Source organism: Dipodomys merriami, unplaced genomic scaffold, assembly GCF_024711535.1.
Source record: "Dipodomys merriami isolate MVZ:Mamm:240054 unplaced genomic scaffold, mDipMer1.0.p SCAF_3, whole genome shotgun sequence".
Classification (NCBI taxonomy): domain Eukaryota; kingdom Metazoa; phylum Chordata; class Mammalia; order Rodentia; family Heteromyidae; genus Dipodomys; species Dipodomys merriami.
Window position 1 is genome coordinate 42,347,037 of NW_027204492.1, and position 288,358 is coordinate 42,635,394.

The following is a 288,358-nucleotide window of genomic DNA, read 5'->3' on the forward strand; positions in this document are numbered from 1 at the left end:
CCATAGCCTCTCCACTGGTCAATACTGATTCTGAGTTAATTGGTAACACTCGGTGTCTGCCTATAGATGGAGAAGTGGTTAATGTGAACACGGAGAGATTTTCTAGAAAGAAAGTTCATCCCCAAATGGGATTCCAGCCTTCATTTGGGTCTGAAGAGATCACTAATATTGGGTCCTGGTGTTGCCCCAGGTCTACATCCAAAGAAGAGGCCTTTCAGAATCCTGATTTCAAATGGGTAGATAAATCCTCTGTGAATTCCTGGTTCTGTAGTGAAGATGAAGTCAGTCCAACATTTCGTCCCAGGAACAGGATAAAGGCCAGTACCAGGTCCAGGTACATGGCCAAACAAGAGGCAAATACCATGCATAGGCACAAATGCAAACAAGAGCTCTATTTCATGTCTAGCTCTGGTTCTGAGGATGAGTCTGTTAAGACATCCTGGTTCTGGGCCAAGGATAAGACCAATACTTGGTCCATGTCTATGGAAGAATCCAATAGCATGTCCCGCTTTAGTTCTAAGAAAGAAGTGCCTGTTGATTCTAGTTCTGGTTCTGAATATGAAAATAATATGAAGTCCAGGTTCAGAGCTGGAGAAGAGGGGAAATCTAGTTCTAAACCCAGAACCAGAAAAGAGGCAAATACCAGGACCCAGCACAGGGCCAGGCGGGAAACCTGCATTGATATAATGCCTGGGTCTATAGATGTAATCAAAGAAGAGTCTTGGTTATGGCCAGGAGAAAAGGCTAATATATATTTAAAGCCCAAGACCAATAAAGAAACCAGGGCCAGAACAGTGGCAAAGGAAGAAGCCAGAGCCAGAGCCAGAGTCAGGCAAGAAGCCATGTCAGAAGAGGAGGTCCTTATTGGGACCTGGTTCTGGGCTACAGAGGAGGCCAGCATGGAGGATGTGGCCATAATCAAATCCAGTCCACATCTAGAAGATGAGCCTATTGTTGGGAATTGGTTCTGGACTGAAGAGGCTAATATGGGGACTGGGCCCAGCAGTAAACTCAGACCAAGGGCTGAGGAAAAGCCTGTTGTTGATTCCTGTTTAGAGACTGAGGAGAATGTCAGTATGGAAATTGGAACTGAGACTGCCTCTGACTCAATGCTAGCAGCTAATGATGAAGAAGTCTTTGTTGGTTCTTGGTTCTGGGCTGGTGAAGAAGTCAACCAAGAGGCTGACGAAGAGTCCATTTTTGGGTCTTGGTTCTGGGGCATTGATGAGGCCAGTGGGGAATCTTCTGTTGGAGTCAGCTATGAGTCCATTCTGAGGTCTGAAGAACAAGATATTATTGACCCCTGGTTCTGGGATACAAAAGTCAGTATAGACACTGGGGTTGAAGAAATGTCTAAGCCAGAACCTGAAGAAAAAGTATTTGTGTCTTGGCTTTGGTCTGAAAACCAAAACCATATTGATTCAGGGGCTGAAGCTAATTGTGACATTATAACAAGGGATAATGATGAGGAGCCCACAATTGGGCCCTGGTTCTGGGCCAAAATAGATGCTTGTGCAGAAGCTGAAGTTAATAGTAAGTCTATGTTGGAGAATGAAAAGGAGGACATTGTATCATCCTGGCTTGAGGCTGGAGAACAGGCCAGGATGAAATATGGCCCTGGTCCCAGATTCAAACGCATGACAGAGGCTGAGGATACTGATAACAGTTCTTGTTTCTGGGCAGAAGAAGGGTCCTATATGTATCCTACTGATAGAGAAAACTGGGAGTCTAGACCAGAGGAGGAAGAGAACAACAGGCTGTGGTCAAAAAAGTATGCAGGGCCAGAGGCTGATGTAGGGTCCTTTTTATGGGCTTCACAAGAGGGCAGTATAGATAATGAAACTGGAGAAGTCAAGCTACAAACTGAAGAGGAAAACACAATTACCCCCTGGATCTGGAAAGAAGAGGAAGCCATGATAGAGACAACTGACAGAGAGTCAAGGCCTGAAGCTGAGGAAGACTTAATTGGTTCTTGGTTCTGGGCTGGGGAAGAGGACAGGCTTGAGGTGCCAACTGATGTTAGAGAAGAGAACAGGCTGTCAGGTGAGGAAGAAGTTACTGTTGGGTCCTGGTTCTGGGCCAATGAAGAGTCCATTAGAGATTCTGAATCCTGCAGCAAAAACAGTTCTAAAGCTGATGAGGAGGAAGTCTTTATTGGGTCCTGGTTCTGGGAAGAAGAGTCCAGTCTGGAGGCAGTGACAGGGGACAGCTTTCAGTCCAAGCCTGACCCTGAGGAGGAGGAAGTCATTGTTGGGTCCTGGTTCTGGTCTAAAGAGGACAGTGTAGACACTGGTTCTCTAGCAGTAGAAGAAACCATGCCAAAGACTGAAGAGGAGGCTATTTTTGGATCCTGGTTCTGGGCTGAAAAAGAAGACAGTATAGAAGCAGGGATATGTTGTGAATTCAAGCCAGAGGACAACAGAGAGATGATTATTGAGTCCTGGTTCTGGTCTGGAGACAAGGCTATTGAAGAAACTGGAACTGTGCCCACCTGTGAATACAGGCCAGAAAATGAGGAGATAGCAGTTGTTGAGTTTGGGTCTGGCTCTCAAGATGAGGTGAATATCAACACTGGTGATGGAGCCAATTGTGAATCCACAACAGTACCTGATGTAGATGAGGCCATATTTGGGTCCTGGTTCTGGGCAGGAGATGAGGCTCATTTTGAAACAAATCCTAGCTCAGTGTTCAAGGCCATCGGCAAGTCTAACTGTTCGTTTAATCAGGAGCCTGATCCTTCACACAGACCCCAGACCTGGGATGAGGTTACTGTTCAATTCAAGTCTGGTCCATGGGGTTGGGTTGGCTTCCCATCAATAAGCCCTCTTAAATTTCCAAAAGAAGCAGCATTTTTGTTCTGTGAAATGTTTGGGGGGAAGTCCAAGTATGTAGAACTTAGCCCAGAAGGGCAAGAGGAGGAATCTTTGCAGCAGTCTGAACAGGAGTTCCCATTTCAGTACGATCCCTCCTACCGGTCAGTCCAGGGAATTCGAGAACATCTTAAAGCCAGAGAGAGTACAGAGCCTGAAAAGTGGTCCTGTAGCTGCATACAGTGCCATCTTAGAATTGACTCTGAAGAGTTTGAAGAACTCCTCTTACTAATGGACAGAGTTCGAGATCCTTTTATTCATGAAATATGTAAAATTGCAATGGGTATGAGAAGTGCTTCTCCATTTACCCGAGATTTCCTTCGGGATTCTGGTGTTGTCTCACTTATTGAAACCTTGCTGAATTATCCATCCTCTCGAGTTAGGACAGCGTTTTTGGAAAACATGATTCACATGGCACCAACTTACCCAAATCTAAATATTATTCAGACATATGTGTGTCAGGTTTGTGAAGAAACCCTTGCTTATAGTTTGGATTCTACTGAGCAGTTGTCTGGATTAATGATGATTAGACATCTCACCACTACAACTGATTACCATACACTTGTTGTCAATTATATGTCTGGATTTCTGTTTTTGCTAACTGTAGGAAACACCAAAACAAGGTTTCATATTCTTAAAATGCTACTGAATTTGTCCAAAAATCTTACCATGACAAAAGAATTACTCAGTACTGAATCAGTATCAGGATTTATAGACCTCTTTAACAGGGAAGAAACAAATGAAAATATTCAAATTGTTCTTGCTATATTTGAGAATATTGGTAACAATATAAAAAAAGAAACAGAGTTCACTGATGATGATGATGATGATGATTTCTGTCTGGAGACACTTACTTCTACATTCCATGAAGTTGAGACATTTGCTAAGAAACTGCAAAGCAAAATTAACAGTCAAAATCACCCTGTAGCAGACCAAGAGAATTAATACGATTAACTCTTGATTGTCCTTATAAAGTTCCTGTGTTAAGATCCTGAGTAATGCTTTGTGTTTTTTCACACTTGATGGTGTTGCAACGTACATTTTTGATGCTGATACTATCTTTACTCAATTCTGTGTGTAAGCTGGAACATGTTTTTGATGCCTAATGAACATTACAAATGAAATCACATTTTTGGTACTCGTTCAGATTATGAAATTTAGTATTTGAGGTCATTGTGAACTGAACCATCATAAATAAGCTGCCTTTTTCATTGTTGTTCTGATGTGAGCTTACCTATTTGAGTCTTGTTTGTGTTTCAATAAAGTTCTATACTAAAGTTAACAGAAATTACCCTTTTCCTTGAACTTTAAAATACAGATACAAAGATGACACACATATATGCAATATTAATGTATGATTAATAAGCTCAATACAAAAGTATTTTTCTCAGTTTTAATCTTTTTTTTTGTCGGTCGTGGGGCCTTAACTCTGGACCTTGGAACTGTCCCTCAGCTCTTCAGCTCAAGGCTAGTGCTCTGCCACTGGAGCCACAGTGCCACTTTCAGCTTTTTCTGATTATGTGGTACTGAAGAATCGAACCCAGGGCCTAATGCATGCAAGAGAAGCACACTACCACTGAGCCACCTTCCCAGCCCCGCAGTTTTAATCTTAAAAATTACAATGCCTGCATCTCAGGGTATATTTCACAGATAAAGAAATAATTTAAGTTGCACCCTGAGTGTAGAAAAACATGGAGTTAGGAAAACTCCAATAGATGTGATGTGTCTGCCTAGATAGGAGAGGGCAACATACACTGAGGGATAAAGGGTGAGGTAAGGTTTGTAATGCTGAGAAGCTGAATCCGGATGCTCAGAGTAGTTGTTTCTTCAGTACGACCAAAAGCATAAAAGAATAAGCTAAGAAAGCACAAAAAATTAATTCAGTCAATAAGATGATACAGTCATTATTATTAAAAGTGATGACTCAAGTTTTTAAATGAACTAAGATGAGCCCTGATGCTTAGCATCATTTGTTAAATAAAAAGGTTACTATCATGCATGGAAAAATTATTCCATTTAAAAACAAATGTAAGGGGCTGGGAAGGTGGCTCAGTGGTAGAGCACTTGCCTTGCATGCATGAGGCCCTGGGTTCGATTCCTCAGCACCACATAAGCAAAAAAGAAAAAAGCCAGAAGTGGTGCTGTGGCTCAAGTGGTAGAGTGCTAGCCTTGAGCTGAAGAGCTGAGGGACAGCGCCCAGGCCCAGAGTTCAGGCCCCACGACCGGACCCCCCCCCCAAAAAAAACAAATGTAAGTAGGATGCAGTAAGGCAAATGTATATTATTTGATCGTGGAAAATTCTATAATGATACAAAATATGTAAAAAGAAGAAAGAGATATAAGATACTGCAACTATAGAACTTGTTTGCCAAAAATATTGCAAAATTATCTAGAGAAGTAATATAATGTCAAATTTGTCAAACATACGGAGTTGATTCCATGCTATTTCTTTAAACATTTTTGAAGTGTGTAATATGTTCAGACAGGAGCAAAAGAGAAGGATAAGGTTGGTTTTGAAAGTGGGTCCAAAAATTAGGAAATATTTGAACCACAATCTGTTTGTTCTGAACCTGTGTAAGAATGCCTTTTTCACCTGATTGGAATATATGAAAGTAATACAGAGTGGCAATTTAGCTTCCTTTTACAAAATACAAATGTTAAAAGGGATATTCTTCCTGGTAGAAACATACAAATATTTGTCAAGTTAGATTTTGTGTGTGTGTGTGTGTGTGTGTGTGTGTGTATTTTCACATATATCCCCCCAAACTATCCAAAATACTAAAAATCAATTCATGTCCAAATTCCTCAGGACCTGTTCTGCACTGACCAGATACTCCAGGAAGGAAGGGCCAGGCATAGGGCTAGAGGCTTTGGCTCCTAAGCCAGCCTTAATTTCAGCACTCTGTCTTCACCAGGCTCAGAAATGTCAGGTTCTCCATCTTCACCAGAGTCAGAACGTGAAGCAACTCAAACCCAGTGGCAGAAGATTCTGTCATTCAAGCTGCAGAGCTGTAGCAGACAAGCTGACTGCAGGGTCATGTGGGCCAATGGTGGGTCATGTGACCAGACTCTGACTTGGACAGGCAGAAAGGTACACATGGGAAAGGGTCAAGAAAGACATATACTTCAAGAATGAGACTGAGGTGGCATAAAGTGGCTAGATGTTAAGGTGAGAGAGTGAGTGTTTCTGCATACTGCATTTGCTTGAGGACCAATTTTCCAGGTGATTAGTATCACCACGTTGATTTGTAGAGGAAACAATCCCTCAGCCAAACATGAGGATGTTAGGCAGGTCTGTCTTTTGTCCAGGGGTTCACCAAGCTGAGAATCATCCTGTGGGCAGCATTCATGCAGAGAAGTAGCCGTTGCTGTTGGAGGAGGTGGGTTCCAGGAAAGGGTGTCCATGGGAGATGGTGGCTGAGACTGGATGCCAGGGCTTGAAATGTCTTGGGCCCTCATGTTTCCTCCTGCCTTGTGATAAGCCTCCCCTGGTCTCTAGGCTTCCACCTAGTGCTGTGAGACTATTTCTCTGTATGTGTGTGTGTGTTGGGGGTGGGGGGCGAGTAAGCATATGGAATGAATTGACTTCAAGGAGGAAAACAGTAAAAATGAGTTCTTTTGGTTTCTTTGTTTCTAGGAAGTTCTTTGTTTCATCTAGGTTATTTCATTTGTGTTGTAATACTTGTCCATAATATTTCTTTACACAGCTTTGTATCTCTATAAAGTCACTGCTAATGCTGTCAAATTTTATTTAAATTTTAAAACTACCTTCACATTACATAGATTTCTCCTGAATATGTATTTTAGGGAACATTATATTGGTTTTGGTTCTAGTTTGGTGCTGTAGCTATAGTTTGTAGATTTTTCAGCTTTAAGTGATAGCTTTGGGTATGGTGTATGTGAATGCAGAGTTGGAATGTCTTTTTTTCCTGGACACCATGTGTAAAAAAGGATATTTTAGTGGCCCAGGTGAGTGTCATATTCATAGCATGGCTGTGGTGTGCCCATTCTGTGGTCACTCCAGCAATGAGAGTTGTGGAACTGGAAATTCAGAGTAAAATCCTTTTCCTTAGCAGCAGTTGCAGCATGAGGCATGATGTATGCATGTTTAGGTAGATTGGAGACATGAGCTGTAAGAAGAACAGGAATGATGACACAAAATTGGGTCTAGTTGTAGCTCAAGCCACCTGCTGGTAGAGTGAGTTTAGCATGGAATATATGTCCTCTATTTCATTGGCAGCACAAAGGTGAATAGATAGCACACCGGCCAAATGGCCAGCCCCCAATATTATTATCCTGAAGCAACTGTGGGCTCTTGAGATCGGAAATAAGCCAATGCAAATCCTTCACCTGAAGCAAAGCTCTGGGGGGCAAACTTTAGCAGTCTCTCTTAACTCAGCTACATGCCTGTGATAGCTGTGTGTTTCTCCTGTAGCTAGAGTTGCCAGGCCTCCATGGTGATAAGCACCAGCCTGTGATCCCTTTCTCTGTGATAGCATGTCTCTGGCTGGGGTACTCCTGTCACAGTTGTCAGTCTGGCTTTACTTCACTCACTATGCTGCCATCCCAGGCTTCTAGGTCTTATAGGGTTCCCCTCTCTTCCTTGCTGGTTTCCCTTGCCACTCACCTTGAAATATAGGTAAATATTTTTGTTTGAGTTCTCTCTCTCTCTCTCTCTCTCTCTCTCTCTCTCTCTCTCTCTCTCTCTCTCTCTCTCTCTCTCTCTCTCTCTCTCTCTCTGTGCGTGTGTGAAGTGTAGAAGGTGCTGTAAGGCTTATCAATTTGTCCATCTTGGTAATTTGTATTTTTTGTTTTAAATATAGATAGTTATCTGCAGACATGAATGAACCTCTGAATTCTGATTTTGCAGCATCTCATAAATTTTGCTATGTTGTGTTTTCTTTTTCATTTGTCCCTATTTTTTCTCATTTCACTTGTGATACATTTTAAGCTATTAGCTCCATAGGAATATGTTTCTTAATTTCCATATTTTGTGTGCAATTTCTAGTTTTTCTTTAGTTCCTGGTTTCTAATTTTGTGCCATTATGGTTAGAAGAAATATACTATATGATATCTGTCTGTCAAATCTGTTTAATTTTTTTTAAGTGCTAGGCTACAAAAGTCTATCCTGGAGAAGGTTTAGGGAGGATTGAGGTTCAAGACCAGCCCAGGCAAAAACTTTGCCAGACTACATTTCAACTCATTAAAAAGCTGAGCCCAGTGATGTGTGCCTATCATCCTAGTCATATGAAAAATCAAGGTATTTGCCTGCTGAGTAAAAAGTGACAACTTGTTGGAAAAACAATCAAAGCTAAAAAGGCTGAGGATATGGCTCATGTGGATCACCTGCCTAGTTAATTGCATAGGCCCTAAATTCCAATATTAATATTTGCTCCCCCAAAGGGGAGGAATTAGTTTATTTCTCATTAAACAAAAATGAGTTTATTTCCACTATTTATGTCCTATAAGAAATGCTAAAGGAAGTCATCAGATTGAAATAAAAATGGAATTAGAGTGACTTAAAACTGAGTGGAAGGGGCTGGGAAGGTGGCTGAGTGGTAGAGTGCTTGCCTTGCATGTATGAGGCCTTTGGTTCGATTCCTCAGCACCACATAAGCAGAAAAAGCTGGAAGTGGCACTGTGGCTCAAGTGGTAGAGTGCTAGCCTTGAGCTGAAGAGCTAAGGGACAGCGTCCAGGCCCAGAGTTCAGGCCCCAAGACCAACACACACACACACACACACACACACACACAAAACAAAACAAAAAAACAACAACAAAACTATGGGAAAATTAGAGAAAATATTGGGTAATGACAAAACTTTTATTGTTATTTTATATTGTAACTACATTTTCTTTTTACATAGCTTAAAGCTAAAGCATATTAAAAAGCAATCATTAATCTGTGCATTGGATCATACAATATATTTAAAGGTATATCTATGGAAACAATAACAACAGAAATAGAGCTAACAAAGAAATTACATCTTAACAATGAAGGGATATCAGCAAGATAGCACACAAGAAATTTAAAGCCCTCCTTCTTTCACAAAGATTATGAGCTAACAACAATACTGCTGTTAAATCCTTGAGAAGGGTTGAAAAGAAAGAGTACCCAGGCTAATGTAAAACCAAGAAAGGACTACAGCAAAAGGAATGTGCAGATTCATGGGGTTTTTCGTGCTCATCTGTTGCCTTCTTCCTGTAGAACATACCATGGAGCAACTACAATAACAGGCTCTATTCAGGATGGAAAGAAAGTAGTGGACATGTATATGGACTGTATGGTCTGGGGGCTGCTAGAGGAACTAGCTTCTCTTTTACCTGACTTGAAGTACTAAATAGACAGGAAGCAAATTTTGGAAGCTTCAGAAAACAAAGGCAAGTACCACTGCACATACAAGCTGCAATTCTTTTTTTTCAAAATTTTTATTGTGATTAAGTAGTTACATAATTTCCCAAATTTCACAGTATTGTGGGATAATGATGCTCAGTTAAAGTCACAAACACATTCTAACTTTCCTGGAGCAAATTGTCTATCACAGTCTATAACATTTATGAGTTCTATGAACTTTGTGATACAGTTATTTCTTCCACATTGGGTGATATGTACATTTCTTTTTTTTTTTTTTTTTTTTGCATAGCATCAGCTGTTCCCTCTTTCCCACTTGTTCCCTCCCTCCCATCGCTGCCATTGAGTTGCTTAGTTCATTTTGGTCAATGACCCAGTGCAACAAGCTGCAATTCTAAGCAAAAGATCAATATGTGTTTGGGAGGCCCTAAGACTAATTGGTAAAGATCTTCACTTATATAAAGCAAAGACACAAAAACTGGGGATGGTGATTATTGTTGTTTTTGCAAACAAATGCCCCAAATTGTTTGGTCATGTACCAAAAGATTATAGGCATACAACGAAATGGAAATATAGGCCAATTAAAGGGTAAAACTTCAGAAACCAATGATAAATAAATGGATCTGTGGGCTGAGTGTGATTGTAATCTTAGCTATTGGGAGGTGAAATAGGATTATGGTTTGAGGCCAGCCTGGTAAAAATTTAGCAAGACCCCATCTCAACCAACAAGCAGGATATGGTGGCTCACAGTTACTATCTTATTTATACCAGAGGCTTACACATTAGAATCACAGACTAAAGTTGGCCCTGCATAAAATTTGAGACCCCCATATGAAAAATAGAGCAAAAAACATGGGCATGATCCAAGTGGTAGCAAGGTCAATGCCCTGAGTTCAGATTCCAGTAACACACACAAAAATTCTATGTGCTAGATAGCAAAAATTTTAAAGTAGTTGTTATAAAGATATTCAGTTGTTAAAGGAACACAGACAAATGAAATTAGGAAATAAGTCATGAACAAAATGATACTAGCAAAGAAATAGAAATGGTAGAAGAGACCTAAACATTGTGTAGTCAAATACTTGAATTGAAAAATTCACTGGAGGAATTCAATAGGAAGTTTCAACAGGCAGAAGCAAGAATCTGTGAACTTGAAGACAGGGTATTTAAAATCATGAAGTCAGGTAAAAAGGAAAGATGAAGAAAAGTGAAGGTCTCATGAGGTACTATCAAATAAATGAATATATGCATTATGAGAATGTTACAAAGAGAGGAGAAATGACAGCTTATTTATTTGGCAAATTAATGAGATATGCCCATGTAAAATCAACTTATCTTTGATAAGGAGCAAAGGCAAATAAAGGAAAGAAGGGTCTTTTTTTTCAACAGATAATGTTGTAACAACTGAACACATGCAAAGAATGAGTCTAGACAGATAATCATAACAAGAATAAACTGGATCCTAAACATAGATGTAAATGCAAAAATTATGAAACTCCTGAGAGATAATGAGGGAGAAAATCTAGGTGACCTTAGATATGGACATAAGTTATAGGTAGGTACATCACGAAGCACGCTATTCATGAAATAATTGAATTGCTAAGCAGAACTTCATTCACATTTCAGTAAAATTACAAAATGTACTATAAGAAGGTAAGCCAATTACTGGGAGAAAATATACTCAAATACCACATCCAATCAAAGACTATTATCTGAAATTTACAAGGACATATCAAAATTCAAAAGTAAGTGAACAACTCAATTGAAAATTGAGTAAAACATCCTGCAGCTGCCCAAGCCCAGTCACCTGAGATCCAAGGAGAGAAACTCAGACAAGATCACTCCCTATAGTGTGGAGAAAGAGCTGAATCTTGGACACACACACACACACACACACACACATATACGTATAAATATGTATATATCTGTATATATAAAATAATGCTTAACAATTTTCTAGTTATTGGTTATGCCTCACATAATGCAACTATCTTTCATACAACCCAAAATGCATCAATCTCTTCTTTAGAACTCAGTATGTCATGCTTATTTTTAGCTTCGCTTGACTAGGTCTTGCTCAGTAGCTTATGATGGCCTTCTGTCTCAACCTCCTAAGTGCTAGGGTTACAAGCATTACCATCATATCCAGCATACACCTCTCATGAGAATTTTGCTTTGGGGAATTTTGGCAGCCATGATTTCAACATTGAGGGTTTTAATCTTTCAGAATTATGATCTGGGAGATATCAGACTTTAGGGATTTTAATATTTTTGAAATTTAACATTCAGGATTCTAGCATTCAGGATTCTGTTCTTTAGAATTATGACCAGTGTCAAAGAATAAAATCCCTTAATATTAACAAAAATCATTAGCAAAATACCACTATTTTAATTACCATCATTAACAACATGAAAACTAACACAATCAGGTTGAAAAAAACTGTGTAGCGAAGTTATCTGAATTGATGTAGAAAAGGGCATTTTACAAGATCCACCACCTTTAGTAGCCTAAGGCTGACTCAACAAATTAGTAATAAAATCATTCATATAATAAGGGATGTATATGAAAAAATATATATGATTGTTTTCTAATAATTATAAATCCATGAGGAAGTCCGTAACGTTTCTCTCTGAGATCAACCATGTTCATTGCTCCACTATTTACCATAGGCCAGGTATGGAAATAGTCCAGATGCCCGGATGCCCTTCAGTGGACAAATGGATCAAGAAAATATTATATATATGATGAAATTTTATTCATCAGGAAGAATGATACACATAATTTTCCAAGAAATGGTTGGACATAGAAGAAATTTTCAGAGAGAATGCATGTTTCCTCTCATATGTGGAAGTTAGATGCAATTTATAAATACGTGTGTAAAAATATGCAGGGTCATATCCACATGTACACAAGTATATTAACTGAAGTATGGGATATGCAGGAGTGAATTCAAATGGTGTAACTCCTTAAAACCACTAACTTACAATCTAACAAAATGAATACCAAGAAACTGATACTTTAGGTGTATATAGGGTAGGTCAAGGAGATAGAAGTAGACTGTGTGTGTGTGTGTTGGTGCTGGAGCTTGAACTAATGGCCTAGGTTCTCTCCCTGAGGTATTTTGCACAAGGCTAGCACTGTACCAATTAAGCCACAGCTTCTTTTTAGATTTTTTTGTGATTAATTGCAATAATAATCTCATGGACTTTTCTGCCCAGACTGGCTTTGATTTGTGATCCTCAGATTGCAGGATCTGTTTAAATCTTCAGGAAAATAGACAAACTAGCTAACACTGAAATTGAATGTTTGTGTGCTTCAGTGGGCACAAGTAAGTAAAAGGCCGACTCAAACTGGAGAAACCTGTTGTAAACCATGTACTACATAAGGGGCTTACATCTAAAATATAACTTCATAATACAATGGCAACTCAGTAATATGAAGATTGCAAATATCTCAGTTGTAAAATGGCCCAAATCTGAATATATACTTCTTCAAAGAAAAATTTAAAATTGTGAATAAGCACAAAAATATGTTCAACATAGTTTGTTAGCAAGGAAATGCAGATCAGAGCCACAATTAGAACCTCTTCACATCCACTAGAATAACTAAAATAGAAAAGACAGATAATAATAAGTGTTGGCAAGGATTTGGAGATAATGTAATCCTTATACACTGCTGGTAGGAATGGAAAATGGTATCTTTTTTTGGAAAAAAGTCTGACAGTTCTTAAAAAAGGGGACCATATGTCTCAGAAATTGTACTCCTAGGCATATATCCAAACAAAATGAAATGTATGTCTGTACAAAATGTTGTGCACACATGTTCACAGCAGCATTATTCATAATAGACAATAGGTTAAAACAAACCCATTGTCCATAGACTGATAAGCAAATAAATAAAACACGACATTTATACCTTAGTATAATGTTCAACAATAAAAAGCAATAAAATACTGATAAATTCTGTAACAGAAAAACCTTGTACACATTGTGTTAAGGACAAGAAGAAAATTACATAGATCCTCTGAAATAAATCCCTATAATTTTATTTTGACCTGATATCCATTTTAGATACAAGTTTAACTTTATCATAACAGAAGTAGAGCCTTAGTCACTGGGTTCTCTGTTTTCTACAAGAAAAAAATCTGGTAGTCAAACCAATATCTGCCTTACACAACTACTTCCTGGTAACTACTACCTTCTAGGACAGATGATATAGCCTATTTGATTTGCCCCATTGACCCCCACACCCTATACAAACTTTCCAAATTTGCCATAGTTATCACTTCTAAACTCCTGAAACTCATGCTTGCTACTTCAAGCACATCAATTAGAACTCACAACACAGAAAAATCTATTTGGGTAATACCTTTCTAAGAAAGGCATTAGCCCACAAATCCACCATTCTCTCTGACTTCTGACCCTATCTTCTCTGGACTTCCTGTGTCCCCTCTCAGGCACCCTTCTTCTCTTCTGTATCTGAGTAATAAAATGTTTTTTTAAATTTTTTGCACTTTGTTGTATTCCTTCTCTATGTCTCACATGACCAACATACCCAAACATAACTTTTTTTCTGGTCAGGGCTGCTTTTGATGAGGATAAATTTATACCGGACAAGTGCCTGCCACAAGGCATCAGCCAGTAAAAACAAGTTTCTAGTGAGAGAAGCATCTACTCACAAGTCAGGCACATAGACATCAGGCTGCCCACCAGGATAAATAATTCCATAAACAATATACTGTAAACATCTACGACTACATCCCTCTGAGCCTTGTCAAAGTAGGGATAAAATTTATAGCTGTTCTCCCGAGAGAGAGAGCCTTCAAAAGTAAAGCAAAACAAAACAAAACAAAACAAAACCAAAGGTCATGACAGATACATATTATTGTATAATTCCTTTTATATGAAATATATAAATAAATCAGTTTATGAGGAAGGAAGTACATTAGCTGTTGATTCTGGTTTGGAATTGAGGACAATATAGTCTGATAGCCAAGGGATATAAAGTTAATAATAATATAAATTTAATTGGTGTATGCACAATTATGGGAATCTATCACAAGCCATTTAATTGTACATTTGTTTAAGTTACACATTAAATTGGTGAATTATATTGTAAAAAAAAGTTTAAAATATAATAAAGTAAAAACATTTACTGGAGAATACTATTATAACATAGCAATCTAAGGGCTAATTTTCTGAATTAACAAATGGTTTAAATTAATGGAATTAAAACTGTAGTGCCCAAGTTGCAGGACTCCCACCAAGAAGACCACCAAGAGTCAGACGTTCCGAAATGCAAAAGCAAGGTTTTATTTAGACAGGCTGCAGCTCGGGCCTCATCCTACACTCCGACACAACGGAGCCTAGGAGAAGAGCCCTGAGCTAAAGATTTACAGGGCTTATAAAGGCAAACAACCAGGTGTTTGGATTACCACCATGTGTTGCTCTGCTAGCTGAGATAAATGGTGGTCTAGGTTTGCTCACAGGATTTGCTTATCTTAGGTTAAACCTTTCAGTTTAACAAGCAACAAATGGTCATTGCCTCAAAAATGGAGTTAACCCTTCATTTCCCCCCTTGACTTATGGTCCTGAGACACAATCTTGTGGCTCTAGCCCAAAACTAAACTCCAACAGCCCTTGATCTTGAACAGGTATAGTACCTCTCTGACCTTAGCCATGTTGTCTTTTAATTGCAACAATACCAATAACAATCAGTCCATTTTTCTTTTCTTGAGGCGTACGTGGAGTGGTTGGGTAGGATGTTTCCCCACGGTCATCCAAGGCAAAGGGGTCAGCAGGTCTGGTGTGGGAGCAGTGGATCCAAGCAGCAATGTGTCCACCTTGAGGGCAGTGAGTGTAGTCAGTAGCACCATGTAGGGTCCCTTCCACCATAGTTCCAGAGATCTCAAGTTGTGCCTTCGAACAAGCACCCAGTCCCCTGGTTTAAACGAATGGGGGTGCTCTAAGCTGGGGCCACACACTTGTGGACAATCTGTAGTCAAATTTACATAGAAATTCAGTATCACTCAAATCAGCAAGCAATTCAGTCTGAAGGCTAGGAATAAAGCCAAGCTGATAAGGTGAATTTCTTACATTAAACAGGAGTAATACCCAGTCTGCGCCAGTCTCCAAAGCCAATTTAGTTAAGGTCTCTTTTAGAGTCCGATTCATTCTTTTTACCTGTCCTGAACTCTGGGGTCTATAAGCACAGTGCAATTTCCAATCTGTCCCCAGTGCTGCGGCTATTCCCTGACTTACTTTGAAGGCCGGTCCATTTTCCAACCCGATGGTGGATGGGAAGCCATACCTAGGTAGGATTTCTTCCAGGATCTTCTCAGCCACAACATTCGTGGTCTCATGCTTTGTTGGGTAGGCTTCAACCCATCCTGAAAAGGTGTCTACAAAAACTACCAAATATTTATATCCAAAATTTCCAGTTTTAATTTCTGTGAAGTCTACTTCCCAATACACACCTGGCCTACCTCCATGGAGGCGAGCTCCTTTTGTAACCAGTTGATTGGGGGCATTGGTGAGCTGACAGGCTTTACAATTTTTAACAATGTCCTCAGTGAGTTGATTTCCTTGCCTAATTTTTACTTCTGAGTGTCAGAGCAAGTTCTGCATTCTTTGGTTTCCCATGTGAGAGGCCCGATGGATTCTCTTAAAAATCCCCTTGCCCCATCTTTGTGGCAAGATAAGTTTCCCCTCACCAGTTTTCCATCAGTCTTTGTTTCCTTCTCTGTCCGGGGGTTTATAGGCCATGGGAATTTTCTAAATTTTTTTTTGGGGTCCAGTCGTGGGGCCTGAACTCTGGGCTTGGGCGCTGTCCCTCAGCTCTTCAGCTCAAGGCTAGTGCTCTACCACTTGAGCCACAGCACCACTTCCGGCTTTTTTCTTTTTGCTTATGTGGTGCTGAGGAATCGAACCCAGGGCCTCATGCATGCAAGGCAAGCGCTCTACCACTGAGCCACCTTCCCAGTCAGGCCATGGGAATTTTCTTTATCCACTCCAAGTCTTCTTGGGAGTACTGAGGCTCAGGAGGCAAAGCTCGTGGCCCTGGGTCTACTAGAGTCAGTACTTCCTCTCTGGGCTGGAGGGCCGCCTCCTTAGCTGCCTGATCAGCCAAGTTATTTCCTTTGGTTATTGAATCAGTTCCCTTTTGATGGCCAGGGCAGTGCATAATGGCAATATTTGCTGGTTCCCATAAGGCACGGATGAGGCTTAAAATTTCTTGTTTGTTTTTAATAGCCTTTCCCTCAGCTGTCAGCAGCCCTCTCTCTTGGTAAATGGCTCCATGGACATGCACGGTGGCAAAAGCATACCAAAAGCAAAAGCATAAAGTATGCTTTAGTCTCTTCCCTTTTCCCATCTGTAGGGCTTTCGTTAGTGCCACTAGTTTTGCTCTTTGTGCAGATGTTCCCTGGGGGGAGTGCTTCTGCCCACACTATCTCAGTGTCTGTGGTGACTGCTGCGCCCGCGTACCTTCTTCCATCTCAAATGAAACTGCTGCCATCTGTGAACCAGGTATGCTCGGCATGCGATAGTGGCGAGTCAAACAAGTCTGCCCTGAGACTATATACTTGGGCCAGGATCTGCTCACAGTCATGCAGGGGTGCTTCCAGATCTGGATCCGGCAGCAGAGTACCTGGGTTTAATGCTATAGGTATTCAAAAGCTGATGTGTGCGTGGTTAAGTAACAAAGTCTGGTAATGGACCATGCGGGCATTGCTCATCCACCGGTCAGGTGGTTGTTTTAAGCATCCCCTCTAGAGTGTGTGGAGCCTTGGCCCGGTCTCCCTTTTCATGCTCCATTTCATGTTCTCTGTCCGTCCTTTCCTGTCTTTGCTCCTCTGTCTCTCTCTTATTGTAAATCTTTTCCACCGCAGCTAATAGATCCCTAATAGACTTTTCACTAAGTCTGTCTAGAACCTGCAACTTTCGCTTTATGTCTGTTGCAGCTTGATTTATATAGGCAAACAATCATCTGAGCCGACTCCTGGGTCTCAAGATATTGATTAAAAGCTTCCATGAGCTGCTCAAGATATGCTGCCGGACTTTCACTTCCTCTCTGTCTAACATCATAAACTTTGGCCGTATTAGTAGGTCGGTGAGCCACCGCCTTGAGACCTGCCAGCAGAGCCTGGTGATAGACGAGGAGTCGCTCCCTACCTTCAGTGTTATTGTAGTCCCATGTTGATCGGGTCTTGGGGAAATAGGCAGTGATCTGGGCAGGATCCGTGATGGGTGCTCCTGTGGGGCCAGGGACATGATTCCGGGCCATCTCTCAGATACGGTCTCTCTCTTTGGTGGTAAAAAGGACCTGCAAAAGCTGACTACAATCAATCCAAGTGGGCTGGTGAGTAAAGAGAATAGTTTCAAGCAAACAAATTAAATCCTGGAGTTTCTCAGAAAAGGGAGCATTTTGGGTATGCCAATTGTATAGATCACTGGTAGAAAATGGCCAATATTGGAATTGCTGTCCACCATCCGCATCCACAGGACCTACGGCGCAAGGGAAAAACAGCTGCATTAGAAGGGGGTTGATCCCACAGCATCGTTGAGTCAGTTTGGCTGGCCCCCTCAGAAACTTTAGGGGCAGGTGCTGAGGGCTTGGCTGCTAATTCTGTAACTCCCTCCTCCTCTTGATCATTTTCAGGCTCTGCAAAAGGAACATGGGAAGGGGAGTATGGGGGAGGAAACATTTCTGCTTCCAAGTTATCTCCCTGAAAAAATCAGGGGGTACAATTTCCTTTCCTCTTTCTTAGTTTCTTTTTGTAAGTCTAGGGGGCTAGATGGAGTGTTGCCCATGGTTTCCAGTTCTGTCAGTCATACAGTACAAAAAACAAACAGTAGTAGACAAACAAAACACACGCAGGCCTGACAGTTAAAAAAACTTACTAAGTGGAGATCTCCTGAATTGGTCCACTGACTCCTGTAACAGGGAAGCAGAAGGAGTGGACCCATGGTGAGAGAGGCCCTAACCGAGGCCCTCTTAGTCAGTTCTGGCCCAATACCGAACTGACTTACGCTCCACAATTCTCATGGTGGGGTTCCAAGGACCCCCCCCCCCGCCACAGGAGTATCTGGGACGTCTCCCATTTCCTCCAGGGTTGTCGTGCACGCACGTCCGCTTTGACAACCGTTTACACAATATGAATCGGAGTGGCCATCCTCACAAAGGAAAACAGACAAATGACAGGACAAGACAAATTACAAGACAAATTAACAGATGAATTGACAGCACTGTTTTCTTACCTTCAGAGTCTGAGGTCTCGGGGGTCTCTTGGGGTATCCCGGGCGAGCCCCCACTAATATGTAGTGCTCAAGTCGCAGGACCCTACCAAGAAGACCACCAAGAGTCAGACGTTCCGAAATGCAAAAGCAAGGTTTTATTTAGACTGGCTGCAGCTCGGGCCTCATCCTACATTCTGACACAGTGGAGCCTAGGAGGAAAGCCCTGAGCTAAAGATTTACAGGGCTTATAAAGGCAAACAACCAGGTGTTTGGATTACCACCATGTGTTGCTCTGCTAGCTGAGATAAATGGTGGTCTAGGTTTGCTCACAGGATTTGTTTATCTTAGGTTTAACTTTTCAGTTTAAACAAGCAACAAATGGTCACTGCCTCAAAAATGGAGTTAACCCTTCAAAAACCTCAATGCAAATACGAGTGAGTAAATAGCTCATGATGAAAAGATCTGGCATCTTTGTTAGTTATTAAGGCTGTTCATCCATATTTCCAGTTATTCAGATTTCAGACACTTAGACTTTCACTTCTTCACACCAATTATTCATTCATCCATCCATTCATTTTATATTCTTAAGTCGTCATACAGAAGGGTTTCAATTCAGCATGCCAGTGTGTAAGCGTAATGTGTCTTCACCAATGTCATTTCTTTCATCATTCTCCCCCATATCTCCCAACTCCACTTATCCCTTCAACTTAGTTTCATTTTTCACATTATATTACGATTGCTTTTTCCCACCTGTCCTCTCTTCATTTTTCTTCCCCCTCCCCTTGACCTCACCCATACTGAAACTTCAAGTTCCAGCTTCCTGATATTCATTTTTTTTGTTAAACTATGTTGTTCAAAGGAATTATTCCTCACACCTTTTAAATAATCCATGTCCATGTAGCTTGCTTCAGTCAATGGAATGGAGTAGAGATATTTTTGCCAGTGCTGGGAGGGAAATTTTAAGTGTAACTATGAGTTTTGTCAGGATCTGTCACAAGCAATATTCTAGAAAGGGGCCTTCACCATTTTAATATTTTTGAACATAGATGCCAAAGGATTATGTGTTGGACATGAAGTATGGATAAAATATATTTTGTAATTTTAAGCTACGTAATTTTGGAATCATGACTGCAATGTAATGTATCATATCTTGACTGACAGTCTCACTCAAAGTTGTAAAAAAGATGATATTATTGTAATTTTATATGTCATACTGACAAATATCTAAGTTGGATGATTTCCAGTGTTGACAGATATTTCTGAAAGAGATACTTCTAGTTTTTGAGCTGTTGTATTCTTTTTTAATGGAAAAGAAATTGTTCATATTTATAGTGCACAACATGTTTATTATATATACACACATATATACATACTGTGGAATGTGTAAATACAGCCAATTAACATATTTTTCTATATCATTAGCAAATCCTCTGTACACATATTTAATTTATTTTTCCTATTATAAACGTTTCTGTGAACATTGCTGTAAGAAATTTCTGGAACTAAATACTTTTCACTTGTGTAATTTTGTGACAGACTGGAGTTTTTCTCCTCCTTCATTGAGGTGAATTCTAGAATAGTGAGAACAGATCTAGAAAATACATTGACTGTACAGATGTTGATTTTTGCTGCTACCTGGGTCGATTCTCTTGTTTCCATTTCCATTTATACCTCCCATGTATTCTTTCTGTGGTGTTTTCTTCCTTAAGCCAGGTCACAGATTGAATAATATCAGGATTAATATTCCTGTAGCTAAGTTAATTTTCACATCCTTAGCTATTTCTGCAGGGGAATCTTTTTTTTTTTTTTTTGTCGGTCGTGGGGCTTGAACTCTGGGCCTGGGTGCTGTCCCTCAGCTCTTCAGCTCAAGGCGAGTGCTCTACCACTTGAGCTACAGCGCCACTTCCGGTTTTCTGGTGGTTTATTGGAGATAGGAGTCTCACGGTCTCTCCTGCCCGGGCTGGCTTTGAACCGTGATCCTCAGATCTCAGCCTCCTGAGTAGCTAGGATTACAGGCGTGAGCCACCAGCGCCCGGCTCTGCAGGGGAATCTTTTAGGATTCCTGGTTCAAACAATTTCTCTTATACAACTCTTCATCATAAAAAAGTTACAACCACTGCTGATCCCTATATTTATGGAGGCACAGTAACACCTAGTGCTCAATTCCAGTACTTCAACATTGAAAAAAATTGTTAACGGAAACATGAGAATTGAGAAAATACCTGTCAAGGCATATTCAAACAACATTGATACAAATTTCAGGAATTTTAGTTGCATCTGCAATATATAAAGAACAAGGAAGTCACCACTGTCAAACCTACAATAAGAGCAACTGACAAATGAAAACAAATGACTTTTCTTGGATTCCTTAGGGAACAAATGTTATAGAGAATCTATAGAAATCTAGAGAAATAAATTCAGAGTTAAAAGTTGAGATCTGTTTACCTGGAACACAGTCCCTACAACCATAAACTGATAGGGACACCTAAATGATAATTTTGATGAATTGCTTGAATCTGACCAGCAGGATACTGAGAAATTCTGAGAACCAGACTTACAAGGGCTTTGGATCTATAGGAAACCCACTCTGGTCTCCTGATGAAGAGTTATAAAGTATCTGTGTCGATCTGGCAGAAAAAGAAGTATAACTGTTTTTCAATACATCTAGAATATCCTCCCTAACAACAGACTACTTTTACTGGATACAGACTACTAGCCCTCTCGTAATGGCATTTTTTCCCCTTCCAACCCCATCTAGCATTCAGACCAGAGGAAAATATTCAACTCTAGAAAATGCCAAAGTCTGGAGCTTACTATACTTTCTATTTCAGCTAAGAGGGTAAATAATAACAACTGATAAGTATTTGTAAGTGTAAGAAGCCAGGGGCAAAGAATCACTAAATCATTAATACCTAAAAATTGGACCATGGAATGCTTTTCCTTCATCCTATTATTTCTGCTATATCAATAACACTCTTGCATTTTATATCAGGACATTAAAACTGAAAGAACTGCAAATGTCAGATCTTAAGGTATCTCTAGGAAAACTCAATGGCAATAGGGGAGATATTTCTGAAAGAGATACTTCTAGTTTTTGAGCTGTTGTATTCTTTTTTAATGGAAAAGAAATTGTTCATATTTATAGTGCACAACATGTTTATTATATATACACACATATATACATACTGTGGAATGTGTAAATACAGCCAATTAACATATTTTTCTATAGCATTAGCAAATCCTCTGTACACATATTTAATTTATTTTTCCTATTATAAACAAAGATATCAGAAGAAAATTTAGCTACAGCAAACAGTAAATACAGCTCAGTTACTAGTCAGAATAAATTTTTTTTTTCAGAGCTGAGGACCAAACTCAGGGCCTTGCACTTGCCAGGCAAGCACTCTCCCGCTGAGCTAAATCCCCAGCCCCTAGAACAAATATTTTTAAACTCAGTTTCTTTCTTTTTTTTTTTTTGCCAGTCCTGGGCACTCAGGGTCTGGGAACTGTCACTGAGCTTCTTTTGCTTAAGGCTAGCACTCTACCTCTTGAGCCAAAGCACCATTTCTGGTCTTTTCTGTTTATGTGGTACGAGGATTCAAACCCAAGACCTCATGAATGCTAAGCAAGCACTCTACCACTAAGCCACATTTCCAGCCCAAAACTCAGTTTCTTTTTTATTTTTATTTTTGGTCAGTTATGGCGCTTGAACTCTGAGCCTGGGTGCTGTCCCTGAGCATTTCAGCTCAAAGCAAGTGCTCTACCACTTGAGTCATAGCGCCACTTCCGGTGTTCTGGTGGTTTATTGGAGATGAGTCTCATGAACTTACCTGCCCAGACTGACTTTGAACCGTGATCCTCAGATCTCAGCCTCCTTAGTAGCTAGGATTACAGGTGTGAGCCACTGGTACTCAGCCACTAAAACTCGATTTCTTTTACTGAGTACATCATGCTTATCTTTCAACTCAGTACTGCCCAGAAAAAGAGAAGGAATATTAATACAAATTTTGGCCTTCAAGTTTGATAGTTCCAGTGAAAAAGAATTGCTCCTTGAAAAGTAGTGGGTACCTCTGAACATTTTTGTTAATAATCCATAGTTTCTAGTGTGACTACAAACTATTACACAGAAAGAGCTTAGTATATGACTTTTCTCAGTTCAGATATTCTCAGTTCAGAGTTAATACACACTTCTTATAGGAACAACTGACAACAACTTGTCCAGCATATATTTCAGTCTATTAGGATAGACTATTGAACAATAAAAATGTGGATGTAAGTCTATGAGAATGAACATTTTGATCTGTATGATTTCTTCTGTATTCCATTGCCTAACCAAAGTAGATGCTCAATATGTGCACTTGTTGAATAAATTGAAAGAACCAACAGCATTAAGAAAAAGGAAGAACAAGCTGGGAGTGACGTCTAATGCCTGTAATTCTTGTTACTCAGGAGACAGAGACCAGTAGGATTGCAGATCTAAGCCAGGCCAGGCAGAGTTAACATAACCCTATCTCAACTAATAAAAGCAAGGAACAGTGATATGTGTCTATCGTCCCAACTATTAAGGACATATAAATAGTGGGATCTTGACCTAGGCTGCACCACACAAAAAGCTAGCCACTATGTGAAAAACAATGAAAGCTACAAAGGCTGGGGTGTGGCTCAAGTGGTAGAATGCTTGCACAGCAAGCTCAAGACCTGAGCTTAAGCCCCAGAACCAAAAGGCAGTGAAGGAGAAAAGAAAAGAAAGAAGATTCAAACACAGAGATTCCATAGAACTCAAACTCCTATCTCCCAAGTGTGATAGTCAACAAAGAGACTGTATTGTAGGAAAAAAGAAAGCATCATTCAGTTAATATCATTTAAATAGCAGAATTAAAATGCATGTGTCCTCAGACAGATGAGACCTACTCTCACATAGGTAGCATGCATTCTTCTTTCAATCTGGTATTAAACCAACCTTAGATGTTTAATTCCCATCTTCTAAAGATTATACAGATATAGTAAATATCTGATAATAAATAAAAGCTGATATAGAAATATACACAAAGCTATGGAGAAAACGGGTTTCCCTTTACATTCAGGGACATATAAGTGGTTTTAGGCAAAAGGGTTATTTTTCAAGATAAGCCTAAGGACATTCACAAAAAATAAATCTTTTTTAATTAAAAAAAGACAGAAGGAAACTGAAGGAATGGATGGTTGTAGTGGCAAGAAATGATTCCAAAACATAAACCTACAGACCAAGGCACAGGTAAAGGAAGTCGAGGGAATAAACAGCACTAGGATGATGAAAGTATTAGTTTCATACTATTACCAAAAAATTCTCCATCAATATCTATAGGAGAGTAGTTCCAGAGACTCCTTGGAACAAAACTAAAAATCATAACATCTTTACATAAAATACAAGTTCTACACAACATATGAATAAAACCAAAATATTGTCTAGATTAACTATAGTACTTAATACAATGTAAATGATATGCTATCATTACACTAAAATTTTCAGTGAATATTGGTAATTGAAATGTTTTCAAAGCAAAAGAGGATTTTTTTGGGGGGTCCGGTCGTGGGGCCTGAACTCTGGGCCTGGGTGCTGTCCCTCAGCTTTTCAGCTCAAGGCTAGTGCTCTACCACTTGAGCCACAGTGCCACTTTTTGCTTATGTGGTGCTGAGGAATCAAACCCAGGGCCTCATGCATGCAAGGCAAGCACTCTACCACTGAGCCACATTCCCAGCCCCAAAAGAGGATTTTTAAAAGATTTTTTCTATCCAAATGTGCTCAAATTCACGGAAATGGAACCTGTAATACAAAGGAATTTCAAACCTAGTAGCATAAAATACACAGAATTTATTATCTTTTTATCTGAAGACTGGAAACAATAAAAGTCTCATTGCACTAAAACCAAGCTTTTGTGAGAACAACTTTGCCCTAGGGCTTCTAGGGGGTAGAATATGTCATGTACACTTTGGAGAGACACACCATCCTTTTGTGGCTCCTGGGTTTTCACATTGTCAAAGCCAATGAGTGTGTATCTGGTCTTTCTCAGGGTACCTCCCTCTGCCATATCTAAATTACCCTTGCAAGTACACTGAGCAAGATAATCCAGAATAACTTTGAAGCAAACAGAGTAGCAAATGAATAGCAAACAGTTCCATTGGTACAACTTTGGGCAGATATAATGTATTCAGGTGTTGCAGAGAATTGAGTATGGACATGTTTGAGGAGGTCATTAATCTGCCAAATAAGAGAGAGGTGTTTACATGAGATTTAAAATGCACAGTACATCTGCATTGTAAAGGACATAGCTAGCAAGATAAAAAGAAAACGATTCCATCAGAAAGAATGGTATTGCCCCATTCATAAGGAAATGGAAAGACCTGAAAATAATTATATTAAGCAAAGCAAGCCAGGCTCAAAGAAATATAGGTTTCATAGTCTCCCTCATTTGTAATAACTAGAATATATGATATTCTTAGCAGGGGATCACAATAGCCCAATTGCTAAGTGCTTAGGACCATATAAAATGAAGCATATCAAAATGAACTCCAAGAATTGTAAACAAGAGGTTTTTATTATGTCCTGTATGCAGGACATATGTTTTAGTTGTGTATAACCTTTGTTTTGTACATAAGCTTATCTGATCTGTGGAAGGGAAAGGGAATCAATCACAGAAACAGGAGGACAAAGGATGAACTAATGCAACAAATATACTCACTAGATGCTATGTTGGAAATGAACTTTACAACTTGAGGAGGTAGGGAAGTAGAGAGGTAATAGTGAGAAAACGAGGGAGAGGGTAACTGTTTAAAAAGAAGTGTACTAGTTACCTTACATGTGTAACTGTAACCTCCCTGTTGATCACCTTTGCAATGAATTAAAAAATAAAAAATAACACTAGTAAACTATTCCAGTATCCTAAGAATAACCAGAATGGAGGTGGGTCCTGTGGTTGAGCTAGCATTTGTGAGGACCTGGGTTAGTTCCCCAACATGACAAATAAATAAACAAATATGAATAACTAAAAAGATAAATAGCAAGCCCCCAGAATGGGAGAAGATCTTCACTAGCTATACAACAAACAAGGGTCTCATATCTAAAATATACTTAGAACTCAAAAAAAATTAAGTCACCCAAAAACAAATTCTTAAAGGAACAATCGCCCCATTAATAAGTGACTTCTCTGAAGAGGAAACAAGAATAGCCAGTAGACACATGAAGAAATGCTCAACTTCTCTAGCCATAAAAGAAATGCAAATCAAAACAACATTGAGACACCACCTCACCCCAGATAGAATGGCTAAAATCAAGAACTCTAGTAACAACAGATGCTGGAGGGGATGTGGACAGAAGGGAACCCTACTGCATTGTTGGTGGGATTGTAAACTTGTTCAACCACTTTGGAAAGTAGTATGGAGGTTCCTCAAAAGACTCCACATAGAGCTCCCCTATGACCCAGCAATCCCACTTTTGGGCATTTACCCAAAGGATCACAAACAAAGCCATACTAAAGCTACTAGCACAACTATGTTCATTGCAGCATTATTTACCATAGCTAAGATACAGAACCAATCTAAATGCCCCTCAGTAGATGAATGGATCAAGAAAATGTGGTATATATACACAGTGGAATTCTATGCCTCCATCAGAAATAATGACATTGCCCCATTTGTAAGGAAATGGAAAGACATGGAAAAAATCATATTAACTGAAGTAAGACCCAAAGAAACATAGGCTCCATGGTTTCCTTTATTTGTAATAATTAGTATATGTATATGTAAAGAGGATCAAAATACTTCAATAGTTACCAAAAAATGATGCTAATTGAAATAAACTCCAAGATATGGAAATAGGGGTTTGTGGGCTTTTTTTTTAATTTTATTTTATTTTATTTGAGAACATACTGTACAGAGGGGCTACAATTACATGGGCAGGATAATGCATACATTTCTTACCAAGCATTGCAGCCTCCTCCTTTGTTTGTGGGCTTTTTAAATGTACACTGTAACATTATTTTTTTCCGGGTTTTTTTTTTTTTGGCTTTGGGTTATCCCCTGTTGCCACTGTTTTTTATTTTGGTACCCTGTGGCTTGTATATATGTTTATCTGATTGGGGAAGGAAAGGGGAATAACAAAATGTTGAGACAAAGGATGCAAGGGAACAGCGATACTCACAATACAGTATGTTGAAAATGAACATTACAGTTTGGTGGGGGGGGGGGAGTCAGGGAGAAGGGAAAAGGGAGAAAAATGAGGAAGGGGTAACAATGTTCGACAAGAAATGTACTCATTATCTTACTTATGTGACGTAGAAAGGGGTTTTTTACGTCACCTTTACAATAAAATCAAACTAAATAAAAAAAATTAAAATGCACAGTACAAACCATATCAAGTTTGAACTTAACCCCATTGCTCTATTGGTCCCCTATAACAAGTAGAGAAAGGGGAGGTTCAAGATTGGAGGGAGGATGTAGGAAAGAATAAGAGCAGAGGACTCAAAACTAGCCATACTACTGTGTTGAGGAAATGGATTCTTCCCCTAAAAAAGACAGGTGGTTACAATTGAGACACACACTGCTTAAATGCTTGCCACAGTTCCACACTGCCAAATATGATGAAGGGTTTGGACCCCACTGACAAGACAAGCTTTGACAGAAAACACTAGTCAGGAAGCCAGAACAGGCCTGAGACTTGACTGTGGGTGAAAAGATGCCAGGCTACAGGACCCCCTGTGCCTGGTGACAGAGAAAGGCCTTCTTTCTTGAGCAATTGTGGGGTCAGCTCAATGACCAATGGAGTTCTCTGGTGGAAAGGCGTAAACCAGCGGCTGTTTTCCTAGGACTAGAGGTGTAGTAGGCCAGCCTTCCTTTGGGAGAGGAGCAGTGATGAGGCCTGTGATGGGAGCCCTCACCTCTATTCCCTTAAAGGCAGAAATGCCTTGCTTTGCTTCATGGCTGTATGAAGCAAGCAAAGCAAAACATGGCAGAGCCTCCTAGAGGCCCCTTGTCCACACTGCTTGTTGCTATGTCTTGATGTCACATGTTTCCTCCCCATCCGTCTGCAGTCCAGACCCCCTTTCCTCCCTCCTACAGGAAGGAGGAGGGACACGGAGACTGGCGAGGGGAGGGGGGAGAAGGGGAGAGGCACTGCGCAGTCTGCGGTGCAAAGCACCAAGGGGCGGCTTTGGTATCCATCCGCTGCTCCCTCCAGCGCAGTGATTCCCGACCTCGGATATTGCTTCCCCAGCCGCCACAGCCCCTAGCCCTCAGCGAGCACAGCACCGGGAAGTCTAGCAGAGGCAGGGAAGTGGTGGAAGTCGCCACGTCAGGGTGTGCAGGGTGCAGGGAGGCAGGGCGAGTGGCGGGAGCCCGCCCCTGAGAGTGGGGCTGGTGCAGGCCCCGCCCACCCCGGGTCGGAACTATGGTGGGCCTGGGAGGGGGCGTCCAGCACTGACGCGGCCGTATCCCTCCGCCCCCCTTCCCGAAACCCTCGGAGCTAGCGGTTCTTGCCGCATCCTGCGCAGCCCCTGCCGGCCTTGCTGCAGAGGCTTGGGTACTGGCCGCCTCTTTGCGCTTGGGCTCCTCGGGAAAGCAGTGGGAGTCCCACAGAGCAGCTGCTGAGAGAAGAGAGGAAGGCGCCTGAGTGGAGGGGGAGCGCGGGAGTGGAGGGGGGCCTGACTCCCTGGGCCCTGAGCCCGCGAAGGCAAGTGAGGGTGTACGGAGGGAACGGGGTGGGTCTCCCCTTGTTGACAGGCTGACAGCTTCTTCCCCAGACCTTGACAGTTGGACGCTGAGGAGGCAAGCTGCCCAGAGGATCCTCCAGAGAGGTGTGCAGAGTCCGGAATCCCCGGGGATCAGAGGATGGTGACCCGCGGGGGTCTGGCGGGACTGAGTGGGAGGCCACAGCATTTCCAGGATGGTCTGAAGGCCAGTCAGCTGACCTCCTCCCAGCCAACTTCCAAAGCGCCCGTGTCTCACCCCTGGACGTTGGTTATGCCTTGGGAAGGCTGTGCTTTGGTGGGAGGGGGTGTGTGAGGGAGAAATGTCAGAGGGAGATGGGGTCTTGGGGTGTCCTGGGGGATCGCGGGGTGTGTGTGTGTGCAGGCTTCTGAGCTTGGGGCCAGCCCAACTGGTGGGAGGAGGATGCCCTTCCCCACTCTGGCCTTGGTTCAGAAAAGGAGCCTGTTGGGGTCTGGTTCCTTGGGTGCTGTCCATTCCTACAGGCTTAGTTTTGGTGTCAAAGTCTTCTGCGTTGTAGGTCTGACATATTCTGCGAGGGCATCTGTCAAGGAGAGGCTTAAGAAAAAGGAGGAGCAGAAAACAGTCTGGGATTCTGGAGGTGCGTGGGGATGGAGGGTGGGCATCGGGGCTAGCCTGAAACCTGCCAGGGATGGGTGACTCTAATCTGAGCAGGTGGGTATCCAGTAGTACCTCCTATCTAATCTTCCCCTTACCTCCTTCTACATACTTCCCTACCTTTATCCCCTACCATTCCAAGTTGGGGGTCTGGGAATATGGGATTTGGGAGGTGGTGATGGCAGTTGTCAATACCAGGATCACTTCAGAACCTCTTTTCTAGAATATGTGGTGCCCTTCCCCCATTTTCTGCTGCGCAGAGGAAGGGGATGTGGCGCACCTAGTGGTGAATCCTCAGAATTGGACAAGGCATTGATGGCAGGTACATGATGTCACGAGTCAAGAGGTTCTCTTACCTCTGCAGCCCTGCAGCAGGGGCCAAAGAAAAACAGGCTCATTCTACAAACAGAATCTGAAATGTTTAATGACAGATGAGATGGCAACTCCTATCCTTGGCCCGTGTTGCTCTGTCTACGGGGCTCAGCTGCTACTATCCTTTCCTCATTGCATCACCTTTTTAATCTGTTTGTCTATAGGCCTGCTTTAGGGGCTGGTCAGTTCTGCAAGAAAAGAACAGACCAGGAGACTGGCTCAAATATCTGGAGACTGGCGAGGAAGTGGACTGTGTAGGGCAAGCTACTGGAGATCAACAGGCAAGTGTCTCTGATCCTTGTGAGTACAAGATTACTTCTACCTGTACAGTCTGCTAAAATTGTTTGTTGCTGTAGCATTTCTTCTCTGTTTTCTGCCAGAGATTTTATGAATATTGAGGGAGTTTAGATTCAAGTGTGACCAGAAAAAGCTGACAATTGAAACCATGGTGTGGGAAACTATAGACAACTTGGATCCTTCATCCAGAAGAAAGATACTTGTCTTCATCATTTCGTGTGTGTACCTAGTTATGAAGCACTGAGACTTCCTTGTGTTCTATGTATTTGTTAACAGGGCTCTCTTCCCTCTAGTCAGTTGTGGGGCTTAGCATCACTTGAACTCAGAAGAGTGGAAGTTGTATCACGTCAGTGAAGGTTGGTATGGGAAGTGGATTCATTTTTTGGCGGGTATAATGGAGATCAGCCACTAGTCTAAAAGTCTGAGTGAACGTGGTTTGATTTGGTACTCCTTCCTGTGCCTCTCCATTGCCAACATTATAGTCTAGTAGGCAAACAGAGCAGAGTTGTGTTTTTTTTTCTGTAGCTCTGTTCCTCCACCTAGTGGTCATAACTAGTTTCTTTGTATAAACTTACATGAAGCCTCACAATTTTATGAACTTGCATTCCTGGTTTCATTCTTTCTTCCTAGATCCATCTGTAGTTGCAGCTCTGGTGGTGCTGGAGTTCCTTCTGATAACCATCCTCAACTTCTCTGTCCCTCTCCACCCAGGAACCATCCATCCTCTCCCAGCCTGGTTGTGCCTCTTCTGTATATTATTGATTCAGACTGTGCTTGGTAGGATCATCATTTATTGTTGGATTGATGATTTACTCTTAACTCCTACATCATCAACAGATCAGAGTGTGAAGAGATAAATCTGTGATAGATCTTTCGTGAAGACTGACTGTGGCACACATATTTAATTAAGAATCCCTTCAATTTGTACAATGACTGGGGCTGAGATTGACCCTGTTGTTCAGGCCAAGCCTGAAAAGAAGGGTGGGGAAGAGATTGTGGGTAGGGCTGATCGAGAGAATGAAGTCCCACTTGTGGTCAGACCCAAAGTTAGGACCCAGACCCGAGTAACATCCGGGGCAAGGCCCAAAACTGAAGTCATATCTGTGCCTGGGACAAGGCCCAAATCTGAGACCCAGGCAATGTCTGGAGCAAGACCCAAAACTGAAGCCCTGACAATGACTGGGGCAAGGCCCAAAGCAGATGCCAGGGCAATAGGTTGTGCACATCATAAGACTGAGGCTAAGCCAATCCCTGGGGCAAGGCCTAAGGATGATACCCAAGCATGGGCCCAGAGCGAGTTTGGGGCTGAGGCAATGTCACAGGCTGAAGGAACATCCCAAACTAATAGTGTTACTTGGCCACTGGTCAGTGGTGAGTCTGGGTCAGTTACTAAATGTAAGAGCTTCCCTATGAATAGAGAACTAGCCAATGTGGACACTGAAACCTTTCCTGGCACCCAGGGCCAGACTGTAATACAACCCTGGTTTGGACCAGGGGAGGAGACAAATATGGGGTCTTGGTGCTATCCCAGGCCCAGAGCCAGAGAAGAAGCCTCTAGCGAGTCTGGGTTTTGGTCAGCTGATGAGACCTCTACTGTTTCTTCTTTCTGGGCTGGAGAAGAGAACAATATCAGATCATGGCCCAGGGAAGAGGCCAATAGTAGGTCCAGGCACAGGGCTAAACATCAAACCAACACCAGAGCCAGGCCCAAATCAAAACAAGAGCCTTATGTTTATTCCTGGTCTGGATCTGAGGATGAGACTGGTAACCCTTTCTGCTTTTGGGCTGGAGAAACTACCAATAACTTGCTGAGGCCCAGAGTCAGGGAAGAGGCAAATACCAGGTCTAAGCTGAGAACAAAGAGAGATGACTGCTTTGAATCTGAGTCTGAAGATGAGTTCTATAAAGAATCATGGTTTTTGCCTGGAGAAGAGGCCAATAGATTGAGGCACAGGAGCACGGATGAGCCTAATGACATGTTGAAATCCAGGGCCCAGAAAGAGATTAAAAATGTTAACAGGGCTAAACAAGAGTCCAGGTTTGAAGAGGAAGTCATTATTGGGTCCTGGTTCTGGGCAGAAAAAGAGGGTGGTTTAGAGAATGGATCTTCAGCAATCTGTGACCCTGAACCAGAGGTGGAGGAAGGAGCTATTGGTGGATCTTTGTTCTGGGCTGAGGAAAAGTCTAGTTTGGGGGCAGTGGCTAGAGAAGAACCCAGGCCTGAGTCTGAAGAAGATGCCATATTTGGGTCCTGGTTCTGGGATAGAGATGAGGCCTGTTTTGACCTAAATCCAAGTCCTGTGTACAAAGCCCATTGCAGATTCATTCATTCATCTGAGGAGGAAGTTAATGTGTCATCTAGGCCCCAAACCTGGGAAGAAGTCACTGTTGAATTCAAACCTGGTCCTTGTCATGGGGTTGGTTTCCCATCCACAAATCCATTTACATTTCCAGAGTTGTCTGAAAATACTGAAGAAAAGCTCAATAATTTGGGACTTATTCCAGAAGGGGAAGAGCAGGAATCTTTGTTTCAACTTGATCAGTTTGAATCTGAGTTTCCATTTCAGTATGATCCTTCCTATCGGTCAGTCCGGGAAATACGAGAGCATCTTAAGGCCAGAGAGAGTGCAGAACTTGAAAATTGGTCCTGCAGCTGCATACAATGTGAGCTTAATATTGATTCTGGGGAGTTTGAAGAACTCCTCTTACTAATGGACAAAATAAGGGACCCATTTATTCATGAAATATCTAAAATTGCAATGGGTATGAGAAGTGCTTCTCAGTTTACCCGCGATTTCATTCGGGATTCTGGTGTAGTCTCACTTATTGAAACCTTGCTAAATTATCCATCTTCCCGAGCTAGGACAAGTTTTTTGGAAAACATGATTCACATGGCCCCACCTTATCCAAATCTGAACATGATTGAGACATTCATATGTCAAGTATGTGAGGAAACCCTTGCTCATGGCATAGATTCCCTTGAGCAGCTGACTGGAATAAGGATGCTTAGACACCTCACTGTGACTACTGACTATCACACACTGATTGGTAATTATATGTCTGGATTCCTCTCTTTGTTAACTATAGGCAATGCAAGAACCAAATTTCATATTCTAAAAATGCTACTGAATTTGTCTGAAAATCCTATGGTGGCACAAAAGCTATTCAGTGCCAAGGCTCTGTCAATATTTGTGGGTCTCTTTAACATAGAGGAGACAAATGATAACATTCAGATTGTTATTAAAATGTTTCAGAACATCAGTAATATTATAAAAAGTGGAGCAATGTCCTTAATTGATGATGATTTCAGTCTTGAACCACTTATTTCTGCATTCCATGAATTTGAGGAGTTAGCTAAGCAACTACAAATCCAAATAGACAATCAAAATGATCCAGAGGTGGGACAACAAAGTTAGTGTGCTTAACCACCTGCTGCTGATCAGCCTTACGTTTCCAAAGAGCCCTGAATTGTACTTTGGTGTTCACAGTCTTTTTATGTTGTAACTTATATTTTTAATGTTAATGTTATTAAGTTGTCAAACTTGTTTTGAGCTGGGTCATTTTGTGGATGCCAGATGAATATTAGAACTGAAAGCACATTGTTGGTATTTATCTTGCTGTCCAGATTGCGATACTTTCGTGTTGAGCTTTCAGTGAACTGAGTCATCTGAACAAGTTACTCTGCTATTCTTTCTTTAAATATGTGGTCCTCTGCTCAAATCTGTGTTTTCAATAAAGTCCAGTGCTAAAGTTACCATAAATGACCCTTCTTCACTTTAAAAATCATGTGCAGATACATTGTACAACCAAGCACAGGTAATTAGTAGTAGGACAAACATATGCTTATTATAAATCCCATTCTTGGATTTGAAGAAGGGAGACATAATTGTAGACTGTGATATTCAAGAAATGATTGAAGAAGGACCCACTTTAATTGGTCACTGAGAGATTAGAAACGAGCTATAGTTGTATGAAGGAAAAAATTGGCAAATATGTCTAGTAGTATGAATATACCAAGTATGCTTGAAATAAACAGGAGGAGTTTAGTGAGTGATTCAGTTGGATAATTGGGATGAGATCAATTTGGAGGAAGTAATAAGTAAGTCAAATCCATACATTTTACAGTTCAAAGTAGAGCTGTTTTTTAGTGTCATCTAAAAGGTGAAAAAAAGACTCCAAGCAAATGGACTCTGGGATAGTATTTCCTTATGATCCTAGTCTAAAGAAACTATTGCAAAAATACCACACAGCCTTTGAAATAATTATATGTAGATTGATTTATTGACATAAAATTGTGTTAGTGATTATATTTTATCTATTTTGGTGATACTGGGGTTTGAATTTAGGGCTTTGTGCTTGCTAGGCAGATATTCTACCTCTTGAGTCATACAACTACCTAACCTTTTTGCTCTTGTTATTTTTCCATTTGGGTCTTGTGCTTTTTTGTTCATGTTGTCCTGGACCGAAATTCTACTAATGCCTCTTAGATACCAAGGCTACCAAGGCCAGCTTTTTTGTTGAGGTGGGATCTCACTAACCTTTTGGTTAGGCTGGTCCCAAGCTAAGATTCTCCTAATCACTGCTACACAAATAGCTGAGATTATGGGCTGGAACAACAGGACCCAGTCTGTGTTAGTGATTGTGTATTCAGTGGGCTAGAGAAGAATGCCATCATATGTGAAAATTAAGTCTTATTTTTAAAACTTTGTATAAATAAAAATTTTATGCAACTTCAATATAACCCAAGTATTTTCATATTTCCACAGTCTGGAATAAAATATGCACATCAAATTCTTAGAAACAGCAATTCAGGAAATAGAAAAAGTTAATACACCTCGATTTATAGGTAGCCATGCTGAAAAGGACATAGTTATATAAATGAATAAACTAGCAGCATTAAAATAATTTTAAAAGGAAATGATTTAAAAACATTGTAAACAGATGAGATTTCAGAAAAACTAGTTTGGAAAATAATATGTTTTAAAGAAAGAGTTACCAATTTTTAGATGCTAATTTTATGTTAGTCTGTTGATCCAAAACTAACTTTTTCACGATTGTTGCATTAAAACCATCATACTGTTTCTTATTTAGGTGGCAACAAAATTCTTGAACTGGACAGTGATGACTTTTGCACAATATTGAAAATGTATTTGTTATTGAACTGTGCATTTAAAATGTTTAAAATAGTAATTTTTATGTTATGTATATTTGCTACAATAAAAAAGACTACACCTTACATTCAGATGGGAGAATTTTAAAAGTCAGGGATATAATTGGTTTGGAGAGGGAATCTAAATATATTACTATTTGTAAATATAGTAAAATATTTGTTGTCAGAATACTGTAAATTTTTAAAAAGATAATTATTTGTGTTAATTGAAAATTAATGTGAAGGATTTTTCTGAACACAACTACTGATGTGGAAAAAATAAAGGAGATAATTATGTATGGAATATGTAAAACAAAAATTTAAACTAAATATATATTCAATTTCATACATCAGAAATTAACTGGTAGAATAACTGGTGAGTCAAATAAAAGTGGTTAATAACTTACAGTACAATAATTTGTAATATCTGACATTATCTGTGCCAGTTGACAAATGTTTATATATTTAGTTAACAGAATACCTGCAAGTTATCATCAGTCTCTGCAAAATTGCAAAATGGCTCATTCAAGAGAAAGTAGTGTTGCAACAAAACAGCATCCAGTAATTTATGTAGACACTGCTCAAATATCGCAAAATTCATCTGACAGTGCAACAAAACTTTTCCCACTTGATTCTAGTATGTGAAAATTAATGGAAATAGGAGACAGCTAGCCTCCCTTTACAAATCACAAATGTTAATAGGGACCATCCTCCTGGCAGAAACTAGAGTTTAAATGTTGGTTTTGTTTATCAATATTTTTTCAAGATAGGTCCTGTGTTTGTTCACAGGTATCCCCCAAACTATCCAAAATACTAAAAATCAATTCATGTCCAAATTCCTCAGGACTTGTTATGCACTGGCCAGACACTCTCAGGAAGGAAGGGCCAGGCATAGGGCTAGAGGCTTTGGCTCCTAAGCCAGCCTTAATTTCAGCACTCTGTCTTCACCAGGCTCAGAAATGTCAGGTTCTCCATCTTCACCAGAGTCAGAACGTGAAGCAACTCAAACCCAGTGGCAGAAGATTCTGTCATTCAAGCTGCAGAGCTGTAGCAGACAAGCTGACTGCAGGGTCATGTGGGCCAATGGTGGGTCATGTGACCAGACTCTGACTTGGACAGGCAGAAAGGTACACATGGGAAAGGGTCAAGAAAGACATATACTTCAAGAATGAGACTGAGGTGGCATAAAGTGGCTAGATGTTAAGGTGAGAGAGTGAGTGTTTCTGCATACTGCATTTGCTTGAGGACCAATTTTCCAGGTGATTAGCATCACCACGTTGATTTGTAGAGGAAACAATCCCTCAGCCAAACATGAGGATGTTAGGCAGGTCTGTCTTTTGTCCAGGGGTTCACCAAGCTGAGAATCATCCTGTGGGCAGCATTCATGCAGAGAAGTAGCCGTTGCTGTTGGAGGAGGTGGGTTCCAGGAAAGGGTGTCCATGGGAGATGGTGGCTGAGACTGGATGCCAGGGCTTGAAATGTCTTGGGCCCTCATGTTTCCTCCTGCCTTGTGATAAGCCTCCCCTGGTCTCTAGGCTTCCACCTAGTGCTGTGAGACTATTTCTCTGTATGTGTGTGTGTGTTGGGGGTGGGGGGCGAGTAAGCATATGGAATGAATTGACTTCAAGGAGGAAAACAGTAAAAATGAGTTCTTTTGGTTTCTTTGTTTCTAGGAAGTTCTTTGTTTCATCTAGGTTATTTCATTTGTGTTGTAATACTTGTCCATAATATTTCTTTACACAGCTCTGTATTTCTATAAAGTTGCTGCTAATACTGTCAGATTTTATTTAATTTTAAAAATAACTCTCTCCTAGAAACTATTAGAATGAGTTTATTTTAAGATAAAGGAGTTGTTTCTAAAGAATAAGTGCCATCAAGTTAAATATATAGGAAGGAATGAGTTACAAGGCCAAAAACAATGACACAGAAATCTCTTATTTGTGGTGAAATACCAGAAAAAATACTTGGTGACTGACAGAAGAATCATTAATTAAAGATGAGCTGACCAATTTGACTACATTTTTCTGGGTCTGTGACTCTAGGCAGTGAATGAAAATTAGTTCTGTTATGCATTTTTAAAAACCTATGAAATCCCTTATTTAAAATCTCAGATCTCACTAGGAATAGAGTCCCAAGAGATGGTGTAGCTGTGCAATTGGCAGCCTGTAGGCTCTGAGGTGGTCCCAGTGAACCCCATGTCCTGACATCCAGCTTTGTGTAGGTTGAAACTAGACACTCTCTTCTAAAGAGTAGATTTTTCATAGAAGTAATAGGTATCCTGAGGTCCTGAGGTTAGTGTCTTTGAGTTGATTGCAGTTTCTTGTTCTCTTTTTTCTCTCTCACTCACTCTCTGTGTCTCTTTCCTCTCTCTCTCCCATTCTCACAGTGTCTCCTTCTGTTTCTTCTCCCTTGCTCCCTCTCTGTGTCTCTGTCTTCCTGTCTCTCTTTCCCGTTTTTATCTCTTTGTCTTTCCCTTTTACCCTCTATCTCCCCCTGTCTCTGTATCTCTGATTCTCCCCAGCTATCTCTCTTCTTCTTTCTGTCTCTTTGTGCCTCTCTCTCTTAATTCTCTCTGTTATTCTCTTTCTCCTTCTTGTTTCCCCTCACTTTGTGTGCCTGTCTCTCTTTCAGTGTTTCTTTTACTACATTTCTCTGTTGGGCTCTGTCTGCCTCTCTTTGTGTCTCTTCTTCCATCTCTGTCTCTCTCCTCCTTTCCCCTCTCTATCTTTGTATCTTTGTTTAAAAAATTTCAAAATGGTTTGTAATCGTGTAATATTTCATTATGCTGAGTTAGGTCACCTCCCTATGTTGAACCAAGGAGTACCAAGTGGATAGATTTCCCCCAGAACACCCCTGCAGCTGGGGTCAGACACGCTGTGGCACATGACTTCAAGGAGGAAGGAGACATATCTATGCAAAAAATATATTACTTTAGTAAGGGTTATGGTAGGTAACAGCATACAAATCACTGAGGTTATAGCAACATAGAAGACCACAATGACAGTCTCAGAAATTATGAGCTCTATAAACTACAATTGAAGTGCTTATTTATTTTTTTCCTGTTTCCAAGCACACCTCATAATAACAGACCTGAATTTTAAAACAAATGAGAAAGACTACATATATGTCAGTGGTGCAGAAGGTAAGGCAGGTTTTCCATATGTGTAATAATTTTGTGAAGTATTTATTACCTGTCTCCTCTTAAGGATGAACAAACTAGGTTATAGAACACTATTTACCAAATTTTCATAAATAATCACATTAAAAAGTCTGCACTTAAATTGTCAACTGCCTAGCTTAAATCCCTGCTGTACTATGCAACTTCCCTTTATGAAATACTTCAAGGGCTCAGATACTAGCATTTTAGTCTAAGAAAGCATTTAGCAATCATTAGGCAATGAATACAAAGTGTGAATTTTGTTTGTACCATGCACTCTTGATAGTAATGATAACAGAGGTAACTTTTTCTCCAAGGATAAGTCTCCACAAATAAGGTCTAGTTGCTCAGACTTTTAATTTTGCTCAGGAATTTTGATTTTAGAAGGTCTAAATTATAATTTGTCCTCCAGATTTAAGAAGTTGGGGCTAAGATTTCAGGTTCAGGAAGCTATATAAATTCCCCATGTTGAGATGGGAAAGGAAGAATAAAATTTATGAGAAGGTAGACTTTACTCCTAGGTGTGACATTCATCAGAAAATTAGAAGGTAAAAGCTATTTCCGCTGGTCTTTGGTGCCCTGTTAAGACCTATAGCCACATTTCTAATGTCAGCTGTTAGATGTAAAGATCTAGGAAGTCATTGCTTCTCTTCTTCATATCAGAAAAATATCAGAATGAACTGAGAACAGCTTTTAGAGACCCTTCAGAGAACTGAAGCCATGGTGCAAATGCTCATCTCAAATTCTAGGAAAGTGCGTGTCCACTCAGTCACAAACTGTCTTATTTTACCTAGGACAGTAACTGCTAGAGACTTCAATTTTCACTATTCTGGTAAAACATACTTGAATGGCACTTTTGACAATTTCCTGAAAATACAATCTCTAATAGTTTGATAATGAGAAACTATAGGAAATTTCAGAAATACCCCCCTCAGGGATGTGACAATGGGAAGGAAAGTGTACTTTTGAAAAATATACATAGAGCTTTCATCACAATAAAAGCCTACTCTGCAGTGAAAAATGCTACTATAGTGTAGTCATTCTCCCTACTGTAGCCCCTCAAGGTTTTCAGTCTTATGTAAGGGAGAGAATGAAAAATTAAAACTTGTAAACTTGTAAATGTCACACTCCTACTACACAGTCTCCACAAAATATATGGATTTGACCAGAAGATTATAGAAAACTCTCCGTTCTCCACACTTTACCATACGTCAACAGCTGTAATAGGTAAAATAGACAATGTGAAAGAACAGATTGGCAATATAAGCAGAAATTCAAAACACTAATACCCTGGACAAAGTGAGGAAAAAAATCAGTAAACTTGAGAGATTCAACAGAAACTCTCAAACTGAAATGCAAAAAAGAAAAAAAAGAATAAGAAAACAGAATAGAACACTGAAGAACTGTGAGACAATTTCAAAAAGTATAACATAGGAATAGTTTGAATACCAGAAAGAAAATAGTTTGGAACAAGAATTTTCCAAAATTAGTGACAGGTCTCAAATCAAATATCCAGGAATTTCAGAAAATAAACATTAGAGTAAATGTCAACAATACTATTTATAACATTAAAACTGTAGAAAGACAGTATTTTTACAAAGATCTACTTGTTGAGGAAAAAGAATTCAAAACTACAGTGGACTTATGAGAAACAACTGAAGCAGGAAGAGAATTGAGTGACATATTTTAAATATTGAAAGAAGAAAAAAATACTCAACTTGGATTTCTATGACCAGTGAAATTGTCCTTAAAACACGAGACATAATTTGTCATATATATATATATATATATATATATATATATATAGAGAGAGAGAGAGAGAGAGAGAGAGAGAGAGAGAGAGAGAGAGGAGGGAGGGAGGGAGGGAGGGAGGGAGGGAGAGAGGGGGAGAGAGAGTATTGAGTTATGAAGAGACTTGCTATAAAAGAAATGTTCTTCAGGGGTGTGTGTGTGTGTGTGTGTGTGTGTGTGTGTGTGTGTGTGTGTGTGTTTTGGTAATATATTCAAAGTAGATTATATGTGAAAATCTCAAAATGAAACTCATTGTTCTGTACACACTGTAAATACTAATTTAAAAAGAAAAGTGTTATTCAAGAAGAAAACTCAGTCAGAAACTTACATCTACATAAAGAAAAGGTGTCAGAGGAGAATTAAGACATGTTTGTTTGTTTTCTATCCTCAAAAAGTGATTTATATCTTGCAGCTTTATAGAATTTGAGTAATAGATAATTGGAATTGTCATTATAGTTCTTGTGTGTGCCTCTCTTGGGGTTTTAACTCTTCACTTGAGCATTTTTTGCTCAAGGGTAGTGCTGTACCACTTGCATAGTTCCACTTCCATTTTTTAATATTATTTGGAGATAAGAGTCCCAAAACCTTTCTCCTGCATTAACTGGCTTTGAATCACAATCCTCAGACATCAGCCTCCTGAATAGCTAGGATTACAAGCATGATCCACCAGCATCCGGCATTTTCATTATGGTTTTTTTTTTTTTTTTTTTTTTTAGCAAGAAAACAGCATTGTATAGGCCCATAACAAAACTAAGATATATGCCAAACATATGTCAATACATTTTCATTGTAAAACAGATAATATAGGATAGATATAGAAAAAAGAGTATGATTCTATAATTCATACACTCCATCCATTTTCTGGGAGCGAATCCCATAACAGTTTGGTGTGGTCATATATATTTTTTTCCACAGCATACTTTCCTCAATAGGAATCATATGTATTACATGAATAGCATTTTCGCTTTATTTTGTATCTATTTCCGTTTTCACTTTACTTTGTATTACATTACTCTTTTTGATACCAAAGTGGAATAGTAGTTTATAGAATAAATGCACCACAATTAGCTGAATGCTTTCTTTACTGATAGCCACTTAGATTATTTATAATTAATTGGTATTATGAGAGATATCGCATTTAGTGAGTTCCTTGAACACACAGATTGAGATTATCTTTTATCCAAAATGATGAAGAAGAATATAGTTTCCAATTTTTGGTCTTTTCAGATTTGTGGAATATTTACAGAGACTCACTGATTGAGCACTCATAATCAAAGTCCAAAACACTCTGAACTTTATGCTTGAATTTCTTGAAACTTTTAAGTTAGATTGGGAGCGTTTTGTATTTTCATATTAGAGGTGTTCAATATTTAAGCATTTCTGGTTCCAAGCATTTTAGGTAAGAAATGAATGAGTTATATGATTTCATGTCTTCAGAATCACATATATTGGTATAACAGATTGAGTGACTCTTGAAGGTAATGCAAATGACCAGGTAAAATGATAATTTATTTTTGTGTCATGTAATTTATAATGTCAGTAATATTATTAGTAGTATTTCTTATATGTGAGTTCATCAGGAATTGATTCACAATCTCTATTCATCTCTTGTTTCTTCAGTGAAAAGCCATATACATAGAAGACTCTGGTTTAAACCCTGGAGTTACAGGCAACCAAGAAATAGAGGCACCTAGAAATTAACATTGGGTTGCAAACTGCAATTTACTGGGTACAATGGAATTGGTATGCCTCAATGCTTTCTCACCTCTTTGACGGACTATTTTGTATACTATATGATGAAGACACACCGCTAGAAAGGACTAAGAAAAGGGCCCTTCTTTCAGTGAACTTACAGTATGACTCAAACTCCACATAGCTGAAGAGAGTAAAAATCTGTATATATTCTGGAGAAAAGAAGATAAATATAAGCATTGTTAGGCAGGATGCAAGGTTAAGAGAAAGGAGTTGAGGAATGGAGTGAGATCCACATTAAGGAAATGAACAGAAAGTGGTCCCCATTCGTGACAGAACAGTGATATATGAAATACAATTGGCCCTAACTGGCCCTGCACACTTGGTTGTGGGTCAGCAGAGATACAGGACAGCAGGGCCTCGTGCAGGTCCTGACAAAGGCCTTCTTTCTTGAGCAACTGTGGGGAGATAGAAATAAGGGCTGTTTGCAAAGACTGTGGCTATTTTCCTAGGGCGAGAGGTGTAGTAGGCCAGCCTTCCTTTGGGAGAGGAGCAGTGATGAGGCCTGTGATGGGAGCCCTCACCTCTATTCCCTTAAAGGCAGAAATGCCTTGCTTTGCTTCATGGCTGTATGAAGCAAGCAAGCAAAGCAAAACATGGCAGAGCCTCCTAGAGGCCCCTTGTCCACACTGCTTGTTGCTATGTCTTGATGTCACATGTTTCCTCCCCATCCGTCTGCAGTCCAGACCCCCTTTCCCCCCTCCTACAGGAAGGAGGAGGGACACGGAGACTGGCGAGGGGAGGGGGGAGAAGGGGAGAGGCACTGCGCAGTCTGCGGTGCAAAGCACCAAGGGGCGGCTTTGGTATCCATCCGCTGCTCCCTCCAGCGCAGTGATTCCCGACCTCGGATATTGCTTCCCCAGCCGCCACAGCCCCTAGCCCTCAGCGAGCACAGCACCGGGAAGTCTAGCAGAGGCAGGGAAGTGGTGGAAGTCGCCACGTCAGGGTGTGCAGGGTGCAGGGAGGCAGGGCGAGTGGCGGGAGCCCGCCCCTGAGAGTGGGGCTGGTGCAGGCCCCGCCCACCCCGGGTCGGAACTATGGTGGGCCTGGGAGGGGGCGTCCAGCACTGACGCGGCCGTATCCCTCCGCCCCCCTTCCCGACAAGCTTTCGGGACAAGCGTTCTTGCTGTGCCCCGCTGGGCCTCTGGAGGCCAGCCGTGGTGCTAGTGCGTGGGGCGGGTCTCTTTCCGATTTGGCTCGTCGAAAAAGCAGTGGGAGTCCCAGAGAGCAGCTGCCTGAGGAGAGCTCAGGGGGGAGGAGGATCCCGTTTTCCTAGGCCCTGAGCAGTCCACTCTGGGTGGATTCCCTCAGACATCTGGCAGCTCGACATCACCAAGGAGGCTAGCCATCCAAGCGGATCCTCCAGAGAGGTGCGCAGTGTTCGGGACCCCGGAAACCAGAAGACGGTTCCCCCCGGCGGTCTGGCCGGCCCAAGGTGGAGGGGGAGGCCAGAACGGCTCCAGGATCATCTGGAGCCAGTTGAGCTGACTACCTCCCAGCCAGCTTCCAGGGCGCCTGTGTGCCGCCCTGGAAGATTGTAGTGCCCAGAGAGGGCTGAAAGGGAAGAGGTTCACGGGAGAAATGGCGGCGAGGGGGCGGAGGCTTGAGAGGGGGCCAGGGTAGGCCTCTAAGCTTGTGTCCAGCCGAACTGGTGGGAGGAGACTCCTCTTCCCCACTTTGCTTCCAAACCGGAGTCGGTTGGACCCTGGTGTTCCGGAAGTAATATCCCTTCCACAGACTCCTGCTTAATTAACATCAAGAGTCAGTCTCATCTCCATAGCAAATCTGATGAATTTTGGGGAAGGGGACAAAATTAAATGTTCATCTACTTTTAGTACAGTGTTGTTTTATTGCCTTGTAGGTTTAGATTATCATGCCCAATTTAATGTAAGCTAATGCTTAGGATAAAGAGTTGGTCAAATTTCATAGCAACGGACCATTAAATTAATAGAATGATGGTAACTTATGTTTGGTAGTCAATCTGTTTTCTTACCACACCAATCAATTGTAAGTAATATTTTGATATGTAGGAGTGGGAGATAAGTGTAAAGGGAAGTCTTTCTGAAGATCAGTTTCGAACTGATTGCTTATTCTGTGTCTGTTTCTGGAACCTGAAACATCATCTCCAGCCATTTCTCATAGACTCTATCAGTTTTGTGCATAAGCAGTCCCACAGAAGATGGCATGACATTTATAAAAATGAACATCTGGAGAGCTATTAAAGATGCTAGACTTCATTTAGTTAGTCATGATGCTCAAAAAAGAGGCTATGAATTTAAATTCTAGAAATCTGTCCATTACCTGTATTTTTTATTTTGAACATATTTTCCTAATATTTTGATGAAGAACATCTTCCTTTTCTATAGGTTGTCACCTGCCCAACCAGAGGACTCTTCTTTGATGGGAAGGATAGCTTTTCCTGAGAACTCTTTGTTGGCAGATTGGCACAGGTGGTAAATTAAGGTAGGATCTAGGTATGCATTGGAAAGGGGGCTTGTGAAGATTATATTGATATAATAGTGGCAAATACAGTTACCTATTTCCAACTGCCTATTGTACCATCTTGTTAGGGAAAGAGAGATGTAGCTCTTGCTAGGAAGATGATTGACTTCTGAGTTGGGAAGAGGTATAACCAGATAAATTCAGGTCTTGAGAAAGAAGGCTAAGGAATCATTTGTGGCAAAAAGATGGAAGACATTGAACATTGCCTCGAATACATGAAGTTTCTGTTATAAACCTTGCCAATGGTACTGGGTCATCTCAATATTTCTTTATTTATTTAGTGTTGAATTATAGGGCCTGACCACTATCCTTGAGCTTTTGCTCAAGGCTAATGTTCTACCTCTTGAGCCAGAGCTCTACTTCCAGCTTTTCTGTAGTTAACTGGAGTCTCATGGACTTTCCTGTTGGGGCTGGCTTTGACCTGTAATCTTCAGATATCAGCCTCCTGAGAAATTATGATTACAGGTGTGAGCCATCAGTTTCTGACTATATCTTTATTTGCTTCTGCCTTTTTGCCCATCAGTAGGACTATTCCTTTCTAAATTTCTGTAGAGACCTGTAGGCAGCAGCTCACTTGGAGTTAAAGCATGAGAATCTAATTATTGTTTGGATCCAGTGTGGATATGAGTGAGCATGAGCATAAGTCCTCTGTTGATTAGAGGTGGAGGTAACTATTGGCTAGTTTGTGAAACCAAATATGTTGAAGCCATTAATTGTTTTCCAACATTCCGGATACCTTTGTTCTCATGTTTGCATACAGGTAATGTGGACAGGGCGAGGATTCTATCTATAGGTAATTGGTAGATACTGGAGCAAGAAATGGGATGTGAAGCCATAATGAAGAACATGGTGGGTCAGAAGTGACATGTAACTAAAATTGTAAATTTGGAAAGGCAGTTATTGGGAGACTAGATTGCAGGTCAGTCTACTAAATATGCAGAAGTTCTAATCTTAAATACATTTTTGTCCATAGATCTGCTTGGGTGTCAGCTATATTTCTTACCAACACTGGAACTGAAGAGGGAGAAGAAAATTTTATTGAATTTTGGTGCAGGTTGGTATGAAGCCTATCTGGATATACCTACTAGGGTCCAAATGGACGGGGAACTCCATACCCTCTTTTTTTGCTGGTTCTGGGGCTTGAACTCAGGGCCTGCCTGGACACTATCTCTGAGCCTCTTTGTGCTCAAGGCTACATGCTACCACTTGAGCCACAGTGCCACTTCTAGCTTTTTTTCTGAGTAGTTTATTGGAGATAAGACTCATGGAGTTTCCTTTCTGGGCTGGCTTTGAACTCCAATCCTCAGATCTCAGCTTCCTGAGTAGCTAGGATTACAGGTGTAACCCACCAATGCCCTCCTTGCTCCTGAGCCCGATGTGTTTGTGATGAGAAATGTACATTGATGGTATGTTGTTGAGCATTATTGGAAGTGTGAGAAACAAAATGAGGTAGCAGAGTTTTCTACTTATCCAGTTCTACCACACAATCCATCTGTTCTTATGACCTTTGTGGCTGACTGCATTAAGAAGCAAAGTTGGAAGATACTCAAAGGCCATTTCTATCTTTTACTTCAGGTCTGTCTCCAGTGGTGGCCTTGGATTGACAGAAGATCATCACTCTACAGGTCTGCTGTCAGATAACATCATCCTCCCTCAACCTGACTATGCCCTCTGATCTGTCCATAACATTGATAGAGTCAGTGTGTTTAGAAAAGGGACTGCGTAACTGCTAAACTGTCAACTGACACCTAATTCTTGCTAACAAATTCGTCTCTGATCCAGTAAAAGTATAAAGACACTGACCTAGGATACACTGAGAAGCTCAGCACTGAACAACTATATAGATCTGGGCTTCAACCATGACTGGGACAAAGAATAAGAGCAGAGTACATGCCAAAATTGTGAAAAGGGCAAGTGTACAAGGTAAAGCTGGAGAAGAGAAGGAAGCTACTGGTGTAGTCAAACCAGGAGCCAAGAATGGGGCCAAAGTCAAAGTCAAGGCAAAACCTAAAGCAGATGCAGTGAGAGAGATGAAAACAGTGTCTAAGAATAAAGTTGTTACTGATATGAAGGAAAGAGCCTGGTCAGAGCCTAAGGCTACAGTGAAAACCATAGCAGATTTCAGGTGCAAGAATGAGAGCGAGGCTACTAGTTCCATAAGTAAAGATAAGGCTAGTACTGATACATGGTTCTGGGCTGGGGAAGAGGCTAGTATCAATTCCTGGTTCTGGAAGGGAGAAGAGGCGGGGAATCGTTCCAGTGCAAAGGATGAAAATAAAGCTAATACTGGTATCCAGAGTCGTGTTGAGGAGTTGGAGCCTGTGGCCAGGCCCAGCTGCAGGTCTAGGTCAGGCGCTGAGGATGAAGAGGAAGAAGAGAATGTTATTGGGAATTGGTTTTGGGAAGGAGATGATTCCAGTTATGATCCTAATCCTCAACCTGTGTTCAGGATAGTAAAGCCTCAGCCAGTGGATGAAATTAATGAAAAAAATAGGCCCAAGGACTGGTCTGAGGTAACAATCTGGCCCAAAGCCCCTGCTGTAACTCCTGCAGTTTTAGGATTTAGATCCCAGGTGCCATCTGAGACAAGGCTCTCCTCATACATTGTTCTGTCCTCAGCTGAGGAAAATAATCGTTCTTTGCCTGGTACAGCAGCCTGTTCTAAGGGAACTCGTTCCACTTCACAGCCTATCCCTGAGTATCCATTTGGTTCTGACCCTTGCATCCAGACCTTAGATGAAATTAGACACCAAATTAAGACCAGGGAAGTGAATGAAACTAAGCCATTTGCTTGCCGTTGCAAAATGGAATGCTACCTGGGTTCTGGGGAATTTGAAAAACTTGTTTATATACTTAAGACAACTACTGATCCTCTCATTCATAAGATAGCACAGATTGCAATGGGTATCTATAAGGTTCATTCATTTGCCCAAGAATTCATCAATGAAGTGGGTGTAGTGACACTGATTGAAAGCTTGCTCAGTTTTCCATCCTCTGAGGTGAGAAAAAAGGCTGTAATTACTCGAAAGTTTCCTTTTGGAGATGAAAGACAACATAGGGTTGAATTACATGTTAAGCATGTGTGCCAGGAAACCATATCTTTCCCTTTGAACTCACCTGGACAGCAATCTGGATTAAAGATACTAGGACAACTGACTACTGATTATCTCCATCACTACATTGTTGTCAGTTACTATTCAGAACTTTTTCATTTGTTGTCTCAGGGAAATCATAAAACTAGAAATCTTGTTTTAAAAGTACTCTTGAATATGTCTGAAAATTCAGCTGCAGCCAGAGACATGATCAATATGAAGGCTTTGGCAGCATTCAAACTTATTTTTAACCCAGAAGAGGCAAAATCCAATCTTGTTAGTGCCGTGGCCATATTTATTAACATAAAGGAACATATTCGAAAGGGCTCAATTGTAGTTGTTGATCACTTGAGTTACAATATGCTTACAGCTATTTTCTGTGAAGTTAAAGGGATTATTGAAGCAATGTAAAATGAGCTAGAAATGAAAGAAAATTGGAGATGCCAAACATTAAACTTTACATCTTTTAACACAGTGTTATCTGTTACAGGATCTACCTTGAAGCTAGAAATGAATATTAAGTCTTGATATGAAAATGTTTGTAGATTTTTATCTTGTCTAGAGTAGCAGATTTTTGATATTGTACTTAAGAAATAGCAGACCAGTTCATTATAAGTAGGCTAGCTTGATCGTTAGTGTCTGCTTAGATCCATTTATAGCTTTAAATGGCAAAAAGAAGATACTGATTTGAATTCTAGTTATAGAAATAAGACATATACATAAAGATAACCAATAATACCTACAGTGTGTGTGCGTGTGTGTGTGCATGTGTGTACATATGTTTGTTGCCAGTGTGTCCTCACATTACATAAAGGAGACAGGGTTTATTATAAGCTGTTTGTTGTAAGAGAGATTTCTATTTTCCTCCTATCTGCAGCAGATAGTCATTCTCTAACATAGAATTATTATCCCTTAATCTCAGATAAAATACAGAGTTTACTTTTTATTCTGAAACTACATTTATAACTGTTAAATTTTAGGCATATTTCATTTATGTCAATCCTCTCCCAATCTGTCAGACTGCTGTCACCATATTTACAAATTTTTTCCTTTCACAGTTGCTTGTGTGTTGTATTTTTCAATTCTTATTAGCATACATTAGCTATACAAAGGATTATTGCACTCATATTTTAAATTGTTACATTTCCACAGGTACTTAGTTAAAAGGTATCTTTTAACAAGAATTAGAGGAATTGAATACTTTTTCCTAGATTTCCACAGCTGACAAGTGGCATAGCTGGTGTGTGTGTGTGCCTGTGAGTGTGTGTGAGTGAAAGAGAGAGAGAGAGGAGAGAGAGAAGAGAGAGAGAGTGTGTTATACAGAGGCTTGAACTCTGGGCCTGGGTGCTGTTACTAAACTTTTTAGCTTAAGACTAGTGCTCTACCACTTGAGCCACAGCTCCACTTACAGTTTTTTGCTGGTTATTTGGATAAAAGAGTCTCATGGACTCAAAGAAAGCCTGGTGGGCTGTTTTTGAACCAGGATTCTCATATTTCAGCCTCCTGAGTAGGAGTACAGATGTGAACCACTATTGCCCAGCTGGCATAGCTGTTTTACCTGACACCAGAACCACCCTGATGTCCGTCATATTTTTGGTTGATTGCATTCAAAGCTCAGAGACTGTTTGGTTATAATGGTTTAATTTTGCAATGGATAATGTCCTTGGCAGACATTATAGTTCTTACCATCTTTCCAATCCATTTGTCCATTACGCATTTACCTATATCTGTCTAGAGGTATGAGAAAAGTCAGAGATGAATGTGTATATTTTACCTGGCATCATCTGATAGATGGTGGGTATCCAAAATCAGAAAGTAAAACTTGATATGCAACCTTCCTATCTTCTTCTGTCCATATGGAATTTACCCTCAAAGAAATAGAATCCTGTACATTTTTTTCATGCTCTGTATTGAAAGAATAATAGTTGCTTTCTTTTTCCTTACAAAATCACACCTCAGTTTTTTAAACCATTGTCCTGTATGTTATCTGAAAGGCCAAAGGGCTCAGAAAAACCCAGTTTCTGCATTTCTACAAGCCAAAATTGAGATTAAACTGGAGAAATTGAGAATAAACTAAATACATTTTAAAAAACTGCAGCTTCAGCAAAGAACAAGAAAGCCAGGAGAAAGGCTATGATCTTAACCTATGTAAGGTAGTGATTCCTGGAAGTTATGGCTCAGAAAGCATCTCAGAACTTTTGGGCTGTTTGAGTTCTCTGAGACTCATAGTAGAAATTACAAACCTTGTGAGATAGGGAGAAAGTCTTTATATGTTGAGATGTTGCAGTTATGGAACTAAAATGAGATTATACTGTAAATACTCATAATTTTTCCTCCACTGACTATATTGCTTCTATAAAATATTTTAATTACTTCATGATTTTACTGTGTAAAATTTTACAGTTGGTGTAAGGTGTTAAAGTTTTTCATTGAATGCTCTTTTCATGTGATATATGTGCAAATTTATTTATTTGAAGAATTAAGGAGTGTAGAATTCACCATCTTACCTTTTCCCCTTAAAAGTTATCTTTACAATTTAGTGCTATACAGATCTACTACATGCTTTTTACTTAATAGCTTTATTGAGATTTTACTAACACATGAAATTGTATATTTTAAGCACACCAAGTTTTGACATAAATATATGAAACCATAACTACAAGCTATTGAACATAGCCATCACCCCCAAAGCTTCTACATGCCCCTGTAATTCTCCTTCCTACTTTTTTGTCCCCCTAACCCAAGGCAGCTGCTTATCTGTTTTTTTAACACAATCATTTTCCAGTTTCTGTAATTATATATATATATATATATATATATATATATATATATATATATATATATAAATGAAATCATACCTCATATGCTCTTGGAAGGGGAATCTGGCTTATTTCACTAAGCATAATTATTTGAGTTTCATTTATGTCATGTATGAGGAGTTCACTATATGGCTTTACCACAATTTGTTTATTTATTCAACTGTTAATGAGTATCAAGTTCAAAGTTTAGTTTTTACAAGTAAGGTTGCTGTGAGAATTCATGTACAAAGGTTTCAATGGGTGTATAGTTCTATTCCTTCTGGATAAATACTAATATATTAAATATTTTCCAAAGTAGTGGTACTGTTTTACATTCTAACAGAAGTATATAAGAGTAATGATTCCTCTACATCCTTGCTAGTATTTGGTGTGGCCAATCTTTAAAATTTTATCCATATTTCATAGTACTGGCTTGTGTATCTAGTAATGATATTGACTATTTTTTCATATGTATATCTGTCATCCATATATCTTTTGTGAATTATGTCTAAATCTTTGTCCATTTAAAAATTTTTAGACTTTGATTTTTGTAATTGCTTTTAAGAGATTTTGTATGTAATGTGATGCATATAAAATGATACAAATGTGTTGTCAAATATATATTTTGCAGATATTTTCTCACAGTCTGTGATGTATCTATTCTTTTAATAATGTCTTTTGAACAAAAGTTTTTGATTAGTAGCAATTATTTTACTAGTTGAATCTTGGTGTTATATATAAGAACATTATCTAATCAAGGACACAGAGATATTATCCTTATTTCCTTCTAAAAGTTTTATAGTTCTAGGGTTTGCAATTAGGACTGTCATCTGCTTTGAGTTCATCTTATACATGGTGCAAGTTATATATCAAAGTTTAGGTTTTGTCATAGCCATATCTAGTTGTTTAAGCACCATTTGCTAACAGGACTAGCCTTTGAGCTGCCTGTGCATTTTTGTCAAAAAATGAGTTGCTCCTATATATAAAGTTCTATTTCCTTGTTCTATACCGTTGCATTGATCTGTTTATGTATCTTGATCCCAATACCACTTTGTCTTGAAATTAGGCAGCATGATTCTTGGAACTTCATTGTTTTTGAGTTATTTTGGTGTTTTGTATTTCTATAGGAGCTCTAGAAATTTGTTAATTTCTATAAATCCTCCAGTTAATATTTTGATCAGTATAACTTTGAATCAATAGATAAATTTGGCAACAGCAGACATCTAACAGTATTGAATAAATAAAATATCTGACTTTCGTTAGGCATCTTTTATTTTCTCTCAGGAGCATTTTTTATTCATGCAATACTGGTTTACATCAGCTGCATATATTCTTTTTATGACCATATCACATATAATTCATTCCCTTGATGATGAACATTTACAAGATATTTTTCCTATGAGAATTGAGACCACAGAGAATATCTTTGTTCACGTCTTTACATCTCTTTGAAGATTTACTAAGATAAATTTTTTGAAATGGAACTGCTTTTTTAAAAGACCATGAATAGCAATTCTCTGTAGCTAAACTCTCCAGAAACATACCTGCATTTGAACATGTGTTGTTCATCACAGTGGGAAAGAAAACAGATCTTGAGAGTCTTCAGTAAGAAATGACATTGTAGGGTTGGGACACTTAGATGATTTGAGAAAGAATTTAAGGAAGTGAGGCTTTGCTATAGATTGAAACTGTCAGAATGATAACTGCTTTGATACCTTAAGTAAATCTTATTCTAAGGCGGGGGATACTTAACCAAGTCCAAATTTGTGATCGGTAAAAAAAGCAGAAGTCACTTCTTAAGCCAAAATGGGATATTTTCCATTTCTGTGACTGAGACAGTGTTTTACTGTGTGTATGTGATTACAGAGTCAACTTAGTTTTTATTTGATACATCACAGTCACAGGATGATCTTGGGTTAAGTTAATGTTCTATTAAATTGATAAGAACACAAAGGCCTACTTGTGAGTGCCAAGGCAGATCTTTGATGTCAGGGGCTGCATTTATTCTTCTCATGGATATTTATAAATTCCCATTCAACCCCCAGAAAACAAAATGAATATATATGTCTGTATAATCTTAACAAATATTTGTCATTGATATTTTGATCTTTCCTTTCATATGCATAAAACTATCTTCTTTACTTAAGAATTGAGGCTTTTAATAACATTTATGTTGCATCTCTAGATTGCAGTTTGGTATATTCCATCCTTTCTTACAAAATTCTTTTTCCATGCATGCCAGTACTTGGGCTTGAACTCACAATTTTTGCACTCAAAGCTTTATTTTTATTTTTTCAAAATAATTTTATCTTTTTGTAAAAAAAAAAAAAAGGCTATCTCTTACAACACATTGCAAAGGACCCATACCTTCCATACCTTTGCAAAGATTAAATCTCCTCTAACATTGGATTTACGTCTCTATGACAATTATCTGGCTGCTGGGGTGGGGGTGGGGGAGCGGCTAGAAGTGCTACATGTGTGTCTGTGTATATGTTTTATTTACATATTTTATTGATAATAGGTTTCATAGTGACACTTCCATACATGTTTATAATGTACTTTGATCATACTTACCCAGTGCATTATCCTTTCTTATCCTCTCTTTCCTCCTTTCCCTTTCTTTTTTCCTTAGTCATGCTTTTGCATCCATATCCATGTCCTTTTATCCCTATAGTCCACATATGAAAGAAGGCATGCAATACTTGTCTTTCTGCATCTGACTATTTAATTTAACATGTTCTCCAGTTCCATCAACTTGCTTGCAAATGATATAATTTGAGTATCTGAATAAAACCCCATTTTATATATGTACCACATTTTCTTCATTCATCCATTGATGGGCTCTTAGGGTAACTGTAAGACCCCACCACCACTGATTATTCTACAATATAGAAAGATGAGAACTTTACTACTAAGGGTTCATCTATTATATGAACAAAGCAATGAGGTATGAAGCAAGATATTCAAAAAGCAATTCCCTCGTTTTAAAGATTAAAGTTGAGAACTAAATGTTAGTTCCTTGAACAGCAGCTACCTTTGTCTCAAGTGATTGTATTCATGCAAAAGTATCTTCAATGGATCGCAGTTTGGCATATTTGAAACTATGATAGAAACAACAGGTTGAATTCAAGCAAGTCATTTCTTCAATTTTTATTCACTCCCACCACAAATCAGGCAAACTCCTAATTCAAATGAAGCAATTCAAACTGCACATGAGCTTTTCTCAAATGTTCTGTACATATAAGCATATTTTGCATTTACTATTTTATTAAATATTGAGATCTTAATAGATGAAAGAATGTAAATGATTTTTATCATTTCATATATCATACAATATTTTGTTCAATAAAAAATAATTCAAAATTCCTTTAATTACCTGGTGATTGAAAATGACAGTCATATAAGCATTTATAAATACTTATTTTTCTCTGAGTCTTATGTTGTATTTTACTGAAATGTATATTTTTGCATTGCTCTTTAATTATTCTCATAATTTAAGAACAAAAAAGAGCTAGACGACTCTATCATGCTTCTTCTGAATGTCCATTAGTACTAAATGGTATTATTCCTGTTTTTTTTTAATTTTGCTGCCATGAGGTTTGAACTCAAGATTTGTGCTTGCTTGGCAAGCACTCTACTTACTGCACAAGCCATGCTCCAGTCCTTTTAGTTTTTTTCAAAAAACTGTCTCATGTTTTTGCCTTAGCTAGACTCAGACAATAATCTTCCTATCTCTGCCTACCACATAGCTCAGATTACAGGCTTGCACTGTTTATGATGGAAGTAAGGAGAGATGGAATGACTACTTAATTGTCATAAAATGAAAGCATGGTAGCTATAATCCCAGAATTCAGATCACAAAAATCTCATTACATTATTCTCTTCAGCAGAATCATTATTTTGCTTTGTTCTTTAGAAGGATCTTTCTGTAATATGAAGAGCACAATACCATGTTCTCTTGCTTCTAGAAAAGATAAGAAAGTAGAAAAGATAAGAAAATCGAACTCAGAGATACATTTCAGTTACATAGAAATGCATGTTCTTAGTGCTGAACATGGTTGTGCATGACTGTTAATACTAGGACTTTGGAAGTACAGGAATGCTTATTAGAAGTTTAAGGCCAGCTTAGCAAGACCATGTCTTTTTTTTTCTGGTCCTGGGGCTGGGCCTGAATGTTGTCCTTGAGCTCGTTTTGCTGAAAGGCTAGTGCCCTACCACTTGAGCTACAGTATCACTTCTTGCTTTTTCTGTGATTAACTGAAGTAAGCCTGACCCAAAAAAAAAACATAGGCTCCATGGTTTCCCTCATTTGTAATAATTAGTATACACCGAGGATAGTCCTAGCAGAGGATCACAATAGATCAATAGCTGTGTACATATGACCATATAAAATGATGTTAACCAAAATGAACTCCAAGATATGGAAACAGAGGGTTTTTTTCAGCGTACTGTTTGCAGTTACTTCTTTTTTCTTTTCTTTTCTTTTTTTTTTTTGTTGTTCTTTGGTTTATCCCTGTGGTCACTGTTTTTTTTTTTTAAATTTCAGTAGCCTTTGTCTTGTATATAAGTTTATCTGATTTGGGGAAGGGAAGGGAAATCACAGAACCAGTGGGACAAAGGGTGAACTGATGCAACAGTGATACTCCCAGACACGATGTTGGAAATGAATTTTACAACTTGGGGGGAGGGGAGTTGGGGATGAGGGAAAGTGGGAAAAATGAGGGAGGGGATAACACTGTTAAAAAAAGAAATATACTCATTACCTTACTTGCATAATTCTAATCCCTCTGTACATCACCTTTACAATAAAAAGAGGTAAAGATAGAGTTTTCCAGATATTTTAAACCAGAGAGCCATGAAGTAAATGTAGAATTTTTACTTTCAAAATATAAAACAAGTCTGTATTATCAATTATACTATATATAGAATTCATCAAACATGCTATGTATGCATCTGATATGACTAGAAGATCATGAAGGTAGAAAATTTGTAAGTATAGCAAAGTAAAGTTTGAGAAATAATGAATACACTCAGAAGATTATTGTACAATGGTGAAATATTTGATGCATCCAGCCTGTCTATCCTGCAACAGATTTCTTTTTTTGGTCACAAAGAACAATTATCCAGGTGTTGGGGAACATTTGTTATACTGGAAACAATATCTTCCATGCCAAGCACAAAGTCAGAAGTGGAGGAAAGGAATATCCTGTCACTGTTGGATTTGACAGTACATTACTCTTTGATTAACAGATGGGCTTCAGGAGATTCAAATTCGTAATCAAATTGTGATCATGAGGAACCATGATTGAATCATCCAGTTAAGGATATATCTTGAGCACAAGTCATATAATTCATATCTGTTTTTTAACTAATAGCTTGTTCACCTAACAGTATATGAAGCAGGTCGACTTGATATCTGTATGATGTGGGTGGTTATGTCAGTGTGTGATTTATTTCTAATTTGTTTTCTAAATAAGTTGTAATATTTCCAATACAATGAAGCACCTATTAAAATCAAAAATAAAAAGGAGAAATTAATCTAATAAAACCAATGCTACTTATTTTTTTTAAAAAAGAGTCTCATGGACTTTTCTGCTCAGGCTGAACCACAGTCCTCAGATATCAACCTGAGTATCTAGGATTACAGGCATGAGCCGCTGGTTCTTTTATGAAAAAAGGAAATGATTGGTCTTTTCATCTCTGACCCCATTATACCACCCAAAACATTCACAAACACAACAATGATGCTGAAGACTGTATATAATACAAATATGTGGTTTGTCGCCCTTCTTTTTTTCCTTTTGTCATTCCTGGAGCCTGGGCACTGTCCTTGAGATTCTTTTGGTCAAGGCTAACACTCTACCACTTGAGCCACATCACTCAAAAACTGGAAGTGGCACTGAGGTTCAAGTGGTAGAGTCTAGCCTTGGGTACAAAGAGCACTCGGGCCCTGAGTTCAAACCCCACAACTGACAAAACAAATCAATCCACAAAAATCAATAGCTGTTCTATATGCCAACAAAGGGAAGAGAGAGACTGAAATCAGGAAAGAAACTCCATTTGTAATAGTTTCAAAAATTAAAATACCTAGGAATTAACCAAAAATGTGAAAGACCTCTATTGTGAAAAACAAATTCTTGAAAAATAATTGAAGCAGATTTAAGGAAATGGAAATTTTTTCCATGCTCTTGGATGGGAAGAATTCACATTGTAAAAATGGCAATTCTGCCCAGAGCAATTTACAAATTCAGTGTAACACAAAAATTCCAGCAACTTTCTTCAAAGAAACAGAGAAAACAATCCAAAACTTCATATGGAATAATAAAACTGTAAATTTTATAAATATATAAATATGTAAAATAAAATAATGTGTTTTTAACCAAAACATAGGGAGTGATGAGAAATGCAGCAGTAGGATTCATCAAAAGTGTTTAACTACTGCTTTGCTACATGTGGTTATCTCTTTCAGGATGTACTTCAAATGTGATTGTTGATTTTGGCAATTTATGGTGGAAAGAATTCCTCTTCCTACCAGGGGCTTGAAGAGAAACTTCATCCAATGGCTTTCCTTCCATTCTCCTCTCTCATTCAGTATTTCTTAAGATGGGGTGGTTTGTCAGAAGCCCTTTACCTGGTTGTCATCAATACAAATGGCTCTTCTCCCTTTGTTAGGACTACATTAATTTCTTTAACATGGTATAATCTATGAATATAGTCTTAATCTATAACAAAATATCTTCTCCCTGCCAGAAACTGTTGGACTTGATCAGAACCTGAGTTCTAGCTACTTTCCAGAAGCAGCCCTTTCCGAAAGCAGCATCTGCCACCGTGCTTCTCTGTACTAACCCATCAGCCTTAGAAAGAGGCTTATTTCAGTGTCCTGGGAATTTATGGACTATACATGTAGTATGTGGATTGCAGATTTGACTCCTTTCCCTTACAGTTACAATGTATCTGGGGAAACAGGCTGATCAGTACATTTGAAGAGGAAGAGAACTTTTTTTTTGTTGGTCGTGGGGCTTGAACTCTGGGCCTGGGCACTGAACCTCAGCTCTTCAGCTCAAGGCTAGCACTCTGCCACTTGAGCCACTGTGCCACTTCTGGCTTTTTCTGTTTATGTGGTGCTGAGGAATCGAAGCCAGGGCCTCATGCATGCAAGGCAAGCACTTTACCACTGAGCCACCTTCCCAGCCCAAGGAAGAGAACTTTTTGAAGACAAACCTTAGAGATAAAAATCTGTTAGAACCTTACCCTGCTAGTGGAGAGTGTGAGCTACCAATATTAATGCCATGAGGGTCAGCATCATCTAGAGCGCATGTGGAAAGAAAGAAAACACTGGCACATTTCTCTCTAGGTCCATGCCAGTTCTATAGCCTCTCATAAGGGTTAAGAGAAGAAAGAAAGTGATGACACTATTTCAAGGGAAGTCACCACACATTTTTTTCATTGGCTCTATGTTTCCTATTCCATTATTTTACATAAGAAAAGCATGCTTCCTTTGAGCCCCTGAAGGGTGAGAGCAACCTGGCATTCTCAAGATAATACAGTGATTGTTGGAATATCTTCCTGGACTGGTGTCAGACCCAGGGACTCCAAGATGCTCTCATCTCATGGTAAGTCCCTTCACTCTTAACTTCCCATGGAAAACATAAATCTGATGGGTGTGTCATTGCTTTTTGGCACAGTGGTACAAGCCTAACACAAGTTGGAAGCTGAGCACTTGGTGGATGAACCAGTGCCCAGTGCTTGGCCTCCCAGGCCTGAGTTTCCTCATTCTGTTCTCATGCCAGGCATGTGTCATCATTCTGTACCCACTCAGGGTCCCTGCTGTCACAAAGGGATGTGGAGGAGGAATGAAGAAGAGACAGGGCAGAGAGCGAGCCAAAGAGTTGCCCCTGGATGACCTGCTCTTCTCTGCCCTCATCCCCTGGAGGAGTTAGGAATAGGACAAAAATCATTACGCTGTTTCTTCTTGTTCTACACTCTGTCACCTTCCCAACTTCCCTCTACAGTAAAACTTGGGGGCCAACCAGTCCACATGACCACACTCTTGTGTTTCATGGCCCAAAGGATTTCCTCTCCACCACCATCTTACCCACCATGGGGGGGGCTGTTGAAAAGAGTACCCATGGGGTACAGTACTGGGGAAGCTGAACAGGCATCTTTCAGATGGGAAACTGCTGGTTATTCTTGGTGAGAGCAAGAGGTGGATGCTTGTACCCATGTGGGTGCTTTTGTGGAGAGGGTCTTAGTCTCTGTGAACTGAGCTTGGCTGTCTGTGAAATGGATCTCACTTTACATTTGTCACTGCCACCTGAGGGGAAATGAGGAAACATTTAAAGTGTACACGAGCTACATAGGGCTTTATCACATATCATCATGACCCATCCCCCAGGGGCAGACACCAATGAATATGAACCATCAGCACCAATGGAAAGAGATCAACAAGTGCTGAGATATATCCCAGAAGGTGTGAACTTTGGGCTGTTGCCAAGTAGTACAGTGGATTACCTGTGTGGATTGGGGAAGGGGAGAGTCGTGTTATTTCTTTACTGCTGTTCTTGTCCCCTTATTTTACCAACTAGTTTGATGCCAGAAGAGCTGTTTCTTGATGAAAGACTGGAATAAAGAAACCAAATATCCGGGCTGGGAAGGTGGCTCAGTGGTAGAGCGCTTGCCTTGCATGCATGAGGCCCTGGGTTTGATTCCTCAGCACCACATAAGCAGAAAAAGCCAGAAGTGGTGCTGTGGCTCAAGTGGTAGAGTGCTAGCCTTGAGCTGAAGAGCTGAGGGCCAGCGCCCAGGCCCAGAGTTCAGGCCCCACAACCGGACCCTTCCCCCCCAAAAGAAACCAAACATCCCTCACTACAGGACCAAGGCTGTTCTGGCCTCACCCTAGTACAATGATACCTGACAACAGCAGCCTGAACTTTGATTCAGAAAACACAGTTTAAATTTGGACAACACTGTTGCAGTTGAGTTGACTTAAAACCAGAATACTCATATGTTAGGCAAAGTCTCAGGTGACACTCAAGATGTTCAGTTTTGTGTAATCCCTTTCCCCATGAGTGTGGGTAGAACCTGGGAGATATCACTTCCATGATTAACTATGTTCTTTTGTGTAGGTGAGTCTTAGCTAAATAATTAAGCTCTTTGTAAGCATAGATTTTCCTCTAGTTTTCACAGGAGGAAAAGTCAGAGATTCAAATCACAGGAGACACTTAGTGCAGCATTGCTGAATAGGAGACAGGGGAGCACATGGCAGAGAATTGGATAATCCCTAGACGCTGAGGCCCTCCCAGGATGACAGTCATCAAGAGAATGGAGACTTCAGTCCAAGAGTCATCAGGGAATGATTTATATGGCAAAGAGAATGGTATTGGAACTAGATTTTTTTTTACCTATAGACACTTCACTGAGACTGTGCTGATGACTTAAACTTCAGCATTGTGAAACCGTGTGCAGAGAATGAGGTTATGTCATACCAGACTTCTGACCTACAGGCCTGTGAACTAAGAAGGGGTAGCCATCAGTCACTGCACTTATGATTAAACACCTAGAAAATCAATATGTCCCAGTAAAGTTAAATCCATATTGAATGTATGTATGTATATATATACATACATATATATATACATACATACATATATATACAGTGTGTGTGTGTGTGTGTGTGTGTGTGTGTGTGTGTGTGTGTGTGTGTGTAGGATAACTGGAGGGAATAAACCACATAAGAGCCTTTGCTACTGTTTGATGAGTTAAATGTTATGAATAGATCAGAGTTAGCATACCTTTCATTTTCTAAATGGGCAAAGGATTATTTGTCAACCAGAGTCTAAACACATTAGAAATTCAAGTAGAGTATGTTAAGTTTTATCAATCTACCTATTGATAAATCTTTGGGGTTGCTATCAATATGAGAATTTTCCAAATTGTCTTATCAATATTTGTTTGTGAGTCTTTTGATGGAAATGTACTTTTTTTTCTCTAGGGTAAATACTTAGATGTGCAATGGCTGGTATGATATCACTGATAGAAGTTTAACATTGTGGAACACTACCCAACTGTTCAGTCCGTTTAAATTTAGCCATTCTCATGAGACTGTAATAGTATCTTCTTGTTTTCATTTCCATTTCCAAAGTATTAATACTTACAGTATCTTTTCATATGTTTATTTGATAGTTGTGTATCTTCTGTAGTGGAGTAGTTATCCAAAAAGTTTGCCTTTATTTATTGGAGAGTTTTTCCTTGCTAAAGTTTTTTGTGTGTGTGTGTGTGTGCCATTCCTAGGGCTGGAACTCAGATCCTGGCACTCTCACTAAGCTTTTTTACTCAAGGCTAGTGTTCTACCACTTGAGCCACAGCTCCACTTCCAGATTTTTTGGTAGTTAATTGAAGATGAGTCTCAGGGACTCTCCTGCCCATGCTGGCTTTGAACTGTGATCCTCATATCTCAGCCTCCTGAGTAGCTGGGATTACAGGTGTGAGCCACCAGTACTCAGCTCTTACTGGGTTTTGTTAGATTTATTTTATATCTCAACTGTAAGCCTTTTATTAGATGAGTTTCAGATGTTTTCTTCAATTCACAGGCTCATCTTTTAATTTACTCAATAGTGTCTCTAGAAGTTCTTGAGATTTATGTTTTATATTTACATCTACCATCCGGTTTGATGACTTTTGCAATTTGTGTACTACATTTATATTTGTGCATATGGGTATTCAGTAGTTCTGACATAACGCATAGAAAAGGCAGTTTTCTTTATTATACTGGTTTTGCACCATTGTCAAAAATCAGTTTTGTTATATTTGTGAGTCAATTTCTGTATTGTTTTTCTACAATTTGATCTATTTTCTGCCTTCATACCAGTAGTGGACAGTCTTGATTGCTGTAAGTTCATAAGATTCTTGAGATCAAATAATATTTGTCCAATTTTGTTTATTTGCAAAGTTATTTTCATAGTCTAGGTCCCAGACTGTAGGCATTGCTCAAGTGGTTGAGCACCAGCCATGAACAAGAAAACTAATGAGAGCAAAAGGCCCTGAGTTCAATCCCCAATACAGGCACAGTCTAAGTCCTTTGTATCTCCACATATATTTTGGAATCTAATGCATCAATTCATTTTGTAAAAAATATGGTGATGATAATGATGATTGCACTGAATATACTGATCAATCTGGAGCGTACACATGACAGTGATACTTAGCCATCCAAACCATGAAGACAATATGCATCTTTATTTAGACCTTTATCCTAGCAATGTTTTGTGGTGTTTAATGTATAGATCTTGCACATGTGTGGTTAGATTATCCATAAGTATTTTGTACTTCCTGAGGGGTTATAAATGCCAGTAATGTAAATTAATATTTCTGTGTTTTCACAGGCTGTTACCAAACAAGTGTTAAACAGTGGTTGTTGGCTAATGTAGGTTCAGATTTTACTTGGGTTGCTTACTCTACAATGGAAAAGATACTTGATGATTAATACTAATTTTTCATTATTTCTATGTCAGCTTTTCAAAATGATGCACAATGTACAGAAATAGGAAGAAAAACTATTTAGAAATAAATCTGTGGACTCCAGAAGGTCTATTAGCTAAATAGGTTATTAGCTTCCAACTGTATATATGATCAAAATTGGCTCTGTTTTATTATAGGGTTTTTAAAATTAACATTCCTCCAGCAGTACATTGTAGTGAATTCTGGGGCTGCAGGTGGTGAGAAAAAGAGAAGAAACTACAATATACTACTACATCCTTACAAGAATGAATAAAGTCAAACTGGGCACTAGTGGCTCATGCCTGTAATCTTAGCTACTCAGAAGGCTGAGGTCTAAGGTTCACCATTCAAAGTCAGCTTGGGAAGAAAAGTACTCAAGACTCTTATTACCAGTCAACCAATCCACAAAAAAACAAGAAGTGGAATTGTGGCTCAAGTGATAGAGTGCCAGTCTTGAGTGTATAAACTATGGAACAAGGGCTAGGATGTAGTTCAGTGGCAAAGTGCTTGCCTAGCAAGTAACGTCCTGGGTTCGATCCCCAGTACCAAAAAAAAGGACAAAAAATACAGTTAAAATAACTAAGGGGAAGTACCCAATCTCTCCCTTCCCCCCAAAAAAACCCCAGATACAACCATTTCGAAACAGTTCATTTATGCATATGTATATATGTATGCATGTATCTGTCTATATTACTGAAACTGCCAAGGGTATATATTGTAAGGAACTCGAGATTTTTTTTTCAATTTAGTATTGTTCCTAGGTTGTATTATTATGAAAAAACCAGTTGTTTGTTTTTCCTAGCTTTCCTTGACTAGAGTGGTTACCATGGAAATTCTGACTGCTGTGAGATTTGGTACAGAATGAGCCTCCATTTTGTTCTTTTCTCAAATTGCTTATAATTATAATAGTTGTCCAGTGTCTCTTCTTAAGTTCTACTGGGTCTTCCAGAATTATTAGTCAGAACTTAATTATAGGATAAAACTTTCTTTCCTATGTTATTTATTTATATGTAAATGTGAGTATTCATGTGTTTGCTTCTATCAATATAACTCAGAGATAGACATATATAAGAAATGTATATTATCAAATCATCCCAGAACAGTGGAAGCCATTCATGTTTCCCTCTGTGTTCATTTGACCCCTCCCTAGAATTTTTTTGCCCTTTGGACCTGCCTAACCAGTTCTTAATTGTAAAAATGAGGTAATGATGCCAACTTCAGAGTGTCCTTTTAAGGACTTGAAGAAAAAAGTCCAAAAAAAACCTGTAGCAAGTATTATCTACCATCATCTCAACAAATGATGGTTCCTTATTCTCACAATGTCTCTTCTTCCTGTCTTTGGGATTCCTCTGGTATTAACTGATAAATGCCTGACTACAGAGATGCTACTTGGAAATGTAACAATGAGACCACATATCCATTATATGTAAGAATCAGTGTCACTACTATGTGAAAGAGTATTTGAGATGGAGTTGCATTATTTTGCTCATTGTGTAGCTCTATTGCATTACATTCTTCTGTTTCTCCTATTTTCTGTAAATTGGTCATTAGAATTAGAGGCCTTATGCAATTAAAAAAATAAACTACCCTAGGGCTGGGAAGTTGGCTCAGTGGTAGAGTGCTTGCCTTGCATGCCTGAGGCCCTGGGTTCAATTCCTCAGCACCACATAAGCAGAAAAAAAAGCTGAAAGTGATGCTGTGGCTCAAGTGGTAGAGCGCAAGCCTTGAGCTGAAGAGCTGAGGGACAGCGCCCAGGCATAGAGTTCAGGCCCCACGACCGGACCACCCCCCAAAAAAATAAATAAAAAATAAACTACCCCAGATGTGGTTTAGGATGTCAGCATGATTGGCTTTTTGGTGAGGGTTCTGTTCCAAGTATGTGCTTTCTTTGGTGTGCACATGCAATTTCCTATGTTTTCTAATCAATGGCATTGGAAAGTTTCTGCCTCTTGGTCTAATGACCATCAAGAAACACTACTTACACTCTCAATTCTATAGATTAGTGTTTCAGCATGTGCATTTTTGGAGAAAACAAGAATTGAGTCTGCAACATACCAGGAATCTTATTGTATCTGGCTATTATTATTACTGGAACATTATTAAGATTTATCACTGGGCTCAGGTATTAAACTGATTCATCCATCATAAGATTTCCTGCCTGCTTTTTAATCTCCTATTTTTAAGTCTCTGAAGATCTGTATTGCAGATATGAATTACATTAAATTGCAAAAGAGTCAATTTCTAATTCTGTAAATTTTCCTGCATTGATTTGCTGGATGTTTTCTATAACAGAAACCTCTGTCTTATCAAATGTTAAGTTTCAGACAGCTATGGTATATGCAGAAAAGGTAAGAGTAATATTTACTTTTTTTCAGAATCTCCCCTTTTCAAAGTAATTGAGTAGTAGTATGTTGGCTTAGCTCATTTTCTTTTTGTTTTAGTGTCACCAGGACTCCAAATGTCTTTCTATACTTGATGTGTTTTAATCCATTTCCATCACTAATGCTAGTGATGATTTAATTGGGCTGTGTGAACCCCATTAGTTTGACCTGTGAGTCTTTTCTGATGTACTTTCTTTTATGGTTTATCAGTTGAGTCTCAGACCTATCTGAGATCCAGACCTCAATGCAGTCATTTATCCTTGGTTCTTTTAGTAAGAAATACTTTTAGGGAGACACTATTTGGATACTCCAGCTACTCATTGCTTCTGAGTTGGCCACTGGGTTTTTTTTTTTTTTAACATTTTCAGTGCCAGGAACAAGTAGATATGTTATATATAGAGAGAGAGATTACATTTTATATATTCTATATTACTTACATGTATAATCTCTCTCTTTCTACGTATATACTAAGAAAGAGACACAGAGAGAGTACATCATCAGCTTTTATGTGGGATGCTTATTTTGTCCCCTTATAGTTAATTGTTTTATTAGCATTTTTAGCCAAAAAATTACAAAAAGAATTATCGCTTACAGTCAGACTTTTTGCCACTGTGACAAATAGCTGGGAGAAACAATTTATAGAAGCATTTGTTTTGGCTCACAGTTTCAGAGATTTTTGTCAGTAGTAATCTGGTCCATCATTGGGTTTGAGATTAGTCCAAAATGTCATGGCAGAGAGTGTGATGAGGTAGATATGCTAGCCTTGTGGAAGCCAAGAAGCAGATAGAAATCACAGAAAATGGATGGGGTTAAGATATACCTTTCTAATTCATACTTCCAGTGACCCATCTCTTCCTACTAGGCCTCAACTTCCATAGTTCTAACACCTCCCAATAGTTTTCAGATTCTGAATCCATCAGTATATTAAACTATTGATTATTCAGATTTGTGTTTTTGTTGTCTCTTCTAAGCATCTCTCCATTCAATCAAATTCACAATTAAGATAAACAACCAACACACACACACACACACACACACACACACACACACACACACACACACACATCTTTTTCTTTGTTTACAAAACATGCCATATTTTGCCTCAGTTAAATTTCTAGAGGCCTAGTGCTTTTCTAGACATGCTGAGATATTTCATTCAAGGTGAAGGATGTTTTCCTTTTTTTTTTTTTTTTTTTATAACAAATCATGTCAAGGCCCAATAAAATTTTCACTATGGACCATCCCTACAATCCTTGTGCACAAATAAAAGCCTTGACTTTTCCTTTGTTCACTAGTAACCTGGTCTCTCTTTAATCAATTTTGCACCACAGAACCTAGGCATTTGTTTGCTTTCTGTTCTTTTGCCATGACATTCATTCAACCATTCTCAATCCTCTCATCTAATTAATTAGTGGAGGTAGTATGGCAAGTACATCCTGGTTTAATGATGCACCTTTTTATGCTAATATGATTGTTTGGGAGAGTAAGGGAGGTAGGGAAGAACACATATCACACTTTTTAATGTGTAATAGGTTATTACTAAAGTGCTGGGCATTGTTTCAAAAAGTATTTTCTTTTTTTCAGTACTGGGTTTTGAACTCAGGCCATGAGGAAGTTAGAAAGTGGTTGGAATTTATGGCCCCACTGCTGTTCTTCTTCCTCCTCCTCCTCCGCCTCCTCCTCCTCCTCCTCTTCTTCCTCCTCCTCCTCCTCCACCTCCTTCTCCTTCCTCTTCTTCCTCTCTCTCTCTCTCTCTCTCTCTCTCTCTCTCTCTCTCTCTCTCTCTCTCTCTCTCTCTCACACACACACACACACACACACAGCTTGACCAATGGTCTCATTGAAGTTCCCTATGGCCAGTTGACAGAGGAAGAGAAGCCTTCACCGTGGGGGGGGGGCAAGGAAGGGGGGTAGTTGTGGAAGTGGGAAGGAAGGGATGGTAGGGGGAAAACAAAGGAGGAGAAAATAATGCTCAATAGGAAATGTACTCATTACCCTGCTCATGTAACTGTAACCCCTCTGTACAGCATTTTTACAATAAAAAATGTACAAAAAAAGAAACCGAAAAAAATATATGTTTCCTCCACCCAGAAGTGGATAGCTGTAGTACCATGGCCTCTTTCTGGAATTTTATGAATGACAAAAGAGAAGATAAACTCTCACAGTGTGCCGGACTTTGAGCAGTGTTCTTTGCTGATTACTTATAAAGAGAAATGGTCATACTTGTGACTATGGTGGTATACTCAATAGTTTGGCTAGATTATCTGATTAGGAACTTGGAAAGAACATTATTAGATCATTAGTGGCAAGGAAATTTTGGAAAGAAGTGTATATATATTGAATTGACAAAACCCACAAAAATATTTGTGCTCTATATGGATACTCACCAAAGGTTGATATCAGCAGAAGAAGATTTTAGTATCAAGTAGAAAAGAAGACAGACTCAATTTATACCAATCTCTATGTTTTAATGTACTTTATGCTGCTGGGATAGAATTACAAAGTGTAGAGTAAGCAGAGTTATCTTGCTGATGATTCTGGAGGCTGGGAAGTCCAAGACTGAGAGACCAAAATCTGGAAAGAGATTTCTTTGCTGTTTTATTCTATAATAAAAGGACAAAGAGGGAGAGAGAAAGAGGAAAGGAGGAGGAACAAACACACAATAAGTAACAATTCATCCTTTTATAAGGAAACCACTCCCAGTAAAATAGCTATAATAAATTCACAACTCTACAGTTTTAAAAAATCCCACTTCCCAATACCTCTGTATTGGGGGGGGGGGTCAAGGATCGATACATGAACTTTGAGGGACACATTAAGGTACACTATTATGCTTCTGCACCCTCTAAATCATGCCTTTCACATGAAAAATACATCCACTCCATCCTAACACCTTCATATTCTTAACTCCTTCCAGTACAAGTTCAAAAGCCCAAATTTCAAAGTCATCTCTAAATTATATAGGTATTAAACTCATAGTAGCAGTAATCCTGAGGCAAATTACCTGCTGACATAAGACAGTTATAACCAGGACCCAGTAGTTCATGCCTGCAATCCTAGGTACTCACAAGACTGAAATCTGAGAATCACAGTTCCAAGCTAGCCTGGGAAGCAAAGTGAATGAGACTTTTATCTCCAATTAATCAGCAAAATACCAAGTGGAGCTGTGGCTTAAATTGTAGAGCAAAATAGCTCAGGAACAGCATCCAGGCCCTGAGTTTAAGCCCCAAGATTAGCACACACCGCCCACATGTGCACATACAAACACAGACACAGACACACACACACACACACACACACACAGTATCTACACACACACACACACACACACACACACACACACACACACACACACACACACACACAGTATCTCATCCCAAAATGCAATATTTGGACTGGCATCAGATAGACACTTCCATTTCAAAATGGATATTTAATGAAGAATGGAGTGTAAATGGTCCCAACTAAATTCAATACACTACACATTACATTTTATAGCTAGAGAATAATCTTTCCTTACTCTATGTCTTACCTGTAAGTCAATGGTAGTTAGTGCCGGATGCCCATGGCCTCAGGCTGATGTTTCCTTAGGATTTTTCTGGGCTTAGGCCATGTAGCAGTTCTATGGGTTAGAATTTCCTGTGAAGTCTCTTAGGCTGCAGTTGCACATGGAGCAGGCTTACAGGTTAGAAGTATCTCTGTATTGGCTCAAATCTGTGTCTGTATTCATTATTCTAGTGGGAAATTGCTGTGAACCAACGTGGTGGTTCTGAATAAGACACATTTCTGATGTGACCCAAGCTGTCTATAAGTATTTTGCAATCTAAGAAGAAGTCACTTTTTGTATTCTGCATGCCTGTAGAAGTAGCAGCATATGAAAACCACTAAGGTTTGTGTAATGGTGTACTGGAAGTGTAACCTGATCTGTATTCAGGCCCACATGAGCCACGGTGAGAACTCCCAGCCCGAGAACACTGAACTGAAATGTGAGGAAAGCACAGTGAGGGCTCCCTGGGCCTATCATTACAAACCATTCTACCTACCTAGAGCTCTGAGCCTATGATGGGAGGGCAACTTTGAAAATTCCTAAATGCTTTTGGGTCTTTCTCTTATTATCTTAAAATTTTATTATCATTTTTTAATTTGGTACTGAGGAATCAAACCCAGGGCCTCATGCATGCTAGGCAAACAACTCTACCACTAAGCTACATTCCAAGCACTCTCTCTTATTATGCTAGTAAGTACAAAATGTTTTTCTTTTATCCATGCTTATCTTTTTAGCAAAGGTTTGCTTGGGCTGGGCACTGGTGGCTCCCATCTATATTCTTAGCTACTCAGGAAGCTGAGATCTGAGGATCAAGGTTCAAAGCCAGGCTGGGAAGGAAAGTTCATGATACTCTTATCTTCAATTAACCACTAGCCTTGAGCACAAAACCTCAGAGATAGTACCCAGGCCCCGAGTTCAAGGCCCAGGACTGGCACAAAAAAATAGTAAAAGTTGCTTGGACACATTCCATGCATACTTTTTCATTTTTGTCAAAACCAGTCTTCATGTGTTTTTTACATTTTTTCTTTTTAATTATATCTTTAAGTCACTTCTTTCAGGTATAACTGCATATAGTTTAAGTAAGCTCCTCCATTGTTTCCCTTAGAAATTTCTTCATTCAGACATCCTAGATTTTTGCTCTTAAATTCTGTCTTCTACTAGGACCTAGAGCATGGACACAATTTAGCCAGTTTGTTAGAAAATTGATAATAAGGATGGTTTCTATGCCAAGCTCCAAGAATGATCTCATTTCTATCTGGGACCTCATCAGAATAGCCTTTAATGTAAATTTTCTGCCAACATTCTGATCATAACCACTTAGGTAATCTCTAAAAACATTCAGAGTTTTTGTATAGAATTCTTTTTCTTTTGCACTCTTACCAGAAGCACTGTTAATACCCCATTCATAAAATAGAGATTTTGCCCCTACAGTGCTCCCCAACACTTTATACTTTTCAGACATAGAAAACACTTCACCTCCCCAATTTTCTGTCTTTGTTTTGCACTGCAATAATAGATTATTGTAAACCTGTCAATTCATACTAACCAGAAATTTATTTTGCATGTAATTCTGGAGGTTTGGAAGTCTAAGATCAAAGAGATAAAAGCTAATCAGGTCGTGTGTGTGTGTGTGTGTGTGTGTGTGTGTGTGTGTGTGTGTGTGTGTGTGTGTGTGTGTGTGTGTGTGATAGAGAGCACATATGCATGTGCAAATGCACATTCGTGTACACATACCTGCCCTGGTACTGGAGCTTGAAATCAGAGCTTGGGCACTGTCCCTTGGCTTTTTCAGTCAAGATTAGCATTCTACAACTTTCCCCATGTTTCTACTTTCAAGGTTTTGCTGATTAATTGAAGATAAGAGAGTCTCACACTTTTTTTTTCTGGCTTCAAACTGCATTCCTTAGATCTCAGGCTCCGTAGTAACTAGGGTTACACCTGTAAGCCATTGGTGCTTGAGTTGATTAGGTCTTTTTTTTTCTACTTCATCACCCCATTGTTAGGCAAATATAGGGTGAGAAAAAGGAAGGGGAAGTCAAACTCATTCTTTTCTTGCCTTATTGCTCTGACTAGGAATTTCAGTACTATGTTAAAAAGGAAAGGAGAATGGACATTCTTATCCTATTCTGATTTTAGAGAAAATGGTTTAGCTTTTCACCATTTGGCGTGACAATGGCTATAGATTTGTCGTATATAGCCTTTACTTATGTTGAAGTATATTCCTTCTATTCCTAGCTTCTGTACAGCATGATCCCCCAGCAACTGGCTGTTTTCTTTTAAAGACTGATAAATAACAAATTGAAAAGGAATATAAAGCTTGTTTATAATGTTTAGTCACAGGATGAATCTTGTGAGCTGAGGTACAACTCATTAAATAATCAGAATATGTGTGAGCTGAGATATAATTCATTAAACAATCAAAATATATGTGAGCTGAGATATAACTCTTTAAATAATCATAATATGGAACTTGGGCTAACAATTTCTTAGATCCAAATTCCACTCAATTAAAAGATGAAAATTACCATGCAATTTGAAAGTTTAGCCACCAATGATCAGACCTGTTTTTTTGTCATATTGTGAGCTGAATTACATGACAGAGCATCAACAATTCTTTCTTTATAGCTGATACTGGGGCTTGAACATAAGACCTCTCTCTATCACTTGATCATGACTGATGCTCTACTACCCCAGGCACACCTCCACTTCAAGCTTTTTCATAGTCAATTGGAGATAAGGGTTTCTTGAAATTGTCTATATAAGCTGGCTGTTAGCTGCAATTCTCAGATTTTGAGTAGCTATGATTTTAGGCTGTCATCAATTCTTAATGTATTAAACAACAAAAAACATACCTTCCAAAGCATGGCAATGGTTTTGCAGATAGCCACATCATGATAGTTGAAATAACAAAGCTCAGAAAGGTTAAAGATGAGAGTGCCCAAAAGCCTGTCTTTTGGCAACACATCCTGGGAACACAGTAGCAACTTGTCTAGATCCCAGTGATTGTGTGAGTGCTACAGTCAGGGAGCAGTTCATCATGGAGCAAGGCTTTCAAAAATGCAGCTGGAAGCATGCCCAAGACCAAAACACTAATGTAATTGGAGAGATAGTCTTAGAGCCAGCAAGATAAAACTTGGTGACAGGTGATGTGCTGTCTTCCACAGCATCTTGGAGTAGGTCAGTCCTGGCAAATTCTCAGACATATGCAGGTCCCACAACTGGAGTTCAGAGGAATAGATTAATACATATATTCCTTTCATTCTCTTTGTAGAGAAGTTTATTATAGAAGTATGTTAGTGCCATCTTGTGACAAAGTCTTGAATTGCAGCATAAACATGACTGCAGGAAGATCGTAAGGTGTGGCTGTGGCCCAGGTCTACTCTGTAGAACTTTCTGCAAATATTGATTGATATAAAGAGAGATAGATGTAGGCTATAAATGGTAGTAAAATCCTTTTAATAGGAAGAGAAGCTTCTTACTGTGTTAAAAGAATAAGCTATGAGGGAAACTAGAAGATCATTAAAATTTTTATGCTAGAGATGTATGCAGGCAAAAATAGCATCAGACTCTAGATTTGAAATACACTAGGACATGATGAATTATACAGGACTCTAGGAATCTACACATGATGAGACTAAAGGAGGATACTCTAAGGAGAGGAACCCAAGGGCATTATGCTTCTAAACATTTAAAATATTATTTATAGAAACAATCCCAGGAAATAGGAACATGGTTCTTTTTTGTTGGTGGTAGTGCTGGAGATGGTGTTTGTTTTTTCTTTTGTTTGTTTGTTTTTTGTTTGTTCTATTGTCTGTCTTTTGAAGGGGAAAATGGGGTGCATACATGGAAGAAGGGTGAAAATGCAGTAGTGATACTCAGTACACTATGTGGAAAATGAGCTATGCAACTTTTGAGCAAGGACAGGAGGGGGAAAGTGGTGACATTATCCAAAAGGATAATGGAATGGTATCTCCTCTGTGCAATACCTTAACATTAACATGAACATTAAATTAAAAATACTAAAAAATAACTTCAGAATATTTATGATGTTTATAACCATGTGCAAATACTTTTATAAACATTCTTTTATCATACATTCAAAAATATATTCTCAAAACATTTTTTGTCAATCAGTCACAGGGCTTGAACTCAGGGCCTGGACACTGGCCTTGAGCTTTTCTGCTCAAGGCTAGTGCATTACCACTTTGAGACACAGCACTACTTCCAGTTTTCTGGTGGTTAATTGGAGATAAGAGTCTCACAGTTTCCTGCCTGGCAGGCTTTGAACCACTATCCTCATATTTCAGCCTTGTGAGTAGCTAGGATTACAGGTGTGAGCCAGCAACAGCTGGTTCAAAACTCCTTGAGATAAAAATTTGCATGAACATAATTCAATGATATTCATATTCATAATATCATTGTAATCAACTATACACGTATTAGCAATATTGTAATACTGTGAATAATTGGGACTTGTGAAAAATGATTATATCACATCTGGCAGATGGTATTCTAGAGACAGAGAAATGAGTTATAGAAAGCACAGTGATAAATATTTCCTACAGCATCATTAATGTACTGATGAACAGTCTCTTAATTTCCTAAGTTGTAGAGTTGGACATTTTAGACTCATTTCTGTAGGAAAGAGCAGTATAAATACCACTGCAGATGACTATCAAGACTCAGACATCTCTCAGTCTGTCTCTATCTATCTATCTATCTATCTATCTATCTATCTATCTATCTATCTATCTATCTATCTATCATCTATGTATCTTTTTATTTAGTAATTGAATCCAGATCCTCCAATGTGTTATACACACAATCACACTGTATTTTGAGCTCCTAAACATCTTAATTTAATAGATATACAAGTAAACATGCAGTTACTAATATGATATAGGAACGAAATTTTCTTTCTTCACTGGTCAGTGATGGCTTTTCAAAGCCTTAATTGAATAGACTTTATTCACTTTAATTTCCTTTCCTTTCCTTTTGAAAATGATGCTAGAGAAAAAACCCAGGGTTTTTGAATTTGCTCCACACCATACCCTTGAGTTATATGATAGCCTCAGCTACTTTTAGCTAATTTTATCTTTAAAACTTTTGCGAGTAGAAGCTAATTGTGTAAGAGGAGATTGTGACACGTAGACTTTTGAAGGAAGAGTGGTGAATCCCGTGCCTCTCCTTCTAGATGGATTGTGTCATTTCTGAAGAGAGCACCTGTGGATGTGGGGAGAGGGAGATGTGTTTTTGTCATGATATACCTCCATGTGGGAAAAATATCTGGAGGAAGGACAAGAATTCCTCATGATGAAACAGTAAATTAATTGAGTACATTTATGCCCACTATATGACTGACTGCATTGTTCTATGCTATCCTCCCTAAAATAACTGAGCTTTCTCAATGATATTTTTAATTTTCCTAGTTTAATCAGTTGGTTTTGAACAGTTTCTTACTTTCTGTCACAGTTGGCTGACTGCATAGAGTGATGTGCCCCACATGTTTCTCCTCAGATGACTAAGACATCACAAAGAATATTGGTGATATCTCTGAGTTTCAGTGTGCTAATACTGATCATCAAAGGACATTTGTATAAGCAACAGAATTCATGACAACAGAGACGTATTTTGTGTTCAAAACCTGGTCAGATTTCTGCCAATTGCTGGCTTTCTTGCCAAGTTTCTCTCATGCTTCTGTTTTCTCAGGTTATCTGAAGGACCAAGGCATTTTGTATCAGTACAGGGTAGGACACAGAAGACAAAATAATGCAGAGAGTATAGCCAGTCTGTTAAACAATATGCTCTTCTCAGTTGCCATAGAAACCTGACATGACAGCAATCACAACAGTTTAGCTATGATCAAACTGATCAGGTACAAAAGCAAGATATTTGTACTCTGCTGAATTTGCTGATACCCACAGAGGCACGAAAGGTCAACCTCCCTGGGAGTAGGAGATGCAGAGATTCAGCCTAAGTGGGATTGTTTCCATTCTGGAAATCAGTGCAGCAATGTCTCATGAAAATAAGAGATGTGTGACCCTCCCATCAGCGTGACAAGTTCTGGGATATAGTGGAGCCACTTACTGTGCAAAGTCATGCGTGCAGCATAAGACAGGGAAGAAATCATGGAAGAGAGCCTTCCCTAATATTAGGTCAGATGGAGAATGCTCTCCACAGAAGGTGTGGGAATTTCTGAAATGATGCACACAAGGGAAGGCATCTCCTTTGGTTACTGTGCAATTCGCAGTACAGCCATATGCTCATGGACATTCTATGTTTAGAACTGGAAATTGTATGCTGAAACTCATTAAAAATAGAAGGACTGTGGATGCTGTTGAAATGGGGCATAAGAAAGTAAGATAGTTGAGGTGAAGGACTTACTGTAGATTGGGTTGATTGGGTGATTGGGAAACATGAAGCTATAGCCTGGGTACTAAGATGACTTTTAAGTGCAAATTGAAATTATTAAGTGAGAAAACTGTGGCTCCCTAGGACTGATGTTTGTGCCTCAACTAGAGCTTGGGACCTGGTCATGGCTAGCAAATCATCTCTGGGTTGTAAAGAGACAATGGACCAAGAATGAGAGTTTGGGTGCGTTCTGTAGCAAGATGTAACTGGCAGGATTGGGAGACTTGCAAGTGGGAGAAACATTTCTTATTCTACTCTAGGTCTTAATTAATGATGCAGAGGTATACAGGACCCTCCTGGAGCCTGTGAGTGTGATATTCGTCCTGGAGTATTCTGGACTCAACTTGTATAGAAAGACGACTGTGTGTAAGAAGCACAGGAAAGGCTTTTCAGAACTTAGATACACTTAGAGTATGGTCAACTGGAGCATCTTCTCCCACAGGAACAATAGGACCTTTGACAATGGCACAAACAAGAGGCAAGCATTATCTTTAGTTACTGGAAGATGAGCATTGCAGTTGTGTTCTCATGAACATTCCAAACATAGCTGAAAATGCATGATGAACCACAGATGAAATGGTGAGAATACTGGCAACAAGGAAGTGGGGATGAAGAGAGTAAAATAGGTGAGGAGAACCCCTGACTGGATTTAAGGTGGCCAGAAAAGCACGTTGTCAGCCGGTGGTGACCATGGTGACCATTAAATGGAGACAGAAATTGAGTGAGGAACTGAAAATCCTAGGATGGGTTTGGGGCCAAATTAGCAGTCCGGTGGTGGCCAGGGTGAGCAAATCTTTCTTGGGTGGAGAAGAGATGGTAAGGAAGCCAGAACAAGGGTTTATATACGTTGTGTGGCAATTGGGACTGATGGTGAACTGTGAGGCTTAGGCTTCTCAGAAGGTGGCCAGAGAGTGCCTGTTTGCTCTAGGTCCTGCCTTATATTAGAAATGGCCAGAGGTGACTACTGGCACTAATGACTGGGTTGGTTTTCCTGGTGAGCCCTTTAGGTATTTTGCATGCACATGTGGGTGAGCATGTAGATCAGCAGAATGAAGGCTTTTAAGAACATGGTTCCCTTAGTAAGTGATCAGGTAGGGAATGTGCTCCATAGGAATGACCAGACTTTTGGTAATGACACACATAGGAGGAAGGCACTTCTCCCCAATTTCCATTTCAATAACGATTATTTTATATGAATAGATGTACATGGGAATTGCACCTTTGTGTTCTTCTCCTGAGAATACCCTGCTTTGGTCTCACTGTGTGGGCATTCCCCTTCTTGACCAAAACAACAGGTGTGCTTATTAACATGTCATATATACCTAAAACTGTATTGTGGACCCTATGTAAAACAGAAGGGCTATAGGTGAAGGTGAAATAGAGAATAAGAGAGTAAGAGTTGGGGTGAAGGGATGAGTGTGGATGTCATTGCCATAGACACATGACATCATAACAAGGCAACAGTGACTACTTTTTGTATATATTTTTATTGTAAAGACACTGTAGAGAGGGGTTACAGTTATATGAGTAAGGTAATGAGTACATTTCCTATCGAGCATTGTTACTCCCTCCTTTGTTCTTCCCCTACCATCCCTTTCCTCCCCACTTCCCCAACTCCTCCCTCCCCCCCACCTGAAGGTGGAAAGTTCGTTTTCAGCATAGTGTCTTACACATCTTATTGCTACAATGGGTCATCCTGTATCCTTATTTCAGCATTTTGTTATTTCCCCTCCCCTCCCCAAATGAGAAAAATGTACATACAAGATGCAGGACACCGGAATCAGATACAGTGTAAACAGGGGTTATACCATGGGGGAAGCACATACAAAAGTAACAAAAAAAATCATATGGCACATTATAAATATATTAAAAACAACAGCAAGAAAGATAAAACTACTTGTGTCCCTATCTTGGGGTTCATTTTGCTTAGCATCATTTTATATGGTCATATGTACATAGCTTTTGACTTTTTCTGCTTTTCCTAGACATATACTAGGTATTGCAAATAAGGGAAACCATGGGACCTATGTTTCTTTGGGCCTGGCTTACTTCACTTAATTTTTTCCAAGTCTTTCCATTTCCTGACATTTTTAAATGGAGAAGAAAATTATTCAGTGATAAACCAAAGGTCCCTACGGCTGGCAATTGTGGGCTCCAGTTAATAGTCAAGGCATGGCTATGGCAAGTAAATAATCCCTGTGTTCAGAACAGACCTGGGTTATACTGTGGGGGAGGGACATACAAAGCAACAAAGAAATAATCTTATAATTGCGTTAGAAACAAATGCATGAAAGAATAAAAAACATTTAAAATACATACCTTAGGGTTCATTTTCCTAACATGACCTTATCTAACCTTTTCTGCTTGACTCATATATGTACTAGATATTGCAAATAAGGGAAATCATAGGACCTATGTTTCTTTGGGCTTGGCTTACTTCACTTAATATAATTTTTTCCAAGTCTTTCCATTTCCTAACAAATGGGGCAATGTCATTCTTTCTGATGGATGATAACCCATGTTTTCATTATATTTGATGTCGGTATAATTTATGGAGGGGAAGGGGAAAAACAAGTCGTTTAAATAAGGATACAGGTGGACCTGTTGCAACGATGAGAAGTACAAGTTGTCATGTCGAAAATAAACTTTACAACTTGGGGAGGGGAGGATCGGGTGTGGGGGGGAGGATGGGAAAGGATGGGAAGGGGAAACAAAGGAGGAGGCTACAATGCTTGATAAGAAATGTACTCATTATCTTGCCCATGTAATTGTAACCCCTCTGTACAGTATTTTCACAATAAAAAAATTATCACTTGAAAAAAGAACAGACCTGGGGAACCCAGAACAAGGTTCTGGGTACATTCTGTGTCAAGTGCAACCTGGCTAAGGCTGAAAGGCTCTCAGATCATTCATTTCCCTGCTCAAGGTCCTGTCTGGTGCTGGAGACAGTCTTGGGAACCATTTAGGCCCAGTGAGTGTAATGCTCTTCCCTGTTTATCCTGGAGCCCTTTGCATGAACATGTAGGCATGGGGGCAGCAGAGAGAAAACCTGTCTGAACACAGCCACCCCTCGCATTGCTCAGGTGAGACTGTTCTCTCACAAGAACAGTGAGAATGTCGGTAGTGAGGTACACAGGTTGAAGGTATTCCCATTTGTTTACTGAGTGTTCAGCAGTGCAGTTGTGAGCTCATGAGGATTTCATGTACATCTGAGGACTAAATGATAGAGTCCTTTTAAAAATAGGCAGATTGACCCTTGTGAAGCAGATACAAAGAGGATAAGATAGTCTATGGGGAAGGGCATGACTGCAGGTCTTGGGGCCCTGAAGCAGAAGTTCAAACAGAAGAGTACATTCCAGGAGCAGTTAAAGATAACCAGAGTTGAAATAGATTCCTTTCCTAGCTTAACTAGTAAAGTGCAGTGCCCTCTTTCTGTATACTCCATTTCTGAGCCTTGGCTTTTTTCCCCACTTGTGCAACACAAAATTTTTTTGTTGTCTTTCAAGCAAAGACCATTAGTCCTAGTTTCCTTTCTCTTACGATATTTTAAAGATCCTGGGCTGGGAATATGGCTTAGTGGTAGAGTGCTTGCCTAGAATGCCTGATTTGATTCCCCAGTACAACATAAATAGAAAAGCCAGAAGTGGCACTGTGGCTCAAGTGGTAGAGTGCTAGCCTTGAGCAAAAGAAAGCTCAAGGACAGCTTCCAAACCCTGAATTCAAGCCCTGGGACTGGCACAAAAATAGATATTTTAAATATCCTCCTTGTTCCTCTTAGATGCCCATGAAGAACTTGTTTCCTCAACTAGGATCAGCAGTTCAATCACTAAACCCAGTTGAAGAGCCCTTTTCTGCTTCATTTGTGTGTTAGAGCCAGATCTTACATACATGGTATCTTCTTTACTACTAATTTAAAGATAACACCCTGATGCCTTAGACAAACAGCAATAACAAAAACAAACCCAACATGATGCAGAATAATCCCCTCGAAATAGTGAGTGAAGCCAAGTGGTCCTATTCACCATGAGGAGACACAAAACTTTTTTAAACTGTCACCCTCCAGGTAGGTCTTGAATAACATTAAACTTCCTTAGTTATGCTTGAGAGCAGTTAGGTTAAATAAATAGCCTGTGGTTTATGTATCTATAAGGGATGCCCAAGAGATTTTTCAGCTTTGCAAATTTTCCTTCCTCTTCTTTCTAGTAGCCCTTTTGGGTATTATTCTTTATCTTGCCTTTACTCCTATTTTTTGGCACTTCTGAACATGAAGTGAGAGCCTGGGCATAGTCCCTGAGCTTTTTCAGCTTGAGGCTTGCACTCAGTAACATGAGCTAGAGCTCCTCTTCCAGCTTTTTGTGATTAATTGCAGATTAGAATTCATAGACTGTCTTGCCAAGGATGACTTTGAACTGTGATCCTCAGCCTCCTGGATAGGATTACGGGTGTGATACTCTGACAGTCAGCTTCCACTCTTAACTTTGTGTTGAAGATTTAAGTCCCTGATTGGCATGTAAAATTAACATATTTTGAATCCAGAGAAAGAGACCAAGAAAGCATTTTTTGCTTTTCACAAGATTTACATTACTACTAAGTCCATTATGAAAAATTGATAACATTTTAGTATTTTATTTCGAGTAGTGTAAATTGCAGATCTTCAACTGGTCAGAAATAATTCAAGTTTTTTGAACCTGAAATTATGTTCTGTGCTTTTCTAGGAGTTCTTGTTGTCATAAGAATGATCTCTGTCCTGGCTAAAATTTTTGGGTATGAAGCAGTGCTGGAGGTATCACAATTCCAGACCTCAAACTCTTCTGTAGAGCTATAGTAACAACAAAAAATCAGGAGGTATTAACACATATATATGTCTGAAGACCAATGGAACAGACTAGAAGACCCATAATTAAACTCATATTCTTACAGTCTTCAAATCTTGTGAAAAAGTGTTTCATCAACAAATATATATAAATACTGAACAGCCTGTAGCAATATCAGTTCTAAATGCACTTAGCTCTCAATGTGAGACCTGAAACTCTCAACTCACTTCTAAGGCTCACTTCTTAGATCATATTCCTCCTATAGGAAGGAGTAGGAGAAACATAACTTTTTAGGAAAGGCAGGAACTGTCTGAATAGAGTTCAAGGGATTCAGCAAATTGAAGAAGAAATTGACCAAAGGGATTACACCAAGCCAAATAATTTCTACACAGCCTTCAGAATGGGAGGAAATCTTTGACAGCTGTATGTCTGTCAAAGACTTTTGAGAGGAAATAAAAATGTCTAACAAATATATGAAGAAATGCTCAACATTTCTGTCCATAAAGAAATTTAAATCAAAATGACATTGAGATTCTCTCCCTGCAACAATAGTGGGAACTATCAAGAATACAAACAATAACAGATGTTAGCAGGAATGTGGTGCAAAAAGAATCCTATTATCTTGTTCGTGGGAATGTAAATTGGTACAACCACTGAGAAAGTCAGTTTGGAGACTCCTCAAAAAACTAAATATAGAATGATTTTATTAGTCCAGTGATACCATTCTTGTGCATTTATCCAAACAATGACAGTAAGAATATAGTAAAGGCATTTGTACATTCATTTACATTGCTCCACTATTCACCATATCTATGTCATAGAAATAGCTCAATTGCTGTTCAATGGAAAATAGATCAAGAAAATGTGAAATATACATATAATGGAATTTTATCCATAAAGAATAATAATATTATGTCATTGATAGGAAAATTTATACACCTTCAATAAAATCATGTTAAGTGAAGTCAGGCTCAGAGATACCAAAAATAAAATTTTTTCTCACATGTGAAAGTGAGATCTAAATTAAAAATATATGTGTGAACAGATACATAGTTATATGCTTATATACACAAACATGTTAACTGAAGTATGGTAGTATACAGGGGAGTTTTCCAATGTGTTAACTTCCTTCAGCAACTAACTTACAGTTTAACAACATAAATTCCAAGAAGATGGAACATGTGTTGTTGGCAGGGTGGGATCAAGAGGAGGAAGTAGATGAATGAAGTAAGAAAGGATGGACCAAAAGAGTCATAATATTCAAAATATATATGTGAAAATGGAACTAGGAAAATTGAGGGCATGAGTCAGATAAGGAGAGATGAAGACAATAATGAAAGAGGTGATATTGATCACGATGAATTTTACTCACAATCTGACAAATTGAAAGCCCTTTGTACAACTACATAAGGATAGCAATAAATAAAATAAGATGTGGAGTATCAATATTTTTACATAAATATGGGAACATTTGATTCCCCCCCCCGACATTACACATTTGAAATTTTGGTTGGACTATTCCAGTGCCTCAGAAATTCAAGCTATCAATTTCTTGATAACCTCAGCAAATATAATGAAGCATTACTTGGATACCTGTTGAAATTTAAAAATTTTAAACTCTTAGGGACTGAAATAAGAAAGAAATACTTGGAACCATGACTCTACAAAGTTTAATCATACACATTTTTCTGTTGCCACCCATGGTCCCTGATAGTAAAGAGAATGGCTCAATGTTTAGTCCATAATGCCTCTTAAATATTGTATAATATATTTTAACATATCAATCTTAAGGAATGACAAGAAGAGTATGACATGATGAGACTTTTGATGAAAAGTTATTTTTGTTTTTGTGCTGGGATTTAGGCTTGAATTTAGGGCTTGGGCGATGTCCCTGTCATGTTTTTGGTATTTTTTTTCCCTCAAGGTTAGTGCTCTAGGGAGCTGGGAAGATGGCTCTGTGGTAGAGCGCTTGCCTTGCATGCCTGAGGATCTGGGTTCGATTCCTCAGCACCACATAAAGCAAAAAGAAAAAAGCCGGAAGTGGCACTATGGCTCAAGTGGTAGAGCGCTAGCCTTGAGCTGAAGAGCTGAGGGACAGCGCCCAGGCCCAGAGTTCAGGCCCCATGACCAGACCCCCCCCCCCCAAAAAAAAGGTTAGTGCTCTACAAGGTGAGCCACAGTTCTACTTCTTGAGTGTTGGTGGTTAGTTGGAGATAAGTGCCTCAACAACTTTACTGACTTGGGTGGCTTCCTCAGATCTCAGCCTCCTGAGAAGCTAGGATCACAGGCATGAGTCAGAAATGCCTGTCATCTGCTGGCTTCTTTTTTTAGTGCTTATGCCTTTCTTACTTTGCTTATCTTATCATCTACTAAGATTTATTTTATCCCATGTCTTCATAGGTATAACTATCTTCTATCTCTTTATGTAGTATTTTTTTAGTATATTCTGCCGTGTCACATTTGTAGTCATAAATTGCTTTAGTGGTTATCATTAATTGTGTTATTTATCCATTAGGCATGAATGATAGCTTTGTTAGATAGAGTAATGTAGGCTGGCACTTAATGACTTTCATCACTTGATATGTCATTCTATACTATTCTTGCTGGTAAAGTTTGCATTGAGAATATGCTGTTATATATTTATATATATAACATGTGTGTATAAATCTGCTTACCAATATATGTGTCTTGGTACTTTTATACTTTTCAGTATTCTTTCCTTATTCTGCATTCTTAATGTTTAACTGTGATGGCAGTGATTCTTGTTTGTTGGATATTTTAAAAGCTTGTTTGTACCTAGATGAGTGTTTTCAAATATTTGGAATATTTTCTATTTTTATTGAAAATATTTTCTATCCCTTTAACTTAAATCTGTTTCCTTCTACTACCCATCATTTCTAGGTTTGGTCTCTTTGTATCCCTACTTGATGCAATCCCAATGGTCAATTCTTTCTCCAATTTGCTGAATTTCTGGAATTCTTCAAAGTGTCTTGGCTGTCTCAATAACTTCTACTGCTTCTTCTACTCCTTTTTGTACTAGTTTCAGTATTTCAAGTTTTAAATTGAGGGCTTTGATTCATTTAGAATTGATAATAGTACAAGTTGACAAACAGATCCAACTTCAGGTTTTTGCATGTGGATATCCAGTTTCCCCAAACCACTTACTGAAATTGTCCTTTTTCCAGTATGTAGTTTTAGATTCCTTGTGAAATATCAGATGGCTCTTTGTATGTGGGTTTATTTCTGGATATTCTAGTCTGTTTCAATGGTTTTTATTCCTATTTGTGCCAGTACCAAGTTATTTTTATTACAGGACCTCTATAGTAAAGTTTGAGTTTAAAATTGCTATACCTTCTTTTTTTTCCTTTTGTCCCAATTTCGTTATATCTTTAGGACCTTTTGTGGTTCTCTATGAATATTGGATTAGTTTATTGCAATGAAAAATGACATTGGGATTTTGATGGCTAGAAAGTCGCAACTGTCAGTAACATTGAGTTGGCAGAGTGTCTATTTGCTCGGGGAACACTAGAGAATTCCACCATCCAGGTCACTGAGAACCTGGTTTTCGACTGTCACTGGTATTTGAACAGACTTCAGCCACCTGGGTCCCCGGAATCCTAAACATTAAGAATCTAACTTGGGACACTGACGGTCCTCAGGGCTACTGGGTTACTCTGAACTACAGTTCTGGGTCGTCTGGGTCATTAGGAAATCTGAAGGAATTTCACGTTCCGGTATCCAGAAGCCTGAAGTATCCAGAAGCCTGAAGTAATTAAGCCATCTGGGTCACATGCAGCTCTAAGTACATAAACTATCCAGGTAACTGGATGGCCTTTCTACATGCGGGCCACTCAGAGTCAAAAGAGATCAGCCAATCTGGTTAACAGGACAACTTAGGGACTTCATACATCCGGGTGACTTGGAACCGGAAGAGATTAGGCCTTCTGAGCAATTGAACAGCGGAGGGACTTCTTACTTCCTGTTGTTTGCATCCAGATGAAAATAGAACTTCCGGGTGCTCTTGGGCGGAGGGATTTTGTAAAACCAAGTCACGTGGACCTGGACGAAGTTAGTCCGTACAGGTTGCCTGGAGCTCAAGCGGTTCGAACGTCGCGGTTACCGGAAACCTGAGGGAATTCAGCCTACAGTGTTGTCTGGAGCCAGAGAGACCTTAGCCATCCAGGTAACTAGGAACCGTGGCCATCGAGGTCACTGGAATTTGAGGGCATTTTGTCAGCTGGGTACCTGAGAATTCGGAAAATTTGTCCCTCTGGGAGGGTTAGCCGGTGGGAATTCGGCCATCTGAGGGACCTCGGCAGTCCGGGTCACCGGGAGCTCCAGGAAACTTTGCCAAACAGGTCACTGGGACCCCGAGGCAATTTACCCATTAGGGTCACTTAGGCCATGAGGTGTTTAGACTGTCCGGGTGGCTGAGAATCTGAGAGAAATTGGGTATCTGCATCACAGAGAACCCGTTGGGCCTCAGCCAACCAATGACTTCTGCCGCTTCAGTAACAAGGCCAGTCACCGCTGAGCCTGAGGGAATTCATCTCTTTGGCTAACTGGTATCCCAAGATATTTAAGCCCTCTTTGTCACTGACCAGCTTAAGAAACTCAGCCATTTAGGTCAGTGGGAAGCCGGAAATATTCAGACAACCCAGTCACTTAGAGCTGGAAGTAACTTAGATCTGAGTAATTGTGAGCAGGAGGGAACTCGGCAATCAGTTTAACTTGGAGCTCAAGTGAAGATGCAGATACAGGTGGAGCTTGGGGGAACTCAGAGATGAGGGTAGGAGATATGGATAGCTATGAGATCGAGATATCTTGGAGCTCTAGGGAACTCGAGGACTGGAGTAATGTAGAGATCAGGTAACTCAGAACTAAAGATATCTCAGGGATGGGATAACTAGAGCCCAAGGGAATTTGGGAATAAGGATAACTTGGAATCTGAGGTACTTCACAGGTTCAAGAACCTGGAACTGGATGGAGATCCAAGTATTATAGAGATTCAAGGAATTCAGAGATCAAGACAACTCAGAACTTGGAGACACTTGGAGATTGGATAGGAGATGTGGCTAAGATAGACATCCAGATATCTTAGAGCTGAGCAAAATTCATAGATCTGGGTAACCAGGAATGGGAATAACTTGAAACTCAAGAGAATTCAGAACTCAAAAGAATTCAGAAATTCAGGTAACTCAGATACTAGGGTAACATGGAGCCACGAGGGAACTACAAGAAAGCTTGTAGGCCTGGGAAACTTGGAGCTCAAGGAAAACCTCGGAGATCGGGGTAACTTATAGCTCCAAGAAATTCAGAGCTCTAGGGAATTTGGAGACACCAGAAACTCTGAGATCAGGGTAACTTGAAACTGGACAGAAGTAAGAGATATTTGTAATTAGAGCCTAGGGGAACTTAGGGGAACTTAGAGATCCAGGGAACTTGTAGCTTGAGGGAACAGAGAGATCAAGAGTAACAGAGAGATCAGGGTAACTGGAGATTGGAATAACTCATAGCTCAAGGAAACTCTAGACCTGGGTGACCTATAGCTCAGGGGAACTGGGAGCTTGAGAGAATTCAGATCTGGTAACCCAGAGATTCGGGTACTTGGAGATCCAGGTATCTCAGTAGACCTTGCCTCTTCAGGAAATTCAGCTCCATTTTGGGCTGGCCAGGAGTCTGAGGTCCACTTACTTGTACTTAGGAAGCTGACTGATCTAAGGGAGAGTGGTCTGACTCAAGCTGAACTCATTGAATACTCCTGTGGCTCATGGAACTTTGGGGCGGAAAGCTGAGGGAAACATAACTACTAAGCTGGTGGTGCCTTTGCTGCTCAAGCTTAACAGGAACTGAAGGGTTATGCCTGCCAAGAATTTTCTGACTCAGTTAGGCAAAGCATAGTCATATCATTTACATATGTACAAATTATAAGTGTTCTGGCCTAAATTACCCATGAGCAATGTGCAATAGGAAAGCAATCTACTGAAATTTCTCAACAGTGTACTTGGAGGGCATTCTGTACCTTGGTTTATGTGTGATTAGCTTCAGTTCTCTAATAATTCCAAACTCTCTTTTTAAAATTCCTCCAAATGACTGCCCAGGTGGTGATGGCTCATGCTGGTAATCCCATCTTCACAGGAAACTGCAATCTGAGGATCATGGTTCAAAGCCAACCTGTGCAGAAAAGTCCCTGAGACCCTTATCTCCAATTAACCACACCAAAAGCCAGAAGTGGAGCTGTGGCTCAGGCAATAGAGCACTAGCCTTGAGTAAATAAAGCTCAGGGACAACACCTAGCCCCCATGTTCAAGTCCCAGGACTGATAGCCCCCAAAAATCCCCCAAATGGTGATGGAGTTGTACGTTAGTGGTAATAGAGTGCCTGCCTAATAAGTGAAAAGCACTGAGTTCATATCTCTGTATCTCAAAAGGTTCCTAATCCTTCTCTCCTTCCCCAATAAGCTATATTCTTCCTAGCATCTTAGTTTGTTTATGGTTAATTTTTATGCCAGGCTTTTAAATTGTGTTTATGTTATAGATATCTTCCTATTTATTCTATTGCATTTATGTTATGTTTAAGAATGTTTCATATAAAGTGCAAATACATAATTACATGTTGCGGATGATTTTTTCATTTCTCATGGAGCATTTCCAAAAGAAAATTTTTTGTTGTGTTTTTGACATACGGTCTTCATATATAGTCTATACTGGCTATGTAATTTGTGATAGTCCTGTCTTAGCCTTTTGCCCAGTGTTCTGGGATTACCCTTGAATACCGGTATGCTGAGCTGATTTAACACTTTTTAATGTTCTTTTATAAAATAATTTGAAACTTTCAAAAATTGTACTGAAGGCTGGGAAGGTGACTCAGTAGTAGAATGCTTGCCTTGCATGTATGAGGCCCTGGGTTTGATTCCTCAGCACCACATAAGCAGAAAAAAGCAGAAGTGGCACTGTGGCTCAAGTGGTAGAGTGCTAGCCCTGAGCTGAAGAGCTGAGGGACTGTGCCCAGGCCCAGAGCTCAGGCCCCACGACCGACAAAAAAAATGTACTGAGGACCTTCATCCAGATCACCTTATTATTAACATTGTTCATAGCCATAGAAATCACCCTGAGAAATTAACAGTGATTCAGTATGAATAGCTACTCTATGCACTTTACTTGAATTTCATCACTTATTTCAATAATGCTTTTCCCCTGTCTTCCAGGATCCTTTCTGGAGTTTGTATTGTGTTTGATCTTTCACATCTGTGGCATTTTGGAAGAGTCCTGGTCAGGTACTTTTTAGAATGTATCTGAGTTTTGGTTTGTATGATGTTCACTTATTATTAGTTTTAGATTATGTGTAAGTGGCAAGAATATCCATTTTATTGTCTTTCCATTCATCTCATGGATGAGGGAGGTATTCACACCGCAGTGTTTTGCAGATGGCCAGATACATGGTATCTGAGACTACAGAGATCAAATACACAGTGACATTTACTTGGAGCCTAGGACAGAGGAAAGTACCACATAACAGGAAGAACCACACATATCACCTTCTGGAAGAAAGTGAGCAACAGAAGCTGTGTGGGCTTCTACAAGAGTGTGAGAATGAAAAGACCTTTGATTCATAGGGGTTGGTTGACTTGAATATGGACCTGTGGGAAACATGCTATAGTCAATGATAAGTAGGCACTATGCTGAAATCCACTTGATAAAACTCTGACTAGCAGGTCACTTTCATGGGTATGTGATAAACAGGAAAACTTTAGTTTGGCTAGTCAAGCCCCTCTTAATGTTCCACAGATGTCAAAGCATGTATATTATTGGACTTTACTTTTAGATCTCAAACCACTTTAATGCAGAAGTGATGTTGTTCCCTTCACTTTGCATGCTGTCAGGGATTAATGTGATGTTTGCTTTGAGAAAGAGTTCAGCACTGAAAATACTGTTTCACTGCAGAATTTGGTCCACTTGTTTTAGTATCCACCTAAGGGAGATCTTTCCTAAAACTCAGTGTAACCCAAGTGATTTTTTAGGGTCCTTGTTATTACTTTAATACGTGTATGTTTTATGGAAGAAGTACCATATTTTTTCCCTTTAATAAGGTTCTGTAGTATAATTAGGTATTGTAGTACCTATAAGATCGCTGATTTTGCTCAGGATTGCTACAGGTGTTTTGTGTTTCCATATATGTTTCTCATTTGTTTTTCTTAATGATATGCTGGGAAGATAGTCATTGGGCTTTTGCCCACAATTGCTTTGACTATGTAGATCTTTTATTTAGTATAGTTATTTTCACATTATTTCTTCTACTGATTTATGAATAAGAGAGGCCTTTCCATTTCTAGTGTCTTCTTTAATCACTTTATTTAGTGTTGTGTAGTTTTTATTGTAGAGAACTTCAACTCCTTGCTTAAGGTTATTTCTTAGCTGCATGAGACTATTGTTAATGGAACCGTTTTCCTAATTTCCTAATTTCTTTCTTACTATGTCAGTTATTGGTGTGTAAAAAAAAGTATTGAAAGCCTGGCACTGGTGGCTTACACCTGTAATCCTAGCTACGCAGGCGACGGAGATCTCAGGATCATGGTTTGCAGCCAGCCCCAGAAGGAAAACTCCATGAGACTCTTATCGCCAATTAATTTAAAAAAAATCCAGAAGTGGAGCTGTAGATCAAGTTGTAGAATGCTTATGCAAAAAACCTTAGGGACAGCAGCTAGGACTTGACTTCAAGCCCCAGGAATGGCATAAAAAAAACTCCTGAATTTTTGGTGTACCATAGTTACTCTGTACATTGCTGAAGGTGTTCATTTGATTTAAGCTTTTTTCTTCTGGAGACTTAAGAGTTGCTCAAGTATAAATTTGTATCACCTGCAAATGGGGTTTTTACTTCTTACTTTCATATTTGTATCTCCTTTCTTATATATCTCTTACTTGTCTTATGTATCTCTTACTTGATGAAGCCAGAATTTCAGAGTACTCTATTAGAGTGCTAAGAGTGAAACCTTTCAATTTTTGCTTATGTAAAATGTTATCTATAAATTTGTCATATGTTGAAATATGTCCATTTATTTGTTACTTCTTTGGGCTTTTTTTTTATCATGAATGATTGTTGGACTTTGTCAAAGGCTATTTCTGAATCAGTTTTTGAAATAATCATGTAATTTTTGTCTCTGATTCTATATGTTTACTCTATTAATTTCTTTGCATATATTGTATCATTCTTACATCCTTGGAATGAAACCAATTTGTTCCTGTGTATGATGTTCTTAATGTGTTAGTGAATTTGGTTTCCAACTGTGTTCATTACAAAATGTTGTCTATACATTTCCTTGGTCATATCCTTATTTAGTTTTGGCATCATATTAATAGAAGCTTCATATAATCAGTTTGGTAGCATTTCTTCATTTTCTATTCTATGAAATAGCTTGAGCATTGAAAGTTGTTCTTTTTTAAAATGTCTGTTGGAATTAATCAGTGAATCAGTCTGATTACATGATCTTGGTTGAGAGACACTTTTTTCAGGTAATTTTTTTCATTGAGTTTTAATTCTATAACTCAGGTCATGAGTACAATGCATCTTGAGCAATATCATCCCTCATGTTGTTCTCCTGAGAGACTATTTATTACTATTTTAATCTACTTGCTTTGCAATTAGCTTTTGCTTGCACACCTTAACTTGTTAAACTAGTGATTGACCACAGGAGCCCTAGTAGTTTTTGCTGTTTATTTTAGACAGGGAGTCTCATGGATTTTACTGCCTTGGATGAATTTGAACTACTATCCTCTAGATACCAAACTTCTGAGTAGCTTGGATTAAAGATATAAACTACCAGCACAAGGCTGGTCTTGTTTTATAATCCCATCATATGTATATATTTTAAATTCAAGAGATAAGACCATTTATATTTAGGGCTATTAAAGAGAAGTATTTATTGATCTGTTTCGTCTCTTTTTGCCTAAAATTAGAGTACTGTTTGTCCTTTCTCCCTTATTCCTCATACAGGTTTAATGGGTTACTGAATTTGTTATGCTTGATTTTCCCTCTTTTATCTATTATGTCTATTCCTCTCATAAAATTTATTGTTTTCTGACCTCATTTTTGTGACAAAAACTTATTGGTGTTTAGGATTTTTTGTCTTTCGCATTGCTGCTGTGTTGGTCATGGACTGTTTTAGTTTGTGTTTATCTTGAAAATAGTCCTGTATCAATTTAAATTGGTAACTTTGCTGATATAGTAACCTTGATTGGCATTTATTTATCTTTAGACTTTGAGATGTATCCTACTCTTTCCTGGCTTCTATTTCTGCTGAGGTCCCATGTAATATAGATTTACTTTTGTAAGTTAATCAGCACTTTTATTCTTTACAGCTTTCAGTAGAAAGATATTTATGCTGTAGACTTAATATTTTGATTATAATGTGATGGGGAGAGTTTCTCTCCTGGTTATCTTTTTGGATTTATATATACATCCTACATTTGGATTTTCATATCTTTACATTTTGGAACTTTTCTGTTATAATTTCCTTGAATGTATTTTCTATTCCTTTTGTTTGTGTATCAGATTCTTTCTCTACACCATGAGTTTTTATGCTTCATTTCTTGATCATATCCCAGAGATTTAAAATTTCTTGTTATACACATTCATTTTTTTCTTTTTGTTGTGAGCAAATATTTCCTTTTATGTTCTTCAATCCTTGGTGGTTTTTCTTTTGCTTATTCTGATCTATTGTTGATTGTTTCCACTATGCCTTTCATTTGATTTATTGAGTTTTTATTTCTAATAATTGTTCTTTTTTTTTCAAAGTCACAGAATCTTTGCTGAATTTCTCACCTATAACTTGCATGGACTTCTTGGTTCATCAGTTAACTTGAGTTGTCTTTTTGTCACTGATTGTTTTAATAAGTTGTTTTTTAATTCTTTGGCATTTTGACCCTTTCATTATTGAGGAGTTCGGAGCTTTGATCAAAATCCTATTATGTCTTTCTTTTTAGTATCTCTTGGGTCCCTGGGTTGTAATTGTCACTTCTATTTTCCAATATTGTTGAGCTGACTTCTTAGTAATCAGTTTTCCCTTGATGGGATAATCTGCATTATATCTCAAAGGAAAGACAATGAACTAGCACAATAGAAACAAATGTGGCAAGGTGGTAGTGTATGCAATCTGTGGACCCCACTAGTTGAAGGTCAGTTGTGAGTACTTTGGATGACTGTATTTTCTTTAGAAGCTTCCCATCTTTACACATCTGGAATTGCTGCTTGTTCCATTAAGCTTTGTTGTTTGTGAGGTAGTCATCTTGTCTACCAGAATATTGATTTGTCCAATCTGTTTATACAAAGTGAGATCATGAGTGATGTAAGGAATTCTTCTTCTTTCTTTTTTTCTTTCTTTCTTTCTTTCTTTCTTTCTTTCTTTCTTTCTTTTTATTGTGAAAATACTATACAGAAGGGTTACAATTACATGGGCAAGATAATGAGTACATTTCTTATCAAGCATTGTAAGAATTATTATTCTTTTATTCTTAGTTTTCTAGCTTTTTCCTCTGATTGTTATGTAAGTTTTGTCATATTTCAATACAACCTAATCTCTTTTTATGCACACTTAGTTTCTGTTCCAGTAAGATGTTCAAATTTATCATTTGCTGATTTTCTCCTACAGATTTTTTTTAACCTATAACTTTGTCAGTCAAGAAAGTTTTATTCTTTGTTTCCTTGGGCTCTGGGGATCAAATCCAGGGCCTTGTGCATGCTAGGAAAGCACTATACCTCTGGCCTTTATGCCCAGCTTAAAATTATTGCTGGAAGGAGTTCTTATTGCTTACTTGGAGGATGACAATATCTTGGTATCAGTTCTTCATATATATTTACACATTTGTTCAATCCTAGAAGCTCTATACACAAATTAGTTTCCAAACTTCTGGCCAATAACGCGATTAGAAATAGTTAACTTTTTATTAACTATTTTACTTTAACCTTAGAAAATATGGTTAAAGTATTATTTTCCAGAGTTGCCTGGTGGAATATTTCCTAATCAAACTAAAATTATTTCCTTGTATATAGTTATCTTGATTTATTATCATCTTCTTCGACTTTGAGCCCTTCCCCTCTCCAATATCCTCCTCAGAGAACTAGTTTAAGGACCCCCTATTGTAAATTTGCATTCAAAATCAAGTTCTTTACATTAAATGGTAAATTATTTTCACATCAAGTTCACAGATTCTCCTATAATGTAGATACCTGGTACCCACATTAGTTTGAAAGATATCGCAATTGAGGAAAACTATAAATGTTTGGGATGCATAGATTTCAATACTATACTATAGATTCTTGTGCTTTCTCTCAAATCCTACATACGTTCTACTGAAGACATCCTGGATTTCAACAAATTTAAAGTTTTTACTTTGTTATATAAGTTAAGAGCATAATTTATTCAGGGATTGCCATAACTTTTTATCTTACTTTGGAGCACCAGTTTGGCTTTAGGGAAATATATTAGAACAAATTTGAGCATGCCAAGATTCAAGGTTCACATAACAATCTAAACAAAACTGAAGATTATGTGCACCTGACAGTGCTTCTCCATATTCATTGAACTGTGCAGTGAGTGCTTAAAAATGTAAAAGTTTTGGTTTAGAAAGCATATTGATTTTTAAATTTATCATTATCTTTACCACACTTGGTCAAAATTATGTATTTTAAATCATCTGTAGATTTTCTTTTCTTGCTATAGTACTCCAATTTTAACTCGGGCCTTTCACTAATTAGACAGATGTTATACTACTTCAGCCCAGGCCCACAGCCCTGTTATATTTAGTTTTTTTAGACAGTGTCTTGTGTTTATCACTAGACCATCTCTAGACCACAATGATCCTATCTCTGCCTCCCATGTAGTCAGGATGACACACTGTACTACCAGTTTGTTGAGATAGAGTCTCACTAATATTTTGCATTGACTGACCCACAGACACAGTCTTCCCAATCCCTGCTTCCCATAGGTGGGATTACAACTGTCAGCCACCATGCCTGATATCTAGATCTTTTTCTAGTAAGTGATACAGTGTTAGTGCTATATAATTAGTTCTTACTCTGCATTGTTTAGGAAACAATGACAAAAGTTAAATACACATTTTTGGCATAGTATTTCCATAGGCAGTGGGTCCAGTCCATAGGTGCAGGAACTGCAGATACAGAAAGCATCTTAAATTGTCAGTTTAGATATTCAAAACAGAATCAAAGTTGTACATAAACATGCATTCAAAGAAATGTCACTCCTTTCTCATTCCTTCAATGTTTTTCCTATGTTTCCATTTCTTTCCCCCTTTCCAATTGTTTACCTATAGGGATAGTCTTTTCATCTTGCGGCCTAATCTTTCCTATACTTACATTGCACAGATGAGCATGTACAAGTTTTTAAATTGCTTTCTTACATACTTCAAAGTCCAGTATTCTAAGTCCTTCCTCATATTTTTCTACTCATTTCACAGTCATCCATATATACAGATATATGTGTATATATGGATACATATATATAATATGAATGTTATTAACTAGCTGTCTAACTGAGTAAACATTGTCAGGTATTTTTGAAATTGTATTATAGTTTAATTTAGCTTAAGGATTATTGATATCTTTTTCATGTGAACTTGTCAGGGAAGAAGATATCAAATTGGAGTAGCATTGATTGTAAGTATTTCAAATGTCTACAACTGAACCTCTCAACAAAGCTGACTGCACATCCTCACAGAGTTGTGTGCAGTCTTTATGAAATGGCATGTGCTGTAAATTCTGCAATGGAATTCAGTATCCTTTTGTACTAATTGGTGAAAACATTCCTTCCTTCCTGAAAAGCAATCCCTTTCTTACAAGGAGGTTTGACCTTTGCTGCACATGAAAGAATCACAGTTCTTGGCAAACAAGGTCCAATTAGCTTTTCTTGAATGATAATCTATTTTAAAAAACCCATTGCATACTTTTGGTGACTAATTTAAGATGAGCCTTATGGACTTTCCTGCCTGAGCTGGCTTTCAACCATGATCTTCAGATCTCAGCCTCCTGAGTAGCTAGGATTACAGGCATGGACCTTTAGTGCCCAGCTGTTTTTGTAAAATGTGGTTAGAACACAGATTTTTTGCTCATTAAACACTTATGTATCATAAACAACAATTAAAATGCTAGTATGACTGCATTTTTTCATTTATCTTGGGTATATATAGAGGTGAGATAGGTGTGACAATGGGTAACTATGTTTAACTTTTTAAGAAACCACCAAACTTTTAACCTTAGCTCTATGATTTTGATTTGCCATCAGCAATGTATGTGGCTCTTCTTTCTCTATACACGCAACAACTTTAGTTATTTGCTCTCACTTTTATTTATTTATTTTCACACTAAAGACTTGAAATCAAGGCCTTGTATTTTTTTACACAAGCACTCAACCACAATCCAAACTTTCTTGCTTGCATTATTTTTCAGATCAGCTTATATATATATAAATTGCCCCAGATTGACAGATAATCTCCTACCTCTGCCTCCTTCATAGGTGAGATTATAAGTTTGAACCATCACTTCTGGCTTATTCTTTAACTGGCCTTGAACCTTCAACCTCCTCTGTTCCTTCTGAACAGTTTGAATCACAAGCATGAGCCACGATGTCAGGCCCTACTCTCATTTTGGAAAATGACTGTTTATTTGGTACAAGATGGTATCATAGGCTAGTTTTAATTTGTATTTCCTTAATGACAAGTGTTGCTTAGCATATTTTTTTATCTAGTTGTTAGTCATTTCTGTGTCTTCATTCCAGCAGTGTTTATGGTCATTTGCAACTTCCATTAAATGAATTTTCCCTTTATATTATATGTTGCTTTTATGTTCTGAATTCTAGATCCTTATCAAACAGACAATATACAAATATTTTTACCAGTTTTACAGCTAAGTATTTTCTTCAGTTCCCACACAGTTATGAGATAATTTCTAATTCTTATAGCAATAGTTCTCTAGAGATAGCTGTACAGTTTGCTATGTATTTATTTAGCTAATGTTTTTATGTGGCTGTCTTTCCAGATTTCTAAATATTTCTCACCCTGATACAGGTGTATTAAGATGGAGCCACAGGATCCAGGCACACTGCTTGATCTTGCTATGCAGACTGTGGTGAAAAATGAGTCTGTAGCATTACGTGCAGTTGAAGAGATACCACGAGAACTTTTTATTCCATTGTTCAATGTTGCTTTCTCTGGTGGGCATAAGAATATAGTGAAGGCAATAGTAAGTACTTGGCCCTTTCCTTGTCTCCATGTCGGAGCCTTGGAGAAGCCGGAGTCATATTATGAAATCTTGGAAGCCATGCTTGATGGTCTTCAGTTTCTTCCTGTTCACAACTCTTCTTCTTGGTAAGATTTCATATAATATAGACACGATAAATCCATAGAATATTATGTTGAGATCTTGTTCAGGAGAGTACTTGCAAGTCTCCATAGTTGATTAATAGATAAGGTCTTTGTGATACTATGAGTGCAACATTTGTGATCACCTTAAAAACATTAATCTCTTACAAATATGATATAAGCTACTGGTGATTGAAGATACAACTGATGTATATAGATGATAGATATTATTACATAGAAGAGGAACATGAACACTAACACTGGGAAAGGCAAAATGAGAATAGAATGTAGAGCAACTAACAGAGGCTATGTGATTTTTTGTGGGAAAGATTTGTTGCCACCTGGTATTTGGAGTAAACCCCAAGAATATAGGTATTTGTCTCTGCTTCTCATTGCTGATTCTGCTGGTTTCCATTAACACACACTACCTCTCATATCTTTCATCTACTCCTTTTCCTACAGGGTTCCCAAACTGAGGATTCTAGATTTAAGGCAGAATGCAGACTGTAAGACCACATGTTTCAGCTTTTTGAAAAAATTCCCTTTCTGTAATCATGCTTGTACTTACTCTCAGAACTCTATTATGAAAAGACAAGAAGCCAATAATGGTCTTTCAACTTCAGAGCTTCAAGTATCCAGACAATCCATGGAATTATTAGTAGACCTTTATCTTGATGGTAGCAGGAGTGCAAGACATTTTCATTCTATTCTTCGTGGCAAAGTTGAGAAGAGCTTGGGGTCTCTGCACCTCTGTTGTAGAGATTTACAGATTTCTAAGTCACATGACAACAAAAATACCCTGAAGTTGTTGGATATGAGGTGCATTGAGCACTTGGAAGTGGATCAGACTTATCTGAGTGAAGTCTGCATGATTTTCCCTCAGATGGTCAACTTGAGCAGCCTTAATTTATCTAAAATCATATTTAGATCTTATAAAAGGAAAAACTTCAAAATGTTTCTGGCCCATCTTAGCCAGCTAAATGATCTTCAGGAGCTCTGCCTATCTTACTTCCCCCTCAGAAACCAGCTACATAAACTACTCAGGTAAGGGCTTGGAGTGGTATTCTGGATGATATGAGCTGTCAGCTAATTCAGGAAGGAAACCATTCTTGCATATTCCCTAGTTCCTTGTAACATATATTTCCTTTCTCTCAGTTTGGACACTGCTAGGGAATCTGTAACTGGCCATGCTAGGAAATGCCTTTCTCATAGTGAGAAGAAAGGCAAGATTAGCAATATACATTATACTCATTCTTTCAGTCAACCATATATAGATAGCATGACAGACTTAAAAACATATTGGTAAAAAAGACAGAGGAAAGGGACATTTGCAGTTGGAGAAAGTTTCATTCTTATAGCACTGATGCACATAGTCATGATATGACCATAGTAGTTAATACTGTCAGAGCCTTTCATTCATGGGTTTTCCCAAAGGCTTAGAGTCAAATGGAGAAATTGTCATGTAAGGATTATTCAAAGAGAATCTTCTGTAGCTTTCTTTCCCTGACTTCTCTCTATAAAATAAGTGAATTAGACCCCCACAATGTACTATGGTGTAAGTATTAATTTTTTTCATTTAATCTTTACTATCCTATAAACTAATTGATAGTTTACATTTAGAAGAAGTTGAAGCAACTTTGTTTGTGAAAAATAACTTTTTATGGTAGCAAATCTATTACTGATATTAGAGCCTACATTGTTAGCTGTCATTTCAATGTATCACCAAGTGATTTAAGACTCCTTGTCTGGATCAGTTACTCATGCTTTAAAAATAATTTTCCTTTTGTCGCTACAGAGTTCTGTCACCGCAGTTGGCTTACTTGCATCTGAATTTTTGTGACCTGACTAACAAAGACTTTATTTACTTCTCTGAAAGCCTTAAGGCCCGACACTTAAAGCTATTGAATCTCAGTAAAAACCAGATCTCTTGGGAAGATTCTCTACCATTACGGATTCTTCTGGACAATTTATCTGGTACCCTGCAGCAGCTAGAGATGAATAATTGTCTTATTACAGATTTAATTCTCTCTGATTTTATACCATCCCTAAGACACTGTTCCCACCTCCAAGTCTTAAGCTTGGCCTGTAATCCCATTACCATGCCTGTTCTCAGGAGCCTTTTGCAGAACCTAACACCCTTGATAGAGCTAAAGTATGTGATTTATCCCGTTCCTGTACATTGTTATGAACAGTGGCATTTGCGCAACAGTTTGGACGAAGAGAAGCTGGCTGAAGTAAAGTCAGAAATAAGGTCAATGCTCTGGGCAGCACAACGTACTGACATGAAGTGGAGCACATCATATAAGTGATTTTCACAGTGTGAAGGGTTCATTGAACAATGGTGTGTAGTCAGTATTCTTTCCTGAAGCCCTTTACCATATGTAAAACACTGCTGTTCTCTGAAACTAGTATTAGGAAGATTGGATGTATGCCTGGGATATATAAAAGATAATAAAGGGCTTTCAAAAATCTTTTGAGTCTCTTGTCTACTACTCTACATCTGCCTTCTTCTTACTGACCATTTTACTGAGTAAGTGATGTGGGCTGACCCATTCATGTTATACCTTTTCCTTGCCAACATTGACAGGCTTACTTCTGTATAATTGACACTAGTCAGGACAATTGAAAACTTTTCCTGGATGTTTTGATAGAGTGGTGGCAATTCGTCATTAAATTCACTCTAAGGTATACTACACTCTGAGTTTTACTGTTGAGTTGATTATAAAAGCTAACCTGCTATTAAAAGAGGAAAGCTATGCCCATCTACCTATGGATATCTAAAACTGAATGCTGCTGCATCCTTTTCTAGGTCAAGAGCACTGGGACTAAGACTTTATTTCATACACATTAACCAAGGATCTCTTATTAGGTACCACTCTAGGTGTTAAGAGTGAGAAGGTAAGGTCCTAATTCAAGTCTATCAGAGTATAAATGTTCCCATCCTTTATGTGTCTCTCCTTTCTTGGACTCCTTTTGTTTCACTTCCTACGCACAAGACTTTTACCCCATTTCATGTTCTTTTAAATAGAAGTGGCCTCCATACTGTTGAATAATTCAACACTCAGGGCATTGTTTAGATAGTTCTTTCTCAGAAGGGTTTTCTCTTGTTTCCTCTATTAGCCAACTTTCTGTCACAGTGCAAAAATACCCAAGACAATTAACTTACAAGGAGGAATTACTTAGTTCCCACTGTGAGGGTTTTCAGTCACTTGTTGCTTGATTCCATCATGTTTGATCCTGTAGTGAGGCAGAGCTCATGACAGAACAGAACTGTGCACTTAATGGTCCCCAGGAAGGAGAAAAAAGGAGAGGAGCTAGAGTTTGAATAGCCCTTTCAAAGGCATGCCTCCAGTGCCCTAGTTGCTCCAAGTAGGACTCAACCCCAAAGTTGCCACCACTTCCCAACATCACCATACTTTATATATTGTTGTAAGGTGAGAAATCAGAGAAGACACATTTTGGGAGGTCAAATCATGGAGTCTTTATGGGAACACTAGCAGTCTGAAGGCAGCCAATTGTTACAGAGGTCTGAAGCCCACAAATTATATATATAATTGTAAAAAATACAGAGGGGTTACAGTTACATGAGTTGGGTAATGAGTACATTTCCTACTGAGCATTGTTACCTCCTCCTTTGTTTTTCCCCTACCATCCATGCTTCCCTCCCCACCTCCCCAACTCCTCCCCTCACCCGGACACTGTAAAGTTCGTTTTCAACATAGTGCCCTGTACATCTCATCATCACAATGGGTCAACCTGCATCCCCATTTAAGCATTCCATTATATCCCTTCCCCTCCCCAAATTACAAAAATGTATATACAAGATGCAGATCACCGGAATCAAATACAGTGAAAACGGGTTATACCATAGGGGAAGAACATACAAAAGAAGCAAAAGAATCCCATAGTGCATTATAAGTACATTATAAACAATAGCAAGAAAAAAAAACCACTTGTGCCCCTGTCTTGGGGTACATTTCGCTTAACGCCATCTTATATGGTCATATGTACATAGCCTTTGACTTTCTCTGCTTGTCCTAGACATGTACTAGTCATTGCAAACAAGGGAAACCATGGACCTATGTTTCTTTGGGCCTGGCTTACTTCACTTAATATAATTTTTTCCCAAGTCTTTCCATTTCCTAACAAATAGGGCAAATATTCTTAACACAAGAAACAGACTAGAGAGGAAAGAACAAAAACAATACCAAAAAAACAATTCAGCTCCAATGGTGAGCTGAAATGGGATGCCATGGTGATGAAAACAGCCAGGAGTCAGGAGACAGGACAGGAACATGGAGACACAGGAAATAGCATAATCATCCCTGAGCTGGTCCAGACCTAAATAGGGCCAGCTCAGGTGGCACAGTCACAGGAAAACTCCCAGTCCCAGGAACTGGACTGATAGGGTTAGTAACCTATCAGTCAAGTGCCTGCCCCTGTCTCCAGAGATTCCATTATGCTCATCATCTGAGAGGGAGAGGGGGCTTCACCTTCTCCCACCATGAAGACAAGATGCCAGACCTTAAATGGACATACTCAGGTATCAGCAGAACTTTTCCGTCTAGGGAAGAGAGGCCTCAACCTTCCATATAGGGTATACTTAGAGGCTATTCAGAGGCTGGTGATTCAACCCATTTAGGGAGTTAAGGCAGAATCAGAGCGTTCTCCATATGCAAATCTTTCCTAAGGCTATGGCATCTGCATTTCTCTGAAGCAGAGCCCTCCTAGCTGACCTTGAGCTACATATCTACATTCAATGAATAGCCTCTCTCACCTGTAGGCTTTTCAACACTGGGTAAATAATTCCCTCTGCCCAGAGGCACCAGGAAAGCTGTAAGATATTACTTAGTCTCAGCCTTCTTACTTCAGTACCAAGCCTTTATAATTGAGCTTTTGGGACATTTAAGGTCTAAGCCATAACAATTCCCTTATTGTCCCTTGTTCTATTGTTAAATGCTCTGAATACATCTTATTTATATCCTTCAAATTATAAAGCATTTTATATGTACTTGCTTCTTTTTTTTATTTTTTAATTCTACTGGAGTTGCCAGTTTGCTATGATACATGCACTAACTACATGTGTCTACTGAATTCTAGAAATCTGTTCACTGTCTTGTGTGATTTCCTATCAATATAAAAGGCATTTTGACTATCCAAGACTTAATAATAAACAAATGATATGGAATAACTAACAACTTACATTGCTTACATATTGAAATGATTATTGCTGGCTGGTGGCTGACTTTCTGGGGTCTGGCTGTTTGTTCTGCTTGTCTGTCTGCATCTCAAGGCCCTCCAGACCTGGCCTGACCATAAGCATCAACCCCCATACCATAAATTTCCCGATGATTTCCTGATGTCTATGCAGCTCCCATGCAGGTTCCCTCCCTATAACTACTTCCTTAGCTTAATGACAGCTACTGCTTTCTGTCCTGATGGAGATAGCCTGCTAGTCTTGCTGGCATTAAACATCTCCTCGCTGCTTGTATGTGTGTGGTGTGTTTATCCAGTTGAAACATCTAACAATCATGTAGTGTTTCAAAGGCATAGTGAAAACACATACAATTTTGTGTTCTTGTCAACTGTTGAAATTCTAACATCATTTCAATGACTTTGTAACAAAAATAACTAAAAATAAGTACTAAATGGTTGATGTTGTTTTCTTGTTGAAATTAAGACTATTTTTATTTTGGTGCCACTTCTGGGTCTTGAACTCAGGGCCTGTGCACTCTCCCTGAGCTTTTGTGCTCAAGGCCAGTGCTCTACCACTTAAGCTGCAGCTCCTCTGTGTTTTTTGTTTTTTGGTTGGTCATGGGGCCTGAACTCTGGGCCTGGGCACTATCCCTCAGGTCTTCAGCTCAAGGCTAGCACTCTACCACTTGAGCCACAGCATCCACTTCTGGCTTTTTCTGCTTATGTGGTGCTGAGAAATCGAACCCAGGGCCTCATGCATGCAAGGCGAGCACTCTACCGCTGAGCCACCTTCCCAGCCCAAGCCACAGCTCTATCTGTGGCTTTTTGGTAGTAAATTGTAGATAAGAGGGTCAGGGATACTCCTACCTGGGGTTGACTTTGAAACATGCTCCTCAGATCTTAACTAAGATTACAGTTGTGAGCCATCAGTGTCCAGTACAGATTGCATTTTTTAAAAGATTAAGTAAATATTTTATTTCCCTTCCAGAGCTGAGGACTGAGTATTATGCCCACCTTTGGTCCTCTGCTCCACCCATACCTGAGCTGCTCTCTTTCCTGGAGTTCCTGCCCTATAGCTGGCCACTCCCTATCTCTGACCAGACCCACCTGAGAACTCACCTACCTCACTTCCTGCTACCTGGATAAGGACGGATGTCATGTGCTCTCTCTTCAGGAAAATATGGCTCCTCTAATAAACCTTATAATAATCTTTCTACTGTGCCTGCTTGCCTCTGGATGGTTCCCTCAGATGGACATGAAGGATCCTTTCAAGAACCTAACTCAGGGCCTTGACTCACCAGGATCTTCCATTGTCCATTGAGCTAAATCTCCAACTCAGTAAATCTTTTTTTTTTGTCAGTCATGGGGCTTGAACTCTGCACCTGGACATTGTCCTTTAGCTCTTCAGCTCAAGGTAAGTACTCTACCACATGAGCTGCAGTACCACTTCTGGTTTTCTCATGGTTTATTAGAGATAAGGGTCTCATGGCCTTTCCTGTCTGGGATGGCTTTGAACCGAGATCCTCAGATATCAGCCTCCTGAGTAGCTAGGATTACAGGCATGAGCCACTGGTGCCCAGCAGTAAATCATTTTTAATGTTGAAATTATAGCATATTTTTTTCCAGACTGAGTCAAAACACTGTTGAAAAGCTGACCATAAGAATCTACCTCTGCAATATCTGTTACTCAGTGAAGAGAGGTAGGAAGATTGAGGTCCAAGTCTAACTTTAGACAAAAGTTATACCCTTCTTTAGAGAAAATAATAATGATTAATAAAGTAAAAGGTTACTTTCATTAACAATGATGACAGTTTCCAGTACCAACTTAGAAAAAACCATATGAACAAAGCAATTATCTAATACAGTTATGCCTAATATAACAAGTCAGATACATGAAAATTTAAAATGCAAAAATTAATACTTGCTTCATAGGTTTTATATTTCTAGTGTGTTGAAATGACAATGCACTGAATTTCAAAGACATTGAAATGGGAAGCTGCGTCTTCATAGTTCTTGCACCTAAATGTTACATTATTCTTGGCATTTGGGTTGATATTTGTTACTGAAGCTCATCTATCCCTTTAAACTTTGTTTCTGTCTTAACTTTTTCCAGTATAGTGCTAATTATACATAATGTCCAAATAAGTAGGGACCTCATGTGCTCAAAATTATATGCCTGATATATCAACATCTGTAGCAGAATACTTAGGAGGTGGCATATGCCAAGAGGTTAGATTATTTCCTCCCATTTCCTCTCCCTACTTTAGTGTCAGGTTGCAGTTAGTGGAAACACATCCAGAGCTCAAAAACAGAATTGACTATATGAAGGAAATATCTATAAATTCTTATAAGACTAGTAACCTCCCAATTCTTATATTTCAGAAAAATAGCAAAACAATCATAGTTACTAGCTATGTATGGGTTTCTTAAACATATTTTAAGGATAACAAATCCAAAGGATTGACCACTCTTTCTAAATAAATAGTCCTCTACTAATATATAGTAGGGCAATAAACACAGATTGTGCTTCGTGGCTTAGATTCACACACACACAACCCTAAGTCCAGGAATTTTGTTTTCTGTGGGAGGTCTTCTTCTAGAGGAATCATATAAAGTATGTTTCATTTGGAAACTGGTTCTCTCATACACTTATCACCTTATAAAGAACAATAGTACAGTCTTGGGGATTAGGAAATTTCAGAATGAAAAATTCCACTGTCGCTAATCTTCAGTGGCTGGGAAAAAGCATATTTCCCACTTTATCAAGAAGTATAATCCAAATAAACCCACAGGCATGAATTTACTTGAACTTGTCAGAGAGCAGATGTAGGCTGATTCCAAAAGTCAGTTTCTCTAGCAGTGTCTGGAAGTGCTAATTCTTGGCCTGATACCGGAAGAAGCACTAATCACTACATAAGAAGCTTCTAAGATTAACTTTGGACCCATCCTTGGAGTTGGGAAAATGTGCAGAATCTCCAAGCACAGATGCACTTATGTAAGAGTGAGGTCAACTAGTGAATGATCTGGATAAATTAACTAGGAAGGCAAGGAATGAATAGTATGTGAATAAACAGAATTGACCTGTGTAGGCATATACAGACAACTTTGGGAGGGGGGTGAAAGATTAAAAATTAGAATTACATTTTACAATTGCTAACTGCTGATTTTGCTTTTGTAAACTTGCTGCACTAGCACTAACCCCCTCCCTTTTCTGGAAATAAGGAATTGGGCAAAAATCTCAGAGTCCAGATATTGGCCCCAGGACAAGGTCTGTGGTCATAAATAAAGAACAAACCAGTACATTTTCTTTTTAGTGCCTGTTCGGGAATTCCCCAAATGGGACCCCGAGATAACGACCATCTAGCAGGACTAACGATGTGAACTCCCCTAACAGTGGGACCCTGAAATTAACGACCCTCTGGCAGGGAGTACTTGACAAAGAACCTGACACATTCCAGACCACTTTCCCGGGCCTAGGATCGGAGATAGTTGCTGCCTGGCAAACACTTCTTCCGGGTCAGGGTCAGAGATAGTGCCCATCTGGCAACCACTTCTCCTAAATTACCCTAGAAGGACTTTCTAATTATTTAAAAACAATAACTTATTAGCCTGACCAATTATCAGCCCCAGCCCTTCCCCCCCCCCCTTTGTACTGCGTCAATTATTTTACGAAGAGTGTTACTAAATTCTTGCGTGGCAAAGTGATTGTTGGTGTATATGGTGACCTTTAAAAGGACCAATCACGGGACGCTTTGTGTTATGCATTAATCTTGTGGTTTTTGCCTTTAAAAATGCCTTACAGGGGCTCGGGGCTCTCTCCCTTCCCGGGGCAGAGAGTCCGTTTGCACAAACGTCAAATAAACTCCTCTTGCTTATTGCATCTCCTGGCCTGGAGTCTGAGTTTCTGGGGCGCCCTCCCGTTGACGAAAGTATCCTAGGGGACTAGGGTCTTTCAGGGGGAAGGAGTGGGAGGACAGAGGGACAGTGGGAGAAAAACGAGGGAGTGTGTAACAATATTCAGCAAGAAATGTACTCACTGAGAGGATCCAAGGCAGTGATGAAACAGGAAGGAAACATCGTAGCTCTCTCCTACTAAATAGAGAATTCAGGTGCCAATACACAGTTCCCCCAAGAGACCAATACAGGAACTGAAAAAAAAGAAAAGAAAAAAAAAAACACCTCAGAACCTGCACAAAGACGAAAAACCGTGAAGACCCCTCCCCCACCCCTTGCAGGCAGTGTGGCTCCGAACTGCCAAGCTGCAAAAGCGACCTGGCCCATGGCTGCCTGGGATCTCAGAACCACTAGCATACCATAGAACCCAAATGCAGAAAATTCCCATGGAGCTGGACCCGGACAGTGTAGGCAGCGACAAAAACCAGAGACAAAATACCATAAAACCCAGATCCAGAGCTCCCACCACCACCCTGCTCAGCCCACAATCATTGCAATGGAGCTGGTGCTGACCTGCAACCAGTGAACTACAGCACATAGATACAGGGATCTGCCACAGCACCGCTGGACAACACTTAATCAGTCCACCCATGGGGGACCTCCCTCCCCCCCCCCTCACGGGAACCATGCACAGGCTCTAGAAGCCTGTGAAATGAGTTCCACCTGTAACTGTGCCAGGGCTCCAGCAGCCCCGCCTGTGTGCCCCAGACGGTGATTGAGCAGCCTCTGCTGCTTGTCCCTGCCTGAGTGGAGCAGGGAATTGGAGGGAAGCCCTAGGAGCAGGAGGAGTGCCCCCAACCTGTTCAGAACTGACAAGCAAGTATACCTTAACTAGGATCCTAAGCCGCCTAGGCCACTGGAACCTGACCCATATCACAAAACACGCCTGTGCTCCTGCTGCTAGAGGAGCACCCACTAACACTGGCAGCTGCCAACACAGTACTGTACAGTGGCCCTAAGGTTAGGTGACCCCTTGGGAACTAGCCTGGTCTAAGCAAAGGCTCCATCTGTTGCATACCAACAGGCAGAGCTTGGGTCACAGACCTCACAAATCTTGAACCCAAATTCGTAAACCACATTGAAAGGTTAGAAGATTCCTGAACATTAAAGACAATAAACCCAAAAGCCAGCAGCAAGCTAGGAAAGAACTCCAGTGAAAGCAAAGAAGAAATGGAGGACAAAAGATCAATTAAAAGTGATGATGGCAGAATTGGCTAAAGAAATAAAAAGAGATATAACAGTAATTTAAAGAGTACAAAGAAGAAATATCAAAGGAATCCCAAGACCTAGAAAAACAAATGAAGTCAAGAATAGACATGGAGCCAGGTGCTGGTGGCTCAGCCTGTAATCCTAGCTATTCAGCAGGCTGAGATCTGAGAATCTTGGTTCAAAACCTGCACAGGCAGGAAAGTCCATGAGACTCATCTCCAATAAACCACCAGAAAAGTGGAAGTGGTGCTGTGGCTCAAGTGGTAGAGTGCTAGCCTTGAGCTGAAGAGCTGAGGGACAGTGCCCAGGCCCAGAGCTCAAGCCCCACGATGAAAAAAAAAAGTATAGACACGGTACATACCTTGTTAAAAGATGAAATTAACACTTTGAGTATTGATAGTGAAAGAGTAAATAGATCTATTTCCGAAATGCAAACCACAAAGGAACCCATTCGTAACAGAATGAAAAACAGGTGGAAAATAGAATCTCACAAGTTGAAGAAAAAACAGAAGAGCTGGAGAAAAAAGTCATACACACACACACACACACACACACACACACACACTCAGAAATTACCAAAGGGATGTCTAAGAACTGGCAGACAATGCCAACAAATCTGATCTTCGTATAACTGGGATAGATGAAGGAGAGGATTACCAGACTAGAGGGATGCAACAATTATTCAATGATTATTACAGAAAATTTCCCTAATCTCAAAAGAGAAAACCTCACATAACAGAAGCTTACAGAACAACTACAAGACAGGGTCCTAGAAGAAACACTTTTAGACACATTGTAGTAAAGACACTAGACCTGAATTTCAAAAAGCTGCCTTTAAATGCTGTAAAGCCAAAGAAGGGGCTATACTACAATGCAAAGAAAATTAGAATCATTGCAGACCTCTCCATACAAACCCTCAATGCAAGAAGAGCCTGGAAAAATACCATCCTAGCCCTGAAAACTAACAACTGCTAACCCAGACTGGTATATCCAGAGAAACTAGCATTTACGTTCGACAGAGAAACAAAATTTTTTAATAATAAAGAAAAATTAAAGAAATTCATGATCAAGAAGCCAGCACTACAAAAAATACTTAAAGGGGGAATATAACCAGAGGAAAATAATCAAGACCAGGGAACCACATCAGACAGAAACCTAATGGAGAGTTCACTTTATTAATATGAGATGTCTTTCTTTGTTTTTTTCTGACTAATTGTAATTTGAAATATGTTTTATCTGATATTAGTATTACTACCCCAGCCTGTTTATGAGGGACATTTCCTTTGGAAGACTGATCCAGGCTTTTACTTGAATAGTCAATATTTGAAAGCCTTGAGGCCATAGTTAAGGAAAGACAGAGGAATTGTTGCAGATTAGGTAAGCTAAGAACAAAGGGTAACTAAGTAGGGTAGATTAGATTTTGTGATGAAAATAGACTATTAGTAAAAAAAAATGCTGGTGAGTACTAATAAAGCCAATGAACTAAAGCAGTTTAGCTTAAAGCATTATATCTCTTGGTAATTATACCCAGGTTCTGTGGGTTTTCAGCCTTAGGAGATGCTGATAAAAGACAAATAGCTCTTTGAACTATTTTTGTAATTATTCTATAAATCTAAAATTACATAAAAATACAAAGTTAAAGAACTGTGTTTCCCCAAGATCCCTTAAATAGACCATAGGAAACTTTGGTGGTTTGAGAGGTGCAAACGTCACAAATTTGAAAGGTATTATGATATTAAAATTAGTTATCATGATCCTTACAAAAATCCTTTTACTCTCTTACTGTACATTCTTCAACATACATCTGTGCCTCAAACTTGGAACCAGTCAGTTAGTGGTTTATGGCCTTTGAATCTTTTCAGATACTTATTTAGTATCTGGGGACAATTACAGCAAGTATACCTTTAGGTTGTTGATATTTTGCTGCTTGTATTGATTGTATCTGCATTTTTGTTGCTATATTTGTGTTATTCCATACATTCTTTTCACAACCATGCATCAATAGCTTCAGAGATGTGTAGAAGCATAAAATTTGAGACAGAAATGTTAATGATTAGCTCAGAATTGCTAACACAAATGTAAACTGAGAAGAATAATCCATTAACAAGGAAAAAAATCGCAAGAAGTATGTATTATTGAAAAGCTGAGTTTAAACAATTTGTTGCATTAGTATGTTGTCTGAGATGCAATTCTGTAGAGTAGCTGCAAGAACTATGATATATTCTTTTTTAATGTTTTTTTATTGTGAAAATACCATACAGAGGGGTTACAATTACATGAACAAGGTAATGAGTACATTTCTTATCAAGCATTGTTGCCTCCTCCTATGTTTTTCCCCTTCCATCCCTGCCTTTCCATCTCCAAGACTACACTCCCCCGCACTCCTGCCAAAGTTGTAAAGTTCATTTTTCAACATAGCATTTTGTACACCTCATTGTTGCAATGGATCCACCTGTATCCCTATTTAAACAATTTGTTTTTTCCCTTCTCCTCCCCAAATTATACCAACATCAAATACAGTGAAAACAGGGGTTATACCATGGTGGAGGGACATACAAAGCAACAAAACAATCATCTTATAAATATGTTAGAAACAATAGCAAGAAAGAAAAAAAATCTTGTGTCCTTATCTTGGGGTTCATTTTGACTAACATCATCTTATCAGACTTTTTCTGCTTGTCTCAGACATATATTAGTTATTGTAAATAAGGGAAACCATGGGACCTATGTTTCTTTGGGCCTGGCTTACTTCACTTAATATAATGCCTCCATCAGAAAGAATGACATTGCCCCATTTGTTAGGAAATGGAAAAACTATGATGTATTCTTTAGTGACATTCCCACACAATGTTTCAGGACATATTTAGTAAACTGAGGGTATGGAATAAATAAATAAAAATTACTACCACAGACTTTGTGTCCAGAAACCGAGACTAAATTCTAAAGAGTTGTGTAAATTTGGAAAATAAATTCTAAAAGACTTAATTTGCTCACCAATAAAGTAGGGATACTGAAATATCTAAATCATAGCTGTAATGAAGATTAAAATAAATAATTATTAGAACAAATATGAAAGTTTCAATAAGCATCTTACAAGAAGAGATATTGTTATTGCTTTTGTTGTTATTGCCACTATATTATTGTGACATATTGAAAAAATTACCTGTAACAATGTACATGAATTTAAAAAAAGAAGCAGCTTTGGGGATCCTCAAAGGAAATTTGTCTACGTGTGGACAAGTATGAAATGATGCAGGTCAGTTTCTGCATACCTAATAATAATGTTCTGGGAAATCAGTCAGCATCCTTTCCCCCTTTATGTTTGCTTCATTAGGGTAGACTAGGTTCCTAGAAAAAGAAAGGAGACCTGAGAACCCAGAGCCCACCATAATTTCTACATGTGCAGGGCTGGAAAACCATTCCTTCCAAGTAAGGCATCCTGTGATCCTGCACATAAACACTACTGCCTATCCATGCCAGGGTAGTTTGTCTGAGCTACAGACAGGTATGGGCATGGGGATTCTGTTGCCCACTGGAGAAAGTATACACAGCTTCACTTTACAGGTAAGAAAACCTGCAGCCAGGAGATGTGACTGATGTGTCCTGATGACAAATCTCATGAAGATTATGCAGTGCTTTTTTTTTTTTGAGACAGGGTCTGTGTAGCTCTGTTAGTCTGGAGCTTCGTCCTCAAAGTGCTGGGAATAACATGAGATTATAAGCATGTAATGCCACACACTGGGGTAGCATTTCTCCTGGAAGCACATGTTCCAGGGCTGACTTCTGAATTCTGTAGACATCTCAGTACCTCCAACATATACTAATCCTGGGAAACTGCTCAGGCTCAGACCATTGAACTCTGATATTGTGAGGTTGGGGAAGAGTGGGGGATGTAATTTTATCCTCAAAAGAAACATCAAAATCAGTGGCTCATACCTGTCATCCTAGTTACCCAGGAGGGTGAGATCTGAGGATCAGTTTGCAGCCAGCCAGAGCAGGAATATCTGTGAGACTCTTATCTCCAAGTAACCAGCAAAAATCCGGAAGTGGAGTTGTGGTTCAAGTGGCAGAGCACTAGCTTTCAGTGAAAGAGCTCAGGGACAGCACCCAGGTTCTGAGTTCAAAAAAGAAAAAGAAAAAGAAATGTACTCATTACCTTACTTATATAACTGTAGCCCCTCTGAACAGCACCTTTACATCAAAATAAAATATAATAACTTTTTTAATAAAGCATATATACCACTGTGAATGTATTAACCACGGTAGTCAAATTGTTATGCTTTATAAGCTTTGTGAGTTTTCAGGTAATCAAGACAGAAATCTTTATTCAGGAAGGACCTTTGCTAAAATAAGGAATGCATAGTTACAAAATATCAAGGCTATCACATGTGTATGAAACATATTGGAAGAACTTCAAAAGGCACCCAGTATGATGCAAGTAGACACACAGGCATTCATTGTTTTTCAGCATTTTGGCAGAGTTCTCTATCAGTCAGACTTGTCACTGTTGTGACCAAAATACTTTCCATACACAAAACAAGGGAGAAAATGTGTATTTATACCCAAAGTTTCTAAGGGATGAGTGAGGAGGACATGATAGAGCAGACTAGTTCACGGGATGATGGCCAGGAACAGAAAGTGGTCTGTGGCTTCCAGCAAGGAGTTGGGACATCACATAGACACCAAACACCCTCCACCTGCTGTAATGAACTTCCTCAGGCTGGTTCTGAAACCTTCCTGAAATGGCACAATCATCTAGATAGTAAGTACTGAGCATACTCTCTGTAGAAGAATATTTCATATTCAGACTTTGGCAGTCTTCTACTTGCTTTTATAATGATACTTTATTATGTTGGGATAGTGTAACTCCACATAAGTAGATTCCTTGTCATCATGATTTTTCAAATATTATGTTTTAGAAATGTGTAGCATAGACTTCATAAAATATGGAATGGTGAGCACCAAGACCTTTGCCATCATTAATGATCATCAAATGCCAACAGAGATGGCATGACCATAACCCCAGCTACTTGGCAAATTGGAGGCACGAGTATTATAAATTAGAGTCTATCTTTTGCAAATTTGAGATCCTATCTCAAAAAGCAATGACAACAATAAAAGAAATCAAGGAATTAACAGTGTGCTCAAGGCAGAGAGTGCTGGCCTAGCACACACCAGTGTCTGGGTTCATCCCAGAGTAACAGAGGAAAAATTTAAAAGAAAAAGAAAATTAATAATGAGATGTGGAGTTGAAATGTGGAGTTGAAAACTAAATATCAAGACATAAATTGATTTATGTCTTTAATATGGATATTTTAGTCTGACATAAAACATTAAATCCATTTTTATACTTATGTTTTGTTTTTTCTCCATTCACACTGTTTGAACATAGTACTGTTCTCTGGTTCATTATGCACTAATCTTTTGTTTCAGTTAGCCAATTGAGCATCATGTTCTGTGAATCAAATTTATTGCTACCTATGTATTTTAGAATATGTAAAATCAAAAATTAAAAAAAATAGTATCTAGTATTCTCAAAGACACTTAAGCACCGTTGATAGTGTATTGATGACAAATTGATACCTAGAAGTAAGATATAACCTGGTGATAATGTGATCATAGTAGCTCACACCTCTAATCTTAGCTATGTGGAAGTTTGAGAACAGGATGATAGTAATTCAAGGCCACCAGGGTAAAAATGTTTACAAGAACCATTCTTACCCACCAAAAAGCTGGGTGAGTTTGTCTGCCAATGTCATCATAGCCATGGGAGGAACATATAGAAGAGGAACTTAGAACAGGGAATCTTGTACTTTAAGGTAAGGACATACTTTAAAAATATTGAAGCAAGGTGCCAGTGGTTCATGCCTGTAGTCCTAGCTGTGATCTGAGGATTGGGGATCAAAGCCAGCCTGGGCAGGAAAGGCTATGAAACTCTTATCTCCAATAAACCACCAGAAAACCGGAAGTGGTGCTGTGGCTCAAGTGGTAGAATGCTGGAAGAGCTGAGGGACAGTGCTCAGGTGCAGAGTTCAAGCCCCATACCAACAACAACAAAAATAATAATATTGAAAGGCTCAAGGGCTTTGGGCACAGCTCCAGTGATAGAACCCTTGCCCAGTAAGCATAAGAGTCAGAGTTGAAACTCTATTACTAACATATCAAAAAAATTGTAGTAGAGCCGGGCGCTGGTGGCTCACGCCTGTAATCCTAGCTACTCAGGAGGCTGAGATCTGAGGATCGCGGTTCAAAGCCAGCCCGGTCAGGAAAGACCGTGAGACTCCTATCTCCAATAAACCACCAGAAAACCGGAAGTGGCGCTGTAGCTCAAGTGGTAGAGCGCTTGCCTTGAGCTGAAGAGCTGAGGGACAGCGCCCAGGCCCAGAGTTCAAGCCCTACAACCGACAAAAAAAAAAAAAAAAAAAAAAAAAAAAAAAAAATTGTAGTAGAAAACACAACAGTTTATCAACCTACATAAAAAATGGACAGAATTTCTAAGGCACTGTTATAATGACTTTGAGTTGAAAATTTGCATTTCCTTACATATAAAAATATAATTTACAAATGAACAAAAGCAAATTGGCGTTTCCCTAAATGGATAGCAAGAAATCTGAGAAAATTTAAATTCCTTTCTGCTAATATATGGTAAGAATACTGGCAACAAGGAAGTGGTGATGAAGAGAGTAAAATAGGTGAGGAGAACCCCTGACTGGATTTAAGGTGGCCAGAAAAGCACATTGTCAGCCGGTGGTGACCATGGTGACCATTAAACGGAGACAGAAATTATTGAGTGAGGATTGGGATTGGGGGGGAGGGAGGAGGCTGGGAAGGGATGTGAAGGGTAAACCAAAGGAGGAGGCTGCAATGCTTGGTAAGAAATGTACGCATTATCCTGCCCATGTAATTGTAACCCCTCTCTACAGTATGTTCACAAATAAAATTAAATTAAATTAAAAAAAAGAAATTATTGAGTGAGGGGCTGGGAAGGTGGCTTAGTGGTAGAGCGCTTGCCATGCATGCCTGAGGCCCTGGGTTCAATTCCTCAGCACCATATAAGCAAAAAGAAAAAAAGCCGGAAGTGGCGCTGTGGCTCAAGTGGTAGAGCGCTAGCCTTGAGCTGAAGAGCTGAGGGACAGAGCCCAGGCCCAGAGTTCAGGCCCCACGACCCCCCCCCAAAAGAAATTATTGAGTGAGGAACTGAAAATCCTAGGATGGGTTTGGGGCCAAATTAGCAGTCCGGTGGTGGCCAGGGTGAGCAAATCTTTCTTGGGTGGAGAAGAGATGGTAAGGAAGCCAGAACAAGGGTTTATATACGTTGTGTGGCAATTGGGACTGATGGTGAACTGTGAGGCTTAGGCTTCTCAGAAGGTGGCCAGAGAGTGCCTGTTTGCTCTAGGTCCTGCCTTATATTAGAAATGGCCAGAGGTGACTACTGGCACTAATGACTGGGTTGGTTTTCCTGGTGAGCCCTTTAGGTATTTTGCATCCACATGTGGGTGAGCATGTAGATCAGCAGAATGAAGGCTTTTAAGAACACGGTTCCCTTAGTAAGTGATCAGGTAGGGAATGTGCTCCATAGGAATGACCAGACTTTTGGCAATGACACATATAGGAGGAAGACACTTCTCCCAAATTTCCATTTCAATAACTTATTTTATTTTATATTTTTTATTGTGAAAATACTGTACAGAGGGGTTACAATTACGTGGGCAAGGTAATGAGTACATTTCTTATCAAGCATTGTTGCCTCTTGTCCCTTCCCATCCCTTCCCATCTCCCCCCTTCGGCTCCCCCCCCCCGAAGTTGTAAAGTTCATTTTTCGACACAATGACTTGTACATCTCATTGTTGCAATGGGTCCACCTGTATCCTTATTTAAATGATTTGTTTTTTTCCCTTCCCCTCCACAAATTATACCAACATCAAATACAATGAAAGCATTTCAATAACTATTCTTTTATGTGAATAGATGTACATAGCCATTGTACCTTTGTGTTCTTCTCTTGAGAATACCCTGCTTTGGTCTCACTGTATGGGCATTCCCCTTTTTGACCAAAACAACAGGTGTGCTTATTAACATGTCATATATACCTAAAACTGTATTATGGACCCTATGTAAACAGAAGGGCTATAAGTGCAGGTGAAATAGAGAATAAGAGAGTAAGAGTTGGGGTGAAGGGATGAGTGTGGATGTCATTGCCATGGACACATGACATCATAACAAGGCAACAGTGACTACTTTTAAATGGAGAAGAAAATTATTCAGTGATAAACCAAAGGTCCCTACGGCTGGCAATTGTGGGCTCCAGTTAATAGTCAAGGCATGGCTATGACAGTAAATAATCCCTGTGTTCAGGACAGACCTGGGGAACCCAGAACAAGGTTTTAGGTACATTCTGTGCCAAGTGCAACCTGGCTAAGGCTGAAATGCTCTCAGATCATTCATTTTCCTGCTCAAGGTCCTGTCTGGTGATAGAGACAGTCTTGGAAACCATTTAGGCCCAGTGAGTGTAATGCTCTTCCCGGTTTATCCTGGAGCCCTTTGCATGAAGATGTAGGCATGGGGGGGCAGCAGAAAGAAAACCTGTCGGAACACAGACACCCCTAGTATGTGCACAGGTGAGACTGTTGTCTCACAAGAACAGTGAGAATGTCGGCAGTGAGGTATACAGGTTGAAGGTATTCCCATTTGTTTACTGAGTGTTCAGCAGTGCAGTTGTGAGCTCATGAAGATTTCATGTGCAGTTGAGGACTGTATGATAGGTAGGCAGATTGACCCCTGTGAAGCAGACAAGAGGGTAAGATCATTTTATGGGGATGAACATGACTACAGATCTGGTGGCCCTGAAGTAGAAGTTCAGGCAGAACAGTGCATTCTAGGAGTTAAAGGTAACTGGAGTTGAGTTAGATTAATTTCCTAGCTTAACTACTAAAGTGTAGTGCCCTCTTTCTGCACACTCCATTTCCGAGCCTTGGCTTTTTTCCACTTGTGCAACACAAAACTTCTTTGATGTTCTTCAAGGAAAGACCAGTAGTCCTAGTTTCCCTTCTCTTCAGATATTTTAAAGACCCTACTAGTTCCTCTTAGATGCCCATGAAGAACTTGTTTCCTCAATTGGGATCAGCAGTTCAGTCATCAAATTCAGTTGAATAGCCTTTTGCTTTGTTTGTGCGTCAGAATCAGATTTTACATTGTCTCTTCTTTGGTCCTTATTTCAAGATAATACCTTGGTGTCTAATACAGACAACAACAACAACATCAACAAAGGGCCACAATGCAGAATAATCCTATTGAAGCAGCAAGTGGGGCCCAGTGACCTGATTAACTGGGATGGAAACACTCACCAGGTAGATCTTGAATAATATAATTCCTTAGTTATGCTTGAGAGCATTTTGGTTAAAGAAATAGTCAGGCTGTGATTTATATGTCTTTAAGGGATGCGGAAGGCATTTTTATTCTTACAGGTTTTTTCTTCCTCTTCTTTCTAGTAATTCCTTTGGGATTATTTGTTTCTTTTCCTCACTTCCTATTTCTCTCTGTCTCTCTGTCTGTCTCTTTCTCTGTTTGTGTGTGTGTGTGTGTGTGTGTGTGTGTGTGTGTGTGTGTGTGTGTGTGTGTGTGTGTGTGTGTGTGTCTGTCTCTCTCTCTCTCTCTTCTGTCCTGGGATTGAACTCTGGGCCTGGGCACTATCCAAGAGTTTTTCTGCTCTACCATTTGAGACAAAGTTCTGCTTAAAGATTTTTGATCATTAATTGATGATATGATATCATGCACTTTCCTACCCTGGCTGGCTTTGGACTGTGATCCTCAGATTTCAGACTCCTGAATAGCTAGGTTTACAGGCATGAGCCACTGGCCCTAGGCTCCCCCTCCTAACTTTATGTACAAGATTAAAGTCCATGATTACCAAGTAAGTATTCAGATTTTGGATCCAGAGAAAGAGGTCAAGAAAGCATTAATTGTGTCTGGCAAGATTTACATTACTAATCACTAAGTCCATTAAAAATTGCCAAACTGATAACACCCTTGCACTTAAATTTTGGAGAGTGTATAGTGTAGATCTTCTACTGGTCAGAAATAATCTATGTTATTTGGATCTGAAAATATGTTTTTTTTCCTTAGGAGATTGTGTGGATGTAAGAATTATCTCTCTTCTGGGTTAAATTTTTGGGTGTGGAGCAATTCTAGAGGAATCACAATTCTAGATTTCCAACTTTACTATAGAGCTTTCATAACAAAAAACAGACCAATGGAACAGAATAGAAGAGCCAAAAGTAAACCTATATTCCAGCAGACATATAATATTTGACAAATGAGCCACAAATATTTGTTGGAAATGTAAGAGCTCTTTCAACAAATGCTGTTGGGAAAATTGCATATTTGAAAAACTGAACTTAATCCTAGTATGTCAGCCAGTAGTAACATCAATTAAAAATGAACCAAATCCTCAATGTAAGTCATGAATCCCTGAAACTACTATGTGAAGGAATAGGAAAAACATTAGAATTTACTGGGACAGGCAAGAAAGTTCTGAGTAAACTCCTAGATATTCAGCAAATTGAAGAGAGTTGACCAAGGGGATGGAATCAAGCCAAAAATTTTCTAGACAGCCTTCAGGATGGGAGAAGATCTTTGCCAGCTGCGTATCTGAGAAAGGCCTATTATCTTGAATATAGAATGAGCTCACGAGACGAAACCATCAAAGCATAAACTAAGTAGTAAATGGGGAAAGGAGCTAAATAAAGACTTCTGAGAATAAGTAAAATAGCCAATAAACACAGGAAGAAATGTTCTGACCCTAAAAATGCAAATCAAAACAACACTGATAATTCTATCTCACTGCAGTAAGAATGGGCAGTATCAAGAATACAAACAGATTTTGGCAGGTAGGTGAGGGTAAAAGACCATGTTATCCTGTTGGTGGGCATGTAAAGTAGAACAACCACTGAAACAGTGTCGAGATTCCTCAAAAAGATAAATATAGAAATTTCCAGTTGCAGTGATACCTCTCTTGGGCATTTATCCAAATGATGACCAGTCAGTATACAGTAAAGACACTTGAACCTCCATATTCATTGCCACACTATTTGCCAGATCCATGTCATAGAAACAGAAGATGCCATTCAATGGACCAATGGATCAAGAAAATGTGATACACACATACAATGGAATTTCATCTATCCATCAAGAATGATAATATTTTATCACTGGCAGGAAAATTTATATAAATTCAATAAAAATCATGTTAAGTGAAATAAGTCAGGCTCAGAGAGACCAAAAATGAATATTTTCTCAAACATGTGGAAGTGAGATCTAAATTATATATTTGTGTAAACAGATACAGTTATATGCCTATATACACAAACATGTTAACTGAAATATGGTAGTATACAGGAGAGGCACCACGGAAACTACCAAGATTCAGAACATTATAAGGGAATACTTCTCAAAACTTTATGCTAATAAGTTTGAGAACTTGACAGAAATGGACCTTTTCCTAGCAAATACTGACATACCAAAACTAAACCAAGATGAGTTAAACCAGCTTAACAGGCCCATATCAAGCATTGAAATAGAAACAGCAATAAGAGACCTCCCAGCTAAGAAAAGTCCAGGACCAGATGGTTTTACAGCGGAATTTTACAAGGCCTTCAAAGCAGAGCTCACACCAATACTCCTCCAACTCTTCAATGAAATTGAAAGAGAAAGCTCACTACCAAACACATTCTATGAAGCCATCATAACCCTCATCCCAAAACCAGGCAGGGACTCATCAAAGAAAGAGAACTATAGACCCATTTCTTTGATGAACATTGATGCAAAACTTCTCAACAAAATTTTGTCCAATCGACTTCAACAATTCATCCAAAAAATCATACACCATGATCAAACAGGATTCATTTCAGGGATGCAAAGCTGGTTCAATATACGCAAATCAATTAATATTATTCATCACATCAACAGGAGCAAGAATAAGAACCACATGGTTATCTCAATAGATGCAGAAAAAGCATTCGACAAGATCCAACACCACTTTATGATGAAGGTTTTGGAAAAATTAGGAATCCATGGAACATTCCTCAATACAATAAAGGCTGTATATGACAAACCTACAGCCAGCATTATACTCAATGGTGAAAAACTAAAGCCATTTCCTCTTACCTCAGGAACAAGACAAGGATGCCCACTCTCTCCACTTCTCTTCAATCTAGTATTAGAATGCCTAGCTACAGCAATAAGACAAGATACAGACATAAAGGGGATCCAAATAGGGAAAGAAGAAATAAAACTCTCCCTCTTTGCAGATGACATGATCTTGTATTTAAAGAATCCCATAGACTCCACTCCCAAATTACTCAAGCTGATTCAAAACTTTGGCAAAGTAGCAGGTTATAAAATTAACCCCCCAAAATCAATGGCTTTTCTGTATGCCAACAATGAGAAAAGTGTGGATGAAATTAGGAAAGCAACTCCATTTGTAATAGCCCCACAAAAAATAAAATACCTAGGAATTAACTTAACTAAAGAAGTGAAGGACCTCTATGATGAAAACTTTAAAATCTTAAAAAAGGAAATCAACACAGAACTTAAAAAATGGCAAAACCTCCCATGCTCCTGGATTGGAAAGATTAACATCGTGAAAATGGCAATACTTCCCAAGGCTATCTACAAATTCAAAGCAATACCTATCAAAATTCCAACCTCATTCTTCAAGGAAATAGAAGAGGCAATCCAAAAATTCATATGGAACAATAAAAAACCCCGAATAGCAAAAACGCTCCTCAATGGAAAGAACACTGCTGGAGGAATATCAATACCAAACTTCAAACTCTACTATAAAGCCATAGTAATCTAATACTGTAACTTCTTTCACCAACTAACTTAACAATTTAACAATGTAAATACCAGGAAACTGGAACATATGTCGTCAATGGTGGGGTGGGATCAAGAGGAGGAAGTAGAAAATGAAGCAATGAAGGCTGTATCAATGCAGACATTACATTAGATAGATAGATAGAGATGTAGATATAGATAGATATGAAAATGGAACTAAGAAAACAGGACATGAGTCAGATCAGGAGAGATGAGGACAATAATGAGAGGTGACATTGATCAAGATGCATTTTACTCACAGACAAGTTGAAACCCCTTTGTATAACTACATAAGGGTAATAAAAATAAATACATAAATATAGATATTGAATACCACTGCTTTTCATATAAATATTTGGAAATTTGATTTTTTTCTCCATACATTAGACATTTGAAGTTTTGGTTTGATTGTTCCAGTGTCTCAGAAACTCAAGTTACCAATTCCATAATTACCTCAGTAAATTTAATGAAACATTATTTACATTCGTGTTCAAATGTAGCAATTTTAAACTCTTAGAGACTGAAATGAGAAAGAAATACTTGGAACCATGACTCTATGAAGTTAAATCATACATGTTTTTCTGTTGCCACCTATGGTCCCTGATAGTAAAGAGAATGGCTCAATATTTAGTTCATAGTGCCCCTTAAATATTATGAATTGATTAAATAGTATATTTTAACATAGCTCTTAGGGAATAGCAAGAAGAGAATGATATGATGAGACTTTTGATGAAAGGCTTTGTTTGTGTGCCATGCTTGAGACTTGAATTTAGGGTCTGGGTGATGTCTCTGTAATTTTCTTCCTTCCTTCCTTCCTTCCTTCCTTCCTTCCTTCCTTCCTTCCTTCTTTTCTTCTTTCTTTCTTTTGTGTAGTGTTCTACAAGATGAGCCACATCACCTCTGGCATGTTAGTGGTTAATTGGGGAAAAGGACCTCAACAACATTATTGTCTTGGCTGGTTCTGAACTAGGGTTCTCAGATCTCAGCCTTCTGAATAGCTAGAATGACAGGCATGAGCCAGAAGTGCCTGTCTATTGGCTTTTCTTTGCAATGTTTATGTCTTTGCTACTTTTTATTTGCTTATCATCTGAAATTCATTGTATCCTACATCTTCATAGTTACCATTATCTTTTACCTATTTATGTAGTATTTCTCTTTTTTTTGTTGGTTGTGGGGTTTGAACTCTGGGCCTGGGCGCTGTCACTCAGCTCTTCAGCTCAAGGCTAGTGCTCTACCACTTGAGTCACAGTCTACTTCCGGTTTTCTGGTTGTTTATTGGAGATGAGTCTCATGGACTTTCCTGCCTGTGCTGGCTTTGAACCGCGATTCTCAGATCTCAGCCTGCTGAGTAGCTAGGATTACAGGTGTGAGCCATGGGCACCCAGCTTTCTTTATGTAGTATTTCTTTGAGCATATTCTGCTGTGCACATCTGTAGTCATAAATTGCTTTAGTTGTTTTCCTTGAATATTTTATTTATCCATTAGTCACGAATGATAGCTTTGGTGGATAGATTAATGTAGGCTGACAGTTGTTGACTTGCATTACTTGAAATACATCATTCTATACTTTTCTTGCTGGTAAAGTGTATATTGAGAACTCTGTTGTCATGTAATGGGTTTACCAATGTATATATCTTGGTACTTTCCCCTTATACCTTCAGTATTCTTTTTTTGTTCTGCACTCAATGTTTAACTGTGATGTGAGTGATTCTTGTTTGTTGGATGTTTTAGAAGGTATCTGGATGAGTGTTTCCCAATATTTGGTAAATTGTCTCCTATTTTTTATTGAAAATATTTTCTATTCCTTAATTTTAATCTCTTCCCTTTTACTATGCCCATCATTCATAGGTTTGTTCTCTCTGTGTCCCTACTTGATGCAATCCCACTGCTTAATACTTTCTCCAAATTGCTGAATTTCTGGAACGCTACTTAGTAAAGGCCTTCCTGTCCTAATACCTTCTACTGTTGCTTCTACTCTTTCTTGTACTAATTTCATGATTTCAAGTTTTAAATTGAGGTCTTTGATCCATTTTGAATTGATAATAGTACAAGTTGACAAACTGGGTCCAACTTCAGTTTTCTGCATGTGGATATACAGTTTCCTCATCATCATTTGTTTAAGTTGTCCTTTTTCCAACATGTATTTTTAGATTGCTTGTCAGATATCAGATGACTCTTTGTATGTAAATTTATTCCTGGATATTGTAAGTTTATTTCAATGATCTTCACATCTACTTTTATGCCACTACCAAGTTGTTTTTTATTACAAATCCCCTGTAGTAAAGTTTTAATCTAAAATTATAATACCTCCTTATTTTCTTTCCTTTTTGGGAGGAGAGGAATCCTAATTTTTTATATTATGGGATCTTTTGTGGATCTGTATGTATATGAGATTAGTGTGTTTATCTCGGTGAACACTGACATTGAGATTTTGGTGGGTTGTGCATTGAAATTGTCTATAACATTTGGCAGTATGGCAATTTTCTCAGGGAACACGAGGAAAGTCCACCATCCATGTTACTGAGTACCTGAGGGTTTCAAAAATCCGTGTCACTCGTATTTTAACTGACCTCAACCATCGGCCTCACTAGAGCCTAAAGAAATTCCCACATCCGGGTCTCAGAGAAGCTGAAAGTCCTCGGACTACTGGTTTACTATGAACTACCAATGTGGATGCAATCCCATTGGTCAAGTATTTCTCCAATTTGCCCAACAATCTGAGTCATGCAGATTACCATAAGTGTGAGGGAATTTCACCTTTTGAGTAACCAAAAGCCTGAGATAATTAAGCCATTCAAATCGCTTGCAACCCAAAGTACATAAACTATCCATGTATCTGGACAGCCGATGGATTAGGTACATCCGGGACATTGGGGCTGGAAGAAATTAGGCCTTCCGGATAACTGGACAGCAGAGGGGCTTTGTACATCCGGTCCCTCTGGAGCTGGGTGGGCCATCCGGCTAACCGACGTTCTAGTTTTCTGAACATCGCAGTCATCGGGAACCTGAGGGAATTCAGCCTACAGTGTCGTCAAGAGAGACCTCAGCCTTCCAGGTAACTAGGAACCATGGCCATCGAGGTCACTGGGATTTGAGGGCATTTTGCTAGCTGGATATCTGAGAATCTGGGAAATTTGTCCCTCCGGGTGAAGATTAGCCCGCGGGAATTAGGCCATCTGAGGGACGGGGAGTCGGAGGGACCTCGGCAGTCCGGGTCAACGGGAGCTCCAGGAAATTTTGCCCAACAGGTCACTGGGACCCTGAGGCAATTTGGCCATCAGAGTCACTTAAGGCCCAAGATGTTTAGGCATCTAAAGAGAGAAATAGGCCATCTGTGTCACAAGGAGGCCAATGGACCTCAGCCATCCGGGGCAGGATGAGCTCCAGGGACCTTGGTCACTTTGGGTCACAACAAGGCCGGTGAACACTGAGTCTGAGGGAATTAGTCCTTTTAGCTAACTGGTATCCCGAGATATTTTAGGATGAGCCTAAGAAACTCAGCCATTTGGGCCAGTGGGAAATCAGAGTTATTCAGACAACGCAGTCACTCAGAGCTGGAAATAACTCAGAGATCTCAGTAACTGTGAGCAGGAGGGAACTCGGCAATCAGTTTAACTTAGAGCTCAAGTGAAGATGCAGATACAGGTGACTGAGTCTAGAGAAGGCAGGGATGAGGATAACTTGGAGCTTGGGGGAACTCAGAGATAAGGGTAGGAAATATGGATAGCTTTGAGATCGAGATATCTTGGAGCTCCAGGGAACTCGAGGACTCGAGTAATGCAGAGATCAGGTAACTTGGAACTAAGGATAACTCAGGGATGGAGTAACTGGAGCACAAGGGAATTTGGGAATCAGGGTAACTTGGAATCTGAAGGACCTCACAGGTTCAAGAACCTGGAGCTGGATGGAGATCCAAGTATTATAGAGATTCAAGGAATTCAGAGATCAAAACAACTCAGAGCTTGGAGACACTTGGAGATTGCATAGGAGATGTGGCTAAGATAGACATCCAGATATCTTAGAGCTGAGCAGAATTCATAGATCTGGGTAACCAGGAATGGGAATAACTTGAAACTCAAGAGAACTTAGAGCTCAAGAGAATTCAGAGATTCATGTAACTCAGATACTGGGGTAACATGGAGCCACCAGGGAACTACAAGAGAGCTTGTAGGTCTGGGAAACTTGGAGCTCAAGGAAACTCAGAGCTCTAGGGAATTTGGAGATACCAGAAACTGTAAGATCAGGGTAACCTGAAACCAGAGAGAAGTAAGAAATACTGATAATTAGAGTCTAGGGGAACTTAGAGATCCAGGGAACTTGTAGCTTGAGGGAAGGAGATCCAGAGAACTGGAGATCAGGGTAACCTGGAGATTGGAATAACTCATAGCTCAGGGGAACTCTAGACCTGGGTGACCTGGAGCTCAGGGGAACTGGGAGCATGAGGGTACTCAAAGATCTAGGGAACTTGGAGCTGAAGGGAACTTGAAGCCTGAGTGAACTCAGATCTGGTAACCCAGAGATTCAGGCACTTGTAGATCCAAGTATCTGAGTAGACGTTGGCTCTTCAGGCAACTCAGCTTCTCAGCTTCTTTAGGCTAGCCAGGAATCTGTCCCCACCTCCTTGTACTTACCAAGTTGATTGATCTAGGGTAGAGTAGTCTGATTGAAGCTGAACTCATTGAATACTCTTGTGGCTAGTGGAACTTTGGAGGGAAGAAACTTAGGGAAACTTCACCCCCAAACATTTGCAGGAAGCTCTGGGTTTTTTGTTTATTTGTTTGCTTTATTGTTTTGTTGGTTTTTTGCCAGTCCTGGGGCTTGAACTCAGGGCCTGGGTGCTGTCCCTGAGCTTATTTGTGCTCAAGGCCAGTGCTCTACCACTTGAGCCACAGCACCATTTCTGGCTTTTTCTGAGTAGTTCATTGGAGATAAGAGTCTCAAGGACTTCTCTGCCCTGGGTTGGCTTCGAAACATGATCCTCAGGTCTCAGCCTCCTGAATAGCTAGGATTACAGGCATGAGCCACCAGCACCTGGTTGCTGCAAGCTCTTAACAAGAATTGAACGGCTCTTCCTGCCAAGCTTCTGGGTAAGATTTTCTGACTCTTTCGTTTAAGCAGATTACAGTAGTTATCATTTACATATGTACATATTGTAAGTGTTCTGCCCTAAATTACCTATGATCAACATGTAAGTAGTTTAATATGAAAGCAGTCTAGCTAGATTTCTCAACAGTCCACTTTCTGGGCCCTCTGTGCCTTGGCTTGTATGTGATTAGCTTCAGTCATCTAATAATTATGTACCTTTTTAAAAATTCCCCCAAATATAGCTGGAGATGTGTCTAAGTGGTAGAGAACTGGTCTAGGAAGTGAAAATCAGTGACTTCAAATTCTCATATCTAAAAATTTTCCTAGACTTGATCTCCTTCTTCAAAAAGATGTGTTCCTTCTTGAATCCTACTTTGTTTATGGTTAATTTTTTGTTGCCCGTCCTGAGGCTTGAGCTCAGGGTCTGGGCACTGTCCCTGAGCATCTTTTGTGCAAGGCTAGCACTCTACCACTTGAGCCACAATGCCACTTCCGGATTTTTCTGTATATATAATCCAGGGCTTAATGCATGCTAGGCAAGCACTCTACCACTAAGTCACATTCCCAGCCCTATGGTTAATTTTTATGCCACATTTTAAAATGGCTTTTACTGCGTAGATATCTACCTGTTTATTGTATTTCATTTATGTTATGTTTAAGTGTGTTTCGTATGAAGAGCAAATACTAACTCAATTATATGTTGTTGATGACATTTTTCATTTCTTATGAGCCATTTAAAAAGGATAAACTTTTTTGTTTTCTTTTTGACACAGAGTCTCTGGATGTAGCCTAATCTACTATGAAATTGGTGATCTTCCTGTCTTATTCAATGTGCTGGGATTACCCTTGTATACCACCATGATGGACTGATTTAATATTTTCAACGTTCCTTTACGAAATAATTTGAAACTTTCAAAAGTTATATTGAGTATCTTCACCCATATCTCCCTATTGTTAACAATGTTCACAGCCATAAAAATCACCCAAACTGAGAGATTAACAGTATTTTTGTATGAATATATAATGTATGGACTTCACTTTAATTTCATCATTTATCCCACTAATGATTTATTTCTTCTTTCTTCCCCACCCCCACTGCCATTCCAGGGATCCTATTCAGGATTTTGCGTTGTATTTGGTCTTTCACATCTGTGACATTTTGGAAGAGTCCTGGTCAGGTAACTGTGATTGGTTTGTCTGATGTTCACTTATGACTAGATTTGGGTTATGGATATGTGGCAAAAATATCCATTTTATTGTCTATCTGTTTATCTCTTTGGTGAGGAAAAAATTCACATTATAATGTTTTGCAGATGGCCAGATATATGGTATCTGAGACTACATAGATTAAATGCACAGTGACATTTACTTAGAGCCTAAGAGAAGAAAGTACTACATAAAAAGGAAGAACCACATATGTCATCTTCCAGAAGAAAGTGAGAAAGCAGAGACCATGTGGGAACTCTTGGTTACAAGAGAATAAAAGGACACTTGTTCCTCAGGGATTGCTTGATGTGACTATTACTGTGGACTGATGAGGCACATGCTATAGTCAAGGATAAGTAGGCACTGTGCTAACGTCTACTTGATAAAGAGAAGATACTCTGAATACTGGATCACATTCATGGGAATATGTTAAACAGGAAAACTTTTGATTTGGCTAGTCAAAGCCTTCTATAATTTTCCTTCTTTGTCCCATCCATATCTGGTTTTGGTATCAGATTAGTAGAGGCTTCATGTAATCAGTTTGGTAACATTTCTTCATTTTCTCTTCTATGGATGATTTAGCAGTGTGTTGAATGCCATTCTTTTTTAAAGGTTTGGTGGAATTAATCAGTGAATCAATCCCCTCACATGATCTTGGTTGAGAGACTATTTTAATCAATATTTTATTGAGTATTTACAGAAAGAAATTTTAATTCTACAAATCAGGTCACTTGATCAATATCATTCCTCCTGTTCTCATGAGAGACTCTATTACTATTTTAATCTACTTGCTTGTATAGATATGTCTGGGCTTTGAACTTGGCCTTTTGCTTGCTCAGCTTGCTTTCTGGGTTAGTGATTGAACACAGAAGCCCTAGAATTAAAAAAGACTTTATAGTAAAGGTGATGTACAGCGGGGTTACAGTCACAGAAGTAAGGTAATGAGTACATTTCTTTTTAAACACTGTTACCCTTTCCCTTGTTTTCTTCTGCTTACCCCTCCCTGGTCCACTCTCCTCCCAAGTTGTATAGTTCATTTCCAACATAGTGTCTAGTGAGTATAATTGTTACATTAGTTCATCCTTAGTCCTGCTGTTTCTGTGATTCCCTTTCCCTTCCACGGATCAGATAAACTTATACACAAGACAAAGGGTACACACAACTAAAACAGAAAAAATAGAAATAACTGTATACAGGACATAAGAACCTCTTGTTTCCAATTATTGGAATTCATTTTGATCTGCTTCATTATATATGTTCCTATGCACTTAACAATTGAACTATTTTGATCCCCTGTTAAGAATATCATAGATATATTCTAGTTATTATAAATGAGGGAAACTATGTAACCTACTTTTCTTTGGGCCTGTCTTTCTTTGCTTAATATAATTTTTCCAGGTCTTTCCATTTCCTTACAAATGGGGTATCACCATTTTTTCTGATGGAAGAATAGAATTTATTATGTATATATACCATAACTTTTTGATCCTTACTGAGGTGCATCTGGGTTGGTTCCATATCTTAGATAAGGTAAATAATGCTGCAATGAACAAGATTTTGCTGGTAGCTTTGGTATAGCCTTGTTTGTGGTCATTTGGGTAAATGCTCAGGAGTGGGATTGCTGGGTCATAGGGGAGCTCAATGTTTAGTCTTTTGAGGAACCTCCATTTTGCTTTACAGAGTGACTGAACAAGTTTACACTACCACCAACAATGTATTAAAATTCCCCTTTGGCCACATCCCTGCCAGCATTTTTTACTATCAGATTTCTTGATAATGAGGTGGCCTAGATTTTGCTGGGCTTTTGTTGGTGGTGGTGGTGGTGGTAGTAGTCATGGGACTTGAACTCTGGGCCTGGGAGCTGTCCCTCAGCTCTTCAGCTCAAGGCTAGCTCTCTACCACTTAAGCCACAGAGCCACTTCTTTTTTTCTGGTGGTGTATTGGAGATGAGTTTCATGGACTTTCGTACCTGAGCTGGCTTTGAACTGTGATCCTCAGATCTCAGCCTCCTGACTAGCTAGGATTACAGCAGTGAGCCACCGGTGCCCAGCTCCTCAATGACTTTTCTACCTGGGCTGACTATGAAGTTGGAATCCTCTAGATGTCAAATTTTGAGTACCTAGAATTAAAGACATAAACTTCTAGCCCATGGATGGACTAGCAGGTTTTTAATTCAAGAAATAAGGCCATTTTGTATTTTTGGCTATTAAATCTCAGGATCTTTGCTGAAATTCTTATCTATATCTTAAGTGTACTTCTTACCTTGTTCATCAGTTTGTTTGCATTGTCTTTCTTGTCATTATTTTAATAAGGCAATTTTTAATTCTTTGGCATTTCAGCCCTTTATTTTTTTCTTTTCCATTTTAATTTAAAATACTTTATATAGCTTTTTCAACAGATTTTTATAAGGTTAATTAAGATACAATTTACATATGATAAAATCTGATTTTTGCCGGGTGCTGGTAGCTCACTCCTGTAATCCTAGCTACTCAGGAGGCTGAGATCTGAGGATCACAGTTCAAAGCTAGCCTGGGCAGAAAAAGTCTGTGAGACTCTGATCTCCAATAAACCACTAGAAAAGCCAGGAGTGGCACTGTGGCTCAAGAGGTAGAGTGCTGGTCTTGAGCTGAAGAGCACAGGGATAGCACCCAGACCCAGAGTTCAAGCCCCATGACCTACCAAAAAAAAGTCTGAATGTTTTTCCAATTTATTTCATTGTTATTTTAGAGGTGATACACAGTGAGATCACCTTTAAACACATCTGGAAATAAGTGCATTTCCTCTTCAATTTTGGATGCAGCCAGTGTGCTTCACTGTTGCACTTTAAAATCTGATTGTGTAAGCGTGCATGGTACTTTTTATAGCATGTTCTTGGCACTGTGCTTCCTTCCACCCTTTCCCCACAAACAACCAGTGTCTTCAGTCATCATTCCTCATTTCTTTACTGCTCAGCTCCTGGCAAACACTAATTTACTTTTTTGCTCTATGGATTTACTACTCTGGGCATTTCATATCACTGAAATCATGAAGTATGTGGTCATTTATTATTAGCTTATTCACTTTGTGTTTCTTTATGATTCATTCACATAGGAGCAAGCATCAGTGATTCATCTCTTGGTATCAAGTACTGGTACACTGTAAGGGTATACCAATTTCACATATCTGTGCATCATATGGAGATTTCTTTTAGGAATATAGCCAGAAGAGAAATTGATTGTATTTGGCCCTTTCATTATTGTGGAGTTAAAAGCTGTGATCGAAGTCATATTGTCTTTCTTTTTCATATAACTTGTGTCCCTACATTGTAATTTGCACTTCTGTTGAGATAGATAATTTTCCAACTTTGTTGAGCTGATTCCTTAGTAATCTTAATTTCTCTTGATGGGTCAATCTACATTGTATCTAAAAAGGAAAACAATGAACTAGCACAATAGAAACAAAAATGGCAGGGGCTGGGAAGGTGGCTCAGTGGTAGAGTGCTTGCCTTGCATGCCTGAGGCCCTGGGTTCAATTCCTCAGCACCACATAAGCAAAAAGAAAAAAAAGCTGGAAGTGGCGCTGTGCCTCAAGTGGTAGAGCGATAGCCTTGAGCTGAAGAGCAGATGGACAGTGCCCAGGCCGAGTTCAGGCACCATGACCGGACCCCCCCAAAAAAATGGCATAGTGGTGGTGTATGCAGGCTCTGGGCCCTACTAGTCAAAGGTCAGTTGTGAGTACTTACACTGGCTGTATTTGCTTTAGGAGCTTCCCTTCTTTACACATCTGGAACTGGTACTGACTCCATCAAACTTTATTGCTTGTGAGCTAAGCCGCTTCTTTCTTGATCTAGAATCTGCTATTTGTGTAACAGGGGCAGCAAATTTCCTAGCCTACTAGTATTCTCTGAGTACACAGGAGAGTTGGGAGAGGAAACAGAATCTTGACAACTGCCCTAGAGAACGAACTACTCATATATCTGTCTATAACCTAACAGCCCATTACATTTATATAAAATGAGATCATGAGTAATTGTTGTAAGAAATTATACTTCTTTTTTTCTTGAAATTTTCTAGATTTTTTCCTCTGAAAGTTCTGTCTGTGATCTTTTTGTGATCTTTTAATATGACCGTATCTTTTTTGCACATTTAATTTCTGGTGCCATAAGATGTTCAAATTTATCTTTGCTGATTTTCCCCTACAGATTTTTTACCTATATCTTTGTCAGACAGAAAGTTTTATTCTTTGTTTCCTTTGGCTCTGGGGATCCAGGGCCTTGTGCATGCTAGGAAAGCACTATACCACTAAGCTATGTCCCCAGCTTAAAATTATCACTGGAAGGTATTCTCATTCCCTTATATGGAGGATGACAATATCTTGGTGTCAGTTCTTCCTATATATTTACTCATTTTTCTCATTACTAACAACTGTAGGCACAAAGTAGCTTTAGAATTACTAACCAATAAGACAAGTAAAAACAGATTTTATTTATTTTATTTATTTATTTTTGGTCCGGTTGTGGGGCCTGAACTCTGGGCCTGGGCACTGTCCCTCAGCTCTTCAGCTCAAGGCTAGTGCTCTACCTCTTGAGCCACAGCGCCACTTCTGGCTTTTTTCTTTTTGCTTATGTGGTGCTGAGGAATCGAACCCAGGGCCTCATGCATGCAAGGCAAGCACTCTACCACTGAGCCACCTCCCCAGCCCTAGCTTCATTTTATTTATTGTATTATTTACTTATTTATTGCCAGAACTGGTGCTTGAACTCTGGGCTTTTTCCTCTCAGCTGGCAGTCTACTACTTGTGCCATAACTCCTCTTCTGGCTTTTTCTGCTTATGTGGTGCTGAGGAATCGAACCCAGGGCCTCATGCATGCAAAGCAAGCACTCTACCACTGAGCCACCTTCCCAGCCCAAAAACAGATTTTAAACTATGGTGTACAGTTCTTTTGTCTTTAATCTTAGAGAATATGGTTAAAGCATTTTCTAAACTTGCTTAGCTTAAATACTAACTTAATTTATTATCATTCTTTTTTAACTTTGAACCACTCCCTTCTCCAATATCTTCCAGAGAGAACCAGTTCAAGGACCCTCAGTGTAAATTTCTATTAAAAATCCATGTGTGCCCAAGTTCTTTAAATGGTAAATTATTTTCACACATGTTCACAGATTCTCCTATAATGTAGATTCCTGGCACCTACAGGTATATAGTTTTAAAGATACCACCATTGAGATAACTACAGATGTTCAGGAAGCATAGATTTCACTACTATATTGTAGATTCTTGTACTTTCAAATTTTACATACTTTTTGCTGAAAACATCTAAAGTTTTTACTTTGTCATTTTAATTTGGCACACAGCATAACATTTTTGTCTTAGGAGGAATGCCATAACTTTTATCTTACTTTGGAGAAAACAAGATTGGATTTTGGGAGATATATTAGAAGAAATTTGGGCATGGCACAATTCAAAGTTCACATAACAATTTAAACAAAACTGAAGATATTTTGCACCTGACAGAGATTCTCCACATATGTTGAACTGTGCAGTGAGTGCTCAGGAATTTAAATTTTTTATTTTAGAAACTTGTATTGATTTTATCTTTATCTTTACCACATGTGGTCAAAACTATGTATTCTAAATCATTTGTAGATTTTTTTTCTTGCTGTAGTACTCTAATTGGGGCCTTTCACTTGTTAGACAGATGTTATACTACTTCAGCCAATGTCTACAGCCATATTAGATTTGGTTATTTTTAGATAGTGTCTTGTATTCTTCATAGGCTATCTCTCTTTTTTAAATGTTATTATTTTATTTTGCTTTGTTGGTGGTGGTCCTGGGGCCTGAACTCTCGGCCTAGGCACTGCCCCTCAGCTCTTCAGCTCAAGACTAGCACTCTACCACTTGAGCCACAAAGCCAATTTCTGGCCTTTTCTGCTTATGTGGTGCTGAGGAATCAAACCCAAGGCCTCATGTATGCAAGGCAAGCACTCTACCACTGAGCCACCTTCTCAGCTCCTTCATAGGCTATCTCTAGACAATGATGTTCCTATCTCATTCAGTCAGGATTACACACTGCACTACTAGTTTGTTGAGATGGAGTCTCAATAATATTTTGCAAATGCCACAGTCTTCCCAATCCCTGCCTCCTATTAGCTGGGATTACATCTGTGAACCACCATGCCTGATATCTAGATCTTTTTCTAGTAAGTGATACAGTGTTAGTGCTATATAAACAGTTCTTACTCTGCATTGTTTAGGAAACAATGACAAAAGCATATACATGTTCAATACACAATTTTGGCATAGTATTTCCATAGGCAGTGGGTTGAATCCATGGGTGCAGGACCTACAAATACAGAAAACACCTTAGATTGTTTATTTAGATATTTGATACAGTATGTGACTCAGAGAATCAAAGTTGTAAATAAACATGCATTCAAAGAAATGTCACTCCTTTCTCATTCCTTTGATACTTTTTCTAGTTGTTCCTATTTCTTTCCCCTTCTTTCCTGTCCTTTACCTATAGGGGTAGTCAATCTCTTCATCTCGTGGCTTAATCTTTCCTATACTTACATTGCACAGATGAGCATGTACACGTTTTTAAATTGCTTTCTTACATACTTTACAGTATCCTAAGTTTCTCCTCATTTGTCCCTCATTTCATAGCCATTTATACATACATACATATATATATATATATATATATATATATATATAGAGAGAGAGAGAGAGAGAGAGAGAGAGAGAGAGAGAGAGAAAGAACATAGAGCATTATCATGTATTTGTCTGAGTAAATGGTGTGAGGTATTTTTGAAATTGCATTGCAATTTAATTGAGCTTAAGGATTATTGACATCTTTTCCATGTAAACTTGTCAGGGAAGAAGATATCAAATTGGAGTGGCATTGGTTGTAAGTATTTAAAATATACCAGAGGCTTTGTTAAGCCAGGTTTCAGGCGTGTCTACAACTGAACCTCTCGAGAAATTTGTTTGTACATACAGAAGTCTATTCAGACTTTGTGAAGTGGCATGTACTGTAAATTCTGCAATGGAATTCAGTATCCTTTTGTACTAATTGGTGAAAACATTCCTTCCTGCCTGAAAAGCAATCCCTTTCTTACAAGGAGGTTTGATCTTTTCTGCACATAAAAGAATCACAGTTCTTGACAAACAAGGTACAGTTAGCTTCTCTTGAATGTTAATCTATTTTTTAAAAAACCATTGCATATTTTGTTCTCTTTTCTATTTTTACTTTTGTGCCTGTCATGGGGCTTGATCTCGGAGCATGACACTGTCTCTGACCTCTTTTGCTCATGGATAGTGCTCTGTTACTTCAGATACATCTCCATTTCCAGGTTTCTGGTGATTAATTTAAGATAAGTCTCATGGACTTTCCTGCCTGGGCTGGCTTTCAGCCATGATGCTCAGTTCTCAACTTCCTGAGTAGCTAGGATTACAGGCATGGGCCTCCACTGCCTGGCTCTTTTTTTTGATGCAGGTATAATATTGTTTGTTTGCTCATTAACCACTTATGTATCATAAACAACAATGAAAATGCTAGCATGAATGAATATTTTCATTTTTCTTGGGCATATACAGAGGTGGGATTGCTACAAGAATGGGTATCTATGTTCAGCTTTTTAAGAAACCACCAAACGTATAACCTCAGCTCTACTATTTTTTAATTTAAATTTTAGTATAAAGGTGATGTACAGAGGGGTTACAATTATATAAGTCATGTAATAAGTGTATTTGTTTTTGAGAAGTGTTACTCCCTCCCTCATTTTCTCTCCTTTTCCCCTCTTGACTTCCTTCTCCCCAGGCTGTGAAGTTCATTTACAACATAGTGTCTAAGCTGGGCACCGGTGGCTCACGCCTGTAATCCTAGCTACTCAGGAGGCTGAGATGAGGATCACAGTTCAAAGCCAGCCCGGGCAGGAAAGTCCGTGAGACTCATCTCCAATAAACCACTAGAAAACCGGAAGTGGCGCTGTGGCTCAAGTGGTAGAGCACTCGCCTTGAGCTGAAGAGCACAGGGACAGCACCCAAGCCCAAAGTTCAAACCCCACGACCGACAAAAAAAAAAAAACAAACAACAACAACAACAACAACAACAAAAAACCATAGTGTCTAGTGAGAATCACTGCTGAATTGGTTCACGCTTTGTCCCACCATTTCTGTGATTACCCTTCCCCTCCCCAAATCAGATAAACTTATATACAAGACAGTACAGAAACAAAAACAGTGACACAGTGACAAAAAAGAATAAACCAAAAGAATAAAAAAGAAAAAAAGAAATAACTACAAACAGTACAATAAAAACCCTCTTATTTCTATTTCTTGGAGTTCATTTCAATAAGCATCATTTTATACAGTCATATGCACATAGAAATTGAGCCATTGTGATCCTCTCCTTAAGAATATCCTCCTTTATTCTCACTGTGTGAATGCTTAGAGTGCTGTTAAATTAATAATGTCCAAGTGTAATTATTTGAATTTTGCCATCCATTGCTTTAACTTGTAGATTTATAGACATAGTATGGTTATTACATATGAGGGAAACCATGGAGCCTGTGTTTCTTTGGGTCTGGTTTCACTTAATATAATTTTTCCAAGTATTTCCATTTCCTTATGAATGTGGCAATGCCATTCTTTCTGATGGAAGCATAGAATTCCGTTTATGTATATATACCACATTTTCTTGATCATTCATCCACTGAGAGACATCTGGTTGATTTCACATCTTAGCTATGGTAAATAATGCTGCAATGAATGGGGTTGTGCTGATGGCTTTAGTGGGGGTTGGCTTTTGGTCATTTGGGTAAATGCCCAGAAATGGGATTGCTGAGTCTTAGTGAAGGTCTATGTTTAATCTTTTGAGGAGCCTCCATACTGCTTTCCAGAGTGGTAGGGACATGGCTAGCAAGATAAGTAGAAAGCCCACAGAATGGGAAAGATCTTTATTAACTATGCATCAAACAAGAGCCTCATATCTAAAGTATACTTAAAAGCTCAAAAAATTAAATCCCCCAAAACAAATCCTCAAAGAAAAAACAACTCCATTATTAAATGGGCTAACTACTTTAAGAGAGATGTCTTCAGAGAAGAAATAAGAATGGCCAATAGACACATGAAGAAATGTTCAACATTTCTGGCCATAAAAGAAAAGCAAATCCAAACAACATTGAGATTCCATCTCACCTCAGTTAGAATGGCCTTCATCAAGAAAATAAGTAACAGATGCTGGCAGAGATGTGGCCATAAGGAAACACTACTACCCTGTTATGGGAATGTAAATGTGTTCAACTAGCCCTACTATTTTGATTTGCCATCCGCATGTATGTGGCTCCACTTTCTCTGCAACAACCTTAGCTATTTTCTCTCATTTTTATTATTTGTTTATTTTAAAAATACAGACTTTTGAAATCAAGGCCTTGTATTTTTGACATAAGCACTCAATCATTTGAACCACATCCCAAACTTTTTTGCTTGGATTATTTTTCAGATCAGCTCATACATATTTTGCCCCAGAGTGACCTCAGACAGCTAATCTCCTACCTCTGCCTTCTTCATAGGTGAGATTATAATTTTGAACCAGTACTTCTGGCTTATTCTTTGTTTTAACTGGCTTTGAACCTTCACCCTCCTCTGTACCTCCTAAGTAGCTTGAATCACAAGCATGAGCCACGATATCTGGCCCTACTCTCATTTTGGAAAAGGACTATCCATTTGCTACAAGGTGGTATCATAGGGTAGTTTTAATTTGTAACTCCTTAATGACTTGTGATGTTAGCATATTTTTATCTATTTGTTAGTCATTTCTGTATCTTCATTCCAGCAGTGTTTATTAATGTCATTTGCAACTTTTATTAAATGGATTTTCTCTTTTTATAGTGTGTTATTTTTATGTTATGAATTTTAGATTTTTATCAAATAGGCAATGCACAAGTATTTTTACCACTTTTCCAGCTGATTTTACTCAATTCTCACACAGTTAAGAGATAATTTCTAATTTATGCCTATAGAAATTGTTCTCTAGATACAGATGTATAGTTTGGCATGTATTTATTTATTTATTTAACACTTTTCTGTGGCTGTCTTCTCCAGAATTCTAAATATTTCACACCCTGATACAGGTGCATTAATATGGATCCAAAGAACCCAGGAACACTGCTTGACCTTGCTATACAGACTGTGGTGAAAAATGAGTCTGTGGCATTACGTGCTGTTGAGGAGATACCACAAGAACTTTTTATTCCACTGTTCAATGCCGCCTTCTCTGGTGGGCATACAAATGTAGTGAAGGCAGTAGTAAGTACTTGGCCCTTTCCTTGTCTTCATGTTGGGGCCTTGCACTTGCCAGAGCCATACTGTGACATCTTGGAAGCCATGCTTGATGGTCTTCAGTTCCTTCCTGTTCGCAACTCTTCTTCTCGGTAAGACATCATATAATATACACTTGGAAAGTCAGCAGAATATTTTGCTGAGACCTTGTGCAGGAAAGGACTTATAAGTCTCCATAAGTGATTAACAGATAATATAGAAGGTCTTTGTGAGACTATAGGTGCAACATTTGTGATCACCTTAAGGACATCAATGTCTTACAGATGTGATGTAGACTTGTGGTGACTGAAGGTTCAACTGATGAATTTCTGTGATGGATATTATTATATAATATGAGCACTAACACTTGGAAAGACAAATATGAGAACAGAGGGTACAACAATTAACAGAGATTGGGTGATTTTTGTGGAAAGTTTTGTCAAGTGACATTTGGAGTAAACCCTGAGAGTAAAGGGTTTTGTCCCTCCTTCTCATTATTGATTCTTCTGGTTTCCATTAAGCCTACTACCTCTCATACGTGTTACCTTTTCCTTTTCCTACAGTGTGCCTAAACTGAGGATTCTAGATTTAAGGCAGAATGCAGACTGCATGACCACATGTTCTGGAATTTCAAACAAATTTCCTTTCTGCTTTGAGGCTTGTGCTTACTCTAAGAAATCTATCGGGAAAAAACAAGGAGCCCATGATCAACTTGTAAACTTGGAGGCTCAACCATCTCGAATACCAATGGAAGTTTTAGTGGACCTATATATTGATGGTGCCTGGATGACAAGACACTTTCTTTCTGTTCTATATAATAAAGTTGAGAACAGTTTGGGGTCTCTGCACCTCTGCTGTAGATATTTGCAGGTTGATAAAATAATGGACTACAAAAAGGCCCAGAAGATTTTGGATATGGTGTGCATTGATCACCTAGGAGTGGATGAAGCTTCTCTGAGTGAAGTCTGCATGATTATACCTGGGATGGTCCACCTTACTAGCCTTAATCTATATAAAATTAAATTTAGATCTTATAAGAAGAAACCTTTCAAAATGTTTCTCTCCCATCTTAGCCGGATGGATGACCTCCAGGAACTCTTCCTCTCTTACTTCTCCCTGAAAAACCATGTTCATAAAGTACTCAGGTGAGGGTTTGGAGTAGTAGCCTGGGCTACCCAAGCACTATGTTAACTGAGGAGCAAAAACATTCTTGCATATTTCTGAATTTCTTATAACATATATTTCCTTTGCCTCAGTACGGACACTTCTAGAAATCTGCAACTGCCAAGGCTAAGCCTTTCTCATAATGAGAAGCAAGACCCAATTAGAAAGATATATTAGACGTATTCATTCAGTCAATCAATGCAGATACCATGTCAGACTCAAGAATATATTGGTTTAAAAAGTCCTTCTACAGCCTCTTAGAGTGTAAGAGAACATTTTCAGTTAGAGAAGGTTTTTTTTCTTACAGCATGGATAGACATAGTCACAGAGTGACTATACTAATACTGTCAGACTATGCCTCTCATGGGTTTTCATGAAGGCTTAGAGGCAAATGGAGAAAATTCCATTTAAAGATTAGTCTCAAAGGGAATTTTCTGTAGCATACTAAGCCTTATATCTCCATACAAAATGGACAGTGGTATAAATACTGTTTTTTACTTCAATGTTCATTACTCAGTAAATTAAGTAATACTGTTTACGTTTAGATGAATTTGACGCAAATTTATGTGCAAAAAATTAACTCTTTATGGTGGAAAATCTATTTAGTCCACATTGTTAGTTGTCATTTCAGTGTAACACCAAATGATTTATTACAGAGTTATAGGTAGTGAAAATCTAGGACTTCATGTATGGAACAAATATTTATAATTTAAAAATAATTTTCTTTTTATCTCTACAGAGTCCTGTCACCTGAGTTGGACTCATTGAATCTGAATTTTTGTGACCTGACTAACAAAGACTTGCTTTCCATGTCCCAGAAACTTCAAGATAGAAATATAAAGCTATTGAATCTCAGTCACAACCAGATGTCGTGGGAAAATTTCCAACCATTAAGGATTCTCCTGGAGAATCTATCTGGTAACCTGCAGCATCTAGAGATGAATAATTGTCTTATTACAGATGTAACTCTCTCTGGTATCATACCATCTCTAAGATCCTGTACCAGTCTCCGAGTTCTTACCTTGGCCTGTAATCCCATTACCATGGCTGTGCTTAGGAGCCTTTTGCAGAATTTAACACTACTGATGAAGCTGAAGTTCGTAATCTATCCAATTCCTATGCATTGCTATGATCAATGGCATTTTCGTGACAGTTTAGACGAAGTGAAACTGGCTGAAGTGAAGTCAGAAATAAGGTCAAGGCTCCGGGCAGCACAACGTACTGACATGAAGTGGAGCACTTCATATGAATAATTTTGACAGTAAAAAAGCTCATTGAACAATGATATGTGGCCAATAAAACACTCATTATTCTTGCCTGAAGGCCACATTCACCATATATAAAAACTGTTTACTGTTCCAGCAAACTGGTGTTAGGAAAATTGGTGTTAGGAAAATTGGATGTAAAACTGTTGTCTGTAAAAGAAAATGGAGGGCTTTGAAAAATCCAGTGAAGCTTTTGGGTACTATTCTCTACATCTGCCTTCTTGTTCCTGACCACTGTACTGAGAAAGTGATTTAGGCTGACCCATTCATGGCGTACCTTGTCCTAGCCAACACTGACATACTCACTTCTGGGTAACTGACACTAGTCAAGATGATTGAAATTTTTCCTGGATGTTTTGATAGAGTGGTGGCTATTGAAGACATATTTTCCACTTTATTCTAAACTCTTAATATTAGCCTTAAGATAATTGAGAGAACACATCTGCTGTTAAAAGAGGAAAACTATGCCCATCTACCTGTGGATGTCTACATCTGCATGCTGCCACATCCTTTCCTAGGTCAAAAGCAATGAGAATCAGACTTTACTTTGGTTACTGTATAACAACACCAATACATTTTATGTAGCACAATTACGTGTCACATAACTTTTCAAAGATGGAAGAACAAAAAGTGTAAAAATTATCTCAGTCATAGCTTTTACATTTGCAGTGCGTTGAAGTGAAAATGCATTGAATTTCAAAGCCTTCTTAAAATGAGAAAAAAAATTAACAATTTATATTGCTTTCACATTAGCATTGCATTATTCCTGGTATTTTGTGTTGACATTTCTTATTAAAGTTCACCTATTCTTTGAAACTTTTCTTTGTTTCTACTTTTTCCAGTGGGGAGCTAATTCTGTAATGCCCACATAGGTTTGGCCCTCTTGCTCTATGAATTCTATGTCTGATATATCAAAATCTATAGCAGAATACTTAGGAGGGGACATATGGAAGGAAGTTGGATTATTTCCTCCCCTGTCCTCTCCTCACTTTAGTGCCAGGGTGCTGACAGTAGGAGTACATCCAGACCACAAAACCAGAGCACTACACAAAAGGTTAATTAGGAACACTATTGGTTGTATTGACAACATAAAGTGCACGTTGGTAAATTCTTATTGTAAGAATTGTACCTGTTCTTTCTAAGATTTCAGCAAATTAGAAATCTAACTGTAGTTACTAGCTGTGTATGGGTTCCCTAACATAATTTTAAGGAGAGTATACCTAAAACATTGACAAATTTTTATACAGGAAGGGTCCTCTGCTGCTGTATGCTAGAGCACAAACACAGATTGTATTTGTTCCCTAACATAATTTTAAGGAGAGTATACCTAAAACATTGACAAATTTTTATACAGGAAGGGTCCTCTGCTGCTGTATGCTAGAGCACAAACACAGATTGTATTTGTTGGCTTAGGTTCGCACACATTGATACCTAAGTGCAGGAATTTTGTTTTCTGTGGGAAGCCTTCTTCCAGAGGAACCCTGTATAGTATATTTCATTTGGGAAGTGGTTCTGCCACACATCTACCCCCTACTAAGAACAAGCAAAGCCTCAGGGATTAGGACATTTTAGAAATAAAAAGTTTCACTGTCCCTAATCTTCAGTGTCCGGGACAAAAGCATAATTCCCACTTTATCAAGGAGAACAATCCAAATAAACAGCACCGCTATGATTTTACTTGAACTCGACAGAGAGCAGGTGTAGACTGATTGCAAAGGTTGGGTTTCTCCAGGGGCATCTGGACGCACTACCCCTTGGACCAACCAGATTTTCTTGAATTTCCTTTGGTCCTGGCATGAAATTAAGTCATCGTGTGTACTGCTTACTGTTTAGGCTCTCTGATTCCGTTTCTAAGATTATGGTATAATGGGAGACTTCTTCCCTGTTTTATGTATCAGCTCGCTAGGAATTAGAATTTTAAGAGCCCCTGAAATCCAAGGCTGTGTGATAGGGGAGGTCCATTGCAGGGGTGAAGGTCACTGAAGAGCCAGGCGATGTGGGCAGACTGTGAGGTCACATGAACAACTGAGGTACTGGAAAATGCTCTGGTCAAAATCCAATCAGTGGGCTGGGAAGGTGGCTCAGTGGTAGAGCGCTTGCCTTGCATGCATGAGGCCCTGGGTTCGATTCCTCAGCACCACATAAGCAGAAGGGAAAAAAAAGCCGGAAGTGGCGCTGTGGATCAAGAGGTAGAGCGCTAGCCTTGAGCTGAAGAGCTGAGGGACAGCGCCCAGGCCCAGAGTTCAGGCCCCGCGACCGAACTCCCCCCTCCCAAAAAATCTGATCAGTGCCAGGCAAGGGAGCATTGTTTGTTCTGGGGTGTGTGGGTCACACGAAAGTGTCCATTCCATAGAAACTAACATCGGTGGGCATGTCAACTGATCCCAAAAGAAATATACTGTGAGTGCTCCATCTCTGAGCCCAAATGGTCAGTCCCCTGTGGTTCTGTGGTGGCTGCTGTCAAGTGGTAGGTGGACCTGGCCTGGGGTCCCTAGAGCAAAGTAGGTGACCTAAGCCTACCCATCTCCCTTCCTGTGGCCATTATCACCTACCGATACGTGGGAGCATGAGGTTTGAAGCTGTTGGGGCGACAGTGTGTTCGTAGTCATGAGAATGATATAGTCCTTCATGTTACACACTTGGACCCACCCCATGCCCTGACCCCGCCCCACGCATCGACCCCGCCCCATGCATCCCCATCCCCACCCTCCTTTTCCGGTCCCTCCCCGGACCCCGACCCGGCCTGCCCTGAGAAGATGGTGAACCAGTGGATGCCAGACACGCCTGCCTCACAGCTTATGTGGCTCCTGTGATCCCTAGGCATTCAGGGCCTTGCCATGCTGTGTGCAGCTCAGCCACGCCACAGCGCGGTTTCCAGGGTTACCATTGGCACCGTGCAGTTTCCGGGGTCACGTGTCAGGCTCTGGTCACGTGGCATCGTGACCTCCAACCCCACGTGGCTCGGAGGCGGGGTGAAGAGAAGTTCCCGGGAGCTCGCCTGAGTGTGTGCGCCCACATACTCTCGTGAGACCTCCTGAGGTAAAGATCCAGGGTCTTCCCTTTCCCTGCGGAGATCCCTTAGCTCTGTCTTTTGAAGTCTTTCGAACCGGGCCGTGGTGGGCAAGCTTCAGGTCGGAGGGGCACTAGCTCTTAGAGGCCAAGGTTTCTTCAGACGGTAAACAAAGGCTTTACGAGCAACCAACAAGTTGCCCTTCTGGAGCTCTTGGAGGCCAGGGTTTCGAATTGGCTGGAAAAGACTGAACTTTGGGCCTGGGGCAGATGAATACGGGTTTCAGTGTGTTTGCGTGGGCCTGCGTATGTGCGCATATGCCCTCTGACCTGACTCTAGGCCGCAACGGCTCCCAGGGCTTCAATGGCGGGCTGGCCGGACCGGAGGGAGGGGAAGGTGGGGGAGAAGCGCCACAGGAGGCTGGAGGAAGGGCAGGAGTTTATGGACTGGACCCTCACTGGCCGCCTCTCCAGGGTGAGGCTCTAGAAGAGCCTTGGAGTGGAAAACTGCCCCTAACTGGTTCTGAGGGGTTTTGTGGGGGAGGGGCAGGGGGCGCCTCTGTCTTGAGGCTTGGACTCGGGGCCTAGGCTTTGAATCCAAGCTTTTTCACCCAAGGCTTGCGCTCTATCACTTTGAGCCACACCACTGTTCTGGTTTTCTGGTGGTTAGTTGGTGGCTCTGAGGGAGTGTTTCTTTTTGTTTTGTTTTTTTAAGTTGGACATGGGACTTGAACTCAGGTTCTGGGCGTTGTCTTGAAGCATATTCACTCAAGGCTGGCGCTCCACTAATTTGAGCCACAGTGCCACTCTTCTTTTGTTTTCTGTTGGTTAATTGGAGTTAAGAGTCTCAAGGACTTTTCTGCCTCTGCTGGGGGTCAAACTGTGATCCTTAGATCTCAGCCTCCTAGGTAGCTAGGATTACAGGCATGAGCCTCCAGCACCTGGCTGGCTGTAAGGTTTTTGTTTTTGTTTCTAATTAATTTACTGTGCTGTTACTATAATGGTGATGTACAGGGGGATTAAGTTACACGATTTAGGTAATGAGTACATTGTGTTTCCTACACTGTTCCTTCACTCTCTCTCCTCGTCCCTACCTCCCTCCTGTCTCTACCCACCCACGAGTTGTATAGTTCACATTCATCAGTGTCTAGTAAGCTCCCCTGCTGCAGTTTTTACCCTATTTCCCTCGAGTTCTCTACCCTCCCGCCCCCACAGCCTTCCCGAAGATACACACCTGAATTCACCATCTATAATGAAAACAGAATCATCAAAAACTAAAAAGGAAAGGAAGAAAAAGAGAGGGGGGGAGGAGAGATCTGTTTCCATATCTTGGAATCCGTTTTGATATCTACATTATATAAATATGAAGAGGCACTTAAGCACTACACGTTTGTGTTCCCTAAGAGTATCTGCTTTTGGTCTCACTGTGCTCTGAGGTTTTGAAGGGCACTAGAGACATGGTAGGTGCCTTTTTCCTACAGATGATTCCAAATCTGATGTGTTTTATTTCACTACTTGATTGCATACTTATTTTCCTAGTTGTCTGACTTTCATTCCCACTAGACATTCTCCCTTTGTACACTGAGGGAGGAGTGGATGGAGCAGGAGAGAGTGCCAAAGGAGGCAGGGAAACCTTTAATAAGTGTTTGATATTTTAAGGGAAACTGTCCAAATTAGCGGGGACAGTGATAGTGGTAGTGCACACTAGTGTATACAACCTGAGTCAGGAGGATTGTGAGTTCCAGGGAATGTAGTGCTAAACAAAGTGACCACGCCTCCAAGCACACAAAAAACAAACAAAAAATGCCTGGCAAAAGGGGATTCATACATGTAATCCTAGCTAATCCAGAGCAGCAGACAAAGAAATAAATCATAAAGTAAATAACAAAGGACCTGTGAACCCAAGTTTTCGAATTTCTTAACAGTAAATTTGAATTTGTAGAGTTTCACGGTACATTTCACTGTGGGTGATTTTCCTTTTCTGTTTTAAGGCCTCTGAAAGGAGTCCCTTCACAAAATATTGGTGAGTCATCACTGATTTTCTAATCATTCCCTCTTGGATTCCTTCCTAAAGCCCCTCTCTCTCTCCTCTTCCTTGTGTAGAAAATTTTGGTACACATTCTCAGTGTTAAAAAAAAAATCACATGCAATCATTGGTGATGGTTTTAGTATGTGGGGAGAGTGGTATTGAAGGAATAAATTTGAGAAAATAGCAAGGTGGTGTTCACATTTGTGGGGTTTTAAGTATTACTTGTCCGATGGCTAAAGGCAAGTTTTGCTTGTGGCACATTATATTAATGTACAGTGTAGCTTAAATTATCTACTTTATTTCTCTCTCATTTCTGCAAGCTCGTTCTGCAGAAAACTAGGCTCAAGAAACAGCTACAAGAGAAATGTCTTCTAATCTAAGGAAGTATGGGGCAAAGAGGGATGAAGGTAAACAACTTTCCATACTTTGACAATTTTTTTCTGTGGTATGCTATGCTGACAGGCAACAGGAATCTCTCAGGGAGAGAGAGTTTTTTGCAGCTTCATAGGAATGGAGTATTTTTTCACAGACCCTTTGAGGTAACTAATATTCTTCAGAACCTGTTTGGTAAAAACGTACACAGAGAAAAGCTTTACCCTTTGAAGAACCTTTTGCTGTACTTCACTAAGAATGGTGGAGTTCATGAGTGCAACAACTATAATCTATTCTCACTAAGAAATCACTTACTGCTCTTAGGCCAGGTGCCAGAAAATTACAACTGTAGTTTTAGCCACTCAGGAGGCTGAGATCTGAGGATCGCAGTTCAAATCCAGCCTGGGCAGGAAAGTCTGTTAGACCCATATTTCCCGTTAACCACTAAAATAAAAATGAAGTGGAGCTGTGGTTCAAGTGGTACAGTGCTAGCCTTTAAGAAAAAAAAGCCACAGAAAGTGGCCAGGCCCTGATCTAAAACTGTAGAAGTAGTGCGTGTGTGCACAACGCATACGCTTACACAGACTCACACACAGACACACACACACACAAAAGCACATCTTTCTTTTGGGGGTGGGGGGAGTCTGGTCGTGGTGCCTAAACTCTGGGCCTGGGTGCTGTCCCTCAGCTCTTCAGCTCAACACTAGCAATCTAACACTTGAGCCACAGCACCACTTCCGGCTTTTTTTTTTTGCTTATGTGGTGCTGAGGAATCGAACCCAGGGCCTCAGGCATGCAAGGCAAGCACTCTACCACTGAGCCACCTTCCCAGTCCACAAAGCACATCTTATCAAAAGTTGACGTACATGTCACCCATGTGTTTTTGAACTTGTGTGGGCACCCTTACCCACATACACCACCACATTGCATCTCCTTTCCTCAGACATGATGGTGTTCCTTGTTGTCTGTCATGAGACCGAGTGACCACATTCTTCCAATACACATCCTATGTGTAGAAAGTTATATTTCTGCTGGACTCAGCAAAAAGCGCTGCTTATTTCTGTTGCCACCATTTGTAAAAGCCTCCTCCTCTGACAACATCAAATCTGCAGTTTTAGCATTAGTCTAGAGGGAGGCAATCAGTCAGTTCTCTTTGTCAGGATTGTAAGGTAAATTAAATAGGTAGCCAATGAAGAGAATACCACATGGTATTTAGGCAGGAAAAGAATTTTATTTACCCAACTGCTGCCTCCGTCGTGCCTGATAGAGAGGCATGGCCAAAAGGGGCCACCCAACCTCAGGCCAGGACTTATCTAGGACAGGGACTGAAAGAGGTGTGGCCAGGTGGGGGAAAGGTGCAGTCACATTGGATCCAGATGGGATCCTACCCTGGTCTGATGGGAGGCATGACAGAGGGCAGCCCAGGATGTGACCTTGGAGGGGGAGGTGACTGTTTATAGGTATGCCAGTGACCTAGGTAACAGATACTGGGTAGAAACTTACCCAAGAGGTAGGGAGGCATCTGCACAGGGCCTGTATGGCCCAGGGCAGATCTTACAAGGATATACTTTATAAAATATTAAAATTTCATAATAAGAAGTTTCTAAGCCAGGTGCTAGCAGTTCACACCTGTAACCTAGCTGTTCAGGAAGCTGAGAGCTGAGGATTGCAGTTCAAAACCAGTCTGTGTGGGAAAGTCTGTTAGACTCAGCATTCCCATTAATCACCAGAAAAAAAAAAAGGACAACCCAGAAATGGAGCTGTGGCTCAAACGGTAGAATGCTAACCTTGAGAAAGAAGCTTAAGAATAAGGCACAGGGCTGGGAAGGTGGCTCAGTGGTAGAGCGCTTGCCTTGCATGCTCGAGGCCCTGGGTTCAATTCCTCAGCACCATATAAGCAAAAAAAGAAAGAAAGAAAGAAAGAAAGAAAAAAGCCGAAGTGGCACTGTGGCTCAAGTGGTAGAGCGCTAGCCTTGAGCTGAAGAACTGAGGGACAGCACCCAGGCCCAGAGTTCAGGCCCCATGTCCGGACCCTCCCCCCCCACCCCCCAAATCACTCTTCCTGCTGTGTTCAAAATATCAGCTGAAGGAGCAATGTAAAGGCCTTGGAGCTCAATTCTCAGGTCTCAGTCTGCTGAACTGCTACATTTATAAGGCACGAGCCACCAGTGCCCAGCTCAGATTGGCAGTTTTGCTTGTCCTGCCATGGTGTCAGTCCATGATGTGGTACCTGGTCAGCAGAGTATGGCGATATCTTTATGTCAGTCCTAGGGCTTGAAATCAGAACCAGGGCGCTGCCTCTGAGATGATTGCTCAAGGCTAGTGCTCTACCACTCGAGCTATAGCTACATTTCCAGCCTTTTGGTGGTTAATTAGAGATAAGAGTCGCACAGCCATTACAGCCTGGGCTGGCTTCAAACCATGTTCCTCAGATGTCAGCCTCCTGTGCAGCTAGGATTGCAGCCACGTGCCACTGGTGCCTGGCTATGGATGTATCTTTAAACTTGTGCTGTTGTTCCCAACTTCAGGGTACAGAAACAGTAGCCATTTTTCTGGAGGGAGAAGTGGGAGTGCTTCCAATGGTAATTTTAGGAGGAGGAATGGTCATCATACTGGGTATGATTCTCCAGCTTCCAAATTGCAAAATGATGATGGAAATGTGGACATGTTTCAGAGCCCTAATGACCCACAAAGCAGACGGTAAGGCAGCCTGGTTTGCATGTAGCAGCCCCGGCGACTTTGCAACTCTCGCTCTCTGGGGTCTTCCTTTACTGAGAAATGGAGGAATGGTGGGGGTGGGATTCTGGTAGAACAAAATCCCATTGGCATTCCTTGTATCACAGTGTAGCAAGTGAGCATCAGGAGGATTTCCTGGCATTTACAAACATCTTCCTTTTCTCCCTTTCCCAGCCCACCTTACGCCAACCAACAGAACAGGTGGAGAAGCAATTGGCATAATGGAGACCAATTGGACAATGCTGCAGGGAAGGATAGACAACCTGGAGAGGGAGCGATGCAACAGGACATGGTAAAAGGAGCAATGCAGGACTGGTTCATGGTCAAGGTGCGTGTCTTGGCGTGGTGTTTATTGGGTAGAACGTTCTGACAATGAAGAGAAGGAGAATTGCATTGAATACCAAGTCATGGTTATTGGGAGAAAAAAATAGTGGCACAAAAACAAAGGAACCAGCCAGGCACCAAGGTCTCAAGCCTGTAATCTTAGTTATTCAGGAGGCTAACACCTGAGGATCAGGGTTTGAAGCCATCACAGTCAGGAAAGTCTGTGAGACTTATGTCTTAATTAACCACCAGAAAAATGTGAAAGTAGAGCAGTGGCTCAAATGGTAGAACACTAGCCTGAGCAGAGAAATTTCAGGGACAGGGCCCAGGCCTTGAGGTCAAGCTCCAGCACCAACACACACACACGCACGCACGCACGCACGCACGCACGCACGCACGCACGCACGCACGCACGCACGTACGCCCCTATTCATAGTCTTTTAAAGTGAGCTGTGTTGGGTAGGAACACTTTGCCTGGGTGTGTTCTCCATCTTGACTCCATGTTGTCCCCTTTGTATCTCTTCTTTCTGGCTGCTCCTTCCTTTTACCCTTTAGATCCCCTGTGGGAGAAGATATGACAAGACATGGCTAATGAATTCAATCCAGAGCTACTGCAGTGTGCCCTTTACCCCAGTCGATGTAAGAGAGGATGGTGAAGACATCTGGGTGGTGGTCACGGGATGAGGACAGGCCAGGGCCAGGCACGGGTCCTTGGCCTCTGACAACATTGCTTCTGCTTTTTAGTTCCACTATGACAGAAGTTGGGCCCAGTTTTTTGTCGAGGGTGCCAGTGTTGCCGAGGCACTGAGGGAGATCTGCTACAAGATCCGTGGTGAGAAGAGTCAAAAGGTGTGTGCTGTGGGCATTGGTGGTACCTGGGCCTAGGGGAGTGAGGATAGATGGGCTAAGGGCTGGTGGGCATCTTTGGGTGTAGAGGTCCTGATGCTGAACCCACCTCTCCTTCACACAGGTATCTCTCTTTGTCTGTCCTTCTTTTGTACCCTACTCAGTGCGGTACAAGTTTACGGACGAACAAATAGAGCAGATAAAGGTAATTAATGCAGACAAAAGGCACAGTGTGTGTCAGGTCCCAGCCCCACCTCTCTCTCCTTCCCCCGACTCTCTGATCATCATGACTCCCTGTCATCATGACACTCAGAGCCTAGGGAGCCTCTCTCTCCATCTCTATCCTATAGCTGACCATGAAGAAACGATACGATATCGAAGAGCAAGCTCTGGACCTCCAGAAGCTCCGCTTTGACCCAGGTACAGCTGATAAGAGTAGTGCTAAGGTACATGAGGGGCAGAGGGATCTGCTTGAGAGGAAGATGGAGGGATGGCAACTGGGGGAGGGTTCTGTGCTTGTGCTGTTCTGTCTGGGCTCCTCTCAACACTCTGATTCCCTTCTCCACTTCTTAAAGATTTGATGGACCACGATATCGACTTCGTCCTGAATCGAAGACACTGCCTGACCATCGCCGTGCAGATCATTCAAAACAGTTTCCCTGAGGTGAGGCCCTGGGCCCAGGGATGCTGTTTGTTGGAGTCAGTCATGGACTTGGACTTGGAAGGGATGAGGTACAGGGCAGGTGTGTGTCCCAGGCTGTACATGGTAATCATTGCCCTAACTCTCCCTCCCCTAAAGCTGTCGTACTTGAACTTGAGCAACAACAAACTCTATCGGCTGGATGCCCTATGTGACATTGTAGACAGTGGCCCCGAGATCAGGATTCTGGACCTTTCCCGAAACCAGGTGAGATGGAGAGCCAGATGACATTTGGGTTGAGAGTGGGTGCTGACATGCATTGGGTGGGGGCAAGAAACAGGCAAAGGAACCTGTGGGTGAGGGTGGGGGCTGTGAGTGCAGGGCCCCAGGAGTGTCTTTCCCTGAGACTGCTTACCTGCCCCCTCCTTGTCTCCCTCAGCTGAGGTCGGTCTTAGAGCTGAACAAGGTGAAAGGGCTGAAGCTGGATGAGCTGTGGCTAGAAGGGAACCCACTGTGCAGGACCTTCCAAGACCAATCTGCTTATCAAAGGTCGGTAATAGCTGGTAACGCCAGTCCCCCTTCCTGGGGACCTTTGCCCCAGCTGCAGTGCTTCCTACCTCTGGGCATGGGGCCTCTGCCAGTGCAGCTTTGCATTTGCATGCCTCACCCAAATGAGGCTGGCCTTCCTACCCTATCCTGACAGGTCCCCTGCCTGTCCCAGACAAACATGGAGGCTGTCCTGCCCCAGGCTGGGGACGGAAGCCCTCAGCCACAAAGATGGCTGCCATTGTGAAATCTTCTTCAGGGCCATCGCTGGGAACTCTGCCTTCCTTGGGGAGAAACCCGGGCTCCCTAGATCAAGGATCCAGAAGTGGGCAGGCAGGCGGCGGCTTCTGAAGCAGGAGTAGAAGGCAGAGGGCAGAGGAACTTGAGAATGGAAGGGTGGGCCTCTCAGGAGCATTGCCTACCCGCCCCCTCACTCCATGTCATGTCACATCATTCTACCTGCTCCTGAAGATCCTGGGTATCCCAAGACAAGTGTCGTTTGTGGGCGGGGCACAGATGCAACAGAGGCACGGGTATGCAGAGACCTGTGTATGGGAGCGAGAAAATGTCCACAGCGAGGGGCCCACATGCCCTCTAACCCATGGTGTGTCGGGGCCTGACCCCTCATGCCTAAATCTTTCTGGAGAACAACTTCTGACTCCAAAGAAGCTTTGGTTCCTATCCCAGGATCAGTGTGTGCTTCAGCACCAGAGTTGGAGGGAGGGAGGGCTGCTCCTTTTCCCTTTCTCTTTTCCTTTCCCTTTCCCTTCCCCTTTTCCTTTCCCTTTGGCCTTTCCCTTCCCCTTCCCCCTTTCATTTCCCTTTGGCCTTTCCCTTCCCCTTCCCCTTTTCCTTTCCCTTTGCTTTTTCTTGCTTTCTCCTTTGTCACCAGTCTCCTGTGTACACCCCCCCCCCCCCATCGCCTCATGTCTCCTCACTACGTTTTCTTCTGTTCTGTGGACATCATCTGCCTTACCCACCCTTCCCTCTTTCCCTCACCTCTTCATCCCTGCTTCATTCACCTGGCCTGGCTAGGCCGTGCCCTGCAGAATACGGGACACCCAGTGATGAGGCAGAACAGTGCCCTGGGTCCTTACTGCATTCCCTGCTCCCAACGGAGCCTTCTGTGGGGACTCAGAGAAAAGGAAGGAGAGGAGAGGACAGGAAACAGGGTGGAAGTGGAAGCCCTGGAGCCTGGGCTCCCATTTGTGCTTCCTGTGGCCCCGGATAAGGGCTATGTAGGTGAGAACACCCAGCTGGAAGGAGCAGGGGGAGAGCAAGAAGGAGAGCCAGTGGGAAAAAGGACAGAATGACTTCAAACTGTCGCTCCAATTTGGGTTTTGTTTTCTGTTTTTTGTTCTTTGTTTTTTGGACAGGGCCATCCACAATTACTTCCCCCAGTTGTTATGGCTGGTAAGTACTTACCTTCATCATGGTCTCCTGTTCCCCAGGAACATAACCCCCACACCTGCCCCCAAACCTTTTGCTTTTTTGTCTAGGTTACATGTTTCCACCACTCCACCATCCATTTTGGATGATGTGCCCTCCTGAAAAAGACATGAATATTGTCCCTGGTGGAATAAAGGTTTCCATGAGTGCTTTCACACAAGCACACGTTGCACACGCAGGTTGCATGTAACAAACGCGGTAGAAAGTTCCAGGACACCCACAATTCAGCTGCCCACTGGAATCTCACCTGTGCTGTTTCCATGGCCGTCCATGCCCAAACTCTGGCCACTGTTCCCCCTTGGGCCTCTTCACCTCCCTGTGCACCCACTATCACCCCCTAGCATGCGCTGTAGATCTTCTCTTCCCTTCCTCAGGATGGCCAGCAATTCAACCCACCCATTGCCCCTGGCACTGATGCTCGCTGGTTGATGAACCCCAGCAGGGTGAGGAAGAGGACCAAGAGATGTTGAGGATGCTTGTCCTCTGGCCGGGAGTGGGGAGGTAGTGGCTTTATCAAGCCACATCGTTTAAATCACTTTTTGTTCCAGCAAGAGGATGAAGATGAGGATCTGAGGGAGAGAGTTTTACAGTTCCTGAAGAAGTGAGTGCCCCGAGGACCAGGAAGAAGAGGGCTGGGCCAAGGACCTGGGGCACCTTGGCACAGGCCTGATCATAGGAAGCGTTGGGTCTCATTTGGGTTTCAGATCACAGCAAATGCCTGTCCCTGTTGCCCCCACCTCATCCCCACCCTCCTCCTCCGGCAGGTATTACTCTGTCTATGACAGTGGAGATCGTCAGAATCTCCTCGGTGCTTACCATGATGAGGCCTGCTTCTCTGTGTCTGTCCCTGCCAGTGCCGGCAACCCAGGACCGTGAGTATCACAGCTCTGACTCTGGTTGCAGCCACGTGGCACCCCGAGCTTCTGGGACACTGCACTGACTGGACCACCACCTCTTGTTCCTCCTTTTATCTCCTAGGAGCTGCTTGAGCCTGTACTTCAAGCACAGCAGGAATCTGAACACTCTTAAGGACCCCTGTAATTGTGTGATGGGGAAGACGGGGCAGGGAAAGGGAGTGAGAAGGGGACAGTCTCAGGGCCCAAGGGCCAAGGTATGGCAGCCCAATGATCACTGCTTCTCTACAGATGTGCAGCAGAAGCTGCTGAAACACAGGAAACAGGACATTGTGGACTCCCTCTGTTTGTTGCCCAAAACCCAGCATGATCTCAGTTCATTTATGATAGACATGTGTTTCCAGACGGTGAGCACCTGCTTCCTCTCAGACAGTTCCAGAGAGCTGGAGTTGGTTGGAAGTTAAGCAGGATCCTGAGCTCCTGTGTAATTCCCTTTCAGGAAAAGATGATCTGCTTCTCTGTCAATGGACTCTTCAGGGAAGGTGAGTGTCTGTAGTATTCCTTCTCCAGATCCCCTTCTGCTCCCTCCCCTGAGTGGGCATCTCCCTACCCATGGCCCTGCCAGCTTCCCAGATTCTGTGCCTTTCCATTCCATTCCATTCTTGCCTCTCCATTCCCCTGCCCCTGCCCATACCCTGTCCACAAACCATTTAGGTCTGACCTAGGTCCATGCCTGTCTGCCCTGTCACTTAGGCATTAGGGACACGGGCTCTGTGCGTTGAGGGCTCTCACCCCAGTCCCTTCTTCTGTGTCCTTGGACTCAGTTCAGTTACTCAACCTCTCCGTTTCCCCAAGTGCAAAATGGGGCTAATTAAACACATCTCTCTGGCAGATGGGAACGAGGAACCGAGTGAATATTGGAAGTGGTTATTTCACTGGTCCTGGGATGCCCTAGGGGTCCCATCACCAGTAGCAGACGATTCCTAATTTTGCCTTCCAATTCCCACCATGTCCTGCTGAATCCAAGTTATAGCAATTTTCCAGACCTGTTCCCCCACCCCCACCCCCCCACCATCAGTGTAAGATTTCAGCTGGGGAATACTGGGTGAATATGTCGAGAATGTGCAGCTCTAAGGGAGGGGTATTACTGTCCTAGAAGCAGGGGGAAATTCACAGGACTCTATCCGTGCCTTCACTCGGACCTTCATTGCTATCCCTGGCAGTGGAACAAAGTAAGTGTCCTAACATGCTGTGCTGTGTTGTGGGTGGGAACATCCATCCCAGCCCGGGGTCAGAGGAGTGGGATTGTAGTGGCACCGTCCACGGGGTATTCTATGACGGAGAGTCAAGAGGTACATCCAAGGATCAGTCTAGGCTAATGGTCAAGAGAAGGGGCGCTCTGGAGTTTGGAATACAAACTAGTTCTCTTCCCGACCCCCAGTATTCACTAACTGTCACTCTGGCCAAATTACTTGACTTCTTCGTGACTCAGTTCTTCCACTACGAATGGGAGCAAGAGTATCCAGGGCCTTTGGGTCGCTGTGTAGGATACGTGCATTGGGATTACATCTGCAGACCCTATGAACCTGACAATCTCTCCTAGGGTGGGCTCTGTGGATACCAAACAGCCAAGAAGTCTTGATGATATGTGAAATAGGGAGAGGGAATGAATCTGTTTCTTGAGTGGCAGTGGTTACAAAGGATCCTGTTTGAAGCAGTGGGGTGGGGGGTGGGTCGGGCTGCCCTCTGCCTATCTGGTGGTTTCAGAAACTCTTTTTCCCCCAGTCTGTGCATCATGAATGACCAGCTGTTTGTGAGGGATACCACCTCTGAGGAGGTCTCAGGCACCATCGCCTCCCTCGTGGGTCCCAGCCCGAGGCCCACCCTCTCTCAAGTGCAATGTGAAATGGTGCAGACATTCTCCATCCAGTCTGGGATGAAACTCGATTGGTCTGAGAAGTGAGTGTCGGGTATACATCTGGATGGAGGAAGAGGCAGTTGAGACAGCAGGAACATGAATAATGGGGACTCACGGGAGATTTAGGAAAGTGTCCGGGTGGATATGTTTAATCTTTTTAAGGGCAGGCATGAGAAAATGATGTTACTTTGGTGCAGTTTTGTACCTACATACGTTAAGTCTTTTTGAAATAATGTAGTACTCAAATAACATTGCCTTCTCTGTGGATAATCCAAAGACTCTATCACAACAAACCACTAGAACTAATAAGCAAATTCAGCAAAGTTGTAGAATAAGAGAGTATTGTACAAAAATCATTTCTGATTCTGTGTACTTGGAATGAGCAGTCCAACAGTGAATTAAAGAAAACAAGTCAGGTTACAGAAGCATCAGGAAGAGTAAAACACTTAAGGACAAATATAACAAAAGAAGCCAATCTTACCATCTGAAATCTGCAAAATTGTGGCTGAAAATTTTTGAAGATCCAAGTGAATGGGGGAAAAAATTATGTTCACCAGGGAGCCTTGAAGACTTTGTGCTGAGTGAACAAAGCCAGTCATGAATGGCCAAATATTGAATGATTACATTTATACAAAATTTCAAGAAATAGATAATTCCATAGAGACTGAAGGCAGATTCAAATTTTCCAGAGTCTTAGAGAAGTGTGAGGACACTAGCCAAGTAATCTCTAACGCTTGGCCAGGTTTTGGTTTTGAGGTGATAAAGATGTCTGGCAACAAGATAGGTGGGATGACTACACAATATTGTGAATATATTAGAAAACCACAGAATAGGTCTTATATCTCAATCGACGAATAGTTGGGATTAAAAAAAATATTTACACTCCCATTTGTACCATTATTTCCTTGAGCACCTTTTGAAAACTGGTGTGTTAAATTAAGCTCCTTCGCTCATTTGAACATGCCTCCTCTTTGGCTTTAAATTCTTCATTTTTATTTTTATTTTTTATTCCTGGCAGTACTAGGGTTTGAACACAGGGCCTCACACTTGCTAGGCAGGTGTTCTACCGCTTGAGGCCATGCATCCTATCACTTGGTGGCCATCCCTCCAGCCTCTTCTTTGCCTTGTTTTTGGAGGTTAGGTCTCACTTTATGCCCAGGCCATTCTGGCCACTCCTATTTGTACTTCACTGTGTTGTGGGAGATGACAGGTATGTGCTGCTGTACTCAGCCACCAGTGTCTCTGCCATAGCTGGGATAATGGGTGAGCCACCACCATGCTGGGCCACTGGTTGAGATGGAGTCTCACCAACATTTATGCCCAGGCTTGCCTTGAGCCACAGTCCCACAGTCCCACAATCTCCACTTCCTAAGTAGATAAGATGACTGGCTTGAACCACTGTGCTGAGCTCTACTGACTGTGAATGTCAGTGATGGACGCTTTGGTTTCCAGTGATCTTCATCATTACAGTCGTGCTCACTCTGGCCATGAGTTCCAGCAATGGGTAGCATTGGCTTAAGTGGCAGCGTTTTGTGTTTGGTGTGTCCGTCCTGTGCTAGTAATCCTGTGCCTCTCCCTCCACAGGTGCCTTATGGACAATGCATGGGACTACAACAGAGCTGCTCAGATCTTCATTAAGTTCCAGGTGAGGCCTGGCAGTTAAGTGGGCGAAAAAGATGGATGTCTCTGGTCTTCAGGAAGGTGGTGGCTAGGTGGCATCGGGATGGAATTCAGGACATCTGGCTCCTCTGACATCCCAATTCCTTTCTTCCAGAACGAGGGCAAGATCCCACAGGAGGCCTTCAAACCAAAGCCCTAAAAGGAGGCCTTGGATGTCATCTTCCTCTTCATTCACATAGTGGGCTCTCTCTCTCTCTCCCTCTCTCTCCCCCTCTCCCCCCTCTCCCCCCTCTCTCCCTCTCTCTCTCTCTCTCCCTTCTTACCTCTCCCTCTCTCCCTTTCTCTCCCTCTTCTCTCCCTGCTTCCCTCCTTCCTCCCCCCCTCTCAGCTGTGACTGGAGTTGGGGGCCGTTTTGACCATGAAGCTAAAGTTACCTTACAGGCCAGCTGACATAACTTCCCCAAGGGCCAACCGTTGTCCTCCCTATTTTCCTTATTGAAGTTGGCTGTTTGTTCTGACAATAAAGAGTGGCATTGCATGTTGAAGGTTGTATGTTCTGGATTGCTCTCCTCCTGCCCTAGCCATGAGCCAGTGTGGCCAAGACTGAAAGGCCCTGCAACACCATCCCATCCCCATCATGCCTAGATGTCCTGAAGCAGATCCATGAAGCTTGCCTCCTGGGAACTTTGTGAATACAAGCTCATGAGAAAAGACACAGTTGTCCAGTGATTGGCCTTCGGCACTCTTGTGGCTCTGTCAGATGTTTTTCCTAGAGGCCTGCAGAAGAAGGTGTGTCACTGGGCACCATGGGGTCTCTTCACAAAGGATGTCTCCTGGCTAGTGAGGGCTGTAGGGGAGGGAGGAAAGGTGCAGGTTCACATATGTTCCTCTTCATTCTCAGTCATACCATAATCCTTTCAGAGATTTGCTCACAGATGGAAGGAAAATGAGCTTTTTAACAGTGCTCCCATGCTTCCACCTGCCTTCCTACCCACTATTCCACCCCTTCCCCTTCCTGAAGGTGTGAGAGGGCATGTCCTTAGCACTCTCAGGGTAAGGGGCAGTCAGTCTCTGCCCAGTGCATCCCTCACGAAGCTGGCATTGCCATGCCCATGTTCTTGAGGGAGGAGCATTGGCCACCTATTTTCAATTCCAAACAGCAGCAACAACAAACAACAGTGGCACAAGTTGTCACTCTGGTCAGTTCTTCGGGGCTTTTCACAATGACTGGTAGTTAACAGTCCTGAATTTCAGGCAGTCATTGAGCAGGACAGCTGCACAATTTATTTCCCACACTTTGGTGAGGCTTGCTCTTTAGGCAACAGGCAGTCATAATATTTGAAATTAAAATTGTAACCACATAAAGTTTTCAAGTTACAATCCTACAAACGGTGCCACAGGTGACAAATTAGGCCACCAGCTGACAAATTATGCCCACACTTTTCCACATGTGTAGTAAGTGATTTGATAAAACACTTGCCACTTACTTGTTTTGCTTTGCCCTTTGTTTTGTTTTGTTGTTTTGTTTTCTTTTGGTGGTATTGGGGTCTGAACACAGGCCTTCATGCTTCCAAGGCAAGCACTCTATCACCTAAGCCATGACCCCTGCCCTTTTTCAATTAATTTTTCTAGTAGTGTCTTGAGTTTTTTCCAGGTTCTGGTCCTGGACCTCAATCCTCCTACATATGGCCTCCTGCCTACCTGGAATAACACATGCATGCTACAGTGTGTGCCTATCTGTTGAGATGAGGTTTTTGCCAACTGAAGTCTGAACTAGAATTTGATTCAAAAAGAACTATATTCATTACCCTACTCATGGATCTGTAACCCCTCTGTATAACACCATTATAATAAAATTTATTTAAAATATATAAACTCGTATAGGATAAATAAATAACGTCCACCATGGTCTGCTAGGTCATGCTTCAGTAGCCAAATCAAACTTTTGTAACTCGCTAGGCATTGGTACTCTCATATGGAGGAGTGAGTGCACACCATGCACTTCTCAGTCTGGGTATGAGGTAGGGAGTCTGTCCTCAATGGGACAGACCTATCAGAGCGTCACACTCAACCTAGGTACACTGAGCTGCCTGCCTAGATTTCTCTGTGGGAAGGAGCCATGGAATCCAGAATTCAACATTGGCTTTTAATTTGGGAGAAAAGCTCTCAGTATATAGCCAAGTGGCCTCAAATTTGGAAATGTGTGTGTGTGTGTGTGTGTGTGTGTGTGTGTGTGTGTGTGTGTGTGTGTGTGTGTGTGTGTGTGTGTGTGTGTGTGTGTGTGTGTGTGTGTGTGTGCGCTGTCCCTTAGGTTTTTTTTTTACTCAAGTCTGGGGCTCTACCCTTTGGCAATGCCTCTACTTCCAATTTTTATTGGTTAATTGGACATAAGTCTCCTGTACATTCTGCTTAGGATGTCTTGAACATGATAACATCAGATCTCAGCCTCTGGAGTAGCTGAGATTACAGGCATGAGCCACTGGTTCTTGGCTATAAATATATCCAAAGTTTGCTCTAAGGCAACTACAGGAAGGACAGGTTTTCACATATTGCTTACATCCATACAGTTACTCTCAAGAGTCTATATGCCACACATTTACCTGAGTACTAGGAAGGCATTTTGATATGATTACATTACAGAATGAGTTCGTTCATGTGGAGGAAAGGGGAATAAAGAAGCATATGAGTGAAAGCTTAAGTCAGGTAATGAATATAGTTCTTTTTGAATCATGTAACCCCTTGCCTTGCTATCTCCCAGTTTTTCCTTCCTGTCCCCACCCACAAATTGTATAATTCATTTTCCACATTGTGTCTAGTAAGCACCACTGCTGAATTTGTTCACTCTTTGTCTGACCTTTTCTATAAACATTCTTTCCTCAAATTTCTTCTAATCAAGGCTTCTCTCCAAAACCTTGTGCATATCCATGAATAAAGTGAGCTAAGCATAAGCAACACCATATACTTGTTAGGTTTTAATTAGGTTAACCAAGCAGAATGAAGCCACATTCCAGAATGAGTTCTTTCATGTTGGGGAAAGGTGAATAAAGAAGGATATGAGTGAAAGCTTTCTCTTGTAGCTTCCAGTCAGTTTTGTCTCCCGTGTATATTCTTCCATGTATTTTCGGTAATGGGAACAAGTGAAGGTTTCCCCAAATCGCTTACATACATTATCTAAAGCAAGAGTGTTTTCATGACTTCACAAGGAACAGCAAGGAGTGAAGGCTGTGCCATATCATTTATGTCCATATGGTTTTTCTCCATCATATATTCTTTGATTCAGAAGGTGCTTAGACCAGAGAAGGTGTTCAACGCTTATGTGCATAACTTTTCCTCTTCAGTGTGAGTTCTTTCATGTCCCTGATGGTGAGAGAGTTATATGAAGGTTTTCTAACACTACTTACTCCTATAGGATTTCTCTCTAGGGTGAGTTCTTTCGTGTTTTTGAGGCTAACAGGGAAGAATAAATGCTTTCCTACATTGCTTACATCTATTGGTTTTCCCTCCAGGGTGAGTACTTTGATGCCCTTGAAGGGTACTGGAGTTAGGGAATGATCTTCTACAATGCATACATTCACAGCAGTGTTTAACTTCAGTGTGAATTTCTTCATGTCTGTGAAAAAATACCTAGAATATCCATAGGATTTTCTTTCTTTTTTTTTAAATTTAATCTAATTTTATTTGTGAACATACTGTACAGAGGGGTTACAATTACATGGGCAGGATAATGCGTACATTTCTTACCAAGCATTGCAGCCTCCTCCTTTGGTTTACCCTTCACATCCATTCCCAGACTCCCCCCTCCCCCCAATCCCAATCCTTCTCCTTCCCCCCCCCCCCCGCCCCATCCATAGGATTTTCGACATTGTTTAACTGCAAATGGATTTTCCTCATTGTGCATTCTATAGCTGATTTGACTATGATGAAATTTCCTTCAGGCTCTCCACATATTCCTGATAACCAGTGGATATATCTGTCCTGTGTAAGGTCTGAAAGGGATACCAATAGATGTATGAACGATGATGGCTTCTTCACACACATAATAGTTTTTGAAGGGTGCTAGTCCAGGTAGGGTTTTCTTATTCATACTATGCCCTGGATTCTGCTAGAAGGCTTCTTCACATTGACTCTCTTGCTCAAGTTCATGGAGTCACTCTAAAATTTAGTTCTTATGTCTTCCCTGGGATTTTTATAGTTAACTTCAGTGTTTTCTTTTTCCTGCTTCTCTTCTATAGAAGCCAGGTTCACCAAAGTTCCAAAAATCACCTCTGTTGAGCATCTTCGGAGAAAGATTTAACAAAGTCCATTCTACCAGAGTGAAATCTATGGACACATCCTCAAAGTTCACAATCTCCATTTCCCCCTTGTTGTGTATGCCGGTACCCTCACTTATGCCCTGAGAGTCACTGGATACCAAAAACACTGCAGAGCCATGTTTGAAAACAATATGGACAGTTAAGTATGTAAGGCTCTAAACAAAAATGTCAGAAGCAGAGCTATGACTCAAGTAGTAAAGAGTGCTAGCTTTAAGTGAAAAAGTTAAGAGACAGACAATGCCCACGTGTTGAGTTCAAATCCCAAGACCCACACTGTGAAAGTGGTGGCCTTGCATTCTTCGTTATATAATGGAAACTATCCACACCCACACCACTCCCCCTGCCACCATCCATTTAGCTACTTATCATACTTCAGCCTATGGTTCCGCAATGAAAATGTAGCTGAAGAACTAAAGACGCTGGGCATCCAGGCTCATGCCTGTGATCCCAGAGACTCAGGAGGTGGAAACCATGATTCAATGCCAATCATGGCAGAATGTTGGCAAAAACCTCATCTCAACAGATAGGCACACACTGTAGCATGCATGTGTTATTCCAGGTAGGCAGGAGGCCATATGTAGGAGGATTGAGGTCCAGGACCAGAACCTGGAAAAAACTCAAGACACTACTAGAAAAATTAATTGAAAAAGGGCAGGGGTCATGGCTTAGGTGATAGAGTGCTTGCCTTGGAAGCATGAAGGCCTGTGTTCAGACCCCAATACCACCAAAAGAAAACAAAACAACAAAACAAAACAAAGGGCAAAGCAAAACAAGTAAGTGGCAAGTGTTTTATCAAATCACTTACTACACATGTGGAAAAGTGTGGGCATAATTTGTCAGCTGGTGGCCTAATTTGTCACCTGTGGCACCGTTTGTAGGATTGTAACTTGAAAACTTTATGTGGTTACAATTTTAATTTCAAATATTATGACTGCCTGTTGCCTAAAGAGCAAGCCTCACCAAAGTGTGGGAAATAAATTGTGCAGCTGTCCTGCTCAATGACTGCCTGAAATTCAGGACTGTTAACTACCAGTCATTGTGAAAAGCCCCGAAGAACTGACCAGAGTGACAACTTGTGCCACTGTTGTTTGTTGTTGCTGCTGTTTGGAATTGAAAATAGGTGGCCAATGCTCCTCCCTCAAGAACATGGGCATGGCAATGCCAGCTTCGTGAGGGATGCACTGGGCAGAGACTGACTGCCCCTTACCCTGAGAGTGCTAAGGACATGCCCTCTCACACCTTCAGGAAGGGGAAGGGGTGGAATAGTGGGTAGGAAGGCAGGTGGAAGCATGGGAGCACTGTTAAAAAGCTCATTTTCCTTCCATCTGTGAGCAAATCTCTGAAAGGATTATGGTATGACTGAGAATGAAGAGGAACATATATGAACCTGCACCTTTCCTCCCTCCCCTACAGCCCTCACTAGCCAGGAGACATCCTTTGTGAAGAGACCCCATGGTGCCCAGTGACACACCTTCTTCTGCAGGCCTCTAGGAAAAACATCTGACAGAGCCACAAGAGTGCCGAAGGCCAATCACTGGACAACTGTGTCTTTTCTCATGAGCTTGTATTCACAAAGTTCCCAGGAGGCAAGCTTCATGGATCTGCTTCAGGACATCTAGGCATGATGGGGATGGGATGGTGTTGCAGGGCCTTTCAGTCTTGGCCACACTGGCTCATGGCTAGGGCAGGAGGAGAGCAATCCAGAACATACAACCTTCAACATGCAATGCCACTCTTTATTGTCAGAACAAACAGCCAACTTCAATAAGGAAAATAGGGAGGACAACGGTTGGCCCTTGGGGAAGTTATGTCAGCTGGCCTGTAAGGTAACTTTAGCTTCATGGTCAAAACGGCCCCCAACTCCAGTCACAGCTGAGAGGGGGGGAGGAAGGAGGGAAGCAGGGAGAGAAGAGGGAGAGAAAGGGAGAGAGGGAGAGGTAAGAAGGGAGAGAGAGAGAGAGAGGGAGAGAGGGGGGAGAGGGGGGAGAGGGGGAGAGAGAGGGAGAGAGAGAGAGAGCCCACTATGTGAATGAAGAGGAAGATGACATCCAAGGCCTCCTTTTAGGGCTTTGGTTTGAAGGCCTCCTGTGGGATCTTGCCCTCGTTCTGGAAGAAAGGAATTGGGATGTCAGAGGAGCCAGATGTCCTGAATTCCATCCCGATGCCACCTAGCCACCACCTTCCTGAAGACCAGAGACATCCATCTTTTTCGCCCACTTAACTGCCAGGCCTCACCTGGAACTTAATGAAGATCTGAGCAGCTCTGTTGTAGTCCCATGCATTGTCCATAAGGCACCTGTGGAGGGAGAGGCACAGGATTACTAGCACAGGACGGACACACCAAACACAAAACGCTGCCACTTAAGCCAATGCTACCCATTGCTGGAACTCATGGCCAGAGTGAGCACGACTGTAATGATGAAGATCACTGGAAACCAAAGCGTCCATCACTGACATTCACAGTCAGTAGAGCTCAGCACAGTGGTTCAAGCCAGTCATCTTATCTACTTAGGAAGTGGAGATTGTGGGACTGTGGGACTGTGGCTCAAGGCAAGCCTGGGCATAAATGTTGGTGAGACTCCATCTCAACCAGTGGCCCAGCATGGTGGTGGCTCACCCATTATCCCAGCTATGGCAGAGACACTGGTGGCTGAGTACAGCAGCACATACCTGTCATCTCCCACAACACAGTGAAGTACAAATAGGAGTGGCCAGAATGGCCTGGGCATAAAGTGAGACCTAACCTCCAAAAACAAGGCAAAGAAGAGGCTGGAGGGATGGCCACCAAGTGATAGGATGCATGGCCTCAAGCGGTAGAACACCTGCCTAGCAAGTGTGAGGCCCTGTGTTCAAACCCTAGTACTGCCAGGAATAAAAAATAAAAATAAAAATGAAGAATTTAAAGCCAAAGAGGAGGCATGTTCAAATGAGCGAAGGAGCTTAATTTAACACACCAGTTTTCAAAAGGTGCTCAAGGAAATAATGGTACAAATGGGAGTGTAAATATTTTTTTTAATCCCAACTATTCGTCGATTGAGATATAAGACCTATTCTGTGGTTTTCTAATATATTCACAATATTGTGTAGTCATCCCACCTATCTTGTTGCCAGACATCTTTATCACCTCAAAACCAAAACCTGGCCAAGCGTTAGAGATTACTTGGCTAGTGTCCTCACACTTCTCTAAGACTCTGGAAAATTTGAATCTGCCTTCAGTCTCTATGGAATTATCTATTTCTTGAAATTTTGTATAAATGTAATCATTCAATATTTGGCCATTCATGACTGGCTTTGTTCACTCAGCACAAAGTCTTCAAGGCTCCCTGGTGAACATAATTTTTTCCCCCATTCACTTGGATCTTCAAAAATTTTCAGCCACAATTTTGCAGATTTCAGATGGTAAGATTGGCTTCTTTTGTTATATTTGTCCTTAAGTGTTTTACTCTTCCTGATGCTTCTGTAACCTGACTTGTTTTCTTTAATTCACTGTTGGACTGCTCATTCCAAGTACACAGAATCAGAAATGATTTTTGTACAATACTCTCTTATTCTACAACTTTGCTAAATGTCTGTTAAGTCTAGTTGATCTATGCAGCTGTTTAGATCTGCGGTTTCTCTGTTGAGTTTTTGTCGAGTTGATCTGTCTAGTGTGGAGAGTGGTGTGAACGTATGTAGGTACAAAACTGCACCAAAGTAACATCATTTTCTCATGCCTGCCCTTAAAAAGATTAAACATATCCACCCGGACACTTTCCTAAATCTCCCGTGAGTCCCCATTATTCATGTTCCTGCTGTCTCAACTGCCTCTTCCTCCATCCAGATGTATACCCGACACTCACTTCTCAGACCAATCGAGTTTCATCCCAGACTGGATGGAGAATGTCTGCACCATTTCACATTGCACTTGAGAGAGGGTGGGCCTCGGGCTGGGACCCACGAGGGAGGCGATGGTGCCTGAGACCTCCTCAGAGGTGGTATCCCTCACAAACAGCTGGTCATTCATGATGCACAGACTGGGGGAAAAAGAGTTTCTGAAACCACCAGATAGGCAGAGGGCAGCCCGACCCACCCCCCACCCCACTGCTTCAAACAGGATCCTTTGTAACCACTGCCACTCAAGAAACAGATTCATTCCCTCTCCCTATTTCACATATCATCAAGACTTCTTGGCTGTTTGGTATCCACAGAGCCCACCCTAGGAGAGATTGTCAGGTTCATAGGGTCTGCAGATGTAATCCCAATGCACGTATCCTACACAGCGACCCAAAGGCCCTGGATACTCTTGCTCCCATTCGTAGTGGAAGAACTGAGTCACGAAGAAGTCAAGTAATTTGGCCAGAGTGACAGTTAGTGAATACTGGGGGTCGGGAAGAGAACTAGTTTGTATTCCAAACTCCAGAGCGCCCCTTCTCTTGACCATTAGCCTAGACTGATCCTTGGATGTACCTCTTGACTCTCCGTCATAGAATACCCCGTGGACGGTGCCACTACAATCCCACTCCTCTGACCCCGGGCTGGGATGGATGTTCCCACCCACAACACAGCACAGCATGTTAGGACACTTACTTTGTTCCACTGCCAGGGATAGCAATGAAGGTCCGAGTGAAGGCACGGATAGAGTCCTGTGAATTTCCCCCTGCTTCTAGGACAGTAATACCCCTCCCTTAGAGCTGCACATTCTCGACATATTCACCCAGTATTCCCCAGCTGAAATCTTACACTGATGGTGGGGGGGTGGGGGTGGGGGAACAGGTCTGGAAAATTGCTATAACTTGGATTCAGCAGGACATGGTGGGAATTGGAAGGCAAAATTAGGAATCGTCTGCTACTGGTGATGGGACCCCTAGGGCATCCCAGGACCAGTGAAATAACCACTTCCAATATTCACTCGGTTCCTCGTTCCCATCTGCCAGAGAGATGTGTTTAATTAGCCCCATTTTGCACTTGGGGAAACGGAGAGGTTGAGTAACTGAACTGAGTCCAAGGACACAGAAGAAGGGACTGGGGTGAGAGCCCTCAACGCACAGAGCCCGTGTCCCTAATGCCTAAGTGACAGGGCAGACAGGCATGGACCTAGGTCAGACCTAAATGGTTTGTGGACAGGGTATGGGCAGGGGCAGGGGAATGGAGAGGCAAGAATGGAATGGAATGGAAAGGCACAGAATCTGGGAAGCTGGCAGGGCCATGGGTAGGGAGATGCCCACTCAGGGGAGGGAGCAGAAGGGGATCTGGAGAAGGAATACTACAGACACTCACCTTCCCTGAAGAGTCCATTGACAGAGAAGCAGATCATCTTTTCCTGAAAGGGAATTACACAGGAGCTCAGGATCCTGCTTAACTTCCAACCAACTCCAGCTCTCTGGAACTGTCTGAGAGGAAGCAGGTGCTCACCGTCTGGAAACACATGTCTATCATAAATGAACTGAGATCATGCTGGGTTTTGGGCAACAAACAGAGGGAGTCCACAATGTCCTGTTTCCTGTGTTTCAGCAGCTTCTGCTGCACATCTGTAGAGAAGCAGTGATCATTGGGCTGCCATACCTTGGCCCTTGGGCCCTGAGACTGTCCCCTTCTCACTCCCTTTCCCTGCCCCGTCTTCCCCATCACACAATTACAGGGGTCCTTAAGAGTGTTCAGATTCCTGCTGTGCTTGAAGTACAGGCTCAAGCAGCTCCTAGGAGATAAAAGGAGGAACAAGAGGTGGTGGTCCAGTCAGTGCAGTGTCCCAGAAGCTCGGGGTGCCACGTGGCTGCAACCAGAGTCAGAGCTGTGATACTCACGGTCCTGGGTTGCCGGCACTGGCAGGGACAGACACAGAGAAGCAGGCCTCATCATGGTAAGCACCGAGGAGATTCTGACGATCTCCACTGTCATAGACAGAGTAATACCTGCCGGAGGAGGAGGGTGGGGATGAGGTGGGGGCAACAGGGACAGGCATTTGCTGTGATCTGAAACCCAAATGAGACCCAACGCTTCCTATGATCAGGCCTGTGCCAAGGTGCCCCAGGTCCTTGGCCCAGCCCTCTTCTTCCTGGTCCTCGGGGCACTCACTTCTTCAGGAACTGTAAAACTCTCTCCCTCAGATCCTCATCTTCATCCTCTTGCTGGAACAAAAAGTGATTTAAACGATGTGGCTTGATAAAGCCACTACCTCCCCACTCCCGGCCAGAGGACAAGCATCCTCAACATCTCTTGGTCCTCTTCCTCACCCTGCTGGGGTTCATCAACCAGCGAGCATCAGTGCCAGGGGCAATGGGTGGGTTGAATTGCTGGCCATCCTGAGGAAGGGAAGAGAAGATCTACAGCGCATGCTAGGGGGTGATAGTGGGTGCACAGGGAGGTGAAGAGGCCCAAGGGGGAACAGTGGCCAGAGTTTGGGCATGGACGGCCATGGAAACAGCACAGGTGAGATTCCAGTGGGCAGCTGAATTGTGGGTGTCCTGGAACTTTCTACCGCGTTTGTTACATGCAACCTGCGTGTGCAACGTGTGCTTGTGTGAAAGCACTCATGGAAACCTTTATTCCACCAGGGACAATATTCATGTCTTTTTCAGGAGGGCACATCATCCAAAATGGATGGTGGAGTGGTGGAAACATGTAACCTAGACAAAAAAGCAAAAGGTTTGGGGGCAGGTGTGGGGGTTATGTTCCTGGGGAACAGGAGACCATGATGAAGGTAAGTACTTACCAGCCATAACAACTGGGGGAAGTAATTGTGGATGGCCCTGTCCAAAAAACAAAGAACAAAAAACAGAAAACAAAACCCAAATTGGAGCGACAGTTTGAAGTCATTCTGTCCTTTTTCCCACTGGCTCTCCTTCTTGCTCTCCCCCTGCTCCTTCCAGCTGGGTGTTCTCACCTACATAGCCCTTATCCGGGGCCACAGGAAGCACAAATGGGAGCCCAGGCTCCAGGGCTTCCACTTCCACCCTGTTTCCTGTCCTCTCCTCTCCTTCCTTTTCTCTGAGTCCCCACAGAAGGCTCCGTTGGGAGCAGGGAATGCAGTAAGGACCCAGGGCACTGTTCTGCCTCATCACTGGGTGTCCCGTATTCTGCAGGGCACGGCCTAGCCAGGCCAGGTGAATGAAGCAGGGATGAAGAGGTGAGGGAAAGAGGGAAGGGTGGGTAAGGCAGATGATGTCCACAGAACAGAAGAAAACGTAGTGAGGAGACATGAGGCGATGGGGGGGGGGGGTGTACACAGGAGACTGGTGACAAAGGAGAAAGCAAGAAAAAGCAAAGGGAAAGGAAAAGGGGAAGGGGAAGGGAAAGGCCAAAGGGAAATGAAAGGGGGAAGGGGAAGGGAAAGGCCAAAGGGAAAGGAAAAGGGGAAGGGAAAGGGAAAGGAAAAGAGAAAGGGAAAAGGAGCAGCCCTCCCTCCCTCCAACTCTGGTGCTGAAGCACACACTGATCCTGGGATAGGAACCAAAGCTTCTTTGGAGTCAGAAGTTGTTCTCCAGAAAGATTTAGGCATGAGGGGTCAGGCCCCGACACACCATGGGTTAGAGGGCATGTGGGCCCCTCGCTGTGGACATTTTCTCGCTCCCATACACAGGTCTCTGCATACCCGTGCCTCTGTTGCATCTGTGCCCCGCCCACAAACGACACTTGTCTTGGGATACCCAGGATCTTCAGGAGCAGGTAGAATGATGTGACATGACATGGAGTGAGGGGGCGGGTAGGCAATGCTCCTGAGAGGCCCACCCTTCCATTCTCAAGTTCCTCTGCCCTCTGCCTTCTACTCCTGCTTCAGAAGCCGCCGCCTGCCTGCCCACTTCTGGATCCTTGATCTAGGGAGCCCGGGTTTCTCCCCAAGGAAGGCAGAGTTCCCAGCGATGGCCCTGAAGAAGATTTCACAATGGCAGCCATCTTTGTGGCTGAGGGCTTCCGTCCCCAGCCTGGGGCAGGACAGCCTCCATGTTTGTCTGGGACAGGCAGGGGACCTGTCAGGATAGGGTAGGAAGGCCAGCCTCATTTGGGTGAGGCATGCAAATGCAAAGCTGCACTGGCAGAGGCCCCATGCCCAGAGGTAGGAAGCACTGCAGCTGGGGCAAAGGTCCCCAGGAAGGGGGACTGGCGTTACCAGCTATTACCGACCTTTGATAAGCAGATTGGTCTTGGAAGGTCCTGCACAGTGGGTTCCCTTCTAGCCACAGCTCATCCAGCTTCAGCCCTTTCACCTTGTTCAGCTCTAAGACCGACCTCAGCTGAGGGAGACAAGGAGGGGGCAGGTAAGCAGTCTCAGGGAAAGACACTCCTGGGGCCCTGCACTCACAGCCCCCACCCTCACCCACAGGTTCCTTTGCCTGTTTCTTGCCCCCACCCAATGCATGTCAGCACCCACTCTCAACCCAAATGTCATCTGGCTCTCCATCTCACCTGGTTTCGGGAAAGGTCCAGAATCCTGATCTCGGGGCCACTGTCTACAATGTCACATAGGGCATCCAGCCGATAGAGTTTGTTGTTGCTCAAGTTCAAGTACGACAGCTTTAGGGGAGGGAGAGTTAGGGCAATGATTACCATGTACAGCCTGGGACACACACCTGCCCTGTACCTCATCCCTTCCAAGTCCAAGTCCATGACTGACTCCAACAAACAGCATCCCTGGGCCCAGGGCCTCACCTCAGGGAAACTGTTTTGAATGATCTGCACGGCGATGGTCAGGCAGTGTCTTCGATTCAGGACGAAGTCGATATCGTGGTCCATCAAATCTTTAAGAAGTGGAGAAGGGAATCAGAGTGTTGAGAGGAGCCCAGACAGAACAGCACAAGCACAGAACCCTCCCCCAGTTGCCATCCCTCCATCTTCCTCTCAAGCAGATCCCTCTGCCCCTCATGTACCTTAGCACTACTCTTATCAGCTGTACCTGGGTCAAAGCGGAGCTTCTGGAGGTCCAGAGCTTGCTCTTCGATATCGTATCGTTTCTTCATGGTCAGCTATAGGATAGAGATGGAGAGAGAGGCTCCCTAGGCTCTGAGTGTCATGATGACAGGGAGTCATGATGATCAGAGAGTCGGGGGAAGGAGAGAGAGGTGGGGCTGGGACCTGACACACACTGTGCCTTTTGTCTGCATTAATTACCTTTATCTGCTCTATTTGTTCGTCCGTAAACTTGTACCGCACTGAGTAGGGTACAAAAGAAGGACAGACAAAGAGAGATACCTGTGTGAAGGAGAGGTGGGTTCAGCATCAGGACCTCTACACCCAAAGATGCCCACCAGCCCTTAGCCCATCTATCCTCACTCCCCTAGGCCCAGGTACCACCAATGCCCACAGCACACACCTTTTGACTCTTCTCACCACGGATCTTGTAGCAGATCTCCCTCAGTGCCTCGGCAACACTGGCACCCTCGACAAAAAACTGGGCCCAACTTCTGTCATAGTGGAACTAAAAAGCAGAAGCAATGTTGTCAGAGGCCAAGGACCCGTGCCTGGCCCTGGCCTGTCCTCATCCCGTGACCACCACCCAGATGTCTTCACCATCCTCTCTTACATCGACTGGGGTAAAGGGCACACTGCAGTAGCTCTGGATTGAATTCATTAGCCATGTCTTGTCATATCTTCTCCCACAGGGGATCTAAAGGGTAAAAGGAAGGAGCAGCCAGAAAGAAGAGATACAAAGGGGACAACATGGAGTCAAGATGGAGAACACACCCAGGCAAAGTGTTCCTACCCAACACAGCTCACTTTAAAAGACTATGAATAGGGGCGTACGTGCGTGCGTGCGTGCGTGCGTGCGTGCGTGCGTGCGTGCGTGCGTGCGTGCGTGTGTGTGTGTTGGTGCTGGAGCTTGACCTCAAGGCCTGGGCCCTGTCCCTGAAATTTCTCTGCTCAGGCTAGTGTTCTACCATTTGAGCCACTGCTCTACTTTCACATTTTTCTGGTGGTTAATTAAGACATAAGTCTCACAGACTTTCCTGACTGTGATGGCTTCAAACCCTGATCCTCAGGTGTTAGCCTCCTGAATAACTAAGATTACAGGCTTGAGACCTTGGTGCCTGGCTGGTTCCTTTGTTTTTGTGCCACTATTTTTTTCTCCCAATAACCATGACTTGGTATTCAATGCAATTCTCCTTCTCTTCATTGTCAGAACGTTCTACCCAATAAACACCACGCCAAGACACGCACCTTGACCATGAACCAGTCCTGCATTGCTCCTTTTACCATGTCCTGTTGCATCGCTCCCTCTCCAGGTTGTCTATCCTTCCCTGCAGCATTGTCCAATTGGTCTCCATTATGCCAATTGCTTCTCCACCTGTTCTGTTGGTTGGCGTAAGGTGGGCTGGGAAAGGGAGAAAAGGAAGATGTTTGTAAATGCCAGGAAATCCTCCTGATGCTCACTTGCTACACTGTGATACAAGGAATGCCAATGGGATTTTGTTCTACCAGAATCCCACCCCCACCATTCCTCCATTTCTCAGTAAAGGAAGACCCCAGAGAGCGAGAGTTGCAAAGTCGCCGGGGCTGCTACATGCAAACCAGGCTGCCTTACCGTCTGCTTTGTGGGTCATTAGGGCTCTGAAACATGTCCACATTTCCATCATCATTTTGCAATTTGGAAGCTGGAGAATCATACCCAGTATGATGACCATTCCTCCTCCTAAAATTACCATTGGAAGCACTCCCACTTCTCCCTCCAGAAAAATGGCTACTGTTTCTGTACCCTGAAGTTGGGAACAACAGCACAAGTTTAAAGATACATCCATAGCCAGGCACCAGTGGCACGTGGCTGCAATCCTAGCTGCACAGGAGGCTGACATCTGAGGAACATGGTTTGAAGCCAGCCCAGGCTGTAATGGCTGTGCGACTCTTATCTCTAATTAACCACCAAAAGGCTGGAAATGTAGCTATAGCTCGAGTGGTAGAGCACTAGCCTTGAGCAATCATCTCAGAGGCAGCGCCCTGGTTCTGATTTCAAGCCCTAGGACTGACATAAAGATATCGCCATACTCTGCTGACCAGGTACCACATCATGGACTGACACCATGGCAGGACAAGCAAAACTGCCAATCTGAGCTGGGCACTGGTGGCTCGTGCCTTATAAATGTAGCAGTTCAGCAGACTGAGACCTGAGAATTGAGCTCCAAGGCCTTTACATTGCTCCTTCAGCTGATATTTTGAACACAGCAGGAAGAGTGATTTGGGGGGTGGGGGGGGAGGGTCCGGACATGGGGCCTGAACTCTGGGCCTGGGTGCTGTCCCTCAGTTCTTCAGCTCAAGGCTAGCGCTCTACCACTTGAGCCACAGTGCCACTTCGGCTTTTTTCTTTCTTTCTTTCTTTCTTTCTTTTTTTGCTTATATGGTGCTGAGGAATTGAACCCAGGGCCTCGAGCATGCAAGGCAAGCGCTCTACCACTGAGCCACCTTCCCAGCCCTGTGCCTTATTCTTAAGCTTCTTTCTCAAGGTTAGCATTCTACCGTTTGAGCCACAGCTCCATTTCTGGGTTGTCCTTTTTTTTTTTCTGGTGATTAATGGGAATGCTGAGTCTAACAGACTTTCCCACACAGACTGGTTTTGAACTGCAATCCTCAGCTCTCAGCTTCCTGAACAGCTAGGTTACAGGTGTGAACTGCTAGCACCTGGCTTAGAAACTTCTTATTATGAAATTTTAATATTTTATAAAGTATATCCTTGTAAGATCTGCCCTGGGCCATACAGGCCCTGTGCAGATGCCTCCCTACCTCTTGGGTAAGTTTCTACCCAGTATCTGTTACCTAGGTCACTGGCATACCTATAAACAGTCACCTCCCCCTCCAAGGTCACATCCTGGGCTGCCCTCTGTCATGCCTCCCATCAGACCAGGGTAGGATCCCATCTGGATCCAATGTGACTGCACCTTTCCCCCACCTGGCCACACCTCTTTCAGTCCCTGTCCTAGATAAGTCCTGGCCTGAGGTTGGGTGGCCCCTTTTGGCCATGCCTCTCTATCAGGCACGACGGAGGCAGCAGTTGGGTAAATAAAATTCTTTTCCTGCCTAAATACCATGTGGTATTCTCTTCATTGGCTACCTATTTAATTTACCTTACAATCCTGACAAAGAGAACTGACTGATTGCCTCCCTCTAGACTAATGCTAAAACTGCAGATTTGATGTTGTCAGAGGAGGAGGCTTTTACAAATGGTGGCAACAGAAATAAGCAGCGCTTTTTGCTGAGTCCAGCAGAAATATAACTTTCTACACATAGGATGTGTATTGGAAGAATGTGGTCACTCGGTCTCATGACAGACAACAAGGAACACCATCATGTCTGAGGAAAGGAGATGCAATGTGGTGGTGTATGTGGGTAAGGGTGCCCACACAAGTTCAAAAACACATGGGTGACATGTACGTCAACTTTTGATAAGATGTGCTTTGTGGACTGGGAAGGTGGCTCAGTGGTAGAGTGCTTGCCTTGCATGCCTGAGGCCCTGGGTTCGATTCCTCAGCACCACATAAGCAAAAAAAAAAAGCCGGAAGTGGTGCTGTGGCTCAAGTGTTAGATTGCTAGTGTTGAGCTGAAGAGCTGAGGGACAGCACCCAGGCCCAGAGTTTAGGCACCACGACCAGACTCCCCCCACCCCCAAAAGAAAGATGTGCTTTTGTGTGTGTGTGTGTCTGTGTGTGAGTCTGTGTGAGCGTATGCGTTGTGCACACACGCACTACTTCTACAGTTTTAGATCAGGGCCTGGCCACTTTCTGTGGCTTTTTTTTCTTAAAGGCTAGCACTGTACCACTTGAACCACAGCTCCACTTCATTTTTATTTTAGTGGTTAACGGGAAATATGGGTCTAACAGACTTTCCTGCCCAGGCTGGATTTGAACTGCGATCCTCAGATCTCAGCCTCCTGAGTGGCTAAAACTACAGTTGTAATTTTCTGGCACCTGGCCTAAGAGCAGTAAGTGATTTCTTAGTGAGAATAGATTATAGTTGTTGCACTCATGAACTCCACCATTCTTAGTGAAGTACAGCAAAAGGTTCTTCAAAGGGTAAAGCTTTCTCTGTGTACGTTTTTACCAAACAGGTTCTGAAGAATATTAGTTACCTCAAAGGGTCTGTGAAAAAATACTCCATTCCTATGAAGCTGCAAAAAACTCTCTCTCCCTGAGAGATTCCTGTTGCCTGTCAGCATAGCATACCACAGAAAAAAATTGTCAAAGTATGGAAAGTTGTTTACCTTCATCCCTCTTTGCCCCATACTTCCTTAGATTAGAAGACATTTCTCTTGTAGCTGTTTCTTGAGCCTAGTTTTCTGCAGAACGAGCTTGCAGAAATGAGAGAGAAATAAAGTAGATAATTTAAGCTACACTGTACATTAATATAATGTGCCACAAGCAAAACTTGCCTTTAGCCATCGGACAAGTAATACTTAAAACCCCACAAATGTGAACACCACCTTGCTATTTTCTCAAATTTATTCCTTCAATACCACTCTCCCCACATACTAAAACCATCACCAATGATTGCATGTGATTTTTTTTTTAACACTGAGAATGTGTACCAAAATTTTCTACACAAGGAAGAGGAGAGAGAGAGGGGCTTTAGGAAGGAATCCAAGAGGGAATGATTAGAAAATCAGTGATGACTCACCAATATTTTGTGAAGGGACTCCTTTCAGAGGCCTTAAAACAGAAAAGGAAAATCACCCACAGTGAAATGTACCGTGAAACTCTACAAATTCAAATTTACTGTTAAGAAATTCGAAAACTTGGGTTCACAGGTCCTTTGTTATTTACTTTATGATTTATTTCTTTGTCTGCTGCTCTGGATTAGCTAGGATTACATGTATGAATCCCCTTTTGCCAGGCATTTTTTGTTTGTTTTTTGTGTGCTTGGAGGCGTGGTCACTTTGTTTAGCACTACATTCCCTGGAACTCACAATCCTCCTGACTCAGGTTGTATACACTAGTGTGCACTACCACTATCACTGTCCCCGCTAATTTGGACAGTTTCCCTTAAAATATCAAACACTTATTAAAAGTTTCCCTGCCTCCTTTGGCACTCTCTCCTGCTCCATCCACTCCTCCCTCAGTGTACAAAGGGAGAATGTCTAGTGGGAATGAAAGTCAGACAACTAGGAAAATAAGTATGCAATCAAGTAGTGAAATAAAACACATCAGATTTGGAATCATCTGTAGGAAAAAGGCACCTACCATGTCTCTAGTGCCCTTCAAAACCTCAGAGCACAGTGAGACCAAAAGCAGATACTCTTAGGGAACACAAACGTGTAGTGCTTAAGTGCCTCTTCATATTTATATAATGTAGATATCAAAACGGATTCCAAGATATGGAAACAGATCTCTCCTCCCCCCCTCTCTTTTTCTTCCTTTCCTTTTTAGTTTTTGATGATTCTGTTTTCATTATAGATGGTGAATTCAGGTGTGTATCTTCGGGAAGGCTGTGGGGGCGGGAGGGTAGAGAACTCGAGGGAAATAGGGTAAAAACTGCAGCAGGGGAGCTTACTAGACACTGATGAATGTGAACTATACAACTCGTGGGTGGGTAGAGACAGGAGGGAGGTAGGGACGAGGAGAGAGAGTGAAGGAACAGTGTAGGAAACACAATGTACTCATTACCTAAATCGTGTAACTTAATCCCCCTGTACATCACCATTATAGTAACAGCACAGTAAATTAATTAGAAACAAAAACAAAAACCTTACAGCCAGCCAGGTGCTGGAGGCTCATGCCTGTAATCCTAGCTACCTAGGAGGCTGAGATCTAAGGATCACAGTTTGACCCCCAGCAGAGGCAGAAAAGTCCTTGAGACTCTTAACTCCAATTAACCAACAGAAAACAAAAGAAGAGTGGCACTGTGGCTCAAATTAGTGGAGCGCCAGCCTTGAGTGAATATGCTTCAAGACAACGCCCAGAACCTGAGTTCAAGTCCCATGTCCAACTTAAAAAAACAAAACAAAAAGAAACACTCCCTCAGAGCCACCAACTAACCACCAGAAAACCAGAACAGTGGTGTGGCTCAAAGTGATAGAGCGCAAGCCTTGGGTGAAAAAGCTTGGATTCAAAGCCTAGGCCCCGAGTCCAAGCCTCAAGACAGAGGCGCCCCCTGCCCCTCCCCCACAAAACCCCTCAGAACCAGTTAGGGGCAGTTTTCCACTCCAAGGCTCTTCTAGAGCCTCACCCTGGAGAGGCGGCCAGTGAGGGTCCAGTCCATAAACTCCTGCCCTTCCTCCAGCCTCCTGTGGCGCTTCTCCCCCACCTTCCCCTCCCTCCGGTCCGGCCAGCCCGCCATTGAAGCCCTGGGAGCCGTTGCGGCCTAGAGTCAGGTCAGAGGGCATATGCGCACATACGCAGGCCCACGCAAATACACTGAAACCCGTATTCATCTGCCCCAGGCCCAAAGTTCAGTCTTTTCCAGCCAATTCGAAACCCTGGCCTCCAAGAGCTCCAGAAGGGCAACTTGTTGGTTGCTCGTAAAGCCTTTGTTTACCGTCTGAAGAAACCTTGGCCTCTAAGAGCTAGTGCCCCTCCGACCTGAAGCTTGCCCACCACGGCCCGGTTCGAAAGACTTCAAAAGACAGAGCTAAGGGATCTCCGCAGGGAAAGGGAAGACCCTGGATCTTTACCTCAGGAGGTCTCACGAGAGTATGTGGGCGCACACACTCAGGCGAGCTCCCGGGAACTTCTCTTCACCCCGCCTCCGAGCCACGTGGGGTTGGAGGTCACGATGCCACGTGACCAGAGCCTGACACGTGACCCCGGAAACTGCACGGTGCCAATGGTAACCCTGGAAACCGCGCTGTGGCGTGGCTGAGCTGCACACAGCATGGCAAGGCCCTGAATGCCTAGGGATCACAGGAGCCACATAAGCTGTGAGGCAGGCGTGTCTGGCATCCACTGGTTCACCATCTTCTCAGGGCAGGCCGGGTCGGGGTCCGGGGAGGGACCGGAAAAGGAGGGTGGGGATGGGGATGCATGGGGCGGGGTCGATGCGTGGGGCGGGGTCAGGGCATGGGGTGGGTCCAAGTGTGTAACATGAAGGACTATATCATTCTCATGACTACGAACACACTGTCGCCCCAACAGCTTCAAACCTCATGCTCCCACGTATCGGTAGGTGATAATGGCCACAGGAAGGGAGATGGGTAGGCTTAGGTCACCTACTTTGCTCTAGGGACCCAAGGCCAGGTCCACCTACCACTTGACAGCAGCCACCACAGAACCACAGGGGACTGACCATTTGGGCTCAGGGATGGAGCACTCACAGTATATTTCTTTTGGGATCAGTTGACATGCCCACCGATGTTAGTTTCTATGGAATGGACACTTTCGTGTGACCCACACACCCCAGAACAAACAATGCTCCCTTGCCTGGCACTGATCAGATTTTTTGGGAGGGGGGAGTTCGGTCGCGGGGCCTGAACTCTGGGCCTGGGCGCTGTCCCTCAGCTCTTCAGCTCAAGGCTAGCGCTCTACCTCTTGATCCACAGCGCCACTTCCGGCTTTTTTTTCCCTTCTGCTTATGTGGTGCTGAGGAATCGAACCCAGGGCCTCATGCATGCAAGGCAAGCGCTCTACCACTGAGCCACCTTCCCAGCCCACTGATTGGATTTTGACCAGAGCATTCTCCAGTACCTCAGTTGTTCATGTGACCTCACAGTCTGCCCACATCGCCTGGCTCTTCAGTGACCTTCACCCCTGCAATGGACCTCCCCTATCACACAGCCTTGGATTTCAGGGGCTCTTAAAATTCTAATTCCTAGCGAGCTGATACATAAAACAGGGAAGAAGTCTCCCATTATACCATAATCTTAGAAACGGAATCAGAGAGCCTAAACAGTAAGCAGTACACACGATGACTTAATTTCATGCCAGGACCAAAGGAAATTCAAGAAAATCTGGTTGGTCCAAGGGGTAGTGCGTCCAGATGCCCCTGGAGAAACCCAACCTTTGCAATCAGTCTACACCTGCTCTCTGTCGAGTTCAAGTAAAATCATAGCGGTGCTGTTTATTTGGATTGTTCTCCTTGATAAAGTGGGAATTATGCTTTTGTCCCGGACACTGAAGATTAGGGACAGTGAAACTTTTTATTTCTAAAATGTCCTAATCCCTGAGGCTTTGCTTGTTCTTAGTAGGGGGTAGATGTGTGGCAGAACCACTTCCCAAATGAAATATACTATACAGGGTTCCTCTGGAAGAAGGCTTCCCACAGAAAACAAAATTCCTGCACTTAGGTATCAATGTGTGCGAACCTAAGCCAACAAATACAATCTGTGTTTGTGCTCTAGCATACAGCAGCAGAGGACCCTTCCTGTATAAAAATTTGTCAATGTTTTAGGTATAGTCTCCTTAAAATTATGTTAGGGAACCCATACACAGCTAGTAACTACAGTTAGATTTCTAATTTGCTGAAATCTTAGAAAGAACAGGTACAATTCTTACAATAAGAATTTACCATCGTGCACTTCATGTTGTCAATACAACCAATAGTGTTCCTAATTAACCTTTTGTGTAGTGCTCTGGTTTTGTGGTCTGGATGTACTCCTGCTGTCAGCACCCTGGCACTAAAGTGAGGAGAGGACAGGGGAGGAAATAATCCAACTTCCTTCCATATGTCCCCTCCTAAGTATTCTGCTATAGATTTTGATATATCAGACATAGAATTCATAGAGCAAGAGGGCCAAACCTATGTGGGCATTACAGAATTAGCTCCCCACTGGAAAAAGTAGAAACAAAGAAAAGTTTCAAAGAATAGGTGAACTTTAATAAGAAATGTCAACACAAAATACCAGGAATAATGCAATGCTAATGTGAAAGCAATATAAATTGTTAATTTTTTTTCTCATTTTAAGAAGGCTTTGAAATTCAATGCATTTTCACTTCAACGCACTGCAAATGTAAAAGCTATGACTGAGATAATTTTTACACTTTTTGTTCTTCCATCTTTGAAAAGTTATGTGACACGTAATTGTGCTACATAAAATGTATTGGTGTTGTTATACAGTAACCAAAGTAAAGTCTGATTCTCATTGCTTTTGACCTAGGAAAGGATGTGGCAGCATGCAGATGTAGACATCCACAGGTAGATGGGCATAGTTTTCCTCTTTTAACAGCAGATGTGTTCTCTCAATTATCTTAAGGCTAATATTAAGAGTTTAGAATAAAGTGGAAAATATGTCTTCAATAGCCACCACTCTATCAAAACATCCAGGAAAATTTTCAATCATCTTGACTAGTGTCAGTTACCCAGAAGTGAGTATGTCAGTGTTGGCTAGGACAAGGTACGCCATGAATGGGTCAGCCTAAATCACTTTCTCAGTACAGTGGTCAGGAACAAGAAGGCAGATGTAGAGAATAGTACCCAAAAGCTTCACTGGATTTTTCAAAGCCCTCCATTTTCTTTTACAGACAACAGTTTTACATCCAATTTTCCTAACACCAATTTTCCTAACACCAGTTTGCTGGAACAGTAAATAGTTTTTATATATGGTGAATGTGGCCTTCAGGCAAGAATAATGAGTGTTTCATAGGCCACATATCATTCTTTAATGAGCTTTTTATATTGTCAAAATTATTCATATGAAGTGCTCCACTTCATGTCAGTACGTTGTGCTGCCCAGAGCATTGATCTTACTTCTGATTTCACCTCAGCCAGCTTCTCTGCATCTAAACTGTCACGAAAATGCCATTGATCATAGCAATGCAGAGGAATTGGATAGATCACATACTTCAGCTTCATCAATGGTGTTATGTTCTGCAAAAGCCTTCTGAGCTCCGGCATGGTAATGGGATTACAGGCAAAGCTAAGGACTCGGAGGCTGGTACAGAACCTTAGAGATGGTATGATACTGGAGAGAATTTCATCTGTAATAAGGCAGCTGTTCAGCTCTAGATGCTGCAGGTTACCAGATAGATTCTCCAGAAGAAGCCTTAATGGTTGAGTATTTTCCCAAGGTATATGGTTGTGACTAAGATTTAACATCTTTAGGTTCCTTTCCTTAAGGATCTGAGACATGGAAATCAAGTCTTTGTTAGTTAGGTCACAAAAATTAAGATTGAGGGAATCCAACTCCGGTGACAGAACTCTGAAGAGTCAAAAAGAAAATTATTCTTAAATAATGAGTATTTGCCCCAGACAAGATGTCCTAGATTTTAAGTACCTATAATTCCACAATAAATTATTTGATAACACATTGAAATGTCAACTAACAATGTGGTAAATAGATTTGCTACCCTAAAATAGTTATTTTTTCACATACATAGTTGCTTCAAATTCTTCTAAATGTAAACAACAGGATACTGAGAATATTAAATGAAAACAAAAACAACTACTACTTATACCATTGTTCATTTAGGGTCTGTTTCAGTTATTTTATAGTGAGATATCAGTGAAAATAGGCTACAGAAGATTCCTTTTCTCTAATACTAAAAAGAAATGTTTTCCATTTGGGTCTAAGCCTCAGGAAAACCTATGAATAAAAATGGTCTGCCAGTAATGACTATTTATGGTCATATCATGATTACGAATAAATGCTATAAGAATGAACCTTTCATCAACTGAAAATAGCCCTTTCCTGTCTATGGGGATGGAGAAGGACTGTCTTTTTTTTGGGAGGGGGGTCCAGTCGTGGGGCCTGAACTCTGGGCTTGGGCGCTGTCCCTCAGCTCTTCAGCTCAAGGGTAACACTCTACCACTTTAGCCACAGAGCCACTTCCGGCTTTTTTTCTGCTTATGTGGTGCTGAGGAATTGAACCCAGGGCCTCAAGCATGCAAGGCAAGCGCTATGACACTGAGCCACCTTCCCAGCCGGAGAAGGACTATCTTTTTAACAGTATCTTTTTTAATCTATTGGTGTCTGCACTGCTTGACTGACTGAATTAGTATAATGTGTCTTGCCTTTCTTCTGTGTATGAGAAATGCATTCCGTGGCTTGGCCAGTTACAGTTTCCTAGACATGTCCATGCTGAGGGACAGGAAATATATGATACAAGGAACTAGGGATTTTACAAGAACGGTATCTTTCCTGAATTAATGGGATGCTCGGGTAGCCCAGGAAACCATTCCAAACCCTTACCTGAGTACTTTATGCACATGGTTTTTGAGGGAGAAGTAAGCTAGGCTGAGTTCTTGGAGGTCATTCATCCGGCTAAGATGGGAGAGAAAGGTTTTAAAGGGTTTCCTGTTATAAGATCTGAATTTGATTTTATATAGATTAAGACTGCTAAGGTGGACCATCCCAGGCATAATCATGCAGACTTCACACAGGGAAGCTTCATCCACTCCCAGGTGATCAATGCACACCCTATCCAAAAGCTTCAGGGTCTTTTTGTAATCAAATGACTTATCAATCTGCAAATCTCTACAGCAGAGGTGCAGAGACCCCAAACTCTGCTCAACTTTATCACAGATAAGAGAAAGAAATTCACTTGTCATCCAGGTACCATCAAGATAAAGGTCAACTAATAATTCCATGGGTGGTCTGGATGTTTGAGGATCTGAATTTGCAAGACGGTAATTGGCATCTCCTATTTTCACAATAGACTTCTCAGAGTAAGCACAGACTTCGTAACAGAAAGGGAATTTGTTCCAAATGCCAGAACATGTGGTCATGCAGTCTGCATTCTGCCTTAAATCTAGAATCCTCAGTTTTGGAACCCTGTAGGAAAAGGAGGAGATGAAACATATGAGAAGTAGTAGGCTTTAATGAAAACCAGCAGAATCAGTAATGAGAAACAGAGACAAATACCTCCAAATACCAATTGACAACAAATATTTCTTATAAAATCACACAATCTCTGTTAATTGCCTACCCTCCATTCTCATTTAGCTTTTCCCGGTGTTAGTGCTCATGTCCCCCTTCTATGTAATAATATCATCATGTAAATCCATCCATCAATTGTATCTTCAGTCACCACTAGTCTATATCATATCTGTAAGATATTAATGTCCTTAAGGTGATCACAAATGTTGTTCCCATAGGCTTACAAAGACCTTCAACATTTTCTTTTAATTATGTATGGTGACTTGTAAGTTCTCTCATGCACAAGGACTCAGCATAATATTCTGCTGACTTAACATGTACTCATACCGAGAAGAAGAGTTGTGGATAGGAGGGAACTGAAGACCATCAAGCATGGCTTCCAAGACATCACAATATGGCTCCGGCATGTCCAAGGCCCCAACATGGAGACAAGGAAAGGGCCAAGTACTTACTACTGCCTTCAATATGTTCTTATGCCCACCAGAGAAGGCAGCATTGAACAATGGAATAAAAAGTTCTTGTGGTATTTCTTCAATGGCACGTAATGCTACAGACTCATTTTTCATCACAGTCTGTATAGCAAGGTCAAGTAGTGTGTCTGGCTCCTTTGGATCCATATCAATGCACCTGTATCAGGGTGAGAAACATTTAGAAATCTGGAGAAGACAGCCACAGATGATTATTGGCCCTAGAAAAATATATGGCAAACTATACAATTGTCTTTAGAGAACTATTTCTATAGTAATAAAGTATGAATTATCTCATAACTGTGGAAATTGAATAGAATCATTAACAGTAGAATTAATAAAAAATATTTGCACATTGGTTATTGATAAGGAACTAGAATTTAGAACATAAAAATAGCTTATACAATATTAAGAGAAAAATCAAATCAATAAAATTTGCAAATGCTATTACTAAACTTTGCTGCAATGAAGATATAGAAACGACTAACAAATAGTAAAAACATGTTAAGTATTACAAGTCATTAAGGAAATAAGAATTAAAATTATGGTACCACCTTTTACCAAATGAGTTTTTATTTTACAATTTAAGAGAAGACTAGGGCATTGTGGTTCATGTTTGCAGTTCAAGGTATTTAGGGGACACAGAGAAGGAGGGTGAAGGTTCAAGGCTGGTTAAGCCAAACAGTAAGCCAGACATGACTGTTCATTCTTATAATTTCACTGATCTAGTTGGCAGAGGTAGGAGATTAGGTGTCTGATGTCATCTTGGGAAAAGTATGTATGAGAGTATCTGAAAAGCAACTCAGGGCAAAAATATTTGAGATGTGGATCAAGTGGTGGAGTGTTTGTGTCAAAAATACAAGATTCTATGAAAATAAACAAACAAATAATATGAGAGGAAATAACAAATGCTGCGTATATAGAGAAGTTAGAGCCACATACACTATTGATAGCAAATCAAAATGGTGAAGTTTAACTTTCTTGGTTTCTTAAAAAGTTAAACATAGTAACCTATTCTCAGTGCAATCCTACTTCTTTATATGCCCAAGATAAATGAAATGAAATTAGACATTCATACAAAAATGTATGTAAGTATTTTCATAGTATTTTATGACATGTAAATGTTCAATGAGCGAATAAAATGTATTCATCAAAAAAAGGAAAATACCTGGCACTGTTGGCTTATGCTTATAATCCTAGCTACTACCAGATTGTAGTCCAATGCCAGCCTGGACAAGAAAGCCCATGAAACTCTTATTTTTATTTAATCACCAAAAAGCCATAAATGAAGCTGTGGCTCAAGTGGTAAAGTGCTAGCTTTGAGCACAAATCTTAGGGAGGATGTGAGAGAGAGAGAGAGAGAGAGAGAGAGAGAGAGAGAGAGAGAGAGAGAGAGAGAGAGAGAGAGAGACAGAGAGAGAGAGAGAGAGAGAGAGAGAGAGAGAGAGAGAGAGAGAGAGAGAGAGAGAGAACCCAGAACTCATCTTAGCTACTTAGAAGGCTGGGATCTAAGGATTACTTGAAGCCAACCCGGGAAGAAAAGTCCCTGTAAGACTCTTTATCTCCAACCACTCAAAAACCAGAAGTGGTGCTGTAAGCTTGAAATGGTAGAATGCTAGCCTTGAGCAAAAAGCTCAGGGACAGCTCCCAGGTTCTGAGTTCAAGGCCTACAACCAAAAAGAGAGAGAGAACAAAACATGCAATGGATTGTTTAATAGCTTAATATTCAAGAGAAGATAATTGCACATTGTTTGCCAAAATTGTGTACTGAGCATGTATAAGCTGTTATTTGTCCTAAACAATACAGAGTAAGAACTATTTATATAGCATTTACAATATGTCACTTACTAGAAAAATATCTAAATATCAGGCATAGTAGCTCACAGCTATAATCCCAGCTAATTGGAGTCAGGGATTGGGAAGACTGTGGCTTAGGGTAACCTTTGAAAAATATTATTTAGATTCCATTTCAACAAACTGGTAGTGCAGTGTTAATCCTGGCTACGTGGGAGGCAGAGATAGGAGTCTTAGAGAAGGCCTAGTGAAGAACACAAGACATTGTCTAAAAATACTAAATCTAGGGGCTGGGAAGGTGGCTCAGTGGCAGAGTGCTTGCCTTGCATGTTTGAGGCCCTGGGTTCAATTCCTCAGCACCACATAAGCAGATAAAGCTGGAGGTGGCGCTGTGATTGAAGTGGTAGAGTACTAGCCTTACGCTGAAGAGCTGAGGGACAGCGTCCAGGCCCAGAGTTCAGGCCCTGCAACTGACAAAAACAAAAAAAACCTAAATCTAGCAGGGCTGAAGGCATAGGTTGAAGTAGTATAACAGCTGTCTAACAAGTGAAAAGCCCCAAGTTAAAATGGAGTATTAAAGAAAAAAAAAGAATATCTACAGATGATTCAGAATAGACAGTTTTGACCAATTATGGTAAAGATAATTAATTTCAAAAATGAATACAAATTTCTAAAACAAAAATCTTAAATTCCTGAGCATTCACTGCACAGTTCAACAGATTCAGAGAAACTTTGTCAGTCACACATTGTTTTCAGTTTTGTTTAATTTTTTTTGTGAACTTAGAATTTATCCCTGCCCAAATTTGGTTGAAATATATCTCAAAAAGCTAATTGTGTCTCCAAAGCAAGATAAAAAGTCATGGCAATCCTCCTAAGCAAAATGAATATGTTATGTGCTTAATTTATATAAAACTTTAGATTTGTTGAAATTCAGCATGGCTTCAGTAGAAGGTATGTAGAATTTGAGGAAAAGTACAATAATCTACAGTATAGTAGTGAAATCTATGCATACCAAACATTTACAGTTTTTTCCTCAATGGTGGTATCTGTAACGTAATATAAATGTAGGTACCAGGAATCTACTCTATAGGGGAATTTCTAAACATAATGTGGAAGTGATTTACCACTTAATAGAAGGAACTTGAGCACACACAAATTTTGAATGTTAATTTATAGTAGGGGGTCCTTGAAGTAGTTCTCTGTGGAGGATATTGGAGAGAAGAGAGGCTCAAATTCAAAGATAAATGACAATAATAAGCTAACTATATACAAGAAAATAGTTATACAGTGAGTAGGAAAATATTTATACTAGGCAACTTCGGGAAATAATACTTTAACCATATTCTCTAAGACTGAAGTAAAAGAATTGTGCCCATATAATTAATAAATCTGTTTTAGGTGTGTGTGTGTGTGTGTGTGTGTGTGTGTGTGTGTGTGTGTGTGTGTGTGTGTGTGTGCGTGTGTGTGCTGGTTCTTGGGTTTGAACACAGGCCTGAGCTTTTTGTTCAAGGATAGTGTTCTAACACTTGAGCCATAGTGCCACTTCTGGCATTTTCTAAGTAATTTCTTGGAAACATGAGTCTTATCACAACTCCTAATCAAAGTGATATCAAACCACAATCCTCTGATCTTCACCTCCTGAGAAGTTAAGATTATAGCACAGGAAAAATTTGAACAACTTATGGCACCAGAAACAAAGTGTGCAAGTAAAGGATAGGATCTTTCTGAAAGATCACAAAACTAACAGTGAGAAGCTTCAGTGGACAGAACATTTGAAGAAGAAATGAATTATAATTCCTTACAATTACTCATGATCTCACTTTATATAAATAAATTGGACAGATCAATGTTGGGAGAGAAAAGATAGCTTTTTCTTAAGAGAAATTTAAAAAATGTATGGGTGGTAGCTTACAAGCAGATTAATAAGCAGATCATTCTCTCTAGAGCTGACAAGGTTCTGTTTTCTGCCTGAACTCTCGTGTGCACTCAGAGAAAACTACTAGAATAGAAAATTATCAGCCAAAGTTACACAAAATAGGGGACTCCAGAACAAGAAAGAAGTTGCTTAGTTCACAAGCAGAAAAGTTTGTTGAAGTGAGCAGCAATTCAAAATGTGTAAGTAGGTGAAACCTCAAAAGAGAACACAGCCATCTTAAGTACCCAAAACTGACCTATGACTAGTAAGACCCTCAGGCTGCATACACCACAACATTGACACATTTGTTTCTGTTGTGCTAGTTCATTGTCTACAGCTATCAAGAGAAGGCTGATTACTAAGAAATCAGCTCAACAAAATTGGAAAATATATCTATCTCAAATGAAATACAAATTACAACCCAGAAACATAAAAGATATGATAAAGAAAGGCAATATATCTAGGAGTTCAATTTGATTAGCATCATCTTATATGGTTGTATGTACATAGCTATTCAGAGTTTTTTCTTTGTTGTTGTTTAATGCACTGTATGAAGTTATTTTGTTTTCCTTCTGATTTTTTTCCTTTGCCTTGGTTTATCTCCTGTTGTCACTGTATTTGATTTTGGTGCTCTGTGTCTTGTATATACAGGACAAAGGTTGAACCAAAGCAACAGCAATATTCAGAAGACACTATGTTGGAAATGAACTTTACAACATGGGGGGGGGTAATTGAGGGGGAAGGAAAATAGGAGAAAAATGTGGGAGAGGTAATAATGTTTTACAAGAAATGTACTCATTATGCAAATGTAACCCCACTGTATATCACCCTGACAATAAAATTAATCTTAAAAAAGAAAGGCAATATATTTTCAAAGTTCCTAACTCCTCAATAATGAAAAGGCCAAAATGCAAAATAATTCAAATTCAACCTTTAAAAATAATCAATGAATCTGGGCACCCGTGGCTCACACCTGTAATTCTAGCTACTCAGGAGGCTGAGATCTGAGGATCACGGGTCAAAGACATCCTGGGCAAGAAAGTCCGTGAGACTCTTATTTCCAATTAACCAGCAGAAAACTGGAAGTGCTGTTGTGGTCAAGTGATAGAGTGCTTGCCTTGAGCTGAAGAGCTCAGTGACAGCACCCTGGCCCAGAGTTCAAGTCCCACAACCAACCAAAAAATAATAATCAATGACAAGACAGACAACTCACGCAGATAAACAAGGTAAGGAATTCCACTCTAGTTATAGGTGAGAAATTCGACAAAGATTTGGAGATTTTGAAAAAAACAATGGACAATTGTTAAAAATGAAAAAATGAATAAATCAAATAAAAAGCACAATGGAAACTATCACTAATAGACTAAAGTAAGCAAAAGAAATAATATTAAGGACTGAAGAACATCCAAAGAAATATTATGCTCACACAGGAAAAACTGAAATAATGAAGAGTGCATAACAGGAAGTTTTAAAACTCAAACATGATCAAGAAATGAAATATAAGAAATCTTAGTATAGAAAAAGGAACTGAAATTCACACTGAAGGCCTAGAAAAATTATTCTAGAAAATTATAGCAGAAAAGTTCCAAAATGTAGGTAAATATATGAATATGTAAATATAGGAAGTATACACAAATATAAGATGACCAGGAAAGACATTCTCCCCATCACATTATAGTAAAAACATTAAGTCTACAGAAAAAAAAACCAACTTTTCTATTGAAAGCTGTAAAAAAAATGTGTCAATTACTTTGCAAAGGTAAAACCATCTGAATTACATGAGACCTCTCAGCAGAAATCCTAAAATACAGGAAAGAATGTGATATATTTTAAGCTCTGAATGTAAATAAATGCCAATGCTGATTATTATATCAGCAAAATTATCCTTTTAAATTGATAGAGGACTATTTCCAAAGTAAACACTAACTGAAATAATCTGTAACTAATAATCTGGCATTGCCAAAGGCAAAAAATTATTATACATCAAAAAGTTTTTGTCACAAATGTGAGAGGGCAGAAAACAATAAATTTTGGGAGAAGAATAACTGCACAATAGAGTAAAAGGAAAAAAGCATCAAATCTACCCAACTCAGTAAACAATTAAACCAATAAGAGGAATAAGAGAGAAAGAATAGCTGATACTCAAACTAACCAGATATAAAAGAAAACAGCAAGATCAGCAAATACTTCTCATTAATACCCCTAAATATAAATGATCTTATCTCTTGAATGAAATATATTCATATATGTATATATTTAGTAGTTTATGCCTTTGATGCCAGCTATTCAACAGTTTGAGATCAGAGGATTATAGGTTCAAAGTCAGCCCAGGCAGAAAAGTCTGTGAGACTCCATGTCTAAAATAAACAGCTCAGCTATGGTTCCTGTGGTATATCACTAGCTTAGCAAGCAAGTTCTGCAAGTGAAAAGCCAACTTCAAAGCCCATACCTATCTATAAAAAGCAAGTAGATTAAAATAGTAGTAAAGAGTCTCTCAGGAGAACAACATGAGGGATGACATTGATCAAGATACAGTGTTCTCATGACCCGACGTGAAATTAAAACAATTTTGTGCAAATACTCAATAAAAAAAAAGTTTTAAAGAGTTTCTCAGCCAAGGTCATGGGACCAGATGGATTCATTGTTTATTTCCAACACATCTTTAAAAAGAATGACTTTCAACTCTCCTCATGCTATTCCACAGAAGAGAAAATGAAGGAATGATACCAAATGGATTGTATGAAGCTTCAGATAAGGATATGACAAAGAAGGAAAATTATAAACAAATTTTGTTAACGAACACAGTTGTAAACATTTTCAGTAAAATACTTGCAAATCAAATTCACTAACACATTAAGAGCATAATACATATGATCAAGTTGGTTTAATCCCAAGGAAGCAAGAATGATACAACATATACAAATAATAGAGCAAATAAATAGAATCAGGGACAAAAATCACACTATTATATCAAAAATTGATTCAGAAAAAAAGCCTTTGATAAAATTCAACACTTGTGATAAAAGTCCAAAGAAACTAGGCATAGATGGACATGATTCAACATATGAAAAAGTTATAGATAATATTTTACATAAGTAAAAATTGAAAATATTTCTTCTAAAATCAGGAACAAGTAAAGGGATTCACTCTTAACAATCTAATAGAGTACTTTGAAATTTTGGCTTCTATCATCAAGCAAAAGACACACAAGAAAGGCGATAAAGCTGGGTGCTGGAGGCTCATGGCCTAACCTCTCAAGAGGCTGAGATCTGAGGATAGTGGTTCAAAACTAGCCTGGAAAAAAGTCTGTGAGAGTCCTATCTCCAATAAACTACTAAGAAAAAGCTACAAGTGGTGCTGTGGCTCAAGTGGTAGAGCACTAGCCTTGAGGCAAAGAAGCTTAGGGACAGTGCGCAGGCCCAGAGTTCAAGCCCCAGGATATGCAAAAAAAGATAAAATATGAAAGGAAGATATGAAAGTATCCCCATTTTCATATGATCAACTCTATACTTTAATGAGCCATATGTATCCACAAGAAAAAAACTTTTAATTGAACAAACACCTTTAGCAATGTACTAGAGTAACTACTTTATCCTAAAAATTCAGTATCTTTTCTTTAGGTTGGACCTGGGGCTTGAACTCAGGGCCTGGATGCTGTTCCAGAACTTTTTTGCTCAAGGCTAGCACTCTACCATATAAGCCACAGCTCCACTTCTGGATTTTTTTTTTGGAATTAATTGGAGATGCGTCTTACGGACTTTTCCTGCCTGGGCTGGCTTCAAACCGCAATTCTGAGATCTCAGCCTCCTGAGTAGCTAGGATTATAGATGTGTGTCACCAGTGCCAGGCTTTCAGTAGCTTTTTAACACACCAATAACCAAGCAACATACTGAGAAAGAAATCAACAAATTAGGAAAAAAGTACCATTCACAATAGCCTCATGCATACATAGGAAATAATGCCAAGTAAGGAGTTGAAAGTTCTCTACAATGAAAACTTACAACACTTAAAAAGTAATTAAAGAGGGGCTGGGAAGGTGGTTCAGTGGTAGAGCGCTTGCCTTGCATGCATGAGGCCCTGGGTTCGATTCCTCAACACCACATAAGCAAAAAGAAAAAAGCCAGAAGTGGAGCTGTGGCTCAAGTGGTAGAGGGCTAGCCTTGAGCTGAAGAGCTGAGGGACAGCGCCCAGGCCCAGAGTTCAGGCCCCATGACCGGACCCAAAAACAAAAAAAACAAAAAACATTAATTAAAGAAGACACTAGAAGATGGAAAGGCATTTATGTCCATAAATCAGCAGAAGTAACTGTGAAAATCACTATACTGAAGAAAAGATCTACATAGTCAATGCAATTCCTGTCAAAATCCCAATGACTATCTTCACAGAATGTCACTAAGAAAAACAAAACGGAAACACATATGGAAACACAAACACCTAATAACTAAAGCAACCTTAAACAAAAATGGCAATGCTAGAGTTAGCACAATACCTAATTTGAAATTATATTACAGAACCTTAGTAAAAGGAAAAGAAAACACAGTATTCACATAGAAACAGACATGTAGAACATTGAAGTAGTACCAAGGACCCTGAAAAAAAAAATCACTTAGGAAAATCGATTTTGGATCCATCTTAGGTGGATTCTAATACCAGTGGACCAAATTCTGAAATAAAACAAGATATTTTCAGTGTTGAATTGTTTTCCTCACCCTCTTGCTTAGTAACAAAGGAGAATACAGCAGCATTAGAGTGGAGTGACATAACTACCATTTGAACAAATTATTCAAAGCAAACATCATAGTAGTCTCTGGCATGATGTAAGGAGAAAGAAACACCATCACTTTTATACTCATGTGGTTTGAGATCTAAAAGGAAAGTCTTGCCTTGACTTCTGTAGTAAATTAAGAAGCCTTTGACTAGCCAAACCAACAGTTTCCTGTTTATCATATTCCCATGAAAGTGATCTGCCCGTCAGAGTACCTCTCAATAGCTCAGAGTATCCTCTGGACTTCAAGACAGTTCCTACTTGTCTTTGACTATAACATGTTTCCCACCAGTCCACAGTAATAATCATGTCAATCAATCAATCCTCGAGGAATTAAAGGTCCTTTCATTCTCTTGGAACCAAGAGTGTCCACACAACCTCTGTTTGCTTACTTTCTTCCAGAAAGTGATATGTGTGTTTTTTCTTGTTATGTGGTTCTTTGCTCCCCTAGTCTCTGAGTAAATGTCACTGTGTATTTGATCTGTTTAGTTTCAGGTATGATATATCTTTGGCCACCTACAAAACATTATGGTGTAAATCTTCCCCTCACCAATAAGGTGAATGGAAGGACAATAAAATGGATATTCTTGCCAGGGATATATAACCTAAATCTAGTCTTAATTATCAGATGAACCAATCTCAGATATGTTCTAAAAAGTACCTGACCAGGACTCTTCCAAAATGTCACAGATGTGAAAGACCAAATACAATGCAGACTCCTGAATAGGATCCCTGGAATGGGGGGAGGAGTGCATTAATAGGATAAATGATGAAATTCAAGCTAAGTCCATAGATTATTTATTTATGCTGAAATACTGTTCATCTCTCAGTTTGGGTGAATTTTATGGCTATGAACATCACTAAAAATATTTTTTGAAAGTTTCAAATTATTTCATAAAAGAACATTAAAAAGTATTAAATCAGCCCATCATGGTGGTAACACAAGGTTAATTCCAGCACTTTGATGGTAGACTAAGTCAGGAAGATCACCAATTTCATAGCCAGTCTAGGGTATATATGGAGACCCTGTGTCAAAAACAAAAGGAAAAAGGTTATCTTTTTGAAATGCTCCATAAGAAATGAAAAATGTCATCCACAACATGTAGTTGAATATGTATTTGCTCTTCACATGAAATATGCTTAAACATTTTCACAGTAAAAATAACAAAATTAAAAAGAAATATGCTTAAACGTAATATAAATGGAATACAATAAATAGGTAGGTATCTACGTAGTAAACACCATTTAAAAGCCTGGTAAAAATATTAACCATAAACAAACTAAGATTAGAAAATGAATACAACTTTTTAAAAAAAGAGAGCAAGGCTAGGAATTTTGTTCAGTACTAGGATTTGAACTTGGTGTTTTGCTCTTGCTAGACGGCACTATACCACTTAGACAAAATTGGGAGAATTTTTAAAAGACAGTGTGAAACTATTAGACAACTAAAGCTAATCAAACATAAGTCAAGTTACAGAATGATCACCAAGCACACTGTTGAAAAATCTAGCTACATTGTTTTCCTATTAATCTACTTACACATTGATCATAGATAATTTAGGCCAGAAAACTTATAATTTGTAACTGATACTATTGTAATTTGCCTACTTGAAAGTGTCAGAAAAATCTTACTCAGAACCTTAGCAGTCAAAGCCCTTCAATTCCTATTAAGAGCTTGCTGCAAAGGCCCCAGAAGCTTGGTGGTGATATTTCTCTCAGCTTCATGCCCCACCCTCAAAGTTCCACTAGCCAGAAGAATAGTCAATGGATTCAGCTTGAGTCAGCCTACTCTACCTTAGATCAATCAGCTCGGTAAGTACAAGTCAGTGAACCCCATATGCCTGGCCAGCCCAAAGGAGCTGAGTTCCCTGGAGAGGCAAGGTCTGCTGAGATACCTGGATCTCCAAGTTTCTGAATATCTGGGTTACCAGATCTGAGTTCTCTCAAGCTTCTCTTGAGCTCCAAGTTCCCTAGATCTTTGAGTACCCTTAGTCTCCCAGTTCCCCTGAACTCTAGGTTACCCAGATCTAGAGTTCTCTTGAGTTATGACTTATTCCAATCTCCCAGTTACCCTCATCTCCGGTTCCCTGGATCTCTCTGTTCCCTCAAGCTGCAAGTTCCCTGGATCTCTAAATTTCCTAAGGCTCTGAGTTACCAACATCTTGTACTTCTCTCCAGGTTCAAGTTACCCTGATATCTTAGTTCACTTAATCTCCAAATTCTTTAGAGTTCTTAGCTATCCAGAGTTCTGTGTTCCCTGGAGCTCCAAGTTATGTTGAGCTCTGAAGTTTTCCTAGAGCTCCAAATTTCCCAGACCTATGAGCTATCTCGTATTTCTCTTAGTTCCCTTGAATCTTAATGTTATTCTAGTATCTGAGTTACCTAAATCTCTGAATTCCCTTGAGCTCTGAGTTTGCTTGACTTTCAAGTTATTACCACATCTAGTTAGTTACCCAGATCTCTGTGTTTGGTAGAGCTCCTAGTTATCTTAGTCTCTAAATTACCCACATCTCTTATCCCACCTCCACGCTTCCCCAAATTCCACGTTGTCCTGATCTCCAAGTTCCCCTGTCCCTGTGATACTTGGCCCTCCATGAGGCTCCAATTTACTTAAAACTCTGAGCTCACTCAGATTCCTCCTGCTCACAGTTACTCAAATCTCCCAGTTACTTCCCATTCCGAGTCCCCTCATGGTCCCAGTGACCCGTATCTCTGAACACATCTGGCTTACCACTGACTTGAACTGTCTAGTTCCCTGGAATTCCCTGTGATCTGGATGGCAGATATCCTTCATGCTCCCTGTGACCTGGATGGCCTATTTCCCTAGGGTTCTCAGTGACTGGGATTGTCTAATTCTCTCTGGGTTACTGGTGACCAGCATGGTCCAGGACCCTGGGGTTTCTGGTGAGCAGATGGCCAGTCCTGCGGGCTCCTAGTGACTTGGAGAGTCGAGGTCCCAGAGCCTCTTGGATATGCCATTGGCCAAATTTCCTCAGAACCTGGTTATCTGGGTGGCCAGTACCCTCAGGCTCCCAGTGACCTAGATTGCCTAATACCTTTGGCTCCCAGTGACCTGAATATTTGAAGTACCTCGAGGTCTCAGTGATCTGGATGGCTTAATTCCTTCAGGCTCTCGGTGACCCAGAATAAGGAATTTCCTTGGGCTCCTCCTAACCTGAATGAATAGCACAAGTCCCTCAGGTTCAGAACAACCCGGATGTCTGAGGCCCCTCAGCCACCCGTGCACCACCGCCTCCCCACCCCCGCCCCGTGACTCAAACGGTTGAATTTCTTCAGTCTCCCAGTGACCCGGATGGTAGAATTACCTCTAACCCCCTCCCCTCCTCCTGGATGGTTGAGGGCACAAGAGCTCCCAATCACCAAGATGGATAATTCCCCTAGGCTCTTGTTGACCCAGAATTCCTTCAGGCTTCCTGTTACCCAGATGTCCAAGATAACTTGGATTCCCAGTGACTTGAATAGCCAAATTCCTTTGGATGCTCTGTAACCTAGATGGTGGAAATTCCTCTGGCTCCCTTTACCCGAAGGGCCCAGGTCTGGTGGCACTCCGAGACCTGGATGGCCAAGGTCCCCCTCTCACACTCCCAGTGATCCAGATGGCCAAGACCCCTCCCCCACTCCCAGTGATTCTGATGATGGAGGTCCCGCCCACTCCCAGTGACCTGGATGGCTGAGCTTCCCCCACCCCTAATGACCTGGATGGGTCACTCCCAGTGACCCAGATTTTCGAGGTATCTCCAATTCTCAGTGACTCAGATGGTCGAATTCCCTTAGACTCCTGGTGACATGGATAGCTAAGGTCCCTTGGGCTCCCAGTGACCGGGATGGTTGAGGGTACCTCTTGTGCCCAGTGACCAAGATGATGGAATTCCCTTAAACTGCAGGTGACATGGATAGCTGAGATCCCTTATGTCCGTGATACCTACTATTCTCAGTTTCTCAGATAGCCGACGGTGGGGCTTGCAGTCACCTGATGGCCAAATTTCCTTGATGTCCCAGTGACCAAATAGCTGAATTCCCTCAGCCTCTCAGTGACCTAGATGGCCTAATTCCTTCAGGTTCCCAGTGATTCAAATAGCCTACTTCACTCATTCTCCCAGTAACCCTAAGTGGCTGAAGTTCCTTGGGCTCCCAGCAACCTGATGGCCAAATTCTCTCAGGCTCCCTATGTCCCAGATGTCTGAATTCCTTTAGGCACCCCGTGACCCCATGGCCAAATTCCCTAAGGCTCCCAGTGATCTGGAGGGCTGAAGTCCCTCACACCCCAGATGAACTGGAGGGCTGAAGTCTTTCGGGTTCCATGTGACCTACATAGCAAAGAATTTCTTCCCCACAGTCACCTAGATGGCCATGGACCCATGGGTTCCCAATGACCTGGATTACTGAATTCTCTTGAGCTGTCTGTGACCTATATGGGCCAAGGGACCTTGGGCTCCCCATAACCCAGCTGGCCAAATTTCCTTTGGGTGCCTATTACACAGAAAGCAGAGGACTCTTGGCCTCCCACTGACCTAGATATATATATACATATACATATATATTTGACTCCTTGAAATCCAGATGGCTGAGGTCCCTAATCCCTTTGGCTCCCCATGACCTGGATGGCCAAATTCTCTTGGTCTCCCTGTGACCAAGATAGCAGAGGTCCCACATATTCCACATTTTCCCCATCCTTTAGTTGCCTCTGGTTTCTAGTTCACTAGAGTATTCAGCAAAGTTATTATCCAATATTAACAGAGAAGTAAAACTTCTCATGACAAACAAAAACTAAAGGAATTCATTACTAAACCACACTACAAGGGATAGCTTAAGGAATCCTAGCCTCAGAAGAAGATAATAAAAACAAAAAATACAAGAACATTATAAAACCCTATGAGAAGATTAGATAGTAAAACAGGAAAAAGGTAATAAGCAACCACCACATAAACAATAAAATGAGAGGAAACAATATATTTCTCAATAGTAACAAATAGTAAAAGGCTCAACTATGTAAATAATAGTTGTAGAGCAGCAGCCTAGATAACAAAACAAGAGTTGACCATCTGTTGTTTCCAAGAAAGACAACTCACTGTCAAAGATAAACACAAATTCATAGTGAAGGTATGAAAAAATACCTTCTAAGAAAATGCATCCTGACAAAGGCACAAGTAGCTATGCTTTTATCTGATAAAATTGACTTCAGGGTAAAATCAGTAAGAAGAAGCAAAGAAGGACACAAAAAGAAGAAATTCCAGTGGTCAACATATATTCCTCTAATAGTGGCATATCCAAATTCATCATACAAACACTTCTGGGCTTATATACACTGATATACTTTAACATTATAATAGGAGGAGACATTAACATCCTATTATTTTTCCAAAGACAGGTCAAATAAACAAAAGCTCACCAAAGAAACCTCAGAACTAAATAATACCACAGCCAACTGGATTGCAGAGTATTTCACCCAGTAACCAGACAATGTACATTCTTCTCAACAGCCCTTAGAACTTTTTTCCAAAGTAGATCATATCCTCAGATATACAGCAAGTTTGAGAAAATACATAGAACATTGAGAAATAGTTTCCTGTGATCTATCTGGTCATATGGAATTAAAGTAAAATACAACAAAAGATAATACAGAAAATATTCAAACTGCACGACACAAATATTCAGACTGCATGACACACTGTTGAACAACAGCTGAGTCACTGAGAATAAAAAAGTTTCTGCAGCCAGGCTCACGCTTGTAATCCTAGCTACTCAGGACGCTGAGATCTGAGTATTGAAGTTCAAAGCCAGCTAAGCAGGAAAGTCCATAATACTCTTATCTCCAATTAACCACCAGAAAACTGAAGTAGAGCTTTGGCTGAACATGGTAGAGTACTAGCTTTGAGCAAAATAGTTCTGGGAGAATGCCCAGGCCCTGAGTCCAAGTCCTACCACTGACAAAAAAATTCTGCAAACCAATGAAAATAAAAACAGATGCTACCAAAAACTTCTATGATACAGCAAAATCATTATTGAGAAGAAAATTTATAGCTATAAATGCCTATATAAGAATAACAGAAATTGCTCAAGTAAATGACCTTATGATACAACTGAAACTTCTAGAAAAACAGGAACAAAGACACAAAAGGTAGATGGCAAGAGTAAAAATCAAGACAGAAATGATGGTTTTCTGGTGATTTAGTGGAGATAAGAGCCTCATGGACTTTCCTGCCCAGGCTGGCTTTGAACCATGATCCTCAGATCTCAGCCTCCTGAGTAGCTAGGATCAAAATGGCCAGCCTTCTAGAAGCATATGAGCTTCCAAACTGAACCAAGAAGACATAAAAGCATTGAGACTGAAGAGGTAATAGTCTCCCAACAACAAAAGCATCATGTCCCGATGGATTCATACCCAATATTATAAGACCTTTAAGACCTTTAAAGAGCTATCACTACTAATCTCATTCTTATAAAGCCAACATGACATTATTCCCCAAACCAGGCAGAGACCCAACCAAAAAACAACCAAACATATCAACCAATCTCTTTTATGAACATAGATGCAAAACTCCTTAATAAAATAACTGCTAACAGAATGGAACAACTGACATACAAAAAAGCATACACTATGTAGGTTTTTGGGCAGAACTGTAATGCTGCTTTTATATACATAAATTAACAAACACAATACAACATATTAACAGAGCCAATGACAAGAATTACATGATCCTATAAATAAATATAGAAAAATCTTTTGATGAAATCCAACATTCTGTTATGATAAAAGCTCTGGACAATCTAGGAATAGAATATACATAACTCAAAATAACAAAGGTTATCTATGACAAACATAAAGCCAACATAATACTGAATGGTGAAAAAAGGAAAACATTTCTTCTAAAATCAGTAACAAGACAAGGATGTCTACTCTCTCCCTTCCTATTCAAAATAAAAAGTACTGGAATCCCTAGCCAGAGCAATGGGACAAAAGAAGAGCATAAAAAGAATTTAAATAGAGAAGAAAGAAATCAAAACTACCACTATTTGAAGATAATATCTAAAGGAACCTAGAAATTCGATTTGTGAGGTCCTAAAGCTGATAAATAACTTTGGTAAACCAGCAGGATATGAAATCAACCCTCAAAAACCAGTAGCTTTTCTATATAACCAACTATGAGCATACAGAGAGGGAAATCAGGAAAACAATTTCATTTGCAATAGCCTAAAAGAATAAAAACAACTAGGAATAAACCTAGCCAAAGAAGTGAAAGACCTCTGCATTAAAAGTTCAGGAGACAGAAGCTGACAAAGATACTATGAAGTGGAAATACTACCTATGTTCATGAATTGGCAAAATTTATATTGTGAAAATTTCTGTAATATCTAAAGTTACCTACAATCTCAATACAATAACCATCAATAATCCTAATGTCATTTTTCTCTGAGATAAACAAAATAACTCAGTATTCATACAGAACCACAAATGCCCAAAAGAGACAAATAAATTGGGGTTAAATAAAGGAGGAGGTATCACAATTCTAGTCTCAAACTTTACTACTAAGATACAGTAAAAAAAAAAAATAGTTTGGTACTGGCACAAAGATATATCTGAAGATCACTGAAATAGAATATCCAGAAACAAACCCATTTATGTACAACCATATGATAAGGAATATAAAAATATACATTGGAAAAAAGACAACTCTACAACAAATGGTTTGAGGAACCTGATATGCATATGCAGAAAACTGAAATTGGATTCCAGCCTATCAAGTTGTATTAACATCAGTTCAAAACGGAGCAAAGATCTCAATTTAATACTTCAAACTTTGAAATTAGTAGGAGTTAGAGAAACATGAGAATTTATTGGGAAAGGAAGAATATTCTAAGTAGAGTTTGAGAAATTCAATAAATTGGAAAGAGAATTTACCGATGGATTGTATCAAGCTGGAATACTAAGAGACCAAATGTAAGAATGATGGTCATATTAGAAGGAAACAGATGTTAGTTAAAGGGACAGAAAATATTTTCAATACAAATAGGAGATTATTTCCCAAATAATGGGAAACTCTCATATAGGTACAAAAAAGCATTTAAAATATCCAACAAGTAGGAATCACTCTAAGACATATGACAGTTAAATTAATAGTGCAGAACATAGAAAGAATACTGAAAGATATAAGCGGAAAGTACTGAGACACATATTGGTAAGCCCATTAAATAACAGCAGATTTCTCAACACAAACTTTACCAGCAAGAAGAATAGCTCAATCCCTCCCCTACAGGAAACCCCTACTTTCACTGTATTTGATGTTGGTATAATTTGTGGAGGGGAAGGGAAAAAACAAATTGTTTAAATAGGGATACAGGTGGACCCATTTCAACAATGAGATGTACAAATCATTATGTTGAAAAACAAATTTTACAACTTTGGGGGGGGGTTGGGAGATGGGAAGGGATGGGAAGGGGAAACAAAGGAGGAGGCAACAATGTTTGATAAAAAAATGTACTCATTATCTTGCCCATGTAATTGTAACCCCTCTGTATGGTATTTTCACAATAAAAAAGAAGACTAAATAAGAATTAAAAAAAAAGAATATCTCAAAAGCTATGTACATATAACCCTATAAGATGATGCTAAGTGAAATGAACCCCAAGATATGGACACAAGAGGTCTTTCTTTGTTGCTGTTGCTTTTAATGTACTGTGTGATTTTTTTTTGTTTCCATTGTATGGTATGGTATGTCCTCTATGGTATATCCTATGGTATATCTTCTGTTATATATGGTATATCCTCTGTTGTCACTGCATCTTATATATACATTTAGTTAATTTGGGGAGGGGAAGAGGAATAACAAAATGCTGAAACAGGACACAGGATGACCCATTGCAACAGTGATACCCACAAGACAGTATATTGGAAATGAACTTTACAACTTTGGGGGGGGGTGAGAGAGGTAGGGGAGGGAAAGGATAGTAGGAGAACAAGGGAGGTGGTAAGAATGCTCGACAAGAAATGTAATCATTACATTACTCATGTAACTGTAACCCCTCTGTACATCATCTTTACAATAAAATAAAATTTAAAAAAGAATATTGAATGATATATTTCAAGTGATGAAAATAAAAAAACTGCCAGCCTATATTAGTCTATCCAGCAACTCTATTGTTCATGACTAAGGACAAATGAAACATTCAATGATCACAACTAAAGCAATTTATGACTATAAATGTGATACTTTCGAATAAATGAAGAAATACTACATAAAGCAAAAGATAATTGTGATTATAAAGATATTGGATAAAATAAATCTCATTAGATGTTAGCATAAGCAAATAAAGAGTATAAAAGAAAAAAACACTACAGAGGACGAGCACTGATGACTCATGCCTTTAATCCTAGTTACTCAGGAGGCTGAAATCTGAGAATCATGGTTTGAAGCCAGCCAACTCAGCAAATTCCATGAGAAACTTATCTCCAATTATCCACCTAAAACCTGGAAGTGGAGCTGTGGCACAAGTGGTAGAACACTAGACTGGAGCATAACAGCTCAGGGACATCTCCCAGGCCCTGAGTTCATGCCGCACAACTGCCAAAAACAGCATGGGATGGAGACATGGATTAAAAATAAGGACATACAGAAAAATGCATTGTCCTGGGCACCAGTGGCTCATGTCTATACTCTTCACTACTCAAGAAGCTGAGAACTGAGGATCGCAGTACAAAGGTACACTGGGTAAGAATGTCTCTGAGATTCTTGTCTCCAATTAATCACACCAAAAAGCTAGAAGTAGAGCTGTGGCTTAAGTGGTAGAGCTCTAGTTTTAAACATGAAAACTCAGGGACAGAACTCAGGCCTTGAGTTCAAGTCCTAGGATTTTTGATAAAAAAACAACATTAAATGTGATGGTGCACACTTGTTATTCAAGTCACTCAAGAAAAGTTGGAATGAAGATCATGGTCCAAAGCTGACTAAGGCAAAAGCTAAGACCCTATTTGAAATGAACTTGAAACATGGTTCAAGTGATAGCACAGAACACTGAATTCAAACCCTAATACTGTTTTTAAAATGCCATCTCACAAAAGTGGTAGATTAGTCTACCAGATGCAGATCTCAGCATAGGACACTGAAATGTAAAATGGAAAGTAAAATGACACCTCTAATAATTGGATGTGGTAGCACAAAGGTCAAAATATAATTATGAGGAAGTCAACTCATCAAAAACAGTATGATGATACCTGTAATCTTAGCTACTCAGGAGGCTGAGATCTGAGGATCAGGCAGGCAGGAATGTCTGTGAGACTGTTATCTCCAGTTAAATCACAGAAAATGTCAGAAATTGAGCAGTGGCTCAAGTGGTAGGGTGTTAGCCTTGATCAAAAGGAGCTCAGGGACAGTGTTCAGGCCCAGAGTTCAAGCCTCAGGACTGCCCCCCCCCAAAAAATATATATAGAAACAGAGAGAGAGAGAGAGAGAGAGAGAGAGAGAGAGAGAGAGAGAGAGAGAGAGAGAGAGAGAGAGAGAGAGAGAGAGAGAGAGAGGGAGAGGGAGAGAGAGAGAGAGAGAGAGAGAGAGAGAGAGAGAGAGAGAGAGAGAGAGGAGGAAGAAGGAGGAGGAGGAAGAGAAGGAGGAGGAGGCAGGGAGGGAGGGAAGGAGGGAGGGAGGGAGGGAGGAGGGAGGGAGGGACTAAATATGTATATACCTCTAATAATAAAGTATCCAATATCAGACCTAAAGTGAGGAATAGGCTTCAATAGAATAATATTTGCACATTTGAATACCCCACAATCACCAATGGATTGGTCTTCCAGGTAAAAAATCAACAAAGAAACATCAAACAAATACAGATAAAATGGAATGAACATTAATGGAACGTTCCAAGTAATACCTGTAGAGTACAAATTCTTTTCATTAGTTCATGCAACTTTTTTTTAAATTGTGAAAATACTGTACAGAGGGGTTACAATTACATGGGCAAGGTAATGAGTACATTTCTTACCAAGCATTGTTGCCTCCTCCTTTGTTTCCCCTTCCCATCCCTTCCCATCTACCACCCCCCTCACCCCCTACCCCCCACTCCCCACCCCTGGCCAAAGTTGTAAAGTTCATTTTTCGACATAACGACTTGTACATCTCATTGTTGCAATGGGTCCACCTGAATCCCTATTTAAACAATTTGTTTTTTCCCTTCCCCTCTACAAATTATACCAATATCGAATACAATGAAAGCAGGGGTTATACCGTGGGGGAGCATGCAACTTTCTTTATAATGGTCCATATACTAGGCTATGAAATAAGTACTAACAAATATGCACATATAGAACTCATATCCTGTATCATATCTGATCATAATAAAAGAAGAAATGAAATGAAATTCAATTTCAACAGCAAGAGAAACTTTAGAAATCATACAAATAGATGAAGAATTAACCAAACACTTTTTAAGAAACAGAGGATCACTGAGCATTTCAGACAGGAAATTAGAAGATACAAATCAAAAGCCTGTATATTGGCTGGAGTGGCAGCTCAGTAGTAGAGGCTTGCCTAGCAGGCACGAAGTCCCAATTCCATGCAAAAACAAACAAAAAGCAAAAAGGAAACAAGGAATATACAATAAGAAAGAAATACAGATGAGGGGCTGGGAAGGTGGCTCAGTGGTAGAGTGCTTGCCTTGCATGCCTGAGGCCCTGGGTTCGATTCCTCAGCACCACATAAGCAAAAAGAAAAAAGCTGGAAGTGGCGTTATGGCTCAAGTGGTAGAGCGCTAGCCTTGAGCTGAAGAGCTAAGGGACAGCGCCCAGGCCCAGAGTTCAAGCCCCACGACCGGACCCCCCCCCCCAAAAAAAAAAAGAAAAGAAAAGAAAAAGAAATACAGATTAATAATAGACTGTTGACTATAAAATAAATAAATAAATTGTGTTGGGTTCTCTATATCTTCTGACTACTTCTAAGGCTACATAAAAGAAGACAGGTAAAACCTCCATATAAATGACACCACAAATCATACTAGATGGATTAAAAGTTAAACTATGCTTCTAAAGCAATAGTTTTCAGATCTTGGGATTTAGCAGATATTCATATCTTCTGTCACCCCTCCCACCCAAAGAATGAAAAGATATGCCAAGTTTTATTACTCCACATATAATACATTAAGACAAAATCCATACTGCAATAATCAAAACAATTATTTCATAGAAAAATTTGATTATATCCCAAAAAGTATAAAAATAAGGCAAACCTTACAGTAGTTCTTTAAATTGAATTGACTTAATTATAATTCAAAGCCTCAGTCAGTATAACATCTTTATTCTTTTATTTAATTCAAATGCATAAGAGCTATGATACACACAGACCATGTTGAACTTAGGGAAACACTGGTTTAGGTTCATCTTAAAATACATAAAAACAATAATATACAATAAACATATCTGACAGCTATGACTAGTACTTGTATATTGATGTATAAAATAAAACAGGCAGTAAAACTATTATATCACTCACTTTTGATGTATATCTTTAATTTCTTCAGTGAATTATTTGTGCCCAAGATATAATGAAACTCACATGCAAAAGTTTGGCTGGAAATGTGGCTTAGTGGTAGAGTGCTAGCCTTGAGCAGAATAAACTCAGGGACAGTACCCAGGCCCTGAGTTCAAGCTCCAGGACTGGCAAAAAAAAATCTGAAAACTCACTCTAAGGTGGTCTACTCATGAGCACTGAATTTTCATTTTGAAAATCTTTTCAATCTGCACACCACAGCTCACATCTATAATCCTAGCTACTCAGGAAGGTCAGATTTGAAGATGCTGGTTTGAGTCCAGTGTGGACTGAATTCAAGCCCCAGGCCCAGCACAAAAACAAAAAAAAGGCTTTTCAACAAGTCTCATCATTTGATATTCTTCCTTCCATTCCTTGTTATATAGGTTAAAATATGCTATCTAATCAATTCATTAAGATACTTAAAAGGCACTATGGACTAAGTATAGAGCCTTTCTGCTTACTATCAGTAACCCCCCCCCCAAGTGGGCACCAGAGATTCATGAATGATTCAACCTAATAGTGTCATGGTTCCAAGTATTTCTTCCTCAATTCAGCTTTTAAGTTTGAAAGTGCTACATTTGGACAGGAATGCAAATTAATGTTTCATTAAATTAACTGAGGTTATTAGATATCTGGTACCAAGTTTCTGAGACACTGGAATAATCAAACCAAAATTTCAAATGCCTAATGTGTGGAAAAATATCACATCTCCCAATATTTATATTAAAACATTGCTATTCCCCATCCAAATTTATTTGTCTATTTATTTATTTATTTGTTTATCATCATGTGGTTGTACAAATGGGTTTCAATTTAACATATCTGTTTGTGAGTAAAATACATCTTGATCAATGTCACCCCTTTCATTTTTTTAATTTTAATTTTAATTTTTTTGTGAACATACTGTACAGAGGGGTTACAATTACATAGGCAAGATAATGAGTACATTTCTTATCAAGCATTGCAGCCTCCTCCTTTGTTTACCCTTTTCATCCCTTCCCAGCCTCCCTCCACCCCCCCCACCCAAGCCCCCCACCCCCGACACCAAAGTTGTAAAGTTCATTTTCGACATGACAACTTGTACTTCTCATAGTTACAACGGGTCCACCTGTATCCTTAAATGACTTGTTTTTCCCCTTCCCCTCCACAAATTATACCAACATCAAATGCAGTGAAAGCAGGGGTCACCCCTTTCATTATTGTCCTATTGCGCCCATTTCACCTGATCCCATTTATGCTCTAATTTTCCTAGTTCCATTTTATATACATATTTTAAATATTTTGACTACATTAGTCCATCCTTCCTTATTCCATTCATCTACTTCCTCCTCTTGATTCCACTCCACCATTGACAACACACGTTCCAGCTTCCCTATTTATATTGTTAAACTAAGTTAGTTGCTGAAAGAAGTTACAGCATTAGAAACTACCCTTGTATATACCATACTTCAATTAACATGTTTGTGTATATAAGCATATGACCCTGTATCTGTTTATACATATATTTATAATTTAAATCTCATTGCCACACATGAGAGAACACATTCAGCTTTTGGCTCTCTGAGCCTGGTTTACTTTACTTAATTTTCCCCAGTCTATCCATTTGCCTGCTAATGACATGATATCATTATTCCTAATGGATGAATAACATTCCATTATATGTATATATAACATTTTCTTGATCCATCTGTCCATTTAATGACAACTAGACTGTTTCCATGATATGGATGTGGTGAATAGTCGAGCAATAAACATGGTTATGCAAGTGTCTTTATTGTATCCTGACTGTTATCTTTAGATAAATGTCCAACAATTATCACTGGAATCATGAGGTAGTCCTTTATTTAGTTTTTTGAGAAGGCTCCAAACTAACTTTCTCAGTGGTTGTCCTAGTTTCCATTCCCACCAACAAGATAATAGAGTACATTTCCCATCATATCCCTGCCAATTTCTGTTGTTTGTATTCTTAATATTGCAGTGAGACAGAATTTCAGTGTACTTTTGATTTGCATTTTTTATGGCAAGACATGTTGAGCATTTCTTCCTGTTTGGCCACTTTTATATCTCAGAAGTCTTTGACACATATACAACTGTCCAAGATTTTCTCCTTATTTGAAGGCTATGTAGATATAATTGATACAATCCCATTGGTCAATTTTCTCTCCAATTGACTAAATTCCTTGGACTATTCAGAATGTTCTTGCCTTTACCAATAAGTTATAGCATTTCTCCTATTCCTTCCTATAGAAATTGCAGAGTTTCAGTTCTCACACTCAGGGTTAGGTCCATTTTGAATTGATATTACTATAGGCTGACAGACCAGGATTTAGTTCAGTGTTCTGGGTATACAGTTTTCTGAACACCTTTTGTTAAAGAAGATCTTTTTTTTTCCAACATATATTTTTAGCTTGTTTGACAAATATTAGATGGCTGTGGGAATATGGAATCACTTCTGGGTCTCCTAGTCGGTTCCATTGGTTTTCAGGCCTATATTTGTGCTAATACCAAGCTGTTTTTGTTACTACATCTCTATTGGAAAATTTGAGGTCTGGAATTGTGATACCTCTAGTCTGCTTTACATCCAAAATTTTTACCCAGGACAAAGATAATTCTACGCCAACAAAAATTCTAGGAAAGAATAGAACAGAATTTCAGGTCCAAATATCTTGAATTATTTGTGATCAGTTGAAGACCTGCCATTTACACTCTCCAAAATCAAAATACAAGATTGTTTCCAATGTTTCATTTTTTAATGGACTCAGTCATTAGTAATATAAATCTTGTGAAACACAAATAACTAATGCTTTCTTAGCCTCTTCCATTGGATTCAAAACCTGTTAACCTTATTTGCCAGTCAGAGACTTAAATCTTCTACATAAAGATACAAGGGAAAGTATGGCAAGAAGCTAAGATCTGAGGATCATGGTTTAAAGTCAGCCCTGGTAAGAGATCATGAGAGTCTTATCTCCAATTAATCATGAAAGAGCAGGAAGAGAAGCTCTGGCTCAAGTGGTAGAGTGTGAGCCTCAGGCTGAAAAAGCTCAGGGACAGTGTCCAGCCCCTGATTTAATGTCCAAGACTGGCAAAAAAATTAAGGATGGTGTTGGGGGAGATAAGGGAAATAATGATTCCAAAAAGGGCTACTAGAAAGAAGAGGAAGAAATAATTTAAAACTTAAAAAGTACTCTGCACCTTTAAAGGAATATAAGTCATGAGCTATTTCTTTAACCTAATTGCTCTCAAGCATAAGTAAGTACGTATAATATTATTCATGACATACCTGGATAGTGACTATCCAAAAAGATTTTGTGTCTCCATCCTGGTGAAGCAGGCTACTGGGCTCCACAATCTGCTTCAATGAAATTATTCTGCATCATGGTTATTGTTGTTGTTGTTTGTTTGTTTTAGATGAATGCGGCACTGGAGTTTTTATGGTAGCCACTTTGATGGACATTATTATGGCACGTTTTGTCTAACTTACTGTTTCAACAAACTAGAAGTGATTATGTATAAATTAATAAAAGGTATAAACTAAAAAAATATTCTGCATTGTGGTGTTTCTTTTCATGGTGGTGATGTTTGTCTTAGGCACCATAGTATTATCTTGAAAGAAAAGACATTCTGTTGTTCCCCTTCCCTTCCCTAATTCAAATAAACATACATACAATACCCAAATCAAATACAGTGACAACAGGGGATATACCATAGGGGGAAGAACATACAAAAGAAACAAAAAATCACATAGTACATTAAAAAACAACAGCAGCAAAGAAAAACCTCTTGTGTCCATGTCTTGGAGTTCATTTCTCTTAGCATCATCTTATATGGTCATATGTACATAGCTATTGAGCTATTCTGCTCATCTATTAAGATTATCCTAGATGTATATTAATTATTGCAAATAAGGGAAACAATGGGACCTATGTTTCTTTGGGTCTGGCTTACTTCACTTAATATAATTTTTCCAAGTCTTTCGGGAACCAACGCAACAGGTATATACACAAGGCAATATGTTGGAAATGATTTGTACAACTTGGGGATGGGAGGATGGGGAGAGGGAAAGTAGGAGAAAAATGAGGGAAGGGGTTACAAGTTTGACAAGAAATGTATTTATTACCGTACTTATGTAATTGTAACCCCTTGGTACTACACTTTGACAATAAAAAAAATGAACCCGAAGATAAGGATTCAAATGCTTTTTCTTTCTTGCGATTGTTTCTAACATATTTAAAAGATGATTTCTTTGTTGCTTTGTATGTTCCTCCCCCACGGTATAACCCTGTTTTCACAGTATTTGATGTTGGCATAATTTGTGGAGGGGAAGGGAAAAAACAAATTGTTTAAGTAGGGATACAGGTGGACCCATTGCAACAACGAGATGTACAAATCGTTATGTCGAAAAACGAACTTTACAACTTTGGCGGGGGGGGGGGGGGGAGGGGGAGGGGCGCGGGGGGGGGGAGCGGAGTGGGGGGGAGATGAGAAGGGGAAACAAAGGAGGAGGCAACAATGCTTGATAAGAAATGCACTCATTACTTTGCCCATGTAATTGTAACCCCTCTGTACGGTATTTTCACAATAAAAAACAAAACAAAATAAAACAACAACAAAAGAAGAGACAAAAGTGCAAGATCTGGCTCTAACTTACAAAACAAGGGGGGGAAAGGCTATTCAACTGGGCTTTGGTGACTGAACTGCTGATCCTAGTTGAGGAAACAAGTTCTTTATGGGCTTCTAAGAGTAATAAATAAGGTCTTTAAAATGCTTTCAGAGAGGGACAAGAGGACTTATCTTTAATAAAATCGAAGAAGAATCATGTTAGACAAGCAAAAGGATGGAGTTCATAGGAAGAAGGTGTACTCAGTAAACAAGGGGAATACCTTCTACTTGTGTACCTCACTGCCGATATTCTCATTGTTCTAATGAGAGAACATTCTCGACCTGAGCACATACTAGGGGTGGCTGTGTTCAGACAGGTTTTCTCTCTGCTGCTCCCCATGCCTGCATCTTCATGTAAAGGGCTCCAGGATAAACCGGGAAGAACATTACACTCACTGGGCCTAAATGGTTCCCAAGACTGTCAATATCACCAGACCAGACCTACAGCAAGAAAGTGAATGATCGGAGAGCCTTTCAGCCTGGCCAGATTGCACTTGACACAGAATGTACCCAAACTTTTGTTCTGGGTTCCCAAGGTCTCTCCTGAACAAAGGGATTATTTACTTGCCATAGCCACACCTTGACTATTAATTGTAGCCCAAATGCCAGACCAAGGGACTTTCAGTTTATGACTGAATTTTTCTGTCTACATTTAAAAGTAGGCACTGTTGCCTTGTGATGAAGTCCTGTGTCCATGGCAGCCACATTTATATTTAGCCCTTCACCCATACTCTTACTCTATTATTCCCTATTTCACCTGCACCTACATTCACTCTGATTTTCATTGGTTTCACCATGCAGTTTTGAGCTACATATGGCATATTGATAACCACTCTTGATCCTAAAGTAAGAAAGAGAAATGCCTTCCTCCTATGTGTGTCATTACCAAAGGAATGATCATTCCTGTGGAGAGCATTCTCTACCTCATCACATACTAAGGGTGCTGTATTTGTAAATGTCTTCTCTCTGCTGATTTGTATGCCCACCCGCTTGTGCATGCAATATATCTGCAGGACTTGCCTGGAAAACCAACTAAGCCACTGGTGCCAGTAGTCACCCGTGGCCATTTTTAATAAAGGCAGGACCTAGAGCAAACAGGAACCCTCTGATTGCCTACTGAGAAGCCTAAGTCTCACATTCCACCATCAGTCCCAATTACTACAGAATATATCTAAAACCTTGTTCTGATTTCCTTACTATTCCTTCTCCACCCAAGAAAGATTTGTTCACCCTGGACATCACCTGAGTGCTAACTGGAGACCCAAACCCATCCTAAGATTTTTCAGTTCCTCACTCAATAATTTCTGTCTCCATTTAATGGTCATCAAGGTCACCACCTGCTGACAGCATGCTTTTCTGTCAACCCAAAACCCCGTCAGGTGTTCACCCCATGTATTTTACTCTCTTAGTTCCCACTTCCTCACTGCCAGTATTCTCACCATTCCATCTGTGCTTCATCATGCATTTTTCAGCTATGTATGGAATGTTCATGAGAAAACATAGCTGCAATCCTCATTCTACAGTAACTAAAGAATGCTTGCCTCCTGTGTGTGTTATTACCAAAGGTCCCATTTTTCTGTGTGAGAGCATGCTCCTCCTGACCATATTCTAAGTTTTGTCTAAGTTCTGAGAAGCCTTTCTTCTGCTATTGTATATGGCTGCCAGTGCATGCAAGGTCCAGAACCTTCCAGGAAGAATATCACACTCACGGGTTCCAGGAAGTTCCCTGCATCAATTGAGACCTAGAGTAGAATAAGGAACATTTCTCCCACTTGCAAAACACCTAAGTCTCCCAATCCCAGCCAGTTTCCATTTACCACAGAAAGCACCCAAACTCTCATTTTTGGTCCTTTGTCTCTTTACAACCCAGAGATGATTTGCTAGCCATGGACAGGTCCCAAACTCTAGTTGGGGCACAAGCATCAGTCCTAGGGAGCCATAGTTTTCTCACTTAATTTCCATCTGCATTTAAAAATCATCTTGGTAGCCAGACTATGGCGTCATGTTTCCATGGCAACCCAATGTGCAGTAAGTCCTTCACCTCAACTATCTTACTTTCTTATGCCCCATTTCAACAGCATCCACAATCCTTCTATTTTTCATGAGTTTCAACATACAGTTTCCAGCTGTATATATGGAATGTCCATGAGCACATGGCTGTACTGCGAATTTCACAGTAACCAAAGGAGAATGCCTTCCCGTGTGCATCATTCCAAAAATTCCCACACCTTCTATGGAAAGCATTCTCCATCTGACCTAATATTAGGGAAGGCTCTCTTCCATGATTTCTTCCCTGTCTTATGCTGCACGCATGACTTTGCATAGTAAGTGGCTCCATTATATCCCAGAACTTGTCATGCTGATGACATGAGACATTGCTGCACTGATTTCCAGAATGGAAACAATCCCACTTAGGCTGAATCTCTGCATCTCCTACTCCCAGGGAGGTTGACCCATCGTCATGCCTCTGTGGCTATCAGCAAATTCAGCAGAGTACAAATATCTTGCTTTTGTACCTGATCAGTTTGATCGTGGCTAAACTGTTGTGATTGCTGTCATGTCAGGTTTCTATGGCAACTGAGAAGAGCATATTGTTTAACACACTGGCTATTCTCTGTGCATTATTTTGTCTTCTGTTTCCTACCCTGTACTGATACAAAATGCCTTGATCCTTCAGATAACCTGAGAAAACAGAAGCATGAGAGAAACTTGGCAAGAAAGCCAGAAATTGGCAGAAATCTGCCCAGGTTGTGAACACAAAATATATCTCTGTTGTTATGAATTCTGTTGCCTATACAAATTTCTTTTGATGTGTAATATCAGTACACTAAAACTCAGTGGTGTCACCAATGTTCTTTGTGATGACTTAGTCATCTGAGGAGAAACATGTGAGACTCACACCACTCTATGCAGTCAGCCATCTGTGACAGAAAATAAGAAACTGTTCGTAACCAACTGACTGAACTAGGAAAATTAAAAAATATCATTTGAGGAAGCTCAGTTGTTTTATGGAGGCTAGCCTAGAACAATACAATCATGTAGTGGGCATAAACCTACTCTATTCATTTACTCTTTCATCCTTAGGATTTCTTGTCCTCCATTCCAGATTATTTTTCCCACATGGAGGTATATCATGACAAAAGCACATATCCGCTCCCCACATTCACACCTGCTCTCTTGCATAATCCATCTAGAAGGAGAGGCACAGGATTCACCATCCATACCCTTTCCCATCAAAAGTATATACGCCACAATCTCCTCTTCCACAACTACTCTCTGCTCACAAAAGTTTTTAAGATAAAAGAAGCTAAAAGTATCTGAGGGTATATTATAACTCAAGGGGATAGTGTAGAGCAAATTCATAAAACACTGGGTTTGTTTCTCTAGCATCATTTTCAAAATGAAAGGAAAATAAATGAAAGGCGGTAAAGTCCATTCAACTAAGGCTTTGAAAAGCCATCACTAACCTGTAAAGAAAGAAAATTTCATTCCTATATCATATTAGTGAATGCATGTTTACTTGTATGTCCAATTAAGATGTTTAGGACCTGAAAGTATGGTGTGATTTTGTGTCTAACATGCTGGAGGATCGGGATTCAATTACTAAATATAAAGATAGATAGATGGATGGATAGATTGATAAGAGAGAGAGAGACACACACACACAGAGAAGTTTGACTTTTTATAGTACTCTGCAGTGGTACTTACACTACTCTGTCCCAAAGAAATGAGTCTAAAATGTACAGCTCTGCAATCTAGAAAGCTAAGAGATTGTTCATCAGTACATGAATGATGATTTAGGAAATTCAAAGCCTGACTACAATAAAACTCTTTGGAGAGGCATAAATGTTTGATTGTGGTAAGACTTGATCATAGTGAGGGTTGTGCGATTCTATAAAATTATTTAAAATCATTGCTAAACTAAACACAAATATTCAAATTTTTTTTCAAACAGTGGTGTCCTGTGCAAACACAAATTTAGATAGTAAAAGTTACTCATCTGCCAATAGCAAATGGAGGGAATCATCATTTGGGTCTCTAATATGGGGGAAATTACTTAAGAATGTTTTCTGTTCCTCTATTAAATTTATTAACTTAGCTAGAAGTCTTACTTCAGTGTCTGGGACTGGGAAAAGAGAGAGAAACAGTTTCAGAGTGCTTCCTGTCAAATTGTTTGGTGTACCCGCTCCTGAGATCTCTGAAATATACTACAGCTCCGTAAAAGTTGAGGGGACTATCACAGCCTCAGATACAAATTGATATTCACAATGAGAACATCCTTCGGCAAAAGGATGGAGAGGTGTGCAAAGGAATTTATTCCATACAGTGCTTTCTTCAGAGAACTGTGTTCTTTGTGATGAAACAATTGTCCTGGAGAAAGTAAAGATGATTAACCCACAAGCAAGGTTCGTCAAGCGTTTTTGGTAATATTAGAAGGGAATTTAAATTTTCCCAGACTTCTTGCTATCCATTTGAGGAAATATCAATTTGCTTTTGTTTTTAAATTAAGTTTTTATTTCTAAGAAAATGCCAATTTTCAATTCAAAGTAGAGTTTAACAGTGCCTTGGATTTTGTCAGATTTGTAAATCATAGACTGATGTACTGTGTTTTCTACTACAAGTTCTGAGATCCTCTTATATGTGCTTTCCTCATAGCTGGGATGACAGGGGCCTCACACCTTGTCCAGTTTTCTGATGGCTGAGAATGGTTCTTGTATACATTTTTTGCCTGGGTGGACTTGAACCACTATTATCCCATTTTTAATCTTCCAAGTAGCTACAGTTGAATGTGAGAACCACTATTGTCAGCTACCTCACCAGGTTATATCCTACTTCTAGGTATCAATTTGTCATTGATACACTATCAACAGTGTTTGGAGTCTGTGAGAACACAGGATAATTTTTTTTAATTCTTCATTTTAAATATTGTAAAGTAGATAGGCAGTGATAAATTGACTTACTGATCATGTTGCTCAATTGGATTACTCAATAAAGGGGTTACTGAATAACAAACCAAAGAACATGATTAAACACAGATGACAATATGACTACAGAATAAAGCAAAATATAAGCAAAAATGCATTACACTTTTATGTCAGATATAAATATCTCTTTTAGACTTTCAATATATAAATCTTGAGTAGTTTTCACTACTGCATATTTATAAACCAGGTGACTTCTCATTAATTTTCTTTTCCTTTTAATTCTACTGTGGTACTCTGGGATAGACCTAGGGCCTGGTGAGTGCCAGGTAAGTACTCTACCCCTTGGGCCATGCCCTTAGCTCTTTGTGGTTTTTGTTTAGAGGAAAGAATCTCTTAATTTTTCCAGGCAGGATTCTAACTTACTATCCACCTGCTTCCAACAGAGAAGTAGCTAGGGTTATGGTCATGCACCTCCACTGGGATTCAATGACCACTAATGATGGCGATGCGCTTGTTGCTCAGTGCTCTATATCTCCTGATGTCTATACTGTACATTTGCAAAAAGATAATACTTGATAAACCACAATTATGATAATCAATTTATGTGCAGTCAAACTATTCTAATACCATAAAGTGTCCATATAAAATCAAATATAAGACTGCCCACACTTAGGTATAAACTAGCTCTCTCAGGCTGGTATGCTCCATTCTTGATATCTAGATCTACATATGTATATGCTTGTGTAATTTCTAGAAGGTTTGGGAACTTGAGCTTCTGGGGATAGCCTGAAGAAGGTCATCACAGTAGATGATTTTTGTGTGTATGCAATTTCCCAACCCCTTCCTGTATGCCACTTACCTCTGCCTTTCTGTTCCTGGCCATCATCATAGGAACAGCTGTGCTCTGGCATGTCCTCTTCACTCATAACTCTGAATGAAATGGTGAGCCTTTTCTCACTTGGCTTGTTTATGTTAAGTATTTTGGTGACAGCAGTAATAAGTCTGACTGATATCGAACTCTGTTAAAATACTGAGAAACATTGTATATGGGATCCATATGCATATCACTGGGAGCATTTTTGAAGTTCATCCAATATGTTTCGTGTACATGTGATAGCCCTATTGTTTGGTAACTATGTGTTCCCTACTTTAGAATAGGTCCTTCCTGAATAAGGGTGTCTATCTTAGTTTCCTGAAAACTCACAAAATTTGGAAAGCAGAATTGATTATTGTGGTTATTAAGTTCATAGTGGTATAGTTGCTTTTTGTGAATGCACACAAAGGACAATTCTGTTTACTCACATGCCATACATTCCTTGCCTTCCCTGTTGGCCTACCTCTGACATGAGTACATCTGTGTTTAGAGATTTCTGCACACTTTCCCAACTCTAAGAATAGGTCCAAAATTAATCTTAGAACCATTAGTGCTCCTCCCGGTGTTGAGCCAAAGTTTAATACTTCCAGACACTGCTGGGAAATCCTGACCTTTGTAAACAGCCTACATCTGCTCTCTGACAAGTTCAAGTAATATCATAGCTATGCTCTTTATTTGGATTGTTCTCTTTGGTAAAGTGGGAACTATGCTTTTTCCCAACCACTGAAGATTGGGGACAATGAAATTTTTATTCTGAAATTTCCTAAACTCCAAGGTTTTGTTATTTTTTTCTTAGTAGGTTGATGTGTGGCAGAACAGTTTCCAAATGAAATATACTTTAGTATGAATCTTTTAGAAGAAGGCTTCCCATAGAAAACAAAACTCCTGGACTTAGGAATCTACATTTGTGAATTGAAGCCAACAAGCACAGTCCGTGTTTGTTGCCCTAACAGACAACAGTAGAGGACGCTTCATGTACAAAGAAAAGTTGATTCTTTGGATTTCAAATAATTTTTAATATACAGCTAGTAACTATGCCATTTTTCTAACTCATTGAAATGCACGAATTGGGAGGTACTATTCATACAATAAGAATTTATATATGGGGGCTGGGAAGGTGGCTCAGTGGTAGAGTGCTTGCCTTGCATGCATGAAGCCCTGGGTTTGATTCCTCAGCACTACATAATCAGAAAAAGCCAGAAGTGGTGCTGTGGCTCAAGTGGTAGAGCACTAGCCTTGAGCCGAGGAGCTGAGGGACAGCGTCCAGGCCCAGAGTTCAGGCTCTATGACCGGCAAAAAAAAAAAAAAAAGAATTTATAGATATATTCTTTGTGTAGTGAATACAACACAACATATTCCTAATTACCCTTTGTTTAGTGTTCTAGTTTTTAGCTCTGTATGGGGTCCCACTGACAGAATCTTGGCACTAAAGCAGGAAGAGAAGAGGGACAGAAATAGTACAACCTTTTGCTATATGCCTCTTACTAAATATTCTGCTATGGTATTGAGAGATCAGACATGTAATTCAGAGAGTAGCAAGGCCCAACCTATGTGGACATTATACAACAAGCACACCACTAGAAAAAGTAAAAACCAAAACAAAGTTTAAATAGGTAGGTGAATTTTAATAACAAATACCAACACAAAATGCCAAGAATAATATAACATTAATATGGAAGCAATATAAATTGTTGATTTGAATAAGTCTTTAAAATTCAGTGTATTGTCATTTCAACACACTAGAAATGTAAAACTGAAAAACAAAGTATTAATTTTTCATGTTTTAGTTTCATGTCTTTGAAATGTTATGTTATGCATAATTATGTTAAATAAAATATATGTTAGTTATGTTAACACTGTTTTCTTTCTAAGTTGGTACTGTAGTTTGATACTAATATTAATGAAAATGCTTTTTTATTGTGTTATTATTTTCTCTAAGGTAGGGTATACCTTTTTTCCAGGACTAATCTTGATTCTCAATCTTCCTTCCTCCATGGCCTGAGTAGCTAAAATTTTAGGAGTAGACCACCATGCCCAGGTTTTAATTGTGTTTTTATTGAGTTAGTCTGAAATGGAGTATATGATAATTTCAACATGAGAAACGATGTACACTTTTACAGTTTTTTTAAAAAGCACTCTTTTAATTTCAACAAGGAAACACTGTAAACAATTTTTAATTGTTTTCAGTTACTTTTACTAGGTCATTGATATGCAGTGGTGTTGGAATTTCAACATGTTAAGAACAAATAATTTTACATGCTTTTTCTATGTGTTTGAAACACTGTACACTATTATTTCAACATATAAACAGTGTCAATAGTTATTAGTCAGTTATTCCATATCTGTTGCTTATTACTAAGTCTGGAATATACAAAGTACCTTTCACATTTATAGAATATCACACATTGGAATGGCCAGATTTCTAAGGCTCAATAGACACATGTGCCTCATACAAGTACCAAAGCAAAAACAAGCAACTCCAGTACAAGTGAAAAATAAGCAAGTACATATAAAATTATATCAAACATTAAGGATATAAGATGAATCACGAGAAAGCATCTGATAACAGAACTAGAGACAGTAAGGAAAGTGCTATGGCTTAGACCTTACATGTTCCCAAAAGCTCAATGCTAAAGGCTTGGTAGCTAAAGGATGGTAATGTTGGGAAGTGGTGACAACTTTGGGGTTGGGTCCTACTTGGAGGAAGTAGGGTACTGGAGGCATGCCTTTGAAAGGGCTATTCGAACTCTAGCCCCTCTCCTCTTTCGCCTTCTTGAGGACCATTAGGTGGGCAGTTCTGTTCTATCATGAGCGCAGCCTCACTACAGGCTCAAACATACATGATGGTATCAAGCAACCAGTGACTGAAAACTCTGAAAATGGGAACCAAACTAAAAATTTCTTCCTTATAGGTTGATTGCCTTGGTATTCTGCACAATAACAGAAAGGAGACTAACAAAGGAAATGAGAAAACTTTCCTATGGAAGAACCATTTAAGCTATGACCTGAGTGGTGAGGAGCTAACCAACAGTATGGAGGCCAGGTTTACTAAATAGAACATGTGAAGGGTGAAAATACTGTGTATAGGAGGTTAAATAATTTTCAAAGGGAGCCTAAGAGAGATTGGAGGGACAGATAAACCATGGGAACATTTGTACTCTGAGAGGCTTGAGGTAAGAACCTTGCCTTATTAGCCTTCTCACTCTTAGCACCTAGAGTAGTACCTAATAATAGACTCTTGGCTGATGTGTATGAAATAATGACTGAGTTCCAGCGGTTAAGACCTAGAAAAGGATGTGGCAACATGCAGTTTCAGACATCAGTTAGGTAGGTGGGCATAGTTTTCTTTTTTTAATAGCAGATGGTTTCTCCTAAGCAACTTAAGGCAACATTAAAGGTAAGATGTTTGAAATACTTTAGGGTGGAAATTAGTGTCTTCAGTCACTACTCTATTAAAGCCATCACTCTATCAAAGCATCCAGGAAAGGTTTAAATTGTCCTGACTGGTGTCGATCACCCATAAGTGAACTGATCAATTTGGCAATAAAATGGTATAGCATGAATGGGTCTGCTCATATCACTTATCCAACACTGTGATCAGTAACAAGAAAGCAGTTGTAGAGAACAATAGACAGGAGACTCACAGGACTTCTCAAAGCTCTCTATTTTCTTCTATACATACCAGTTACGAATCTAATCTTCCTAACACCAAAGTCTTGAACAGCAGAGTTTTAAATATGGTGACTCTGGGATTCAGGCAAGAATACTGAATGCTTTAAAGGCATACATCATTGTTCTATCAGCTCTTTGCACTGTGAAAAATCATGCATATGAAGTGGTCCACTTCATGTCATTCCGCTCTGCTGCCTGCAGCATTACTTTCAATTGTGATTTCACTACAGAAAGCTTTTGTCGGTCTAAGCTGCCACGAAAACCCCACTGATCATAGCAATGTACAGGGATAGGATAAAGCACATACTTCAGGTCCTTCAAGGCTGTTATATGTGGGAAAATATTCCTAAGCATAGGCATGGTAATAGGATTGGAGGCAAAGCCAAGGACATGGAGCAAAGAACAGCTTCTTATGGCTGGGATGAGAGAAGAGAGAATAGTATCTGTTATAAGGCAACTATTTATCTCTAGATGCTTCAGGGTACCTGATAGTTTCTCCAGAAGAATCCGTAATGGTTGAGAATCTTCCCAAGTTATCTGGTTGTTACTGAGATTCAATACTCTTAGACGGCTGGTCTGAAAGCTTTGGGACAAGGAAGTGAAGTCTTTAGTAGTCAGGTCACAGACATTCAGATACAAGAAATCCAACTCAGGTGACAGGACTCTGCAGAGAGTTAAAAAGTATTTATACCCAATTATCAAACACACGTATTTTGTCTGGAGGTACCTCAGAAAGCTAAATATAGACCTCCCCTATGACCCACCCATACCACTCCTCGGCATCTACCTTGAGCAACAGGAACCAGGATACAAGGACACATGCACCTCCATGTTCATTGAAGCACAATAGCCAAGATATGGAAACAACCCAGATGCCCCACTACAGATGAATGGATCAAAAAATTGTGGTACCTACATGCAATGGAATATTATGCAGCCATTAGAAAAGACAAGATAATGGCACTCACAGGAAAATGGATGGAACTCGAAAAAATCATTTTGAGTGAGGTAAGCCAAGATCAAAGAGACTGATAGCACAAGGTCTCCCTGATATATGGATGTTAAATCCAAAATGCAAGGAGATATGACAAAGTAAACAAGACTCGAGAAACAAAGGACCTTCACTCAATTTGTCATATCATTACTAAATGATTCCATGTTCTTGACCACATATATTGTGTGTGTATGTATATATATATGTATATACATAGATATGTGCATATCTGAGGGAAGCTAGGAGGAGGACACGGAATCAGAGGGAAACAGGGAAAACATACAACAGAGGGGCCCATCAGCTACACTGGACATTGATGAAAATGAACTATGCAACTCAAGGGCAGCGATGGGAAGGAGGGAATGAGAGGGAAAGAGGGAACAGCTTAGACTAAGCAAAAGGAAAGAAATATACATGTCACCCAATGTGGAAAAAATAGTTGTATTGTCAAAGCTCATATAATTCACCAACTTTATAGATGATAATAATGATAATTTGCCTCGTGAAGGTTAAAATGTGTTTGTGACGTTAAGTATCGCTATCTTACAATACTGTGAAATTTGTGAAATTTATATAATCACTTACTCTCACTAAAAATTACTGAAAATCTTTGGACTAAAATAAGCACTCCTAGATTTCAGATTCCCATGATTCTAGAATAAAATATTTCATATATACATATAGCATTAGTCAATAATGTGGATTTTACAATCACTTAATAGATAACAGTCCTAAGAAATTTTATGTAACCCTAGATACCTCGCCAGTCTCTCACCTGAGTATTTTATGCAGCTGATCTTTGACAGAGAAGTAAGCCAGGCTGAGCTCCTGAAGGCTGTCCATCCGCCCAAGGTGAGTGAGAAAAGCTCTGAAACTTTTCCCTTTATAGGATCGAAATGTGATTTTAGACAGACTGAGGCTGTCCAGGTGGATCATCTGAGCCAAAATGCTGCAAACTTCACTCAAATAAGATCCATGCACTCCCAGATGATCAATGCATACCAGATCCAGAAACTTCAGTGTGCTTCTACATTCAGATACTTTATCAATTTGCAAATCTCTGCAGCAGAGATGCAGGGATCCAAAGCTCTGCTCAACTTTACCTAGAACCACAGAAAGCAATTGCCATGTCTTCACAGTACCATCAAGATATAGGTCCACTAATACTTCCATGGGTTGTCTGGATAGTTGAAGTTCAGACTCAGAATTTGAAAAACCAGGCCGAGCTCCTTGTAATTTCAGGATAGAGTTTGGAGAATAAACACAAGACTGAAAACATAATGGGAACCTGTTCAAAAAGTCAGAACATGTGGTCTTGCATTCTGTATCCTGCCTTAAATCTAGGATCCTCAGTTTGGGTACCCTGTAGGAGAGGAAAAGATGGCACATATAAGAGGTAGCAGACTTTAATGTGAACCAGAGGGATAAACAATGAGAAGCAGGGACAACATCTTTTTTCTTGGGCATTACTCCATATACAATCTACCAGCAACAGTGTTAATATTAATGTCCCTCTTGTACATAATGTCCAATACCACAATCCATCTTCAATCATCTCTCCGTAATCAAATCTGTCTTTAAGATAAACTCAAATGTTGTACCAAGTCGGGCACTGGTGGCTCACGCCTGTAATCTTAGCTACTCAGGAAGCTGAGATCTGAGGATTGCAGTTCGAGGCCAGCCTGGGCAGGAAAGTCATTGAGACTCTTATCACCAATTAACCACCTGAAAACCAGAAGAGGTGCAGTGGCTCACATGGTAGAGTACTCGCCTTGAGCTAAAGAGCTCAGAGACAGCACCCAAGCCGAGAGTTCAAGGCCCATGACCAACCCCCCAAAAATGTTGTACCAATAGCCTCATATGGATTTTTTTCAATGTTACCAAGTTTATTATCTTAGGGTCATAAGAACCAAAAACCTGAAGTGGCTTGACAAGATTGTGGGGTTTTTTTAGCTGTCATAAAAAAAGCACTTTATGAATACAAAGCATCTTAGTGTTGGTCCCTGCAATATTCTCACCCCCCTCAACATTCTCACTCCCCTTTGACCCACTCCTCCATTACTTTTCATTATTTTGTGAGATACACAATGAACTCATGACTGCATTCTTTCTCACTTCCCCTCTTCATTCTACCCTTAGCCCCACCTCCCTTCTTGCATATGCCCATTTCCTGGTGCTGGTTTTGTTGGGCTTTGGCCTCGTCTTTCTAAAAGATTGTACTATTTGAGCTCTTCATAGAATCTATTATACTTCAGTTAATTCATTTGTAACCACTTGCATACTACCCAATATCATGCAGATTTTCATTATTCACCATTAACTACCTCTGGAGACTAATAAGCCCTCTCATACATCATGTCCTTATATATCTTCTGTTGACTCATCACGTGTCTATTATTTATAATCTTACCGAGAAGAGCTGTGGACAGGAAGGAACTGAAGACCATCAATCAAGGCTTCCACGATTTCACAATATGACTCCTGAACGTTCAAGGTCCCAACATGGAGACAATGAAAAGGCCACATGCTCACTATTGCCTTCAGTATCTTCTTATGTCCACCAGAGACGGCAGCAATAAACAATGGAATAAAAAGTTCTCTTGGGATCTCCTCAAGGGCGTGGATGGCTAAAGGCTCATTATTCATCAGAGTCTGTACTGCAAGGTCAAGCAGTGTGCCTGGCTCCTTTGGGTCCATATTAATGAATCTATACCATGATGAAAAATATTATAAATTTGGAGAAGACATCCATAGTTCTTATTTTCCCCCTAAATTAGAACTAGACAAAATATTACTAAATAAATATGATAAGAATGCCCAAACTTAATGCCCAAGTGTGTCTTACTTGTTTGCTTTCTAAATAAATGTCTTCCAATCTCCTACATAGAGGCCTCATGTCTTGGGACTGAATTTCTTTTCTGCAATTAGTACTAATGGGGCTGGGAATGTGGCTTAGTGGTAGAGTGCTTGCCTACCATGCATGTAGCTCTGGATTTGATTCCTCAGTACCACATGAACAGAAAGGGCCAAAAGTGGTGCTGTGGCTCAAGTGGTAGAGTGCTGGCCTTGAGCACAGAGAGGCTCAGGGACATTGTCCAAGCCCTGAGTTTAAGCAAAAAATGTAAGTACTAGTGTAGGCCAGGAGTTGAGTTGAGTTCCACTCTTTCTGGAGATCTCCTCTGGCCTCTCAGTAGATCACAGTGACAAGTATAAGCATATGACAAAAATGTCATTAGTAAATCAATAGTAAGGGGCTGAGAAGATGGCTCAGTGGTAGAGTGCTTGTCTTGCATACATGAGGCCTTGGGTTCAATTGCACAGTACCACATAAACAGAAAAAGCCAGAAGTGGCGCTGTGGCTCAAGTGGTAGAGTGCTAGCCTTGAGCTGAAGAGCTGAGGGACAGTGCCTAGGCATAGAGTTCAGGCCCCACAACCAACAACAACAAAAAAAGAAATCAATAGTAAGTTAACAGAAGATAATGTTCATCAATGAGCTACTTGGGTCCTGCTATTTCCTACCAAAAAATATAACCCAGCTGGATACTGGTGGCTCATACCTGTAATTCTACCTGCTCATGAGGCTAAGACCTAGCCTGGGAAAGAAAGTCCAGGGCTCTTATCTCCAATTAACCAATACAAGGCCAGAAGTGTAGCTGTATCTCAATGGCAGAGACTATCTTTGAGTGAAAAAGCCCAGAGAAGTGCCCAGGCCCTAAATTCAAGCCCACTACTGGCCCCCAAAAAGAAGAAATATAACTCAACAAAAAGGAAAATATAACTCTACACAAAGATGTAAAACCACAACTTTATCAACTAAAAGTTGTCTGCTTTATCATGTTCCTCTTTATTAGGCAGACTTCAGGACTGTGACAGTTTATGCCTGACTAGCATGTTTCTGTTTCCCACTAATCCACAGTATTTAATCAGGTCAATTGATCCCTTATGAACGAAAGGCCATTTCATTATCTTGTTAGCAAGAGTGCCCACATGGCCTCTGCATGCTTGCTTTCTTCCAGAGGGTGATATGTGTGGTTCCTTCTGTTATGTGGTACTTTCCTTTCCTAGGCTGTAAATGTTAGTAATAAACTTCTGTGTATTTGATCTGTCTAGTCTCAGGTACTATATATCTGGCTAATGGTGTGAATTCCTCCCTCACCACTGAAGTAAAGGGAAAGACAACAAAATGAATATTCTTGCCACATATTCATAACCTAATGTAATCATAAGAAAACATCAAATAAATTAAAATTCAGATATATTCTAAAAAAGTACCTGACCAGGACTCTTCCAAAGTGACAAGAGTTGTGAAAGATCAAATGCAGTGCAGAATCTTGAATAGGCTCCTGTAATAGGATTTTTTAAAGCACTAATGAGATGAATAATAAAATTCAAATGAACTCTATAGTTAGTTATTAGCAATGCATCATTGTGAATCTCCTAATTTTGTAATTTTCTGTGTACAGAATATATTACTAGAAAAATCTGAGATAAGACTTTCTGTACAATATTTTTATTGACTCTATGTGTTGAACTCAAGGCTTTACACTTGCTAGGCATACTGTCAACCACTTTGACCCATCCCTTGTCTAATTAGTTATTTTTCTGATGCAGAGGTGAAGAACCTGTGGACTCAGGCCCTATATAGCTTTCTGCATCTGATCTGCATGTACTGATAATTTTGTATGACACCAGAATGATGTTGTAATATTCAAATGGCAAGTGGAAGGAAAATGAATGGTTCTTTATCTTTTATAAGGTCTTGCATATATCCTGGGGGGAGGGGAGGCAACCTCAAAATCAATCCTGTTACCTAAAGCCTCCTATGTAGCTGAGAAGACAAGTACTTATGCATAGTTTATTGAGATGGAATCTCCCTCTGTTTTTGCCCAGGCTGGCTTTGAACTTAATCCCCACTTCTGAATAACTGGAATTACAGGCTTGAGCCAATGGGCATGGCCATCTCTCTGCAATTGTTTGAAAGTTTAAAAATATTTCAAAATGAAGAATTAAAAAGATTAAATCAGTCTGGATGGTGGTGTGTACCAGTAATCTTAGAACTCAAACACTGAAGCAAGAAGATTTTGGAGTCCATGTACAACCTAGATTACACAGTGGCATGCTCAAAAAGCTCCAGAAAATAGTAACAATAAAAGAAGTATCAATTTATAATGCTACATAAGAAATGAAACCACAGTCATCTACAACCTGTGAGTGAATTGGGATTCATTCTTCAGATGAGAAAGTGCTTTTAACCATAATACAAATGAAAAGCAATAAAGAAGGGATAGCCATTCAGTTCAACACATGTTATTTGTAAGTCTGGCATAAAAATCACATAGAAAACTAAGATGAAAGAAGGAATATAATTTTCTGAAAATAAGGAGAAAAATGAGAATTTTTGTTGTTGGTGTTTTGGAATTTTTCAACTCGGTGCTTTGTGGTTGCTAAGGATGTGCTCTACCACTGAGTCAAACCCCCAGTCTTGTTTGGGAGATTTTAAAGAGAGAATGCGAAATTATTATGTAAGTGAAGTTAATTACACATAAACCAATGCATAAACAGTGCCCTGTAGTGGACCACTGAGTCATCTGTCTAGATCACCTTTCCTAATGATCTACCTAAACTTTAGCCCTGGATAATTTAGGCCAAAATACATGTAACATACATATAAATATATAAAAGATACTATTGTAATTTACCTAATGGGAAGAATCCAAAAATAATTTCTTTCTTTAGCCACTGGAGCTCCTCTTGTTCTTGTTAAGATCTTGATGCAAAAAAATGCAACTGGTTTTGTGGTGCTTTATCTCTTAATGGTTTTTCTCTGAAAGCTCAACTAGCCACAAGAGGAATTTTGCGGTTCAGCTTGAGTCGAGTCACTTGTTACCAAGATCAATCAACCCCATAAGCACTGGTAGGTGGCTGACCTAAAGGAGCAGAGTTACTTCAAGCTCCGAGATCCCTTGAGTTTTAAGAAATCCCTGGAGCTCTAAGTTATTGGTTTCTAGTAGTTTCCAGGAGTGTGAATTATTGGGATCTTCCAATTTCTGCAACTTCCGCTATCCTTCTGCTGGGAATCTTCTAGAGCCTTCAAGCTCCAAAGGTGAGAAAAACGTGAGTGTGATTTGGGAACTGGCTGGCCAGGGATTCTTGAAGGCAGATTTAGTAGACAATACAGCAGGGCAGGGCATTTACTGAAAAATAAAAGTAAGCACATTTTATTTCAGATTTTTTATATATTTTAAACAGGGATATAGCCAAACAACACAGATATTTGTGGTCTCCATATTGCCTGAGAAAATCACTTGGCCTTGGCAAAATAGGAATGCTTTCATCTTATCATCGAAAAGTACCCAACAAAAGAAAAAGAAAAAGGAAGAAATGAAAGAAGGAAGGAAGGAAAGAAGGAAGGAATGAGAGGGAGGGAGGGGGGGAGGGAGGGAGGGAGGGGGAAAGGGAGGGAGGAAAGGAGAGAAAGAAAAATGAAGATAAAGAAGGAACTTGAATCCTTATGAAAGATTAGAAAACTGTGTTCTAAACTTTCTGTAATGAAGCCAGTAAAGAATTTACACTGAGGGCTGGGAAGGTGGCTCAGTGGTAGAGCGCTTGCCTTGCATGCATGAGGCCCTGGGTTCAATTCCTCAGCACCACATAAGCAAAAAGAAAAAAGCCGGAAGTGGCGCTGTGGCTCAAGTGGTAGAGTGCTAGCCTTGAGCTGAAGAGCTGAGGGACAGCGCCCAGGCTCAGAGCTCAGGCCCCACGACCGGACCCCACCCCCCCAAAAAAAAGAATTTACACTGACATATGAAAATTGCAGCCTAAAGTAGAAATTTTCCACCCATCCAGGAATACTGCTATCAATTGAGATGCTAGTTAATATTTGGCTTGAATTCTACTTTCATTACATGCTCTCAACTCCATATTTTATATTTGTGGCTTTTTCTTTTCCACAATATTCACCAGCTATGGAATACACTAAGCCTCCAACCTACTTGACTTTGCCTGTTTGGGTGAACTTCTACCACTTTAGCCATGCTTCCAAGCCAGGTTTTTGCTAATTATTTTGGACATAGAATTTCACATACTTTTCTGACTGTGCTGGCTTTAAATCTCAATTCTCCCAATCTTAGCTTCCTAAATAGCTAGTATGACAGGATTGAGCCTGGCTTGGAATATAGTATTTTTACTCAAATGCTATTATTTTTAAATTTCATTTTATTGTATTGTAAAGGTGATGTACAGAGGAGTTACAGTTACATAAGTAAGGTAATGAGTACATTTATTATTGAACATTGTTTCTCCCACCCTCGTTTTCTCCCACTTTTCCTCCCCCTCCAATTCCTCCCTTCTATATGCTGTTTTATTCAATTGTTTGCCATAGTGGAAAAATAACAATCTTGAAAGGGAAAGAATCTTGTCTATTACTTATTAATATATCCAGAGTGACTATAATAGGGCCTGGTCCCATGGATTTTGAGTATTTGTGGGATGAATAAATGAATTTTTTTCCACCACTCCTTTTCTTATTCTAAAACTAAATGATCAACTATACTCCCATACCATTATGATTTTCCTCTAAAAGCCTGACCCCACTGATTGTCTTCCTTAGTTCACATCTGCAGTGATATGCCTTACTTTTCTTCATGAAAAAATTATCATATGATTGTGGTATTTTTGTAGTTGATTTTCTGGTTTTTTTTTTCATTCTTAGATATTTGCTCCATTTCCTCTAATTATATGAAAGAAGTTTTCATCATAGACCTTTAACATAAGACTAATAATACATTCAAATTCATAAGGATACTGATGTGGTATATTCAGATTATGCATATCAATACAGGACACAGCAGAATACTTGATAGTTTTCAAAATGAATAATTATAGTGGTTATCATCATTGGTTGCAATTATGAGACTGATAGGGTCAGAAAGTCTAGGTTCTTCCAATTCTCTTTTTCTTTAAGATGTTTTATGATTTTGAACTGACTGCCTTGGACTATACCAATTTGAGAGGACTTGTTGGTTTGTTGCTATTGTTATTTGAGGATGGATCATTTGGTATTAGAAGTTGAACTCAAGGCCTTGTCTTGTGCTTGACACACAGACACACAGACACTATGCCATTCAGGCCTCTATCCCTTTATATATTAGTTATTTTCAGGGTATGGTCTTGCTTTATTCCTGGGATCCTGGGCTCCTCCTTGTCCTCCTTTTCTTCCTCCTCCTCCTTCTCCTCTTCCTCTCCTGAGACCCATGTACCCACTATACCAACAGAGGGAAACAAAATGACAGTTCTAAATCTGGAGGCTGGGACACTTGGAAGAGGACATAAACACACATGCAGACAGTGGCCATCACTCTCTGAAGGTTCCAGTGAGGCAATAAACAACCAAAGGTATCTCTGCTCTATAGAATTATAGTGCCAAAAAAGGAATCCAGGAAGGAAGCCATACCCATAGCTACCATTGGTGAGTGACCACCTCCTGAGTCCCACCCTAGTAGCAAGAAGGGAGGTGGAACCTTGCCCCATACTCAGGACACTGACCATGGCTGAAAGATGTGTGATGAGCCCTCTAGCCCCATGCAGGCAGTGAGAAGAGCTGTGAAACCTCACCCGTCACCCAGAACACCTGATGGTCATCTAAGCTAGTGAGAAGCAAAAAGGACTGTGGAACTCTGTTCTATTACTAAAACACCCATACACAGCCTGAGCTGCCGCAAGAGCAACTGGTTCTTGAAACTGCAAGGACAAAGATTGTGTGGATCACTGTCAGCACCTAAGACAGAGAGATTGCAACCCATCCAAAATAGTTCACGGAGCCAACCCTCTGACTGGGAGTGCAGATCACACTGATGAGAGATCTTAGTGGGGGAGAAAAACCCTAAAGATGATATTTAAACTGAATTTGGGGAATTTTCTCTCATCACTCTCTTTAGAAAATGTAGGAGTGTTTAAGTGTATGAGTATCACCCTTTGGCTTGGGTTGTTTAGAGTTGACTGTACAGTATTTAAGGATTAACAATAATCTCTTCTCAGCTGAGCACTGGTGGCTCATGCCTGTAATCCTAGCTACTCAGGAGACTGAGATCTGAGGATCATGGTTGAAAGCCAGCCCAGGCAGGAAAATCTGTGAGATTCTTACTTCTAATTAACTACCAAAAATCCGGAAGTGGCTTTGTGGCTCAAGTGGTAGAGTGCTCGCCTTGAGTTGAAGAGCTCAGGGACAGCATCTAGGCCCAGAGTTAAAGCCCCATGACCGACAAAAAAAAAGAGAGAGAAGAAAAAGAAGAATCATCTCTTCTCAATTTTGTCTCCTTTACTGGAGTTGATTGATTTTTCTCCATTTTTTTATTTTTCTCCTTCTCATTCCTTGTTCTCTATCTTCTATAAAGTCTTATTTGTTTTCCTGGCTGATCTCTCTGGCAAACTATTCCTCATCACCCCTCCCTTCCCTTAGAACTCTAATCTTTTCTACTTATATCTAAGCTCTCATATCACTCCCTATTACAACTGAACTCTATGATAAGGAAAACCCACCATTATCAGAACTAGTTCAATCCTCCTATTATCAGAACTAACTAAGCTTGGTAAGGAAAAGCTTGTGATTGCCAGCTTGACTAGAACTAGCTTGAACTTTATGATTCAAGTTATTTTTAGGAACTGTAATCATTTGGGTAAAACAAAACTCAAAACACTTGTCCTCTACTCAGACCTAGAACCTAGAACTTGAGTACAATAAAAGTATTGTACTTCTGTTGGTCAGGGCTCAGATTTTGGAGTAGGAACCCCTTTAGGACCACTGGAATAATTAATGAACTGGAGTTCAACTCTTAGTGCTATTGCATCTTCCTGGAGTATTCTTTGCAGCACCTAATCTGAATAGTTTTCACAAACTTTGAATTCAGAGGTGTAATTCACAGTGAAAGATCACAAAACTCATGAACAGGGCTGGGAATGTGACTTAGTGGTAGAGTGCTTGCTTAGCATGCATGAAGCCCTGAGTTCGATTCATCAGTACCACATAAACAGAAAAAGCTAGAAGTGGCTCTGTGGCTCAAGTGGTAGAGCTAGCAAAAGAAGCTTGAGGACAGTGCCCCAAGACTGGCAAAGAAAATATACAAACCTCATGAGCAAGACAACATACCATCCTAAAAAACCAACAATGATGCAATGAAGGGCCTGAGAATGAAGAATAAAGGCCAAACAAAGAACTTATTAAAGAATATTGAGAGAAATGGCCAGTGAAATAAAATTTTAAAAGCACATCTTAAAAAAATTACAATAAAATGTGAAATCAGACAAAGAAACAAAACAAAGAAGGCAAAACAGGAGATGAGAGATGAATTCGATAAAGAGATGGAAAGTATGAAAAGCTCTATAAAGTTAACACAAAATACAGTTGAAAGCATAGGCAAAACAAAAAAAGTTGAAAACGGGGAATCATGGTTTGAAGATAAAGCAATGGAATCAGAACATTGAAAGAAACAGGATACCAAAGGGACATACAAGAACTAGCAGATTCTAGCAAAAGATGGAATCTATGTGTAACTGGAATAGATGAGGGAGAATTGAAAACTAAAGGCCTATTCAAAAAATTGTAACAGAGAACTTCCCCAAACTCGTAACAGAAAACTTCCCCAAACTCAAGGAAGAGAAGCTTCCATCTGATGGAAGCATACTTGAAGCAGACAGGACCAGAGAAAAAACACTCCTAAAAAATTATTGTAATTCTCTAGACTTACTAAATAAGGAATTAAATTTTAAAAATCCACAAAATCAAAGAGTGAAATTTATTACAATGAAAATATTAGAATAACTGCAGATTTCTCATTGCAAATACTAAATGCAAGGACAGCCTGGAAAAGCATAGTTTAAGCTTTGAACAACAACTGTCAATCTAAACTAGGGTTCCCAGCAAAGTTAGCATTCTCAATTGATGGAGAATAAAAACCTTCCATGATAAACAAAAACTAAAGGAATTCATAACACTAATCTAGCATTACAATGGATACAGAACAGAAAAATAGCCTCCGACAGAAAAATCAAAGAAATACTAATGATGACAGATGTTTGAGGGGATGTTCCTCAAAAGACTACACATAGACCTCCCCTATGACCCAGCAATCCCACTTCTGGGCATTTACCCAAATGACCACAAACAAATCCATACGAATGCTATATTTATCGCAGTATTATTCACCATAGCTAAGATATAGAACTAACACATTAGATCAAGAAAATGTGATATGTGTGTGTATGTATGCATATGTATATATATGAATGTGTATATATACATATATATACATATATATGTATATATATGGTGGAATTCTATGTTTCCATCAGAAAGAATGACACTGCCCCACTTGTAAGGAAATGGAAAGACTTGGAAAAAATCATTTTAAGTGAAGTTACCCAGTCCCAAAGAAATTTAGGTCCCATGGTTGCCCTTATTTGAAATACTTAGTATACATATAGGTTAATCTTATCAGATGAGCTGAAAGCTCAAAAACCATGTACAAATGACCATATAAGATGATGCTAAGTGAAATGAACCCCAAGATATAGACACAAGAGATCTGTCTTTATTGTTATTGTTTTAAATGCACCATGTGATTTTTTTATTGTTTTCTCTGTATGTTCTTTTTTGTACTTTTTTTATTGTAAAAATGCTGTACAGAAGTATTACATTACATGAGTAAGGTAATGAGTACATTTCTTATCAAGCATTGTTGCCCCCTCCTTTGTTTTCCCCCTACCATCCCTTTCCTCCCACCTCCACAACTACCTCTGTATGTTCTTTCTCCTATGGCATATCCCCCGTTGTCACTGTACTTGATTTTGATGCCCTGCATCTTATATATACATGTCTAATCTGGGGAGGGGAAGGAGAATAACAAAACGCTGAAACAAGGACACAGGATGACCCATTGCAACAAGATTACCCAAAGGATAGTATATTGGAAATGAACTTTACAACTTACGGTGAATGAGGGATTAGATAGGGAAGGGAGGAGTGTGGGAGTGGGGGAGGGAAGTGATAGTGGGACAACAACAAGGAAGGGAAGGGGTAACAATGATCGACATTGCCTTACTCATGTAACTGTAACCCCTCTCTACAGCATCTTAATAAAAATAAATAAATCAATCAATCAAAGAAATACAGCAATGATAAAAGTACCACTAGAGGATTTGTTCAGTAAAACAGGAAGAGGAATGGATCAAACAACATGATAATAAGATGGCAGGAAACACACATATTTCTTGATTGTAACATTAAACATCAATGGACTCAATTGTTCAATCTAAAACAAAACAGCACCCTGGATCAGAAAACATGGTCCAATTATTGTCACCAAGAAATACAACTTGCTGTCAAAGATAAACCCAAATTCTGAGTGAAGGGATGGAAAAAGATTTTCCAAGTAAATGTATCCTGCAAAATGGCAGGAGTAGCCATATTGATATCTGATAAAATAGACTTCAAGTTAGAATCAGTATGAAGAGATAAAGAAGGTAACTGCATATTAATCAGAGGAATTAACTATGAATAATAAATTACACTGGTCAATATATATGCACCAAACAGTGGTGCACCCAAGTGCCTTAAACACTCTTTGACTTACAAAAACTGATTCCAACACAATAGTAGTCGGAGGCATTAATATCAACCCACTCTCACCAAAAGACAGGTCAAACAGAAGTTTAGCAAAGGAACCTCTGAAATAAATGACACAATAACCAAATGGAATTAATAGACATCTGCAGAATATTTCATCCAGCAACCACACAATACACATTCTTCTCAGCAGCCCATAAAACTTTGTCCAAAATAAATCATATCATAGGAATATAAGCCTGAGCAAATACTAAAAAAAGATATAACTCTTTGTATTCTATCTGATCACAATAGAATTAATCTAGAACTTAATGGCAAAAGATACTAAACAAAATACTCAAACACGGGATACTGAAGAACACACTGCTGAGTAATAGCTGGGTCACTGAAGAAATAAAGGGAGAAATCACATGTTCCTTCAATCTAATGAAAATGCAGTACATTTTACCAGAACCTCAGGGATACAACAAAATCAGTATTGAAGAGAAAGTTCATAGCTCTAAATGCTATATAAAGAGAACAGAAACAAGCTGGGCACTTGTGGCTCATACCTGTACTCCTAACTACTCAGGAGACTGAGATCTGAGGATTGCAGTTCACAACCAGTCTGAGGAGGAAAAGTCTAGGAGATGTTATCTAAGATAAATTTCTAAAACATATCCAGAAGTAGAGCTGTGACACCGGTGGTAGAGTGCTAGCCTTGAGCACAAAAACTCAGAGATATCACCTAGGCCTTGAATTCAAGCCCCATGGGTGCCACTGAGAAAACAGAAATCACTCGAGCAAATAACTTTATAATACAACTAAAACTTCTAGAAAACAAGGACAAATCAGAACCTAAACTACTAGATGGAGAGACAGAGAGTAAAAGACATGGCAGAAATCAATGAATTAAAGACTAAAATTAATAAAATTATTAATAAAATTAAAAAATTGACAAACCCCTAGATAATTTTACCAAAAAAAAGACATGAGACTGAAATGAACTCCCAGCTAATTTACCAAAAATAAAGGAGAGAAGAGGCCTAAGTCAACAAAATTAGAAGTGAAAAGGAAACATCACAACAAATATTCAAGAAATCCAAAAGATTATGAGGGGCTATTTCAAAAACCTATACTCAAATAAGATGGAAAATCTGGAAGAAATGGATAAATATCTAGAGGCATACACCTGCCAAAGCTGAACCAAGTGGTATAAATCACTTAAACAGACCTATAACAAGCAATGCAATCAAGTAAGTAAATCGTCTTCAAATAAGGAAATTCATGGTTTCATGGCAGATTTCTATTAGACCTTTAAAGAAGAACTAATCAGTATACTTCAATTGTTTCCATGAAATAGAAAGGAGGGCTGGGAAGGTGGATCAGTGGTAGAGCGCTTGCCTTGCATGCATGACGCCCTGGGTTCGATTCCTCAGCACCCCATAAGCCGAAAAAAAAAGCCGAAAGTGGTGCTATGGCTCAAGTGGTAGCGCACTAGCCTTGCACTGAAGAGCTGAGGGACAGCGCCCAGGCCCAGAGTTCAGGCCCCATGACCGGACCCCCCCCCAAAAAAAGAAAGGAAAGCATCACTACCAAATACATTCTATAAAAACAACATCACACTCATACCCAAATCAGGTGTGGACCCCACGAAAAAAGAGAATTATAGACCAATCTTTTTGATGAACATAGATGCAAAGCTCCTTAATAAAATACTTGCTAACAAAATTCAACAGCTAATCAAAAATCCATTCACTATGATAAAGTTGGCTTCATTTCAGAGATTTAAGACTGATTAGATATACATAAATCAATAAATATAATAAACCTCATTAACAATGGTAATGATAAGAATTATATGATCATCTCAATAGATGCAGGAAAAGCTTCAACAGAACCCAACATCCATTTATGGAGAAGCTAGAAACAGAAGGAACATAGCTCAACACAATAAGGTGATCATTGTACTAAATAAGGAAAAACTAAAATCACTTTCTCTAAAATCAGGAACAAGACAAGGATATCCTTTCTTTCACTCCTTTCCAATACGATACTGGAATTCCTAGCTAGAGCAATAATGCAATAGAAAAACATAAAACAGATCCAAACAGGGAAGGAAAAAGTCAAACTACCCCTCCTTGAAGGTGACATAATCCTATATCTAAAGAACCTTAGAAACTCCATCCTTAAGCTTCTAAAGCTAATAAATTTGGCAAAGTAGCTGGATATAAAATTAACCCACAAAAATTGATAGCTATGGTGTATATCAACAATGTGCAGAGAGGGAAATCAGGAAAACAATCTCATTTGCAAGAGCCTCAAAAACATTTAGGAATAAACCTAACCAAGCAAGTGAAGGACCTCTATAGCAAAAACTATAAAAATCCGAGGAAAGAAATTGAAAAACACACAAGGAAATGGGAGAGGGAATAATGGGGGAAAACAATGGATGGGGTAGCATTGATCAAGATGCAGTGTCCTCATAACCTGGCTTACAGAATTAAAACCTCTTCGTACAACTTCTTAAAAATAAGTTTTTAAAATAGTCTCACTGACTTTCTTGCCTGAGCCGGCTTCAAATTGTGACCCTCAGATCTCAAACTTCTGAGTAGCTAGGATTACAGGCATGAGCCCATTGAAGCTAGATTTGTATTGTGCTTTTGATATCAAGCCAAAAATTCTGCTTAAGCATAGATCCCAAAGATTTTGCCTGAGAATATTTTCTAGAAGCATTTAGTTTTTCATTGTATATAAATATAACTTACTTTGGAATAGGTTTTATTTATAATAGGTTTTATTTATAGTTTGTGAGGTTTAGGGCAAGGTTCATTTATTTCATTATGGAAGTCCAATTGCTTTGCTATCATTTTCTTTTTTTCTTTTTTGTGAACATACTGTATAGAGGGGTTACAATTACGTGGGCAAGATGATGAGTACATTTCTTATCAAGCATTGCAGCCTCCTCGTTTGTTTACCCTTCCCATCCCTTCCCATCCTCCCCCCCACCTAATCCTCCCTGCACCCCCCCTTCCCCGCCCCCCCCCCCGCACGAAAGTTGTAAAGTTCGTTTTCGACATGACAACTTATACTTCTCATTGTTGCTTTGCTATCATTTTCTTGAAAATATTATTTCTCCATCTAATTGCTTTTGTAACCTTTTTCAGAAATCAGTTGGCTATATATGTATGGGTGCATTTCTGAGTTTTCCATGTTATTTTTTTGGTCAGTCGTGGGGCCTGAACTCTGGGCCTGAACATGAGGCCTGAATAGCTGTCCCTCAGCTATTCAGCTTAAGGCTAGGACTCTACTTCAGCCACAGTGCCACTTCCGGCTTTTTCTGCTTATGTGGTGCTGAGGAATTGAACCCAGGGCCTCATGTATAAAAGGCAAGCACTCTACCACTGAGCCACTTTCCCAGACCCTTCCACGTTATTTTATTAATGAATCTACCTTACCATTGTCTTGACTCCTAAACCTTTACGTAAAATTAATATTGCATAGTTATTTTGTTCACTTCATTATTTGTTGTCAAACATATTGTGAGTATGGTAGTGTTTATGCATTTGCATATAAATATTACAATAATATGTTATACATCTACAAAAGTCTTGATGGGCTTTTGACATCCTTAATGTGCTCATTTACAATCCACGAACATGTCTCTACATCAATTTAGGAATCCAATTTCTGTTATTGTTATTTCAAAGGGTCCAAGATACAGACACTATCGTTGCTTTGTTAGATTCATAACTTTTGTATATTATTTAGGAATTTAAATGGTATTTTGCTTTCCATTGCACTTTTCACATTTTTTACTGTTAGTATATAAATCTGAATTCATTTTTGTGTGTACACATCATATTTAATTAGTTTTCTGAGTGCCTATATTAAACTCTGAAATAATTAGGTACACAGTCATGTCATCTACAAATAAGAACATTTCTTCCTTTCTCTCTTCTACCTTCCATTTTTCTTCCTTCCTTCCCTTTCTTTCCTTTCTTCATTCCTTTTCTTTTTTATTTCTTTATGTTTTTATATGAAAACTTTAAGCATAATTCCTCCCATTAATTTTATTATTTTTATTTATTTTTGTCAGTCATGGGGCTTGAACTCTGGGCCTGGGCACTGTCCCTCAGCTCTTCAGCTCAAGGCTAGCACTCTACCACTTGAGCTACAGTGCCACTTCTGATTTTCTGGTGGTTTATTGGAGATACGAGTTTCACAGACTTTCCTGCCCAGGCTGGTTTTGAATCACGATCCTCAGATCTCAGCCTCCTGAGTAGCTAGGATTACAGGCGTGAGCACCCAGCTGCTCCCGTTAATTTTTTTTTTTTGCTCTCATTAATTTTTATACCACTGTCAGATTCTCTGCCCCTCTTCCTAAAATTTAATAGTACAAATATTAGCCACTTTATTGTTTCCACAATTCCTGAGATTCTGACAGTTTTCACTGTATTTCCTCTGTGTAATCTGCATTGTGTAAATTTCTCTAGTATGTATGGAAGTTCACCAATTCTCTATTCTATCATGTTTAGTCTATTTCCTGTCATGTTTAGCCCTTTCTAGAAAGGCTTTATTTTGGAATTTTTATTATTTTCACTTACTTCTTACTACCACAAACATTGAATTGTGTGTGTGTGTGTGTGTGTGTGTGTGTGTGTGTGTGTGTGTGTGTGTGTGTGTGTGTGTGTGTTGGTCTTGCGGCTTAAACTCAGGGCCTAGGTGCTGTCTCTGAGTTTTGTGCTCAAGGCTAAAACTCTACCACTTCAGCTATAGCTCCACTTCTGGCTTTTTGGTGGTTAATTGGAAATGAGTCTCATGGACTTTGAAATCTCTTGTGTTGGCTGGCTTTGAACTGTATCTTCAGATCTCAGCTTCCTAAGTAGCTGGGATTACAGGCATGAGCTATTGATAACTGGCCAGAAACATGAACTTTTTAGAAACATTTTACGAGATCCATATGTGACAACATATTAGCTGAATAATTTATTGCCAAAAATTCTGTTAAAAATAGTATGCTATCTATTCAACAATCCATCAAGGTTAAACAACAACAATAACCATTCTCATAAAAATAGGTATTTATTCAGACTGACAAGTAATATTTAAAAAACTGCATCAAACATAATTTTGATTGTGAATAAGTAAAAGCATTTCCCTCAGGAAGGAGATCAAGTGGTACACACTTGTAACCCCAGCATTCAGGAGGTGAAATCAGAGGCTTGCAAGTTGGAAGCTAACCTGGGCTACACAGTAAGACCTATTCCCCCTCCAAAAAAAAAGATATCAGAAAAGAACCAAATATGACTTCAGCATACTGTTGAGTCTCCAAACAATACAAAAATAAAAGTACATGAATGAGTGGATTTACATAAATCAATAAATTATAAAGGTAAATAAAAGCTATAAATATAATACAATTATTTTTGTATAAAAATCAAGAGTAGCAACAGGAAGTCAAAATAAATGCTAAAGAGCAAAGGTTTGTTGAGCATAGATATATATCCTCAGTGGTCTACTTTCCATTACCATTTGTATCTAATATACTTTTTTCCTCTTATACTACTCCTTCCACATTTGTATTATTTTTTTTCCTTGCTCCTGGATTCTATATATGAGGAAAAGCATGTGATATGTGTCCCTTTTGGATAGCAACAAATGGAGACATTAATTCTAATTCCCCAGAGAAGTGAATTTTGCCCATAGCAAAAATGTTTTTGGAAGCAAATTTATTCCTTGTTTTGCCATTAGATGATGACAAGTAGCCAAAATCAAATTTCAGTTTTTGGATGCTTTAAGGTGAAAGAGAACTCAAGGCCGGCTGTGCCTAATTTCTGACTTGCAAGAACATCAACTTTGATAATTTATGCCTCTAAGTTTGTGCTAACTTGTCACAAAGCAATGAAACTGAATGTTTTTATATCAATTTGTGTAAAAATATATATTTGAGTTAAATATATATTTGAGTTAATATATACATAAATAGATATAAATATATAATTGAGTTAAAAAAACAAGTAAGCCTCAAGAAAAATACATAGTTTAGTTAAAATATGTGCCTACATATTATGTGTTGCTTTGTTATTTTGTTAACATTTAATAAATAAAACCACTTTTGGGATATGTTTACAATTTAGGAAAACCATTAAAATTGCCATTGTAGAAAGAGATTAAGATTAATTTAAAAGTATTACTATTAATATTGTCTAGAAAACAGGTTTAATAAACTGTTAAATGCAATGCTGTCTTTAACAGAATCTTAGTAAGCTTACAAAAGATATATATATTATTACCTGATAGAATTGCTAAAACAGCAGTAATTTTCCCAATAGCCATTTTGTGATTCATGTTTCAAATTTTTTAAAGCATTTGACAATCTTCATGATCATAAAAGTTTTACAGTTTTAGTATTAGTCAAAAATTTCTTAACTAATTGAGTGGTGAACAATAGTTTCAGGTGTAGAGGAAATGAGAAAATGTAGTTATTTTCCCCAAACTTTCATCTTTTTCATAGTCATTCTGTAAAAGCCTTAAAATTATATTAAGTGAAATAAGCCAGATCCAAAAAACCATAAGTCCCATGGTTTCCCTTATTTGCAATAACTACTATACGTCTAAGATAATCTTACCAGATAAGCTGGTCAAAAGCTATGTACATATGACCAAATAAAATAATGCTAAGTGAAATGAACCCCAAGACAGGGGCACAAGAGGTTTTATCTTTATCTCTCTTGTTTCTAATGTACCATGTGATTTTTTTTTCTTTTGTATGTTCTTTTCCCATGGTATAACCCCTGTTTTCACTGTATTTTATTCCAGTCCCCTGCATCTTGTATATACATTTTTTCTAGTTTGGGGAAGGAAAGGGAAATAACAAAATGCTGAAACAAGGATACAGGTTGACCCTTTGTAACAGTGAGATGTACAAGATGTAGAAAACGAACTTTACAATTTGTGTATGGGGGGTGGGAGTGGGAGGGAGGAAATGGCCAGGTGGAGAGGGAAGGGATTGTAGTGGAAAAACAAAGGACCGGGTAACAATGGTCTATAGGAAATGTACTCATTACCTTACTCATGTAACTGTAACCCCTCTGTACATTATCTTTACAATACAAATATATAAAATAAGCTTACATTTTCATGTAACTCTAACTTATGTAAATCTCTGATTTATGTATCCTTTACATAAATATATGCATGGAAAATAATGTCCAATAATATACATTCAACTGGATGTTTGTTTGATTTTTGAAAATAACAATTGTTAAGATAATAAAATATTGATTTTAAAAACTTTTTATTGGTGAATATTAATTGCACACAGTAAGATATTTCATTATAATATTTCTGTATGTACAATTTCAATCTTATATACCACTGTATTGTTCTCTTTTCTCTCCCTCTTCTTGTTTTACTTTTTCCCTTCTACCTTTCTAATAGTCTTCCCTCTATTTTCATGACCTTATTTTTGTTTTCCCCCTAACTTTCACAATTGAGGGAAAAGATAAAATATTTGTCTTTCTGGAAGTAGCTCATTTCACTTAACCTGATCATCTCCATTTCCATCTATTTTCTAGCAAATGATATATAGTTATTTCATTTGTAATGGCTAAGTAAAATTCCATTGTGCACATATGCCACTTTATCCACTCATTCACTGATGGCTATCTAGGTGAAATTCATATCTTAAATATTGTAAATAGAATTTGTTGTTGTAAATCATTTAAATAGGGATACAGGTGGACCCATTGCAACAATGAGATGCCGAAAAACAACTTTACAACTTTGGTATGGGGGGGAGGATTGGGTAAGGGGGGAGGATTGGGTAAGGGGGGTATGGGAAGGGATAGGAAGGGGAAACAAAGGAGGAGGCAGCAATGTTTGATAAGAAATGTACTCGTTATCTTGCCCATGTAATTGTAACCCCTCTGTACGGTATTTTCACAATAAAAAAAAAAAAGAATTTGTTGTTGTTTTTTTCTTGGTGATAGCTATTCTGACCATGGTGAGGCAGAATCACAATGTTATTTTGATTTACAATACCCTGATATCTGAAAGCATTAATATTTTTTACAATATTTATTGACCATTTGTACTTCTTTGAGAAGCTCTGGGCATCGGTGGTTCATGCCTGTAATCCTAGCTACTCAAGAGACTGAGATCTGAGGATTGTGGTTCAAAGACAGCTGGGAGCCTAGCGCCGGTGGCTCACACCTGTAACTCCGAGAGACTCTTATTTCCAATAAACCACCAGAAAACTGGAAGTGGCGCTGTGACTCAAGCCCTAGATCGCTTGCCTAGCTGAAGAGCGCAAGGACAAAGCCCAGAGCTCAAGCCCCAGGACCAACAACAACAACAACAAAAAGACAGCTCGGGCAGGAAAGTCTCTGAGACTCTTATATCCAATAATCCACAAGAAAACCAGAAGTGGTGCTGTGGCTCAAGTGGTAGAGTGCTTGCCTTGAGCTGAAGAGCTCAGAGACAGTGCCTAGGCTGAGAGTTCAAGCCCCACAACCAACCAAAAAACAAATGAGATTTCTAACAATAGAATAGGAAATTCATTCAAGTTCTGCTTTTAAAATACCAGCATTATTTTATTACTACTAATTTACTAAAGATGGTAATGGTATATATTTTATTTATTTTTGCTTTTTATTAGACAATGAAATGTTTAAAAATAGAAGTTGAATAACCAAAAAACTCTAAAAAAATAAGCTAATTAAGAGGATAAAACATGACATTCTAAGCCATCATGAATTTGCTTGGTCTAAAATTAACTGAGGTTCTAGAAGCATAAATTCTCATTTTTTATCCCATATGTGTACTAAATTAAAAGATCAATAAGTAGCTGTTATTTACATACCCAGGACGTCACTCAAAGATTTGAGAAATTCTGATGTATTAGTTTTATCAAAATATGCTAATAATAAAAATAAAAGTTGTTCAAGTAAAGTAAGTGCAGAAGAGCCACTCACATCGATGTTCACTGATATAGTGCTTATAATAGAGAAAATATGTAGGAAATCTAAATATGTATCAATAGCAAAACAAAACAGTAAATTATGATATGACTATACAATAGAATACCAAATTCTGTAAAAATAGATCAAGTATATTCATATATATATCGAAATGACTCACAAAATATGATTTTTAAAATATTTGTGTGCACATATATGTATGCATTGAAACCATCTGTATACATGTGTTAGTGTATACTTTATATGTAACAAGTTTAAATGTTATAGTATAGCCGATTTGCATAATTTTGTTATTTCTTAATTTAATATAATTGATTATGACTTGCACTGGTGAGTGTGAATAAACAGAATTTCTTTAGGAAGAAAATCAGCATTTACACATTTATTAAAATAATATATAGAAATAATTCCTTAGGGCTGGGAAGATGGCTCAGTCGTAGAGCGCTTGCCTTGCATGCATGAGGCCCTGGGTTCGATTCCTCAGCACCACATAAGCAAAAAGAAAAAAGCCGGAAGTGGAGCAGTGGCTCAAGTGGTAGAGCGCTAGCCTTGAGCTGAAGAGCTGAGGGACAGCGCCCAGGCCCAGAGTTCAGTCCCCACGACCAGACCCAAAATAAATAAATAAATAAATAAATAAATAAATAAATAAATAAATAAATAAATAAATAGAAATAATTCCTTAAAAATTAATTAGAAGCCTGGAACCAATGGCTCACACCTGTAATTTTACCTACTCAGAAGGCTGAGATCTGAGGACTGTGGTTTGAAGACAGCTTTGGCTGTCATGAGCTATGGCTCAAGTTGTAGAGCACTATCATTGAGTAAAACAGTTTAGAGACAGCACTCAGGCCCTGATTTCAAGCCCTTTATGGCACGGACAACAATAACAAAGAATTGGGAACTTTCCACTTTGTAAAAGTAATGGGACCAATTTAAAAATAATTGAGCTAGATAAGATATGGAACCAACCCAGATGCCCCTCAGTAGATGAATGGATCAAGAAAATGTGGTATATATACACAATAGAATTCTATGCCTCCATTAGAAAGAATGACATTGCCCCATTTGTTAGGAAATGGAAAGACTTGGAAAAAATTATATTAAGTGAAGTAAACCAGGCCCAAAGAAACATAGGTCCCATGGTTTCCCTTATTTGCAATAACTAGTATATGTCTGAGTCAAGCAGAAAAGGTCAGATAAGTTGATGTTAGGGAAATGAACCCTAAGATATGTATTCAAATTTTTTTTCTTTCATGCCATTGTTTCTAACACATTTATAAGATTATTTCTTTGTTGCTTTGTATGTCCCTCCCCCACAGTATAACCCCTGCTTTCACTGTATTTGATGTTGGCATAACTTGTGGAGGGGAAGGGAAAAAAAACAAATCGTTTAAATAGGGATACAGGTGGACCCATTGCAACAATGAGATGTACAAGTCGTTATGTTGAAAACGAACTTTACAACTTAGGTGGGGGGGAGGGGGGAGGAGGATTGGGTGGGGGGGCAGGGGGAGAATGGGAAGGGATGGGAAGGGGAAACAAAGGAGGAGGCTACAATGCTTGATAAGAAATGTACTCATTATCTTGCCCATGTAATTGTAACCCCTCTGTACAGTATTTTCACAATAAAAAAAATTATTTGAGCTAGAAACATGTGACATGTAAATCTCATATTCCTTCTGAATCTCTTTTTTAAAAAGTACATACCTTGTATCTATTGCAGATATACTTACTTAAAGTCAGACTATTGATCTAGAAAATAAAAATAGTATATGTTTAGAGACTGGTGTGGTAATAAAATGAGATAATGTGTGAACTCTGTCGCTAGTTCTATTCATACATAGAAGGTTCAAATATCGTAGGTGTCTTTCATTTTTAGGAAAGTGTTCAAAATTTGTGCCTGCCAACAAATTCAGTTAGCTCCCAGTTAAGTAACAATTTTCTATTTCTCTGCTACTTTGTCTCAAATCCATGGGTAATTTTACAGCTATTGAGCACACCAACTCCTTCTACTAGTTTTTGCTCCTTCCCCAGACCCTTACCACTGCTGATGTGTTCGACTCCTAAAGATGAAAAAGATCCATTGATTTCTGTGTAACCCTCGATTGTCTGAATCTGTATATGGCCCTTTTGTAAATGTGGAGGTTATCCCTCTGTTGTTGTCCAGTTTTAAATTTTTAGCCAGTGTTATAATTACACAGAAGGTTCCTGAAAATAGATTACTGGGATTCACATTCTACTCCTGACTTTCTGACTATACAGATTTTGAGCCAACTTTGGTTTTCAGGTGATGCTTATCCTACTGCTCAGTAGGCTAGATGTGGAGCATACTTATCTATGATCTTTACTTATGAAATGTATTTCTGTGTATTGCCAACACAAGTCTACCCTAAATAAGAGAGACTGTCTTTCATTTACTGAATTTCATGTTTTGCTTATTTCATAAATCCTTGATGAGATATGTATGTTTCATAGGAAGTTTAAAAGAAGGTGAAATTGTGATGCTTGTTGGAGAGGTTTTAGGGAAAAGACATTTCAGTTTTGGGCAGCACTGTTGTCATTGTATAGATAAAACAGAGCCAAGTTTTGTTGGTGCCTGTGGCTCAGCTTCATAAGAAGCTGAAGCAGAAAGAGTATATGAGCCTTCAGTTTGAGACAAGCCTAGACAATGTAATGAAACCCTGTCTCTTAACATATAACCAACTTCCAATTATTAAATTAATTAGAAATATAAAAAAGTAGGGAAATGAATTTTTCCCTATAGCCTCTAGATGCATGTAGCCCTACTAATTGCGTGATCAGAGCCCATAAAATAACTTCAAGTTTTTGACCTTATATACCTGAATACACAAATACAAATTTATATATGCATACATATATACATATATGTATGTGTGTGTAACATTCATCTCTTTATTTTCAAAAACACTGTGAAACAATAATTTACAAACAGTGTTATGGATTTATAGAGGCTAAATATGTAATTTCTATGATAATAGTACAAAGGAGAGAGAATAGAAGTGCACATTGGAGCAAACTTCTTGCATCCATTGACTAAATAATTGATGCAAGCTGTTTTAATTTAAATGTTATTTTTAATCCCTTGGGGATCTACTGAGAAAGCAATATTTAAAATCTTGTAAAAGATGTAAGAAAATTAAAGTTGTAAAATAAAAATAGAGAAATAAACAAAGCAGATTAAATATTAGGTCATAATGAGATTCTATTTACATGCAAAAAGATTGAAGTTAAATAATATTCTTTGATCAGAATACAACTAAATTAGTATTCAAACATAAGTAAATTTCAATATTCTAAATTCATTCAAATTTAAGAGTACACTCCCATTTAACCTTAAAAAATCATGAGCTACATTAGAAAATATGTTAAAAAAACAAAAGCAGAATACTTCAAAACTTATGATATAAAATTAAGCAGTGATTAGATAAAATGCTTGCATTAATAAATACCAATGAACTCCCACTTGTAAAAAGAGCTAGAAGGACAGCAACTAAAATTAATTATCAGAAAAAAAGAAGTGATAATGATTGGAAATAATAAAGTACAAGATATAATATCAATTAAACTAAAAGTTCCTTACAAATATGTATTTCTAAAGCAGAACTAACAAAAAAGAAAGCTGTAGACTGAAATTAATAAAGTCACAATTAAAGAGGAGACATCAGCCCTAAACCTGTAGATACAAATAGTATCATGGAATAATACTATGTACAACTGTATATCAACAAATAAAGTTGAGTAACTGAAATGGAAAAAGTCCAAGGAAGATATATTGTTACAAAATTGACTCTAAAAAGGAACAGAAGCTGGGCTCTAGTGGCTCACACCTGTAAACCTATCTAGTCATTAAGTTGAGACCTGAGGATCACAGTTTGAAGCCAGCATAGGCAGGAAAGTCAGTGACACTCTTATTTTCAATTAACCATCAAAAGCCAGAAGTAGGCTGTGACTTAAGTGGTAGAGCCAGCCCTAACCTTGAACACAAAAGGAACAGTATGTAGGCTCAGAGTTCAAGTCCCAGGACTGGTGTGCACACATGCACTCTAAACAAACACATACATACACACACAGAGAGAACAATAGAAAGACAAGTAATATCACTGGGAAATGGAATATAGAACTCCAAGGCTGTGTGATAAAGAAATCATGAAATAGCAAACACTATCAGAAACAAATTTCTCAGAACTCTGAAATATAGCAAAAACAATGAAAGGAAGAAGGAAAATGGAAAGAAAAAAAGAGAGAAAGAAAGAAAAAAATTACAGCAAACAAAGAGAAACATAGCAGAAAAAAATAAGCTGATTCTCTATGGTGAGAAATTTTAAATTGTCTACTTACCATGCCCCAGATTGGCAGTAATCTGTTGATAGCAACCCACTGTCCTGTTTCTGATTGTTATTATCAGAAGTAGAGAGGTGGATGTATTTTCATAGAATTATGGTTACACCATGCCTGGAAGATCCCTGAAGGATATGCACTGTGGCTTCCATTTATTGTACCATATTGGGAGCTCTCCCAGTGCTGGAGTTGTATTGACTTCTTGATTGGCTTTTTGTCAAAGTATTTAAATCCAAAGTATTGGCCACATCCGTCTGGGACACCAGGATAGCAATAAATCAACTAAAAGCCCTGGGAAGGAAGAGTTTGGAAAAAAGACATATGTGGATGAATATCCACTTAGCAAAACTTTTGCATACTCTGGGGAATCAAGAGACTGTAGATTGGGACTTCAGAAGACCCAAGCATTCACTTAAACTGACTTTCAAGTATACATAATAATAAACTATTTTTAAATACCACAATCCAGGCATAGTGGTACATATCTATTATCCCAGTACTCAGGAGGCTGAGGCAGGAGGATAACGATTTCACAGCCAGATTAGGCTTCATAGGGAAATCATGTCTCAAAAAAACAAACAAACAAAAAACTACAAAAGCAAATCAAGCTAGATGCTTGTGGCTCATGCCTGTAATCCTAGCTACTCATGAAGCTGAGATGAGATCTGAGAATTGCAATTTGAATCTAGCCTAAGCAGAAAAGTCCATGAGCATCTTACCTCCAGTTAATCAACAAAAAGCCAAATGTGGAGCTATGGCTCAAAAAGTCCAAATTCAAAACTCATCTGTACAGATTAGGAGGAATTAAAGTAAGTCTGCTTAAACAGAAGATGATAAACTAATTTAAAAAAAGACTTCAATGACCTTATTTAGCAAAGAAAATAGATTTTTAAAAAACACACACACAAAACAAGCAAACAATAACCCATAACACTGACCAACAACGAGAGGGGCCAGGCTGATTTCAAAGGTGAATACATTATAAACAAAATATATAAATTGCAACAAAAGTTTAAGGTACATAAAAAAGGAAACAATGGGCTCTTCCAGGAAAGGAAATTAAAATTGTTCCAAACTATAAAGAGATTGGAAATGGAAAATGACTATAATTCCAGCACTCAAGAGGATCACCAGTTCAAGACAAGCCTGTGTCTTATACAGAATATAAGAGGAGAAATAGAAATAGCAAGACAAAAAAATAGATTCTAGGGCTAGGAAGGTGGCTCAGTGGTAGAGCGCTTGCCTTGCATGCATGAGGCCCTGGGTTCGATTCCTCAGCACCACATAAGCAAAAAGAAAAAAGCCGGAAGTGGCGCTGTGGCTCAAGTGGTAGAGCGCTAGCCTTGAGCTGAAGAGCTGAGGGACAATGCCCAGGTCCAGAGTTCAGGCCCCACGACTGGACCCCCCCCCCAAAAAATAGATTCTACACTTGAGAATTACAATCACTGAAATGAAATACTTACTAGAGAAACATAGCACCAGAGTAGAGCAGGGGGAAAATCCATGAAATTGAAGGTAATTTAGATGAGAATATCCAACCTGAGGATCAGGGAATAAAAAGAATGTGGGAAAATGCTAACAGAGGTCGGGGGAGGGCTTTACCAAGCATATTAACAAAATTCAATAGGGAAAACTGAAACAAATAAAAAGACAAGAAAAATATTTAAATAAATGCTGAAAATTACTCAAATTACTAATTTATATATCCAAGAAGTTCAATTGACTCTAAACAGGATAAACTCAGAGATTAAAAAACAAACATGAAAGCCATGTTGTCAAAGCCAAAGATAGATAGATAGATAGATAGATAGATAGATAGATAGATAGATAGATAGATAGATAGATAGTATTACACTGTAAAAACTATAATACTGGCAATTTTCTTTGAGTTGGGTGATGTTTTCACAAATGTAAAAGAAAATAAAAGCCAAAAGAAGGAAACAGACGCGAAGGAAACAAGAGTCAACCATGAGTTTTAGATTAAGGGTTATGATGAAGCTACACTTGAGATACCATTTTCTATGTTAACTGTCTGACATTCTTCATCTATGAAAACAGGTCAATTACTGGAGGGTAAGATGCAGGTTCCAAGAGAGGCCAAAAGAAATGGCAAGAAGAAAGCTGGTGAGACCAGATAGGCTTACATAGACTTCAAGGTCCTGAAGGGTCACTCTGTGATATCCCAAAGGCAGTTGGTAAGTGAGGCATGAGATTGGAGAAGGGTAATGTGGAGATACAGATGGGGGAGTCATGGATGTTTAGAAGGAAATGAAACAAGATCACTCAGGGAGAGAACAAGTATGAACTAAGGAGGAAGCTAAGGGCAGAACCCTGGGTTCCTAGGCCACTCAGTCACTATAGCCAGTCATCATAGTCATGTTATGTAGGCAGAGTTCATTTTGAAAATGATTGTGGAACTTAGCAGCTGAGGGGAGTCCTAGTAAAGTTGGCTACACACCAGGTGAGAATAGAGCACCTAGAGGTAGTCTCACAGAAGATACTGTAAGATATGCCAGTAAAGCACTTGGGGTCAGGAAATTTTCCCCTCTTCAGTCAGTCCAGTATTTCTCACTTTAGTCCCTTCAGTTGTTCCCAGCCTTCCATTTCCTACCCATGGGAGTGGGGGGAGTGTGGTGGGGAGCGACAGGTGGAGGTGATATTGAGCTCCGGTGAGGCGATGCTCATGTGACTGGCCTGGTGTCTTCGAAGGCACCAGCCTAGGTGCCCACCAACTCTAAGGTCCTATCCTGTACCCTGAAACCACTTAGATACGCACCTGCTGCCCCAGCTGCTCAGGCCACTTCCAGCCCAAGGAGGCGCAGGCCTGTCCTGGTTCCCCTCAGGTTAGTGTGGAGGTGGACGCTGCCAGCTGACCAGGTCAGGGGTGGAGGTGGATGGCAGCTGGATGCAGGAGCAGCAGCTGCTGCAACCGGGTGGGGAAGGAATCAGCCAGACTGGTGAGGAGAGGGGCACTGAGCCGGCAGGGTAGCTGGGGAGGGGTGACAGGCGGGAAGGCGAACCCTGCGGAAGCTCAGCTGCCTTGCCCACCCCCACCCCTCCATCCATTTTAGAGTAGGCAATGGGGTGGGGGTGCGCCCCGCAGTGCGACGGTGAAAACGTAGACGCGTTCTGGAAACAACCCCCCTCCCCTCGCGCTCTGCGCCTGCCCAAGAAGACAAATTGATCCCAACCCAAAGGCAGTGGGGGCGGGGCAAGGCGCCTCTGGGGAGGGAGGGGACACAGATCCAGAGGTAGTTTGGAAAGCATCCTGGTTTGGAGCCCAGGGCCTGAGAAGAAATGGCGGCTGGGGTGCGCGGGTGGAGGCTGAGGGTGGATGGAGGGGAGCAGAGGGAAAGCTCGGTGAGCAGGGTCTGGAAAAGGAGGCACAACCTGTCCTGATCTCTTCAGGTCAGTGGAAGGTGGCAGCATGGACAGGGACTCCAGAGGGCTGAGAGTATGGAGGGCCTGGCCAGGGCAGGATGTGGGTTTCGCTGCTTGTCCCCGACCCCCACCTGTAATGCACACACCTAGCTGTACTGAGGGAGCAAGGAGAGGGCAGCAGGGCCAGACAGCCTGGGAATGGTTGGCTTGTGTGGGGGAAAATGTGGGTTAGGGGCAGGTAGGAGGGCACTTGGAGACCCCCATAGGGACGAGATACACAGATTATCTGAACCCCTTTCCACGCTGGAGGAGCCCACACTCTTCGTGTCTCCTCTTCCCTCACCCCTACCCTCCAGGTCAGGAAAACGAGGCGCCATCGCGACATGGAAAAACTCTCTAGCGAAAACAAGGGCAAGCTGGACAAGGAGGGAAAGTCAAACGATGAAGTAGAACCTGGGGCTGAAGGGAAGTCAGAGGAAGAAGGGAATCAAGAAGAGGAGGGGAAGGCAGCACGCGAGGGCCAGCTGGAGGGTGAGGGAGGGCCAGAGGAGGAGGGCCACCCCCGGGATGAGGACAAGTCAGGGAAGCAGGGAAAGTCGTCAGAAGATGAGGGCCAGCCACCAGGTGAGGGCAAGGCAGAGCCCCAGGCCAAGGCAGCCAGCGAGACACGTGCCACGGAAACGCGTCCGGCCGAAGATTACGTGCAAAAAGAAAAACCGACCGCGGGACGACGGATGACTTCCTCAAGAACTCTCGGGAGGACTTACAGGACAGGCATCAGAGCAGTGAGGAGATGATGAGAGAGTGTGCTGATATGTCCAGGGCTCAGGAAGAGCTAAGGAAAAAAGCAGAAAATGGGAGGATGTCACTGGATGCAAAGAGATGCGCACGATACATTCACCCCGAGGGCCCAAGGGGTGGAGGGAGAGGCCAAAGAGGTTTATACTATATTCCCTACCTTTAACGCCCTTGGCCTTAGATTCTGACTTCTCTGATGAGAACTATGCACACTATGCTTTTCCTTAAGCTCACAATTTGCATTAGGTGTCACTGTCCTTACCAGTAGTGTCAGCCCACTTTTGTAACTATGTAAAGATATTTGCACAAGGCATTTGTGCAGAAAGGAAATTGCAAAAATGTGTGCACTAAAGAGAAGTTAATGGATGTTCCTACTCCATGACCAGAAAAGATCTCAGACTTCAAAGTGAGTCTGACCACCTAATGGTGGCATGCTACCATGCCATTCTTCTGCCATCTGCCCACTCCAGAACTTCCCTAGGTATAGCCAGATAAGTGGACATTGCTGCCCCTTCTATTGAGTACTCTACCATTCAATGCCTCCCCTATGTATGATTCTTTTTCTTTTACTCTTTGGCTCAGTCATTACCACTTTTTCCTAAATGATATGGGTATGTTTGCCATAATCTTTTAAAAATTAAAATAAGAAAACAATACATGATAATCAATTGTACTGTTAAGTGAGAAATGAGGACAATGAAAATTCTTAAAATTCCCATTGTTGAAATGTAAGTAAAATTAGCATCAATAGAGAAATTTACATAGGACTCATATACAGAAGAATACATCCATACCTGCAAAGGTCAGTCTTAAAATGGAAATAACAGTAGCCTCACAGTACTGGTCAGTAAATCAGGTGACATGACACAATGTGATTATTTTGTCATAAAATGGCCTTCAGTGGGCATTCCTATGCAGTGGAAGGAGTGTAGATGGAATCAGCCACTAGGGGGAAGTCTGACCCCTGTGTTCTAGAACACATTTAGGCAGCTGAGTGTTACATGCCACTCTCTCCAGAGTATTGCAATGTCTGCTGGACATTGTGTCCTTACTCCCAAGCTCTTTACTGATAAAAGTGGTTTTTTTGGGGGGGTGGGGGGTCCGGTCGTGGGGCCTGAACTCTGGGCCTGGTCGCTGTCCCTCTGCTCTTCAGCTCAAGGCTAGCGCTCTACCACTTGAGTCAAAGTGCCACTTCCGGCTTTTTTTCTTTTTGCTTATGTGGTGCTGAGGAATCGAACCCAGGGCCTCTGGCATGCAAGGCAAGCGCTCTACCACTGAGCCACCTTCCCAGCCCCCTGATAAAAGTTTTAAGGTACCACAACAGTGTCAATTTCTCTGGACTCTTAAAGGCTTTTTCCCCCCCTCTGGCTCTTAAAGACTAGTGATACTGGAAATTGCTATACCTTAAGAAGTGAAGCCTAGAATGAGATCTTTATGGTCATTATGGCTTGAAGAGGGTAATTGGGTACTAGCCTCCTCTTGTCCATCTTTTCCACTCCTGATCATACAGTGAAAGAACCACCTTTCCCATATTCTCCTACCATGAAGTATGATGTCTCCACAGGCTCAAAGTAATGGGGCCAACTATGAACTGAAACCTCTAAAATTGTGAGCCAAAATATACCTTCCTCTCTATAAATTGATTTATCTCAGATATTTGGGCCAGTAATGGAAAACTAATACTTTCTTTCTCCATATATAATATTATACATTACAGATGTTTTATATATATATATATATATATATATATATATATATATATATGTATACACGCACACACACACACACACACACACACACACACACACATATAATTTGGCCATATGGGAAGTTTCTTATCCTCACAAGTAGTTTTTAAGAAGGATAAAAATAATGGCCCAACTTATGGATATACCTGTTGATATATTGATAGTAAATACAAATGATGAATGCTTCACTATAGTATCAGAGATAATCCAGAGAAATAATGGAAATGACATGGTTCCTATGGGTGTCCAGTTTGTGTAAACCTTATGGCTGAAGGTGTAAATCTACTGTCTTATAAGGAATTGCCAAATGACTGGCGTATCAGAAGAGTTGGAGGGAAAAAGAAAGTGGAAAATTAATGATGAGAACATTTGGGGAATAACTTTATAAATCAATAATTCATGAAGAATATAGATAGTAAAGATATTTTGTTTCATGATATAATGATTTACTATAGCATAATAAATAACTTACCCTTTACCAAATACCTATTCATTATCTTATGAGCATGCATGTCAGAAGTTTGGCAAGACAATTTCATTCTCTGCTCAAAGTATCATCAGATTCAAGATGTCAAGCAGAACATATTGTCATGTGGAGGCTTCCTGAAGCCTGAAGTATATCTACTTTTAAGATCATTCACGTTATTTTCACAAGTCAGTTCCCTGAAGTTATAGGATTTAATAGACATTATTTTGCTGGTTTTGGAAACTAGAGGCTATTTGCATTCCTTATTATGTAGCTATTTTTAATAGTCACTGGATAAAGACAACAATGATGCTCATGATTCTAATCTCTCTCTTTCTCTCTGAGACTCTATTTTTAAGGATGATATCATGAGGATGATATCAGAAGTACCCACATTACTCACATAATGTTCTTGTTAAGATCAAGATAATTTAAGACCTTAGCTTTAGCTATATCTGAGAAGTCTCTTCATAGCAACATCTAGAAGGATAATTGGTGATTAGAAGGTATGTATATACAATGGGCCAGTAATTTGGGGGAAAGACATTTTAGGATTCTATCTGTCACAGTCTACCTTTTGGTCTACAAAATTTATGTCATTCACAAAACACCTCCCACTCTTCCCAAGACTCCAAATAGTTTCACCCATTAACAGCAGCATCTTAAAACTTAAAATAATCTAAACCTAATGTGTATAAGACACTTATGCATAATCCATTAAGCAATGCTGCTGAAAGCACCATTTCTGTAAAAATTATTCCCGCAAAACTGCCAATATGTGATGATTACACAGACACAACAGTTAAAATTGTAAAATAGAAGAAAAAGGGGATAACTGGTTCAAAATGTTCATTTCCTGGGTTTAAAGACCTAAGAGTAATCCTCTACAGCTCTCAGTTTCTCTATCTGTTTTGCCTCTGTCTTCTGGAGTCTCACCTTTGAACTCTCTGACTATTGTTTTTTTCACTAAATATTATTTTTTGTCGGTCCTAGGGCTTGAACTCTGGGCTTGGGCCCTGTCCTTACACTCTTCAGCTCAAGGCGAGCACTCTACCGCTTGAGCCACAGTGCCACTTCCAGTTTTCTAGTGCTTTATTGGAGATAAGAGTCTCAATGGACTTTCCTGCCTGGGCTGGTTTTGAACCGTGATCCTCATATCTCAGCCTCCTGAGTAGCTAGGATTACAGGTGTGAGCCCGTCACTCACTAAACATTTTGAGGCTTTTTCCACCAGAAGAATTTGAGAATCTGATGTCTTCCTTTCATTTTGTGCTCTTATCTCTTTCATTCCAAGCTGGAAGTATTTCTGTAGATGCAATTTTAAGAATCTTGTAAATAATATTTAAATTGCCCTGGATTTTACTCCACTGGAGAAAATCCAATCTTACAAATATTTTTGAGGTCATTTTTATTTTTGGTTCTTGCTGAGGTGTCTGAGTGTGGCTGCTCCAGGTACAAAAGGCTGTGCACATTCCTTGCTATATGGTATATTGCATCTGAAAGGTGACAGTGACACATTATATCTTTGTGCTTTGAATCTCTGGTTTCTCTTTCACCTATTACTGCAAACCAACTGAGTGTGGTGGCCCATACCTGCAATTCCAACACCCAGGGAGCTAAGGAAGGCAGATTGAAAGTTCAAGGCCGGCTTGGCCTACATAGAAAGACCCTATCTCCAACAAGCAAACAAATACACATACATGCAAAATCCCCAAAGGTATTCTGTCCACCAGGTGAAAGGTCCATTCACATACTTCTCCAGACTTCTTTGTCATCAATTTCCAAGTTTGTAATTTCTTTTTTTTTTCTGTATGTGTGTGCCAGTACTGGGGCTTGAACTTGGGGCCTGGGCACTATCCTTGAGCTTGTTTGGTGAAGGCTAGTGCTCTAATACTTGTGCCACAACTCCACATCTATCTTTTGGTACTTAACTGGAGATAAGAGTTTTATGGACTTTTCTTGCCCAAGTTAGCTGTGAACCACAATCCTCAGATCTCAGCCTTCCGAGTAGCTAGGATAACAGTCATCAGACACCAATGTCTGACTCAAGTTTGTTATTTCTAAATCTCAGAAAATCCAGATAACCAAATAGCCATTGCAAACAAGACATATCATCTAAATTTCTGCCAGTTGGAAAGATTTCCATTTCCCAGTCTTCCAGGCCTACCCCTTTGATGAAGTTGTAGTATAGTAGGTTCCCTCTTCCTCTTGCAGGAGGCTCAATATGCCACACATCTATTTATAAATGCAATCCACATATTTCCTACTTGAGTCACAAGGAATGTCTCATTAGGCCACAAATGTGGGTTGGTAGAGGGGTGGCTAAAGAGTAGGAGATGGTTCCTTTAGAGTCTGAGCACCCTGCTGTGCTATTTTCTGTGACTTGTAGTCACGCATACATTCACTCAGCTATTCATAATTGTCACCTTTAAGTAGAATGCTGCTGTGTACATCTAATCTTATAATTTGATTGATCAGTTCAGAAATAAGCATCTCAGGCTTCACAGTTTCTTGGAATTCTGTACTTGACTCTTTGTTCTTGCTCATTACCTGGCAGTTACTTTTCCAGTAGAGATCAACCTTATTCTCTCATTTCCATAAGCTCCTGAATCTGTTTTTGGTTATAATATAGTTTGGTGTGTTCAGAAATTAGTACCTGACAGGCTGTCTGATTATCTTATTTTTGAATTTAGTTTTGAATTTTACATGCACCTCATTGCATGCCACTAATGGCATTTGAGTAACTGCAAGTCTACATGCATGAACTCCTAATATTTGCCTTCTCCACTCTCCTGATCTCAATTGTAAGATTATTCTTTTCCTCCTCAAATAAATAAGCAACACAACTCTTGAGGTATAATTTGTCCCTTATCACCATATGTTGAAGGTTTAGTTCCTAAGGTGGTAATGTGGAAACTGATGGGTATTTAAGTAAAGGGGCCAAATGGGAAGTTAGGTCATTGGGGGTACTTTAAAAGGGAATAAGGTAGTTCATGTAGAAAGAAGTCCCTGATAATTTACAGAGTGTTATTATAAAAGTCTGAGTCTGTCTTTCAAGCTCTCTTGGGCATCCTGTTCAAAGATACGATCTCTTGCACCTGCATGTGTTCCTGCTACTGCATTCACTACTATGATGCAGTAGAACCCATGCCAGAACTGAGCCAATGCAGGCACCATGTTCTTTACCTTTCAAAGTTATCCTATCTCAAGTATTTCATTGTAGTGACATTTTTTTTCTAAAATTTGGAGGAAACTTCTGGCATCTACTAGTGTTTCTGCGAATTGCATAACAGGAAACAACACATTTACATTGAAAACTGTGAAGACGTTTTTCTTAAAAAGCAGTATATGTTAATTATCTACAGCATTTAGCTGGACACCAATCTCTCACACTAGTAATCCTAGCTACTCTGGAGACTGAGATCTAGAGGATTAAAAATCAAAGCCATCCTGGGCAAAAAAATTCACTAAACTCCATTTCTAAAATAACCAGGTCTGGAAGTATGGGTTAAGTGATAGAGTGCCAGCCTAGCAAATGTGAAGCCCTAAATTCAAACATCACTACTGCTATAACAAGAAAAGGAAAAAAGGAAAGAAGGAAGGAAGGAAGGAAGGAAGGAAGGAAGGAGGGAGGGAGGGAGGGAGGAGCGGGAGGGAGGGAGGGAGGGAGGGAGAGAGGGAAGAAATAAGTAAGAGAGAGTTCATTGTGGTATTTTCATACATCTATCCTTTGATCAAATTCAGCCCATAATTTGGCTATTGTGAGAAGTGTGGCCACAAACATTAATGTACAATTATTTCTATTGTATGTTGACATATATTACTTTGGTATATATGCTTCAGTTTCTGACAAAGGCTGATATACAAAGATATGGGAAGGTATCAGAGCATCACAAGGGATAGGGTAATACAACATAACTGATTAAAGTGAGATTACGGGCAGTAGTCCTGAGGGAAGAAGAAAATAAAGTGTTACTAGAGATAGAGAATGTTTGGAAAGGGCCACTGTCTGGGAAGCTTGAGAGGAGGGACTGCCAGTTATGTTGACAATGCAGGGTGCTAGAGGACAAAGGAGCCCTTTGATGTGGTCAATTTAGGTCATTCTTCCTTGGGACATAGAGAGAGGTATAGAGAACTTAAACATGATTGGAGGATTGGGAGATGTCCAGCAAATGAGTGAGGTCATGTTAGTATTATTCACTTTGGAATTGTGCCTGAAGTGGAGAAAAATACTGGTGTTTATTTCACCATTATTCATTTTTAAGGACAAGAGTCAAAGGCATAACTGACAAGGGTTAAATTTCTTAGAACTGAGATTTGCCTGAGCTGTTCTACAGAAATAAAAAAAATCTGCATGGCACAGACCCACAATAAAAGCATAAAATTTGATGATTATGAGTGTTGTCTAATAGTCATGAACCTGAGGAATGATTTTTTTGAGTTTGTCAAACTTGATCACAGTGAGATTGATCATCTATGTACATGGTCTAGGTGAACCTATGGCTCAAAGGCATTGCTGTTAGGACTGTCTAGCAGCAAGAACATATCTACATAACCAGTAGTGTACCAGAAACCTGTATTCACTCCATTTCATGGTCTCTGATTCCACAGCATTCAATAACTATCCTAGGAATATATGTGTGATTCATGATCCAAAAGAAGTCTATCTTTCTGGAGCTCTTGCAGAGAGGGAAGGCAATTGGAGCTCATATTTATCTACTCCAGATTCCATTGTTATGAGGTAGCTTTGGTTATACTGTATGTACTTAATGCTACTACATTGCTACCCCTTTTCCCTGCCATAAATTGTATATCAGATCTATAAAAGCTTCCATTTGGTCCTATGAGTCTTCTTAGAAATAAAACTAGTTACCTGCAATAGTTATCATGACATCTAGAGCAGAAAATACACCACATACTATGAGATATCTTGTCTTTGCCTTTATTTATAGGACTGATTTGCTTTAAAGATACTTTTGGGTTCTATTAGTAAGTATATTATTACCTTTATGGATTCTTACTCTCTAAGTTCGTTTCATATTTTACAAAATCCTGCCCTTTTTCTTCCACTCTCCCCCATAAAAAAAAAACTAAAATTCTTTCCTTTTTTCCCTTTTAATTTACACTTAATGTGATTGAAATCATATTGAATATATCAATCAGGATCTGTTATTGTGAGTCACTAAGGGATCCTTTTTGTAAAAAAAAAAAAAAAAAAAAAAAAAGGGAGATTCTAAAGGTCCATTCAGTGGATCTTAGAGGGGGTGGTCAAGACCTCACATTTTTTTTTTTTGGGTCCGGTTGTGGGGCCTGAACTCTGGGCCTGGGCACTGTCCCTCAGCTCTTCAGCTCAAGGCTAGCGCTCTACCACTTGAGCTACAGCGCCACTTCCGGCTTTTTGCTTATGTGGTGCTGAGGAATCGAACCCAGGGCCTCATGCATGCAAGGCAAGCACTCTACCACTGGGCCACCTTCCCAGCCCCAAGACCTCACATTTTTTGAAAGGGTGTTGGGATTTGAACTCAGGGTTCTGTGGTTGCTAGGCAGATGCTTACTGCTTTTTGCTCTGGTTATTTTTAGATAAGGTTTCTTTTTTTTTTTTTGAGCTGGCCTGGATTATGATTGCTTCTTATGCTTCCTATATAGCTGGGATGACAGAGTGTACCACTAGGTCCAGATTTTTTCTGTTGAGATTAGTTCTTATGTACTTTTTTGCCTGGATTAGGCTGAAACCATGATCCTCACCTTCCCACATAGCTGGGATGCCAGGCATTAGCCATAGCACTTAGCTATTGGTTGAGATGAGGTCTCCAAACATTTGGCCCACATTGACCTTGAACTATGATCCTTTCAATCTGTACCTTTTAAGTAGCTAAGATTACAGGTGTGAGACACTGGCACCTGATCAAGTGTTCACATGATTAACAAAGTACTCATACCCTCATATGACAAACTACCACACTTTTAAAATGCATTAATAAAATGAGATGAGGTTAGATTTGTGATACAAACCCTTCTTCATAGTATTCCTTTAGGAACTGCAAGTAAACACTACAAGGGTAGTAGATTCCACAATTATTTGTGTAGACTGGGAATGAGCTAGGACAAGAACTCTTAACTCAGCTACTATTGTTTAATTTTTTAAACCTATTATTGTCAGGCACTGTGCTAGTCAGTTTTGTGATTTAAGAAGAAAATATTTTTCAATTTTTTTGAAACTACAGCTCACACTGAGAAATACATTGTTCACCACAAGTCAGGAGTATATATGAACAGGTATACATTAACTGAAACAGAAATTACGTAAAAATAGATTCTGATATTTATTATCTAGCTCTGACTGATTGCATTCTGTGTTATGTCATTAAAATACTTCAGATCAGGTGAGTGCTTGGGGCTCATACCTATAATCCTAGCTACTTAGGAGGCTGAGATCTGAGGATTGCTGTTTGAAGCCAGCCTCTGTAGAAAAGTCCCCTGGGCAGAAAAGTCCATAGATTCTTACCTCCAATTAACCAGAAAAAAGCCAGAAGTGGAAGTATGGCTCAAGTGGCAGAGCACCAGCCTTGAGGGAAAAAGCCAAGTGAGAGGGCAAGGCCCTGAGTTCAAGCCCCAGTACTGGCACCAAAAGCTAAAAAGTAAATGAATAAATAAATAAATAAATAAATATACTTCAAGTCATGACCCACTGAATTTAAGCCATACCAATGAAGGGAAGTGAAGCTGCTCTTTGACAAATGCAAGTCTATTTAATAATGTGTGGTGCATAAATTATTTAATGTATATATTTATGATTCTGAGAACATATTTCATGAAGTTGAGGAGATCAGGCTAGGGAGAGTTTCTTTATATATCAGTGATTCTCAAACTTTAACATACACATGATTGCCTAAAAATCTTGTTTAAAAGATTTCTTGTTTAGTAGGTTTGGGGAAGGGATCTGTGATTCTGTATTTTCTATCTTTCTAGGGATGCCAATTTAGCTGATCCACAGAATACTTTTGAATGAAGATGTGCCAAGATTACAAATGTGTCACACTGGTAATGTAGGCACTGGCAAGTTTCTGAAGACAAACTTTTCTCTCAAAATGAGGAGAAAGGTAGATAAGGCACTGACAGATGAGAAGAGCATTTGTGTGCCACTCAAATTTTACCCAAGTTTCACATTATCTGGCTCTAAGGGAGAGATGGCTATATGTAAAAACATTTTCAAACAAACTGGGTGCTTTGTTCAAAAATCTAAAATTGACTTGGAACCAGAGATAACACTGACATATTACTCAATAGGGTCATGTAATTCTAAAATGAAGAGGAAACACTTGTTAATTACACATCTATGGGTATCACAGAGTTTGGTGGATGGAGCTTGGCTCACTGTGGACTCCAGGGAAATCAATTGTGCTTTGTCACCTTAAAGGCTCTAGCATAATAATAGCAGTGGAAGCCTTGAGGGGAAAGGGGACAGGTCTTATGAGAAGGGTCACAGTGCCCAGCAGATATGACATTGCCTAGGGGATGATAACACTCACCTTTTGGATTACTTATTCTTGGGTACAGGTGAGATGTACCCCAGGCCTCCTCCAAGTGTCTGATGGAGTCTTGGTTCTGCTAGTGCAGGGGAGAAGGTAGAAATCAGCATAACACACCAAATGAACTCTGTACCTCATCTAATCACTTAGTACTTTTGCAGAGGAAATATTATCCCCACTTGAGAGATGAGGAGACTGTCCCCTCAGAGCAATGCATCTGTATAAACACAGGAAAATTCTGACAAATGAGAGTCCCAGAAGTAATATCAGTCTTATCTACCATTTTAAGTTCTAGCAACATTCAAAGTGTTCTCACTGTTTTCATAAACTCATCAAACTATTCTTTCCATTGCTATTAATGAACCACTTTGGATTTTGTAATATTTAATGGTTTTGTAAGAAAATTAATGCTTTCCTTAGGAAAAAATTAACAATCACATTGAAAAAAATAAAATTGCCTATAATATAAAAACTCAGAAAACCACTGTTAAGATTTTAGTGATCAAAGTTTTCAACTTTCCCTATGCATAGATGTATTCTCTATTTCTCTATATTATTTTTACAAAAATAGTCTGATTCTATGTATGATATTGTAAGCTGCTTTATTTTTTTACAGACTTATAACATCTATGCAGTTTACATAGAGGGAAATTCCCTAGTGGAAGAGTAAGCACTGTGTTTAGGTAAACTGTCTGCTAATAAAAAGAAAGGATGCCTAAAACAAAGTGTTAGAATAAGGTTAAAGCACAGGGCTTGGTAAATGCCTTCTGGAGTCACTACACATAAGCAATACCTTCGATGTCCCTTCTGGGTGCCCTGCAACCCCCCCTGAGTTCCCTTGGGCCCCTTGGGTAGAAGGGGTCCTGTAGATTTCTTTGCATCCAAAACAAGCCCCCTAATTTCTGTTTGATTTTCCTCCTGTCATCCTTTACCTTTGCCATATTGTCAAATTCTCTTATCATATCCTCATTGCTGAGATTCATATCGTGTATGGCCTCTTTATAGTCCTTGAGATACTGAACCAGCCCCTTGTTGGTTTTCCTTTTGGCTTTCCTGGGTATGTCATCCTCAGCTGGGTGCTTTCCTGCAGCCCTAGTTTCACTCTCTGACTTTCCCTTCTCTTTTGACCCTGCCTCCCTCTCTGGCTTTCCTGAACAGTCTGGCTTTGCCTCCCTCTTTAGCTTTTTCTCTTTTAGCTCTTTCTCATGCTCTGGCTTTTCTTTCTCTTTTGATTTTCCTTTCATCTCTGGATTTCTCTCCCTCTCTAGTTTTCCTTCTTTCAGATCTCCCTCACTGTTTGGCTTTTCTTTCTTTTTTCCTTTTCCTTCAATCTCTGGCTTTTTCTTACCCTTTGGTATATCCTTATCTTCTACCTTTCTCTTATTTTCTAACATTTCCTTGTCTTTTAGATTGCATGCTACTTGTGGTTTTCCCCCACCCTGTGGCTGTTCATTTTTCATCTTTTCTTGGTTGGAAGGTATTCCTTCATTTTTGCTGTAGAGTTTTTCCATGTCGTGTCCTTTTCCTGTCCAGGGAGGGTGGGGGAAGGAAGAGGAGACAAAAAAAAAGAGACACGAAAGACTGAGGTTGCAAAACTGGAACTAGGTTCCTTTCGTTTCTTTGCATCTCGCCCTTGTGGAGGTCCACTAAGCTGGCCTGACTCTCCAAGTGCCCTCCTACCTGCCCCTAACCCACATTTTCCCCCACATGAGCCAACCATTCCCAGGCTGTCTGGCCCTGCTGCCCTCTCCTTGCTCCCTCAGTACAGCTAGGTGTGTGCATTACAGGTGGGGGTCGGGGACAAGCAGCGAAACCCACATCCTGCCCTGGCCAGGCCCTCCGTACTCTCAGCCCTCCGGAGTCCCTGTCCATGCTGCCACCTTCCACTGACCTGCAGAGATCAGGACAGGTTGTGCCTCCTTTTCAGGCCTTGCACAGCGCTGGAAACAGCAGACGCGCAGACCTGCAGACAGACAGACGGGACATTTGGTCCAGGTTCCTCTCCAGAACCCGGACCCTGCTCACCGAGCTTTCCCTCTGCTCCCCTCCATCCATCCTCAGCCCCCACCCGCGCACCCCAGCCGCCATTTCTTCTCAGGCCCTGGGCTCCAAACCAGGATGCTTTCCAAACTACCTCTGGATCTGTGTCCCCTCCCTCCCCAGAGGCGCCTTGCCCCGCCCCCACTGCCTTTGGGTTGGGATCAATTTGTCTTCTTGGGCAGGCGCAGAGCGCGAGGGGAGGGGGGTTGTTTCCAGAACGCGTCTACGTTTTCACCGTCGCACTGCGGGGCGCACCCCCACCCCATTGCCTACTCTAAAATGGATGGAGGGGTGGGGGTGGGCAAGGCAGCTGAGCTTCCGCAGGGTTCGCCTTCCCGCCTGTCACCCCTCCCCAGCTACCCTGCCGGCTCAGTGCCCCTCTCCTCACCAGTCTGGCTGATTCCTTCCCCACCCGGTTGCAGCAGCTGCTGCTCCTGCATCCAGCTGCCATCCACCTCCACCCCTGACCTGGGTCAGCTGGCAGCGTCCACCTCCACACTAACCTGAGGGGACTCAGGACAGGCCTGCGTCTCCGCGGGCTCGCAGAAGCCCGCTCGCTGCTTGCTTTTTGCCGGCTGCCTAGGCTGCTCTGGAAGCTGATTTCATTGGGCAGAGGGATTCCGCTGTAGGGCTGGCAAGCAAGCAGGCGCAAAGGCTGGTGCCCAGGTTGGCCCTTAGTGGGTCACGTGAGCGTCACGTCACTGGAACTTGCCCCTCCCTCTCGCCCGCGTACCTCAAGCCCCTCATCCTTGACCGATCCAGCAGCTGTGGGGGACATCCCCAAGAAAGAAGAAGGCTGACTGCCCCCAAGTGCTTTACCTGACCCATTTCCCAGAATCCATTGTCATCAAGTGTATGGCAACCAATCAAAGAGGATAACCTCAGCTTCTAAATCCCACAATCAAATTCAAAATCAACTCTGCCTGACTGCAAAACCTGGCCATGATGCCTGACAGGAAGTTGAGACGCCAAGGAATCTAGGGTTCTGTCCTCAGCCTCATCTTTCTTCAGTTCACACATTCTTGTTTTTGTGTCTGTACTGGGGTTTGAACTCAGACCTAGAGCTCTTCCTCGACTTTATCTGCTCGTGGAAGGTGCTCTGCTACTTGAGGCACAGCTCACTTTCCGGCTTTTTGCTGATTAATTAGAGCTAAGAGATTTGTCTGCCCCTACTGGCTCTGCAACTATCCTCAATTCTCAGCCTCCTGAGTAGCAAGAATAATAAGCTTGATCCACTGACACCTGGCCACCCCAACAATCTGATCTCACCAACTTCCTTATTGCAATTTACACTCCAACATTTGACCTCTTCCCACTAAGCAAGAATGTCAGAAAGTTCACAGAGAAGATAGTAAAACATTCTTGAACCTTTACCTCAGATGCAACTTCATCATTATCCTTGGATCACAATAGTCTGCTATTATTGTCCTTGGCTTTTCCCTTTTCTTTTCCTACTCCTCCTTTCATCCCTTATCTCTTTTTTGGAGTCATTACTCAACCCAAAAGTTAGAAATGAAAAACCCTACACAACAATGGAGAAAGCAAAGTATAAATAGAAAAACTGGATATTCACATGTAAAACAAGAAAGGAAACTACATGCAAAACAAGAAAGGAATCCACATACAAACCTGATATTTTCCTAAGAGTAACTCAAAATAGATTGTAGATATAAATGTAAAATAAAACTTCTGAAGGAGGACAAAAATAAAAAATAACTTGATTTTGGTGGTGGCTTTTAAATACCATTCCAAAAGCATTGATACCATGATGTGTCTCTTCCAGACTATGAGCAGGCTTTTGCTAAACAGTTTGCCTAAATTCTTCATTTCACATCCCAGTTTGATGAACTGACAAATGACAAATCTTGCCATACAGAATTCAGATGCTCTAAAAGCAGAGTAAATTGTATAGTAATTAATAATGTTCCTATAGGAGACAAAAGAAATAATGAATTGGCAAACTGAATGTCTTTTTTTATATATTGAGGTGACCCCCAATGTTGGAAACTAAGTGAAGTGACAACAAAATTTCTATCAGAGAATGAAAATTCACCAACAGACAATATCACAGATAGTTTCAGCACCATGGCTAGTGCATGCACAGTATTGCTGAAAACACTGGAATCCAAATGCAGATTTACAAAGGAAGAGAATATGTCATTCTACTTGAGGGAAATGGTGTGTGTCAACATACTCTATGACCATCACACCTGGTGAGGAGCATTTGAAAAACTTAAAACATTGATATGAAAATTAGATTGATAGTTTTTAATGACCAACTTCCATATAATGCAGAAGGTTTTTGAAATACTTTCAGGTACATTCTAAAACATTTGAGTCATGAGACCACGTCTAATCAAATTAAATCCTTGCTGCAATGACAGTTCTGGAGTAAGAACCACTGGAGATGGAAGTCAGTTTTAGGGCTCTGCCATGATTAAGGAGGCAGTTTATTAGTGATTGCAATTACTATCTTCTTTATTTTTCCTTTTCTTTCTTCCCTCCAGTCATCTTCCCATTTTTAAAATCATGTTCTCAGTCTTGTTTATTTTATTTGTTTGCTTTATTTGTTGGTCATGGTGCTTGAACTCAGGGCATGGGCACTGTCCCTGAGCTTTTGCACTCAAGGCTAGCACTCTTACCACTTTAAGCCACAGTGCCTCTTCCAGTTTTCTGGGGTTATTCAGAGATAAGAGTCTCACAGACTTTCCTGCCCAGGCTGGCTTCAGACCATGATCCTCAGATCTCAGCCTTCTGAATATCTAGGATTACAAGCATGAGGCACTTGCACCTGGCATGTTCTTAGTCTTAGTGCCAAAATCAGTAAAAATGATTATTCTTATGGCTTATCCTTGTGGTTGAGTATTTCTTTTCCTTTATGGCTGAATAGTATTCCATTATATTTTTATACATGTATGTACATATATGTATATTACATGTGTGTATATACATGAATATGCATATGTAGCATTTTCTTTATTCATTTACTTATGGATACTTTGGTTTAATTTATATCATGGCTATGTGAATCGTGCTGCCATAAACATGGATTACAGATGTCTCTATCATATACTGGTTTCATTTCTTTTCTATATATAAGCAGTAATGGGATTGGTGGATTATAAAATAGTTCTGTTTTTAACTTCTTGAGGAAACTCTATACTGATATTCATAATGGCAGTGCTAATTTACATTCCCACTAGCAGTGTATAAGGATCCCTGTTCTCTACATCCTTATTAATATTTATTATTTTTGGACGTTAAAATAATAGCCATTTTGAAAGGACCTAGCCAGCAAGATAAATAGAAAGCCCACAGATTGGGAGAAGTTCTTCACTAGCCATACAACAGACAAGGGCCGCATATCAAAAATACACCTTTAGCTCAAAAAATTAAATTCCCCAATAAAAAAAACCTTGAACAACCACCCCATTAATAAGTGAACTAAAGAATTAAAAAGAGACTACTCTGGAGAGGAAATAAGAATAGCCAATAGACACATGAAGAAATGCTCAACATCTCAGGCCATAAAAGAAATGCAAACCAGGAAGTGGCGCTGTAGCTCAAGTGGTAGAGCGCTCGCCTTGAGCTGAAGAGCTAAGGGACAACGCCCAGGCCCAGAGTTCAAGCCCCACGACCGACAAAAAAAAAAAAAAAGAAAGAAAGAAATGCAAACCAAAACCACATTGAGATTCTACTTCACCCCAGGTAGATTGGACATCATCAAGAAAACAATAAAAGATCCTGGTGGGGATGTGGCCAAAAGGGAACACTATTACACTGTAGGTGGGAATGTAAACTGCTTCAACAACTCTGGAAAGCAGTATGGAGATTCCTCAAAAGATTACACATAGAGCTTCCCTATGAACCAGCAATCCCACTTCTGGGCATTTACCCAAAGGATCACAAACAAAGCCATACTAAAGCTACCAGCACGACTATGTTCATTACATAATTATTTACCATAGCTAAGATATGGAACCAACCCAGAAGCCCACTCAGTAGATGAATGGATCAAGAAAATGTGGTATATATACACAACGGAATTTTATGCTTCCATCAGAAAGAATGATGTCACCCCATTCATAAGGAAATAGGAAGACTTGGAAAAAATCATATTAAGTAAGCCATACCCAAAGAAACATACGTTCCATGGTTTCCCTCATTTGTAATAATTAGTATATGTAAAGGATAGCCCTAGTAGAGGTTCCATGGTTTCCCTCATTTGTAATAATTAGTATATATCAAGGATAGTCCTAGTAGAGGATCACAATAGCTCAAAAGCTATGCATATATGACCATATAAATTGATGCTAATCTAATAAGACAAGATGCAAACATAAAGGGGATCCAAATAGGGAAAAAAGAAGTAAAACTCTCCCTCTTTGCAGATGACATGATCTTGTATTTAAAGAATCCCATAGACTCCACTCCCAAATTACTCAAGCTGATTCAAAACTTTGGCAAAGTAGCAGGGTATAAAATTAACCCTCAAAAATCAATGGCTTTTCTGTATGCCAACAATGAGAAAAGTATGGCTGAAATTAGGAAAGCAACTCCATTCGTAATAGCCCCACAAAAAAATAAAATACCTAGGAATTAACCAAAGAAGTGAAGGACCTCTATGATGAAAACTTTAAAAACTTGAAAAAGGAAATCAAAACAGAACTTAGAAAGTGGCAAAAAAAAAAAACATTCCCATGCTCCTGGATTGGAAAGATCAACATCGTCACAATGGCAATACTTCCCAAGGCTATCTACAAATTCAATGCGATATCTATCAAAATTCCAACCTCATTTTTCAAGGAAATAGAAGAGGCAATCCAAAAATTCATATGGAACAATAAAAGACCCCGAATAGCAAAAACGATCCTCAACAGAAAGAACAGTGCTGGAGGAATATCAATATCAAATTTCAAACTCTACTATAAAGCCATAGTAATCAAAACTGCTTGGTACTGGCACAAGAACAGACCTCAGGACCAATGGAATAGAATTGAAAACCCAGAAATGAACCTACAGACCTATAGCCATCTAATCTTCGATAAGGGAGCTAAAAAGAGAGAACGGAAGAAAGACAGCCTCTTCAGTAAATGGTGCTGGCAAAATTGGTTAACTACATGTAGAAAACTAAAGCTAGATCCTTATATATCACCCTGCACCAGAATCAACTCCAAATGGATCAAAGACCTAGGAGTCAAAGCAGACACTCTGAAAATATTACAGGATGGATTAGGAGAAACCCTAGGTCTCCTTGGCACAGGCCGAAATTTTCTTAATAGAGATCCAGAAACACAACAAATCAGAGAAAGGTTGGACAAATGGGATTGCATGAAGTTGCAGAACTTCTGCATGGCAGAGGACATAGCTAGCAAGATCAATAGAAAGCCTACTGATTGGAAGAAGATCTTCACTAGCCATACAACGGACAAGAGTCTCATATCTAAAATATACCTGGAACTCAAAAAATTAAATCCCTCAACAACAAATTTCAAAGAAACAACTGCCCAATAAATAAGTGGACTAAAGACTTAAAGAGAAACTTCTGGAAGTGGCACTGTAGCTCAAGTGGTAGAGCGCTGGCCTTGAGCTGAAGAGCTGAGGGACAGCGCCCAGGCCCAGAGTTCAAGCCCCACGACCGACTCAAAAAAAAAAAAAAAAGAGAAACTTCTCTGAAGAGGAAAGAAGAATGGCCAATAGACACATGAAGAAATGCTTAACCTCCCTAGCCATAAAAGAAATGCAAATCAAAACGACATTGAGATACCACCTCACTCCAGTTAGAATGGCTAAAATCAAGAACTCTAAAAACAACAGATGCTGGAGGGGATGTGGACAGAAGGGAACCTTACTGCATTGTTGGTGGCAGTGTAAACTTGTTCAACCACTTTGGAAAGCAGTATGGAGATTCCTCAAAAGACTCCACATAGAACTCCCCTATGACCCACAATCCCACTTTTGGCCATTTACCCAAATGATTACAAACAAGACCACACTAAAGCTACCAGCATGACTATGTTTATTGCAGCACTATTTACTATAGCTAAGATATGGAACCAACCCAGATGCCCCTCAGTAGATGAATGGATCAAGAAAATGTGGTATATATACACAATGGAATTCTATGCTTCCATCAGAAAGAATGACATTACTCCATTTGTTAGGAAATGGAAAGACTTGGAAAAAATTATATTAAGTGAAATAAGCCAGGCCCAAAGAAACATAGGTCCCATGGTTTCCCTTATATTTGCAATATCTGGTATATGTCTTTGTCAAGCAGAAAAGGTCAGATAAGGTGATGTTAGGGAAATGAACCCTAAGATATGGATTCAAATGTTTTTTTTTCTTTCATGGGATTGTTTCTAACACATTTATAAAATGATTTCTTTGTTGCTTTGTATGTCCCTCCCCCACAATATAACCCCTGCTTTTACTATTTTTGATGTTGGTATAATTTGTGGAGGGGAAGGGGAAAAACAAATCGTTTAAATAGGGATACAGGTGGACCCATTGCAACAATGATATGTACAAGTCATTAAGTCGAAAAATGAACTTTACAACTTTGGTGCGGGGGGTGGGGGTAGCGGGGAGGATTAGGGGGGGCTGGGGGAGGATGGGGAGGGATGGGAAGGGGAAACAAAGGAGGAGGCTACAATGCTTGATAAGAAATGACCTGTTGCAACAATGAGAAGTACAAAATGTCATGTCAAAACCAGCTTTACAATGTCGGTGTGGGGGGGGGAGGGGGGTATGATTGGGTGGGGGGGAGGGGAGAGGCTGGGAAGGGAGGTGAAGGGTAAACAAAGGAGGAGGCTGCAATGCTTGGTAAGAAATGTATGCATTATCCTGCCCATGTAATTGTAACCCCTCTGTACAGTATGTTCTCAAATAAAATAAAATAAAATTAAAAAAAAAAAGAAATGTGCTCATTATCTTGCCCATGTAATTGTAACCCCTCTGTACAGTATTTTCACAATAAAAAAATAAAAATAAAAATAAAAAAATTGATGCTAATCTAAATGAACTCCTAGGAGTTTGTTTTTTGTTTTTTAATGTACTGTGTGAAGTTATTTATTTTTTCTTTCATTTTTTTATCCCCTTCTTTTATACCCTGTCACTGTTTTTTTTATTTTGGTACTCTGTGTCTTGTATATACATTTATCTGATTTGGGGAAGGGAAGGGGAATAACAAAATGGTGAGACAAAGGACAAAGGGTGAACCAATGTAGCAGCAGTAATCACAAGACACTATTTTGGAAATGAACTTTAGAACCTGGGGGGAAGGGAGTTGCAGGGAAGGAAAGTGGGAGAAAATGATGGATGGGGTAAAAATTTTTGACAAGAAATGTACTCATTACCTTGCGTATGTAACTGTAACCCCTCTGTACATCACCCGTACAACAAAATAAAATAAAAATTCAAATAATAGCCATTTTGAATAAAATAACATAATTTAGATTTGCATTTTCCTGCTGGCTAGTGAGGATTACTTCATATCCTTGTTAACCATTTGTATATCTTCTTTTTTGAAATATCTATTTAGATTTTATTTTCATTCTGAATTGGTATTGGGGACTTCGTTGGTGGGTTGTTAAGATCTTTATATATCCTGAATTTTGAATAGTTTGGAAATGCTTTCTCTCATTCTGTAGGTTGCTTCACATCATCATCAATTATTTCTTTTATGTTACAGAAGTTTCTTTTCTATAATATAATCTATTTTATTTGTGTTATTTGGGGTGTGGGAATCTTATCCTAAAACATCATTGACTTTTTTTTTGCCAGTCCTGGGGCTTGAACCAAGGACCTGTGAGCTGTTCTTGAAACTGTGCTCAAGGCTAATGCTCTACCACTTGAGATACAGTGCCATTTTTGGTTTTTACTGAGCAAGGTTTTTTTTTAGGTAAGAGTTTCACAGACTTACCTTCCCAGGCTGGCTTTGAACCGAGATTCTCAGATCTCAGCCTCCTGAGTAGCTACGATTACAGTGTGAGTCGCTGCTGCCTAGCTATCAGGGATCTATCTATCTATCTATCTATCTATCTATCTATCTATCTATCTATCTATCTATCTATCTATCTATCTATCTATCCAACTAACTAACTATCTATATAGCTATCTACGGGAAGGATTGAATTTACATGCTAGGCAAGTACCCTACCATTGAACTGGATCACAATTGTTTAGAATATGGATTTTAAGTGCAATAAATATTTAGTTACTAGCTAATGAAAGACTTGACAATCATGTATAAAAGAAATGCTAGTAACTCTTGGACTTTTGTCTCTGTGGGGACAGCAGATGGCCAAATAATGTGATATGACTGAACCTCATGGTCTGAGGACCTTACACTTATGTCTCTTGGACAAGTGCAACTTTTCTATAAATATATTAACACTTAAGCAGTCCAGAAACAGCTTTAAAATTTTAATGTGGAAATAAACAGTTTACAAAATAGAACTGACTTTATGTTTGTTATCTTGTGTTTCTGTCTCCTGAAGCTTTCTGACCTCCACAGTCACACTCAAAAACTGCAACTTTATCTTTAGTTAAAACTGGAGTAGACTTTGAATGTCAGATTCAGCTATAAATAAAATTATAGACATGGAGGAATTGCTCACAGAAAGTGAACATTTCCAAAACACTTTACCTGATACCATTAAGCCTGTTCATGGCCCACCTCTCTTTGCTGAGTCCCTTGCTGACTCTCAGTGCTGCTATCTTACATCTGGACATGAAGTAACACCACTCCTATTTCTTTTCTTAATTAAAAGGACTATATTTTCCAGAGTATTGAATGTCATAAAACAGTTACTTTACTAAGACAATTATACTTGAAAATCCATGTGTGTACTAAAGTAGTTCCATTTTGTCCTTACCCTAATTGTACCTGACACTGATTTATGTCTTTCCTTCCTCAATGTTGATTGAGGTTGCACACTATAGAGAGGTCTCACCTGAAGAACAGAACAGAACATTCACTCTCCATCACTTCACTCTGTACAGGCTTCTTGAACCTTCTCTCATCTCCCTCTGTCCTCTCCCTCCAGCACACCATGGTAGAGCTGCCCAGACCCATCCTTGCCAATCACTCCCTATAGCCCTTCCCTTCCTTGTGACTACCAGGGGTGCAGCATAGCAACTCAGTTTTGTGGATGTCCCTGTGTATATGATTATTTTTGCCAATTTCAGGGCTTGAACCAGGGCTTGGGAACTGTCCTTGAGTCTCTCTGTGCTCAAGACTAGTGCTCTACCACTTGAGCCACAGTACCACTTCTGGCTTTTTCTAAGTAGTTTATTGGAAATAAGAGTCTCATGGACTTTCTTGACTGGGCTGGCTTTGAACCACGATCCTCAGATCTCATCCTCCTGATATGTGTATATGATTTTACAGTATTCTTTTACATGTACTAGTCTTTTTGGTAGAATTAAAATCAACCTGTACATAAGTTTATAAGTTGGGTTTTAAGATAGTACACTAGCCTCCTTTATTCTTAGGGGATATGTTTCAAGAATCCTAGACACAGCCTGAAAAAGTGAATAGTACCAATTTGTGTGTGTTTTTATTTCTATACACATATATGATAAAGTTTACAAATTAGGTACAGTAAAAAATTAACAAAAAATAATAATAAAATAGGAAAATATAATAAACTTTAATAAAACATATAAATGTGGTCTCTCAAAATAACTTACTCACTGCACTATACCAATATTTTTAATCCCGAGTGAACCATCAATAACTGAAATCTTTGAAAGGAAAAATGGATAAATCCTCCAGAATTCAATCTCCTGAGTACCTAGGACTTCAGACAAAAGCCTCAGCACCACTTTCAAACAGCAGTGTATTTGATAGAGTATGACATATATATGTAATATGTATGTTCATATATATGTATACAGGTATCTTGGTGTTTGCTGTAAGTTTCTGAAACTTTCAAATTCATGCAATATGTCATGCAATATATTAACCTTTATATTAACACATTACATTCAAAATTATGTTATTAATTTGCATTTCTAACAAGTCAATGTGAAAACACCTCTTTTTTCACACATTAGAGATAATAAGAATGGTGGGTTGCTATTGTGATAGACAATAAATCATCTCTCATTGGTTTCATTATAACACATTCTTGTTGCCTGACTAAATATGACTATGTTAGCTTTTCGTTGCTGTGACAAATAATCTGAAAGAACAATTTAAAGGATATCCCATCTAGTTGAATTCAGTAATTTTTCAAAGGGTATTCAGAGTCAAAGGGAATCTCTCTGAGTTGGGCTTTCAAAGGACCATTGTAAACCACCTTTTTAATGGAGTAAAAAAATCACACCTGCTAAGCCCTTTATCTTATATAATCAGTGAGATCTCTACATTCTGGATATTTTCTTTGTGTTTTTAAGAGCCACTTCTTAATGGGCATCAGCAGAGATACCCAAATTCAGTGCCCAAAATGGAAGATGAGGTTGCATTTGGATTCCTTAAAGTAACCTGATCTGGTAGAAAGGTGAAAAAGATGGACAGTTCCTAAAAGATGCTGATGTTTGATTTGAGACCACATAACACCCAGCAGCTATGGGACAGCAATATTCAGACCATACATCCAAGGATGTGAGTGCTCAAGAAGAAACTGTGCTGAGTAATTGCCTTAATTCATTCATAATCACACAGTGAGAGGCTAGTAGGTGTCAGGCAGGGTCTATGCAGGGAAATACTGTTGGCAACAGTCCAAACCTCAGCCAGGTTTTACTGCTGTGACCCAAAATTGAAAGGGCCATTGTTGTGTATGGCATAGAATCCAGACAGGTTTTCTCAGTTACTCATTTGGACAGCTCTGGAAGGAATGTGTTCAGGCTCACAGAGTCTAAATTGGATGGAAAGGAGGTTTCATCTCTTGCTCTCCCTAGAGGATTCCAAGCAGCCTCTAGTTTAGAATGGGCTTCCAGAGCCTGAACATGGTTACATTACACTCCCCTCTTATGGCCCCATAGATCTTCATCAGTCTCTATGAATAATGAAAATGATAGAAATTGGAAATCCTACTCTTTGTGCCAGACTACCTAAGTATAAGGCCACATGTGGTGATTGATCCTTGATGTGGATATGAGTGAGGTCAGAAAGAATTTCAGATCTTGCCTTTGAGACAGGCAAGAAAGAGGGAAGAGAAATGCATCTATTAAAATTGTGTGTGTGCTATTAAACTTGTATGTGTGTGTGTGTGTGTGTGTGTAAGAGAGAGAAAGAGAGAGGGGAGAAAGAGAGAGAGAGAGAGAGAGAGAGAGAGAGAGAGAGAAAGAGAGAGAGAGAGAGAGAGAGAGAGAGAGAGAGAGAGAGAGAGAGAGAGAGAGAGAGAGAGAGAGAGAGAGAGAGAGAGAGAGTGTCCTGGGACTTCAACTCAGGGTCTAGGCACTCTCCTTGAACATTTTTGCTCTAGGCTAGCACTCTACCATTTGAGCCATGTTCCACTTCTGGAACACGATTTTTTGGTGGTTAATTGAAGATGAGACTCTCACAGACTTTCTTGCCCAGGTTGGCTTTGAACCAAGATCTTCAGATCTAAGCCTTCTAAGAAGCTAGTACCAGTACTTGGTACTAGCCACCAGTATGTGGCCTAGTCTATTGAAATATTTTAAGTGCAATTATTCAAATGAAGATACACATTTTAGAAAGGTTGCAAGAAAACCAGAAAAGCAACTTTGTTGTCTCCTAACTAAAAGCTAACCCTGGAATAATTGTAAAGTTTTACAAATAGTCTTCATCCTGCCTGGGTTCTAAATAGTCTAATCTCCCTAAAAGTTCTCTGGGGAGTGATAATCTACATAGTTTTTCTGTCACAGTGTTTTAGATAGTTAAAAACACATTCCATGTTGGGTAATAGTGAATCATGCCTGTAATCTAAGCTACTAAGGAGGCTGAGATATTGAAGTAAGGAGGCTGAGTCTAATTTCTTGCAGCCATACCGGTGCCTCTTGTTGGGTGGAGGGATTTTACCACCCAGTGCTTAAAAGCCTAGCAGTGAGAGAGACCATTCACTGAATGCAGATACCTAGCTCAAGGTGAGCTAGGAGGGCTCTGCTTCAGAGTAATGCAGATGTCATAACCGTAGGAAAGCTTTGCGTATAGAGAATGCTCTGATTCTGCATTGATTGACTCCCTAAATGGCTTGAATCACCAGCCTGAGTAGCCTATAAGCATACCTTATATGGAAAGTTAAGGCCTATCTTCCCTAGATGGAAAAGTTCTGCTGTTACCTGAATATGTCCATTTAATGTCTGGCATCTTGTCTTCATGGTAGGGGAAGGTGAAGGACACCCCCACTCAGGTGATGGGCATACCTGGACCCCTGGAGGCAAGGGCGTGCACTTGGCTGACATGTTACTGAACCTGTCAGTCCAGTGCCTGAGACTAGTAATTTCCTGTGATCCTGACCTGCCCTGACCCTATTTAGGCCCAGGAGCATAGGCGCCATTACTCAGTGCCACGTGTCTCCATGTTCCTGTCCTGCTATGGTGTCCCAATTCTGCTCAGCTGAATTGGTTTGTTGATAGAGTTTTTGTTCTTTCTTTCCTCTCTGGCCTGTTTCCTAGCTTTGTTAAGTGTACTTGTAGACTGCCGGCCTTTGTTACAGTGGACTGTCTGCAGACTGCTGTGTAATAAAGATTCCAAGATTCCATCCTTCAAAATGTAGTTTCTCTGAATTCTCTGATACTTTACCTTACAAAAATATGAGGAGTAATCATTGTGCTTTGTGTTGATCTAAAAAACACTGGCTGTCGAAGAAGCATGTTCAAAAATATTTAATTCCCATCAAAATGTCATACCCATTATGGTGGATTAAATTTCTGTAAAGTAGATTTTGTAGAATGTAATGTGTTTACTGCCTTTGTGAAGAGGTATATAATTGTATAATTTCTGTGTGTATACTGAATGCTTGGGCTTTCAATACAGTATTCATATAAATCAATAAATGTTAATGTTATGAAAAAAATATGAGGATTGCAGATCAAAACCAGCCTGGACAGGAAAGTATGAAACTTTAATCTCCAATTACCCACTAGAAAAAGCCAGAAGCAGAACTCTGGCTGAAGTGGTAGAGTGTTAGCCTTGCACAAAAAGCTAAGGGACAGCACTCAGGCCCTGAGTTCAAGCCCCAGGACAGGCACATACACACACACACACACACACACACACACACACACACACACACACACACACAAAACACAACAAAATCAAAACAAATGTTCCAACAGACTGAAAATACATAGTTTTGTGGAAAGCAGAGAAAAAACATTGGCAAACTCATTCTACAGATTTGTATTCATGATTTGTGAAACACACAAATGGAGATTTGTAGTCATGATTTGTGAAACACACAAATGATGTGGATGACATTTCAGCAAGTTATTCAAACAAAATATACACAAACATAGACACTCTAAAGTATGCAGCAAACACAAGAGGAAATATGATGCAGAAATAAGAATATTAAGAATATCTAAGAATATTAAAAGGAATAGAAGAGTTACAATAGAAGATGGCTAAGGTGATTCTGCTTTTGAAAGCATATGATGATCTGGGTATATATGTTCACACCTGATCCACAGTTTCACAACTTCTCTAAAGGCAATAGATGTTTTTGACTAAGGGGACAGTGCTGGTGAAAGATAGAATTTAGAATATACTTCATCTCTATTTGAAATTTTATAAACAATAAAAAAAAATTTCATAAAAACTTGAGCCCAGAAAATATTTGGGAGCAGGCTAACAAAAGTAATCTTCATATCACTATTTACTTTGAAACAAAGTAGATGAAAATAATTGCTTTGATAGTATATGTTTGTGTGTTCCTTTGCTTCTTCTAGCTCTGTCACTCCACATTACACACTCACAAGTGCAGCTTTAGTTTCATTTCATACAGGGCCAAAGCTTCCAATTTTAGATTAACTATCTCAGCAAATGAATGACCCAGAGTTACTAGTGGTAATAGGTGAAAAATTCGATAAAATTCTGGCTAATATCATTAATTGAAGATCCAAGCAACTAACGTCTCTGCCGATTCTTAGAGGTGCAATCCTGGTTCTGGCCACTAGGTGTCATCGCAACATTTTTCATTTTTGTTGATACATTTTAAAAAATGCCTTGGAATGGTTTGTTTGCTGTAACAACTCTTTTGGCAGATTCGAATGTATATTAAAGAAGTTACGTTTACTGCTGATTCTAAATCTACAAAGAATTCACTGATTTATCTTTTTCCTCCTCAGAATAGATTGAATGTCCATAGTCACAAAAGGGGACCTTCCGGAGATCAGGGTATTCACCCTCTATTTCCCCATCACTCAACAGGCTTCTGAGTCATCTCCTTCTGCTCTTAGTCACCTCCTCTCCCTCCAGGACACGCTGCACACTGCATAGTCTCTGAACCAGCACCTCTGTCTTCCCACCTCCTTTCTTTACTGCCTGGTGATAACTGTCACAGTACACTAGACTTAATCTGACATTTTCACCATATGATGTCTTAGGTCATGTGTTTAGTCTTTGATGTACTTTGAGTCTCAAATGTCTTCCCAAAGCCCAAAGTTTACATGCTGACCCCCAGAGCAGTGCTATTGGAAGATAATAGAACCTTTGACAGCTGGTGCTTTGTGGTAGGCCGTTAAGTCATTGTGTGTGGGAGGGTGCCCTTGAAGGGATTTGTGGGATCCTGTCTTCCGCTGTCTTCCATATATGACCCCTAGTCTTGAGATGAGTGGGATAACTCTGCCATGTACTTCCACCAAGATAGGCTGTCTTGTCATAGGCCCAAAGAAACAGAATCAAACTCCAAAACTACAAGTCAAAATAAACATTTCCTCTCTATAAGTTGATTATCTCAGAAATTTGTTACAGTAATGAGAAGTTGACCATACAGTCTTCTTTTACATCCATTAATTTATTCAGAAGAATCACATTCTGCATATAGGATCATAAAGTGGATTTTAAGGCAGGTATCATGTTTTTTCTTTTTGTAGTATCAGGATTTGAACTCAGGGTCTTGCATATGTTGGGCAAGCATTTATCACTGCCCTGCACCCATATCCCCACAGTATTCAATTTTCTCCTTATGCACATGTAGTTTGAAAAATGTGATTCTTTGGTGCTATGTCATTTCAGAACATGGACCTGCAGCTTGAACACCATGAGCATAAATAGAGGAGGGGGAGGTCTATAATCTGAACCCTCTTTCCAGAGCTTTAGAAAGTCTGCATAGAAAAAGAGACATTCTCAGACTAAAAGAACATTGATGATCTACAGGCACAAAAGTGCTCTTATTTTCTACATTGAAGAGAAAACTCTATAAGCTCTATGTGCTTAGAAGTAAAGATTTTTTTTTAATTCTGACATTTCTGGATAGAGACAAATATAACAAAAATGACTTTGTCATTTCTGAACTTAATAATCTGTGTTCAATCACACTATATGGCTATGAAATTTTCTATGACTAGATTTCTTTATTTCTATGTAAATGTATTTATATATTTTATGACAAAATTTCAGTTTCCACAAAAAATAATGTTTCATGATATGGATACCTTAAAATTGATTTCAGTGATGAGGATTTAATTCCATCACTGTACTTCCTATTATCAACACTGCTGTACCTCATAAGCATTCCTGTATAATAGAATCCTGAAAGTAGTAATTGAAAAACATAAAAGCTAGACTAGAGACATGGCTCATTGGTAGAAGATTTAAACTATTGGTAGAAGTTTAAACCACAGTACCAACTTAAAAAGGCAAAAATCATAAAACGTGTATTTTATATTATAACTTTACATTAACACTATTAGTAACATTTTAATAATGCTGTGTAAAAGTACCTAGTTTTTATACGTTGGAGACTGAATTAATCATTGCTAAGCTCATGATAATAAATCATTTCCAATTGTTTCTGTTAAGTTTACGTTTAACCCATGACTAGAATTCCACCCTCTGATTATGACAATAAGTTTTTACATTGTTACTTAGAATTGTCTGACATACATTATTATCTGTACAGTGTGGCTGACATCTTTTCCAAGTCTGTACACTCCAGAGTTTAGTGTAGCATTCATGCAGCTATTCAGCTATTGGTATTAGGGAACTAGAAGCTATGATTCTGCTTTTATGAGTTCAACTTCTTTTTACTCCTTATCCAAGTAAAATTGTTTGTATTTGTGTATCAAGTTGACTTCACTTAAAATGTTGTCCTCCAGTTTAACGTATATTGCTATAAATAGTAGATTACCATGATTTTTAGGCTGAATAATATCCTCTTGTATATCTGTGTTTATGTACATATATTTATTACATTTTCTCTAACCACATAACTGTTGATGACCAATGAGGTTTATTTCACATCTTAGCAATTGTGAATAATACTGTTGAATACATGAGTGCAGATTGTCTTCAAAACAGAGATTGTATTTCCTTCGGATATATGCCCAAGAGTAGAATTGTTAGATCATATAGTGGCTCTATTCTATCATGTTTAAAAATTTCTATAATGTTTAGCATAATGGCTACATTAATTTATGTTCACACCCATAATTTGTAATGTTTCCTTTTCTTCTACATCTTTGCCAACATATCACTTTTTTATATTTTGATAATAGCTATTCTAGCAGATATGAGGCTACATCTTAGTACGGTTTTAATTTGAAGTATCTGGTAGTTAATGATATTAACAATCTTCTTGGGAACCTGTTGGCTATTTCCATTTCTTTGTTTGGTTAACTTTCTACTGTAGTCTTTTTTTCTTAAAAAATTGGAATATTGTTTTTCTCTTCATTTTCTGTTAAGTTTTTTTTTTGGGGGGGGGTCCAATCGTGGGGCCTGAACTCTGGGCCTGGGCATTGTCCCTTCACTCTTCAGCTCAAGGCTAGTGCTCTACCACTTGAGCCACAGTGCCACTTCTGGCTTTTTTTCTTTTTGCTTATGTGGTGCTGAGGAATTGAACCCAGGGCCTCAGGCATGCGAGGAGGTGGTAGAATCTTGAAGGATGAAATGTTTTCTCCCGTTCTCAAGGTTGTATTTTCACTTGTTAATTCCTTCACTTGATCCTGCAAAGAAAGTCTGGGTTTCTGAGATCATCCCATTTGTTTTCCCTTAGACAATGCCCTTAAATGTTCAAGTTTATGTACCTTCTTCCAATCTCTGAGCAGAAACAGCTGTTTGAGACATTTGCATTCATTGTCCACAAGGGGGCACTTGCAGGGCAAAAGTGCTAAGGAGCATGTGTTTGGAATGTTTGTAGTCCAGCTGGAAGATGGATTTGCAGGTGAGGCATCTTAAAGAGCTCAGAAGTGATCTTCTTGATAGATTCTAGAGAGTAGTAGTCCCATGCCCCATTTTCCCTGCCCCCACGCCTTTCACCAATTCATTGTGGTGACTTCAGTGTTTTAGGTGAAGTGAGAAAAAACTGGGCCTCTTGGGTAGTCCCTCTCACTCATTATATTCTCACTTTGCCTTGTGGGGAAAGTAATTTCTTTTTGGTGATTTACTTCCAATGAATTGTCTAACAAACCGAAAAACCAATTAGGTGTTATACAGGATGCCTGGCATTTCTATTATCCACACTCATAGCATGACATTTTTGTAAGCATGCATTTACTCTGTGATGAACCAGGTTTAATTTCAATTATGTCTGTCTTCTAGGAGCTTACTGAGATTCACTTTATACTTGCTTAGGGACTGTAATTAAACATGCGTTTTTCTCCAAGCTTCACTTCACCAGCTTCTTAAAGAGCAGTGCCTATGTAATTGACACACTCTATAATATCTTCTGGGATCACTTCATAGATTGATATTGGGAATAGTTCAGGGGACAGTATCTCTCAGCCTGTTATATTTTCTGCTAATGTACCATAGAGTGGGTAATTTAGGAAGAACACATTTTATTTTCTACAGTTCTAGAAGCTGTGAAGTCTAAGATCAAGACACTGGCCAACAGTGACTGGTAAGGTCCTTCTTGCTGCATCCTCACAAATTAGAAGAATGGGAAGTCAAGGACCATTTAAGTCCTTTCATAAGCACTAATCTCATCTATCATGGCTGAACCCTCATAGTCAGCTCCTAATCACCTTCCTATTGTTGAACTGTAGATCAGGTGTCAATACAAGTTCAAGCACCAGTTCTGACAGAAAGGAAGAAAGAAAGAGAGAAAGAAAGAGAGAAAGAAAGAGAGAAAGAAAGAGAGAAAGAAAGAGAGAAAGAAAGAGAGAAAGAAAGAGAGAAAGAAAGAGAGAAAGAAAGAGAGAAAGAAAGAGAGAAAGAAAGAGAGAAAGAAAGAGAGAAAGAAAGAGAGAAAGAAAGAAAATGAACTCTGTTATTAATGTATTTCAAAATAGTGGACAAATGTCAAAAGCATTATTCTGAGTAAGAGTAGCCATACACCTGCACAAAAATGCTGTATGATCTAAAATGAACTTTTGATGATAGGAATGATATCTCTGGTTTTCTCTGGGGTTAGGAGTGGCAGAAGTGCAAAATGTATTATGGAAGTCTTTCCTGAAGATGGCAGTGTTCTCTACCTTGGTGAAAGTATAGGTTATAGGAGTGCATGCCCTTGCCCAAATTGACAGTGGCATGTTTTAAGATTTCAGCAGTTCATTTTATGTAAAAAATAGGATGATATAAATGAACTTAATTTACTTTTATACATAGTTGTCCATGTGTAATATTCATAAGTAAGTATAATTACCTAATTATGGTGCATAACTACAAAACAAGCACTTGTGAACCTACCACACAACTTAACTAAAACACTGAAATATGTTGCAACTTCTCTTTTATTCTCATGTGTCTGCCATCCTGAATTTTGTTTCCTACCATTTTTAAAAACAGCTCTCTATCTATCCATTGTAGTGCCCAAGTCGCAGGACCCCCACCAAGAAGACCACCGAGAGTCAGATGTTCTGAAATGCACTCCGACACAGTGGAGCCTAGGAGGAGAGCCTGGAGCTTAAGATTTGCAGGGCTTATAAAGGCAAACAACCAGGTGTTTGGATTACCACCACGTGTTGCTCTGCTGGCTGAGATAATTGGTGGTCTAGGTTTGCTCACAGGATTTGCTTATCTTAGGTTTAACCTTTCAGTTTAAACAAGTAACAAATGGTCACTACCTCAAAAGTGGAGTTAACCCTTCATCCATAACAACATATTATTTTATTATACTGATTTTTTTAACTTGCTAAAAAAATTATGTGGTCTTCTGTGAGTTGCTTTTTTGCTTTGACCAATTCATGTTATTTTGGGTGGCTAATAAAATGAATAAATTGTGTGTGAACAAATCACAGTTTAGTTTTCCATACTCCTGGGAATGGCTGCCATGGATGTACACACATACATGTGGCATGCATACATATGTACACATGTATACGTATATACATATACATAAATATGGCATGTGTCAGAGTGTTGGGGATTGAACTCAGTTCTGGAGGTTACTCTAGCCTAGAGGAAGCCTTAGAGGCTAAACTGAGTGAAGTGCCTGTTGAGAGGCTCGACTTGCTCCCTGTGGTACTTGGCACCCTGACTATGGAGGAAATAGCCCAGAATATCTAGAGGTTTTGATCACCAATGTCAAACAGATGCTTGCAAGAATGGGCTTAGTCTTTCCAAGTTCTACTGTTTATCCCTGAGATCTGCACATGGTGAATGCAGGTTCAGGTGCAGGATGTGTCCCAGATCAATCTGTCCTCCTCCAATAGTGGGTAACTTGTGGGCCTGGATGACCCAGCCCAGTGAGGCCTTTAGTCCTATTTCTTGAGAGAATAATGTATAGACTCTACAGCATTGTGGTAGATAAAGGGCAAGGGGTACAAACAAGGAGGATTCTTGAAGCTTCTCACATTCATAGTCCCTTCTCAGATATGTGGAATCTTGGCAGAGGTCACTGGAATCATGTTGGTCATATCTCTGGATTAGGTACTAGTATTCTGGACAGAGTCACTCAAGCAGTGACACTGAATGAAAACTTGAATTTGTCACTTCAGCCAAGAGACAAGAAGAGGCAGGAGTAATCTGCAGCATTGCCAAAAAGGAGAGAGGCTCTCTGTATATATTGCTTGTAGCACACTTGAGTTTATCTATTCAATTGCCAGCAAATATTCAGATTTCATTAAATGAATAATTTCAGGGTTAAATTGAAAAACAGAAAGAAACCTGGCATAATGGTATGTGCCTGTGGTTCCAGAACGGAGAAGACTAAGGCAGGAAGGTCAAGAGTTCAAGGTCAGCCTGGATCATACAAGACCCTATCAAAAGAAAGGGGAAAGAAAGGAGAAGGGAATAAAAAACAGAGAAAGAAAATAAAGTGACATGTCTAAAGAGAACAGGATTAAAACTGGGGGAAAAATCTTGAGCATTGTGCATTGACCTCAGAATCTTTGCCCCAAGGGGAGTTGCAGGAGAAAGAGAGACAGAGAGACAGAGACAGAGACAGAGACAGAGACGGACACAGGAATGAGAGAGATGAGGGGGTTAAGGAGCTACTACTGACCAATCAAAGTTGGTATTTGAGATAATACCTATTCACATTTCTTCTAGTTTGGCTACAGATAGAAACAGAAGGAAAGAACATAAAGCAGGCAGAAGAAGGTCAGATTACTCAGAACTCCTCTTCTATGTCCTTCATTCTGAAGACTTTTGCTTTCCAGCTTTTGCAGGGTATCTAAATAAATGCTCTAGGGCTCAGTTTGAATATTCCTATTTGCTTCTGCATAGTATATTTGACAAATGTGGGGCTTCATGACACTGTCTAACCAGACTTTTTAAAGCCCATTTAGGAAAATATACGGATAAATGAAAAAGCAATTACATCCTCTGAATCTTGCATTTAGTGATAATGACTGTCATTATTCTTATTTGAAACATTGTCAAAAAAATAGAGTAAATGTTCCATATAGAAAGAATACCATTGATTTAAGAATATATCATATCACATTTTATTTTATTTTTTTGTGGGTCGTGGGGCTTGAATTCTGGGCACTGTCCCTCAGCTCTTCAGCTCCAGGTGAGTGCTCTACCACTTGAACCACAGCCCCACTTCCAGTTTTTTGGTGGTTAATTGGAGATAAGTCTCATGGATTTTCCTGCCTGGGATGGCTTTTAACCACGATCCTCATATCTCAGCTTCTTGAGTAGCTAGGATCATAGGCATGAGTCACTAGTGCCAGGCCTATCATATCACATTTTAACAACTCTGAAACCATGATATAGTAACCTACATTTATGTATGACAGCATATTGGTAGCATTTTTTTCTTAAAAGCTAATAAAAATGGTACATTAACAACTGATGTCATATTTTATATCATGAAAAACATTGTGCGTATATATAGTATTTTACACATTTTAAAAATAGTTCTCTGAAATGATTCTGAAAATTATTCAGGGTGATTTTAAAAGCTGCTTTATAGTTTTCTTCTTACTTGATACTTTAACAATGAGCCTTTTTCATTTTTAGAAAAGAAGTAAAGTAGGCTGGGAATGTGACTTGGTGGTAGAGTGGTTGACTAGCATGCATGAAGCCCAGGGTTCAATTCCTCAGTACCACATAAACAGAAAAAGCTGGAAGTGGCTCAAGGGGTGGAGTGCTAGCCTTGAGCAAAAGCAGCTCAGGGACAGTGCCTGAGCCCTGAGTTCAAACCCCAGGACTGGCAGAAAGAAAGGAAGAAAGAAAAAAAGAAAGAAAGGAAGAAAGAAAGAAAGAAAGGAAGAAAGAAAGAAAGAAAGAAAGAAAGAAAGAAAGAAAGAAAGAAAGAAAGAAAGAAAGAAAGAGAGAGAAAGACAGAGAGAAAGACAGAGAGACAGAGAGACAGAGAGACAGAGAGGGGGGAGGGAGGGAGGGAGAGAAAGAGAAAGAAAGAAAGAAAGAAAGAAAGAAAGAAAGAAAGAAAGAAAGAAAGAAAGAAAGAAAGAAAGAAAGAAAGAAAGAAAGAAAGAAAGAAAGAAAGAAAGAAAGAAAGAAAGAAAGAAAGAAAGAAAGAAAGAAAGAAAGAAGTAGTAAAGTGATTAGTCTAAATAAAACAGTGGCTGACAGATCTAATAGTACCATTTTAATACACAGAGATTAAAGCTCAGAGAACTTAAAGAGGTTGCTCAAAATTCCCTATCTATAAGATATTGGGGCAAGAATTTGTATCTAGGCCTGATATAAGAGGCCAGACTCCTCTGTGATGTTCACCTTCTTCCTGCAAAGGAGAGATTGAAACTCAAGAGACTTGCTCAAGTCTCATGACATTCTCTTCTACACTTTCTATAACATTTTAAAGTGATGCTATACTCACATTTCAACTTTCAGTTTTCTCAACTTTTGATAAATTTCTTAAACATTTAAAAATAGGGATTGGGGATTTAGCTAAGTGGAAGAGCACTTGCCTGGCAAGTGCAAGGGCCTGAATTTGGTCCTCAGCTCTGCAATAATAGCAATAATAACAATAATTATAATAATATAAAAACAGAATTCTCATATGCATTTCTCCAGGATTTCCCAAACACCAACTTCTTTCATAACCACAGAAAAGTTATCTGATTCAGAAAATTAATATTAATTTGAACAACTTTAGGGACTCCTAGGGTTAGTCTATTACATTAAATTTATGATTAGTATGAATACTGTGATGTTTAATAGTACAAGTCTTATTTCTTGCCTTCCTTTACATTTATGGAATGTAAATCTTCTCATTTGATATAAATTTAGATCACTAGATCTAAGTCAAAAGTTCTCAAGTTGAAGGTTACATATAGCATGCATTAAAATTCTGTGCAACAGATGATATGATCTTGTATTTAAAGAACCCCGTAGACTCCTCTCCCAAGTTACTTGGGAGTGATCCTAAACTTTGACAAAGTAGCAAGGTATAAAATTAACCCTAAAAAATCAGTGGCTTTCCTGTATGCCAATAAGTACAAGAGTGAAGCTGAAATCAGAAAAGCAACTTCCTTTTGTAATAACCTAAAAAAAATACTTAGGAATTAATTTAATCAAAGAGGGGAAGGACCTTTATGATGAAAACTATAAAACCTAAAAAAGAAAATTAAAGCAGATTTAAGGAAGTAGAAAAACCTCTCATGCTCCTGGATTGGGAGGATTAACATCATGAAAATGGCAATACTGCCCAAAATGATGTACAAATTCAATGCAATACCCATCAATATCCCAACAACATTCTTTAATGAAATAGAAGCAGTCCAAAAAATTATATAGAATAATACTAGACCCCAAATAGCAAAAAAAAATCCCTAGCAGGAAAACAGTGCTGGAGGAATATCAATACCAAACTTTAAATTCTATTATAAAGCTGTAGTTATAAAAACAGCTTGGTACTGGCAAATGAACAGGTTCGAGGGCCAATGGAATAGAATTGAAGACCCAGACATAATCCCACATTCCTATGGCCACCTAATCTTTGATAAGGGAGCCAAAATTATCAGATGGAAGGAAGACAGCCTCTTCAACAAACGGTGCCAGAAGAATTGGCTGTACACATGTAGAAAAAATGAAGTTAGATCCTTATCACCCTGCACCAGAATCAACTCCAAATGGATCAAGGACCTCAAGGTAAGAGCAGATACTCTGAAAATATTATGGGAAGAGATAAGGGATACACTAGGACTCTTTGGCACAGTTTGGAACTTTCAAATAAAGATCCAGAAACACAACAAATCAAAGAAAGTCTGGATAAATTGAATTGCATTAAACTGCAGGGCTTCTGCATGGCAAAGCAGTTAGCTAGCAAGATAAATAGAAAGCAGGGGATGTGGACAGAAGGGAACCTTACTGCATTGTTGGTGGGAGTGTAAACTTTTTCAACCACTTTGGAAAGCAGTATGGAGGTTCCTCAAAAGACTCCACATAGAGCTCCACTGTGACCCAGCAATCCCACTTTTGGCCATTTACCCAAATGCTTACAAACAAGACCACACTAAAGCTACCAGCACAACTATGTTTATTGCAGCACTATTTCCTATAGCTAAGATATGGAACCAACCCAGATGCCCCTCAGTAGATGAATGGATCAAGAAAATGTGGTATATATACACAATGGAATTCTATGCTTCCATCAGAAAGAAGGACATTGCCCCATTTGTTAGGAAATGGAAAGACTTGGAAAAAATTATATTAAGTGAAGTAAGCCAGGCCCAAAGAAACATAGGTCCCATGGTTTCCCTTATTTGCAATATCTAGTGTATGTCTGAGTCAAGCAGAAAAGGTCAGATAAGGTGATGTTAGGGAAATGAACCCTAAGATATGTATTCAAATGTTTTTTTTTCTTTCATGTGATTGTTTCTAACACATTTATAAGATTATTTCTTTGTTGCTTTGTATGTCCCTCCCCCACAGTATAACCCTGCTTTCACTGTATTTGATGTTGGTATAATTTGTGGAGGGGAAGGGGAAAAACAAATAGTTTAAATAGGGATACAGGTGGACCCATTGCAACAATGAGATGTACAAGTCGTTATGTCGAAAACGAACTTTACAACTTTGGTGGGGGGGGCAGTGGAGCCGGGAGGATTGGCGGGGAGGATGGGAAGGGATGGGAAGGGTAAACAAAGGAGGAGGCTACAATGCTTGATAAGAAATGTACTCATTATCTTGCCCATGTAATTGTAACCCCTCTGTACAGTATTTTCACAATTAAAAAAAAGAAAAAAAAGATCAATAGAAAGCCCACAGAATGAGAGAAGATCTTCACTAGCTATACAACAGACAAAAATATACCTAGAGTTCAAAAATTAAACCAATAATAAATAAATCCAATAATAAATAATACATAATAATAATAAATAAACCCAATAATAAATCCTTGAACAAAAAACCACCCCATTAATAAGTGGCTTGATTTTTGTATATAAGTTTATCTGATTTGAGGAAGGGAAGGGAATAACAAATGGTGAAACAAAGGACAAAGGTTGATCCAATGCAACAATAATACTTACAAGACACTATGTTGGAAATGAACTCTACAATTTAAGGGGGAGAGGAGTTGGGGGGAGGGAAAGTGGGAGAAAAACAAGAGGAGGCAACACTGTTCTACAAGAAATGTACCCATTACCTTATGTATGTAACTGTAACCCCTCTGTACACCACCTTTACAACAGAATGTTTCTTTCTCAGAAAGTTGCCCCCAAATTAGAAATGATTTAAAAAAAGAAGAAGAAATTTTTTTCTTGTTTTTTTTTTTTTTTTTTTTTTTTTTTTGTCGGTCATGGGGCTTGAACTCTGGGCCTAGGTGCAGTCCCTGAGCTCTTCAGCTTAAGGCAAGTGTTCTACCTCTTGAAATACAGTGCCACTTCCTTTTCTGGAGGTTAATTGGCGGTAAGAATCTCATAGACTTTCCTGCCTGGACTCGCTTTGAACTGCGATCCTCTGATCTCAGTCTCCTGAGTAGCTAAGATTACAGGCTTGAGCCATCAGTGCCCAGCTAGAAATGATTTTTTGTTATGTCCATTTGTATTTGTTTACCCTGTTACTTCTCCTTTCATTACTTAAAGATCACCAAGTATTGTGTATAATTAAAACCTAAAAGGTCATGACCTAGACAACTCTATCGGTTATTAGTAAAATTAGTCAAATGGAATTAGCCATGAAAACTACCTAAAATGTTATGGTTTATTCTTTTTGGAGAGGTGAGAGATTATTGGTAATGCAGTGTCTCTGAGACTGCTTTCAGAACCAAGAATCTGAACAGACTGTACCTATTTTTGAGCTAAAACACAGCAAAATAGAGGAGTGAAACTTTGTGTCTCAGAGAAGGAGACTATTTGATATAATCTACACAAAGTGTTTCTTAATGTATAAACTACAACCATTCAGGCAGATTGTTTTGGAAACTTTGGCAATTGTCGTCTTTTAAAATTGTTATTAACTTTTGTGCTGGGAAGTTGGCTCAGTGGTAGAGTGCTTGCCTTGAGCTGAAGAGTTGAAGGACAGCGCCCAGGCCCAGAGTTCAGGCCCATGAACAACAACAACAATTGTTATTCAGTTCTATAGCTCAAAGAGACATTCTCGCCACAAATCCAAGCAAAGTCCATATTAGTGTCCTAAGTACTTCTCCCAAATCATCCATACAGACCAGAATATTCAATATTTTTGAGGTCTGAAGATGATGAGATTGGAGAGGAGTAATCCTTAATAGGAGTTATTTATGAAAGCCAGAACTTGGATAGCAGAAGCTATAACTGGAGTGTTTTAGATATCAGGCCCAAATTTCCTAAGTTCACATTACAGGCCTAGCCACTTGCCCCTTTAATTTGATAATACAGAGCAAATTAAAGAAACCTGGTCAAGGGCAGAGAAAGGATGTTTATTACACAATACAGACAGCTGTGAAAAGAGGCAAAGAAGGCATGCTCTCCTGCAGTCACTTTAACCACCTTGGGCTCTAGAAAAAACAAGATTCACCCATAATCATGATAAAAGGCAAATTGCCCCCTCAGACAGGCAATGCCATTCTGAAGAGAACAGCCAAAAGCTACAGACCACCTGCCAGGCCTCTGGAGTCAAAGACTGAGCTAATCACAAACTAGAACATACCTGTGACTCGAGACTGTTTTAACTAGACCTAACTTTTTCACCCCTAATTCTCCATGTTTAACCTGAGTGCAGTGTTTGCACCACTGAAGACAGTTAAAAAATGTATTTTGTGTTTTTGTATTAGTTAAAAGGCAGGAGAGCAGCAGCCCCCTTCAGCATTGCTATATTTTAATAAAGATGTTTGATGTTTTGTGATTATGAGATGTCCCTTTCCATGCTTAACATTCAGATTCTCATTTCAGAAATAAGGTTCCACAAAGCTCATTTTTAGTTACATACTGGGTGGATTCATGCATTCTGTAGCCTCTGTCTAAAAGAAGATAGGTAACACTAACTCTGTACTCCCAACTAGGATTCCTAAATCAACTGTAAATATTTGGTTAATAACAAAAATTTGTTGTAACCCAAGGAAAACTATTATTAGAGATTATTCTAAAAAATCAACAGAAATTCCAGGAGGGAAGTCTTAAGTTAAAAGTAGGCCCCAGTGTGTTCAAAAGAAGCCCCAGAGAATTAGTGCTTAAACAAGACAACTAAACAGAATTTTAAGGAGAGATTAAGATATAAAATGTATGAGCAGTCCTGGCATTCAAATATACCTACTTTGTGCCTTGAAAGATTGTAATTGCAAATTTGATATCTGAGCCATTTTTGTTCAACTTTGAGTTTCTGCAGTTTGACAGGGAAAAAATGGATTATTTTTTGATAACTAATAGGGAGGTAATGTGTGCTACTAAAATTTAAGTCCATCTGTTGTGATTTATCTAAAATTAATAAAGCTCTGAGTCTATGCCTGAGGAAAATTCTTACTCAAGACTAAACCTAAAAGATTTATACATAAATATATAATTGATTTTTATGTCATTCTATTTTTGGTATGTATCTATTACTGTGAATTTCTAATTGCATAATGAAGGTTAAAATCCTGGCAGTTGTGATCCTGCTAGATATTTATTTTTGCTTCAGTAGCCATGACAAGCCTCTAACAAAGTGAGTACTAAAACAACTTTGTGCAAAACTTAATTTTCTCCTGGAATTCCAGCTAATTTTGTGCCTGCTTAAATTGACTTTTACATTCTTGGAATGCCTACTTTAAAAACTTCTTTGTGTGTAGCTGTGTGAGCATCTTTAGTATGGTTCTTAAACTCCTGCTATAAAGCTAATTAACTAAAAAGCACGTATTCAAGAGGTAACTTTGAAACAGTGAGGACTAAAGTGAAAAGTCTTGTTACATGTGGACGGATGGGTCTTAATCTGTTTTAGTCTATCATTATTTGTATTCATCTCCCTTACATTTTTGAAATTTTTTATGATATAGAAAAATAATTTCAAAGCACTTTTCCCTTGGATCTTCACTAATATAATTTTACTGGGAAAAGAGACAAATTGGAAAGAACAGAATGGAAGCAGCAGGTAGGAAATGTATAAGAAGGTATGAGGTTTGCTTTTGGATAAGAAAATTAAAGGGAAGATGCATGCTCTTGGATGAGAATAGTTTATGTGTGTAATTGAATTGGCTATTTAAAAATTGTACAAGGCTTAATTTAATGCTCTGAGATAAAATTTTAATGCCTATTTCTGTCTTAAAATATTCTCTCTTGCCAATATTTATAAGAAACGTATTTAAACAAAAGATTTTACTTTTTTTTTTTTTTTTGGCCATGGGGCCTAAACTCTGGGCCTGGGTGCTGTCCCTCAACTCTTCAGCTCAAGGCCAGCACTCTACCATTTGAGCCACAGGGCCACTTATAGCTTTTTCTGCTTTATGTGGTGCTGAGGAATCGAACCCAGGGCCTCATGCATGCAAGGCAAGCACTCTACCACTGAGTCACCTTCCCAGCCCAAGATTTTACTTACTAAAATAAAACCATTTTAACTAATTTTATTGGGCCTTTACTTAGATAACTCAATCCTAATTAAGTCGAAGTTTTACTTAAGCATATGTTTATGCTAACTGATTTTAATATATTTGGCATTCTTAACATATGTGGACTATACATCTGAACTTTATTTAAATGTCATAAAAAAGGTTACAGAGTAAAGATACATGTAATCTATACAAAGTGGCCACTGAGTGCTCTCTCTTATATAAGATGCACTGTATTTTTGTGCTCATTGATATTGTCCCCTAAATTAAAGTTTGAATTTTCAATCATAATAAGTAAGCCAGACCCAAAGAAATATAGGTCCCATGGTTTTCCTTATTTGCAATAATTAGTATATGTTTAGGATAATCTTATCAAATGAGCAGAAAAGCTCAATAGATATGTACATATGACAAAATAAGATTTGTTAGGAAATGGAAAGACTTGGAAAAAATTATATTAAGTGAAGCAAGCCAGACCCAAAGAAACATAGGTCCCATTTCCCTTATTTGTAATAACTAGTATATGTCTAGGATAATCTTACCAGACAAGCAAAAAAGGTCAAAAGTTATATACATATGATCATATAAGATGAAGCTAAGTGAAATGAACCCCAAAATATGGACACAAGAGGTTTTTTGTTGTTGTTGTTTTTAATGTACTATGTGATTTTCTGTTTCTTTTGTATGTTCTTCCTCCTGTGGTATATCCCTGTTGTCACTGTATTTGATTTTGGTACCCTGTATCTTGTATATACATTTATCTAATTTGGGGAAAAGAAGGGGAATAACAAAATGCTGAAACAAGGACACAGGATAACCCATTGCAACAATGATATCCACAAGATATTATGTTGGAAATGAACTTTACAACTTTGGGGGTAGTTGGGGAGGTGGGGAAGGGAAGGAATGGTAGGAGAAAAACAAAGGATGGGGTAACAGTGCTCCACAAGAAATGTACTCATTACCTTACAGACGTAACTGTAACTCCTTTGTATAGCATCTTTATAAGAAATAATTTTTAAAGTTAAAAAACTTTGGTTTTTCTTCATGTTCTTTATTATCTCATCAATCAAAGATTTATAATTTTGCTCTACAGGTGAAAGGTAAATCATAGTATATAAAAAAATCTGTAGCTATGATGATATTTGTTGCTAGCATCTTTAAATACTAAATATACTCATGTTCTTCAAATCTCTGTTTTCTAAAATACAAAAATGCGCCACTTAATTGAAAAAGTTGGAAATATTGGAAAACTGCAACACCTGGTTCAGATCCTTTATCTCTATGGTCTTGAAGAATGAGTCCATGGACACACAGAAAGAAATAAGACAACAATGGTTTACTGAAGAGAAAGATAAACAGAGCTCTAGCTGGACAAAAGGGGTCCCAAGGGAAGTACTTCCTAGAATGCATTGTGTGAGGGTTAATAAAGTATCTCTAGCTGAAAGCTATGTGGATCTGAAGATATTGGACAGATTGTAGACCATATCAGTCCTTAGGCCCAATTAGAGTCTCCATGCGGCTTGCATAAAACTGTTCATGTATTGTTCAGACCCTCTGACTGGGTGCCCATTCTGGTATAACATATAGGGTCCAATTAATCTGCTGCTCACATGCAAGTCTTTCAGGGGCAATGGGCCATGACATAATGCCCAGGGACCAGTATGCTTGATTGCTTGCTCAAGGCCATGGTGATATGATGTCTATAGGCCTGCCTATGAAACAGCTCAAGGGAGGGATGCAGAATCCCAGTGAGAGAGGGCCTTTTTCCTGATTGCCTAGCCAGGCACTTTTTCTGCTCCCTTGAGCACATTGTACCTTATTTAACATTCAGTTATTCTAAGGAAAAATTAAATGGGGTTTTACATATAAGTACTACATATTTATATTCACAAAGTTTATTATTATTTACTAAAATAAGAATTTTAGTATATATTTCAAAGATAGTAAATTGAGTGTAATATTTCTTAATGCTGTCAATTGCAATTATCCTAAAATGCTGTATCCAATGAAATAACTAAACTGCTTTTTGTCAACTGCTTGACATTTAAAATTGTAATGACAGATCTAGGTGTTTTGAGCATCTGCAGTTTGAGCACTATTCTAAGGCATCTACAATCCAATGCATGACAAACTATCTAGTAAAAGTTCAATTTCTAATAATAGTGACCTGAGTAGCATTCTTTTAAGATGTTAGAACTTCATTTACAGAGCAGACAGAATTAAACTTAAAAATGGGTCCAAGGTAAGCTCATCTTAAAGAAAGCTTCCTCTCAACTTCTTAGTTGCTTAAAATTGGGTAAAAGGGTTTCTATTGGTACCAACTCTCATACTGCCTGATACTTCTTTCTAAATGTGTAATCTCATCTGGGGCACTTCATTCCAGCAACAAGGGACAATTAAAAGCCAAATCAGAGCATGTTTGATCAATGGTGTCTTCAGAGAAAACTATTCAGAGATTTTTAAAAAATGTTAGAAAAAGCTGAAGTCATACCAGGCATGGTGGCATATGCCTGAAACAGAAGGATCATGAGTTTGAGGCCAGCCTGAGCTACATTGTGAGTTGTAGGGCAGCCTGAACAGATCAGGTGCTGGTGGCTCATGCCTATAATCCTAGCTACATAGGAGTCTTGTTTGAAACCAGACCAGGTAATCAGATTTTCTAGGCTCCATCCTAAAATAAACAGCAAAGGGCTTGGCTAGAAGTGTGGTTCAAGTGGTAGATTGCTAGCTTGGAAAAAAAAAGAGGGTATGAGTTCAAGCCTGTGTACTGAAAAAAAAAAAGAAAAAAAAGAAAGAAAGAAAAGGAAAAGCAAAAGAAGGATAACTAACAACAGAATGGAGTCAGTCCTTCCAGTCCTTCAGTCCTTTCAAAAGTAACTTAATACACCCAAACATACGGGAGTAATAGTATATTTTACTAGTGCTCCTAAAAGTATAGGACAGGCTTCATGAATCTTTTCAGCTCTATGGGTGACTGTATTAGGCAGTTCTCATAACCATTTGGGGAGTCCAAAGCCCTATTTCTAATGACTAAAGTAATGATTGTGGCTCTATAAAGTGCAAATAGATGGGCAGGCGCCGGAGGCTCACGCCTGTAATCCTAGCTACTCAGGAGGCTGAGATCTGAGGATTGCAGTTCAATGCCAGCCCAGGCAGGAACATCTATGAGACTTATCTTCAATAAACCACTAGAAAACCAGAAGCGGCACTGTGGCTCAAGTGGTAGAGCACTTGCCTTGAGCTGAAGAGCTGAGGGACAGCGCCCAGAATTCAAGCCCCATAACCGACAAAAAAAGAAGTGCAAATAGACCATATCTCTTGCCATTCTGAGAGCCTTTCTCTAGGAAACCTAATTACCCAAAAGCCCTTACTCTAACATTTTGGAATGTAAATAACTCTTCCTCAGGGTCTGGATTTCATCCTTTTGAAATATAAAGACCTAGGGAAGTCTTCCTGGTACCTTGGGAGCTTAACCCAGGTATAGTCTCAGACTGTAATCATTTATTTATTTTTATTTATTTATTTTTGTTGGTCGTGGGGCTTGAACTCTGGGCCTGGGCTCTGTCCCTCAGCAATTCAGCTCAAGGTGAGCGCTCTACTACTTGAGCCACAGTGCCACTTCTGGTTTTCTGAGTGGTTTATTGGAGATAAGAGTTTCACAGACTTTCCTGCCGGGGTTTGCTTTGAACCATGATCCTCAGGAGATCTCCTGAGTAGCTAGGATTACAGTCATGAGCAATCAGGGCCTGGCTTGTAACCATTTATTTAAAGAGGAAATAAGTGTAAGGTATATTAAATAGGTAGGTTTCCTTAGGTAGCCGATGAAGAGAACACCATGCAGTATTAAGGCAGGAAAGTAAATTTATTTACCAAACCACTGCCCTCCCCATGCATGGTGGAGAGGCATGACTGAAAGGGGTGACCCACCCCCTGGCCAGGACTTATCTAGGCCAGGGGCAGGAAGAGGTATGGCCAGGTAGGGGAGAGGTGTGGCCACACTGGATCTGGATGTGACCTCAGGGTCTGGGACCCTCCTATGGTCAGATTGGAGGCATGACCAGGGCACCCCAGGATGTGACCTC

General features: G+C 39.9%; 10 protein-coding genes and 1 long non-coding RNA gene across 23 annotated transcripts in view; 7 read left to right on the forward strand and 4 right to left on the reverse strand.

The window, feature by feature from the left end:
- The window catches only part of Gprasp1 (G protein-coupled receptor associated sorting protein 1), a 7,071-nt gene extending 2,924 nt beyond the window's left edge, over positions 1-4,147 (forward strand). For 3 of the 4 annotated variants that reach the window (XM_070040024.1, XM_070040022.1, XM_070040023.1), the window contains one exon: positions 1-4,147. This exon is cut by the window's left edge and continues 663 nt beyond it. In XM_070040024.1, coding sequence (XP_069896125.1) covers positions 1-3,815 — 3,815 coding nt within the window. In that variant the 3' untranslated portion in view covers positions 3,816-4,147. The other variant, XM_070040025.1, reaches the window with a different exon arrangement.
- A 23,526-nt stretch (positions 4,148-27,673) lies between these two features.
- Gprasp2 (G protein-coupled receptor associated sorting protein 2) lies at positions 27,674-33,243 on the forward strand. 3 transcript variants are annotated; one of them, XM_070040027.1, is made up of 6 exons: positions 27,674-28,160; positions 28,231-28,284; positions 28,716-28,796; positions 29,350-29,466; positions 29,759-29,838; positions 30,113-33,243. In XM_070040027.1, the coding sequence occupies exon 6, from the start codon at positions 30,412-30,414 to the stop codon at positions 32,896-32,898; it is 2,487 nt and encodes an 828-aa protein (XP_069896128.1). In that variant the 5' UTR covers positions 27,674-28,160; positions 28,231-28,284; positions 28,716-28,796; positions 29,350-29,466; positions 29,759-29,838; positions 30,113-30,411; the 3' UTR covers positions 32,899-33,243. The 3 variants fall into 3 exon arrangements, with proteins under 3 accessions (XP_069896128.1, XP_069896127.1, XP_069896130.1); XM_070040026.1 differs by lacking the exon at positions 28,231-28,284; XM_070040029.1 differs by lacking the exon at positions 28,231-28,284 and having other exon boundaries at positions 30,194-33,243.
- Positions 33,244-42,461: 9,218 nt separating this feature from the next.
- Gprasp3 (G protein-coupled receptor associated sorting protein family member 3) lies at positions 42,462-49,777 on the forward strand. 2 transcript variants are annotated; one of them, XM_070040031.1, is made up of 4 exons: positions 42,462-42,701; positions 43,698-43,805; positions 44,807-44,887; positions 45,409-49,777. In XM_070040031.1, exon 4 carries the CDS (start codon positions 45,693-45,695, stop codon positions 47,334-47,336), a length of 1,644 nt encoding a protein of 547 aa, XP_069896132.1. In that variant the 5' UTR covers positions 42,462-42,701; positions 43,698-43,805; positions 44,807-44,887; positions 45,409-45,692; the 3' UTR covers positions 47,337-49,777. The 2 variants fall into 2 exon arrangements, with proteins under 2 accessions (XP_069896132.1, XP_069896131.1); XM_070040030.1 differs by having other exon boundaries at positions 43,698-43,794.
- A 35,799-nt stretch (positions 49,778-85,576) lies between these two features.
- Positions 85,577-94,440, forward strand: LOC138839449 (uncharacterized). The gene is made up of 3 exons (XR_011375978.1): positions 85,577-85,648; positions 93,447-93,746; positions 94,203-94,440. It is a non-coding gene; the product is annotated as an uncharacterized lncRNA (long non-coding RNA).
- A 26,251-nt stretch (positions 94,441-120,691) lies between these two features.
- LOC138839781 (melanoma antigen preferentially expressed in tumors-like) lies at positions 120,692-135,979 on the forward strand. Its single transcript, XM_070039333.1, has 4 exons — positions 120,692-120,762; positions 133,376-133,675; positions 134,126-134,707; positions 135,466-135,979. Exons 1-4 carry the CDS (start codon positions 120,692-120,694, stop codon positions 135,977-135,979), a joined length of 1,467 nt encoding a protein of 488 aa, XP_069895434.1.
- Positions 135,980-138,989: 3,010 nt separating this feature from the next.
- LOC138839450 (nuclear RNA export factor 2-like) lies at positions 138,990-152,860 on the forward strand. Of its 3 annotated transcripts, none has more exons than XM_070039019.1 (23): positions 138,990-139,030; positions 140,992-141,023; positions 141,350-141,436; positions 143,930-144,101; positions 144,312-144,465; positions 145,017-145,100; positions 145,206-145,310; positions 145,432-145,512; positions 145,658-145,727; positions 145,883-145,971; positions 146,107-146,214; positions 146,387-146,496; positions 147,870-147,906; positions 148,317-148,385; positions 148,491-148,543; positions 148,707-148,814; positions 148,921-148,979; positions 149,088-149,203; positions 149,296-149,338; positions 149,953-150,028; positions 150,582-150,755; positions 152,299-152,359; positions 152,489-152,860. In XM_070039019.1, exons 3-23 carry the CDS (start codon positions 141,394-141,396, stop codon positions 152,531-152,533), a joined length of 1,857 nt encoding a protein of 618 aa, XP_069895120.1. In that variant the 5' UTR covers positions 138,990-139,030; positions 140,992-141,023; positions 141,350-141,393; the 3' UTR covers positions 152,534-152,860. The 3 variants fall into 3 exon arrangements, with proteins under 3 accessions (XP_069895120.1, XP_069895122.1, XP_069895121.1); XM_070039021.1 differs by having other exon boundaries at positions 149,959-150,028; XM_070039020.1 differs by having other exon boundaries at positions 138,992-139,030; positions 149,956-150,028.
- A 5,521-nt stretch (positions 152,861-158,381) lies between these two features.
- Positions 158,382-172,250, reverse strand: LOC138839451 (nuclear RNA export factor 2-like). Of its 2 annotated transcripts, none has more exons than XM_070039022.1 (23): positions 172,210-172,250; positions 170,217-170,248; positions 169,804-169,890; positions 167,140-167,311; positions 166,776-166,929; positions 166,141-166,224; positions 165,931-166,035; positions 165,729-165,809; positions 165,514-165,583; positions 165,270-165,358; positions 165,027-165,134; positions 164,745-164,854; positions 163,336-163,372; positions 162,857-162,925; positions 162,699-162,751; positions 162,428-162,535; positions 162,263-162,321; positions 162,039-162,154; positions 161,904-161,946; positions 161,214-161,289; positions 160,487-160,660; positions 158,883-158,943; positions 158,382-158,753 (listed from the first exon to the last, which is right to left on the reverse strand). In XM_070039022.1, exons 3-23 carry the CDS (start codon positions 169,844-169,846, stop codon positions 158,709-158,711), a joined length of 1,857 nt encoding a protein of 618 aa, XP_069895123.1. In that variant the 5' UTR covers positions 169,847-169,890; positions 170,217-170,248; positions 172,210-172,250; the 3' UTR covers positions 158,382-158,708. The 2 variants fall into 2 exon arrangements, with proteins under 2 accessions (XP_069895123.1, XP_069895124.1); XM_070039023.1 differs by having other exon boundaries at positions 161,214-161,286; positions 172,210-172,248.
- Positions 172,251-175,154: 2,904 nt separating this feature from the next.
- LOC138839782 (melanoma antigen preferentially expressed in tumors-like) lies at positions 175,155-189,080 on the reverse strand. The gene is made up of 4 exons (XM_070039334.1): positions 189,025-189,080; positions 177,673-177,972; positions 176,659-177,240; positions 175,155-175,668 (listed from the first exon to the last, which is right to left on the reverse strand). Exons 1-4 carry the CDS (start codon positions 189,078-189,080, stop codon positions 175,155-175,157), a joined length of 1,452 nt encoding a protein of 483 aa, XP_069895435.1.
- Positions 189,081-211,086: 22,006 nt separating this feature from the next.
- On the reverse strand, positions 211,087-242,720 carry LOC138840172 (melanoma antigen preferentially expressed in tumors-like). 3 transcript variants are annotated; one of them, XM_070040032.1, is made up of 7 exons: positions 241,349-241,564; positions 239,886-240,176; positions 219,644-220,138; positions 218,217-218,287; positions 216,354-216,650; positions 214,719-215,306; positions 211,087-213,613 (listed from the first exon to the last, which is right to left on the reverse strand). In XM_070040032.1, exons 5-7 carry the CDS (start codon positions 216,638-216,640, stop codon positions 213,100-213,102), a joined length of 1,389 nt encoding a protein of 462 aa, XP_069896133.1. In that variant the 5' UTR covers positions 216,641-216,650; positions 218,217-218,287; positions 219,644-220,138; positions 239,886-240,176; positions 241,349-241,564; the 3' UTR covers positions 211,087-213,099. The 3 variants fall into 3 exon arrangements, with proteins under 3 accessions (XP_069896133.1, XP_069896134.1, XP_069896135.1); XM_070040033.1 differs by lacking the exons at positions 239,886-240,176; positions 241,349-241,564 and adding an exon at positions 242,662-242,720; XM_070040034.1 differs by lacking the exon at positions 218,217-218,287.
- Positions 242,721-243,649: 929 nt separating this feature from the next.
- Positions 243,650-244,230, forward strand: Tceal6 (transcription elongation factor A like 6). Its single transcript, XM_070040037.1, is given in 4 exon segments — positions 243,650-243,965; positions 243,968-244,107; positions 244,109-244,163; positions 244,166-244,230. Coding segments are annotated over 4 exon segments (576 nt in total).
- Positions 244,231-254,557: 10,327 nt separating this feature from the next.
- Positions 254,558-256,455, reverse strand: Tceal2 (transcription elongation factor A like 2). Of its 2 annotated transcripts, none has more exons than XM_070040035.1 (3): positions 256,350-256,455; positions 255,698-255,769; positions 254,558-255,331 (listed from the first exon to the last, which is right to left on the reverse strand). In XM_070040035.1, exon 3 carries the CDS (start codon positions 255,315-255,317, stop codon positions 254,583-254,585), a length of 735 nt encoding a protein of 244 aa, XP_069896136.1. In that variant the 5' UTR covers positions 255,318-255,331; positions 255,698-255,769; positions 256,350-256,455; the 3' UTR covers positions 254,558-254,582. The 2 variants fall into 2 exon arrangements, with proteins under 2 accessions (XP_069896136.1, XP_069896137.1); XM_070040036.1 differs by lacking the exon at positions 256,350-256,455 and adding an exon at positions 255,883-255,931.
- Between the last annotated feature and the right edge of the window lie 31,903 nt (positions 256,456-288,358).

What these genes read in the sequence shown, in the direction of transcription:
- Gprasp2 (XM_070040027.1), top strand. Translation starts at nt 30,412, where the DNA reads ATGACTGGGGCTGAGATTGACCCTGTTGTTCAGGCCAAGCCTGAAAAG.
- Gprasp3 (XM_070040031.1), top strand. Translation starts at nt 45,693, where the DNA reads ATGACTGGGACAAAGAATAAGAGCAGAGTACATGCCAAAATTGTGAAA.
- LOC138839781 (XM_070039333.1), top strand. Translation starts at nt 120,692, where the DNA reads ATGGATAGCTTTGAGATCGAGATATCTTGGAGCTCCAGGGAACTCGAG. An exon ending in TCGAGTAATGCAGAGATCAG is followed by an intron (nt 120,763 to 133,375) that starts GTAACTTGGAAC and finishes ACCCTGATACAG; the next exon opens with GTGCATTAATATGGATCCAA. An exon ending in CATGTTCATAAAGTACTCAG is followed by an intron (nt 134,708 to 135,465) that starts GTGAGGGTTTGG and finishes TTATCTCTACAG; the next exon opens with AGTCCTGTCACCTGAGTTGG.
- LOC138839450 (XM_070039019.1), top strand. Translation starts at nt 141,394, where the DNA reads ATGTCTTCTAATCTAAGGAAGTATGGGGCAAAGAGGGATGAAG. An exon ending in TGGGGCAAAGAGGGATGAAG is followed by an intron (nt 141,437 to 143,929) that starts GTAAACAACTTT and finishes TCCCAACTTCAG; the next exon opens with GGTACAGAAACAGTAGCCAT. An exon ending in GTTTTACAGTTCCTGAAGAA is followed by an intron (nt 148,544 to 148,706) that starts GTGAGTGCCCCG and finishes CTCCTCCGGCAG; the next exon opens with GTATTACTCTGTCTATGACA.
- LOC138839451 (XM_070039022.1), bottom strand. Translation starts at nt 169,846, where the DNA reads ATGTCTTCTAATCTAAGGAAGTATGGGGCAAAGAGGGATGAAG. An exon ending in AGGACTGGTTCATGGTCAAG is followed by an intron (nt 166,225 to 166,775) that starts GTGCGTGTCTTG and finishes TTTACCCTTTAG; the next exon opens with ATCCCCTGTGGGAGAAGATA. An exon ending in GAAGCTCCGCTTTGACCCAG is followed by an intron (nt 165,359 to 165,513) that starts GTACAGCTGATA and finishes CACTTCTTAAAG; the next exon opens with ATTTGATGGACCACGATATC.
- LOC138839782 (XM_070039334.1), bottom strand. Translation starts at nt 189,080, where the DNA reads ATGAAGGATATCTGCCATCCAGATCACAGGGAATTCCAGGGAACTAGA. An exon ending in CAGGGAACTAGACAGTTCAA is followed by an intron (nt 177,973 to 189,024) that starts GTCAGTGGTAAG and finishes ACCCTGATACAG; the next exon opens with GTGCATTGATATGGATCCAA. An exon ending in CATGTGCATAAAGTACTCAG is followed by an intron (nt 175,669 to 176,658) that starts GTAAGGGTTTGG and finishes TTGACTCTTCAG; the next exon opens with AGTTCTGTCACCGGAGTTGG.
- LOC138840172 (XM_070040033.1), bottom strand. Translation starts at nt 216,640, where the DNA reads ATGGACCCAAAGGAGCCAGGCACACTGCTTGACCTTGCAGTACAGACT. An exon ending in CCTGTCCACAGCTCTTCTCG is followed by an intron (nt 215,307 to 216,353) that starts GTAAGATTATAA and finishes CCTCTCCTACAG; the next exon opens with GGTACCCAAACTGAGGATCC. An exon ending in CAGCTGCATAAAATACTCAG is followed by an intron (nt 213,614 to 214,718) that starts GTGAGAGACTGG and finishes AACTCTCTGCAG; the next exon opens with AGTCCTGTCACCTGAGTTGG.
- Tceal2 (XM_070040035.1), bottom strand. Translation starts at nt 255,317, where the DNA reads ATGGAAAAACTCTACAGCAAAAATGAAGGAATACCTTCCAACCAAGAA.